At 33.0% G+C, this 254,692-nt stretch overlaps 4 protein-coding genes and 1 long non-coding RNA gene across 14 annotated transcripts; 2 read left to right on the top strand and 3 right to left on the bottom strand.

The window, feature by feature from the left end:
- Positions 1–30,132: 30,132 nt before the first annotated feature.
- On the top strand, positions 30,133–111,073 carry LOC143253421 (uncharacterized). 8 transcript variants are annotated; one of them, XM_076507294.1, is made up of 20 exons: positions 30,133–30,312; positions 41,199–41,309; positions 80,475–81,789; positions 90,519–90,756; positions 91,625–91,800; positions 94,148–94,259; positions 94,571–94,800; positions 95,457–97,348; positions 98,437–98,623; positions 99,659–99,876; positions 100,035–100,190; positions 101,359–101,570; positions 102,005–102,670; positions 103,036–103,207; positions 104,541–104,762; positions 104,966–105,082; positions 107,036–107,175; positions 107,473–107,649; positions 109,101–109,235; positions 109,330–111,073. In XM_076507294.1, exons 3-20 carry the CDS (start codon positions 81,395–81,397, stop codon positions 109,396–109,398), a joined length of 5,514 nt encoding a protein of 1,837 aa, XP_076363409.1. In that variant the 5' UTR covers positions 30,133–30,312; positions 41,199–41,309; positions 80,475–81,394; the 3' UTR covers positions 109,399–111,073. The 8 variants fall into 8 exon arrangements, with proteins under 8 accessions (XP_076363409.1, XP_076363417.1, XP_076363413.1 ...); XM_076507302.1 differs by lacking the exons at positions 30,133–30,312; positions 41,199–41,309 and adding an exon at positions 42,166–42,489 and having other exon boundaries at positions 98,443–98,623; XM_076507298.1 differs by lacking the exons at positions 30,133–30,312; positions 41,199–41,309 and adding an exon at positions 42,166–42,489.
- Positions 74,647–79,722, bottom strand: LOC143253419 (uncharacterized). Its single transcript, XR_013029568.1, has 2 exons — positions 79,607–79,722; positions 74,647–79,112 (listed from the first exon to the last, which is right to left on the bottom strand). It is a non-coding gene; the product is annotated as an uncharacterized LOC143253419 (long non-coding RNA).
- A 1,857-nt stretch (positions 111,074–112,930) lies between the features above and the next one.
- Positions 112,931–152,840, bottom strand: LOC143253439 (protein O-GlcNAcase-like). The gene is given in 17 exon segments (XM_076507335.1): positions 112,931–113,393; positions 114,967–115,080; positions 115,512–115,671; positions 121,058–121,256; positions 122,789–122,880; positions 123,182–123,286; positions 125,195–125,280; positions 126,385–126,438; positions 127,188–128,189; positions 128,878–129,159; positions 130,731–130,797; positions 130,800–130,831; positions 133,247–133,415; positions 134,218–134,348; positions 138,036–138,133; positions 147,014–147,065; positions 152,592–152,840. Coding segments are annotated over 17 exon segments (2,895 nt in total). The 5' UTR covers positions 152,707–152,840; the 3' UTR covers positions 112,931–113,256.
- A 7,789-nt stretch (positions 152,841–160,629) lies between these two features.
- Positions 160,630–188,252, top strand: ytr (U4/U6.U5 small nuclear ribonucleoprotein 27 kDa protein yantar). 3 transcript variants are annotated; one of them, XM_076507258.1, is made up of 9 exons: positions 160,630–160,719; positions 165,227–165,296; positions 167,392–167,496; positions 167,799–167,844; positions 179,710–179,775; positions 180,217–180,278; positions 184,948–185,027; positions 186,931–186,992; positions 187,941–188,252. In XM_076507258.1, exons 2-9 carry the CDS (start codon positions 165,260–165,262, stop codon positions 187,993–187,995), a joined length of 513 nt encoding a protein of 170 aa, XP_076363373.1. In that variant the 5' UTR covers positions 160,630–160,719; positions 165,227–165,259; the 3' UTR covers positions 187,996–188,252. The 3 variants fall into 3 exon arrangements, with proteins under 3 accessions (XP_076363373.1, XP_076363363.1, XP_076363383.1); XM_076507248.1 differs by lacking the exon at positions 160,630–160,719 and adding an exon at positions 160,794–160,841; XM_076507268.1 differs by lacking the exon at positions 160,630–160,719 and adding an exon at positions 161,179–161,285.
- Positions 188,253–188,725: 473 nt separating this feature from the next.
- On the bottom strand, positions 188,726–249,469 carry LOC143253402 (serine/threonine-protein phosphatase 2A 55 kDa regulatory subunit B alpha isoform-like). Its single transcript, XM_076507235.1, is given in 11 exon segments — positions 188,726–190,079; positions 198,882–199,069; positions 200,396–200,519; positions 203,172–203,433; positions 207,685–207,849; positions 208,244–208,435; positions 208,438–208,533; positions 213,832–213,997; positions 217,639–217,736; positions 220,719–220,784; positions 248,958–249,469. Coding segments are annotated over 10 exon segments (1,392 nt in total). The 5' UTR covers positions 249,028–249,469; the 3' UTR covers positions 188,726–190,079; positions 198,882–198,916.
- Positions 249,470–254,692: the final 5,223 nt, after the last annotated feature.

Raw genomic sequence — 254,692 nt, 5'->3', positions numbered from 1 at the left:
AATGACTTTAAAACAAAAGACAGAGGTGCAGAGTAAGGCCAGAAAACAGTATACTTGTATTGTCAATGTAAGTTTCAAATAAATTGTACTGCTTTTCTTAGATTCTCATTAAACGATGACAAGTTTTTATGAATTATAAAACATTTCATGCATGTAGTGATTCATCAGCTCACTTACGAACTTTTATACAATCCTCTTATGCTTACCCTAAATGTACTTAAAAAAATCCTTACTGTTAATTTCTATATTTTCAGCCAATTTTTTTCTTTATGCCCTTTTTGATTTCCTAAGTTCCTGTTTCAGCAGTTTTCTTGATCTTTTACAGTCATCTGAGTATTCAATAATAGCACTTAATTTTAAACTTCTTAGTACTTGCCACTTAAGCCAGACCAGCATCGTTTAATACTAAAACTAAGATGATCAATAGGGAGGACATTCTGGAAACTGGTCATTTAGGGTAATTTCAACATACTTTGATAAACAAATCTCATCAGAACTTGTAAAGGAAAAAAAAAAATTATGAAAATATGACAAAATGTATATGGTTTACAGTATGGTGAAACAATACTGGACATTATACCACCATCCTTATATTTACTATTCATTACAGAAATGGCATTTTTAATTTCAGAATCACTGAGGAAATCACATATATTGTGCTTCTGCTTCAACTTCAATACTGCATCTTTTGACTTTACTGTGCTGCTAGTTTCACAAAATATTGAAACTAATTATTCCTTATACATGAATGATCCCAATCCTTCTTTTTGAAAGTAACGCTACAATCATGTCTATTTTGGTATGTTTTACTGTCAATGCAACAGTTATGTCAAATTGATTAGGATATCTTGAAATATATTCTTCCTTAACTCAACCTGTAACCATTGTTTAGCTTAATTGCTATGCTTAAAAACCATCACATTCAGAACCACAAAAAGAATATTTCAAAAATTTTTCATTTCTTCATTGTTTTACTTTACATTTACAAATTAATTTCTCTATGTTGACTCACATGGTTTTAGGTGAAATCACAGTTCTGGTCCATCAGCTTAAACCTCAAAAATAGTGGTAAACATCTTTTCATTTAATCAAAACAACCCAAACCTTTCTAGAATGAATCATTTTAATCCACTCCAAGATACCAGACTAGCTTGTGTGACAGGTGTTAAAAGTTTTTATGATTTTTTAAATTTTATCCCCTGTACATTTTGTGAGTCAATTTGTTTTCTTACTTGCAGTCAACCTTTTAAGTATTCATCTTCTAACTTGATACTTTGATACTAAAGAAATTACAGTACGTCATAGCTCTTTCAGTATGATAAGTTAGGAGAAAAGTTAAATACTTCCAAGACCATCAAAATAACAGTACACAAACAACAATTTTGTATAAAAGAAGCTGCTTCAAGTTTCTTGTACTGCATTCTAGTCAAAAAGCATTTCAGGTGTACTTCTAATTGTTATTAGTCTAGCTCAACTGGTAAGTTTTGATTCAATGTCTTTAAATGGTGAAATACAATGGGCTTTATTACTTGATATATTTATGCAACTGTTTTAGTTTAAACATGAACTAATAAGAGTGACTTATGTCTTAAAGTCTGCTTTTATTTATATCTTAATAGATACTCTATTAGAGTCAGATTAGACTAATCAATATTTTGACAGAGTTCAACATATTTGTGTGCAATACCATTTAGAAAACTTCACTTTTCAGTTATATTCATAAGTATCCCACAAGAAATAGTAAAACTAAATAAACATTTTATGTACTAATTCTGCTATTTAAAGGAAATAAAATATAATACAACTGGAGTTGGGCAATTAGCAGAATTTTTGAATTGAGTACCTATCTGACTCACTACTGACTACATTCAACCAAATGATTGTTCTTATCAACTTGCATAGCCAATCATAGAGTAAAAATAAAAAAACACTGATTTCAATTAGATGATCATTTTCAAATGTCTTGACACTAACTGGCAAAGCTGAACAACCATGAATTAATTGAAAACAACAAGAAGAAACAACAAGTTTTCCAATAAATGGTCTCTTTAGCTGAAAGAATAAAAATGCTGAAAGTGCAAACCCAAAAATTGAGTTACACTTAAATTCTGGAAGCCTAAATATAGAATTGTTGTTGTTCTTATAATTACAAATGTGAAATGTCTTGCTTAAGGATATGGTGAGTCATGTGTAACCTAAATAGAAAAAAATACCTGAACTGTAAGGTTTCTAAAAGAAGGAAAACCTGAACATACTTCTCAGCAAGTACTTTCAGTTTGATAAATTTTAACTGAATCTCACAGAAGGAAATGGCATTTATCTGCTCATTGTTCTCTTTATATGCCACACATTTATGCAAGTGTAGTTAACCATTATTTGAATTTTTATTTAGCAAATAATTCATAATAATAATCATAAAAAAGGTACCAGGGTATGTTCAACTTCTTGTAAAAAAATATTTCAACAGCAACCAAATTTATCTTTGCTTGACTACACCCATTGTTTATTGTTAATTTAAATTCATAGGTGTAATATTATGAATGTCTATATTTAATTCTTATCTTTTGTGTGTGAAGGTTGACCTTGCTGGATAAATGACCTTTGTTACCTTGTCTTTTAACATTATTGTATATTACTGATCTGCAGCAATTATTAACTACTCTTACCTTCACCTCAACAAAAGCAAATTATAGACTTACCATTACCATTTACAAGTTAGGACTGCAAACAAAACTAAGCTTTACTTGCAGTAAAATCTAGCAAGTCTTATTATTACCTGAAGCAATAACAGTCATAATAATTACCATCAGATACACTAACAACTCTAGTCACTTTTTTATTAGCTACAGCTATATACAATCCTAATCACTTTTTCATTAGCTGCAACACTCATGATTATGCTTCCACAATATAGTACTAACCAGTCACTTTTACCTAAATTAACCCTACGTAACGTTAATTGAAAAACAGGTAGCTTATAAAAGTGTAACCTTTTTTCAGACTTCCATTCTTCATCCAAGAAAGACCATAATGCTGTTATTCAAACTAAACATCTTAAGAGTTGATGATACATTTAATATAAAGTCAATATGAATAGGTATCAGTATATCATTAGAGTTTTTATTCAGCTTTTTCTCTTAAATATTTCAAGATATGGAGGAGAATAAGTCATTTTCACATTCAGACTTCATGTTGATTAACTGCTGCTTACAATGTAACAGCACAGTAATAACTAATAAAAATAAACACTATACCAAAGATAATTTAAGTGTGAAAGACTATTAACTGCTCTACACATTATATGATGTTTTAGGTTTTCCTATCACAGTTGATATTTAGTTGTACTAGTAAACTATAGATGTCATCCCTGACAGTTGTGCATAAGAACAATGCCTATATTAGGCATTTATATAGTTTTATATAGTAGTTTAGTGATATATATTAGTCTGCTAAGTATTATTTTTGTCAAATATAGTTTTATTATTTACAACCAATGTTGTGCCAGTGTGTGAGATGAGAAGAGTATCATACTACAGCTGGAAAAAACAAACAAGTTCTCCTAACTCTCCTCTCCTGTCTTATCTCGAGGCTACTGAGGGTCAACAGTCTCTCATGCAAATGATCATGTGTCATCTCTCCACCAATAAACACCACCATCACATCATTTATGTGACAGCCTCTATTTGCCACTACCTGACCATCCTTCACTTTGAAATTTGGCAAAAGTCATAAGCACCAGAAGATTGTGAGAAGGAAAGTGGAAAGTTTAAGAAGAGGGAAGCACCTATCAGACATACATTTTCAGTTTGGGAAAGTTATAACTTCCAATACAACTCTTCCCTCCTCTAAGATGATTAGCTAGAATCCCACATTGAAAACGAGGCAGGAGGAGTGCAAGGGTAGAACAAATGTACCCCTAAAAGCATTTGAAGGATACCTCTATATATGAGAGAAGCAGGTCAGATGATCTAAGAAGGAACACCTCACCACTTCTGAACCAGGTACTTCTTGCCATGAACAATTAGGAACAAATATGGAGGAAAAAAGAAAGAGGATAAGTCAGAATAATGATCCCAATCAGATATAGAAATAACTCATTCATACAGAAGGAAAGTGGATAAAGAAGGATGTGTCCTATGGTGTGTAATATATATGGCATGAAAGACTGCACTCAATAAGTCAGCTACTGATTACCAACCTACATGCAAGGACAGAATGAGTATCATATTGGCTCAACCTCACCCTCTAAAATTGTGGATGTCAGAAAATGACTTACACCAGAGCATGACACAGGAGTGGCACTGAGCCAGGGTTCCATGAATCTCAGATGGGATATATCAAGGAAAGGTACTCCAAAAGAGTTGTCACAGTAAGACAAAGACAAGAATACTGGGCATCTGTTAGATGAGTGGAAGATTCAGAACCTGCCTCCCAAACAGGCAGAAATAAACACAACAACTTTTGATCCAGACAAAATCAGTCCACACTATGATAAGAGAAAGTGAACTGGTCCAAAGCCTGTGGGGGACAAGGATTACTAATGTCATCATCCATCTTGGAAGCAAAAAGCTTAGCATGAACCCAAATAACAGGAAACTGAATGAGGTAGAATCATGTAAAAGGTCTGTAAGAAATAGAAGCAACAGACAAAACATCACATACTGAGAAATAAAATCCAAACAGAATCCTCAGGCACAGTGTGGAAAAGTACAACAAACTCTGGAGTGGCACAAACAATCCTCATTACCATAGCCAGGATTAAAATTCTCAGAAGAAAGAGACAAAAGTTGTCCCACATAATGCTCAATCTCCCTGCAAATAAATGTTGATAAATCCCCTGAAGGGTCACACACACCTATGGCCTGAAGTATGACATCAGGCAAATGAAATGGAACCAAAATGATCATTAACTTCAGAATTCATGCTTGACATCAAACAAACAAAAAATTTGGCAGTAAAACACAGATAAATACACACTTTCAAAATGAGATGGAAAATTTCTCAAAAATAAATGAAATAAAGTGTAACTTAAACTAGGGTAAACAACTCCATACCAAAACTGGAACAAGCAAAAGACACCTGAACTCGAGCACTACCAAACAAAAAGTGATGGTTTGAGAGTGAAGCGCAAAAGTCACGTGCATCAAGTGATGGTGGTGCTCTCCTACTGATGGAGAGATGATGCATGATGATTTGCATGAGAGGCATACTGGAATTTGAGATTCAATATAGGGGTACAAAAGGCTTGTGACATGAATTATAAAAAAGTTTGCATACAGAAGACAGCACAAAATGGGAAAAGCTAATCTAGTAAATGGAAGAAAGTGCCATATTGGAAGCTTAAAATTTGACCTGACAGAAATGATATACTAGATTTTTAAGAAATTTTCTTATTATCTATAATAAGAATATGCATTTGTGATACAGACAGGTGTAGGTTTTATATTGTTGATGTTTACTAATCATTATCAACAGTTTTATTTTTGAGATTGTTTTATTAATCAATTACCAAACAGCTGTTTTTATAATATGAATACCACTGGTTAGGAAAGGATCAAGTTCACATGCATCTTATGAGTTGCCAGCTTCACCTTTCAAAATTTCACCTGTTCTAAGAATATCACTATAGATGATTAAATTAGGTTCTAATTATCAGTTGTATCTTTAATAGTTACTTATAAGTTGCCAAATCATTTATTTTATAGGGAAGGCATTAACATTTAAACCATTAATTATGAATACTGAAAGGTAGCACAATGTCTAAATCTTTGTGACATAAGATCCAAACCTTTAAGAAATTTAAAAAAAAGGGAGAATACCAATGACATTGGCACACTAATTTACAGTAAGCAAATAAACAAAACTTTACTTGAATATAAGGGTATTTACATACAGGTAACTGCTGATTCACTAAAGTTAAAATTTTCCTCAGATGAAATTATATTTCTACACACAGAATGGCTTCATTCCTTCTGCATCTTCTTATGTGGTGTACATGCCAATAGTCTTGAGCTACCAACCCCCAAAAAATCATGTGTTTAATGTAAACTATGCTAATACATGACACATCATGTGACATTAGCCTTCTACCAATAGGACATGACACAACCTCCTTGCACAGTAACTCTCCTTAAGCACTTGTGCTCAAAATAACTTCATTCTTAGAAAGAGCAAGGAAAAAAAATGCACCAGAATTAGGAAGAGTAGGTATGGAATGCAGAAGTATTTATAAGAAATACATTTTCAGGTAAGGAAAATGTTAACTTCTAAGATAATATCTCATCTCTTCACATGGAATAGTTAAATTCTCACACTTAAATGGCAGAGAAATTGGTGCAAAAATTAAACTCAGATGAGCTCCCTTCAGAAAGCCAAAAAGAAAGCTAATGAAGTAGTGTGTGACACTTGATTTCATAGGTTCCATAAAGGTGAAACTGTGGGAAATCATCTTTTCTTAACCATAGTACACTCTTTGTTTGTAAGGAAACAGATAAAAAAAAAAAAAAAAAAAAAAAAGAGTCCCAAATTTTGGGAAGAATCTTTACATGATCAATGGTGTATCTGTACATAAGTAGTCAGCAAGCCAAGAGTTGTAGTGTGATTAAGGCATAATCACATTGTATGGTGTGTGCTCACTTCAACTCAACTGAATAAACTCTCACTGTAGAAGGAGGGCACACAAACTCTTTGAGGGATTACCTACACTACACAGACAGAGTTACTACTACTCTACTTTCTACTGGTGATGTGCACAATTGTGAGGAACTCTCCAATATCTATCACCCAACTGGTTTCAGGGCAGAAACAAACAATGGCAGGGGAACCACAAAAAGAGACAGGGGCATCTGGGCAAAGAAAGAGGAGACTTGAATACTAAATAATAAAGAAGAGTGAACCAGGGTTTTGCATGCCAAATGCACCACCAAAAGAACCCAACTAGAAGTGTTGCATATTAAATGAGGATGCAAGAGAGAATACAAAAAGGAAGACAGCCATACAGAAAAAGGTGAGACTAAATCAGAATAGTGGAAATTTGGTGTTGAGAAGTGTGGTAAAGGTATGGATAACAGATATGCTCAATGAAAAACTTTAAAATTGAGGGGCCACTCCATTGGTAGTATCTGATCTGTCTAAGAGAGGTGATCTTCCATCAATTTCAGAGATTCTAGCATATGAAATGCTACAAAACAAACATACTCAACAAAAATGAGCCCAAAACAGCAGGTCTAGTGTCCAGAAGCAAAGCACCCTAAAATGGATAGTCCCAAGCCAGATGATGTAAAAAATGACCGTAGTTGTTGGAGTGGATTACGACCAGCTGATCCATAAGAAGGGGAATGGAATGAGAACATGCATGCCAAACTGTAAGAGAGTAAAGCTCATTCATGTGGAGAATTCCTATGGAGCCCACACACCTGACATCATACTGTCATTCAGAGATGCACCCCAGTCCAACAGGAAAGCATCTGTGAAAACACAGAGGTCCAGTTAGGGGGTCACAAAGGGACACCCACTATTGTAGTGGCACAATCAAGATGGTAGAACAGGTCCATGAGAAGAGAAGAATGGAGATGCATAATTAAAAACAATGGCTCCAAAGGAAGGTTTCAATGGCCCCATAAGTTCCACTGGAAGAGATATACATGCACACAGCCCAAAGAAACAAGTGTTTTAATGGAAACAAGAGTCCATGATGACAACAAACCCACTTGAGGTAAAAATGTATTCTCAAGACAGCTGGTATGAGTATTAAAAGAAAGAGTATAGAACTGGAAGGCTTGATTCAATGAACAAAATATAGAAAACACCTGAAGGACAGGGCAATTGAGATATGTAGAAAATATTTTAATATGTTGACCTTAGTTATTCACAGACCTGGCAAAAAAAAAAAAAAAAGATCATTCAAGAGAAACCTTCCATTTTGAATTGTGGGATGATTAAGAAACTGGTTGAAAAAAGACAGATCAATAACTAGATGCTAATCCCTGGACTTTTTGAGGGCTGCAAAGAGAAATAGCAAAAATCAGAAGGGGCAAATATCTTCTTGATAGCATTCTCAGCCAAAAGATCTGAAACCACATCCTTGAGACATTGAAGATAAACAAGTTTGAAAACAGGGAAAGGGGAAGAAGAGAAATACCACAAGTGAGAACCAGAAGAATCCATATTTTGGCCAAAAACAGAGACCAAAAGCTGGAGAAGTGTGACACCTCAGCACCTACTGGGCCATACTTAACAGGATAGTCACCAGTGAGATGAATGGTGCCTCTGACATCAGGAAGAGGAATGACAGGAAGAAGAACAGGAATCTGAAATAGAAAGAGGAGAAATAAGACACAGCAGGTTAAGGAATAGAAAAGCAAGGTTGAGACAGACGAGAAACCAAGAAAGCCAATGAGAACTGATGTTGGGACACCTCACCCCATGTTTCAAAAGAATCAGGAACACTTCAAGGCAAAGAAAAAGAGTCTGACAAAGATCACACAAATAAAAGAGAGGCAGTCAAAAATCAGTAAGTCGAGCATTCCAACCTAAGAAGAACCAACAACAGAGAAACCAGGCAAGGTGTAACAGAACAGTAGTAATACTAATATGGGCTAAAATGGTAAAAATGTTAAGAACCTTTACAGAAAACCCATCAGGGGCATGATGAAGTATCTCAGACACAAGATGAAGGAATGAGAAATAACATTGGAGAGTGGTGAGAAAATAAATGAAAGTGTGAGAACTGGATATTAGAGAGTGAAATAGAAGTTGAGAGGTTTGCCCCCAAGCAGGTAAAATAGATTCTAAAGATTAATAATCAAGGAAGGGAAAAGAAGAATGGCTGAAAGCAAGGATAAAATGAGTCAAGGCATGGAAGATGAAGCATGTGGACACAGATGTGTAGTGATTCTAGAAATAATTCAGCATGAATCCTAATATTAGGAGAAGGAAAGAAGACATAGTAGTCCTGAAAATGTGTCTCATGTAATAAAGAATTTATTAATGATTTAAAGGGCACGGGAAAAATAAAGAAAATAACATACCTGGAAAATCGTGTCTAAAATGAGATTAGAAAGTTGAGGATTTTCTTCAAATGCCAAAGCAGTACTTAACATAAACCTTGATGAGAAAACAACTGGTCAGTGTCATCATCATCCTAGCCAAGGTCAAACTGAGAAGATGAAGCACCAGCCAAATGGATGAGAAGAAAGGCCAAGCATGCATAAGAGAACCCACAAATCAGCAAACAATGGCTGTAATGTTATAAAAAAAATGATCCCCCAGTAGCCACAAAAGACAGGTCCCATGTTAGTAGCATCATCACTACGATGAAACAAAGTAGAAATTGATGTTACTTTAGAAGTTATGGAAGTTGTTTTTTCAGTACCATAGTAATGAAAGAAATAATTAAACTAGAATAAAATTTCAGTTTTGTTTGCTAAGGTAAACCTCACAGAATTATTTTAAAAAATATTCTTTTCCAAACAATGTTTAAAATAACAATGAAGTTTAAAGGGAGTTACTGAGCAAGGAGGTTGCATCACTCTCCTACTGGGGAAGGGTACTGTTCCATGGTGAAAGCATCATCCATAAGTGCAATTCACATTAAACACGTGATCTACATGTAAAATAGTTCAAGGCTAGAGGCATATAAATATCAGACGCAGATGTGCATGGATTGAGTTATTTTGTAAGGTAGCATCTTGGAAAACTAATTAGGGCACAAACTCTAACTGCTGCTAATTTCTGTCATAACAAAAACATACATATACTTCACATTTAATAAAACTAGCTTAATTTTAATTCACTGTTTGAAATATTTTTTACATGATCCACACACTTACATATTAATAAATTAAAAAAAGTGTGTTGGTACAGGTATGAGATGATTGTAAACCAAATCTGTTTTTAAAATGGTTTCTCTACTGCAAAAAAATAATAGTATAATGCAATTAACCCCATGTTACCAACACCATCTTTAAACCCCTTCTGTACATGCTTACTGAGTTACATTTAAAATTTAATTAAACCACTTTAATATGAATGCATTTTACTGAAATTACTATTGTCAAGTACATTTTAACTTAGTGTTTTATATTATCTAAGTTTTATTTCTTTATTTAAAAAAAAGATTTAAAACAACAATTAAAACTGCAGGTTTTTTGCTGTTACGTGATTAGCTTGTGGTCACAAGTCTAAACTTTACAAGCTATTATACACAAAACTGTGAGGATATAATAATGACTGTCAGCATGGAAGGTCAAACTAGCGCTTGGAAAGTGTTCTTGCCTTTTTTATATTAGTTTGCTAAATAGTTAAGATTGCATTTAAGTTTTACATTCATATTCTAATTTTATGTACTATTTGTATTTATAAGTGCACATTTGAAAATTTTATGATTATATACCTTTAACTCGATACAGTTTGACATGTGGAAATGACTAAACAAGATGGTTTCATTCACGTATCCACGAGTTAGTAAAAGAATTTGTGGATATCTTTGCCCTATAATAAATACAGAACACCATCAAATTGGCAAGAACAGGTTCATACATATGCACAGTTTCACATCTTTATATTCTCATTTACAGTTTATTTTTCATTTTCCTTTCCAATTCTTTCTTTTATTTTTGATGCATGTGTACCAACCTGTTCCTGACAATTTGATAGTGTTTTGTATTTATTATTAATCATTTCATTGCACTTTATGTTAATGATATTATCTAGAGTTAATTATACAGTAAAAAAATGGAAAATAAAATATAAAAACTCATTTTAAAAAACATCTGATATTTCACTTAGGTTCTAGAGATTATCCAACTGAAATGTAAAAAACTACAAGATAATACATAGTACTTTTATAATCAAAATAAAAATAACATTACATGTGAGCTATTCAGAGTCTTAAGTGTAAATAACTAAATTAAATAACAAATGTTCTATTATAAATAATAAAAAAATCAAAATTAAATGTTTCTTATTTTTCTAAAACTACATAATTTTAGGAATATTCAAGACAAATCTAAAACTATTTCATAAACTAGATTAATTTTTATAAAGAGTTTTTATAAAAGTTACATACCTATTTGCATTACAAGTAGGTCACACTCATCAGGTTAACTTAATTAATAGATTACTTAAGAGTGTTAATTATATTCATATTAAATAACCAATTAATAGAGATTACAATTAATTTTACTGATGTCATGAAAATAATCAACTAATCAAAATTAATGTTTATAATTATTCCATCTGTCCAAGTAACTGAAATACTGCTATATAATTTTTAATTATTCTTTTGAATTAACTCAACATTATTTAGCTTAAATAATAATCAACTATCTGAAATTAGTGTTTCTAATTACTACTATTTTCAATTATTGTTACCATCCAAGTCTCATGCTAGAATAATAAATTGGTTGAATGTAATTTCATAACAAGCCCAAAAATTAACTAATTAGCAAATTTGATTAATCACTCAGTGCTACATAGTCATTATACAACAAAGATCTTGTGCTTATATGATTAATTTTTTAATATACCATATTATTATAATATACAAGTTTCCAACAGAGTTCAAAATATGGAGAATATAGCAAGGTAAATCTTAAAATATGCTTTTAACAACAAGAAGTAACACTGTTTTGTGTAATATTAAGCATCCTAATTTCTGGTAGGTAATACTGTTTCACCAGGCCTACTGTTTATTTCAGTTTAGAATAGTATATGTTTTTTATAAAATTAACCTTTTGTTTTTAACAAAAACCAACTATTTTTCATGCACTGTGGATTACTGATGCAATATTTATTTAAAAAATTCACTGTCTCTCATGTTTTGATCTAAATTAAATGAAGAGAAGATTTGTTAATACTTTTACAACAATATCCAAAAATGCTCAACTTTGTATGTACATCATATGTAGCAAATGGTGAATATAAAAGTTTAGAGCTTTAGATATATCACAGCAATAAGGAAATAAATAAATAGAGCATGTATGAGTATTTACTTCTCATATGATTCTAAACATACAACCAAAGATGGTAATCTTAAGACTTCATAGCCTTTCTACTTGAAAAAAAAATGATGCCAGCCACAGTGACTAATTACTTATTATTTTACAAGTCATTACACAAACTAATAAACATACACATATTAATGGAATAAAAAATTGCATGTGGAAAAAAATCCTTTGTTTTATCAACATAACTGCCATTATTTTCATGTATTTACACAACTATATTAAAGTCATAGACTTGATCTCCAACTTCATGAATGTTGTTTACTGTAATTGGTCCTATAGTTTTGTTGTATTTTAACCCAACCAGCCTTATTTCAAATTATATGCAAAAAAATATTTGATGACATTTTTTCCCAATACATAAATTACTGTAAAAATGTGTCTAGTTGTAGTACATTAACCCTAAACCACTATGATAAATTCCAAATCCTCCATAAAATTACACTTTGGCAAACTTTGCATTTTTCACGGTAAAATATGAGAAGCCTACAGTCAATTACTTGTTTACATACCAACCTGCATCCCCTCCAAAAACAAATTATTTGAAACAGTTAATAGAAATGTTTAAGTCAAGTTATCTGAATTGATGCATTTTGTTCTGAAACTGGAGGACTAATGTAATAATCTGTTTACTTTTTAATGCAAATCTGAACACAAAGAAAAATAAAGGTTTAATTAATCCTGTTAAGTGTTAGCTCCATAATGTGGCTTCAGCAGATCTTAAAACTCTACAGACTCTTTAAACCTAGCCAGTTAATCAGCTAAAAATTAGTTCAAGTGTTACAAGTAAAAATTTGAATTTCTAGCACTGACACCCTTAACAGTAAAGTATTTTGTAAAATATGTTTTGACTTCTACAATATTTTTATTACCTATGATATTAAAAACTTAACTTTGAATCATATCATTCTTCAAAACTTTTGACCTCTCATAGCAAGTGTAGAGCTAAGATCAGGCTTAGAATATTTGTTTGCTATGACCTGGCCAACCATCTGAAGTTGAAGCCAGCTAAAAGATTATTTTTGACATTATAACCTAAGACATTTTTATTTTCCCCAATTTCTGTTGATATACTGACACATCTGACAAAATTTATCAACTTTAAAATTTGTTTATCCCCATATTATGTTTCTCAGAAATGCATGTGTTACATGACAAAGTGGGAGGGCATTTACCAATGCTGACTGACTTTGAGGTTTGACAGCATAGCTTATCTTGTCCATAGGGCCTTTCACACTTAACTAATAAACCAAAACCTAGGGGGAGAGAATTTACTACTGAGGAGCATACACGAACAACGTGGCAAACACAAGTCCATATAGTTTATCCATCTCAAAAAAAATATACTCACAAGTTGAGGATTAGAGTCAAAAAGAAATTAATTTTTATTGGAAATTTATTCATCTGGAGAATAACACTTGTAGATTTACTCACGAACAAGAGGAAATGGAAGAACAAACCATAAAACCATTGGTAACAGTCAATTCAACTTTGTGAATCAAGGTCTATACTGGCTAGAAAAGAAAGAATTTCAAATTTCTGTAATTCACTTTACAGAGTAAATGTTGATAGTAATTGCAAGCATGGTTTAACATATTATGTTTTAGGTTATAATACAACTAGTGATATTTCCAAAATTTGAAAGAAAAAAGAGTTTTACCTACCTACCCACATTATAAATCAGTTTAGGGTTACAGCAATCAAAATTTTTCTTAATCCTGGGCTTATTCAAATAACTAAGTTAAATAAGTCCTTGCACTTTTTAAGTATATGTTTCAGAAGTTTTAGTCTGCCCGAACAACTAATGCTTATTAAATAGGAGTCATTTTGCTCTTTCAATCCTGTCCATTCTTTCTCATAAATGAAGTATTATCCCTGATATGTCACAAAATATTTAGGTAAGTATCCTAAATATTCAAATAATGCTCACTTACACAGGAAAGATTATGGGGGCATGAAAAGAGTTAAGATTTACAAAAAAGAAACAAAATTCTCGGTAAAATTATATCCTGAATAGTGACCTTTGAAGTCACAAAATTGGTAGAATAAAATAGTAAAGGAGAAAAAAAAACAGAATAGTCTGATATTCCAGTTACGTGTATATTTTTCATACACAAACTTATCTCCTCTTATTAGTCTTACTGCTTGCAGGTTTTTAATGAAAACATCATCTGGATTCCAAACCTTCAACAGTCTTAAGTGTTTGATGTTTAAATTTGGGAAGTCCAAATACAGAGTTGTTCTTCAAAAAGTTCAACTTTTTTTCTTATTGCCTAGTGGTAAATTGGTGGGATGTTCATGCAGTCTTTATTGTATAAACAAGTACGTTATGTTTACGTTAGACTAAAATATTCATGTTTTGGCTTAAGGACAATCTTGATGGAATCTCTAACACTTTACTTGTATTCTTATGTTTTAATCATTACACTACAGTAAGGAATCCTGGATTACAAGACAAAACTGAGTAATTAATAAACAACTCCCAATGCAGATAAAACAATTATTTTTACCACATAATTAGGTTTTACATCTTGACAGTAAAATATCTAATTCAGTTATTAGTAAATTTATGAACAAACTATGTATTTTAGTATCTCGAACATATAATTGTTTAAGTTTGAGCATTATATTAACAATAATTTGTTTACAAATTTGTCTTGAACTTTTTTATTAGAAAAATTAAGAATTATCTTAAAACTTAAAAATTAACTTCAGTAACCAGTACTACTGGAAGTAGCTGTTATTCACCAACACAAGTTTAGACTTATGGTAAAATATAGGTTTACTAACTAACAGTTATTACTTAATCAAACATACTATGACAACTCTTATCATTATATTATTATTTTTAAACGCACTTTAACCGTAAGCCTGAATAATGAACAGTAGTAATACTTACATAACTATACGAGAAAGTAATGCAGAAACCATGACAGCAAATCTTTTAGAAGGTTAATAACAATTTGGAATTAGTTAATGGGTCCCTAGAAACGATGTATCTATCTCTTAAAAAATGTTATAATATTTTAAAGTTAAAATACAAATGGCAAGGTTAACACTCCTACTTCACTAAAAATTATAATCGTATATCTCTGCATCAACACACAACACCTTGGAACTCGCCATCTTTAATGATGACGTCAAGTTATTTTAGCTCTCACCTTTCTGCTGTGGCAAAAAAAAAAAAAGTATCATCACAAGCTGTATCCATCACAGAATAAACGAAGCCACGTGTAATTAAATATCATTTTTTTTATTTTACGTTTTAGCTAAATGTGTTAGATGTACGAATGAATTTGTGTTATAGTGCTTGTCATATTATTAACAATAATAATAATGATTCCATTGTATAAATCAAACGTTAGCCTTTTAAGGAGTACTTATGCTAGTCCATTTATCTTAGAAGGGACAGTAGAGTTGGTGAAAATGATTCTTTGGAATGTAAAAAATAGAATGAAATCCCTTAACTTATTGTTTTTCTTTAAAAAAGTAAGATAAATAGTGGTTTAATTGACATATTCAAGTAATTTAGGGAATTGATAATACTGAGCATCATCTTTATTTCGTTTTCATGTTGAATTCTGAGGACATCAAGGCATCCAAGAAGTCATAAATTTCAGTTGAGGCAAATTTATTTCTCCAGTGGTATAGTAAGTCCATGAACGTAGTACCGAAAAACGCTCCTGATAGAGTAGCAGCGTATGTAACACCACAGATTTGGTCTAACATCATGTTTAACCTTAAAGTGAGTCTCATTCCAACGACCAGAACATGATGAACATTGTTTGCATTTTAAGCTTTTAATTCTTATACTATAATTTCGACAATGGTTCACTGCATAGTATTAATCGTATGTCTAAAATCATTAAATAATTGTCATTTTGATCCATTTTCTTGGTGTATACTCTATAAAATAAGCTATCTTGAAGAAAATTTTAAATGTAGTGGCTCATTAACATATTAGCATAGTAAGTATAATAATTATATAAGAAATGACTTTAAAACAAAAGACAGAGGTGCAGAGTAAGGCCAGAAAACAGTATACTTGTATTGTCAATGTAAGTTTCAAATAAATTGTACTGCTTTTCTTAGATTCTCATTAAACGATGACAAGTTTTTATGAATTATAAAACATTTCATGCATGTAGTGATTCATCAGCTCACTTACGAACTTTTATACAATCCTCCCGAAGTAATTATTAATAAATTATTCGTTTTAAGGAGGAAAGTTTAGTTTTTCATAAGCCGTAAGAAGGCTTTGATAATTATATTAACATAATAGGTCAATATTGTATTCTTAAGAATAGTAAACTGCACTGTCCATACAAAACTATTTTTTAAAAGCAAAGTTTGCATAGGTTCAAATTTATTTACTGTCTTTTAATATTATTGATGTTAACATTAAAAAACATAGCTTTTACGTAAACGAATTTAGAGAAATTGAAATTTAGTTGGGTCGCATTATAATGTTTCGAGCGTGTGTTTTTTCTTATAGCAAAGTCATATTAGGCTATCTACTGAGTCAACCGAGGGGAATCGAACTCCTGATTTTTGCGTTGTAAATTCCTAGACTTATCACAGCAGGGTACAATTCTCTAATGATATCAAAGAACAAATATATGTGAACTCATGATAAGGTGGTTGTGGTGGTGTTCTCTTATAGCAAAGCTACATTGGGCTATCTTCCGAATCCACCGAGTGGAGTTGAACCCCTTATTTTAGTGTTGTAAATCCGAAGACTTACCGCTGTACCAGCGGGGGGCATAATGATTAGTAGCACGATTTGTTGTCTCAAAATATGCATCCCCATCATTGAAAAAAATCTCAGCTACGAGTTTGATAAAATACAAATTCCAGATATTTTACGATATTATTGTGATATGTTTTATTCTCATTATAAATTTGCATTTTTTTATTTTAATACTTCAATTATAACAAACGTTGATACTCAAACAGAATTTAAAAATCGCATCTGGCTCGCCCCTCAAAGGCTCAGAATAAATCTTAGGACTAATAACGATAGAAATTTGGTTTCGATACTACGGCGGAAATAGCATAGATAGTCCTTTGTGCAGCTTTGCGCTTAACAACAAACAACAACAGCACTTGGTTCTGTGAAGCGTTCAGAATATTCCTTATTTTTACTTTTGAACGATCGAATAAAAAATTGTATTTGGCACATGTAAAGGATGACTCATGAATCTTTAAACCTCATAAATACAGTGGTTACACACTACTGATTTTGAAAACTGTTTACGTTCAGTGTTCACCAAAATTACCAGTTTTTAAGAAAAGTTTATTAGTGTATTTTTGTTTTCAGTGTGTTTTATATTATTGAAGTTAATAATCTTATTACGTTCTGCATATAATTTCAATGGTACCTTAAATAAAATAAACTTTCATTTTAGTCGAGATAGTCCTTTTGTTGTACGATATTGTAATCTTAGTCATTTCTATTTTAATAATTATAAACGTTCACATGTATTGGTGTTATTAGTTCTTATGTTGTAAGCCAAATTTATAATTGTGTATTTAAAAGAGCAAATACTTTATTTGTTATAACTTTATCCATATTATATTTTTCAAACCTTTCGCTCACAACACTTGAACCTAAAAAAGTGCCTCTTTCTTGGGTCATGGGTATGCCTACGAACTTATAACGTTAAAATACGGGGTTCGAGTCCCCGTGGTAAACAAAATGCACATAGGCCATTCCGTAGCTTTATATTAATAAAACAATAACATCAGAAAAATATATTAACATTGTTATCACATGTGAAGTTGTTTGTTTGTTTGTTCGAGGGCTATCTGTGCTAGGCGTCCCTAATTTAGCAGTGTAAGACTAGAGGGAAGGCAGCTAGTCATCACCACCCACCGCCAACTCTTGGGCTACTCTTTTACCAACGAATAGTGGGATTGACCGTCATATTATAACGCCCCAACGGTTGGGAGGGCGAGCATGTTTGGCGCGACGGGAATGCGAACCCGCGACCCTCAGATTACGAGTCGCACGCCTTAACGCGCTTGGCTATGCCGGGCCCCACATGTGAAATACAGATTGATGTAACTCAGTTAAAACTAATTCATAATTAAATTACAATATACCTGAATCATAAATAGTAAAATCATAGTTCAATTAAGTGTAATTAAATAATTATCTTTATTTTGTCATAGACCTTATGTGCGCATAATGTACAATTAAACAACTCTGAATGTATAAACTTACATGTAATATTACATTTTTATGTCTACTTTGGAGTAATCTCTTAATGTGTATTATTGCAGTTCACCCACGTGAGAAATGAAGAAATGAACCTAAAAGTATTTCATAATGGCGTTTCACGTTTATAACTGTTGGCAACAGATGGCAGCAAAGAACAAAGTAATATTTAAAACTTTCGAAACCCTGTCACACAAAACATGTTCGCCCTTTCAGCAGTGAATGCGTTATAATGTGAGGGTCAATCTCACTATTTGTTGGTAAAAGAGTAGCTCAAGAATTCGCAGTGGGTGCAGAGCTGCCTTCCCTCTAGTGTTATAGTTCTAAATAAGGGACGGCTAGCGCAGATAACCCTCGTGTAGCTTTGCACGAACTTCAAAACTAACAAAGTTTATAGACACAATATTACGGATTATTTTTACTCCTTAAGTTTAATGAATATATATTTGAGACTTTTGATATTCTATAAAATCAACAGACCTTTAAATTACTTATTCCGCACAGTGGCTTTTTACTTCTTAACTGAAGTTTGTTGACATACAACACATCCAACGATTAGATAAGTGTTTAAACATATCATATGAGTGCTGCAATTTCTACATATTCATTCTAAAGATTTCCAAGAAACTGCGATATATTGTGCGTAGTAAGTATGTGTAGCTAAGTATGAATTAGTCGATTTGTATTTATCCGTTTGCAAATCTAGTCGTACATGTATTTCTAACTATAAATCTGATCAATACATTTATTGAAACTGTAAGTTATGGTTGTGAAACAAATATACATAAAGTTTTACGAAGCACAATTTCTCTGCATCATGCAGTTACAAATTAGAAACAAACAATAACTTCGAAATGGAAATCAGTGAATACAGTTAGTGGCAGTAAAAAGCAGACGACCAAAAAAAACCCACGAAAAATATGTTACAAATGATGAGTAATATTACATTATCTTAAGGTACGCATGTATATGTGTGTATAAAAATAGTAACTTCTTTCCCCCTCTTAAGTGACTCAGCGATAAGTCTGAAGGATATTATAGCTAAAGGCCAAGTTTCTATATCTCTGGTGCATACAGCACAGATAGTCTAATTACGTAGTTTTGCGCTTGATAAAAAACAAACAATATTATAACTTATACAGCGGAATGTTGTCTGATTTTATTTACTCAAAGTGTTTATAGCAAATATAGGAGACTGTACATTGTATTTGTATAAACGAACAAAACATTTTTCAGATTTAGCTTTTCCAAGAGAAGTCGGTTTTCCGTACAGAAGTAAATGACACAAAAATTAGTTAAAAGATTGAGTGGTTTTTATTTTGTGTTTGCATTAAATTTTCTTGGTTTAGAGTTATATATATAATGCATTTTGTTTATTTCAACATAATTAATATTAGCTTTCGACAAAATTCAACCTGATATTGGTGATAACCATAGCTAATTAAACATTTATTTTTTTTACATTTTTATTTATGAATTATTAGAATGCAATGTTTCATCAGTTGCGTACCATCGCTTCAATAATATCTCATTAGGTTCAACCAGCGTGGGAGACTTAGATTAGCTGGGACTTAACCCTAAAGCATATACTAAGGTAACATCACAAAACGATCTTTATAAGAAAATAAGATTAAATTTATTAAATATTCCAATCACTACTGCCGATTAAAGCAACAATACAAAATAATGATACAGGTTTATATATGTTATTTTAAAAACATCGGCATGATCTAGTGGTTAGGGAGCTCAACTCGAAATCTCAAGGTCGCGGGTTCGAATTCAGTCATCGAACATGTTCGTTCTTTCAGCCGTGGTAGGTCATAAGTTACGATCAATCCTACTGTATGTTGGTAAACGAGCAGCTAAGACCACTATTTCAAAATTAGTTAAGTGCTGCAATTTCCACATATTCATTCTAAAGATTTCCAAGAAACTGCGATATATTGTGAGTATAAAATAAGACCACTATTTCAAAATTAGGGACAGCTAGAGAAGATAACCTTCGAGTAACTGTAGTACAAAATTACTAGCATCAAATTTCCCCAGGAACTGAAAAGCTACACTTTATGATTAATATACGCCAATGAGAAGCTACACTTTATGGTTAATATATGTCAGATGCACTTACAAAGCATAAAGAATGTCAACAGAATCTTCTAAATATACTAGCAAGATTTAAGATAATACCGCTAAAAGTGATTTTCTTTTTTTGGTCTTTTTCGTGAGTGTTCAAGTACTAAGTGTGAAAAACAAACAAACCACAAAAGCCAACGTCTTCTGGTAAAAATAAAATCAACTGCGGACTCGAAGCACTGTGAAACAAAATCATGGCACGGGACATGCCAGCGTCTATAAACGTCTGGTTGAAGTGAACTTATCAATATGATTAAAAATTAAACTTTGTAACTAAGTTTGCCTACACACACGCATAATTGTAATTAACCTTAATCTGACATGTAAGCCTCATCGTCATGTCTTAGTACTGAAGCTGTAATTTAATGTGTTTCAACTGGGAGGTTTTCGAGTGATTGTGTAGAAGAAGTTTCTCATAGCTACTCGAGGTACACCTGAACTAGTTGTCCTTGATTTAAAAATGATAAACTGAAAGAAAGACAGCTAGTTAATATCATCCACCGCCAACTCTTGGGCTATACTAATCAAGTAGAGAGAGTGAGCGTCACATATAATGCCACCCACGGCTGAAAGGGCGAGCGTGTTCGTTGATCGGATTCGAAACCGTGATCCGCAAATTGCAGCCCTAGTTCCCTAAACCCCAAGCCATGAAAGGCTCCAGGAAAGAAGGACATGAGCTTTGCCATGGACAATACAGGGAAACGTAACACTGCTAGTGGTTTAGCAAGATATAACCTTCTAAAACAGGAAAAACCAGAACCAGAAATAATAAACAGGGCCAATGAATTCTTCTGGAGAGAAGCTTTCAGTACAGTTTACTAGACAATCCGTATGATAGTAAGTTGAAACACGGTGACGGGTCACGAGCATTTTAAACCACATATTATACTCTGTTCTTACCTATCAATTACTGCTCTCTTCAAAAGAAGGTAGAATAACAAACTTATATATATATATATCTTTATCATTGTTTGTTAATTTTTCATTAATGGCCCATAGCTTCATCCATGCATCACTGATTTAGATCAGGTTAAGAGTGTCTTGTATAATAGTGTTTCGTTTTGTGTGTTTTTCTTATAGCAAAGCCATATCGGATTATCTGCTGTGTCCACTGAACACAATCAAACCCCTGATTTTAGCTTTATAATTCTGAAGACTTGCAGGGAATTCTTACATAAGACAAAATGTATTGTTATACTCTACAGTAAGTTAAAAGAGTTTTTGAACTTGACGTTCTCTACGTTGCACAAAAACACTTGTTACAACTAATAACCTTTATAATTTGAAATTTACTCTTAGAATTAGAGGTATGATTTTTTAAATTAATAACTGTCTTTTTAACTAATAATTGTACTCTGCATTAATTACACAGCTAAAAATGAGAATAATGAATTTCTAGCTACATAGCTTTGTTATCACAAATATGAAGACTTTCTGCCATACATTTAATACTTCACAAGTTCACAGTAACAGGTGCTGAGTATGTTCTCACAGATTACGAACTTGATTAAATATATCTTCGAATCAGCTTATCATTCACAGACTGGTTCTTTTTATCAAAAATAATTCATAAAATTCTCGTAAATGATTTTTAAGTAAATATTCTAATACATGAAAGCATTGAGTTTTATGGTTTCGTTTGAATTTTGTTCAAAACTACTCGAGGGCTATCTGCGCTAGTCGTCCCTAACTTAGCAGTGTAAGACTAAAGGGAAGGCAGCTAGTCATCACCACCCACCGCCAACTCTTGGGCTACTTTTTACCAACGAATAGTGGGATTGATCATCACTTTATAACGCTCCCACGGCTGAAAGGGCGAGCATATTCGGTGTGACAGGGATTCGAACTCGCGAGCCTCGGATTACGTTTCGAGTGCCTTTATCACCTGGCTACGCCAGGCCGCGTCAACTGTTTAATTAAAAAGTACAGACAGTTAAAGCACTGATTTCTTCCATTACCTTAAATAACTGGAACTTTTGTGTGTGTATGTGCAGAGGAGCATATTCATATATCTGTAAAAGTTAATTTATTATGTTTGAATCGGAGTTATTGTGAGCACAAAAGTTATATATATATGTATTTGTGTATGTGTGTACACAAAAATTATATCTATCTATATATATATGTATGTATGTGTGGTATAATTTTTGTTTACAAAGTTATTTTCACCGTTACCTTAACTTTAAATAGTTCTGTAATCGTTGCATGAAATGTGTAGATTAAGAAAAACGTTAAAGAGATTTAACAATCCTTAAGGATATCACATGTTATTACTTTATTATTTTTAACTTTTTAGATTACACACGCTTGATTGTAGATATAGGTAAGGACGTATTAAAAAAAATGAAGTTGTAATTGGTGTGTAAAGCCGGCATGTGTGATATGTCATAATAAAACAAGTTAATTGTTTACTAAACCTACGTAAAAAAGGAATAATGAGAGGAAAGAAATAACATAGCTAAATATACCATGCCCCGCAAGAGAGAACAATCCTGATAAAGTTCAGTCTGACTGATACACGCACGAAGCCAAAGTACACGTACGTTTCACCACAAATAAACAAGTTTATGTACTTTGTTGAGCAATCCATAGAATCTCGTAACACTTACAGCATTGAAAAAGGCCACAATAATGATATTAGCAGCTGCTTTTCTAAAGTCGGTATTCCGGTTTCTACAGATATGATGTACGTGAATGAAACTTTAAAAAAATCAGTGGACCGTGTAAAATTATGACTTTTCCCATTTACGGAATGATGACAGGTATTTATATCGTTGCAAGTTAGACGAGGAGGATTTGTTAAATTGTGACCTTGACCTCGAGACTGGAAAAATTAAAATTCGTCACTTATATATATTTACTAGGAAGTTCTCAGTTTACACGTACATCTGTATTAATTGATTTTTGAATGTTTTGTCAAAGCATTTTGATATGTTCCACACATTTTCCTGATTTTATCTTATCGTCAAATATCTATACTTGAAAGTATATTCTGTACTTTAGTTTCACAAAAGTGGTCTCTGCCTTTCTGGAAATACCTGACCTATGTTCAAACATTATTGTAAATTCCTAAGATATCTGAAAGGAACGGGCCCGGCATGGCCAAGTGTGTTAAGGCGTGCGACTCGTAATCTGAGGGTCGTGGGTTCGTATCCCCGTCGCGCCAAACATGCTCACCCTTTCAGCCGTGGGGGAGTTATAATGTGACGGTCAATCCCCCTATTCGTTGATAAAAGAGTAGCCCAAGAGTTGGCGGTGGGTGGTGATGACTAGCTGCCTTCCCTCTAGTCTTACACTGCTAAATTAGGGACGGCTAGCACAGATAGCCCTGGAGTAGCTTTATGCGAAATCCAAAAACAAACAAACAAACACACTGAAAGGAACAAGACGTTCCTGGAACATATGAATGTTGGAATGGAATCAAACGGAGTGTGGTGAATTTTAACTAACTACGAAAGATGGGCCATCTTCATTTATTTCCCAAGAAGACAATTTTATATCTTTTAACCCTTTCTGGCTCCCTTTTTGCTCTCTTCCCGCGATTACGGGGACGTACCTAACCTTACATTTTCGTCAGATTTCAAACAGTTATCTCAAGTCGCATTATTCGTTTTTCGTGCTTATCTGAAATTAATATAAATATTACGTTCGTTCCAAGAATGATATATTAAAACATACACAATTATTTTCAATTAGTGCTTTGTTTATCGCTTCGCATTCGTACGCATACATATTTGCAGAGTATCTCTCTTTAAAAACTGATACCTACAAGTGATAAAATGGAATGAACACACATATGCGTTCTTAAAGTGGACCAGTTAAACAACCAATTAGAATCTCTGAACGACCAGTAATAATTTTTATGAAAGACTGGTTAGAAAGTTCGAAAATTTCGTACTCTGATATGTACATAACATGTATATTTATATATGGCTGTCGGTGTGCATGAGTGAATCACACGACCCATACATCATCATCTTTTGGTAGAACGTCTTAGCAAATTTTCTTCCACACTTTGTTTTTTGTCTTGCAACCAAAAATATGATCTGAAACACAGTTTAATAATATATTTACTTAAAATGAAAATGAATAGTGTCAAAGAAATCAGTTTATAGAAATATCATGGTGATTAGTTTAGTTGCATAGTAAATATTAATTTTTGTATGTGTGTGTGATCGTGAAAGTATTTTATTATTTTACAACAAGCTAAGATACTTGTCCTTTGTCTAGGTTGTAAACTAAAACAAATGTCGGGGTGAAAGATATGATAAATAACACAAAATTCCTAACTTTCATACAATTTATTTATAACATAACATATTATTACAGTATTCATTTATTACCCCACCAAACGTTTTGTACATGCTTTAAGAACTCGATATGTATCCAGTTAAAACATGGTATACACCGTACTATAACCAAGATAACTTTGTAGAAACAGATAGCAGGAAAAAATGAGTGGTGATAAGAGTGATTTTTGTTGCATGCTTATAATACTCATCTTTCAATGTCATTCAAAAGTGTTTCACGTGATTAATTAATTAATGGCCGCAAAAATGCCTTATGAGCCGTAGTTTAAAGGTCACGGGGTAAAGTAGGAAGTAAGTAAAAATACAAGAAACGGCTGTTCATATTAGACTGACCTCACATGGCCATGCCTAGCATGGCCAAGCGCGTAAGGCGTGCGACTTGTAATCCGAGGGTCCGGGTTCGCGCCCGCGTCGCGCTAAACATGCTCGCCCTCCCAGCCGTGGGGGTGTATAATGTGACGGTCAATCCCACTATTCGTTGGTAAAAGAGTAGCCCAAGAGTTGGCGGTGGGTGGTGATGACTAGCTGCCTTCCCTCTAGTCTTACACTGCTAAATTAGGGACGGCTAGCACAGATAGCCCTCGAGTAGCTTTGTGCAAAATTCCAAAACAAACAAACAAACACATGGCCATGTGGTTAGGGCGCTTGACTCTTAATCCGAAGGTTGCAGTTTCGAATTCCGCTCATAGTAAATATGGTCATATTTTCAATCGAGGGGCGTTATAAAGTAACAGTCAATCTCACTATTCGTTTGTAAAAGAGTAGCCCAAGAGTTGGCGGTGGATGGTGATGATTAGCTGCCTTCCCTCTAGTCTTACACTGCTAAATTAGGGACGACTAGCGTAGATAGCCCTCGTGTAGCTTTACGCGAAATAAAAAACAAAACAACAAAACGTATCAACGTTATGGTGGTTGTGGGAGTAGAAACTTCAACTGAGTTTATGTATTATTACAGTAATGGCAGCCATTTTCTCATTGCATTCCTCCCTACGAGAATGTTACGTTTGTGTGGCTTTTGTATGTGTGTGTGTAAGGACGTTGCACCATCTATGTATGTAGTTAACTTACGTGAAAAAATATACATAACACAGTAATTGGATGGATAGGTTTTTTTAAACTGTCATTAACGTGCCCCCTTTTTTTTCCCAAAATATCGTTCCACAAATTTTGTTTAAAATTCGACCTAGGAATGGTTAGATAAGGGAGAAATAGACATATAGATTTTTTTTAAAAATTACTTCTAAATCCATTATTCAATTAATGTTATAAAATGTAAAAAATGAAAAAAATATAAACGAAAAATAATAAATTATTGTTTTCTTGCTTCCAAAATATATTAATTTCATGTTGTTTATATTTTATAGATTATTTAAACCTATCAACCCATTCGGTTACTACTGCGAATAAAAATAATTATAAAAAAAAAAGAGCGAGAACGTTTGAATTCTAGTCAGTTTCATAGTATAAATAAATACATTATTTTAATTTTGTTTGTTTTGGAATTTCGCACAAAGCTACTCGAGGGCTATCTGTGCTAGCCGTTCCTAATTTAGTAGTGTAAGACTAGAGGGAAGGCAGCTAGTCATTACCACCCACCGCCAACTCTTGGGCTACTCTTTTACCAACGTATAGTGGGATTGACCGTCACATTATAACGCCCCCACGGCTGGGAGGGCGAGCATGTTTAGCGCGACGCGGGCGCGAACCCGCGACCCTCGGTTTACGAGTCGCACGCCTTACGCGCTAGGCCATGCCGGGCCCATTATTTTAATAAATACTTAAATTACCAGTTTCTAAGAATTGGAACTGTTTATTTCTTCAATTGATATTCATTCATTTGTATTTTGAAAATTGTGCACAGCAGCGAATATAGCATGAATTGTAATAGGCCCGGCATGGCCAAGTAGTTAAGGCACTCGACTCGTAATCTCAGGGTTGCGAGTTTGAATCCCCATCACACCAAACGTGCTCGCCTTTTCAGCCGTGTGGGCGTTATAATACTTGGTCAATCCTACTATTTGTTGGTAAAAGAGTACCCCAAGAGTTGGTGGAGGGTGGTGATGACTAGCTGTCTTCCCTCTAGTCTTACACTGCAAAATTAGGGACAGCTAGCGCAGATAGCCCTCGTGTAGCTTTACGCGAAATTAAAAACAAACAAATTGTAATAATTTAATAAAAATATGACAAATTAACACAATCCAATAAAAACAATTACACTTTTAATCGTAACTTCCTAGTCCACATATTCTTATAAAATCTGTCAAGTTTTTCTGCCGATGTGTATTACTTGCAAATATTTACTTCTTTTACTAAAAAAAATCCCAGTCTGACACAACTATGCAGAATGATTAAATTTATAACTAAATTGTATGTATCAGTCTTGTTGACAAATATTAAAATTTGATACATATCGGCTTTCAGTTAACGTAATGTACGTAACAAAATAAATCGGAGACTCGTTCGAGGTAAATTATAATACGTAACAATGCGTAGATAAATTATAAGAACAGTCTTATAACAAGAATGTTCTCTGAATGGAATTATTCTTTATTTTATTATTATAGATTTGTTCGATGTTTTAAAATTATTGCACTACGTTTTTCTTAAATAAATATATGCATATTAAAAGACAAATTGAAGTAGCCTTAAAGCTTATAGGTCACCTTGTGCACGTGAATTGATATGCTAAATTTATGCATCAGATACAAACAGAAAAATTGTATCAGTTTTTAATTAAAGGTATTGTAATAACTACATTGAAATAGGCTTTGTTCTTGAACAATAACTTGAATCAGTGGCTTTTGTCATACGGAACTTTGATTTATTGGCACTCTTAAAAACCACGTTTAAAGTTAATAACATAAATAAAACATGCGTCAGTCACATGAAACAGCAGCGGTCTTGACCTTTGACTGGGGACGTTGCACTTTTTTTCATTCCTACCTACACATTTTCTTTGTTATCAGTCAACTAATGTTCTATACGTAGATCACGACGTTCGTGCTTGAAAAACACAATGCACTTGACTTCTTTCTTTGAATAGTTACTCATTCTTTTATAGGAAATAATAAATAATGTGCTCTGTGATTATTTAAGTCATAAAACAGAACAAGACTGTTAGCTTGTAAGCTTTAATTCCAACCTGTAATGTGTAAGAGTGGGCATACAACTAAATGGATATAAACATATACTAAAAAATAGCCACAGTAGCATTCGAACGTAATCAGCTGTTGGTTTGCAGATGTGGGTCATGACAACGTAACGTGATGACGGTTAACATCAAAATCATGTCTTTAGAGTGTGTGTGTGTGCTTTCTTATAGCAAATCCAGATCGAACTATCTGCTGAGCCCACCGAGGGGAATCGAACCTCTGATTTTAGCGTTGTAAATCCATAGACATACCGCTGTACTCTAGAAAAACCACTGATCGAAGGGATTGGGGAATATTACTATTGCAAATATGTTGGAAGTGCAGTACGGAGTGGATTTAAGACAGAACCCCAGTCATCTGGTTTGATTGAAACATCTAAAACACGCAAAAAAATTATCTTAATTCTATGTGCGATTGTCCTTCATACTGAATTTACAAGAATTAAAAAACAGTGAATTAGATTTATTCTTTATGTATGATTAGACACATTAATTAAGGATTTGACGAAATACATATAATGGTCGAATAAATAATTTGATTTCAACTCACAGATAGGTTTGCCAAACCCTCCAGACTTTGCAGGGGGCAATATAATGTGATGGTCAATCTCACTATTCGTTGGTAAAAGAGTAGCCCAAGAGTTGGCGGTGGGTGATGATGACTAGCTGTCTTCACTGCAGTCTTACACTGCTAAATTAAAGATGGCTAGCACAGATAGCCTTCGTGTAGCTTTGCGCAACTTTTAAAACAAACAAACAAAACTATGAATACTGTACTTTAGAATCCCGTATCACTCAGCTAAAGCAAGAAAGAATGGTATTCTCGCCTCAACCCTAACACCCGCTTTTATTACTTAGCGTTTTATGGCGCAATTCAACTAGGCTATCTGCGCTTTTTATTACTTACATGTTTGTCTTCTTATGTATTATAATTATTAAGTAACACCTATAATCTTCTTGTTGTATGACCTAAAATTATAATTTTTATCTTAAAGTATCAATCAACAATAACAAACAAAGTAACAACAATAAAAATTAAACTATAACATTAACTGTACATATTTAATACATACTCTCTCTGCTTGATGGTGCTGCATCGAGGAAGATGTAACCATCGCATTCGTCTTCGTTATAGTATACTCGCAACGTTTTCGGGCAGTTTTAACTGCTGTACTGTTTTGTATGCAAGCGTATGTGTATTAGAAAAAGTATGTACATATGTTTTTCTTTAAGATACTGCGTGAAAATGTTATGAGTATTTTTTTTTAATTGACATTTCAGATTTTACTCGTATAACTCATGAATTATCATTATTGTTACTCTACAAATCATTCGTATGTCTCCGCCTGTGTAGCGAATGTTAAAAGCCTAACCCTCAAAAAGGTGGTCAGATACACACACACAGTTAAACATATTGAAGAAAAGTGTCTGAACATCCATTTAATGATCAAGTTGAGGATTTATTAAAGTGCGATAATTCTGACAAAGACATTTTTAAAGCTACAAGTTCGTTGTTATTTTCCCTTAAGAAACATTACATTTGATAATAATGTATTGATATAACAGTTGACGTAAGATTACTATATATCCATTTTAATCTTAAAAAGTACATACTGCCTTAAGTACAAAGCATATAAATTAACCCTGATTTTTATGTTATTACCAGAGGTGTGGAGAAAAGTAAATATGTATAAGATATAGCAATAGAGAGAATATCAAACAAACAAATGTAAAAAAATTGTCTGTTTCCCTCTCAGTAATAATCGAGATTCATAAGAAGTCTCATACTCCAAATAACAATTATCTTTTCTCTAAATGAGCTTGATTTTAGATGTTTATGGTAAAATTTTATGTTGAACAAAATAACGAAACATTTATATTTTGGTTATAAAATCTTCAAAGTATCTATTAAAACGAATTTCGAAATGAAGCGTTATATATATTATAAAAAAATGTATATTTTTTGGTGTTTCTCGTTAATAGAAAGAGAGCTCTAACTCAACATATTAATATATTTTCTGTTAATAAGTTGTTGTGTAAGGTGATAGATATGAATATTCTAAGAATTTTTATTCGTTTTGTTAAACTATGAGGTCATTCATAATAGGTAAAAATTGTTATTATAGCGTGTCTGTGACTTTCAGCGACATGCTCGTAAAGGTCTTTTTTATTTTTAATTTATGTATATATATATATATATTTAGAATATTACAAACACGTATGATATATTTATGATGACTGAAGTTAAATCCCACTTCCATAAGCTTCCGCTCGAGGTTACCCAACAGTATTCGATCGTCAAAACACTGACACAATTTGAATTAGTTCCCCATAGCAACAACGCACGCATGGTCGCAGTGCGTCTCGCTGCATCCAATCATTCGCGGGAAATTTATAGTATGGGCTTGCAGACAGTGTTTTCCCTCGTGACTGTGCTCTATTCTTTTTTCGTGCGGCGGAGTTTAGACTTTCAGGCAAATTTCATGCGAAAAGGTAATAATATACATAGTGCATGTTACTATATATTAAGCAGAGCGTGGCTTGCTTTGTTGAATTTGTAGACGTAACGTAGTGCACAGCGCAAAACAAGGCTTCGAATGACATTGACAGTTTTAATTTTGTAATTAAAAACTTATTTATTGTGTTATGGTCACAGACAGCATATTTTTTACGACTGATAAAAATTGGTAGAAACTAAATATATCTGTGCATTTTGCTAAGGGTAATAATTGTATTTATACATATATATATATATATATATTTATTTATATATATATATATACATTTGAAACGTTTATCACAATTTTAACATTCAACTAAGTATTATAATAAATAAGTAATTTTCTATCATTATTAGTGCAAATTCGTATGAAGGTATTAATTATTAACGTTCCCTTGATGATAAGTTACGTACATGCTAAAATTACTCCATAATTCTTTTACTTTTTACATATATAGGTTATTCGTTCATACTTTCTTTGATTTTCTGTAACAATTTCGATGTTTTAATGTGAGTAAAGGATTCTTATGATGAAGTAACAGAAGAAAGCTGAATTCGAGTAAATGTAACAAAAATCTTTAGATTTGAATAGTCAAGATTTAATATTTAAATATTACATCTGAAGATGACCTAAGAATGTCAAAACGTTGTTCTCTGCTTTATTAGTAAAATTGTTTATACACATACCAGCCGTCTTGAGATATATTTTTACTTCAAGTGGGTTTCTCGTCACCACAGAATACCAGAACGTACTTTACCCCTATACTTAAATTTACCAGTTGTAAAGTCCGAATTTTAATGAGTTCAATTAAGTGACACACTGTCTCTGCTTAAATACATTGTGAAGAACACTAGACCTTAATGTTTATTCAGATAGTACGTTCTCTCACTGGTTCCTTAAGTAGCGGCGTCCAAAGTTGTACCACTGTGTAACATAATGAGAACTGACCTACATTACTCTATTTCTGTTAAACTAACCAGATATTTTCACAAGCGTGAACAACATGTCTTTGTTATAAACAATAAATAAATAAGAAAAAGGGAGACGTTTTCTTTTTATTTGTTTAGAATTAGGCACAGTGCTTTACAATATGCTCTCCCTACTACAGGAGGAATTTTCTGACCAAATTATTTTCAACATTCATATTTGTTTTCAGATTTGAAAGTTAGGCTTAGGTTATTAAATCATAACTATTTAAAGCTAAATATTTTTATTATATATATATATATATTGATATTTACCATTTTTTATAATATTTATTTTTTGTTAACTACAAAGTCATAATGGGTTATCTGAGCTGTGCCTGCAACGGGTGTCCAAATCCAGTTTTGGGCGTTATAAGCCTTCAGACTTGTCGCTGACTCACTGGGGGCAATAATATTTTCTTAACTTGTTATAGAGATATAGAAGAAAATAGTTATCCTTAAGAAGTATAAGTGATTTTACTCATATGGGTCGAACGTAGCCTCGTGGGTAGCGTGCATAAGTATGCCCCCCTTCTCGAATTGCAGGAGGGAGCGAGTAAAAAAGGGGTGGGTGAACAAGTCGTCCAAATTCATAACTATAATTACAAGGGGGCCAGTTACTTTTGTGCAGGGGGAATCTCTTGTACTTATAGCTCTGTTAGTCAGGCTTTTTTTTTTTTTAGTTATAGTTATATTTGCAACTATGTGGTTTAAGGTATGAAGTAGTTTTAAATGTCACGTGACGTGACTTTTGGGGGTGAACTTTTTAGCTTTTTTTAAATCAAGTGAGAACCTCGGGTATTGCTGATTAATCTTCAACATAGGTTATTATTTTACAATAAAGTATAGCGATTTTGATCACTACTTTGCATTTATATGACTGATTTTAGGTTTGGTCTGGTTTATTTTGAATTTCGCGTAAAGCTACACGAGGGCTATCTGCGCTGACCGTTCCTAATTTAGCAACTATTAGGTTAAACAGAACTAGTTAAATCTTTCGCAAGAAGGAGAAAGAATAACGAAAAAGTGGCATCTCTTAGAGAAGAACCTGTGAACATTTTGAATTACTAGTAAAATATGCAAGTTGTAATAGTCGGAAATTCATAAATAGCTGGCTTCGTTTGTTTTCCCAAAAGGTAATTTTTTATTTAAAATGCATCTTTCCGTAATGCTAAATTTCTGTATGGAACTTTAAAATTTTAACAAGAGGTTAACTACAATCATTTATAAAAATCACTGTGAGCCCTTTTCGACCAGATGAGAGTACAGTTTTTTATAATAATCCATTTCTGATAAACTGCATATTAGTATTTCTTGCAGCATATTTTACTGTCCTTCAAACGGAACGTGACTGACGTGTAAAGTACAATTGCATTATAAAAAAATAATAAATGCTCCTTAGCCTATGTTATATATCTGTGTAACGTTGAATTCTACTGAAACAGTTTTCTATATTATAAGTTCTAGGCCAATGAATAACCTAATTCAAGCTAATCGTATAACTTCTCAACAAACCACATTCTTAGATTAGAAGAACCTGTTTGTTCTTAGATTGTAAGGACCTTTTTTTCAAACTACGTTTGCTCGATGGCGTTTAACATTACACAGACTCAAATGATATTGTCGTGGAATTATTTTGTCAGTATCAGGGATGTCTTGTGAATAAAATTATCAGCTTCTTGTGTGTTTCTTCTTTTTTTGTTGCTGTTGTTGTTACACAGTGGATTGTATGTGCTCTTCTTACCACGAGTAGGCTCGGCATAGCCAGGTGGTTAGGGCGCTAGACTCGCAATCTGAGGGTCGCGGGTTTGAATCCCTGTCACACCATACATGCTCGCACTTTCAGCTATGAGGATGTTATAATGTGATGGGCGATCCAACTATTCGTTATTAAAAGAGTAGCCCAAGAATTGGTGGTGGGTGCTAAATCAGGGACGGCTAGCGCAGATAGCCCTCTTGTAGCTTTGCGCGAAATTCAAAAACAAACAAAATCACCATGAGTATTGAAATTCGATTTTAAACACTATAAAGAATATAAGTTTTCAGAATTACTCCTTAGCCACGTTACGTCAGTTTGATATGTTTTTGTTGTTGCTAAGCGCAAACCTATGCAATGGGGTGTCTATGCTCTGCTTACCGCAGGTATCGAAACCCGATTATTAGCGTTTAAATCTTTAGAATTACCGCTGAATCATCTGAAGTCAGTTTCATATAATTTTATCCGTTTTATAAACCTTATTAAGTTAGAAGCCACAATATTTGAATAGGAATAAAAAAATCATTAGCTTTTAACGTTTTCACTCGTGAAATTTTGCGATTGTTATAACTACCAAATAACTACATGCGCGTATTTTGGTTTCGTTTTTCTCTTTTAATAGCCATATTACAGCCGCATATAGTATTTGACTTAATTGAAAGAAAACCGGTTTCGATAAGTGGGCTTTGCATTATCTGGTTTCAGAAATTTACAACTACTATTTCATTATAAAAAAAAGAAAGACAATGAGAAAGAAAACGGTTCACTTGTCCTCGTGGCGAGAATCTTCAGAACTGCTATATTTCTGATTAGGTTCTTCTTCCCTTTGAGTATAACTTCATAATTTTCAATAAAGCAAAACTATTTTTAATTTTAGAAGTAAGCATTCTGATAAAAGCTATTGCGTTAACTCTTCTTACAATTCCCGACTGCGCCCCAGTGGTTGGTGTTCCGGATTCTAGAATAGAGGTTCCTTGGTTCGTGGTCCGTTACTATTTTAAAAACTCGCTATATGTTGGAACCGAGAGTACGTTATAGTAGTGACTGTTAAGCCCTAGAATTCTGTCTTATTAGAGTTATTCAAGAAATGGCGGTGAGTTACACTAAATAGCTAGCGCAGATAGACCTCGCGTAGCAAACAAAAACTTTTCTTACAACACATTCGAACTGAATAATAAAAATCGACCGAAAGCTTATACTCAGTGAATAGTAATATAACTACCATATCTATCGTAAATTGATAGGCATTAGAGATTGTTTAACCTTCAGCTTTACTGAAACTGGTACGTGACGAATAGTATTATAAATTATCACACTACTAAAACCTGATGAACAACGAACATTAATTTAACTTCACCCTTTATTTTACAGTGATAGACAATGAAGATTATGCAACTTTAACTGTGAGGAAAGTCAGTATGAAACAAACACTTTTAAATTATCACACTGCTGCAACCTAATCCACAGCAACAATAATATAAAACTATTTTATATGCATACTGTTCGTAGAAAACAATGTTATAGCTTTCATGTAGACTTGTAGAGGGATCTGTTACATAACAAATAACCGTACAGAATCTGGTACATACAAAAAAGTATTATAACCCACAGCTGACATCATAAACAAAGGTTTACACCACCTCTCTACTGTATAATGGAGTACACAGGAAACTACAGAAAAAGTTTATATAAACTGATGTACTACAGACTCTGCTTTAACACACTTTTTTGTTTAAGATTCTCTAATAGACAATGAACAATAGCACATAATAAGATTATATACAACTTTTTTTCCTGCTGTAATCTATGGCGCTAAACAGTTTCGTATCATTTTATTCAAAATATAATCATAATTAGTACCATTGAGTAATACTGGTAATACGACTTATTACTTCAGATTGAATAAACCTTTTATTTCTCAATGCTGTGCACAACTATCAAGGGTGGGAAAGGTTTCGGAACCGGGAATGCCACAGCAACCCCACTTTTACATATTGTTAATTATTTTATTTTATTAATTTTCTCTAAAACATGCCCCCAGGCTTCCCTAGATTGAGACATCTTTGGCAGCACGAGAGCTGCTTTTAGCAGCTGTTTATGCTTTCAGTCTCTTGTTGTCAAATATTTTGGTTTAGTCAAGCACCCCCCCCCCTCCGTAACCTTTTCCTACACCACTGAGGGGTTACAGTACTGTTTCTGTACAGCGGAAACTCTGAGAAATAAAGGTTTATTTCATATGAAGTCAGAGGTCGTTCAGTAACTAAAACAAGTAAAAAATAATTAAGTTTGCTAAACAACAACTGGAGAAGCGTTTTGCAGCAAACAAAGCAGTGGTTTAATTTTCTATTGCAAACCGTTATACAAAAAAACAGTGGTATGTGATTAGTTTTTATTGTTAGCTATTATCAATTACTTCATAATTTTAACAGATTTCTAAATAATAGTTGATAATACGTGTATTTCAAAAACTCAGTTAAAACAGTCGTAGTTCTTTATTTCAAAGGTAACACGTTTGAGCGCCTATGGTTCATTTTATGAACCTGTAAGTAACAGTTTAGTATCATTTCTGTTTAAAACGTAAAAGTAAAGTTAATCGTATAATGCAAATTTAGCTTTAAAAAGCATGTTATAAAAACTAAAGCAATATTTTACGATCAAAATGAAAGTCGTCTCACCAAATCTACCCAAACGCCCCCTACTTACGAATTTTCGTAAATATTTAAAATGAAACAAATAAGCGCAATGTCTACAACATAAAGTAGAATGTAACGGAAGGGAATCATTTTTAAGTTCGCGGCTTTATATTTTTAAGTTTAGGTTCTTAAACTTCCAAAGCCAATACAATGACTTATTTTTGAACTTAAATCTTTGTTGAGCCTGTCTAAATCCTGTTAAATTAAACCTTTATTTTCTACACTGTCAATCAAATTAAATACTAGCTGAGCCTGATATAACATACATAACATCGACTCAAACAATGACATAAACTTAATTGAGCCTGCAGAAACGTTCTTGACACACGTCTGACCGTACTTGCCTGAATTATTTTTAATGAAAGAAAGAACATATGTATTGTGTCATCCACTTTATAATAATCGGCGAATTTCAACATCGTGTATTAAAGGAATAATTAATATTTGATACAAACAGTTCTTTCCACAGAGACCTGGAAGTAGGTACATCTTATCTTTTAATTTTTACTTATTTACTTGTGGCTACAAAGTATTTTAGAAATATTCAGTTGTTGAATTTTTAAAAATAGAATACTTGATCACAGTTCCCCCGAAAGTCAAAATAAGTAATATCCGCCAAAGCATTCTTATCAGATGAAAACAAAACAAAGGTGAAACTTTATCAAGATCTGTAACAAGTTAATGAAACAACAAAATCAAGTCACTTCTGGTAATTGGATCCCAATTCTCAATCGCAGTACGTTACAAGGTAACGTGGCGTGATGCTCACACAAACAATGGTGTTTATCGGATTTCTTGGCATAGTTCCAAATCAGAACGTACAAACGATATCAGCTTTCGGTGTTTTTGTTTCGATTCAAATTCATTTTCAAATCAGAAAAAAGGATTATCATACATTTGTTTGGTTAATTACAGTGAAAAAAACATAATAAAAACTATCTGTGCAGTTTATTTCTTCACTAACATATTACCCAGTAGTGCTGTAGATTGTCATAACAATTTAAAAAAATTAACTGATTGCTTGGGTTCTTTCTCTTGGGGTTAGAATCGCTTTTGCCCACTATTAACACACATAGACAGACAGACCTTCATGCATGTCGACAGAGTTACATTTAGGAAAGTATTCTAGTGGTTTTTTTTACTGTAATATTTTACGACAGTGTCAAATGTTTTAGAGTTTACATTTAATTTAAAACTTACTTTTAAAGACATACATCTCATCTAGTCGAAGGCGTGTGTTAGAGGGTGCTTTTCTTATAGCAAAGCCACATGGGGCTATCTGCTAAGCCCATGGAGGGGAATCGAACCCTTGATTTGAGCATTGTAAATACGTAAACTTACCGCTGTACTAGAGGGGGGCTGATCAAAGGTACGTGTATTACAAATTTACAGTTATGAATCTTCCATGAAATTGTGTTTTCAAACTGGAATAAACTAAATTAATACTCTTAGATTATATGATGCCCAGCTTACCTTTGGGTTAAAAGTGAAATTAAAAAAAATAGTTTTGGAATTTTGTGATATTACTTTGGTTAACATTGGTCATGTTTGGTATGCGTATGTTTTGAAAAAAAAAAAACAGTAATTTTAATAAAGTATTAACCACAGAACTCGTGATTTGTGATAACAGTTTGAGGAAATGACAAAGTAAACAAGCATACTGGTAGACATTGGTAGAGCACAGTAAAACTTGGATAACTTGGTGTTAAAAAGATGTAGAAGAGAGAAAATTATATGACCTATAATTAATCATACTGTGTGATCAATAAATATTTTGTGTGGCAACCTGTAAGATTACGATTTTTAAATAAAAGTTGTAAGGTTTTTTGACTATATATGTTTTTTAATTATATTACTTTTACACGTTCAAATTTACAATATTGTTACCATTTACACTTTAATAACGGTAATAAGCGCATTGTTGTTTCTTATACTGAAAAACAATGATGTTACTACTACTATCAGCGTGATAGAAATAAATTATATTGTTACTGCTTGAGGCTGTTTCGTTACGTCTCATTTTGATAGCAGTAATGTGTGTATTGTTACAATTGATATCCTGCCAGAGAAAATAGTTATTGTTTCTTGATACTATTTTATCACTATCTGTACCATAGTAATTACTACTTATATTTTCATAATAAATGTTTATATTATCATGGTAATAACAAATACTCAATTGGTCTTAAGTTTGATAAAACTAAAATGTATGTAAATAAATAACAACAAGGGGTGTTGTATTACAAAGTATCAACACATAAGAAGCAGAGAATCTTAAAGATCATTTCCTAAAATTCTAAAACATAAAGAGAAAAAAGTAAACTTCCCAGTTTCAAACGAGACTGTGTTGTTAATACACTTTAGAAACCTATATTTTTTCGAGACATACGAATGAATAATATATATAATATATTTACATCTTTTGAGCTACATATTGTTCATAATCAAACTTGGTCAGAAACACCAGTATACGCTAATGTACACCAGGTTAAAATTATATACATGAGTGCGCTCATCAAAAGTAAATACAGTGTAGATTATGTATAATATTAATACGTCTACGTTAACTGAATAAACAGTGAAAGGACCACGTTCAAACTTATCCATCTCAGAAATCATAGAAACTTTGGGAGGTATACAATCCACAGTAATATGACTAACAAGCACTAGATTACAACTCTTGATATTATGAAATATTCAAAGGTAACGTTAGTAAATAGTGCATTTACTGATACTGATTTAATGGTTGCACTGATAAAAATATTTGCTACTTTTAATCTGTCCAGAATAATTCTCATCGCAGAGCTGAGATAAGAATCTCTATCTAATAAGGAAATCAACAGTGGCTCTGACATGTGGAAACCACGTGATAGTATCCTGTTAATAAACAGGGCCTTCAAGGACAAGATTGCTTCATAAAGTACGATGACACTGATAATATAAAACAGAATAACTGGTGTACTAATGAGCGTATATATTCTAGCTTTTGATTCTGTACTTTCCATTTTTTTTAGATAGAATGATTTCTTTATAATTACAAGTTATCACACAAACAAGTTATTTTTCTATTTTTTTGTAGCGATGAATTAGAGAACAGAGGATATTATAAATGTAAGAAAAACTTTTAGGTGAACCAACCTTTTATTTTTCGCGTTGTTTTCAAAGAAACCTTATGGCCACTGAGAATTATGATTGAATGAGTTTCTCCTTCATCCGTGGGCTATGTCGTGTGGCAGTCGTTATCGGTTTTCTTTTTTTTTTTTTCTCCTTTCACAGAACATGCTTAACCAATCAGTGCATAATACCACTTTGAAATTTCCATGAACATTAAAATTCTGAAGTATAGAATCCGAATTACAAACAATTGAAACCTCTTATTTCTTAACTGTACATTTGGTTACATTTGTTATGCTTGTAATACGTGTGGTGCTTTATCTTTGTGTTTCATAGTTTGAACAATTTATGTTTCACAATTAACGATTTGGTTATATCGTGGAGGAGATTCCTCCTATGAGAAAGAAGAAACCAATACTCAAGCTTGGTGATTTAAACGGTTGATTTTGTATAAAAGATAATTAATTATTGAATTTACTCCTCTTATATGTCATAAATATGTATTTTTTTTTTTTACTCTTCTTATAAATTACTTATATGTAACATTACTGTATTTACTCTTCCTATGTGTTTTTACTCTAGATGAGTATTTTATTGAAATCATTGTGGAAATGTTTTATGGAAGCATAGTAATGTTAGTCAGAACTTTGTATAAAAACGTTGTTTTAACGTTAAGTAGTACGTTTTTGTTGAAGTGTTGTGTTAACATTAGTTAACAGCACTTTTATATGGAAATGTTTTATCCAACTCTGGCGGCCTCACAAGGCCAGGTGGTTAGGGCGCTTGATTCACAATCTAGGGGCCGAGGAATCGAATCCTCATCACACCAAACATACTCGCCCTTTCAACCGTTGGAGCGTTATAAAGTTACGGTCAATCCCACTATTCGTTGGTAAAAGAGTAGCCCAAGAGTTGGTGGTAGGTGGTGATGACTAGATGCCTTCCCTCTAGTCTTACACTGCTAAATTAGGGATGGCTAGTGCAAATGGGCCTCGTGTAGGTTTGTGCGAAATTGAAAACAAACAAACAAGTATGAAATTTGGTATACAAGAGTTATTCACACATGCGCTATAGATATTAAGCCACACCAGTATCAAGGAAAACTTTGTCTGTTGTGGACAGATCTCCTCCTAAGATAGTTAACTGATCGAGAACAAACTTGACGTGTTAACACAGTACTTCAAAAGCAAATCAAGTTCATATTAAACTCTTCCATATATCATGAAAAATTATTATTATTATTTTAAAATAAACCATATATTGTTATTGTAAGTATAATTTTAAGCAGTTTGGCCTGCTTCCCATTATAACAAAAATGTACAACAATAAAATATTCAGCTGCCGTTTCAGAGTCCCTCTCTTTCCTGAATCACATAATTTAACTTTCAGTTTATACTAGGGTTAGAATAAGCGCCTCAGTCTGAATTAGAGAAGTATTTTATAACTAAAATATAATTTGGGATATTTCTTATTATAGAATATTGTTTTCCGTAAAATAAAAGTTCAAAATTATTATCACATTTCTTGAATTAAACGTACCAAATTCAGACAGTAAATATCTTGATCATATATATCACTGCTGTGAACTGAGTTACTTTGAAGAATAAATCATACAACCGCTTTGCTATTTTTGTCAAGTTTCTCAATTCGATTCTACACCTAACATACAATCTATTGTCCTTGTTTTATAACAAATTTCTTCGAGAATGAACACTACTGAAAATTCTCGCAGAAATTTTGCCCAATTTGTGCGTGTTTTTTTTCCTTTTTGAGGAGAAAAAAAACACGATTGATTGCTTGTTTGTTTTTTTTGAATCTCGCACAAAGCTACTCAAGGGCTATCTGTGCTAACCGTCCCTAATTTAGCAGTGTAAGACTAGAGGGAAGGCAGCTAGTCATCACCACCCACCGCCAACTCTTGGGCTACTCTTTTACAAACGAATAGTGGAATTGACCGTAACGTTATAACGCCCCCACGGCTGAAAGGGCGAGCAGGTTTAGTGCGACCGGGATTTGAACCCGCGACCCTCAGATTACGAGTCGAACGCATTAACCCACCTAGCCATGGCAGGCCGATGGATTGCAGTCTCCATATATATATATTAACTTGTAGATTTTCACCAAGGGAAAAGTTTGGTATGCAGTTTGGCACTTAAAAATTAAACAAATTGCAATGTACTTGATTAACAATGCTTAGCTAGCTTTTGTGAAGAATGATTGTGTTGATTCTTCTAATTGAGCGCATTTTTAGAAATTTGTCTGACTCAAGTGTCTTTTTAAAGACTTTAATGTGTTATAACTGAAGTAATGTTTCTGACTAGTGAGTATACGTGTGTGTTTTTTCTTATAGTAAAGCAACATCGGACTATCTGCTGTGTCCATTGAGGGGAATCGAATCCCTGCTTTTAGCGTTGTAAATCCGTAGACTTACTGCTGTACCAGTAGAGGATGTTTCTCACTTGTAAGTATGATGAAACTGTAAGCCTTACCGTATGCAATAGCAACCGAATTAGAATTATTCAAAATTAAGTTAGATCTAGAATTGCTTTGGGTAAGTGGCATATATTTATGTAATTTTGTATCAAACGTGGTAACAAATTTACTAAGCTGATAGATATGCTTGCTTAATACGAATCATGTTATACGATTCGTTGATTTTTCGTTAACACAAACTGTTGTCTGGTGTACACGTATAACACAGAGTAATACGCTTTCCTCACCGGCGAATCAATGCCAGACTGTTTTCGCTATAGTCAGGTTTATATAAATTGGTTACGCCAGTAGCAGCCATTTAAAAATTAATTTAATCGTTTGTGAAACCTATTCCTTCTGTAATCTAAAACTATGTTCTATTAAAAGGCCTGAATATAACCATAAACAATATACTGTATTATTGTCACCTTATTGAGTTATTAAAAAAACGACTTTGTGCTATATTGCAAGGGTAAAGTAGACATCTCTAGAAGTTATAATGTATTTTGAAGTTATTAATGTGTTTTAACTTTTTTCTAGCTAAAGTTCAATAAAACGAGAAAAACGCACATTTGCCTGTCAAATTTTGTGTGTTCCAAAGACACGTGTATCGGTTAGCACACAGATACACATTTAACATATTTTAATTTCTCTACACTTCCTGAAAAATAAGATTTAATTAAAACACCTATTGATTCGGAATGGGTATTTTTAGTAAAACCCTTTACATGTAAATAGGTGTTTAACACATGGAAGATATATTTAGATCTCCAGCTATTGGTTACTGGCATTTTCCAAACTGTCTGACAGCAGCAGAAGTTAAAATCACGTTAGCTTGATGCACCAGTGCTACTCTCATTGGCTGTATGTAACCAGTAAGTGAAAAGACAGTGATTGTTGTATACACTGTGTGCTTGAAGTGAAAGAGAACTCAGAGTTATCGTTTGTTACAAAATATCATGTACACTCTTATTCAGGTAAATCTTGCTTTCGTGTAAAATTGTGCGTGCTTGCCAAACAAAACGAGTTACATTCTAGCCTGACTGCGCGTCTGATCAATAGCAAGCCGTTGGGCCTTCTCGCGCCATTCCGTTATGTAAGAGAAGCGAACCGTACCCCAACCATTATCTACGTATATAGAAACCGTATCAAGTGCCAGATAGCCCGTAGTAAGTATAATCCTTTGTTTTAGGTTGTTGATAACTAAGTCTCGTGTGGATAGTTTAGAACTTGCTGGGTTTGTTCATATTTTCCAATTACTGTACAGTTGTTTCTTGTAGAGACTACTTTGTGTAGTTACTCACATTGAAATCAGTAAATCACTAAGCCTCTTTACGCGTCTTCTGCACTGAAATTTACAATTGGTAACGTTGAATTTTTAAGCAGTAAAGTTTGCACAAAGGAAGTTCCATAGGGTAAACTAAACTTTTCAAAGCCTGTCGTACTTGTATAGGAGAGTGTACTTCCATCATTTCGTAAGTAGGAAACTTTTAAACTGTAATTTAGTCTTAATCATATATATATATATATATATATAAAACCATATCAATACTGTAAGTTCGCCATTCTTTCCAAGTTCGTTGTTTCATGCAGGTTAATTTGGTGCTACTATAGTTTGATATATTTGCGTTATCTTCTGTTGTTTTTGTTGTGACGAATAACTTTTTCTCAGTTTGTTAATTAACTATTATTATGAACAAATATACATTTTTATTGACTCAAACCATAATGTTGAGGTTTAATTAGTTGTTTAATCATCTCTAACAGTATAGAGAATCATTTTAAATTCGTATTTTATGACTAATATGATGATTTTTACGGAGTTAAGCCTAAATCCTCATGTGAAGGATTCATTTGCTTAAAACTCATATATTTCATTATGTAATTCTTTCTTTATCAGTAACGTTTTTTAGATTAGTAAAGTCGCCTGGAAAAAATCACCCAGCTTTCTATAAAAGTGTTTTAATTTTTGAGAGAATTGTTAATATATTTTTCAGTAATATTACCTTTCACTTGTTTGATTAGTTGTAACAGTGTGATTTTTATTTTTTGTGTAAACTGAGACTTAAACCATAAGATACTGATGTAATTACATAAGCCTGTAGCCTGAACTTTACTCAGAAGCTATTAATTTAGAGTCAATTAAGCATTAGCGGCATATATATATATACATCATGTTTTTCCCAGGAGGATTGTGTGTATTTTCCAGTTCACAGTCTGAGTGAACCACAGGAACTTGAAATAAGTGTGTTCATTGTAGAGAAATTTCGATGGTGAGATATGACTATACAACTAAATGGGGTGTGAAAAACTAATTAATTTTGGTAACTATGCGATTCACTGTTCTTTGCTGTGCAAGAGATTTTGCGAAAGTTACTTGCGCTTCGATGCCATGCTGATAATTATTAACCTGTATTTAATAATGTAATATTTTTTATGTATTCAACTAAATAATCTTTATGCATGTTGAAACCTTATCTTACGGTAAATGAAAATGCCGTTGTTTTAAAAAAGGAATATTGTTGTTTATTGTGATATTAGGTTCTATAATGTGCTTGTAAGGATTCTCGTAATATTTATGACAAAATATTTAGAAAGGTGTAATAATTATTTTACGTTATTCAATATACACCAAACACCATTGTAAACGAAAAATTTTAAAACAAACATGACTTATTAACGAGTGTATTAAAACAGCATTTATTGTATGATAAAAACATCTTACAATTATTTATAAAACGTGAGTGTGTGAAGCTTTTCTTTAGAACTTAGAATCACACTAAAATATGTTCAAAAGTTGGTCAATTTTATTTTTTTACAGATAAGTCCAATCCGATAGAAGCTTTTAAATGTATTGCTTACTCTATATAGCATTTTGCTAGACCTATTAAATATATACAACACTTTTACGTATTTAAGTATTGCGGCAACTTTATATCTATTATCATAATTACAAAAGTCAAGGGTTGGTCGGTCACTCGATTTATCCAAATTTCTTGAGTTACACAAGTCTAATTCCATTTTTTCTACAATAGTACGTGTTCCTTTAATTGCCCGTTCCCATTTTAGTTGAATTTAATCGCCAACGTAGATTTAAGTAGCACTTAATTTCGGCATTTTTTTCTGTCATCTGTGTGTGTTTTCTTATAACAAAGCCACATCACGTTATCTTCTGAGTCCACCAAGGGGAATCGAACACCTGATTTTAGCGTTGTAAATTTGTAGACTTTTCTGTTACGTAAAAGCCTGTTAAAGAGGGAGTCGTTATACGAAGAATATATTTAGCATCGAGTGAAATTAATTCGCCATCGTCTTTCAACGATGATCGAGTGTTTACAAGAAATATGGTTTTAAGATAACTATTGAGAAAACTGTGATCAATGAATGCTGGGACAAGGATTTTAATATTGGAAGAGACATTCTTTAGGTAAAGGAGATATTTCTCATGATAGGCTTTCGTTTCTCAAAGCTAGTGGCGCCTTTATTTTCTTATGTCAGTTTGCGGGCGACAAAATTGCAAATGCATATTGAAGGATTCATATTTGGTAGGCTTTGGTTTTTCGTCATTTTGACGGGCTCTTATAAGCGCAAGTATTTAATAATTACTAAACATTTTATATACTTTTTCAACTGCAATATTTTAAAGTAAATTAAGTAAGTCAAATATATTACATTATTAGTTGTTTTTTTTACTTGGTCACGTATGTATGCATTTATTAACTCATTAAAAAAACGTTAAGATTATTTACTTTCAGTTAACGTCTGCGAAACGTATATGTGGCTCGTTACGTTAATAGTGCAGATTAATACCAAATTTATCGTGAGAATAATTACCTTAGAATATCTTACTTGTTATTATGGTAAAACATCTAGACATAGTAACCGATATTCAACCAGATTAAACAGCTTTTGTCTCTGTTGGAGAAACAGTGTTATTAATATAATTTTAATGATGAAACTACACACCCATATGTAGAACAAACATGTGACATCATTGATGATTTGAAGCCCTATTGAAGAAATTGTAAAACAAATTTAACACGGACGCTTTTAAGTTTCTTTTCCAGTTTATAAACAATTTGTTTATTTTTAGGATTTTATAATACGTAAACAAAATGGTATAACTTGTGTTACAAGTTGCTTCATTTTATGGTAAAAGGTTATTTTTGGCTTCTTTTAAGTTTGTTGAGTTATTATAAATCTGCAATACGGGGAAGCAAACATAAAAATAACGTTCGGACACGCATTATTACTTCTAAGGCATTTGGTAACTAATCCTCATAACCACATCTGAGAGTAAAGACAACCCCTTTCCTTAGCTGTGAATTGTTATCTAAGATATTGTATAATTAATATTCGCAACGCTGTTTTTTAGGTATCAACTACAATAACTCATTTCCCACTGTATTCAAGAGCCAAACGCAACAGCTCGTTCGCGAAGGTATGGATGAATCGATATTAACGACTCACTGTTTCATGGTATCCAGTAACTAACCAATAATAACTTCCTCTTCTAAGGCACGGAGCAAGTTTGTCATGACAACCACTTTCTCCATGTAGAAAGTATCCATTCGTGATGAGTAATAATAAGAAGTAAACAAACGTTTAAACTGTTCTCAAACACAACTATGTATCAGGTAAACAACTGTAATAATTGCTCTCTTTATGATATTGGAGATTGCATCAAGGTACTTTTAACAATTCATTGAGCGAACACAACCTATTTTTTAATGTTATCTTCTAAAGTATTGAAAGGTATTTGTCATATTTCTATTCAATAATTGAAAACGCTATATATATATACTAGTTGACGTACTACTTCAACATACGGAGAAGACATAGGGACCCTCGGGGACAGACATAAGGGGACAAGAACTGAATGCCGACTCCTAGGTCACTCTGCAGGGTGCCTTCAAAGTTTGGTAGTAATCAGTAGAATAGCACGGGAAAATATATAGGGTCCCTAGGGGGTAACATGGGGATCGAATCAAAACATGTTTCTCCCCGGGGTGCCTTTTAACGTTTGGTAGAGATGAATAGAATAGCACAAGGACCCTAAGGGTTCCTACAAAGTTAGTTTGTGATCGATATCAAACAATGTGTGAAAGACATAGAAACACTTCCGCTTTACGTATATTTCAAAAGTTTGATTAAATTACGTGTACTAAGTATTGTCAATTTAACTGATTCATTCGCAAAGACTGTTGATTTTAAGATACTATACTAAAAATGCAGAATTTTACAATTTTTACATGAATTAATATTTAACAATTTTTTTAGTTGTTTACACACTTGAAACTCTAAGAACAAGTAAAAAAATATCAGGTCAATGTTTATATGTAAAAAGTACCAGTATACGTTGTTTAATTGAATCTAAGAAGGATATTTTCTCGATATTTGGTTGTAAAAAGAATAATATCACGCTGATTTTAATATTTTAGAAGTACGTGAAATCAAGTTGTTTGTCTGGATTTAAGAAATGTAATTGTAGCCTATTTTCATGTGGATTGAGGAAGGATCTGGTTACGGTGTTTCTTGGAACTAAGAATGATCAGGCCTCACTATTTCACCTGGATTTTAGAAAAATTGGGTCATGCTGTTTTTACAGATTTTAAAAGTATTGTATCGGGTTGTTTGTCCGGATTTAATAAATACGATGCCACGCTCTTTATCTAGATTTAATAATAATTAGGTCACATTGTTTGTTTCGAGTTAAGAATAAACGTCACATATTTTTTTGTCTGGATTTTAGATGGATTGAGTCACATTCTTTTTTTGGATTTAAGAAAAGGTAAGTTATGCTAATTAGTATCAGATCATGATTTTTGGATGGGCTTAAGAAGAATGTGGCCATGCTCTTTTATGGAGTTAAATGTATGTGCGTACTGGTTCCTGAACCTTAAAAGGATTTGGCCAAGGCTGTTGGCAAGAGTGAAAATAGATCACGACTCAATAGGGGCCGTCAAAACATTTTCAATCAGTAAATGTATTTTATTAATTAACAGTCAAACAATATGAAACAACCTCCATAATATTTCAGGAATGGTTGCTGTTATACCGTGTTTTACATTGTTTAAAATGTTTTTATACCAACACTACGTGGGAGATGATGGGTGTTAATGAGGGCCAAAGGTAATCAGTGTTATTTGATTGAACGTAACTACATAATATGTTCAGGTGAATATTATAAACGTCAGTAACAGTTTGAGGACTGAACACAGACGACTCACGAAGGAAAAAGCGTTGTTGTTGTTTGACACGGAGCTAGAACGTGACCTTGAAAAATAGCGCGTACCCACTTCAGGACAGCATGTAACAAAACCTGATTTCTTGATCTCATTGTATTCAACACAGTAAAGTATTTTATCTTTGTAATTTTTAACACTGCTCATAGATTGACGCGTGTAAAATATGCTTCCATCCTGATTTTCTGTGTTTTATTCTATAATTGTATAATTTAAAAACAAAGACAATATTATTTCCTGATTCAAACAACAACAAAAAACCCACCAACAATTCGACATTTGTATGCTACTTGATTCACAAGCATTTGCTTTTCTGAAAGTCATTGACTCACTACAGGTAACGAGTCAATTAGTAACTTGATGTTTCGCATATAGTTACACTGTCGTCAATATGGCCGCTCTACTATACCTGTAGGTACACATCATCATGGTGTCACTGTTTTGATTCTAATTGAATTGTATGCACGCTTGTGAAATGCATCTGATTTTAATGCTCTTTTATCATTTTTATTTTGTGCTGTTGTAAATCGCCAGTAATTAGAAGTGTTTGTATGTGTGAGTCTTGACTTTTCCAAACAACTTCTAAATATGTATATATCACTGTCAGTTTTAGAAGCCTGTCAAGTTAGTCTACAAAATTTAATATTTACTTACAAGTTGCTGTGTACACTGTCACCTATCGTTTCTTCACGCGAAGAAGGTTCACTGACTTGAATGTGGGACACTGAGCCTGATTTCAGTGCCAGGACAGGAAAAACAAAAAAAACAAACAGATTTAAATGTATTATACTATACACATATATATATAAGTGGCGGTTAAAGATATTAAAGATACACAAAGTTTTGATTATTGTCCAAATTATGTAGGTTTTTTTTTATGGTATGGTTACATTAGCTCAAAAACTAAACAACCAACTTTAATTTTTTTGTTTAATTTCAGACTTAAATACCAGTATTTTATTACGAAGTTAAAATTTTTAGAGTAGTAATACTTATCTCTCCGCTCATAAACTACAAGTTGTGTCTGTATACTTTGATATTTTGATGTATCATCTGCTCTTTGTTCTCCTCAGGGATCGAACTATATTTTAGCATTATAAGCCGCCCAGTTTATCGCTGAGCTACCGAGAGACTTGTATACACAAGTTATGCATTTCTTTTACAGAACTACCACTTGTATTATCAGTAAGAGAAATATAACTTGCAGAACAAACTGCTGTAATCATTAGTTCATTCATGCGAGTGCTCTTGGCAGATTAATTTTTTTCATGGGGTATATTATAATTAATCTACGCTTTTAGTTACAGATTGTTGCCCAAAGTTAAAAAGCCAGAACATTTTTAAAACATTCTATTTGCAGATTAGGGTAGGATTACAAATTCATGTTATAGTATGCTAGCATACAAGTATCTTGAAAGTATATATAGAGTAATATCCTAACGAGGCAGTAAAATTAATGTAACTAGCGAAAATTACAATTGAGCAATAACAGTTTTAGAATTAATTGGGATAAAAAGCTGCTGTTTAATATCTTTCAAATGGAATTGGTGTTAGTAATGAAGTTAGTTCACACTCCAGTTTAATCATGTTTTATTTCTATTTGCCATTGTTCACAAAGTATTTACTGCAAAAAAAGATTTGAACATCATTTTTTTACTCCCAGTGAAGCTAGAATTTGTTTTATCAGGAACAAACAGTGACACTGAGATTTGTTTATATTTTACTTTTTTTCGTTTCAAATAAATGCTACAAAGCTGTTCCAACTGTCTATTAGACATAATCAGTATTATTTAAGAATTTCTGTGTATATTGTTACATGGTATAATTTATCTCGGATGAGTTTTCGATTTATTATGTTACGCATTACAATTTTAATTACTACATTATAAATAACTGCAGGACCAGTGAATTGAAATATTTTTTAAGCAAGAGGGCAAACTTATAAATACTTGAAGTGGAATCTGACTGAACATTAGTAAAGAAACGAAACGATCAAGCAGGAAAAAAAGCCCCTGAAAAGTAGAAAATATTGGTTTAATTGCGTAAGGAAACTAAAAAATAAAAACTTTGAATACTGTTTGAGCATATTAGAATATCAAATTTGGAATTTTTGCTTTCAAACAAAATTTAACCAACCCTAATTTTAATGTTTTTGTTGTTTGCAGAAAATATTGTCTAAACTTATTTGTCTCGAGTACCATCGCTGCAGCTTTGATGTTACCATGTTATTGTAACTTATTTTTCATTTAAATGATTGCTGGAAGTTGCATGACATTAAGATCTGAAACGTATATGAGAGCTAAGAAGTGAGAAGGTTCAGGCATTTATATGTAGAAACAAAATATGAATAAACACTGATGAGTCAGTTCAGTGACAGTGGATTACTAAGCTAAGCAGTGAATCATTGAGTGATGACTGAGTTAGTTTTTGATCCACTGAAAGGTATTTAAGTCAGTGAAAAGTCAACAAGTATTCAGTTAATAATTTAGTTCAAAGTGAATTCAGTGCCAAAGATATGTTACTCGGTGTTACAAGTAAAAGTAACTGCATGTATTCTGCAATTCAGTTACTCGATCGATTAGCCGTGATATTCTACAATCAAGTTTATAAGTAAGTTTAGACTACCTTCGTTACGGAGTGTTATATTGAAACAATAATCAGTGATGTCGAGAAAACCCACTTGTAGAGAAATATATATATGTAAAAACGGCTCGTTTTGGGTTTTTACATATATGTTGTTATATTGAAACATATATGTATTTAAATGTAAGTGAATGTGGCTGGTAGTAAATGTTGATTGAAGAAATAAATTATTTTGTTATCGTTACATAGATTGGACGTGGCATTATTTTAACCAATAATCCAAAAATAACTCTCTCACCTATGAAACATGTTACAATATTTTTGTTTCATAATCTACTGGCAAAGAAGCAGTCTCAAGATGTGAATTATGACTAACCTTGAAATGTTATGATGTAAAGAAATTGAAGATATTCAAAATATTCAGGTGTGAATAAACTCTTTAACATAGACTAATTTCAGGTTAGACTATCATTACATTACCTTTACCAAGTAAACAACATGTGGTTTACCGTCTGATTAGCTCTAACACAATTTCAACATAAGGTGTGATCACTTTTGTAGTAGTCATTTCTCGATGATTAGATCATCTGAAAAGTATATTCCGCTTTAAATTCGTTCCCCGCTAAGACAGCGATAAGTCCACGGATTTATAACGCTAAAATCACGAGTTCAATTCCTCTTGATGGACAAAGCAGATAGCTCAATGTGACTTTGCTATAAGAAAACACACACGCTTTAAATTCAGGTCGATATTCAATCTTCCTGTTAGCAAGTTAAAAATAGGCCCAATACTAGCTAATCCTACATAGAAGCTTGGAAATCTGATACTTTCTGTCAGATTAAATTGACAAGACGCTTTTTTATGTTCTCACGTTGCCATTAGTGACTTTTTCGATTTTATTTTAACATAATTCTGTAGCTGTTCATCAAATTTTAGTAAAAGATCTTAAGTTGCAAACTGCCCATTTTCTGAAAGAAAAAACAACAACATTTAATTGGGGCTGCGTACTCATGAATATTGAGTCAATATTTCTAAATTATTCAATGAATAAAAATTAAGTAGTTTGGATAGCCTAGCAGGCCATCACATAATGAGAAAATTGAATTAAATGGTTTATATCCCAATTACCTGATAGTGAATTGTCCAGTAAATGTGTGTGTGTTTTTCTTACAGCAAAACCACTTCAGGCTATCTGCTGAGCCCACCGAGAGGAATCGAACCCCTAATTTTAGCGTTGTAAATCCGTATACTTACCGCTGTACTAGTGGGGGACTGCCCAACAAATATTGATTAGTACCAGCTTACTTTCCTTCCATTTAGAAGTTGTACGTCTTTCTTATGCCACTGATGATAAACTATTTTTCAAAAATATATACAAAAATAAAATTAAGTTTGAGTGTATAAAACATAATAATTGTGGAAATATATATTTGTAATGAGGCGCTACTAAAATATTTATAATTTTATTTGCGTTGCTTTTATGATAACTTACTGTTTATAGATTAAAATGTGGAGCATTATTTAAACATTAATGGAACAAACTAAACATTTGTGATAAATTCCTTTAGCACACAATTATATGCAATTTTCTGTAGATCTATTGTTATGTTATGTTTTTATAAGACCGTTCTCCTACGATAATCCTTCGCTTACATAAATCTAAGCCAACATCCAAATGCAGTACACACCCACACACAGATTTTATTAAACAAAAGACCTACACATATGGTCTAGAAAAACTGATGACATCACTTTAAGATGAGGGTGAAAACCGAGTAGTTTTCTATGCGTTTGTGATTAGTGTGTTCCAAGATACATGAGCTCCTACAAAAAAAGAAACTCGTGACCTTGAGGCCAAAGTGCACGTTTAGTCTCCATAAAGATCAATAGACTGTTTATCGACATGTGTGATTGAACCTACTAGTATTACCTAACTGTTTACATTTACAATACATTCAATTGATAAGTTAGTATAACTATTTAACGTAGCAATAGTTTGTGTACGAGAGGACAGTCAACTCCAATACAACAAGTTTTTCACATCCTCGAAACATCTCGGGCTGTTTACCATTGGCCTACTCTACGAATTAGCGATTTCGTATAAGAACCAAGTTGCATTTTAACTTGCGAACAATTAACTTCGATAAAGATGAATAATCTCTCTGTTTATATGTTTCTGGTTGTCGTTTCGAAAACAGTCTTTAACCATTAAGAACCAACTTATCATATCAGTAGTTAAAACACGTAGAATTAATTGCTGTTTTTAGATAAACACAACAATTCTCATTTTCCAGCTTTTACAGTTGTTTGATTGTGCATATATAAATGTGTAGTTACGTTGTTTCAGCTATTCAGAGTTATTTCTTTTTTAAACCATCACAAACCCAGTTCTAGAGTATCATTCTCGTTTATTCTCTTAACATTTTTTCGTTATTTTCTTTTATAATGTAAATTTGCATTTGTTAATATAAGTTTTAAATACGTTACTGTAATAAACGTCACCTGTTTAGGTCTAGTTTTGTTCCTAAATATCACGTGACTTTGCGTGCAAGCCCTATACGCATTAACAAAAAGTACAGCTTACCTTACCTTTTCCCCCCTCCTTTCCCCCCCTGCTTTATCGTGAGACGTTGGTGTTGTATGATCGTGGTTTATATACTTGCGTTTCTAGCAAGCTAATGGCTAGAAGCACTGAGAGCAATTGGTCGCAACAAGCTTATGGAAAAACGTAGGGGATGTCAAGAGGATTGGGGGGCGGAACCTAAGGGGATGGAACAAACCAGTCTAGCCTCTCAACCTTCAGGCCTCTGAACAGAGGAAACTCTTAGAACGTGTTTGTCTGCAGGTTTCACACGCCCCACCTCACTAGACGCAGTTCTCGTACACGCTATAGACCCTGCAGTGATTTTACACAGTGTACTTTGGACCGAGGTGGTGTGTTAAGTTTTTCCTTGTAAACTGTGTCGGTTCTTTGTCTCGATAGTCAGTCTCGAATACTTGCTCTAAGTGAAGCAGTTATCTTCGACCTTTGTAAGAAATAATGGATTTTCCATAAGTTTTGGTGAGTAATTTTTGTATGTTATCCATGATTAATAAAACATGCCCATGAAGTTTCGTTAACAGTAAGCTATTGTTGGATGTTTTTTGCTTTCTGGAAACAACTGTGGAGTTGAGAGTTAAATGGTTGTGGGAGCATATAAGTTTAACACACGTTCTAGTTTATTATGTGTGATATGCCAGAACAGCAGTGTGCCTAACATAGTTCGACTACGTGTTTTTTCAGCTTTGAGTACAAACGTTAAACAACACTGGAATTACTTCAAATACCTGTATCAAATAAAACTTGTAGTTTTAAACTGTAACTTGTTTTTCACATGACATAAGACCATAAATTTGTCGGGTTTGCATGGCCTAGAGACTAGTTTCAATCTTTTTTCGTGTATGAAATTAAAAACAGTCTGTTATTGCATAAAGACTCAAACAATTTTGTTATATAATTAATAGTGAACCACTTGCAAATGAGCTTCATTTCAGTTGCAAACGAAGTTCGGGAATTTTCTACCCAATAGTACGTTATTAGATTATCAGTTTCAAAATTACTAATACTGCAAGTTGTTCTGGAAGAAAAGGTTTCACTGGAAAAACTTTGATATTTAACCATCGTCCTGTGTACTGTCATGATGCATTATACGTGATTATATACTAGCTCGTTGGAAAGTATTTAAAGTGTAAAGAAAACTTCACAGTAACCAACATTGTTACGTTCGATAAGTGCACGATAAACTTGTGATTGCATCGTGAACGTGTTTTTGTTATTCTTAACCTTTCTTTCAAGCACTCGTCCTATCAAATATGTGGTCATTAAGTTGTCAAATTCCTCTTGACACTTGTACCAAGCCAAAAATTTATATGATGACTGATGCATTGTCTGCAAACCAAACAAAGACGACAGCCAGACAAAGGAAACACATAATCTAGTTATGAAACGCCAAAGTTGAGGATATACATAAACTAAAGGCATTCAGGAGATTGAGAAGCGTGTTTATTTCCTTTTTGCAATTGTTATTAAATTTATCAATTTTAGAAATTGTTGATTTGATTTATCCTTAATACGCAGTATTTCTATCTGTCTTAGTCGTGGAGGAGGGTGAAAAAAGACTTACCAAACAGTTGCACGTGCCTCCAGTATTGAAAACGGAGTCTGTTTGTTTGTATTACCTAATCAAGTTTCATACCAATAACCCTTTCGTGGTAGGTCAAATTCCCAGTGGCACAGCGGTGTGCCTGTGGATTTGTACTGCTAGAAACCGGGTTTCGATACCCGTTGTTAGCAGAGCACATAACCCTTTGTGTAGCTTTGCACTTAGTAACAAACGACATCATCATAATCAAGGTAAAAGTTCACATATCATGACCTTTTTACCAAGTTATGTTTGGTGCAGATAGCCTAGTTGCTTTGCGCCATAAAACGCCAATCAACCAACGAAGTTACATTCAAAATCTAGTTAAACAACTTTATCAACGTATGCGAATGATACGTATGTAATAAATAAACCTTTAATATTATACAAGTTTTTAATTTGTTAATTTTAAAAATAAATATTTAGATAAATCCTAAAATACGCGTTATATGAGAATCATTACATTTTTTAAAAATCTGTAACGCCTTCTTTTGCAGTATTGAAGCTGTTGTCATTCGTTACTAGGGTAAAAAAGCTGCATTTCATGGCAGTATTCCATGTCTTGGTTTTCACGCGCATACATCATATTAGTAATATGTTTTTTTGTTATGGCCTTCATCCCTTTGCAGATATTTGTTTGTCCTTTTACTCCTGTGTATTTAATAATCGTTAATTACCATTCGGATACACATACACACTCCTCTGTTTCCATGTGTGACCTTCAACTGAATACTTGAGCACTCTTGACAGAATGCATATATGACCTTCAACTAAATATGTAAGCATACTTTTTCTTAGATTAAGATATAACGTATTAGAGAACAATCCGACCGACTACACGGTAACATCTAAAATCCAAACCTGTAGCCTCTTTAATGTTTTAGTACAGATCGTGAGATCTCAAATCTATAGAGACGTGGACATGACCAGTTCAAGGAAAAGAAACTGGCAGAAGTCCAAGAGTGGATAGCGGGTTCACAGTATTAATTAATACTGCTTTGACATGAAAACGGAAACGTAATCAATATGGAAAGTACTAGGTATCAACTAGGGTTTCGATTTCTCATTGTTGCTGGTGGTATGAGAAGCAATATCCTCTAGTTTGGATTACGTTATTTCATGAAATACACAATAAAACATTGTGATTCCACTGATGAGCAACGATTAATCCCACTATTCATTGGTAAAAGAGTAGCCCAAGAGTTGGCGGTGGGTGGTGATGACTAACTGTCTTCCTTCTAGTCTTACACTGCAAAATTAGAGACGGCTAGCGCAGATAGCCCTCATGTAGAGTTGCTCGAAATTCAAAAAACAAAACAAAAACAAACAATGGGGGAATGCCAAGTTTACATAGTGATAACTGTCAGAAAAATTATTAGTTTGTTTAAGGAATTTGTAAGGCATACTATAAAAAGAGAGAATATATTACACCTTTTGACTTTGTTTATAAATAAACGCACGTTGTTGACGTAGCCTTGAAGTGGAATAATGCTCCTAGTTTTAGAAAGGGTTATTTTATCACGTGATAGACATGATTTTTTAATACGCTACACGTGGCTGCGGTGTTTAAATTCGATTTAAACTGAAACTATTCTTCCCCTCTAAAAATACTTCAGTATAAAAAATAATTAAGTGTGAGTGTATGACAGTATGTTATCGTTATTAGTGAAGCCTGAAATAAATGTCTTTAGCGTGATTTACTAATCCCAGTAAGCATGGAATGAACTTGGTTATGCTATTATTTAGCAGTTTAAATATTACACAAAATCAGTCTTTTAGTAAAATATTTCCCCTGCTTATTCGATTTCTAGGCATTTTTCCTAATTCATTGTCTATCAAATTTTTGCTTAACTACATTAGTGTTTCGTACAACTACTGTTCTGGTACATGCGGTTCGTGATGAGCTATAGCGTGACCTAGAAAGCTAAAAGTTCAGACAGTCCAGGAAGGTTTCCATTATATCCACAAATAAGGTAAATTTGAGAAGAGCAGTTACAGGATGTCTACGGGAACAATTAAATAACTTGGACAGATAGTTAAGGAAGGGACAGTCACGTTTGTGGTGTCAACAAAATTTGTGGAGTAGATATAGACGAGATACAGAAGAGAGAAGAAACAAAAACATTTTGAATATTAGTTGATAATTAAAGAACATTTGTCTGAAACAAATACATCACCATTAATACCCAAATGTACCACCTTCTCTCGTCTTCATATAATAGTAAACAAAGCTTAACTTTGAAACCTCAATTTCTACTTCGTTATTTGGAATTTAAGACAGAACTAGAATAATTTAGATGTCCAAACTCGTCGAAGATAATACATCATTTATACGTGAATTCTACCCTTAGGTATTTTTAAGAATGATTTTCAACATATTAAGTATATACATGTTTATTCTATATTTGTAAACTGTATTTTCACCTGTCTTCGTTAGTTTGTATCCACTTTGTCAGTTATGAATTTTTTGTTTTATCTTTTGTATGTTGCATACCATTCAATCTTTTCACAAACAAATATACAGATGTACAGTTATTATGGGGATCGAATATCTGCGTGTTTCATAACGAAAGTCTCGAATATCATTTGTGCATCATTTGTTGTGCGTGTTACAGCGTATCTAAATTATTCACACATAACAATTATTGTTTGAAAAAAACACGCAACTATCTAATAAATGTCATTTTTACATCTTATTTAGTCAGATGAGTGTATAAACACGAAAATAGTAATTTTTTGTTCAGAATTGTTGGTTTTGAACATTTTATGGACATTGGGCGTTACTCGATTGCAACTTTTTCCAAAGTGACTTTATTGTCATATGCTATACAATATTAATACTTCTTCCTCCATTCCAGAATACCGCAACAACTTCACATTTTTATCATAAACCTAGATGTTACTGATGTAAATATGAGGCCACGTTGTTAGACACTATCTTAGGTGTATTTCATTTAAAGAACAGACAAACTTGTATATGGCCTGTGTCATCAAAAAATAAACTAAGACTTTAATTTGGTTTATTTAGATTTTGCTAGTAAAACTCGTATAATATCACAATACAGAAAAACTACGGTCCGTCAATAATTATAGACCAATGTTTTTCGTTGTTACGTACATGAATGGTTCTTATTAGACCTCGTTTTTCATCCCGCTGAAGCTTTTCCTTTGTTGCGGTTGACCTGTAGTGACATTAGATAAGAACAGAAACATGCACGCGAGGAAGCCACTGACCTATTTCTAGATTCTCTCTGTCATTGTGGTTGTGTACTGTTCGTAGGTAACTGTTTTTCAGCAAGCACCAGGAATGTTCATAATATGTCAATGAGTTAAAGTTAGGGTTGATTATTGGATATTTATTTTTCAGTATTATTCTGACATTTGTGGATAATTTTGGAAAGGAAACCCTGACGATGTTCTTCCTGAGAAACCCAATGATTCAAATTTATTATCCCTCTGATTGCGGATATTGATTTCGAATTCTACACAGTGTGACATTTTGTTTATTAGTCATTTTTGCTGTCATTGTAAAATGCACATACTATGTTTTTTTTTTATGTTTTTGATATATTATTGGTGATAAGTGGTTTGTATTCGAGTTATATTTCAATTCGACATTTATAATTTATCTCACTAAAGATTAAAAAAAGCTTATGACGAAAATAAAAAAGGAACTGTAGTTTTTCATGTTTAAGAACTCGTAAAAGAATTAAAAATGTATTTTTCAAACAAAAGGTTCATGTAAACCTATAGACTACCTCTATTTAAATAATGTTAGCCTTCCTGTGTTATGTGCGTGTGTATATAAATATTATAATATTCTGATGAAGACTAGCCTTCAGACAGTATTGTTAATTAGCAATTTTGTCCGTAGAAGCTGTTGTCTGATGATATGGTTAGCGTATAACACAGCTGATTTCTAAGCTCCGTTATTGTGTTGACAACAATAAGACTAAAAAATTAATCGAACAAAGCGAGATTTTTAAATTACCCGAATTTTTACTAGCCTTACCACAAATGTGAAATTTGTTTTACAATTGCTATCCATGCCTTAATCTCTTTTATTCTTCTTCTTACAATGTATCTACATGATTGTGGCTTAATTGTTCAACAGCGATGTTGGCATCTTACTGTCTGTAGCTTTCCAAATTAGTTTTCGGTTTTTGCTTTTGGTAGCGTGTTTGGGTTGGCAAACATGTAGCACAGCTGGTGCAAAAAAAAACCAAAACATATCCATTTCATGGAACATCATTTTGTGGTATGTACTATTTTTATACTAAAACAACATTGTGAAATGAGGCTTACATCATGTCGACAAAAAGTCGAAATCCAGACATCGATTGTTATTGCATCGAAGACTTAATGATTGTTGTGGACTTCCAGGTATACGAAAGATTAAACTGTACATATTTTACAGCATCATAAAATGATCTCCATTATATGAATTTCCCACTAGTACAGTGGTAAGTCTACGGATTTACAACACTAAAATTAGGGGTTCGATTCCCCTCGGTGGACTGAGCTGTAGGTCGATGTGGCTTTGCTATAAGAAAACACGCACTCCATTACACGAAAATCTCGTTTTTCGATTTTTTTCTTTGCGTTTTGTGATAAAACGTAATATAAGTATAAACTAATGTTACTGACGCAATACAGTAGATGGAGTAACTCTAATCTTTAAACAATTGAAGATAATTTTACAAGACAGCTAAAGCAAGAAGTATTTACAAATGTGTGTTAAATTTAAGTTCAACCCTTCGCAACAAGGAACATAAAGCCAATGCTTTTGAACCCCTGTTTCAAATGACACTAGCGGGTGAGAATGGTCACCCCTCTCTGGATAGAATGCTACTCAATTTCAAGTTAATTCCCAGCTGGTACCCATCATATAGCTGTGTACGAACAAATGGGATAAAAATATCGTGCTCAAAGACACGACAACAGGACACGAGCAAATATCGAACTTGCAACCATCAGACTACGAATCCAAACCTAGGTGAAGAATTTTGTATGGAATTCGAGAAAAAAGTGCTCTTGACGGTCAGCGATTTTTCGTTTTGTTGTATGCCATGCAAACAAGTTATGCCATATTACTTTTGAAGCTTAATAGTTGCTAGTCAGCTTTTTTTTTTTTTTACGGAAGAAATAAAGTGGATTGTTCATCAAGCTTTTAAGTGGTTACTTTACTGGCATCAACATGTTTCAGACTTAAAATAGTATGCTCTAAACAGATTCGCAGAATCGAGTTTACATGTTTTTGTTCATCTAACCAAGCACTAAGTAGGGAGAACGCGCTTTTGCCTTTTCTTAATTTCGTTGAGTTCTGTGTAATGGTAATACTGTTTATTTACACGATATTTATTACAAATTCATAGGAAAACAATGCTCATGCAGTGAGAAGAAGGTAATTTAGTTATCACACATATATGGCTAACGCCAGTGCCTCAAAAATTGTACTTAAAATTAAGCGTGTTATCGCAGCTCTCTAGCTTAATTTTAAGTACAATTTTTAAGAAAGTGGGAATTTTTGTTTTTAAAACTGTACGAGTGATATATGTAGCTCCCAGTGAAGAATAAATAAGATGACACCACCTTCTGTGAGGCGTGTATCATCAGAGCATGAGTAATCGGTAGTCGTCACACCACCCAAGAAAATATCAATATAACACAAATGAAATGATAGTGACAATTCTCTGGTGTTCACTGTACTAACATTAAAACGAAGTAAAGACTTGAAATTGTGAACTTATAAGTTCGCTTGATTTTTTGAAGCGAAATTTTGTTGAAACCACTCAACAACAATAAGGGGTGCGAGAAAAAAGTTGGTTGAACTACGTAATAAAAGACATACAAGAATATTGGTAATACTTTCAGAATAAGTATTCTGAGAAAACGGTTCATTACACACACGCGCGGTTTGAAGCTTGGGCAAGAATAATGTTTGATTATTTTTGTACAGCAACGATAGATATTGTTAACATGTTATCCAGTTGGATGGTACACTTCCTCACTGGAGCTTTATCGCCCGCAACTAACCTAACAAACATTCACCAGTCAGTGTATCGGACGGGGAGGCTCTTATCAGCTGGCCTTCGCGTTCTTCGGACACTAACACCTACGGTTTTTTTGTGGGTTTCATAAAGGGCACGGTTTACACTACTAAGGTTGCAAGTATGGATGAATTGCGTCAACGAATCCGAGAAGCCTCGCGCAGGTTACTTCTGCAGGTTTGCAAAACATCGGGTAAGAGATTGATTGGTATGAACATATGTGTATAACTTGTGGCGCACTTGTTGGACTGTAATGACTGTACGCGATAAAAAAACAAAACAATAAAACATTTACACGTTATTCTTACATGTACAATAAAACGCGCATTTCTGTTAAACGGTTTTCTCGGTATAAATTTTAAAAAAGCGTTTGCAGTATTTTTTGAGATCCGCTAAATTATTATTGTGTACTGAAAATAATACGTCATCTAAATGATGAAATAAGGTATTTTCTCTCTTTCACATTTCATTTGTGAATCTAGACGATATTTGGCCTGAACTAGCTCCGCCATGTGTACGTCAAGATAAAACTTCTTCATTAATGCAGGTCACGAAGTTACTTCTGTACTAGTTCTGATGGTTATGAATCATCTATTGCATCACGCAAACTCGTAAAGGGACTGACTGTATGTATTACTGAGCTGATTGAGTTGGCGTCATAGCGACTCATACCGAATAAAGTACTGAATTTATATATCTTACTTAGCAACGTATTGTGCTTGTTGCACGACAGCAAGACCAAGGAGCAACAGAAGCTGTGAAAATAGTGTATAACGCTAACAAATTAATACTTTACTGATCTACATGCATGGCCCCACAGGTGGGCCAATGAAGCGAATAATAAAATAAGTATTAAAATTACAGGCCCGTTGCAGTGATTAGTAAGTTAATGGAAAAATATTCATCGACTTTGTTGTTGCTGTTCTTTGTTTGTTTGTTGTTGTTTTTTAATAACATTTAAAGCATTTAATAGGGAAAATGTGAACACTATGAAATTAGCCTAAATACCAGCTGGTCAAAAGGTTTTAAGACCATACCAAAAAGAAGTCCTAAGCAGGGTAGGAAATTCCCAACAAGAGGTCTCAGTAGTGAGTTGCACGGCCGTCATTGCGAATAACTACAAACATCCGCTTTGGCATGGTCGATATAAGCGTTTGCAGAAAGAAGGCTGGCTGGAATGTTATTCCAAGTGGCGAAGATGGCTTCACGGAGATCATGCACTGTTTGGAATTGACGTCAATTTCTATAGACTTCCCTTGCCATCTACCCCAAACATTTTCAGTGGGGTTCAGTTCGGGCAAACACGCTGGATGGTCCAAAAGAATCACGTTATTCGCCATGAAAAAGTCCTTTGTTTTGCGGGCATTGTGGATTGCAGCGTTGTCTTGCTGAAAAAGGGCTTTCAGTCAATAAGGATGCTATCTCTAACATGCCAGTGTAGCTAGCTGCTGTTTGACGCCCCTGTATAACCTGAAGCTCCATTGTTCCATGGAAGGAGAAAGCACCCCAGATCATGATTTAACCTCCATTGTGGCGTGTAGAAAATGTCTCCGGTGGGATATCCTTATCGTGCCAGCAACGTTGGAAGCCATCTGGACCATCCAGGTTAAATCTTTTCTCATCAGAGAACAAAACCTCCGTCCACTTTTCTACGTCCCATGTTTGGTGCTCCTCAGCAAAGTTTAACCGAGCTGTTTTGTGGTGTGAAAGGAGGCATGGCCTTTGAAGATGTTTACAGTTTTTAAAGCCTTTCTCTCGTAGATGCCGTCTTATTGTTCTTGGGCTGCGTTCTGCATCCGTAAGGGCCTTAATCTGGTTCGACGATCGGCTGGTGTCTTGCCGGACAACCCATCTAATTCTCCTGCTCAACGCCGGCGAAATTTTCTTGGGCCGATTACGTGAAATTCTAGTTCCATATCCTCAGGGTTTTTTAAGAAATTTGCAACAGCAGTTTTACTACACCCAATCTCACCAGTGATGGCACGTTGAGAGAGACCTTGCTTTTGCAGCTCGACAATTCTGCCACGTTCAAACTCTGTCAACTTTTTAGTCTTTGCAATGTTTTTACCCAGTGTAACACAGGAGATGTTGACAACGCTAATGCTTGCACACAAATGACTAAATTTCGTTACTTGTTTACCGATTAACGCTTCGTTTCAGTATGGTCTTAAGCTTTTGACCAGTATTTCATAGTGTTCACATTTTCTCTATTAAGTGCTAAAAAAGTTTATTTTTATTTTTCGAAGTTCTACTCAAATAAGTGGTTAAGTCTAACAACGCAAAATGCATATATATATATTTTTTTATGTTCATTGACCTTAAGATTTTGGCCAGCAGTGTATATATTTGTAAGACATATAGAGCATTATATATGTGTATGTTATACATTATATGCATATATAATATAAGGAAAGATAATTGAAAGAAAAAGAAAGTCAAAACGGAATGGCTATTGATTATAATGAGGAAAGAAACTAATAACCATTTGTAACTTAAAAGTAGGTTCTGCCTTTTACTTGTAAAATGTCAAGGTCACGAAAAAATATTTTGTGTATTTCTTACTTCATGTATTTATTCAGAGATTCTTTAGGTACGTAAGTTGGTCGAAATGTTGTATGCTTTATAATAAACCTTTCTCATTACCCATTCAAGCTGTCTTCAAAGTGTTAAACCTGTATTTATATTGTTCATATATTTTTCCAGTCTCCTAGACTCCAATGCTCCTCAAACCCGTTCCAATATCTTTCACCAAGTTTTAACAACTCGCTCGCCCCAGTCCAAAAAACGACAAAAAGTACTAAATTAAAATATAAAATTATTTATTATAACTTAAATATACAATATCAAACTACAGTAAAAATTAACTAACATAAACAAAAATATAAATGTATTTATCAAATTATTACTAGAATGAATAAAAAGCTCATGACTTTGTTGCTGTTCTCGAATTTGTTGTATAATTCGTAACGCTCATTCACCCAGATCCCCTGGTGGGACAGCAATAAGTCTTCCGATTTACAACGCTAAAATTAGGGGTTAAGATTCCCCTCAGTGGACACCGCATAGAGCTTCTGTGAAACATACATTCCTTACGTAAAGAGGTTAGAAGCTGATATTATTAAATGGATGCTTAAACAAGTATGTCGCAATAATTATACGTTTTCATGAACGCATTCTGATCATTGTGAATTAATTCTATTGGACGAATAAAATCGTTTGGTAATTTAACAACAAATAAATACAACTTTTAAAAATAAATATACTGAATTTTTTCTTTCCCTTTTTATGAATGGCTTATTTCAGACGATTAAAATGGTTTTAAATTTATGAAATAAGCTCCTGGCTTAATGTACAGTAAATAAACCAGAATGTGTTTTGTGCATCTCTTGTTAAAATAATAAAAGTAATATAAGGTTTCTTTTGGTGTTATAATGGGAAGGACAGCGAAGGCCAAGATTTAAATAACTTTGAATGGTTTCCAAGCAGTTTTAAGAAAATCGGTGCATGTGATGAAACCGAAAGATGGCATAACGTCACTTCCTGTTCAGACCAACAACGTAGAACCCTTGCTGATTAAGCAAATTTCTTGTTGTTTTGTATGTACATTTATCTTGTTTTTAGCGACACGTCTTGAATTACCATCACCACATGTTCTGATCTGTTTACATGTGTGAACATGTTTATATTCAGTTTACAAGCCTACAAATTCCATATTATATCATGGCTGTAGATGTCTACACCCATCATTATTCATCATTTAAAGATGGTAGACGCAAACCTTGATTTTTTCATTGTCATTATCCGGTATCGTGCACAAAGTATATGTATGTGTTTCCACGTGCAGACAAAGATATTGTGTGTTTATTACAGTCATATGAAAATGGTTTGCCTGTCCGTAGAAATGGTGTGTCTCAATAAGCAGTTATATGTATCGACCACATTTGATAAATAAATAAATACTGGATACTTGCTGTTATGTAACCACACGTAAAGAAATATTTTTTGTACTTGAACTTAATGATGACGTATATATGATCTATAAAAGTGCTCCACAGACGGAAAATCTTGTAGAACTGCAATGGATATTTATAAATCACTCAAACAAAATTATGATAAGTCGAACATAATTTCCGTAAATGTTGACTGCCTCCCTTTTTTAATGTATATTGAAAATTTCATTTTGATGATGAAAATTTTGTTTTTTTGTAGTTTGGTTTTCATTGTGTTTCTCTTTTTGGTTATTATTTCTTGACGTCTATTCATACTGATGATTTCAATTAGTAAAATCTGTTTATAGCTGACCACTACGTTTACATTTTATTTTGAAAATTGATTCAGGGTATTGCATGTGATTTGTGTTTTAGCTTAAGTTGTGCGATAGCTTAAAGAGGTTAAAAAGCAGTACGAAATGTACTAGTTACAGTCATGTGAAAAAGTTTGGACACCAGATGAAAGCCTGTGCGTTTTTGTAACATTTTTGGATATATAGATATTTAATCTCAGTTTCAACAATACTGAGAGCTTATAGGAATAAAACTGAAGAAAAGACTTTTCAAGATCTTCTGTAAATGTAATTCTACAAAACTTCATATTCTAACTGAGGGAAAAAGTTAGGTCACCCTACCCCCTAATAGCTAGTGTTACCCCCTTTGGCTGAAGTAACTGCAGTGAGACGCTTCTTGTAGCCATCTACCAGTCTCTGACATCGGTCTGAAGAAAGTTTGCCCCACTCCTCAATGCAGAATTCTTTCAGCTGTGAGCTGTTTGAGGGGTTTCTTGCATGTACAGCCCGTTTCAAGTCACCCCACAGCATCTCAATGGGATTAAGATCTGGGCTTCAACTCGGCCATTTCAGGACTCTCCATTTCTTAGTTTTCAGCCAGTCCTTATTGGATTTACTGGTATGTTTTGGGTCATTGTCGTGTTGCAGGGTCCAGTTCCGCTTCAGCTTTAATTTTCTTACAGATGGTTTCACATGATCCTCAAGCACCCTCTGATACACAGTAGAATTCATGGTGGATTCTATGATTGTGAGCTGACCAGGTCCTGCTGCAGCAAAGCAGCTCTAAACCATGACACTTCCACCTCCTTGCTTCACAGTTGGTATGAGGTTCTTTTCTTGGAAATCTGTATTTGGTTTACGCTAAACACGTCATCTGTTCTGGTGTCCAAATAAATCAATTTTGGACTCATCTGTCCAAAGAACATTATTCCAGAAGTCCTGGTCTTTGTCTACATTTTCTCTGGCAAACTTCAGTCTGGCCTTGATGTTTCTCTTAGAGAGCAAAGGTTTCCTCCTTGCACACCTCCCATGCAAGTTAAACTTGTGCAGTCTCTTTCTGATTGTAGAGGCATGCACTTTCACATCAACGGTAGCCAGAGCCTGCTGTAGGTCCCGTAATGACATGTTAGGGTGTTTGGAGACCTCTTTTAGCATCTTGCGGTCTGTTCTCGGGGTGAACTTGCTTGAACGACCAGACCTGGGCATGTTGGCAGTTGTTTTGAAAGCCCTCCACTTGTTGACTATTTTCCAGACAGTGGAATGGCTGATTTCAAAATCTATTGGGATCTTTTTAAATCCCTTACCAGACTCATAAGGTGCTACAATTTTCTTTCTGAAGGCCTTAGACAGCTCTTTTGCTCTCACCATGGTGCTCACTCTCACTTCAACAGTCAGGAGCACACCAAACTAAATAAATGTCTGAGGTTTAAATAGGGCAAGCCTCATTCAGAATGCTGAGTAACGATCTTCTAATCATGATCACCTGGTGTGATAACCTGTGTGTGAGTTGAGCCACTTTAAGTGGGAATAAATGTGGGGGTGTCCTAACATTTCCTCAGTTAGAATATGCATTTTTGTAGAATTACATTTACAGAAGATTTTGAAAAGTGTTTTCTTCATTTTAAATTGTTTAGTTATATTCCTATAATCTCTGTGTTGTTAAAATTGAGATTAAATATCTATATATCCAAAAAGGTTACAAAAATACACAGGCTTTCATAGGGTGTCCTAACTTTTTCACATGACTGTGCATAGTATATCTCAACAACGGAGTATTCAGAAAAATCATTCAAAGAACGGTTTAGAAATGTAATAGCATCGATACCCAACAATGAACAAACTATGATGTTTTTTCTTTCAAGTGCGATTAAACCTCTGACTTACACGTACGTTTAGAGATAAAGGTTTTTGTTGTTTTATGCCAGAAGTAGTACGTGATGTGTATGTATGCTTTTTTTGCTTGTAATGATTGGTTGTCTGGTTTTCTTTGTCTGCGTATGGCTTCATGTCTTGAGGGTTGGCTGCTAGATCCAGTTTTGCCGGTTGGTTATAATGGAGCTCGAGACACGGACTTGTCACATTGCCTTATTTGAAATTGACTTCTCTGAAACTAGATTCACATCATATATAAAGACGCACATACAACATGACAGTAGTAGTTATAGGCTATTATGAGCCGATAGTACCTTTTATTTAAAAAATATGTTTTCTAGGAATATTTGTCAACTTCGTTTATATGGAACTGTTTTAGGATTAGCCATAATCATGTTTTATATTGTTACTAATTAGAATGCGAATTTCAACATCTCATATTTAAGCGAGAATTCTGTAGAAATGTTTGGTAAATTAACCAGTTCAGAGAAAATCTTCAAAGGTGTACTGGATTACAAGTAAAGATTTGTGCTGTTTAGAAAAGGCTCAAGAAATTTGTTAATTAAGAATTGTAGATTTGAACTGTTTACAAAAGACTGAATATATATATATATATATATAGTGGATTTAGAATTGTAGCTTTGAATTGCTTAACTAAAGGTCGACAAAAACTGGACTGGATAAAAATAGTGGGTTTGTACTCTTTGTAAAAAATCAATGAGAAATTTAGAAGATCAAATAAAAAATCTTTTGTATTAGCTACAGTGTTTCTTTCAGTTTTATAACTCATTATTTCCCAGTCAACTACAGCTGTTAGTATATACTAAATAGAATCACTATCGACGTCTTGAATGATATTTTACAAAACCAGCCTTGAGATAGATATAGTATTAAGGCTTCACAGATGTCATGTTTTTTATAATAACGCGAATGAATCAAGTTAAGTGTCATTAAGAGACCTGTCGAAGTTTCAGAAACCCTTCAATGCTTAGTCGTGTTTTATTTTAATTTCTGTTGTGTCTGTGTGTGATGTATTGTGAATATTTGTATCAGTTTATGCATTTTTGATATACTTAATAAATAGAATTACAGAACAGAACTATGTTCATAAAGTTATATATTACCACAATTTTTTGCGTACTATGTATAGCTAGGATTATTTTCTCAGGGCTCTAACCCTGAATTCGGTGGAGTCAGTAAACTGTTTGTATTAGACGTTGTCAGCTACTAATAGACGTATTTACTGTGACGTTAATACAAAATCAACAAAAACTGTTTGCCATGGTGAGAAAGTAATAACGTGTATTCTTTCCACATGCTCTACCTCAGTATATTTTGTACAAACATTTTACTGTACAATAGTATAATTTGGGGAAACAGATGTGTCTCTTGGGGTTGCAATTAGCTGGGTATATATATATTTCTATATCACGGTTAGCTACGAAGTTTTATCCAACTTGCACCTAGAGATTCAAATATTGATAATACTGTTACTAGGAAGTTTTTAAAAAAATTTCAAATATGAATGTGATAGTCCTTTGTTTTAGACCTTAGCTTAAAATATCACAACCTAATACATTTTGTCGAATTTCGACACGTTGGACTAGCAGAATAATATAATTTGGGAAAACTGGTGTTTGTCTGTCCATTGTATATGAATAAAAAAAAAGTGAGAGAGAAAGAAAAAATTAGCAAACACAATTATGTATTGGTGTTAGACCTACTAAGAGCGACTGTTATAGATTCATGTTAATTTCTGTGTATGTTAAAAATTAACAAACCTTTGTCTACAGGAAATTTTTAAATAACAACTTTCATATAATTCTATAGGATCAAAATTATTTTTAAGCCAGTTTTCGGAGTACTATTTATGTCGTTTTATACCAAGAAAAATGTTAGATTTTATATATTTTAAATAAAATGCACGTGCAATAAGCGTGTTTTATTTGAGTTTCGAATAGGTTTGCTGTTAAATTTTATAAAATTTTGAAGGTAAGTTAGTAATAGTATCAACATTTCTCGAAGTGGTTCGTCGTTTTAAAATAACTTTTAGAAAGCTTATCTAAGTGGTAAACTGTTCAGTTCTGTGTGGATAAATAAGAATGTGACTAGAGTGAAATACCACATTTGTGTATATTTTGTAGGAGTTCGACAAATTCATCTAGCTTAAAGATATTTTAGAAAATTTTAAAATGTATGGTTTCCACGATGTTCCTATAAATGCGAGTTGAACAGACAGGTTATCTTAAAATATTAAAGATTATTCTACGTTTTACGACTTTGCTATTCTCTTGCTCTAACTGTTTTGTAATGAAAGCATTTTGCATATATAATGTTAAGATTATGGTGTTGTGCCTTATCCTATTACTAAGTGTAAAACCTATCAGTTTCGTTTCACCAAAATGATACCAATTTATTTACATAGCGTTGTTTAAACTTGGAAAAAAGACGTTTGTGTTTAAATTTGGATATAATAAACATATCGTTTGTGATGAATTGCAACTAATATTGCATTAGCAGGTTTATATTTATGTCAGCGATGTGTGATTATACAAGGGTGTCTGGAGAAATGTTTCCGGGAGGAGCAGCATAGTGTGAAATTGTGAAGCGAGTACAAAAACTTGTAAATTAGTTGAAAGAGAAAAGAAAGAATTGATTCTCATTCCCTAGGAGGGGAGACTCTCTCCTGTGGACGCCCACGTGTATGTACTTTATATCTATTTAATTCAAAACCTCGCACAGCTATATCAACCAGAATAAGCGTATTATGATAAGTGTTAGAATGGGTAAGTAAAAAAGAATAGTACCACATTACTGAATATGGATTGGCTTAGGTGTGTCGACTTCCCATGACTTTCCAGTTCGAAACTTGTATTTCACATGACACTATAAACATTCATAACAGTAACTTTATGCTGTTGTGTATACTTTAATTATGCAGAAGTGCTGTCATCTTTTTCTGGAGATATCTTGTTTAGGCCTACTTTTGACTTTGTTGAGTTGAATTTCATCAAAACGTGTAACTGTTTGCTATTTGGAGAATTATTACAAGACTGGCATATATTTCCTCAAAACTGCATCCCACAGAGCAGCTCAAAATTGTGTACGATAACATTCGGTATTTTAAAGTCAAATAAAGGTCCCCCACAAAAGTTCGTCCAGTTTATTCCTCTTAATTTCTTGTGGTGTATTGGTTGACCCCAATTTTCTTTACTATAATTACCATATGTGAATTTTGTATTAAACGTCCATCGAACTTTGATTGTGGTTAATCATGGATGAATTAAATCACTCTTTATATTGTCATGTTTACGAAAACATATTATTTACATGGTTTTGAATATTCGCATCTGTTTGTTTTATTTGAATATATGACTAGTGCACCATCATGACGAAGACGTAGCAGTTCATTCTCTAACAATTCACTGCGGTATTTAATTGCATGACGTGCAATTTGCCAGCAGGATTTGAAGTTGTTCGTGCATGACGTTTTCGGACCTGTGACCACGTGACTGACCCTAAAAGCTAATAATACAGCTTGTCACACCCAGTAATAAAACAGGTCTTGTTTAAGAAAGTCACGAGTTAGTAACAGCAGATATGTAGGTCTTAAACTTTTCTATATGCAGTTCGCGTTTTCGTAAGTCTTATTCTTGGCATACTTTCAAATATTTGTTTTTTTTTTAGCTTTTAACAGCAGGTGGGAAATGGTGAATCTGTATATGGGTAATCTAGGCGTTAAGAACTGTCTGTGATATAGTATTCATTACATGTTTAACTGTTCTTGAGCAAGACGAGTGTTTATATCCTGTATATATTTTTTCCAGTTAACATTACGAGGTATAATTTTTAGCCGCGGCACAGTGGCTCATGTAATGATTCTGAGTTTTCTCTTTTTTATTCATTTTCAAGTACAAACTTTTAGCCCAGCTCCGTCATCTCTTGGTCGATTTCAGATCTAATTACAGTTATGGACTCGGGAGGTCAAACTCTTTCGATCGCTTTATTTTGACCACGCCCAAGGCCTTGTAGATTGACTTACTCTAACCGTGCCTACAAAAATTTCAGTTTGAGGGTAGATCGGTAGAGATAGTGATGAATGATAAAATCGAATCGAGTGTATGTGCGCCCCATGCTTGGTATTGTTGGCGTACAAAATTATAGTTAGTATAGAAGGGAAGTATAGGTTTCATGGAGTAATTAAAATCCAAGTGCTGCAGCTATTGAGGATTTCCTCTTGTTCTCAGTTAACAGGTAGTTTCCATAGTGAAACAGCGATTGAAAGTTTTATATGTATACAAGTGTTGAATTGTAAAGCTGCTGTTGTATATCTTGCATTATCAACTCGTTTAACTCCAAAAAATTAAATACAAATATTTAAAGCGATAATTAAATCTAGAGTGGGTTAACAAGAATACTGGGTACACATTTATTAACGCATTCTATTACTTAATCTTACTTTTGTGAAATTCAACAGTAATTATAACAAATGGTGGCTTTTATAACTTAAAGTACGAAGCCAGGTACAGGTACTATACGTTTTAATATTGGCGAGGCACGATAAAGATGTTATTAGTGGTCAGTTAGGAGAAAATATAAATTATTTTATAATTTGGTTAAAAATGAACTTTGTAATTTAGTATCTTTCCAATGAGATATTGATTACAAATGTTTACTGCTAGAATTAAAGACAAAATTAGTGTATTAATTACTAATGAATAATGATAATTCATACTGAAAAATCAGCTCTTCACTCATTGTTATTAGATGAAACCGTTTTTTTTATCTTTGTTTTTCAAATAGAGCAAAAAACATTCGGCGAAAGGAAATGATCTAGTTCAATGAAAAGCGTAACAATTAAAAAGACTGGCAATTGTAAAAACTAACCATTGTATTAGCTGGGACAAAAGTAGGGCGTAGAAATAGTTTATTAACAAATAACTGTGTGGCAGATTTTTGTCATATTATGTAGGTATTAGTTGATAAACAATGGATTTATGGTCTAATTAAAAATGTCTTGAATTAAAATTGAATGGAGGTTAGCACAGCCTTAGCATATGTCCTTGTAAAGCTTTGCTTTTAAAGAAACATCTTACAGTTGGTAACTGCTTGTTTGTTTGTTTGATTAACACAAAGCTACACGATGAGGTAATTGTGTTAGTCCACTACGGGTATCAAAACCAGTTTTAAGAGTTAGAAGCTTTCGAATCGGTGAGATACCAGAGGACGTAACTCGTATTTTTAAACAAACTATTAGGTTAAAAATGTCCATTTTAATGTCTCTAAACAGTTTACCTAGTCAAATTAAATATGGTATTTTATATACAAAGTTTTACATTTTTATTATTAAACCACGGTATTCTATATCAAGAACTGTACGTTTCACCGCAGCACCAACACCTTTGGTGTATACACAATGTTCAGTACAAATTTTTGTGTTGCTTCTGATAGTGTTGGCCAGAGAGTTTACCATTTTTCTGAAGTAGTGTCCTTCATCTATCATCAGTCATTAAACGTTGTTCTGTTTCTTTTTATACCTTAGCTTAATGAAAAGGTTATGGCTAGATTATTTTATTTTAAGCAAAATTAAAATGTTCACCGTATTTGGCAATAATTGATCACATGATCATGTATGGCGATTTTTTCATGGCTGTCCGTCTTCAATGACGGAATAAAACAAGATGTACAAGTGTACCAAAGTCTGTGCTTTTATCATGAAACCCACAATTATTTTACCATATGACATTTGTGTAAGTAGCCACTTGTGCCAGTTAACCTTCAGCCTATGAAATGATATGAGTATTAGAAATTATGAAGCAGGAACTTTGCTATAAAAAGTAGTGAAACAAAAATTAAAACCACTATCACATACTTATCAAAAGTAATTCTTATTTTAACAGCTTTTATTACACTAGGCCAAAGTATTTTATGACTTTGTGGTTTCTTGTTTGAGTACATTTTGTAGTAAGATCCCCACTTAATGTTTTCAATACTCTTATAATGTTAATTTTGTTCTTTCTTTTATTTCCGGTGTACCTTAAGAGCTTCTAATTTTCGTCTCTAAATTTGGCTGTCCTTATAGGTCAACATTAAGTTTATGGATTACAGCGCCAAATTTCGACGTTCAGTTCTCCGCAGTAGACAAAGTGCAGATACTGATTATGAGGATTTTCATTAAGGAAACCGATTTTATGTAACATTCAATGTATGCATTCTTACAGTGAAGGAATTTATAGATTCTGAATTTTTATAGTATTTTCACAATGTTCATAAATTTGCGTTTCTTGTTACTTTAAGTGGCTAGTAGACGCAAACCAGTATCAGTATAACTATACTTACGTGCTCCTGTATACACTATTCAAGTCCATAATACATAAATATTAATATCAGTATCAACAGTTTATCCTGTTTTGTTTTTTTTATATTCTTCTGATTTTCACAATTGTCGTTATTAAACCCAGATTAAACAGAGAAACTCATAAATAGAAACCGCGTACACGACTTTTAAAATTTTTGCACATCTGCGTAAAATGTGTTTGTATACACTGGAAAGAATAAACACATTTTAATGAAAAGTAGGGATAGTTGGTTATTCATAGAATTGATATAAGAGGTAGGTAGAGGTAGAATAAATGTTGCAATAAAAAGTACAAAAACAGGTTTTGTTTTTGATATTTTGATTAGCATGTTTTTACTAGAGAAAACTCGTAATTAATTAATGATGATAATATGATCTAGAAATTTCGTTTATTGGTAGAAAGCGAGTAGAAGTAAATAAAACAATCATTGACGCAGTCAGTTAACGAATTATCAACAATGACTTGGTTAGTTCATTGCCAATTAAACAGCGAGAGTTAGTGTGTCTGTAATTCCGTTTGTTTAAGAAACAGCGAGTGTTAGGCGTCGTGTAGTTTTAGTAGTATCGTTGAACGTTATTTAAACCATGTATTTGAATTGTGGCCTGTAACAAACATTATTCATTTATTGAAGACATTGTTTTTTTTATAGGAACTGTATTTGGCATTATCTTTATCAAATAATCTAAAAGAATCCACGTAACGATAGGGTGCATTACATTTACGCACAAGGGTTGTGTTTTTTTGTCCAAATGCCCTCCATAGCAAGTTGCTCTTAATACCAAAAATAAGCCACGTAAAGCTGGATTCCGTATTGACCATACTAAATTTCTGAATGTGAAGCCACTTAATTATTTTTGTTAACCATTTTGTTTGTATATGCTGAACACAAGTGTTCGTGAGTTGCACTTTGCGATGATAGGAAAAGCATTGTCAGCATAAGGTTCGGGGATTGGATTTGGATTGGCTGTTATTTTTTATTTATTATTGGTCACAAAATTTCAAAGTGTTTCTCAAGAGTTTGAACTGCTAAACATTTTAGAATTATTTTCTGCCTTTAATTTATCGTTTACGACATTAAGTAAAATTCACTGAAAATAAAGCAACAAATCATTTCTGTTATCATTATATTGTTTGCGTGACACCGTAATACGAAACTCTGGAGACCAACAAAGCATGCGCACGGAAATAAGTTCACTTGACTCATGTTGCGAGAACACTATTTGGAATTTATAAGCTTGAAAATCCTACAGTGTTTACAGCGAGTTTTTCCCACAGTAATAAGATTGCACTTTGAATCTGTGAAAACGTTTATTACAGCATAATAGGTCAGAGCCAATCCAATAAACATCGCAACTGTTTGTATATCGGCCGTCCTTTTGGGTTGTTTTGAATTTAGCGGTGTACTGTACAGGTATATAAAGATAACTGCTCGCTTTATCGTGTGCGCTTAGAGAGAACGAGGCTAAAGACACTGCCCTTAATCCAGAATATTGAGGTGCCCGTTATTGAAGATTTATTTTGGTCACAAATAGTAGAAAAAAGACTAAAAAGATCTACCTTTAATGGCGGAGGTTCCTGTCAATCGAGGTTCTGCTGCACTATAGTGCAAAATCATTTTACCCTACTTTTATATTTTTTAGACTATTCATGTACCCAATTAGAAGTTAAAAGAAATAGGCATACTAGTTACTTAGAAGTTTTTCATCTTTATAATAGTATTAAATGTTCACTGTATTTGCACGGATAGAAATCGTGAAGTTTGAAATATGATTTAATTAAAATGCTCTTTAGTACAGTGCTGGCAACACATACAAATGATTTGAGACGGTACTTCGCTGGGTATGTCGAACATTAAAACTGTTTTATCTACAGCAGTGTTTCTCAACGTCCCACATCGCATTCCTTCCTTAGGGATCTCCAGGCTCTTCCAAATCCTCTTCAACCTTAAATCATCATGAAGTAATGAAGTATTTGCGTCAATGTACTTTCTTTTTTACAATAGTAATTAATGAAATTAAGTTAATCTACAAAACAAAACAATTGTCTAAGAATTAATTAAAGGTGATTATTTGACCCAAAGTGAAAGGAAATAAGAAGCAACTGTTATTTCTACAGAACAACGAATAACACTGCACTACAAAGTTTTTGCTGTTTGAACACTGTTGGGTGTTCCTTATAGATTTTTGGCTGCTGATCACGAAAATCACATCCATATTTGACCATCACGTACCGTTTCATCGAAATCTTCAGTTTTGTCATGTTTTTTTCTTATATTTGTGTCCAAAAATTTTCGTTTCAGTAAGGGACCTATGAACAATGTTTTGTGCAGTCTGGGCATGTCCAGGCATGAAATCAGGCCAGGTTGGAAGCTGTTCTGTGGAAGTATGCAGCCAAGGCATGCCTGGGCAGGCCGGAGGCCGGAGCCGGCTTGACACTGTCTCAGCAGGCTATAAAAGTGGCTTGCATACACAGATGCTGCTCATTGGATTAATATAGACCTTACAGTTGTTTCAGAATATAGCATTGCCTCAGTGGCACTGTAACAAGTAAGTTAGATGTTATAGACGTTTTACAGGACGATTGGTATCGTTCAGTATGTCTCGTCAATGTCGTAACAGCCGCGATACATTCTCCTATATTTGTGGCGAGTATACGCTTGCTCCTCAGAGACGCTCAATGACTGCTCTTGTGAAGAAAGCCTATCATGTGTACTTCGTTTGTAAAATTGTTGATCAAGACCAGTAATGGGTGCCGTACAGTTGTTGTGTGACATGTGCCGTGTGTCTGAGAGCTTGGCTCAGAGACACTCGAAAGATAATGCCGTTTGCTGTCCCGATGATATGGCGAGAACAGAAAGACCATGTGACGGACTGTTACTTCTGTTTGACTAATGTGTCTGGTTTCTCTGCCAAAAACAAGTCAATTGAATACCGTAATCTATCTTCAGCAATGAGACCCGTGCCACATGACGACAGTCTTCTAATTCCGTAACCACCAGAGGAATGGACCTTAGACGAACCAGATGAAGAAACTGCAATGCAGGGAACTAGCAGTGACATTGATCTGGATTTTGAACCGTGCTCCTCAGGCGATCCACACCTCATAACACAGTCAGAATTAAACGATCTGGTCAGAGATTTGGGTCTGTCAAAAGCAAAAGCCGAATTGCTGGGTTCGAGACTGCAGGAATGGTGTTTGCTGTCATCAGGTACGAATATTTCTGTTTCTTGAAGCCGTCAAGATAATATAACCAAATTCTTTGCACAAGTTTACAGTCTCTGTTTCTGTGTTGCCATGGAAGGATTGTCCTCTGCTTTGGGTTGTGACCATGACCCTCAAGAGGGGCGTCTCTTTACTGATTCATCAATGTTAAGCCTCAAAGCCGTTCTGTTACACGATGACAACGTTCACCCTTCAATACTTGTTGGCTATGCAGCACACATGAAAGAAACCTATGAGAACATGGAAATGTTGCTGAAGCACATCCAGTACAGCAAGTACAACTGGAATATCTGTAGAGATGTGAAAGTCGTTGGTCTGTTACTGGGACTGCAGCTCGGCTATACAAAATACTGTTGTTTCATCTGTGAATAGGACAGTCGTGCCAAAGAGTCACATTATTCTAGACAGAGCTGGCCACTCTGTAAAAAGTTAGTTCCAGGACAGAAAAATGTGGCGCATGAACCGCTTGTCGACCCGCCAAAGATTTTTTTTGCCTCCTCTTCACATAAAATTGGGACTTATGAAAAATTTCGTGAAAGCAATGAACAAAGCAGGCGAAGGTTTTCGTTATTTAAGACAGATGTTCCCAAGAATAACTGATGCCGAGATCAAAGAGGGAATTTTGTTGGCCCTCATGTCAGACATGTTATGAATGACAGGCGGTTCGAAGATCTGTTAGTTGGGCCGGAAAAGATTGCTTGGAAAGCCTTCAAAAACGTTGTTGACAATTTTCTTGGCATTTACAGAGCCCCACATTACATTCAGCTGGTAGACAAACTTCTCAAAGCATACAAAACAATGAAGTGCAACATTTCACTCAAGATTCATTTCCTCCACTCACACTTGGACTTCTTCCCCGCAAATCTCGGTGCTGTCAGTGACGAACACGGTGAAAGGTTTCACCAGGACATTGCTACCATGGAAAAACGGCATCAGGGCAACTGGAATCCGTCAATGCTTGCTAACTAGTAACTACTGTTGGACACTGCAACGTGATGCACCGGACATTGAATACAAACGAAAATCAAGAGAAAACACTTTTAATTATGTTGAACTTAATAGCGTATTAGAAACATAAACGCAATTAAATACGTTATTGCCGGTAAACAGTAACTGTCTATTTCTCAGAGTTCCTACGTGATGAAGCAAAACCAAAACTATATTTGTGCATACCCCCCAGGCACCTGTCACAATCAGCAAAAACTTTTTTAAAAAAATTGTTGTGCAGTGTAATTAAAGGTGATTGTTTGACTAAAAAATTGAAGAATAAAAAACAATTTTGATTCCAGAATAGTTAGGTAATATCAGATTTCCATTCGAATTGTACAATTATAATGAGAACTTTGTGCTACGAAAATAAATGAGAAAATTGCGGAACAAAACAAATCAATTTTGCTGAAAGATTGCCACGCTCACAAACGTTTGCCCTCTGTTTTTGTTAAAACATCCACAACACTGATTCAACCAAGTATATGATCGTAATGGCAGAGGTACTTAGCTGGACCTCCGTAATTAATTTGTTATGTTTGATAATGTCTTTGGGATCCAGCCACGTCATTTTTTTGAGGTACTGATCAGTTTCACGCTGCCATCGTTTTCCAAGTCCATCAACTTGTTAATCTGATCAGAGTCCATATCCAGACACTCATTTTTTTTTTTATAAAACCAAAAATTTTGGTTTTGCAGTCCATGAGAATTTATTGGTCACCATGTAATTCCTTATTTAAGGCGTTCGGTTTACCTAAAATATCTGCAAGAATTCAAATCAAGGCCTTGGATTCACTGGATTTCAGGAACTGAAAGTCCTTAGGTCCCCACCAAAGTCCAACAAGGTGCAGTACAGAGCAATGAATCTTTCTAGACAGTTGTCTTTCGAGAGTCATCGCACGAAGATGTATAAAGAAGCCGTCTCACTTAGTCTTCATTCATGTTCTGACAAAATGCTTTGAACAATCTCTCAGTCTTAGGATGGGCTTTTATCGAATTTGCCAATTTGATTACCTTTCTTATCCAGCTTAGGACTAAGGGTTGCAGCCGCCAAATGCTCTCAGTGACTGATACAGTGTACGGTCATCATATCCGAATTATCATCTTTCAGAAGTTTAAGTACTCTTGTGTCGTCCCATCATTGTTGGAGCACCATCTGCAGCAGTGGACACCAGGATGTAATCGGAATATCATTATCATTCGGTTACAACGCTTAGATCAGGGGTTCGATTCCCCTCGGTGGACTCGGTAGATAGCCCGATGTGACTTTGAAATAAGAAAACGCACATTCTCAGTCGTATACTTCTTGACTATATTGTAGATATCTTGCGCTGTGGTAGTAGTTGTCAAAGACTCCCAAAACATTATCTCTGCCATGAATTTTGAGTTGTGCTGGAATCTGGTATAGGCCAGTAGAATATTTTCACTGTTTCGGACGGTTGTTTCATCGAGGGCCTGTGAAAATTTGGTTGTCTGGATGGTCGCAGTTAATTGTTTCTTGACATCGCCTGCAGTTTCATCGATGCGGGGATGAATAGTGTCATTGCTGAGGGGTAAGGTGGCAAGTTTCCGGTTACCTCTTTTGTTGTCTTTTATTGTCCGGAGGTATACCTCAAAGCATGGTTTCAGCTACTCTTCGCCATCGATGTGCAGTCGAGATTTCTTAGCGAGAAGAAAACTGAGTTCATAACAAGCTTGGAGTTGATTCTTACTAGTTTGTGTTTTGAACATTGCATCAAGCGACTTCTCTTTACTCTTTGACCTGTGTTTATTCTGGAGTTTGAAGTATTCGAGGGGTTTCTCTGCGTGTTCTGCAGGTATGCTTTTGAGAAGTTTTACCACTTTGGCTAGACTCACGGAATCATTACAGAGAGCACTGCAGCACAACAAGCAGTAAGGTTAGGTTTCCTAAGTACCATAACGAATGAAACCAAAACTTAAATAGTCCGCTGAATATTAGCGGACTTTTGTTGGCGTTTCCAGATGCTAGTTGGCATTTTGGATACAAATCTGTAAAAAACATAAAACATAAGTTTAGTTAGACATAACACAGAAACAGAATTTGCATACAAAACTGAAAACAACAACAACAACAACAGCAACAAATATAATAAAACATGAGAGATTCACAATAGCATCCCCACCAAACAGCTGATCAAGTATCACGGCCAAGCACAATTCAGTGGCCCACAAGTAGTTATATGTGGATATGAGACATGTATGAATATCAGTGGCTACCATAATATCCATAAAATCACCCACAAACACGAAAAATATCGTTAGGTGCGTCCACGATTCTATGTTTATAAAAACATTCTTTTACTACGGTAGTATAATATACACACACCGCCAGAAAATTTAGGTTTTAGCAATTTAGCAGCTTTTTATGCTGTTTCAGGGTAATGGCACTATATCACCTTATAGCTCACTTAATACTGAACACATATGTGTGGTACAAACTACAGAAACTGGCATAAAACTTAAAAAATAACAGGACTGTTTACCTCTCAGCACACCAGACATAAGGGAGGCATTAGCTGAATGTAGTTGACCTGGCGCTCACCAGATGGTAGCAAACAACGTCTGGTGCGGTTTTCAAGGACGGAGAACTATTCCCGCTTGTCGCCTCCGAGGGAAAGTTTGTGAAGGTATATAACCCTCCCCATTTCCTCCCCTAAGGGTCCAAGTGAACCCTGTTGAGAACCACTGATTTTCAATAACATTTTATGGACAAGTTCGTCCAGTGTATGAACTGTTGATTGATTATTCAGCTAGATAATAAATAATTGTGTTTACAATTGTTCCGCTGGCTTTCACAGGTTGGATTTTTTTTTTTTTTTTTTTCTGATGAAAAGAAATCCAAATGTTGTTTCAAACAGATACAGCTAATATGATATACCAACATACTAAATATTTAATACGTTATTTATTTGTCATATTTTTCTCTGCCCTTTGTGGGCGCACGCACGTTTTGTCTTTTGTTGAAGATAGCGGTGGGTTAGTAAATATTATCAGTTTTATAACGAAATTTATATTCGTAAAACAAAATCGTAGAAATGAACCATAAACAAACTACAGTCTTTACAAGTAAAAAAGTTGTCGAATATACCCATTTTGAAGTAAGTGATGAACTAGTTATATAACTATTACATTTTGGACAAAGAAATCGAAATGTGAAATAAACATTTTCTTTTATTCTATTATAACAACATTTTGGTTTTATTTTATCGTTCTTAATAGTTTTAGGAAACTGTAATTGACTGTGAATAAATGTTCATTAATTTTGATGAGTTATATATTAACGTTACGCGTTTGTTATTTTGCTTCGTGTAGAACATTTAATTGTTAATATATGGATATTATTTTTTACAGAAAACGATTTTCGCCAATTGTACAAAGCTATGACCAGTCGACAACCGTTATATTAAAACGCGAATTGACGATTCCACGAAGAAGGAGAGAGACAGAACAAAACACAGTTATAGTACAACTATAATATGGAAGAGTGTCTACCTAAGACATTTACGTGTTACACTCGAAGGATAATATAGAGACTGTATTAGAAAATAATCACTACCAAAATTGCCAGAAAAAAATACATGTTTAAAAACAGGAAAAACTTAACACAATTTTCCAAAATCTTTCATGGATTGAATTTAAAACGCCGTAAAAATTGAGTAGTTTACCTATGAGAAGAAAAGAGAATAAGACTTTGAAGTTATCTATGGCACCAGCTTGAGTTGTTGACACAGTTTCTGCTATTCGTTTAAAAGAATCTAACAAGTAATTTTCTGTATATGCACTTAGTGACGTGTATTTCTTCTCGTGAACTTCTAGCGACGTAACGTCCTTACCTTGTCATCGTACGACTTTTGTATGTAAAAAACAAACTAAAACGTATTCGATGTGTCGTTGATGTAATTCTATTTCCACGCTATTCTATTTTATTACTTGAAAAGCATAGAAATGATTAGCCTTGTAGAAACACAAATTTTATTCAACATGCTGGAGAGAAAGAGATGAACAGTGTAATAGTTTTGTTCCTAACACTCCCCTAGAAAGTAAGACAGCTAGAGGCGATACTCGTTCTACGAATCCCTAGCGATAATCTCTCATTCTTCACATTTGTTCATGTATTACGAGATAACGGGAAAAAAACAAACGCCGAGAACGTAGACGAGGAATGGTTATTAGCCAGATAAGGAGACCAATCAACATAACATACAAATAAACTAGTTCCAGCCAAAGCGTCTCGAGACCTTAATATTTACAAATCTCGTGAAAGTAGCGTAATGCATCCAGGGGGATTCGGAAGAACTCATACAGCAGCTAGTGCTTACCCTCAACTCCATAACGTGCCCCAGCAAGCACGTGGTTCCCCTGCCTCTTTACCGAACCAACTAGGAATGTACGGATTAGCTTCACCTCTAATTCCAACCCCACCACACGCCGGCAGCTCAACTGCTAGGACCTCTTTTGACCCGCATGGAATGCACTCGCAGTCACACAGACAGCTGATCGCACCACACCCCCTATTACCCAACCAGTATGCCCATTCTAAGATGTGGTCACCGCACCATCCTAATTTACTTTCAACTCAGTTTATGGTATCAGCCTTCCAAGATGATGTTTTGAAGAAAAAAGAACGGGAAATGGCTTTCATACAGGAGCAGTTACAAATGGAAAGGTTAGAATACTATTATATTTAAGGGCCATAGATTTAGGACTCCTTCCTTGTGTTTAATAATTACTTTTCATATTGTATTGAACTTGAATTGTCCTTTGTCAGTCAGTGACCAGTTGTGGTTAGCAACAATTACAGTTGGGTGATGAAAACCGAAACAGAGAATTTAGCAAGTATTTGTACATCAAACGCACTTGTTTAAAGTGACGACGGTGCATTTAAAACACAGAAGTGTGTGAAACTAAGTAATTAGTGAAATATAATAAATAAGAAATCACCTAAGTTAAATACATCTCTCAAAAGTTTAATTGTTTTTCATCGCTTTCAAAGATCGTCAAGACACATGTCTTGCGGCAAAAAAGCTGCAGGACATACTTAACAGGAGTGTTAGTTTAGCGATTTTCCAACTTCTGTAGCTCGAGCTGTGGTAATCCAAACTATCATATGGATGCGCTCTATTGGAATCTTCACATACAAAATTTCAAGACAATTCCTTGAGAAATAATACCCGAGTCGTAAAATCTCCAATTTTGAATTAGTTTTTTTTTCATTCGCACCAAAAGTATGGAAACTTTATTTAATAAAAATATATATTTTATGGATATTTTTTTATTTCACATTTGGTACATTGATAGATCTTTACAATTATAATTATGAGTCTCGTATGATATAAATATGAGCCACGTGTGCAAAATGTTTCAACAAAAACTTTTCACTTTTAATTAACAAAAACTTTTGCGGATCCCTATGCAAAAAGTCAGATGAGCCATCAGTATTATAATTTTACTACAGCATCATCTAAGAGTAAAAGTAGACCGTTTCTAGTTTTCATTATTAGAATTAGACTCCTAGTTCAGAGAAGCAAAACTATGTAATGGAAGTACGTACGTATCGGTTAGGCCAACCAAACTCGATTAGAAGTTTCTAACTCAAGTTTTGAAAACAATGATGTGGGTGAACGATTGTTATTCTTTATTCATTGTTTGTTTTTCAGTACATTTTACTAGATTTTGTGAAATTATTCTAACTAAAGAGCGTTTAGTGATATTAGCTTAAGCAATTAACATGAAGAGTAATGCTTGACGTGGCTGTACTGATTGCATGAGGTGATGACAAGAAACTGCTAATTTAACTTCCATGGTGTTAATATAAAGGAAGCAATTAACACTGATTTAGAGGAATACTACCACCATATATCTTAAGGAATGTAGTTGATTCTGTAAAGTATAGGTCTATTCCGTATAATATGGTTGCGACCCTAAATCACGTATTTGCTTGGTTTGTCTGTGTGTATTGACAAAAAGAAAATGCGTGGCACCTAATCAGAAACTCCTTAGGTATGTAAAAAGGTGCGGGAAAAAATTAGCGTACGGCTTAAAGGAATTAAATCAAAATTGGTGGCCAGACTGGTAGCTACACTTATATCATTGATAAAAACTTTACAGCAAATATTCATTAATTAATTAGTTGTGCGACGTATTTTGTTTTACCCACCATCATGCCCCAAATTAAAAAAAGAAAGAAGAACGCGGCCTGGTTAATTAGTCAATGAGTATTTGTTGTAAAATTGTTATCAATACTCTAAAGAGTAACAATCAGTTTGGCCTCCAATTTTGATTTCATTCCTTTAAGTCGCACACTCAATTATTTTTGTCGCACCTGAGGTGTTTTTGATTAGACCATTTAGCATTGTGTTGCCGGTAAAGTAATAGATGTATTGTGTGCACAAATACAAAAATATGTGACATAACAAGACAGTTTTAATCATTAACACAGTAAATAGTTAATTATAAAAAAAATATTACCATTCGTTCGAAGGGAAGTTGTGTATGCTATCTGTAAGTTAGTATACGTGAAAATGTGGTAGTTTTACGAGTTTCTAAAGGGGCTAATTGTGCAAAGTGAGCAATCTGTGTTTGGGAGACAAAGAACTGTTATAAAAATGAGCACGTGTTGGTAGATGTTAGTAATTTAATTACTACATACCAGAACTCTTGGAATCAATGCAGTTGTTATTTCTCAGTGATACTATACTGAGATGAGAGCTGACGTGTGCAGTGTTCAAGTACATTTTCAAATGTAAGGATATGAAACCGAGCGCTTTTAAAAAGCATCTCCAACCTAATTCATGAAAAAAATACAAATTACACTACTTGTTAGAAAATAAATAGGCTCACAGAGAACATTCATCGCGCCAGCCGAGACTTGAGCACTTTCTTAGTTTTGTTTTTAGTTAATACCTTTTTTTAGTTAAAATATATGTAGTGACGTGAAGTGTGCACTTGATTAAAAGAGAGCCAGTTAATCGTTAATTCAAATTAAATAACACCCAAACAAGTATGCATATTAGAAAAAAAAAACTGTTAAATTATTGTACATTTCGAATTTTAGTTGGATGGGCACTTGTAATAATTAGCGCAACTGTTGAAGCAAGGTAAACTCTTGAGACTTTATGGAAATTGTTGCTATAGTATTTTTATGAGGCCTATCATGGCCAGGTAGTTAAGGCACCCGACTCGTAATTTGAGTGTCGCGGGTTTGAATTCCCGTCACACCAACTATGCTTTCTCTTTCAACCATGAGGACATTATAATGTGGCAATCAATCCACTATTCGTTGGTAAAAGAGTAGCCAAAGTGTTGGCGGTGGATGGTGATGACTAGCTGCCTTCCCTCTAGTTTTACACTGCTAAATTAGGGACGGCTAGCGCAGATAGCCCTCGTGTAGCTTAATTGAATAGAAGGATTTAACCGTCCCTTCTATAAAGCAACCACAGCTTTCCTGTTATTAAATAATTAAATAAAAAGAGCAAAAATATACGAAGGAGGTACAATGTTGAAACACTCGTTATGGTTGTCATTATCAAATCAGTTTATCATTTGTACATATTTACAGTTCTACGTGTTGAGCGTGACCTAGCGGTTAGGTTGCTTCACTGCATATTCGAAGGTCCGGGATTTGTGTCCCATTTCCGTAGAATTGCGCTCCGCACTTTGCACCATTCCTACTGTTTTTTTTCTATGCTTCAGTTTCTTCATGAATCTCACTCGAACATCAGCCGGTCAAACGCTCTCTCTTAGTTATGTTATTGGGTTGCTCGTAAACTTTTATAAACATTTTAGTGAAGTTGTTCCTAATCCTTCTTTAACCCTTTTGAACAGTTTCTTTGGAACATTTCCCAACTGACGTAGTATTTTTGGCCCTTTTGGTTTCTGAGAATAGCACATTAGCGTGAGGTATTTCCCGCTTGGGACACTGCCCATGTTTTTTTGTTTTTTTTTCATGATCTTTCTTGTTGATGTTGGTTATGAACTCGCAACCAAAGAGTTTAAAATAGCACGTACACAAACATCAGTTCCATATAAAACTGTTCTAGAATTTTGAAACCTGTCCCACCATTAAAAATACATTCCCCTTTAAACTTTCCAAAGTTTTTCTATTTTATTAGTTTCAGTTAAGTAATCTAAACTATTACATGACAAAAGTTTGTGTTTCCACTCACAAATGGTGAATTTCTGGACTTGTTTTCACAGAGCCTGGGATGTAACCTTAGCTCAGGCATGGCCAAGTGGTTAAGACTCGACTCGTAATCTGAGAGTCGCGGGTTCGAATTCCTATCACACTAAACATACTCGTCCTTTCAGCCGTGTGGGCGTTATAATGTAACGATCAGTTGGTAAAAGAGTAGCCCAAGAGTTGGCGGTGGGTGGTGATGACTAGGTGCCTTCCCTCTAGACTTGCACTGCTACATTAGGGACGGCTAGCGCAGATATCCCTCGTGTAGCTTTGTGCAAAATTCAAAACAAAACAAACCACATGGGTATGTGTCACAAGGCTTTCAGGCCAAAATTAGCTGAACCTATGTTCCCAGTTTTTCATATAGTTCTGTAACAACTCCTGGACTGATATTTAGTTAGATTTGTCAAGGAAACTGAATTAGCACAGAACGATTTTTTATTAAAGTGAAAACAAAGTAACCGTCATTTGGTAAGTTATTTAAACTTGATGAAGTACTTGATTTCTTTCAGAATAGATTGCAAATTCAAAAGTTCTGCTTTGTGCGAAATTCAAAAACAAATAAAGCATAGCTACTCGAGGGATATCTGCGCAAGCCGTCCCTAATTTAGCAGTGTAAGACTAGAGGGAAGGCAGCTAGTTATCACCACCCATCGCCAACTCTTGGGCTACTCTTTTAAATCGAATAGTGGGATTGATCGTAACATTATAACGCTCCCCACGGCTGAAAGGGCGAGCATGTTTGGCACGACGGGGATGCGAACCCGCGACCCTCAGATTACGAGTCGCACACCTTAACACGCTTGGCCATGCCGGGCCAGTAGCTATGCACGAAATTCAAAAACAAACAAACAATGCCCCCTTCATGTTCTCATGGAGTTACGGCGGGTCATCTTTCGGATCTGAACCCCTATTTAACCTCCTGGTGGGTGTTAGCTTCTTCGTGCATTGAACGGTACATCAGTCAGAGATATATCAAACTTTTTTTTTTTTATTGTGTATGAAATTTGACACACAGATGCCGACTTTTAACAGATATATCTAATTCTCTTTTAATATCGGTATCCGTGTATTTCTGTTTGTCTTTTTCTCATTGCGTGGTAGCTCAAGTTGATTAATTTTTATTATACCGGTAAGCACAGATGGTATTTGAGTTGAGAAAGATAACAATATTTGTAGGCCCTGCATGACCACGTGGGTTAAGGCGTTCGACTCGTAATCTGAAGGTCGCGTGTTCAAATCTCCGTCGCACCAAACATGCTCGCCCTTTTAGCCGTGGGGGCGTTATAAAGTGACGGTCAATCCAACTATTCGTTGGTAAAAGAGTATCCCAAGAATTGGCGGTGGGTGGTGATAACTAGCTGCCTTCCCTCTAGTCTTACACTGCTAAATTAGGGACGGCTAGCGCAGATAGTCCTCGAGTAGCTTTGCGCGAAATTCAAACCAAACAATCTTTTTTTTTTCTGTCTTTGGTTAAAATAAAAGGTTATATGCATAACTGTAACATAAAACTGAACTACCTTTAGACTACATGTGGATACTGTTCCTTATTAAGTGGAAATGTTCGTAAATTGATAAAAACAATGTAATAACCAATCCGAAGATTTCATAAATTAGTACATTTATTACTTTACATAGACCTTCTTATTGGCAGCTAATTACTAAACCCCCGCCTGTGGCTGAGCACTAATAAAACCGACACAGTTCATAATGTAAAGTGTGAAAATGTTTTATTGCGTCGATGTAAAAATCATTAAAATACAACTTTACTGTTAGACTTTGGGGAAAAGTCCTTTGATGGGTAAGCGGTAAGTTTACAGATATAGCCTAATGTACGACTTTGCAATAAAGTAAACCTTTGTGGAAGAAATGGTGGTATTTATAGTGCTATATTTGGTTCCTCGCGTCGTGGGATTCACCATTATCTTTACAAAACCTTAAGCCTAAAAGTTTTGTTGTCAATATGTTCTTTACTGTACATCGCTAATTTTTGATCATATTATTGTCACTGTATTTTTTTTTATTTATTATTTGTGCGGTATGTTTCTTATATACTGTTAAGTATTAATACAAACATGTAAAAATTAGTTTAATACTATTTTTCTCATCTACAAGATCATCTTAGAGGTGTTGGTTTCTGTTGATGGTGAGTCTTTCATATGTATATCATTTCAACTACCGTTTGGACTTTTCCGTCGTATTTTACTTAAAATAGGCAGTGTTTTACTGGTACGGTGATGAAGCGTGAGTGACGTTCTGATTGTAAATATGTGTAGAATTACATTTACACATTAAAGTGTGCGCGTCATAACGAGAACTCGATGATGGACAGTTTCTGTTGGAAATAAATACTTATGCATGTTCTAAAAATAAACTGGGTACTATCTGTTCATCATTTAATTAAAATTTGTATATGCATGAATATTATACATATGTAACTTCCTTCGTAATGACTGTTGCACATTATTACGTGATTCAAGGCAAACATATTGTTATTTGAATCTTTCAGTTTAACCATTGTACAGTCCTGTTTCGTTGGGGTCTATATTGAAGTTGCGTATGCACATTATATTGAGAGACACTCAAACAGTATCCCTAGCAGTCCAGGCGTTTAAATACCTCATGTTTATGTTGAGGATATTGATTTCACTTGAGAGTACACACGGCGACGCGTGGATTACTACGTATTTGAAATCTAAAAGGCGATTTGTTCGTAATCCCGAATCCATCCCCACGCGATTCCCCTACAATAAAATCGAAGTTAAAACTTACTTGTACTCACAATTTCTAATCTATGGCCAAGTTGGTTAATAAAAGACTTCAAAAGTCGTGATCATTTTTATGTTTCGTTCCAAGTTGCTGAACTTGAAAGGTTTCATTGAACAGGAGGTTAAGTACTACGAAGAATTGCGCATATGTTAAAATAGTAAGGATACGAGGCCAGCAACAACACTTCACGCATTGACAGTTGTGCCGTTTTTACTAAGTGGTGGGAAAAAAAAAGAATGAAACAATTTTTTGTTGTAAATATAAATTCTTCGAGTCATCGTTGCTTAGATTCTTAACGCTAAAAGAAAAGTTAGTAATTTTTGTTCTTTATTTGCGTAAAAAAAGTAAGAAAAAGAAGTTAAACGCTCGAAGTACTTCACTTGGCTGGTGTGACATTTTAGTATGGTTAATATGTATAACAAGTACATAATAAAGCGTTATTTGTGGGAAAAAATGTATAAACTCTGGCATATTTTCTTGTATATTTCAACTCTTGAAAAGGCCAAAAATATGTTCACCAGAATTTTAAAATATTTAGGACAGCTTTTTGGATTGTTTTTTAGGAACTTAAGAACATGAGATTACTAGTTTCATTTTTAAAAAGAATTATGTTACATTGTTGCAATAGAAAAAAGAAACTTTTCAAATATTTGACTTCTTTTCTGCTTATATAGTTTTCCTGTTGTTTAACACAAAATTAGGAAACTGAAATGTTTTTAATAATTGTTTTATAAGTAACTATCAAGAAGTGTTATAAATTGAAGAAATGTTAAAAATTATCCTCTTATATAACAGAGCAACAGCGAATTTATTGAGAATATTAACTATTCTATAGTCGCACAGTTTCAACAGAATTACCAATAGTGTGTGCCATAAAACTAATTGAGTAGTGTTTAGTATTTGGAAGATTCACAGAACTAACTCGGATTTAATAACATAAACATGAGGAAATATGTCAGAACACCATAGAAATATCCTCTAGCTTAATTTGAGAAGAAAGAAATATATCAGGAGATAAAAATATCATATACACATTGTCTAGTTTAAGAATTTTGAGCAACATCAAATGTTTAAGGATGAAGAATTCTAATATAACGGTTATGTTGGGGGGGGGGTCATGGCATCATTTGAATAATTCCATCAACTTCTAATCTCATTTAAGTAACTTCTGAACAAATTGGACGAGTGTTTTGGGGTCATTATCTTTTTGGTAGTTAGAATCTTTTGCCAATAATATGCAATATACCAATAATTGGGTATACCATAGTGGATCAATATCCATTATTCCATTTATTTTGCATGTATCTTCTGTTACCTCATCTAAAAAATGCTCTCAAACCATCACGCTGCCTCTCTTGCTTTTTTGGTAGGTGTTATGAATTGAGGTATCTTTCTTCTGCCAGATATTCAACCTACACTTTGAACCAGATATTTCAAATCAATAGTCCAGATTTTGCACTTTTTTTTCTTTTTTTTTGTAAATTTCAGTTTATCGACAGTATTTGGAGATTGATGTAAAGGTTTTTGACTGCTAAATGACCAAATAATTTACTTTTGATGTGTTTTCTTGATACTATAGATCTGAACACGTGTCATTTAATAAATGGCCATTTCTCTCATGCTTGAGGTCAGTGGCAGTCGTCATTTTGTCCCAAAGTTTGCATAAACAAAGATATTTAACATGGGTAACATTGTGTTTAGTTGTTTGCCTTTTCCTTTCCTATTTTCAAATTCACCTGTCTTAGTCTCACAAACCAGGGTGTACTTGACAGTGTTTTGGGAGAGAATTTCAACCAGCATTACATTAAGATTTTATGTGAATTCTTTGCTATAACAATCTTCTATACTCTTTGGATCAAGGCATGACAACAAAATGTAATATATAGTGTTGAACACAGTTTTTATCAAGTTTTATTTGTAGAGTGCTACTAAATTGATTTATTCTAGCATATACCAGTACCATGTGCTAGCTCCTTTCTATATTGCTAATATATGTTACTGCATGGGTACAGTAACATTCACTTCAAACCTTAAATATGATCAGTATGCACATTCAAGCAGAACCCTTATGATATCTCCTTGTAACAAGTATACCATAGCATTGCAATTTACATTCTGTAATGTCATAGAAGAATTAGCACCATAAAATGTAAAGAATGACAAAAATATTCCTGGGTACTAACACTTTTGCACAGTACTATATGTAGTTTTATAGCTGTTTTGCCCAAATGAAATACATCCAGTCATTCTAAATAACATTTTAAATCTAATTTTGTAGTTGAAACATTTGTTATTGTTGGTAGTTCTGATTTTCTCTTCTTCTTGTTGTTGTTACTTGAATTTTTTATTTTTCTCATAAGAATATGTCATGTGTTTGGAAAAGAAACTAAGCATACAATTTTAATAGCTTTCAATCAACCTGCATGATAAAACATTGACACAATTAGTTCTAGAGGTAAAAAAGAAGATAAAGAAAGGCTTGAACAACAGAAATTTGAGAAAGAACTAGAGAAAGAAAAGGCAATGAGAGAAAAACATCAGAGACTGGAAAAAGAATGGCAAGAGAGGCAAATTGCTGAGCAAGCTATAGGAGAGCTTGGAAACAAGTCTTGGGAAGAAAAGGAAAGAGCTCAAAGAGAAGTTCAGCTACATTTTGAAGAATCATTGAGGTTGGCCAATAATAAGGTAAATAGTTAATGTTTTACCCTGCCCCCTGAAGAAACAACTATATAAACTTTCTATAAGGGTGGCTTTGGCAACAATATCTTTTTAATGATACATAAAGAACATTTGGTTAATAAAAAGTGATTACGATTTTATTGTGATCATTAAAGTTTGGCAAGTAACATCAACTTTATTTATTTGAATGGAAACTCAAAAATAAGTAGAATTACTAAAACAATAGTAGTAAAAAGATACAACTAAGACAAAGCAGTTTGCATCACAGTAAATGTAACAGTTTTAACTATATCCTTCCTTTACTTTTTTTTTTTATTTAACACGAATAGGGTGTCACACATAAATGAGGGCAGTTTAGGTTACTGTTAAAAGTTAAAACTGTAGAAATAGGGAACAGTGTAGTAGAAGTGAAAAGTATTTATCAGATGGCACCTCAGGGTTTTTGAAAAATGTTTTGATCTTATGTTTATTTTGTTTCATAAAATATTCAAGTAAAATGAAATAATATTGGTGTATAGTCTCAATAGCAGTGTGCATATGGAGAATTCCTTCTGGTTTTAAAACATTTGACAGCCCCAAATTAATCTTTTAAGCTTAATGTTGGTAAAAAAGTAGATAAATGCCTTAATATCAAGCCTACAAGTTGTTAATATTGGTATGTATGTCTGAAATAATGGATATAAGTGAATAAAACATGATACATGTAACTATTTTTTATGGGTGATATTGTATGTGGAAAATTTTCTGCTCTGATATACAACTTTTATACATTTGTATTATGATTTTTTTAATTTTGATGTTATTACTCATGTTGTAATTTTAACAACTAAGTGCAAGAACAAGCATTGAAATACTTACTTTTTAATTATTACAGAAAAATTCTGGGTGGAGTCATATTTCAAATCTTCCCCTTACGAAGCAGGCATCAGGTCAAAGAACAAGTCCTGCTTTAAACAGAACAGCTCAGTTAACTCCTCCACAGCTAACTGAAAGAGATTTGAAAGAAAGAAGAAGAGAGTGGGCTGAAACAAGAATAGAGGAAAAGTTTAGGCAAGTTTATTTTATTACTGAGTGCAAAACAATTAATTGATAAGAACATTAAGTTTAACCTAAAATATTGATTGGAAAAGTTTGTGTGTATATTAAGGGGATTACTGGTATTGTTAGTTGATTATTTTTCAATTAAGACTTAATTTTTGTGGGAGCCATATTTTGATATTTTTTTAAAATAAAGTACAAATTGATATTAATCTTTATCAGGGGCATGTATGTTGAGGTGGGGTTCAAACTTCATTTGAGAGCTATACTCCAGCAGCCTTTTAATATTTTTAAAATTCTCTACCTTTTAACTCTTACTGCTATGTAGTTAATTTTTCTTCCCCTTCCAACTGTTTGCTCTCTTAAAGAAGAGGTTCTTTCAGTTACAAAAATTCCTAAAAATGTCACTGATTTTTATAAATTTCTAAGTTACAAAATCTTTTGCTGTAATGATTTGAATTTCATAGCACAGAAACGTGCATACAATGTGGCATTATCAAATAAACTGGTTTCCCTACAGGTATAGGATGCAGCCACTAATAACTGTAGTGTTGAACCAGAAATTTATTGTGTTATCTGAACCTCTAAACTCATAAACTTTTAATTTATATAAGTAAACAGAATGAAAATGATGAAAACAGTTTTTATTACAAACACGAGAACACAAATGTGCATACATGTGTAGACAAGTGGATGATTGACTTTACTGGATAAATAACTAGATATCCATTTTTTTTTTTTCCTTGAATTGGATCTATACAGTCCTGATAAAACATATGTAAGAGAAATCATAAAATCTAAGGTTCATGGTTGCAGTAAACCATCAGTTTCTATCTAATGTTGGCATCACCACATGATCTATCACTTTTTTAATGTGGACATTCTTAGACATGCCAGTGAAAGTACGTATATCTTTTCACCAGGAAAGGAAGTGACACTTAATCCAAAAGTTGAAAGAGAGGAAAAGGGCATCTTGAATGAAGAAACTCCAATGGTTCTGGATTAAGCATTTTTATATCAAAACCTGTAAAGAAGCAAGTTACATGAAAATTTCAGTACATTTTATACAACTAAAGAGGGTAAAAAAAAGTACACAAAATATTCAAGTATGGCAACAGTATCAGGTGGTATGATAAGTATAAAAATTGAAAGATGGTTTTGTTAATTAAACATGAGCAAACAAAACCTGAAAATCAACATGTACAAAATGAACAAAAAGTAATACACATAAAACAAGTGCAACAATAGTATGGAATTAGTAATAAAGAAGAGATTAATAAAAACGATTTGTAGTTTTCTATTTTATTCAGAGAAGTTGCTTCGTGTGGTCCATCTCACTCTATTCATGGATATTTCAATTACATCTGTTTCTGATATTAAGATTTTTGGAAAGGCTAATACTGTTTAAAATATTTCTCTTATTCAGAAAGACATGGATTTACAGTAAATATCTTATAAGACTGTTTCATAGTAGTGTGTGTGTGTGCAGTTTTAGTCCTTTTATTTATTGCATTGGTAAAAACATGGTGGAGAGAAAAGGAGTTAGGGACAACTGCAGAAATATTCCTTGATTTGATTTTAAAATGTTGATTTATGAATAAAGGATTCAAGTTAGACATGCCTTCTGCAAGGCACAATAACTAAAGGAGACATAATTCAGGTATTTTAATTTGTCAAGTACTTGGATTACATGTTTGAGTGGTGAATTAAAAGATTAGAGAGGGAAATTTGAATATCAGAGAAAATAAGGTGCAATTTGGAAGCCGAGATCCAAATTTATTCTTTAGTAAAATGATTTATCTATTAGCTACAAATGTCAGAAATGATTTGTTTGATGATATGGTATGTGTGTTACTTTGAATGTTTTCTTGCTTTAGTTTGATTTTGTTATTCACACTTTTCATTATTGTTATTGAAGAAAGAGAAACTTCAATGGACCAAATGGCTTTTTGTAATTTTGCTAAATCATATATTCTAAAAGTAAAATAAAAAGGGGGATAGTATTATTTAATATTAATAAAACAAAAGTACTTAAACATTTGAACACCATGTGAATGCAGAACAGAAGAGTTTAGTTTGGTAAATTAATTGTGTATTATAGTTTGAGTCCACAATTAAAACTGTTGTTATAAAAGCCTTTTTACTTGACTTGAATGCATTACTTAGTTTTGTATATAAAATTGAAATGTGAAAGAATATTATATAATTATTAAAAATATTAAAATATGTGATAACTTTTATTTTACTTAAGTATTTAAAATTTTCATCACATATTTATATGGCTTGTTCTAATTCATTTCTAAAATTTAGCTTGTAAAGGATGTTTTAAGTAAAACAACAATTTTTTTTCTATTTTCAGAATGTCAGAAGTAGATCCTGGGTCACAAATAGGTTCTAGACATTTGATTGATCATCAGAGGTTACCTGAACCTATGCATCACACTGCACATATTTTGAGACATCCATCTGAGGTAAGAAAATACACTGAATACAAGAAAGGGAAATTTAAAAGAAGTTAAACTAGGGGTAAGCAGAGATGTATTAATTTATACTGATGTTACATTGTAGCAGTTCCTGCAAATATTGCAATATTATTCAAGAACTTAATGTGAAATTGTTTCTTAATTGACTACCATTCAAGTTTGGATTCACACAGTGAATGCTAAAGTGACTATAAATTTAACGTACCAGATGGAGTTAAACAACAGCCAGTATTCTATGTAAATATTACTTATGAAGACTCCTTCAATTAAATTTAATAATTTATTTTTTACTGTTTTAGTCTCATCATCCAGGGGGCAAGTCCAAACCAGAGTCAAGTACTCAGAGAATGAATTCTCCCAGAGATGACAGCAAAGTTTCAGTTGCTAGTAACAAGGCAACTTCTCAAGGTAGTCCTTTGACAAATGGTATTACCTCCAAGGCTGAGCCAAGTTTCAACATCTATGGTTACCAAGGTTATCAGCCAATGTATCTTCTCCCATCACAGCTTAAATCCAGAGAAGCCTTCAGGTGAGGTTTTCAGTAGTGATAATAATGATTATATTCTTAGAAAGCATTATCAGTATTTCGATTGTAATTATTGTTCAATTGTTAGGTATTGTTCACAGTTTTAATTAAAAATCTGTAATGAGTATAAGGAATAAGCTACATTTGATTGTAATGAGTTACAGTTAATATCATTTAAATGGTCAAAAGGCAGAAGGTAACATATGTAAAGTATAGAGTTGATAGTAGTACATGACTCTTTCATAATGATTAGGTACTTGTTTCTTCCAACTCTAACTTAAAAAGTTGCATAGGTTCAAGTGGCCTCTTTTGCTCAGTCAAGAGGGAAGAGTTTCTTAGTATTTCTACTGATATTGCATTCTTAATCATACTATAACTTTGTACTGAAGGAAATTTAAGTGTATGCAGTTAATGGCTATAAAATTTAATATTTTGTATTAATATGAAAAAAAATGAATGATTTAAGTCACAAAAAATTATACTGTAATTTCTTCAGCAAGTAAACTGTTGGTTTCTATAAATTGAAGTAGCATACATTAAAATTACATTAATTTTTGATATTTAACAATATCTTATTAAGTATATCAGTGCATTGTTTTTTCTGATAAGTAAAAATTATTTACAATTATTCACTGATTTTTTTAAAAATATATTTTTAGTCCATCAACAGAAAAATCTGTTATGCATCAGTCAAACTATGGACCCTTACCATTGGACAATAGACACTGCATATTAGTGGCTCGATCATCTTCTTTGCTTCATAAACAACAAAATAAATCTTTACCAGAACATATTAGTGCCAAAGGTCAACAACTGGGAGATAATAATAAAAATGTTAAGTCTTATGAATACCCTGTATCTCAACCAATACCTGCTCATCAAAACTCTTCATCACCTATTTTGCCAGGAAGAGCAGGGACACCCCAGTATCAGCTACCTACCCAGGAACAACCACAAAATCTAGTTAAAGGAGAATTTAAAAAAAACAAAACAGTCAGTAATCAGTCCCATCATCAACCTGCTTCTTGGAATCCTGCTTGTACAAGTACTTCAACAGGGTTTTCTGAAAAATTCCAACCTGCAACAGCACATTCTAAGTGTTCTGTGACAGCTTATCCAAGTAGTTTGATCCAAGCAGGGCTGGTGCCTAACCCTTTGTATTCATCTGGAGCAGGAAGCAACTCTACTGTAAAAAATGGTAACTACTCACATGAAAGAACCACACCAATAAATGCTGATATAGGAAATCCAAACTCTTCTATAGTTCAGCCAGTTACTACATGTGCACAAATCAGTGGAATTACAACAGGAATTCCAGTGTGTAAGTCAAACCAGAACAGTAAGTCACAGACCATTGCATTGTGTTATGCGCATTCATTAATGTCGGAGTCTACTGATGTACAGAAGGTGAAACAAACTCTGGCTGAGACTAGCCACAATTCTTTAGCACTGTTTCAGCCTGATCCTCTCAGTGACAAAACTACAATATTCAGTAGTAACTATGCGAGTCCAACATTGACTCCACCCGCTCCTAGTCCTGTTACAATTCCAACTCCAGTGCGACCCAACTCCAGTCCGGCTGGTCCTTTTTCATCCAATATATTTCAGACAGAAAATAAACGTAAATCTCCAAAAGAAAGTTGTGTAGCAAAAAAACAGAAAAAATACAATGATACTGACTCTCTGCCTCAAAACCTCTCAAAATGTTCACCAAATTTTAGAAAGTTTAATAACTCTTCTCCATTAGAATTGCATGGTCTTAACATGTCTTCAAAACTACCAGTTTCTTGTGGAGTATTGGTAAGTCATATTTCCCAAGATAGTAATTCCAGTGTTCCGAGTTCATTAAATTCATCATATAAAAAAGAAAATGAAAGTGATTCGTCTGATTTTGTAAATGATATGGTGTCTCGGAAAGTTCACACTGCAGAAGAACACAATTCTGTGTGCTTCACTTCACAATATGGGACCACTGCTAATCATCCAAAACTAAAGAAGGCTTGGCTTAAGAGGCATTCTGAGAATACAGATAAAAAGTTACAAAATGAAGCTGAGTCTGTTGTCAAAAACCCTGGTGCAGCTGTTGTAAAACTTGAAGATTTAGACAAGACTTTCCACTCTGTAAAATTGGATATCTCACCTGAAAATGCAGGTGCTAGGGATGAAAGTTCTGATGAAAACCAGAAAGAATCTAAAATTGCTGTAAATGGCCATCAGTCTTCAAGCAACAGCAGCGGAAAGCCTGACTCTGCTGAAGATGGAGGTTCTACCTCTGATACTGAACAAGAATCATCAAAATTGTCCAAACGGAAAACCAGAATATCTCAGAGACAGACATCTGAAAGAAGATTTAAACTGTGTGGAGTGAAAAGAAAAAATTTAGAGATAAGTGAAAAAGAACAACAAATGTTAACAAATAGCACAAACCTAAAGAAAGTAAAGGAAGAAAACCAGACTCATAACAGAGAAGTTAACAACTACCAGAGGAAAGGAAGGAAGCCAAGAAGACAAGGAAATGCACAAGATAACAGTCAGACAAAGAAAAACAGTGGTAAGTATGATTTTCAAATTTAATCTTTTGTAATAGAATTTTAATAGAAAGTGTTTTGATTCTTAGTTTTTAATTTTTCTTTAGTTTTAACATGAAACTTTTTTTTAGTTTTAGTTTTTTCTTTTTTATTGTTAACATGTTCTTTCAGCAAGATAAAGTAAAACTAATCTGCATACTCACTTAAGTTTTCTTTTACATTTGGCTTTGTTCTAATCAAAACAGTTGATTAATGCATAGTGAAGTAGATGTTGATCTAAATAGGTACAGTGGATCCAAGCAAAATGTGTATATATTCTTCAGTTTTAGATTAAATATAAGTTTTCTTTTTTAATTTATTACTCTAAAAAACATATAGTTCATGGTATCTAAATTTTGTCACAGTGAAAAACTTTTGTAAATACCTACTCAGTGGGGATGTTATTTTACAAAAGTACTTGTAGAACAGTTACCTCAGGCTGAGATATCCAACACAGTTATTTTGTAACATGGGAATCTTGTCTTGTTATGTAGAATTAAATAATATATACAAACTATTTGTTTCATGTGGTTTGTTTTTGAATTTTGCACAAAGCTACATGATGGCTATCTGTACTAGTCATCCCTATTTTAGCAGTGTAAGACTTGAGGGAAGGCAGCTAGTCATTACCACTCACTGCCAACTCTTGGACTACTCTTTTACCAATGAATAGTGGAATTGATTGCCACATTATGATGTTCTCATGGCTGAAAGGGAAAGCATGTTTGGTGCGATGGGAATTCAAATCTGTGATTATGAGTCAAGTGCCCTAACCACCTGGTCATGATGGGCAGTTTCATGTGGGATTTCCAACTTGTTGTTGGGTGTCTTTTGCTTAATCAAATTAGTTTTTTATTGCAACCATAATTATTTTTATAGCTTTTACTTTGTTAGTGTAATATTGGTAAGCTTTTCCTATAATACAGCTGAATAAAATATAATCATATTGCAGTTTAAAATTTTAAAGAATTTCTGACATATGAATTATTATTAATTTAATTAAACACAAGATTATTTACTTGTAGTGTTTTTATCTGTAATTCATCAGCTATTTAAAAACCTTTATTTTGAGGTTCAGCAAACTTAAAAGAAAAGTCAACTGTAGCAGTTCTGAAAAAAACTGGAGAGTCTTTTCTTCAGAATGGTCTTTGTGGAGAAATAGCTTCTAAGTTACCAAAGTGCAGAGAGTGTAGAATGACTCCTCACCAAAGAAACAAGAAGATGCCAAATATCTTCTGCAGATTTTATGCTTTTAGAAAGTAAGAACTGTTTGGGCCACTTTATCTATTTTGTGTAATTTCATTTAGGATTAAAAGGTTTTTGTTTTGCTTTTTTGTTAAGAAAGTGAGAGTTGTTTTAGACCATATTAGGTATCTTGTGTAATTTCCTTTAGATGAGACAAAAATGCACACACAGGCACTGTATCATTCAGAAAGTGAACCAGTTTGCTGTCATCTGTAATGATAGATTATTTTAGATTTTAATGTGTAACCTGTTAAACCTTATTGAAAGCATTGAAAGATCTTTTAGTGTGTAAAAGTTATGTATATCTATGTGTATAACTCATGTAATGGCAGAGAAAAGTTTGTCTTAGATTTCAGTATAAATTGTGTAATTCTGTTCAGAACTGACAAATCTCTCAAACAAATGTTCCAACCTTTGTGCATAACATTTAAAGTTTTGTATAGAACTGTGAATTATTGTTATCAGTTGTTTGTTTTTTCTAAGACATGTTGCAGAATTTGCATCTAATGTAAAATGCTAAGAAATAAGAAAAAACAAAACTGTTAAACAGGGCCAGTACTTTCTATAGAAAGTATGGATTTTAATTTGTAAAAGTTACCTGGAAGTGACAGAAGCTTTCTCTCTAGAGTGTAGTTAGTTTTAAGGTATACCTGAAATAACTATCTATTTTATTTCATTTCCTATTAAGTAACTGTTTAAAAGGTGTAAAGTTGAATTAGAAATGGGGATTAGAATCAAGCTCTCTCTCATCCATTTTTATTACCAGTGACTGAACTTTCACTATGTTTTCATCTTTTGGAAGCCAGTAAGAGTAATTTTAATATATCAGATAGGTCTGTTGAAGTCCTTGGATAATTATTATAATTAGTGTTAAATGAATTTCATGGAATCGATATTAACATACTTGAAAAAAAAACAGAAAGTGTTAAGTCATAACATACAAGGGATTTAGAAGGTAAAGACTAAATAATACTGCTTGAAATTAAATTTCTGAGTTGTATTACTTTGTTTATTTCACTAGCTTTTGAATTGTGTCATGATGTTTGTAGGTTAAAATACAGTAAAACTGGCAGTCTAGTTAGCTCTGGGTTCTCGGAACCTTCTGATGCTGCTGAGGAAGATCTTAGACTCTGGATGCCTTCACCTGATAACCCCCCTGATCAGTTAGACATAAAAGGAGCAAAACTGTTTTTGGAATCCATTGGCGAACAATTTTACTATCTTTTGGAACAAGAGAAAAAAGCCCAAGCATTACATATGAATCAAGGTAAGATAATTTGTTTAAATAAATTTTTTTCTGTGTTTGTGTGTGCGTATATGTATGTGCATGCATATTTTAAGTTTGTTAGGATTAACTGAAATATTTCATTACTTTATAAAATTGCCTTTCGTTATCCATTCATGTGCTGTTCATTACTTTTGCAGATAAAACAATAACATGGAAGCGAGTGGTTCAAAATGTTCGCGAGATGTGTGATGTTTGTGAAGCAACATTATTTAATATCCATTGGGTTTGTCACAAGTGTGGTTTTGTCGTTTGCATAGAATGTTACAGAGCTAGGAAAAATGGAACTAGCAGAGGTGAGTTAATGTTTTGTTGAACAAAAACTCTTTAGTTTATTTATTGGTCACTGCTAACCTAACATGCACAGGGTCAATACATTGGACTTGACCCCATATTGGTGAAGAAATGTTGACTATAATTGTATATGTACAATATGGGCAAAATATTTACTAAAATCTACAAGTCTGCTGTACAAAAAAAAAATGTTTTACAAAATTATTACTGTTTGCACACCAGATATGTCTGTGAATTGACAATGTTAGTCAGACTCAGATTCTGAAAAGTTTGCAGTTGCAAGGTTTTGGGTAATCTGAAAAGGAAAGATACTTTTGTTCAAGTTACAGTTTTTTCAGTATCCCTGTATATTTAATCTGGTATTTACTTTTCTCTGTCATGAAGTGTCACTGTGTCAGCGATTCAGGATACAATTAATTTTTGGTAACTCTGACATCAAATGGGTAATACCATGTTGAATGGCATTAAAAGTTTGACATGTATACTTTAACTCTAACCTATGCATATAGAATTAGTGTTAGTGGGTTACTGGTTGCAACAACAACAAAAAAGAACTTTGAGTATATCTGTTTGCTGAATTTTGTATTTTTTTACTTTTTTACTGTTATTTGATAATTCTTAAATTATTTTAATAAATGATGACTTGTGAAGAAGGCTAAAAGCTAAAGTTCCAATGTAAAAACAACAAGGTATCAAAATTTCAGTTAACTTATTTTTTTATAATGATATCTGGAATTTTGTTGAACCAGTCAAGATATTTATCAAAGGTCAAATTTTAACTAGGATGGTAGTAACAGTGATAAATAATAACTCAGAAAATGTTTAGTAAGTGGAATTATAAATAAATGTTTTTCAGTTGCTATATTAAGAAATCAGTTATTTTTATGGATAATTAAACAATAGAATAATTACTTATGCTTGCACAAAATATTGTTTAACGAATATATTTAATGTTATATCTTGCATACATGGGCATTTATATATGGGTAATGATATGTAGAATTGTAATTGAGAACATAATAGTGCTAAATCAGAATGAAAGAATTTAATAGATAACACATTATGTATGAATATATTAGGTATTAGGTAATGGAAATGTCAGTTATTAGGTTTTAGATACATACAATGTTGGATGTTTGATATACCATGAAACTGTAATTTGCCTTACAGAAGAAGACTGTCCACCAAAGGATAGAGATGAATGTCAATGGCTATTATGTAATAACCGTCAACCTCACGACCAGGAGAAACTAATGCTGACACAAATTATCCCTGGAACAGCTTTGTGGGATATGGGGACTATTTTACAAGATATGTGTACCAAGTGGAATATATCAACTATTTTTTCTTCAAGACAAATATCGACAAATGGGATATGTAAAGTGAGAAACATTGATATTGAAAGAAAATATATTGATAGTAACCTTTAATTCAGTAAAAAAAAAATTGTGTAAATATTGGATTGAGTGAAATATATAAATTGTCATTTTATTATTTAGTGGATTAAATTATACCGTCCTTTTTAAGTAAGTATATCGAAAGAACTACTGTATTGTTTTGTTGTTCTGGTGAGATCTGTGTTTACTGTAGGTAATGCATAAAGAGTTGCTTAGCATAGTCTATGGTGATGTTTTATAAATAAAGTTCATGTGTGAATACAGAATTGTTTAGTCAAATTAATAAGGACAACATTTAGCTTAGACATATTGGACAAAATTAAATATTTCTAGCTTCTGATTGCACAGAATCTTGTATAGTTTTAATGTTGTTAGAGTATTTCTGTAAAAATGCTTAACACAGTTTTGTATTATTTTAGCAACTGATCAATGCTGTTAACAGATGTTTATCTGATAAAGAACTCTCATCTGCCAGCCTCAATGAACCCACAGATTCTGCAAGTTTTAGCAAAATCTCTGAAAATAATTGTCTAGCTAATTCAGTAACAAAAAAGGAAGAACTGAATGGCTACTCCTCAGAAAGTGATGGGTCTCCTTTAAGCTGGCTCGCTGATGTTGCACTAGGGGAAAGCACCAGATTATCACCAAAATCAGGAGTTGAAACTGAGGATGAGAAAATTAAATTTGAAGGGGGTAAGGAAATGGTGAATGGTTGTCTGGATAAAAGCATTAACCGTTCAACCCTTCGTGAATTGTTGATTCGACCGAGTGAAAAGGGAACTAATGAAGGTTGGAAAGAAGACAAGCAAGATCAATTTAAGAAAAATATATTAGAAAGTACACTTGTAAACAAAGAACTAGAGGACAGAAAGGAAGACTTACTATTACATTTTGCTCGCACGTCTAATGATATTCCCAAACCTCGAAGAACTGTGCCTATTCGGAGTAGAAACCTTACAGAAAGCTCTCTTCTTCACCCAGATATTCCACATTCTTGGTTGTGTAATGGTCAATTATTACGGCTTCATGATCCTCAGCTTCATCAAAATCTTCATATTTTTCAAGATCAGTGGAAGCAAGGCCAGGTAATTTTGACTAAATTTAAAACTGTTTGTTATAAACATACTGTGTTGGAGATATGTTTTAGTTAGTATTATATGGGAAAATTCTGTTTTGAAATACTTTTGCAGATTAAACCTACCTTTTTTTTTTCCTTAAATTTTAGTATTAAATATTAATTATACATGTAACAAAATAGTCATGCTATAGTCTCATTTATGTAATTTTTTCTCTGTTCTCACAGTTATGACTAAAATAATATGACAGATATTTGAAACATATTGTTCTTTTCAAATGTCTAATTACTTTTAAAATGTACTCAATGTTGCCATTTTTGGATTCGTATTCGGATATTAAATCTTTTTTTTTTTTTTCTCTCACCTCAATACAGCCAGTAATGGTGAGTAACTTGACATCAAGACTTGATTCTTCTCTTTGGCACCCAGATAGTTTTGCACAAGAATTTGGTGGAATTAAAACTGAATTCCTTGATTGTAACACAGGAGAGGTTCTTACAAATCAACTTCTACGCAAGTTTTGGGATGGCTTTGAAAATACATCTAGTAAGTAGATGATAGGAAGGTTTTAACAAGACTTATGGTTTTAGATCTAACATGTGAAGTAGAATGCAGATTAGATTAAGAAATAAAAATCCAGTCAACAAGAAATTGTGATATTTTGAAAAGCAGTAAATTAGTACATGCATGTGTGAGTAGAAGCATATGGCTGGTTCAGTTTTTCATATCTTTTTTTATACTTTAACTACTAGATCAGAATTTTGTTGTTGAACTGTATAAAATTGGTATGAAAGTAAAGCAAGAACAAAACCAACACGTAATTCATGTAATAAGATATACTGAGTAACTCGCAAATTATCAACTTGCTTTTACACTATTCTTTACCAGTGTGATTCCACATATTGTATAACATTGAATGACTTTGATGTTTTATTGTTACTGCTTTCATAATTTAGAAACAAAAAATGGTAAAATTACTTATTGTCTCTGTGTAAAATATGTAAGGGATCTCGCCAGTTTTTAATAAGATGAATTTCGATATTGAAAGGCATTTTGTTTACTTTTTTTTTTGTATAAGGGAACAAGCTTGTCAAGATATCTGTGGAAACAAAAGCAATTTGTTCCATAAAGAATTAAGAAAAATGTTTTCTAAAAAGTTAAAAAAATACTTCATTTGTAATTATTAGCAATCATATGGCTGTTATAAGATTTAAAAAAACAAAAGTATATGGGGAAGTCTGTACAAAAGATTTTTGTATTGGAAATGTGAATATTATAAGTATGGGAAATTTTTATTGAGATAGTATTTGATATTTCAGCTTTTTTTTCCCTTTTTAAATGGGGAGATATCATTGATTTTATTTCTGAATCTACCACTGAAAGAATGTCAAAGTAAAGTGATGGCATTTCCTTATTATTTACTACAGTGCCAAAATTTAAGCTTTAAGTGTGGTAAGAAGTTTTTAACAGATAAATATTTTCTTAGAGTACATCTGGACTTGCCAAAACATCTAAGAAATATATGTTGAGATTGAAATATAAGGGTTAAAATTAAAGATGTTACTTGAGCATGATGAGACAAACTATAGTTATGCAACTAAAAGAGGTGAATTTGGACTATTTAAGAATTATTTAACATATGTGACTATTTTATTATTGTTACATGTTTGACAATGTATTAAATGAATTTTATTTCTTCTTGAGATACCTTCAGAATTACTGACAGTAAAGTCATAAATTGTAAAGATTTATAGGTGTGTGTGTGTGTATGTCTTACAATTGTGTTTTATTTTCTTGGATCTGCTACTACTATCAAGTGCTATAACTAACTTGCTTTAGATATCACTAAACAAAATTAAATTAATGGTGTCATTTTCAGAGAGGATGAAAAATAAAGATGGAGAGATTATGGTGTTAAAGTTAAAGGAATGGCCTCCAGGTGAAGCCTTTCGTGAGCACCTTCCATCAAGGTATGATGATTTGATCAAAGCTCTTCCAATCCCAGAGTATACACAACCTGGAGGCATTTTCAATTTGGCAGGACGACTTCCAGAAGGTTTTATTCAACCTGACCTTGGTTTTAAAATGTGCAGTGCTTATGGTGAGTTTCATTACTTTCTCAGTATATATATATATATATATATATATAAAAGGGGGGGGGTTATTTCAAAATAACATAACCCTTAGGAAGGATAGATTTAGCATTGAAATTTCTTTTTCTGATAAAACATGTTAGTCAAATCAATCAATAATTAAAATGTAAGTAGATGCTATAACCATATTTAACTTGATTTTTATTTAAAGGCTCTACTCCATGTTCTACCAGAGGAACAACATGTCTTCATTTTGATGTGTGTGATATAATTAATATCATGGTGTATGCTGACATTTCATGTGAGAGTAACAAGGAATACACAGGAGGTAAGAAACTTTTTCTCTTTTTGTTTTTAAATATCTATATCTATCTTTCATATCTCACAACTTAATTAATTCTAAGGTCAAGTGTTGTTTTGGTCATCACAGTATCTGACAAACAATAACCAAAAAAACAGTGATTTTTCAGTGATAAATCTCTGTTATAGTTTCAAAACCTACATCTTTTGCAAATATCTTCATTCGAAAATGAGTTCTCCTTTTGTTTCTGTCAAGAGCTTACTTTTGCAAAATAATATACGTACAAAAGACCTGTTTTCAGTGCTGAACTTTTCAGTATATAGGTTGGTCCAAAAGTACCTTTCCTATTTTATGATTTAATAATTAACTAACTATGGAAATACAACAATGCAATTTTTATCATCTTGATGACAGTTTTTAATGACATGTCAGTAGATTTATACACATGCATTATTAGTGGCTTTCAGCATGTTTAACTGATATTTAATTTCAGTCCATGGTATCTGTTATTTGGTCTTTAGCACTGTTATGTTTGCTATAGATGTATGATGCACAATATTCTTAACCTGCCCCTGCATCTCTTTTCTATACTGGCATACGAAGAAGACTTTTCACAGTAGTCATTGACTTGGTCTGTGAAAGCTAAACAACACATTGAGTCTTTTTTTGAATGGTTGCCATTTGACACTGGTGTGAATTAAACATGGCAATAAAAATTGTTTGAATTGGGGCTACAAGATGTTGAAAACTGTATGGTTGTACTTCCTTAGCTATCAATTATTAAATTTTAAAATGCAGAAAGATAATTTTAGACCAACTATTAAACTGAGAGATGTCTGAAAGTCATATTTATCTCAGTCTCAGATGCATGTGCAAGATTGGAAAGTATTATGTTTGAATAAAACAAGCAATGTGGATGCAGTTGTGGAGGGGTGCTTGTTGAAGCTAGAGTGATCAGAAAGAGAAGTCCAAAATCATTAGAATTTAATTAAAGGAGAAAAAGTAAACTGTGAAACAGAAGGAACAGTAAGAATGAGACACTTTGTTCTTGTTATTCTAATGATTTTTATTGTCTTAGATTATTCAGTGATTAACAAATGTGGGTATAATCGACCAGACCTCATCCAGCAAAAGTAATTTGAAATACTGTATATTTATTTTGTTCCTGTTTAGTGCGCAGGGTATTGTAGATATATTGAAAACTATTTTTTTTTACAGTGAAAAGTAAGGTCAAGTTGGAATAGGCATGAATAAAAGAAGCCTTTCATGAATGTGAAAACAAAAATTTGAATGTTTTATTGTATTTTTTTGAAGCAAGAGAGTAAACACTAAACTTATATGTTATATGAGAAATTGGTCTAGTGAATTTCTGTTCAGCTGACTTAAATATTTTTTAACCCTAAAATCTTAAAGTTTCTGCATTGAAGTAATGTCTGTGAAAAGAAATGTCTGTGTTTGATAGAAACTTTGTTTTAAAAATGTCTCTCAAGACAAAGTTTATTTATTCAAAATAAAGCTAAGAAATCTTAAAATTCATATAAAGCAGTATTTAAGATATCTGTTTGTTAAAGAACAAGCTTTAGCTGTCTGCATGTATAAACGTTTTGCTTATGCCAACAGACATTTATTGTAATGCTTATATTCTTCCAGGTGGATACCTTCATGATGAACATTAATACAATGTATATGGTCTCCAAAAAGTCTGGAACCATAGATGATTTGCATCTTTTCCTAATTTCCAATAAGTGGTGGGTTATGTCAAACCATATGAGAAGATTGTGATAATCAATATGTTTCAAATTACAAGGACAGCATATGGAACATATTCTGTAAAACTAGAATGCCTCTAGTTCCAGAGTGTTTGGATACTGTGTATATAATTGCAGTAATAACAAGAGACCTTTGAACTTATAATGTTTTAAATATATATTATTGTTTTTGTAGTTTTGGTAGTAACATTGTTGTTTTCATGAATAACAGAAGTTTTGAAGGCTATTGAGGAAGGTGGATGTCACACCAATGTACTTGATCGGGTAAAAGCAGGTGATATTAAACCTGTTGCACTATGGCATATTTACAGTGCTGAAGATGCTGACCATGTTAGAGATTTTCTCAACAAGGTAACTGTTTGTAATTAAGGTTTCCAGTATTAGAAAATTTATTTTTTTTATTGAGAGATCTATCAACAGTAAGTGTTACACCAAGTTATATCTGAATTAAGAGTAGGCCTAATTTAAAAAACAGCTGCAATGAAATGAAGGAAATATTTTTCGTTTCAGCTTTAAAAGTGCTATTATACTTAAAAATATTCACAAACTTTAAATACTCATATTACAGATGGAGGATTAGAAGTTTTTAAGGTGTTGTGCTGTTAACTTGTTGTTTTATGAATACAGCTGTGAATAAAACTTTTACAGATAGCCAAAGAAAAGGGGGAAGTAGTGGAAAGCAGCCATGATCCACTTGTTGAACAGAATTGGTATCTGGACAAAACGTTAAGAGAACGCCTTACTGTAGAGTATGGAGTAGAGAGCTTTAGTGTGATCCAGTGTCTAGGAGATGCCATCTTACTTCCTGCAGGATCACCACACCAGGTATAATTATTCATATGAAATTTGTCAAAAATTGGGTTTTTGTTTGGTCATGTTACCTACCAACAGAACATTGGTATTTTCTTGGTAGGTTTCACATTATTTAGTTCAAGAATTTTATTTTACTTGGTCAAATAATACAGAACTTGGACTTTACATGGCATTTTTCTTGTTATTGTGTCAATTTGGTGTGTTTGAGAATCATTGGTAAACAAAATGTTTTTATTGTATTGAATAATGCTTGAAAATCGTTTTTGCATTTTAAATTATTTTATAATACATTTACTTATTTGAAAGCTATGAAGCACTAGTTAAAAGGAATGTAATTAAAGCAAACACATGAATAATAGTAATTTTTAACACAAAAAACAAGGGCAATAAAAATGTTATTTGTCATACAAACAACAATTTAAAATAATTAACATCAGAATGCAATTAATTTATTGGATACATAGTTTAAATTTGCTTTCTAAAATAAGTCTATGATGCTTTTAGAATTTTGTGAATAAACTGTGTACAGTAAACACATACCCTTTCACATAGTGAATAGCAAATAATAATACAAATCCTAAGGTTACAAAGCTAGCACAAGCTGCATGTTGTACACAAGTATATTGACTTATGTGTGAGGAAAATCAACTTACAAGCATTCTAACTCTCACGTCTTGTGTGTGTTTACACAGAAATCCAGTCTAAATCCCATCCACAGGTGATTTAAAATTTTCTAGGGACTTTACAAGAAAACTACTTGTCAGAATTAAACAAAATTCTGCACACAAAAAAGTAATAATAATGTTTATCCTTGTAAAAAAACAAATCTAGATTTTGTTTCAGATAAAACCAGCTTTACAGGCCACAAAATTTATTTTGAGCCATAAATACTATTCTTTGTAAATGAACATGAAGGAATTAAAGATATTAATTCCAAAGAAAGATGGAACTGAGTTTTGAAAATTTAACATGGATGCCATGAAAACAAATTGTGTGTGTAAAACAAAACAATATGGTCAGATTCAGCTAGGCTATAACTTGGCAATGATTCCAAGGATTAGTTTTAATTTTTATAGGTGCTAACTAGATATTTAAGACTAAGTTAATTATTAGTGAAGTTGGTAGTTGGCTGTATGTTTTGGGGGCACATTTGCTTGCTTTTTCCTTGGCCTTAACTCACTACCATGTGTCTTAATCATATTGGTTAATGTTTATGATAATTCTTTAGAAACATGCTTCTGAAAATGTTTCAGTAAGGGTTTTATAATACTTGCTAAAATTGTAATTTATTTAGACACTGATGTTGTACATTTTTTTTCTTTCCTCATTTTACAATCAAGTCAAAAACTAGTTAAGTTTTATCTTTAGTTATTTTTCTAATATGGAAATGTTCTTTTATTATGCAGTTTACTTAGAAGTACATTTTAGTTTAGATTGCAAGAAACGTTTCTTCTTATTACTAGGTACAGAATTTATACAGTTGTATCAAAGTTTCTGCAGACTTCATTTCTCCAGAACATCTCTCTCGTTGTTTTTTCTTAACACAAGAACTTAGAAACTCACCAGAAACTTCTTCTTACCAAGAAGATCGACTGCAGGTAAGATTTTTTTTTACTCTTGGTGTAATCTTATGTTGTGAAAATATTTTTTTCTGTTTGAATACTTCTTACTGATAATTGTGTTTTTCTTTAGATAAAAAACGTCATTTATCATGCTGTGAAAGATGCTCTATCTGTGCTCTTATATGAAGAAGGAACTTAACACAGGAACAAGAACCCTTGGTTATATCGTTTACTATGTTGTCCAAGATGCACAGTATGTGCTTCTAGATGAAAATGAAATGTAACAGAAGAAAACTAAGACTTCTTAGTTATGTCTGTAATTGAAGATTTGTAAAAAAAAAAAAAAGAAAAAAGGGGGAGTTCCTACCTACATCCCTTACGATGCTGTGAAATGTCCATGTCTGTGCTTCTGTATGGAGAAAATAGGAATTCTCAGTAACGTTTACCACTGCTCTAAAGGTTGAGTATTTTTGAGACCTCATAAATGAGGAAAGGTCACACAGAAAGACATTCTAAAATGAATTGGTTATTGTGCTGTGAAAAACCACCTTGTCAGTGCTCTTAAAAGTAACAGAAGTGGAAAGAGGAATCCTTTAATTAGTGTAACTTGCCTCTCGCATGAACCAGTGTCCTTTACATAAAACTAAGGAGTAAAATCAGTTGTGATGATGACAGTAGGACATTCGTTTTGAAGACCTATCACTAAGCACTGGTTATGAAACAGTATTTTCTCATGAAAATAGGTCAGCATAGCCATCCAAATGTTCACAGGAAGTCCTTCATACAGCCATGTAATAACACTTCTTACTATTCTTAAAACGTTAGTACTAGTGTCTAATAAACAATTAAAAAAGCAAAAACAGTGAATATTGGAAATATTGTTTATGTAAAAAAAAAAAAAGTATTATTCTTGATATAGGGTTAGAATAAAACTACCAATGCAAGAAAGATTCATGGATTTGATTAACAGTTTGTGTTAGTGACTATTATTTGTGAAAAGCTTTAAAACACTAAGTAACAAGCCAAAACAAACCTGGATTAACTGTTACTAAAAATATTTTGTGATTTTAATTTGAAATCAGTTATAAACCAAATTAAGTAATTTAGCTTTGTGTCACCACACATTTGTACATTTAAAGTAAGAATTTTTCTTTCCAAGGTAACTACTTACAAAAGTTCTATCTTCCTTATGCTATTGTACTTTAATCTTATATCAGCATATACACCCAATTTCGTACTGTGAAAAACGTAAAGTTGTTTAACCAACGTTTTTATTATAATTAAGATGTAAAAAGGATGTGTTCACTGGGCTTCTTGACATACTTTATTAAGAATAGAATTTTAAACATTTTTTGTTAGGTTATAGTCATATTGTGGAAAAAAGTGTAGAAAGCAGAACAGAATTACTTAAAAGAGAAAGTTTATACTTGATGTTGTAAATAAACTGCATCAGTCAAGCAGCTTTCAAACATTGCCCAGAATTTCCCAGGAACGATGCAGTCCATTAATAATGCTTTCAAGAACTACTTAAACTTTCTGAATGCTATAGTGAAAATTACTAATAGCCTACTCCATTTTTTCCATGAAAACATTTCTCTCATCTTGAATGGTTAAAGTTAATTTTTAAAGGTTGTTTGAGAAGTGTTCTGTGCCTTTGTGATCTCTTTATTTGTGCAATATCCTTGCAGAAACTTGATTATGGTGGGGTTTAACAATCTTGAAAAAACTTGTAATATTGCCAAGTTCTTCCCTTCAGGACATAACTAACTTGTTCCATGATGATTTTTGATGTATCTTTACTTGATATTGATGCAAATACAGGTGGTCTTTAGTTGTTTTTTTTTAATGTTCTGTTATAAAATTATTATTGTATCAGATGCTTTGGTTCATACTGTTTGATTGGCATTTTCAGAACTACACCACAACCACACTGAATGAGTTTCAAACATTTTTCAAAAGCAAACTTTCAAATTAAAACCAGCTCACTGTTACATTGTAATCAGTGTAGTAACTAGTACAAATAAAAATTAAAATGGGCTTGACATGGAATGGTTATAGAAAGATGTACTTAATATATTCACTGTTTTAAGGTTCTACATTTCATCCCAAATCAGTCATAGTTACAGCCTGCCCAGCATCCCAAATAAAAATTATTTTTATGTCAAATTGTGTCAGTATTTACAAAACTTCAGCCTCTCTAAGAGTGCTCCTATTTATTTTAAATATATCAGTAGACATACCCTAACAAGGAATCTTGCTTTCTATGTAAATTTTATGCTTAATGTTTCTAACAATGTTCTAGCCAACATACAAAATATCAACTGTTATTTCGATAAAGAAACCATATCAAAAACACCATTGGTCAACAAATACTTCTCAATCAAAATGTTCTATTTGTAAAATGGTATTGTGTTTACAATTTCTAGAAATATTGTTTTTGAGAATATGAACGTCTTTTAAAAAAATGTTAAGTGTAAATGGAGAAAGGTCTTGCATATTAACTAACATGCAAAGCAATGGAGCTAATGTAAAATAATCCAAATCTTTAATGGGTTGACTTATTCTATTTATAACTAACTTGCAACATGATGAGAATTCAAAATTGTTGAAGTTCTTTTCAATTAAACATGTAACCAAAAATCACACTATCTATATCTGCAGGTCCAAATTTCCATAAATGGACAGTAAGCATTTCTACATTTCAAACTGGAGTTACCAATGTCCCTTAATCTATTTCACTTAAACTTGCCAAAACTAGATACTTAGTATAACAAAGCTGCATTTTTGTATACAATTTCCAGCATTTAAAATTCCAATTTCCCCTTCTATTAAGGATTAAAATCTTTATTAGGACCTTTTTGAAAATATTAAAGTTTTAACTTCCTCTTGTATTACTGTATCTTTTCTTGCAAAAACTCTAAGCCTAAAAGGTTTGAACTGTCATTTTCTAAACTTAATGTTTTCCATATTTCTTTCTTCCTTCTAGTTATTCACTCCTCAGATGCAGCTAATATTTTGTGTATTATATTGCACTTTTTTTTAACCAACTTCCCAACACAGCTTTATTTCCATCTGGATTGTTTCTTTAATTTCCCTTTTTTACTTTATCATTTCTCTTCCATTCTCATAAATCATTCCAACATTTTTTTATCAGTGGTTCAAATATCTCAATGTGCATTCTACCATAAAACAAATATTCTATACAAGTCAATTTCTGTTAACATCTTCCAATTTTCCATTTGAACTTCCAGCAATTAAATTTCATCCTTTGCCATTTCTATTTCTACTTGTTCTCTCTTGTCAAATTTTAAAGGTATTAATGGGGTTATTTGCATCTCTTTTGTAAATCCATCCTTAACTGTGAGACTTAGCTTTTTTTTATGTGTATCTAACATTTTACTTTGTGTTGGCTAGAACCATGTAAAGTAATTCAAAAGGAATACTTTTTATGTATCAGAAAATTGTTTAAAATTTCAGTATTTTATGTCCAATTCATTATCAAAAGCAAGAAAATTATGTATTTTCACCAACAAATTTGAGCACTTGGAATGTGTGTGTACACATCTGCAGGTGAGAGAAAAGGTAAAGGTGGAAGGTTTTTTTTCCTATCTCACAAACATTTAAAATTATACAGATGTTATATTAAAGTATACACTGAGAAGAAATGATATTAATTTCACTTACATGACAGTTTAGCATTTAATATCAAAATATAATTCACAGAACCAGAATAACATTTTTAACCCACATTTTTATTTTCAAATTCACTTAACATGTACAGAGATATCCATATACAAATACTGAGTCTTTGACAAAAATTTAAAATATATACAAGATTTAAATATACAAAGCATTATACGATGGAGTAATATAGATGCCTATGTAGCAGAATGATAAATAAAATTTATCTCCTGCACACACTAGGGGATATATTGTGCCCAAGATGCAGTTATTTGTATATGGCATTTTAGCTTTATAAATATACAAGAAATGCACAGCACTTACAAAATAAGTTCCTCAGAACAAAGCAATAACAAGTCAAATTTACAGATAGAATTTAAAATATTCTTCCTAAATATATTTCATCATCGGAAACATTTCCTTGAAGAGCAATTTCTAAAAAGCCCAACTTGAAATAGAAATCCATTATGTTTTTATCACCGACAGTAACTTCACAGTAGACTCCATGAGAACCTGCAATATAATTATATTAAACAAGAATTACTCTGCTATAAGAATGTCTTTTCCCTATAATTAGAATTTAAGTAAACCAGTTTGCTGTTTTCTTCTAACAAAGAGTGAAATAAATTACATAAGCTAAAATTCAACCAATGGTGGAAAGTCATTTACAACAAGTTTTTTTCTATGGAATACTTGACCACATTATTTAACACTTAACACACGAAAATAGCAATTTATAAGTTAGATACAACATTCTTTTAAAACTAATAGCTATTTAGATTCTAATTGTTACCAAGTTTTCTTAAAAGGTGAATTTTCAACAAATTTAATAATTGCCTTAGAAATTGTACTTTGGTTAGGTATAATTCCTGTAGAGTTGCCATATTTTTAAACACTTTAGTTTGTGGGTAAAAAATGAAACAAAATATGCAGGTCCTCAAACTCAAGTTCCTCCTGGTTCGACAGACATTTCCGTGACGTTTTACAACTATGGCATAAAAGTTGCCAGATACGCTTTGTTGCACGCCGACCATTTTGTTCCTTTCAGAGCTGGTGTTTTATGTTAATTTATTGGTGCTTTTTGATTACATACTTTGTAAGACTATTTTTTTGTCTTGATATTGCTACTTTACGTTTGTTTAACAATAGCATTGTTTACTGGCTGCTTATGGTTGTAAAAACGGTTCAGCATCGGGCAAAAGCTTCTTTTCGTTTCCATGCAAGGAGAAGAAACCAGCAAAGTGGCAACAGTAGGTGCCGATAGTCAATAGGAAGAACTGGAGTCCTTCACACCATGCAAAGCTTTGTCAAGATCACTTTGAACGCTCATATATTGTGGCAGATCCCACTGTTTTGGATTCTGTGGGTTTCAACCCAGGTAGGTTGAGACTGAAAAAACCATCAGCAGTAGACAGGATCATCAGTCACCACCATCTTTCTTCGTGTAGAGCTGAGGACTGATCTCAGCCTGCAACGTACAGGGTTCCACCCCTCTGAAGCCATCACAAAAAGAACAAACTTATAGGAATGTGTGCAGTATAGAGCAATAAAGAATAACTAGTATAATATAATAATTTAAAAAGTACAAGTTTTTGAAGAATATAACTAGACATACACATTTCACATTCATGAGCATGTTGTACATTTGTGGCACCTGAAAGTCAGTGAAACCTTCATTTCCTAATCTAAGACAGTGGACAAATCTATCCCAAATAGAGTATATTCCAAGTTTAAAATCTGGTAGATCATTCTGTATCATTTTCAAATATAGAAATGTTTGAAGAATTCCATTTTTCAAATTTAATGTTTCAAGATACATTAACTATTCAGACTGCTACATCTAGTTTGCTTTTATAGACAGAATTATGACGTATAATTGAAATTCATTTTGTTACGAATTATAAATTAATACCTGGTACAATGATTATGGAAGGGCCGAGTATTAGTTACCATAGTCGGCAAAGTATAAACAAATAAAACCCAGTCTGTGATACCAATAATTTACAAACACCAGACAGGTTTCGAGATGCTTAAAGTTGCACGTGAAATAATACAGACCATATTTGTTGTCATGACTTAGGCTTACCAAATTTCACTGGAGGTATGACCAACTCGCAACCGGGCTGGGTGCTATCAATGTCACTCACTGTTCTGCTACTCTCTCTCATGGAACTGTCCTCATCACTCGAACTTGTCAGATCTGTATCAAAAGTAACTGTTCTAGGTTTATTCAGAGTATGTTCGAATTGATATGGCACTACTGTTCAGAACACAAAGTCAAAACAGACTCCGGCCCTGTTTCTCCATATGCACTAGCCATGTTTATTTACATTCAACGCGCTGGCGTTGGTGGTTTCTTTGGCAACTATTACATCACAGTACTTTTCCTAACGGCAAACGTAAAAACTAAAACGTTCGGATTGCCGCTCGAAAGAGCTCTTTCTGCACCAAGTTCTATGTTTCATTTATTAGCACATTTTTTATAAAAAATGTGAACCTGTAAGATTAATCAGTATGAGTAGTAATTTTGACTGCAAAGTTTTCTTTTTTCTGTAAAATTCACCTTTAAATGGTTCAGGAAGATATAATGGTACAATTCCTTATCACATAAGAACATGTCAAACATCTTACCATTGGCTTTAAGGGCTGAAAAGACACATGCTAAGAGTCTTTTTGGTAAACTGGAGTCTGTAACAGTAGGAAGAAGACTCATTCTTAAAGTTGATGGATGATGTTTAAACACTAAATCTGGAACACTGGTTTTGTAGTTGTGAAAGCTACTGATGATCTCCTATGAAAACAGGGTAACCAGGCTGATTAAATTCTCAGACAACCCCTTAGAAAAATAATTTAGAACAGAAGGTCATCAGTTATCTGGCCTAAACATATTGTTGCTGAATTCCCATATTAATTCTCACCCACCTTGTTAATATTATATTTTGCAAAGGATGACTTAAAAGCTTAAACACAAGTGTAAAACCACCTAAAGTTTTCATACATCATGAGGTATCAATTAAAGAGATTAAACTTAGGTTTAATAAAAGTACATGTATCAACACTGTAATTACTTTTGTCAAATGTGACACTACAGTAAGTAAAATAAAACTTAACACTTAATCATTAAAACCTTTAAATTGATAGACATTGCATTTTAAATACATAGAATTAAAAAATCAGGTTACACTGAGTATGATTTTTTTTAATCATGAGAACAGTTTATATACACAAGACATTCTTAATTTCTGGTCTAAGCTAATCTGGTTTGGTGTATTTTGAAGTTTGCAGAGATACAAGGACTATCTGCACTAGCTGTCCCCTAATTTTGCAGTGCAAGACTAGAGGGAAGGCAACTAGTCATCACTTTCAGAAACACTGCCAACTCTTGGTCTACTCTTTTACCAATGAAAAGTGGGATTGACTATCACATTATAATGCCCCCACGACTGAAAGGGCAAGCACATTTAGTTGGACCAGGATTCGAACCTGCAACCCTCAAATTACGAGTCAAATTCAGCCTTACATCCACCACTACACTGATACAGGTATGTTGATATAATGTCTGGACCCACATCTACAGAACACACATTTAGATTTTTGAACCATATCAACTTGATACACCCCAACATTAAGTTCACTCGTGAGCAAGATAAAATTAACAAAATAGAATTTCTTAACCTCAAGATAACTAGAACTGATACAGAAATCCACAGAAAAATCACCCATATTGGATTATACATTCCCTGGGACTCAGCACATGAAACAAAACAAAAACTCAACATATCAAAAATCCAAATAAACACATTCACAAAACTATGCTTATCCGATAAAATTAACAAAGAAATCAACAAAATAATACACTTCAATTATATTTCCTCCAAAAACCATGTGAAAAACATACACACACCTAAACCAACAACAAATACAATAAATCCCAAGATACAACAAACTACAAAACCTCACACTGCTGCATACTTTTCTGACATCAGCAAAAACAACCTATGACATCATATTCCAGCAAACACCAAATTTCTTCAAAAACCAGGTACAAAACTAAAGTTCACGCTACATAAAAACTACACTAACAAACACAATGCAACAACTTCTATATCTGAGAAACAAGCAGAAAAATGGTAACTAGATTCAAAGAACACAAAAACCTCCTTCACACATTTTTGAACAATGCAAATCAAAAATACAATAGAAAACACCCAGATACTAAATTGGAAAACAAATATAAACAAACAAAAAAATCAAAGCCCTACTTATACAGCAACTAAAACCAAAATTACATTAATATAAAGGAACACCTGTATACTTATATACTAATTAATAACAATTCACTACAACACCCACTACAATCCCGTACCCGTTTACATACTCATCCCTATGATGTGGCCGACAACTGCCAGTTGCAAACGTTTTTTTAATACCCATACCAGCCATATACATTTTTATTTCAAGTGGGTTTCTTGTCACCTAGAAGTAAATTATACGAAATTGTGGATGCTCTACAAAACAAATGACAAGCAAATCATGCCAAATTTGAATGGTCAATTTTTCTAACAATTTTGTTATTAAAACATTAACTAAAACAAACTGTGAGATGCCTCTGTTCACTTTGTGTTTACCAATACTGAGAGCTTTTTGGTTAGTCTTTACACTACATTTTTCATATAACCAAACAAGTTTTTCTTGCATGCCTACTTGTAATTAAAACACCAAAGATTTTGTGATAAATGCTGTGGTTTTAAAAGTACTGTTTACATTTAAGACTTCTCAACCTTCAATAATGTTTTTAGCATTGCAGGGGATGGGGTGTGGTTGCATCCTGCTTCTTTTCCAATTAAGACCTCCCCATAAACACATTGGTATTACTTTTTATGAATATATGGAAAACTGCCCAACTAATAAAAATTACCCCATCAACATCAAAATTTAATTTAGAAAAACTACATAACATATGACTGATGAAGGAATGCCATACAAAGTAAAATTCTATGTAAAAAAAAAAATGAATTAAAATGTACTGAATAACAGTTAGGGCTGGCATACCCAATAATAATATTCAATGGCATTGTTAATGAGAGACAGGTAAAGATCCCTATACACTGAGTGGCAGGATCAAACATTTTTCTAAGCATACATGTATTAAAAAAAGTGTTATACCCATAAATCACATGCTAATCACATTTTGGTAACTGGCTCTTTACTGTGTTATGATACTAAATCAGTAAATCAGACCACTGACAATAAATGAACAAGAGACCCTGACAGTAAACAGATAAGAAATAACCCAATAGCTATCACAGAAAATTAATTTTAGTGTGTGTGTATAATTATTTAAACATTGCCAATAACACTATAACGTTATGGATAAACCTTGGGACAAAACACGTTTAAAATGGTGCTGTCGTTGAGTCTTAATGATTACAAGACAGTAAAATGTGGCTTATTGTGACCTGAGTGTTACACAGACAACACATTGGTACATCAGTCCCAAATAAACGAAAAATGATGATTTAATAAGCTATGACCAATGCATTGTCTAGTTAGAACAACTTCCTCTTTCCAATCCTTAAGGAAGCAAGGCAGTCAAAGTCCAATAGAGGGTTTTATTTGGAAAAGCTTGTTTTCTTGTTGCTCACTCAAAATCGACTGCCAACTGCCACAGAGCTGAGCCTGGAATACAGGACCATAGTACATGTATAGAATAGGCACAGTATAGTGCCAGAGCAGACAAATTTAGTTGCAGTGTCAGTGAGCATATTCCCACAAATACCAGCATGCTCTGGTATCCAGAAAAATCAGATAGAAGTAGATGTTAAAGGGAAATGAGCAAGTCATTTTTGCATATTGGCAAGAACAGGATGAGAACTAACAGTGAAGTGATTCCAGGGCCAGTAGAGAACTAAGCAAGTCAGTATAAATAGCACAATTCGAGTACTGCTTAGCTTCTACATGATCCAGGGCAAGAGAAACAGCATACAGTTCAGCAGTGAACACAAACTGGAGAGGAGATTCTGCATGTAACCACAACAAACCATTGCAGACCCCACAGTCACCTGATTTCAAACCATCCATATAAATACAAATGAAAGAATGGGCTGACCAGTGCATACAGCAATGTTATCCAACTGTGACTGGATATGAAGGCCAAAAGGTGCAATGGCAGACAGTCTGTTCTCAAAAAGCATGGCCCACTAAGGAAGGAAAACAACTCCAGGTGGGATTCTTTGGTAAGGAACGAAGTTTCGAAGTATACAGTAGAGACAGTTGCAAATGGAAGAGGTGTAGAGGAGGTTCATGAGACTCTGTGTAAGTTCTGAACTGAGGAAGTACAGAGCCAAAGTCCCTGATGATTGATGAATATGGTCCAGCATCTTCAAGACCAAAGTCCTAGCAGAGCTATAGACCAGTAATCCATAGTCTAGTTTTGATCAAATAACAGTACAATATATCTTTAGCACAGAACATCAATCTACTCCAAGTGGTGGAAGAGAGGAAACATAGGATGTTCAGTGCTCTTGTACATTTGACCCATAGCTGCTTGATGCGTGGTATAATGGTCAGCTTACGCTCAAAGATAAGCCCCAAGAACTTTATCTCAGGCACCATAGGTAGCACAACTTCACCAATATGGAGTTCAGGATCAGAGTGAATATCCCGTTGGTGGAAAAAGTGCATGCAAATGGTTTTAGAGAGAGAGAAGTTGAAGCCATTTGCAGTGGTCCACTTCAGTAAACAATTGAGAGCAGTCTATAGCTGTCGCTCAACATACCTCATGTTCAACGACTGATATGAGATGTTTTGAGAATGATTCTTTAAGGCACAGTGAGATCCATCTTCACTCCCACCATAGTAGTAGAGAAGTGCAGCAGCATATGTCCGAGATGAAGTGGTGGACAGCAACTTTCAAGTTCTGGGTAAGTAATGTTTTGAATTGTCTTCTAATACTGCACCTCTTTTTCTGCCAACAATTTAGGGCAAGAATGAAAGTAGGATGGGTGAGAGCCATTTGCAATTTACGCTATGGGGGTTTGTTTCACACTCACAGGCATTGTGGTCAACACAGGAGAACACGTCAAGGGTTTGGAATGTATGGCCATACCCTGCAATTAAGATAACTTGCCTTGATGATGGCAGGTGAACGTGGTGATGTAAATGTCAGAATGGGAACATTGGTTGACATTGTAATTCCATCTTTGCGAGTGGAGGTACACTTCAGGGCAGAAACTATTTGTGTGGAGAAACCAGTGAGAATCTGACTCAAGGATGTTCTTCAAATCCTTCTCAACAATAATTTCTCGTGAGGAATTCAAAGTCTCATGAGGCTCAATAGATATATCTCCAATTGCCTTTGAATGTAAGAGAAGTTCACTGTGTTGAGATGTGGATGTTTCCACCAATATGTCACCAGAGCAAAACTTTTTGACTGACTTTGGAGAGCCAGCAAGTCCCTCTAATCCCTTCTGAATGGAAAAGGGAGACATCTGCCTTTAAGATTTGTCTGAAAGAGAATGTAGTACAAGAAAATGTGGTACAGGTATTACAGATATTGAAGATTGCTGCTCAGAATCTTCAAGACAAGGTCATTTACCTATGGAATGTTTTTTCACTATTTTATTTAAAATTTTATTTGGGGAATCCATAATAAAGAAAGAATATTTCAGTGCCCACTAACCCCACCCACCATGGAGCCTTATGAGGAGATGCATTACAGTGCTAAACAAGGACACTGCAGTAATGCCACAGTTTTGTGAGCACTATACCTAAACACCAGCATCAGATAAAATGTCCACAACACCTGTTGAGAACATCCAACACTTGTACCTGGTTGACCCTAGCCCAAGTGGACCAGCTGATTGACTCTAGGGTGGCCACCCCAAGACTGCCCATCTACAGGAATTCAAGGCCAAAGTAGTGTGTTAGGGTTGGAACCCTCAACCACCAGGATCCTCTCCTCCCCTTCACAGGCCACCACACATGGCAAATATGTAGGTGGATGTTTAGATCCCAGAGGAGGTAAATTGAAAGAACAGAATTTTCCTTGGGAGGTCTTCTCACCAAGTACATAAATCCACACTGAGAGGTAAAACAATGACTTAATTTTTACAATCTAATTAACTTACAAGAGAAGTTATCTATAGTCTTAAAGAACCTTAACCAAACAAGTCTACCTCAGCAGGAGTTAGCATATCTCCATCTTCCTTTTTTGGTTTTGGGTACTTCCTACACAGCTCCGGTATCCATGCAATTTCAGTTTTTTTAAGGAATTGTTGAGCATCTAAAGCTGCTAAAGCATAGCCGCAAACTCCATCTTCATCTTCTACCACAAAACAATATTCTGGACTTAAACAAAGGAATGCTCCAACAAGCCTATATAAAGTATCAAATGTGAAAAGTACTATTATAATGTGAAAAGAAACACAAGAATAAAATATACTGAGGGTAAACTCAGCATGCTAATACAGCTGAAGGTTACTACAAGTACAAACTATGTTGCCACTGGTAACAATTTTAGCATCTATATAAGTTAGCTACAGTAAATCCCTATCTCCCAACAGTGGAATGCCACCAAAAATAATTTTAACCATAGTATTATGTCATGGTCCCTTCTAAGGAAGGACATCAATATATAGTTTCATTAGAACAGCAGCTGCCCATTTTAGTACTTGTAAATATACTTCAGCACTATTAGTTGTCAAAAATATTTTTCAATCATTTAATTTTAATTAGGGGAAGTAACATGGATGATGCTTACAAACACCAGTAGGTTTGAAGAATAGGGGCAACTAAATACTGTTATTATTTAAAAAACCAACAAATCAAGACAAAGTCAGATAAATAAAGTGTAAAATAAGGTATAACAAAATACCTAGTTCTAGTAATAGAACTACAATCAAATTTAATTTTAGCTTGGAATAGTCCCTTCAATAAATTTCAGATAAGTAACTTAACATGTATAAAAACATCAATGTTGTTTTAGGCAGAAAACCTTTATAAACTAACATGTACACACACAACTATCATTTGCAGAAGCTTGTTAAAATGTAAACTGGTGTAATCATCACAATAAGCAGGTATTTCAAAACTGAAGAGATGGGTGGTGCCACCTTGGCCAATTCAATAAATACACTAAAATCTCAGAAAACAGAAGAGATAAGAAGTTCTTGTCTGATATTCTAGCTTGTTAATATCAGTAATTTGAGTTTCTAACTCATAAAAACTAAACTTTGTATTTAATTGATTATTTAGGAATTTTTTAAATATTTACTTTTAGATTAAGAAATTAACTGATGTATAATACTAAAGTTTGAATTATAATCTACAACTGAATACCAAACTTATTGACATACATTTCTAAAATAGTTGTTTAATAAAATTTTGAATGAGTTGATAAATGCAATGACATAACCTTTTACCCGTGATGATAGGGTTAAAACACTGTTCTTATAGTTGACCTTTACAAATTTGGTATTTCACTGAGAAATCCATAAAAGTTTTAATATTTATCTTTAAAATACAAACATTCTTTCAAAACCACAAAAAGAAAAAACTTCTAATCACCAAGTGATATACAGCAGTCTAAAAAATCATTATAGTTTGGTGAATATATATTTTTTGCTCTTTACCAGAGTTTACATAAACACCTTTCATAAATATATTTCAATATATATTAAACAATACTCTAGCAGAACATACCTTCTTAAAAAAAATGTACTTAAAACTTTGAATAGACAACCTCAAGCAGCTGAATTACTAAACGACAGATACAAAACAACTTAAAACTATTTTACTTGATAAATATACTTATCAAATTCTCCCAAAAAATTTGACTGCACTAGAACTATTACAGCATTACCTAACTTGACTATGCAATTGGAAATGTACTACACCAATCAACTTACTTGCCACCAATGAGATCAGGAGAATCAGGGAATACATCACTTCCATCCAGCCCATCATCACACGTTTTCCGACATACTTCATAAACAGCTGCCTACCATATATATTCATATACACTTGTTAAAACATTAACATAAACTTAAGTGCAATTAGAATCAATACAAACTATTTAATCTTTAATTCTTTATAAATTAGGTAGACTGGATTCAAGAATGTTTGTTTGTTAAATTTCAATGTAACAACAAAAACCTATAAATCAGAATTTTAGTTAAGCAAGCCCTAGAAACATTTAGTTCTCAAATCCAAACTGGTATGAAATATACTAGGCGTCCTTCCTTTTGAAGTAGTATAAATGTATTCTAATAGAATTTCTTTCTTCAATTTTTCAAACATACCTCATCGCTTGCCAGATATGGACGTATGGTGTACACTTTGGCACTAGGAGGTTCTGGTGGTTTGTACAAAAACAAATCTGTAACACTCTCAAGGGGCAGCAATCTCTAAAATGCACAGAGGGTATTTTAGATATATTAGTAAATAAAATATTTCCACAAACACCATTTTTCATGTTGGAAATATTTAATCCTGTAAAACAAAGAAAAATGCAGAATTTAATACATTTTTCTTACTCCTGGAAAAAAAAAAAGATTTCTCCTCAACCTGAAAATTACATGCTAAAGAAATGAGATTTATTAATATACACAATTTCCACCTAAACATGAACATTTTGATCCTCACACTCCCATATGATTTCCACAGAAGTGAAAAATTAATTATTCCAAAAAAAAGTTATTGTGAATCTGTAATAAATTTTTACTACAACAAGTTTTTTTCTCAACTGACATTCAATACACAAAACTAAAATGCTCATATACAATTATGTTGGCGATCCAAGTGTTCCAAAGATGCTTTAAACATCACTTTATGGTAGTACTGAAACTGCAAGACTTATTTCAATTATTTTGATGAAAAATATACTAATATATAAAATGCAGTAACTAACAGACAAACTACTGTACCTTAAACATAGCAAAACTCCTAAAGCATCTTCTTCTAATATAATCTTCTTTCAAAGTACAGACTAAAGAAATCATAAAAGTATAAGGTATCCAGTTTAACAAGAAACTTGACCTTTACACTGTGACTGGGATGGGCATTTCCCATCTGTAGTGAAATGATTAAAAAACAACCGCATACCCATCACATGTAATTCCAACAAACAACAACAACAGGAAAATTAAAAATATGAACTTCAAAGTTAGAAAAGCAGAACAAACCACCAAGTCTGATATTAAGAAGAAAAGGTTCCTGGACTTGTGAAAGACAAAAGAAATATCCAAAATGTTATTCCAATATATTGACTTGCATACTTCACAATGGAACACATTAAAGTGTAAAATTAAGTAATCTCATGACATTCTTAGGACTGTTAGTTCATAATGCTTCACTAGTTTTCAGAAGTGCTACCAGTTGATACTACATATAACTTAGGGTTACACACTAACAGAGAGCAATACTTATCTCCTGGATACATCCAACATTACTAGAAATGTTAGCCAAAGAACAGCCTTAAAACACCATTAACTAAACAAAACAAAATTCCAGTAGCCATAAATTAAAATCTGGTAATTAGCTCCACATATCCTTGGTATGGTTGAAAAGTCTCTTAGATAGTACACATTACACACAACAAGATAAATTTCCAATTCTAATTTCAAAAACCCCTTACTATGAAAAAATTCATAACGTAGAAATTACAGTTTAAAAAACAACAATCTGCAGATGAATGCAACTGACAAATGTTAGGACTAGGAATTAAAAAAAATGACAGCTGAATGTCAAAAATATAAAACAGAAGTGTCTCATACATAACCATTCTCATTAATTGAAGTAACTAGCTGTTGTTGTTTGCTAATGTTATTCTTTAAGGTTCAGTTCAATTTTTCCCACTGCAATTTATCTGCAGTGATATGTCTCCAGACAGATTAAAAAAAACAATTACTAAGTTTAAAATTGATTCCCCAGTTTATTTGTGTATTAAATAAAACAAATTTACTTTTAATGTAAAACTTATTTCACAGTACATATCTATACTTATAACCATCAACACTGCAGATAAAACATTTAGAGGAAAAACACTGGCACATTAAAATATAACAAAAATTGCACTTGATTTCCATCCTTTAAGTTGATTATTTTAGGTGCTGGAAAGAACAATGAATGATTTCTTATAAAATTACAATCACAGAATGACAAATACTTAACACTTAAACACAGCACCTATTATCAACTTATGCTGGTTGAGGGATGCGTGTTTACATCTGGCATATTTAAGCATATCTAAGTTCACAAATGACTTTGTAAGTTCATGGAAACTGCACCCCTCCCTCTTTTGTCAAGATACGTACTTGTAATTCAGCTGTTAGGCCCCCTCTGAACAACCATGGTTCTTGATCACCACTCATGAATGCTTCTTTATAGCCTTTTGAAAACCCTAAAAGATCAAGTTAAAAAAAACAATAGTAAAACAATTCATTCATTAAGGTATTCCCTGTGAAAACACATATACACAGACATATAACAACTTAGCCAAAACAAACTGTGCATCTGCAGATAATTGAAGTTTTCACCAAAACCAAACTACTGTTTAAAGATGCTTGGCTACTCTTGCTTTAACTACTGCACATGCACCAAAAACATTAACTAAAATACTGTGAAAAAATATTATCTTAAACAGCAAAAAGAAGTTTTGTATCACAGGAGTCATGATTCTTTCCAAAATCCCAAAAAACTTTCCACAGAAACTTAACACACTTCTTTGAACAAAAAAGGCCTAGGTTACTTGAAACAAATTTAAATTTTCTAAAAAATGTTATTCATATTAATTTTTCATGTTCTTGGCATATCAAAACATTTCCTCCTGCTAACAAAAATCCTCATTTTCCCTGCCCACATGAATTCTGTCACAAATAGGCATTTTAAATGAAATACATGATTTTCAAATATGTTTACTCAACTGAAAATATTCAGCCCTGACTAGATAATTTGGAGAAAAGCAAAAAGTATTTAATCTATTTGTGCCAGAACAAAAAGGTATAACTAATGTTTCGCCTCAGCTCATTGAAAATAGTTCACTTTAATAATTTCAAACAAATAAAACCAAAGGAGGACAAAACCTCACTGTGAAAAAATGCAAGTGAGAAGGTAGCTGATAGCAGACATCTTCTATAATGTTGTGATCAGTTAAATGTTTCACATTTCCTACATGAGTACTAAAGTAGGTTAGTTATTCGCACATCAACGCAGCGCAGCAAGTAGGCTTGATTACTACTGACCCATGTAAAAAAAAAAATTTATTTTCTCTTGAGAACTGAAAAGACAAAATTAACAACAGCCTTCTTCCAAACAGCTGTCAAGCGATGCTTCGTAGCAGATTTTCCCTGCTGGAATTGTCAAAATACATTAGTCTGTCGCAGCTTTATCTTCACACTGCAATCACAGTGCAGCAACAGCCTGCAGCATCTACTACCTACCCACAGAAACAAACCATGTTACCAGATTTTTCAAGACTGAAAAGACAAATGTAGTTGATGCATACATGTACATGTTGGAGGAATGTAACCTGGCACTGCTGGAGGTACTCTTCCAAGGGCTACAGACCAAAAAAGAAACAAAAAGATTCATTACTTTTCTGTGGTAATGAGTTTTTTATTATTATTGTTTATTTATATATATATATGAAATTTTTAGTTACTACACATCACTTCTTACTTTAAAAATCATTATAAAGAACAAGTCCCCCAAAAAGCTGTCCAAGGCTGTATTTCACTTCAACTGTTTATTAATAGTTGCATTTATTTAAAATTGGTGTAGATTTATTTTCCTCCCAATGCATATATTAATCTTATATTTTGGATTGTAAGAGGTTAAGAATTCACTTACGTTCTTAAATGCTCTTGCATCAGAATTTTCTTAACAGTTATACAAGATACAATCAACATTCTTGATGTCCAATACAGCAGTAATGTGATTAAACCACTCAACTAGATAGTTTCAGGTTGCTTCCCAAAAAAGCAATAAATCCAATCTTAGATTTGTTAACAAATTAAAAACAAGTGCAGAAAATGCAAGAATCATTTCAGAAGACATGAATGATTTATTTCACTTTTCTGAAATGAGAAAATTAATAAATTTGAAGGTGGAGAGAAAAAAAGGATGCACCACTCATTCAAGTTGTCAAAACTCTCATTCATTATCTTCAATAACAATTCTTACACTTGCATCTCTTGACAAATCCAAGACTGTCAATTACCCATTTGGGAAAAAGCCACTGGTGGTAAAATGTGCCCTTTAAGACAGCTTCAAGGTGGCATACCGTTCCCTCTTAATTTGGATACTTACCAAGCCACTTAAGGTAAGAATTCAACAATGAGACCACTCCTTTTATATCCCACAAGTAAGGATAAAGGTCATAAAGGAGTGATCTATTTGGGATAAATGTAAGTCTCATCAGCAGTCTAGATAGATTCTTGGTCATTTCATCAAACTTGGCAGCTCGTTGATACCATTCTTCAATTTCAGGAGTTTGTGGTTTCTCATGACTTTTCTTTCTGTGTTCAGAAACAATATGCCCATTTGTTTTAAGAAAGAAAAATTCTTGTAGAAGCTGCAACCCATGACTTCCATGTCCAAATGGTAAATAAAACAGGTCTACTAAGAGAGAAACATCATCCTTGGTTAGCTGCTTAACTTCCTCTTCTTTTCCACAGTTGCTTATGTCTGTTGATTCTGTTATCATTTCCTCAGTGCCATCAACTGGCTTTCCACTGTCTTCAGTACATACTGTTGAACTAACAATATTTTCAGACTCTTGCTTTTCTTTTTCTGCTATCCGCTCCTGTATGCATTCATTAGACCTAGGAGATGGATTACAGTCCATGGGTTCAAGAGTTACATCATTCTTGGAGTCTGCCTGAAGTAATGGAGGTAAGTTTCCAGACACTAGCGAGTTCACAAGGTCACTGGATAAGGGTTGAAAGGCTGAAGGATCTCCTTCAAGTGGATTACTGGGGTTTCCACCAAATGGTACTTGCTGACAAGGAACACTAGTAGTCATAGTTACTCCAATACAAGTATTAATGGCTGGAGCTGGTGGGCAAGGATTCACTAAAGTTGGTGGAGGACATGGTGGGCAGGATGGGACAGGAGATGGCAGAAATGGACCAGGCACAATTCTGCCATAAGCATTTTTAGAAACATAAAATTCATTCAGCCACTCTTTTATAGCCACTTTAAGTGCTTGAGATGGATGATAGGTATCAGGAGAAAGGTGAGATGGTACATCTTCTACTGACCCATTTTCATTCTCAGTTTCCAACTTGATATCAGCTGACACAGAATCATCTAAGAATCAAAGGAAATGTTCTCTATATTTATATCTTAGCTTGCTCAACTGTTTAAAATAATTCCATAATAAATAATACTACATACAACTGGTTCCTAATCTGTGTGTTGCAATGAGTTGCTAGGTATGTTGAGTCTCATCAAATGAAGATCAATTAAGAACAAAGGAACAGTTATCATTTTAACACAAGTGGAATATTTATAGTTTTGCAAAGAAATACCAGAATATTACTCATGTTGTAACTTGGGGAGTAAAAAAAATCTTAAAAGTCCAACAGCACTACCATTTAATACCAATTCTTACATACAGATTTGTCTCTGCAGTTTTTTACCTTGATATAAACTTCTTGTCAATAAAATATGCAATATTAATAATTATGGCCAACTGCAAACAAGACAAAACCTACATAAATAAAACAAAGTTTAGTTAATGTATTTGAAGACTTAACTGTTTCCTTTCAAGAAATGTTTACCATCACAACATTTATAATTAAGACTTGTAGTACTGTTTACTAAAAGTCTGCCAAATCTTTTGAAGATACACAAAATGTATTAAAAGCTATTATAGTAAGGAAACTATAGTGGTTACAAGATAGGCTAATTTAACTGACCTTGCATGGAAAGAGTTAAACAAATACGGATAATTTAGTGATGAAAAGACAAATGGTAGTTTCTAATTTATACTCACTTGTTGATAAATCTCTTTTTCCATCCTGATTACATTTACTCCACATAGCTAAAGTCTGAATGGGAATAAAGTTTGTTTCATATTCACAATTGGGATTCGTCAATACACCACGAAGATTTGGAATAAGATCAGTTGACCGACCACTATAGGGGCCAAGAAAAACTCTCTTCTGGTCATAATCATTTGCATGAAGATTATCCCATATTATTGGTGGTCTCTTCAACACTTCTGACAACTCCAAGATTGATTCAATGGTGATGACCTTCGAAATGACTTTTGGTCCTGCAGTTAAATGTTGATTTTTAGTGTATAACACTAAACAAATGTAAAAGTAATGGCTGTGTGACCATACATAATGCTGAGAGCAAATCTGCACATTAGTACTGTAGATTTAATTAAAAACATAATTATCATCTATTTCATAACTAAGTAAGAAAAATGTACATCAAATAATGCAAGAACATTCCTTTTAGCTTTCTTGTATTACACATTAGCAGTTGAAAAGCATACTGTGCACTTCTTTGTTATTTGTACTTACTGCAATCATAGCTTATATTGGTGTCTGCCAATAAATATCTATAATTATAAAACTTGCACATTTCTCCAGCTTTTAAAGTTAGTATAAGTTGAGCTGTGATTAAAAAAAATTGTTTATTGAATTCATATGCCTGTACCTCCTACAGATATATTCACAACTGAACATTCAACTTATAAATATCTCACAGCTTACTATCAATGAAATAGGAATATTTTGCTTTCAGAAATGGTGGAAACTATTACTTGTAACAATTTTTCTACCTCTCTTGAAGAAAGAACACAGTATTTTTAGAAATAACTTTCCATATAAGATGTGTAATAATATTGTTTTTGGAAAAACATTTTTGTTACTGATGATATTTATATCTTTTCCTTTAAAAAGACAAATATTCCTTTATAAAAATAATCAAAGGAAGATATTTAATGTCAGTGAGTAATGATGTTCCACTGTATACCATTATTAATATCAGAGTTTACATGTTTACAATATAATGTAATTGCTTCATTGTACAAAATATGGAAATGAAATCACAGATAAATTAATGAGTATAAAACAAATTAATACAAGTTTGATGTATAAAATGTAACATTTTGATCAATAATAAATCCTCATTTTACAAACTCAAATCATATTTTGTAACAAATTTGTGTATGTAAGCAAATGATCATGCCCAACATTTTCACATTATCAGAATCAGATATAAAACTAATGGACTTATTTCCCCAGATTTTAGGCTAATGTTTTTCATAATAGTGTTTTACAATAAACATTGCTAAAGGTTCAACATTACAGAAATACTAAATAATTTTACATATGAACTAAATATTGTTTAGAGTTCCTGTTAAGTTTTATTGACTGTAATAAAAAAGACACGAGACAAACTGGTAGGTCTAGTCAAAAGTAAGTGGAATTCTGATGTATCACACTCACAATATTCTTTCTTTTATGCCTCCGATAAGTACAATTAAATGCAAGCTGTACTCTAACAGTGAAATTTACCAATTACTTTATTAGAGAACTATACCTGTAATACTATAATTATATATTCACAATGAGAATTTGTCACTTACTACTTATTAATTCTTTATAAACTTCAACAATACGTGACTGAACTATTCAAACCCCAATATAATCATTAGTCTAACAACACTCAATTTGTTTTAAGAAAAATTGCTTGTTCCCAATTTTGGTTGTAAAAGAACATGCAACATTTGTTTGGTGATAAATAAAATTGTAAGCATAGAGGTTCATGTGCAAGAAAAATAGCTATAACAGCCAAACACTTGTTGCTTAGTATAAAGAATATATACCATACCTGTCCACAGTATATGAATCCCTGGCATTAGTTTACTGCCAATGGTGTTAAGGTACTCTGAATTTCGCGTACATCAGGAACAGCCCTAGAAGCACTGTATTCTGTAGAGAAAAGGTAAAATCCATATGTATTGTTACAATCAGAATAATAATATTAGCTTTGAATGTCAACTTGATTGATAAATAACAAAATTACTTAAAATTGTCAAGAACACAAAAGATAATAGTGCTCAAAACTACAGTTCTTAAATGACTATGAAAAAAATGTTTTCCTGATAAAGACAGTAAAGTAATACAAACACACAACAATTACTGTTAAAGCAGAAACAACTGGAAAAAAAACCTATAATATTAGATCAGCTTTCATGATTGTATTACAAGTTTAATATGAATACTTGAGGACAACTGAAAGTTCTATTAACAATTGGCCAAAACCCACTCTGTATCAATCTAAGACTGTATTAATCTTATTTTAATGGTATGCATTTTAGAGCATGTAACACTTCTCCAGAAACAAAATTTCCTAAGAATCATCGTATATATGATGTGAAGTTAAAGAAAATCCATCTCTCAGTTTTGCATGCACAAGTTAAATTAACTTTTTCAAGACAACTGTAGATTAAAATATAAAAATTAATCTACACAAAAATACACAATTAGGCTTATAACTAATGAAAGAACTTTGCTAAATACAAGTAAATTTATACTAGATTATTATAATCCAAGACAATTAGCTTCAGTATAGCTGAGTAAAGCTAAGCACCAAGTGTCCATAAATTCTTATGAACATTTCTGTTTACTACAGTTTCTATTTACAATGTGCAACAGTTCTTAAACTACTCGCATGCAAAGACAGTGGCCTTTAAGTTAATGCCACATCAGGCCAGTACAATATTTTCACATTTGTGGACACAAATATACACACAAAACATCAATGAAAATATGGTTGTCCTTTGAAAAAACCTTTTTTTCTTGTTATGCAGGTTTGATTTAACATGCTGCATGCATATTTTCACTGAAAGAAGTATTTTTGGGTAACAAATTGTTTAATATTTCTTGTAGTAAACATGAAATGCTTTGATACAATCAAGTGTTTTTTCCCTAAATATTCTTTAACAAAATATAGGTGCATTTTTTCATGATGTAAAATGAAACCCATGAATATTTAGAATCATCTCCATAACTTTAGTGATTTCACACTTATGTCCCAACAACATTAATTTCTATGTTTGTTTACACATTCTTCTATACCAATTTCACACCTACAAACACATCTAACACACACATGCATATAAACTTCTAAAACTATTGCCCACAGGTTTAACACCACATAAAATACCTACATCACTCCAAGTTTGGTGAAAATTTAGTGTAAACCAGTATTAGTATTCTAAACAAATAAGACACAAACAGGATAAAGTCCACAAGAAACAGTTTCTTAACTATGATTATAACTATCACAATTCAAGTTTTCATTTGAGTTTCTAAGTGCACTACCTTGATACCAAATTATTTATAGCAATAAAGCCAATTTATCAAATCATTAACATAACATTGTATGCAATACAAAATTATATGCAACTATCCAACTTTTTGAAACTGTTTTACAATTTCTGCTAGTGATCACCAGGCATAGGAACATACTGTTTACATATTGAGGATTGAAACTACAGCAGGAACATGAATGTTATTGTGATCCTTAGAATTGTAAACTAATCTGTGGGGTATGGTAATTTTTTTTTAAGTCAAAATGTACAGGTATTGCTGGAACTTGAGGAAGACTAACTAACTCAAACTTCTGTTCTGGATGCAATATCTAAGATGACCATCTGTCAGGTTTAATAGGACACTAGTTTTCCACTGATATGTTCCTGGATGTGTGAGAATGTCTTGGATGTTTTTTCACATGTAATCCATAAAATGTACACACTTTATTATTAGAAACATGTTCACTCCATTTAGATGCTAAAACCAACCCCAGCATAAATGTACAGCTCTATAATTAGTTATTACTTGTCTTTACTGATTTTACAGTCTTCAAAAGTTAATTTATAAGTTATTCAAAGGTGCATATGTGAATAGTGAATTGGCAAGTTCCTACAACAAAAAATAAGTCACATTTATTTTTACCATAACTTATCACTTTAGTCATACTGAACTCCACGTGTCAGCACCAATCATTCATTTTGTTTTCAATAATTACCAGCAAGTACAATACCTAGACACAAATGTTATAATAAATTACACATAGCTTCAGCACACCACAAGACAACAATTCAGTAATCCTGAGCTCTTAGGTATACTTTCAACAAGACCTTAAGGTGGCTTATGCCTAGCACAGTTCCTCAGTGAAAGCAAATTATAGGAATTTATCTTCTCTTAATATTTCGCACACACATCAGTGATAATAAACAAGAAGTTTGGTTTTTGTTTCTTCCAGTAAATATTTTTTACTCAGAAATAAGATTTAGTGCAAAAAACAAATGTGATGTAGAATAAAAATTACTATATTATTACCTGTTGGGCAAAAAAGAAACATGGGCTGAGATAAATGTTGATATACTTCATTTGTTACAGACACTTGTGCATGACCAAATGACTGAAACAGTTCCTTATCAGCTTCACTTATGTCTGGCTCAATATCATCAAACAACAGAGCAAATGCACTGCAACCAAACTGAGCAACCTGTATGCAAGAAAGGGAATAACATCTTCATGTTAACAAGTCAGTTCCAAGTTAAAATAGAGAAATAAAGGTTGGCTGGAAAACAAAATCATTGCTCAAAATACTTCATCTATATCAAACAGTTAAATCTGGATACATTTTACCAATCCAATAAACTAAAGAACATTTACAAACAATGATGTAAATGAACCCTAAAACAATGGGTCACTGGTCAAAGACCATAAAATCACATTTGTTGACTCTTCAAAATTTTTTGAACTACTATTTTATGCATTTGTCACTAAGTTTGGAATCAAACAGTATATTATAATACATTTTTTTATGATACACTATACAATTTCTTTATTTAAAAGGTAAACATTTAAAAAACAATACCTAAACAATTTTTTGTCACGTATGTTGAATGCAGCACTGGCTCAAACTACGTTTATGTCAACATGCAGTCTATAGCTTTATACAAATTAAGAAACTCAAATTATCATTACCTCAAACCTAAATATAAAATAAAAACCCTATCTTTTCACTTTGCAAAGATATCCCTTTATGTACTCAAACTGAGCACTCTGGTCATCTCCTTTAATTTTAGGAAATGGTCCTTTCTATATACTTTTCTCTATACATGACATGCAAATAACCAATCAAAGTTCCATTCAACCCGTGCAGTGCGTTAAAACAAACATTTCAAATAGAAAGCAATGTCATGCAACACTTTCTTTGTGATTCATACTGATTCACAATAAAAATGTGTTTAAGTTAACTGAGCACCAAAAAAGTATATTACTATATAAAAATAAATAATCACCTGTTCAAGTTTCCTTTTCAGACAAGCAACTTCCTTTGGGTTTGAGTATCCTATATCCAGTCCAGGAGATAAGGCATAGACAAAAATAACACCATTTTCTTTTGCAGCTTGGATAAGCCCTGTTAAGTATTCTGGAAATGACAATCATCATTTAATATATACCACTAAAAACTTTACAACTAATAAAAAAAAACATGAACTGGAATAAATTTCATGTAATAAGGCAAAAACACAATGGAAACAGGATTGCAATTTGAACATTTCTCATGTAAATTTTCAAAGCCAAGGTAATATTTTTAAAGTTGCCATATCCTTAACTACACAAACCTCTAAAATGTGGACTTCTATACAAGAAATAGATCTGATTCTTTAACAAATTCTGGATTGAAAAAAAAAAAAATTCTGAAAAAAACAAACTCATCAGCCCACCAGACCAGTAAACTTGGATATTTTACAGGACAATGTGCCTACACTTGGTAGGTTGGGCCACCTACAAAAATTGTAAAACAAATATTTCAGGTATATAATGTTAATTTTTTTTTTTCTATTAGCTAATATTTTTCCAAAAAAATAAACATTACCTTGGCAATGTTCTTTGACAGTAGATGGCAAAAGTGTATCAAACATTGCTTTCATAGTTTTAAACAAAATATGCTTAACTTTTTAACACTCCATAAAACAAACATTTGGGTGTAGGTAAAACATTCATTTACATCAAGTTGCCACATTACCTAGCCAATGTTTCAGTAACTGAATTTGTCTATACAGTTATTAATAATCAAGTGATACTGAACAATAACACAATACAATCATGTTTCACAATTTTCAGTCAAATGTTGTTCATAATAAGTAGAATATATATAAAAAATACTTCCTGTGATAAACTAAAAATTCAAATATAACAATTGTTTCTTAAAAAACACAAGGATCCTACTTTCACTGTAACCTCCAAAACTAAAGACACTTTATATTCCACACCACAACCTAAACCCTGGGTATTCTTTTAATTTATGTAATTTTTGTTTGTTTGTAGTAAAGCACAAAGCTACACAATGGGCTATGTGTATTCTGCCCACCAAAGGTATTTCAATTTGTTTCTAGTATTACGAGTCTGCAGACATACCACTGTACCACTAGAAATGATAAACAGCCTGTGATTACTTAAAAATTCAAATATCTAGACAACTAAAACTATACACTGGTTATATATAAAAAAATCTTTCTCCTGAAACACTGAGGATATAAAACTATTTCAGTAGAGGTAATAAAGCATCATTTCTCCCACCCATGTCGACATTGGAAACATTACGTTACTTCTTGGATCAGATAAAAATACACCATTATTTTTATTTTCAAAAATAACAAACTCCAAATTTGTAAAATAAAGTTACTGTTACTGCCTATTTTGAGAATGAAAAAATAAATAAGGCAATTTACTGATGTAACTGAAGTTTATGTACTTGACAGATGTACTGAAAAATAACTTGAGACTTGTTAATTTAATTCTGTTGGTTTGATGTACAAGTATGGCCGTACATTTATTGTACTGATTTTAAATAAGTCATGTGCCTGAAAATAAGATTAAGAAAGTTATACACATCCTGTTTAGAAAGAATGTCACATCATGCACAAGATTACAAAAAAATACCTAACTGCTTCACGGTAGAAGTTGTAAGTGATCCAATACATACATACTAATACAAAATAGCACACTTTATGTTTAAGCTAGAGATGCTGTAAAACAGCATAGTATGATAGCCATACACAATATATACTGAAGGATTTGGCTGGAGCCAGATGATTTGTCATATAGGAATGTTGTGTCAGCCTTTCCACCATTTCAATTTCAGTAAATTGCTAACAGTACAATCACAAAATGTTAATTTTATTTCACTAAGTAATGCTGTCAAAACACTGTCATACCTTTAGTCAATTAAGATTAATAAACAATATCTTATCACTTTCTTTGAAACTTTTATTTTTGTTTTTATTCACCACTAAGAGCAACCACAGGGCAGAGGTACACAACTATACACCAATCAATCCCACACACACATAACAATCCACATTTCTCACTTCTGGAATCTGCATCTTGGAGCTGATTTTCTTCTTATGCACTTACAGTTAGTGCTAAGAGATCAACCAGAATTATTTTTCTAGAAGAAAGTATGGAACAGTTTCTTGTTGATGCGCTTTAGGTCTATTAATTCTTTCATTATGGTCAGGTGTAATGAATCATTTGGTTTATAGAGACCACATTTTTAACTTTGGTGCAATTTAATTACAGATGCCAGTACAGGAACAAAGTATGAGAGTATATTAAGACCATAATGTATTGCGTACCTATACCAAACAACATGGAGTTAAAGACCAGGATAATGGATGCTGCTACTACTAAAATCAAGTTCTGGTTAGACATGACAAAAAAGTCACTAAAATCTAGTGGCATGTCAATAAAAACTGTTGACATTGGTTAATACGATGTTGAAAAGTGTATGGTTTTATTTTTTAAGTTAGTTAATTATTAAATTTTAAAATAGGAAATAATTTTGGACCACCCTATACTTAAATAAATTCTCAATCTCCCTTTGTCTCTAATGTAATATGTTCAATCAAACTTGCCCATTTTTTGTTTTTCATCTTCCTCGCAGATGTTCCAAGTTCAAATAAAATTACTCCTTGCAATACACATTAATAATGCACAGTTTAACTGTCATAGCCTTCAATTCTCTTTTAGGTGTAAGCTACAAAGTCATAAACACTTGCCACAAACTATGCACTCTCCCTTTCACAAAATAACAAAATTAGCTGTTCAAGTACTTCATTTTCTTTCAGAAATAAATTATTTGAGCATGTTGAATTTCATACATTATCACTGTATCAATGGAAATCCTAAAAACAAAATACATGGGCACATCAAAAAGTCAAAAATAAAAGTCATTCAACCTTGAGCCACTGATCTCACTAAACCAATTTCACATCAGTGACTAGACTGAATGCATATCTCACTTTTAAGCTGCAGGGCTAGTGTTAATGTCTATCTTTGTACAGCATACAACTTTATTTCCCCAAAACAAAATTTCACTGTATCTGTACACTTATTTGTTTCTCCTTTCTTGCTCTAGATATTTCACTCATTATATACAAATGCTCTTTCTGACTCTCACTACCCCTGATATTCACATACACTGGTACAGAAAATGTTTACCACGAAACCCAAAGCAGCTAATTAGACAAATTTCCTCAAATATCTAGTTTGAAACAAATGTGTAAATATACTGAGAAGCACAACACAGGATAACTTTCCACTATTTTCACTACAGAAACACCATTCCTATCAATATTTGAAATCGATATAGCAGGTCATTAAATGCTAGCAATGTTCTAAACATTCTTGTAACAAATATCAGTATTTGTATTCGCTTTAGTGTTTCACACCATACATAACTGACACCTTAAAGACTAGGCAGATAGCTACATTAGGCTTATCAGAACATTTTTGTTTGGGAATATTATCCAATTAACATAATACTTGAAAGAAATATGCATGATTTGGATCACAGCAGACAGATCTTGCTTGTAAGTACATAACAGTCCACTGAACCACTACTTTAAGTATAAATGGCCTTAGAGGAGAATATACATTCATTTCACAGAATGCAAATACTAAAACTCCAAAAAATGTTTAGGTAACTCACATGTAAATACCGTTATGAACTAATAATTTACACTTTTCACTACTACTGAATACAACAAATATTACCAAGCTCGGTCAACAAAGAATGTAATAACGTATATTATTTACTTAAACTATTTACCTGCTTCTTCTACAGTATAAAGTTCTCTCCAGTAAGCTCTATGTTTAAAATCATCTTTTGGAGCATACATGTAGGTGTTCATCCCCCATCTTTTCATCCTATTAAAGCAAAAACTTGTTAAAATTATGTACATACTAGATAAAGTACTCAACTTCACTCTGGCTATTAGATTAATATTTTAGATCACTATGTCAGTGTGTGTATTCTGAACTTACTTTAGCATAGAAAACAATAAAAAATATTTTAAACATTTTTATTTCCCAGAAATATAAATCAAATCTCTATCACATTTCATCAAATTTTATCAACTTTTTAGTGTTCACTTAATGTCTGCCCATTACACTTGTGTCTATTTATGATTTCTCTATTATATAAGGAACCTCGTGTTTTTTCTGTTAGTTTGCCCTATTAAAAAGATGCATATGCACATAGATAATAACACCCAGGCACACATCCCACAGTCCACTTAGTACAATTGCAAAAATTTCTGGTTTCTAGATTATTTCCTCCAGGAGCTGTGGTAGTCATATACAAAAACACATCCTTTTATTATGGTAGATTTAATTAATCATAACATTTATAATCCTATTTTTTGGCCATCAAGCTCTACTAGTGATTAAAAAATATAAAAACTATGGGGTGTCCTCCCTCTAAAAATGATATATGTGTGGGAGAAATGCAACTGATTATAGAAGCTTATAAATTTTGTATAAAAATACAAATCTACAATTAAATGTTCAAAACTATCACACAAATATTATGCCTTTTAACTCTCTCAATGCAAGTTCAGTCTGTATGACTGACCATGTGACCTCTTTTAGCTCATTTAGTCTTTACAGATTTAATACTTCTAACTTTCAATATAGTGAAAGTACCTCCACAAAATTTGGCAGTATTTCAGTTAATATTACAAGACTAACATTAAAAAAACATTTTAGTGAAGCATTTTTAATAAAAAATTATCCATGAATATATTGAGTATTTGTTTTGAATAGTCTGTATGAAAAGTAATTTTGTGTGTTAAAATTAATACTTTTCCTCATCTCAGAACTCTCAAATTTCCTTTGCATAACTCAAGACATCCTAAATGCATTTCAAATGTTTTTTGAGTAAATATTTAGTTATTTTAGTCTACCCTACCCTATCTCAAAATGAAATATTGACCAACCTTGTAACCACCAAAAAAATTAAAATAACCTTTATTTTCTTTCTAAAATGGCTTCTAATTGTAACATGAAGCTACATTTATTTACCAAGTAACTAAGTTTGTAACAGTATACATCTATTCATAACTAAATTTTACTGTTTTATTGCCTTCACCATTATAAGTAATAAATCACTCTGGGCACACAAAACTTACTCTTATAACTATTGAATTACATTACACATGTGCTACTAAAACTAGTACAAGAAGCTTCTGTGCACACATCAAGAAACACTTTTATTAAATTATGACAGACAATGCTGATCAGTCATGCCTGAACCTATTTCAAATTTTATTCCCCCCACTTAACTAATCAAACCCTCCAATGCATTTGTTTTATCTTTGTGTATTTATTTGTTATTAGCTAAAGAATATAATTAATTACACATAAAATATGCAAACTATTTACACATTACAAGTGCAATGCTGAAATTAGGATGCACAGATGCATTACATATGGTAAACCAAAATCCATAATTATATTCTGTTTTAAACTAAAATACATCAGAATGTAACCCACAGTCAAACACATTCTATCTAAAAAGCAATATTACAGATGAATGGATGGCTATGATATCCATTTCATACATTTGTCAGCAAGTTTCAGATACTGGCATAGATTTACTACATTGTCAAGAAAATGGGTAAGTGGGTGTCACATAAGCTAAACCATCTCAGATGACAGCTCAGAAGCAAAATAAGAGAAAAATCATTAAATGTGGTTTTTGTCTTTACTGCTTCAGTTGGTAAACCAAACCAAAATGTAAAGTAACTACCAGGAGGATTATACAAAATTTGATTTCACTTGCAAGAGTTGTTAATAATGAGGAACCACAACACAATATTTATTTTCAGATTTGAACTAATAAGATGAAGTCAAACTTGAGGCATTTGGATACCAATACCTCAAGTATGTGGGTAAAACCATAAAATTCTTCAAAGAAGAAATAAAACAACTGAAAGGTCAAAGCAACTTGTCTGGAAAGCATAAACCAACACATTGTTGGAAATTAGTTCTTTCTGCTGTCAAAAACAGTGAGATCATGCGTGGTGAGGAGTATAGTAATATTTGTTAGTCTTTTCCTCTATCATATAAACATGTTCCACTGTGTAGAGATAATCTTTACAGACATAAGAATACAAATGAAAACACCCACCCCAAAAAGTTCAAACTCACTATACATGTTGATGAAATCACAGATCTTGCAAATTTAGTTTGACTTCTGATACTTGAATGATTCTGTTAAACAAAAGTGTGTGAACAGTTTGTTTTGCCAAGCACTAAAAGGGAAGACAGAGAAAGCTATCTTCTCCAGTGCTACACAGTTTTTTGGATAAACTATATCCTGGGTTCAAGTCAAAATAAAAATTGAAATGTGTAAAAGAAATCAATGCTAAAATACTATATAGTCTGATAAAAAACATTAAATTAAGTGTCAAGGACAAATGTAAAAACATGAGTAAGATGGGCAGTATCACCTATAACATAGGCCAAAGTCAAGAGCAAACCAATCTTACAAATATCTTTAAAATGGTGTTGTCGTTCTAGGTTGTAACAACAGCACGATAATAAAATGTGGATGATTGTGATCTGAATGCCACATAGACCACACATTGGTGCAGCAGTTCCAGATAAAAGGAAGTGGTGGGTTAAAAAACTGACCAATGTGTAGCTTTGCCAAAACAACCTCCTCTCTTCGATCCTTACAGAAGCAAGAAGGCCAAACGACAAGAAAAGGTTTGATTTGAAAAAGCTTGTTATTGTGTTGCTCATTCCAGGTTACCTACTATCTGGTGTACAGTCTGGATTTGATAACTGGACCATAGTCCATGTATGGAATGGGTACTGGGATGATAGATCAAGAACAGACTTTGCTGCTCTGTCGGCCAGCTCATTCCCACAAATACCAACATGACCTGGTATCCAAAAGAATTGGACAGAGACAGATGAGAAAGATAGGCCAGTTTGTTTTCGATATTGATGAGAAGAGGGTGGTGACTATCATGGAATGATTCCAGGGCCAACAGACAGCTGAGTGAGTCCGTTTATATTGTACAATTTGTATATTGCATTATTTCAATACGATTTTAGGGCAAGAGAGATGGCATACAATTTGGTAGGGAAAACAAACTGAAGAGGGAGCCTGTGTGCCATAATTGAATTGTAATAAACCATGGCTGAGCCCACTGAGTCACCTGATTTGGAACCATCTGTATATATATAGGAATGGATGGATCATATGAAAGATGAAGAAAGAGCAATATTTCCAATTGGGTGTATCTGCTTTCCTCAGATGACTCAAAGATAGGTTACAATTGGGGACAGTAATTTGCCATGGTAGAATAGGCTGATTTGAAGAAACTGCAGTGTTATTCAAGGATAAATCTAAATCTTCTAATTATGCCTGGATACGGAGACTAAAAGGAACAATGGCAGATTTTCTGTTATTAAAAAGTGTGGTCCATTGTGGTTGGAAAACACAACTCCAGGTAGGATGCTGTGGCAAGGATCGAAGTTTGGAAGCATACATTAGAGACAGTTGCAAACAGCGAATATATAGAAGGAGTTCATGAGATTCCACATAAAGACTTTGCACAGGAGAAGTACGAAAAGCTCCAATGCAGAGCCGAAGCCCCTGATGATGGATAAAATCCAACATTTTTAGTGCTGAGGTTCTGGAAGAACCATAAACCACATACCCATAGTCAAGTTTGGATTGGATGAGGGAATGATAAATTTCAAGCATGAAATATCGATATGCTGCCCAAGAAATAGAAGAGAGGACACAGAGAATGTTCAATGCTTTTAGACATTTGATACAAAGTTTCTTGATGTGCAATATAAAATTTAACTTACAATCAAATATAAGACCGAAGAACATTGCCTCTGGGATGACAGAAAGTACAACATCATCAAGACGGAGTTCTGGATCTGGGTGGATTCCCTGTTTGCGGCAGAAATGTATGCAAACGGTTTTAGAGAGTGAAAGTTTAAAACCATTTGCTGTGGTCCACTTCAGTAACTGATTGATTGCAGTTTGTAGCTGCCATTCAATAAACCTCATGTTTGATGACTGACATATGTGAAAGCCATCAACAAAAAGACTGTTTGCAACTGTAGGGAGTAGCTGTTCAATGATGGCATTAATCTTCATAACGAAGTGTGACACTCAGAATACAGAGCCCTGAGGGCCTTCAAGTTACTGTGAGAAAAAATGAGAAAGTGTTAAGAACACACAGACTTGGAATCAGCACTTCATTAAGAATTGCTGGATGAAAAGGGGTTAGGTTCCACGCAATCCATACGAGTGAAGGTCTCGTAAGATGCCATATCTCCATGTTGTTTCGTAAGCTTTTTCTAAATAAAAAATCAGTAACAAGATGTTGTAGCCTTAAAAAGGCTTCTCCGATTGATGTTTCAATGTGAATTAAGTGGTCTATCGTATAGCGTTGTCTTCGAAACCCACACTGAGTAGGTGAGAGGAGGTTGTATGATTCAAGAAACCAAACGAGGCAGGCACTGATTATCCTCTCTAAGATCTTATTGAGACAATGGGACGGTAATTCGAAGGAATCATTGGATCTTTCCCAGGTTTCAGAATAGGGAGTATGATAGCTTGTTGCCAAGCATCAGGATAGACATTTTCCTGCCATATCCAATTAAAGACAGCTAGGAGAATGGTAAGAATTCTGGAAAAGGTGGCGTAACATCTCATAATGTATATTATCAGGTCTGAGTGATGTATTGCCAGACCAATGAATAGTAAGTTTGAGTTCCATCAGTGTAAGAGGGCAATTGTAGTCATAGGAATGGTCAGTTGAAAAGGAAAGAGGCAGATGCTCCAACTGTGTTTTAATGGCTAAAAAGGAAGGGGATAAGTTTGAAGAGCAAGATACACAAGAGAAGAAGTCCCCAAGAGTATTGGCAATGCTCTGTGCATCTGCAACTTCATGGCCATCAGATATTAAGAAAGAGAGGGGGCAGAAGTATATCTTCCACTCAACCTCTGGATCTTATCCCATATAACTTTTGTGCTGGTGGTTGAAGAAATGCTTGAGGTGTATTTAATCTAAGATTCCTTCTGGCTTTGACATCTAACTTGTCGAGCATGTGCACAGGCTTGCTGAAATGCAATGCGGTTTGACAGCATGGGGGTATCTTCAAAATTTATCCCAAGCACGCTTCTGAGTTTTCCGTGTTATAGAACAGGCAGAATTCCACCAAGGGCAGAGATACCATAGGGAACATGTCAAGGTTGTAGGGATGCATTGAGTAGCAGGTTATATAATATTGTTGCTTACTACTGCTATACAATCTACTGATGACTTACAAAAGATGGCAGAATCAAGTTCTGAGAGAGAACCAACTTCCACTGAGGTACATGGGTCGGGTGGTACTGATCACGGCCAATCTCCTGTAAGATGATGGGAAAATGATCACTACCTCATGGATTAATGTCTACCTCCCAGGAAAAATGAGTGAGTAGCAAAGGGGAACATACAAAGATCTATAGCTGTAAATGACTGACTAGGTGCGTGAAAATGTATAAGAGCCAGGTTGTGGTTCAGGAGCATATGCTCTATGACGCACCCTCTTGTATCAATACGGGAGCCACCCCAAAGGAGATTATGCCCATTGAAATCTCCCAAGATTAAAAAGGGGTAGGCAGTTGCTCAATGAGAATATCGAGTTCTGATTGATTTTATGCATTTCAGGTGTAAGGTACAGAGAGCAAATAGTGTTGGTACAAACAAAGGAGACTCAGATGGCTACAGCCTCCAAGGGTGTGGTCAATGACAGGGACCGAGTGGGCACAGGCTGATCAACCAGCAATGCAACTCCCCCCATGTCCCCGTCCTACACACAGCCTGTCGTTCCGGTATAATGAATAGTGGGGATAGTAACTGTATTTGTAAGCTATAGAAATGTTTCTTGCAAAGAAAGACATATGGGATGATAAAAGTCAATCAGATCTTTGATGTCAGTCACATTTGATTGGAAACCTCAACAGTTCCATTGAATTAGTTTGGCCATGTGTAATTATTTCAGAGGAGAAGACGGTAGAGTCCTTTTTTTTTTTCTTTATTGGATATGGGTCTATCATCCTCTATGGATCCTGCTCTAGCTCGAATGCTGGAGTCTGAATTTATCGGTACACGTACTACTGATTGAGAGCGTGGACGAGTTGTTTATTTAATTTTTGGGGTATCAAGAGAGGGAGCCTCCACAGAAACATCTCGACTTGAAAAAGGTGAAGTTCGGCAATGACTGGAAGGTGTGGTCAGGACAGAGATGGAAAGAGACACCGATTCATGAACTGTGTTGATTTTTGGTAGTGTTTCATTAAGATTTGCTGGTAAAGACTGTGTAGGGGATAGGGTAAGGTCTGTTTGGACTCCTACTGTAGTGGTAGTAGAATGAGTTACAGCAGCATAAGTTCTGGTCAGAATAGGTAATAATAATTTTTGAGCCTCTGTGTAAGTGATATTGTTAACGTTTTGAGACGCTGTACTTCTTTTTCTTCTACCCATTTAGGGTAAGAGGTAAAATAAGAAGGATGCATACCATTACAATTTAAACAATGTGGTTTGAGTTGGCATTCGGTGGCATTATGGTCTTTACTATCACAATGGGCACAGGTCAAGGAACCACAGCAAGATTGTTTTGAATGACCAAACTGCTGACAATGGAAAAATCATACAAAATTTGAAATATAAGGTCACACCTTACAATTCGGATATCCTGATATTGTGAAGGCAAGATGTGGTACAGTAAATGTTAGTATCGGAACATATGTTGGTTCCAGAATTCCATCTTTTCGAGTGAAGATTCGGTGTACTGCTGGTGAGACCTGCGAGGATCTCTGATTCGGGGAGGATAGTCCTTAAATCTCTTTCAACTATGACTTCTCTGGAAGTATTCAAAGTGGAATGAGGAGTAACTTCAATGGGTATGTCCCCCAAGGCCTTTGATGTCAGGAGGAGTTTGGTATGCTGTGATGAAGATGTTTTCACCAAGATATCTCCCAAACATAGCTTTTTTTACCAATTTAAGGGAGCCAGCAAACCCTTCTAAGCCCTTCTGAATAAAAAATGGGGCATCTGCCCTAGAAGTTTGTCACTTAAGGAATGTAAAATTAAGAATTGCAGGACAGATTCAGGTTTTGAGTTAGGCTGTACAGATTCATCAATGCGTGGTCACTTTCCAGTAGTCAGGTTTTTCTCGATGGCTTCAAGTTGTTTTTTTTTTTTAAGGAGTATCCATAAAATATAGAAAATTTCTCGGTGCTCACTTACCCCACCACCATGAAGCCCTACAAGGGGATGCACTACAATGCCTTAAGGGCATTGCAGCAACACCATGGTTTCATGAGCACTATACCTGAACACCAGTGTCAGACACAATGTCCACAACACCCATTGTGGACATCCTATCCTGGTACTCAGTTGACCCTAGCCCAAATGGACTTGCCAATTGAACCTGGGGCTTACCAAGACCACCCGTTTACATGAATTCAAGGCCAAAGTGATGTGTTGGAGTTGGACCCCTTAACCACCTGGATTCTCTCCTCCCCTTCACGGGTTACCACACACAGCAAACATGCAGGTGGATGTTTAGATCCCAGAGGAGGTAAACTGTAAGAACAGAACCTTCTTTGGGAGGTCCCCCCACCACATACAGGAATCCACATCGAGGGATGTTAGTGTGGTGTTTGTCAGTGTAGTTTTTACATAGTATAGAACTTAGTTTTGTGCCTGGTGTTTGAATAAATTTGGTATTAACTGGAATGTCATATTTTGTTACTAGTTTTTGCCAAATGTTGGTTATTTTTCTGCTGATGTTAGGAATATATGGTATGCAACAGTATATGGTTTTGAGATTTTTTAATTTGTAGGATATATTTACTTTTGTCAGTTGATTTTGCTTTTTGTCTAGGTGTGTATGTGTATAATGTTTTCTACGATTTGTGGAGGAAACTTGATGTTGATGAAGTATTGTTTTATTTTGTCTAATTCGTCATTAATTTTATTTGGTGAGCATAGTTTTATGGCTATGTTTATTTGGTTTCTAAGTATGTTGAAGTTTTGTTTCATGTGCTGAGTATCAAGGAACATTTTTACATGTATATTTTTCTCTACAAGTGGGTTTTCTCCTCATCACTGAGTTTTAACAACTTGTTTTGAAATAAAGGACTTAAAGCTGAGAAAAACTTTGAATGTTAATATACATTATAATATCAATTTTATTCACATACATTAAATTTAATTCACACACATTTAAATGTAATGCTAATTTAAGCAGAAAAGCACTAAGGAGTTTCCACAGTGAAAAGATTAAAACAAAATCTCATCTGCAGCTTGAAGAGAATTTCTATGTAGATGTGCCAACAATTTAATCAAGAAAGAACCTCATCTCACCCAAAGCTCAAGCCAGTTCTTCAAACTTTATGTATTTTACTACTTAAAAACATTTTGTAGAAGATGCAGGGCAACAAAACATGTGCTCTAGAACTATTACCATAAAACTGAAGTATAAATTACTTTATGGTAAGAAAATCATAACAATTACAAAACTAAAAATGCAATGTTTAATTCAATAGGTTAGCATATATTTGCTGTGCAAAAAACATACAAGTGACAGCAATAAATTACAAAAGAAACATCAGCTCAGCAAAGCAATTATTATTATATGTGCTACCACTAGGTATATCAACAGCTCACAAATTAACAAAGTTTTTACATATAAGCATTATCACTGAAATAAAGATCTTACTTTTCAAATAAATCTCTTCTCTGTTCTGCTGTCCATGGTCTACCATAGAACCCTGAAATGTAATGAAATAACAATCTACGATTACTAAATGTTTTTTTTTATGCCACAATAAATTATACTGTACTAGTTGTCCTCACTTGTTGAAATAAATATTTTGACAGTTTCTTTTTTGCTTTACAAAAATTCCCACCTACAATATGAAACCAATGGCATTACACCCAGAAAGAGCTTAATTAGTTGGAGTATTTTTGTTAACTGTTTGATTTCTAAAAGCAGTAAAGGGGCAGCTCTTATAAGTATGTCAGAGAACTACCAATTTAGTTTTAACAATATAAAAGACACTAACTGCAAAATATTTTTCAACAAAGTTGGCTAGCTCATGATATCAGTTAAGTCCATTATTTGTTTATGGGCATGTTATGTAGTAGTATACAAAATTATCAGCAAGAATGAAACAAATTTGCAATAAATAGGTTTAAAGGTAAAGTAACTGAAGAAATTGACAAAATATCTTATTGTAGTCTTAATTTCTTGTTACTGTAGCCTCACAGAAAGTTCATTCCTGATTTACAGGATCCCCTTTTAACTCCAAGACTTTAGAAATGTTTCCTATCTCAAACTGTCATGACAGTTGTTCATCTAATCAGGTGTTTGTTTATACAAGACAAGCTCACAGGTAATTTCATGTGACCTTGGTGGCTATTACAACTCCAGTATTTTTAATTTTAACTGGCCTAAGCTGGTAATGTTACATGTACAGTAATATGATATTTTAGAACTAGACTTAGGTTGCTTGACATCCGATATTTGTAACTGAGAATTTAAGTAAATGTACTAAATTTTAAATTAGTTATTGAATTATAATGAAATATGCAAAAAAACCTCCAACACACTAACACTCAGATGAAGTGGCTATCATAGTTCAAGTATGCAAACTTCAGGTAATATTTCAATTTTGTTGGCCATTACTTTACAAATTAGAGTAAAAAAAAATCAGTCACACATCATTCTGGATGTGTAAAAAGTAAATTGGTAAAAGATGTCAAAGTTAATGTTTCCAATACAATCAATTTTTTAAAAACAGCAATGTTTTCATTCCAGAATGACTACTCAATAATACAAAATGCAGAGACTAAACACATTAAACATATACTTAGAAATATATTTATTACATTGACTTCCCAGTCGTGTCTGGCTAACATTAAATAACTTGCATTGATGGAAAGCAATAGCATATACACTGATGTTACTGTATTGATCAATATAAAACTGCCCCTGTCTCAACTGACTTTTAGCAGACTAAAATTTTGTAATGCAGTCACATTAACTATTATACATTATATATAGATAATTACCATCTGGAAATAAGTTATTAAACTTATTTTTCTTAAAACATAGAACAGTATATAATGAAGTAAAGCAAACAGTTCTCTTCCACAACCTTTGAACTTGGTTGCTGCTCTTTGTGCTTAATTCCAAACACTTCAAAAATGGGAGGAGGTAAATGGGGGCACTGTGTTCAATTTGGTACACAAGCCATATCTCAGCAAAATGAAAAAGATTTTTTTTTATATTTCAGCTTTTCAATATTGGTAATTTCAGTTCCTAATTCATACAAAAATATAGACTCAGTATTTTGACATCATAAACATCTAATTTGAACCAATGCTGCATTTAACATAGCTCATGTCTCACTAAAATCCATTTTTGGATGTGTTCTTTTAATATTTTACTTTTAAATATGATTCCAGATTTATTTACTTTTAAACTAAGAATATAGATAATGTAAATGTGTAATATAACATTTGGAATATACAATGCGACAAACCTATTGATTTAAATTCATAATATAGTAGTTCAATACATTTTTGAATACAAATCGGCACAAGAAAACAGCCTTTTACTTCTCACCTGTCATTATAAGATTAAAAGTACAGAGACCAATAAAAATACATTATGCAATGACAGTTTGATGAAGGTTTAGACATGGGTACTAAACTTGATTACCTTAAAAGCATTGATGAATGTCGTGTATAATAATCACTAATCAAAATTAAAGATCATTTTAATTATACATGTAACTGAAATATTGCAATTTTGATTTTTTCAAGGTTAGTTCCACACATTTATGCATTCTCAGTCTAACGTCATCTTCTGGTAGAAAAATTGGTCACCATGCATGCCATGGCTTCTAGCCTCCCTCAACAAAGAATAAATGGTGCTATTAACGAGTGTGGTCTACAAAGATACTATCACCACCATTTTAATGATTCATTAAAACAGTTTATTATAAACGATTTATTTCTATCCACATTTTTTCATCAAATAATTGTAATTTTGCAAGTTGTATGTTCCAACCGAATACATTAAATTTAAGTTATAATTGCATTAGTGTTGACGGTTGGAACTTATTTCATTCTGATTATACATGTCCCAAAAACATTATGTAATGTTATTTTGTACTTTATTAGTTTAAAAGCATTATTTATAATAACTGGCACCAATTATAAAGTTAAAACTAATGACAGTGTAGACCACAAGTTATATTAGCACTGAATAAACTACCATCAAATCCATCTATTTATCAAGCTACAACATGTCAATCTAAATTGCAATTCCTTTCATAAATTTACAACCAGACCAGAGAAATAAAACTACCCAAATAGACATACAACTTTTCTAAACCCTAAAATTTATTGCTTCCTCTACTGTTCCCAGGGAAAATAAAAATCTTTAGTATCATCTTATCAATTTCCTTAGTAAATAAGTTGTGTATTTTTTTGTTTCAACTACTGCCAAAGCTTGGAAAATTTTTAGTATTTTTGCAGTAAATATTTTCTGTAGTTCATATTCAAAAGATTCTTCTCAAAATCAACAAAATATTACAGCATATTTATTACTTGTTTTGTATTTTGTTGTGTATCTTACAAAGCATTTCATTAAAAAAGTAAAATACAAATTTATATTAATATCATACTAAAATAGTAATGATTTGAAAAGCATGGACTGTTGTAAAATAATTTAGGTTAGCAACATAATTCATGAATTAACCATTATTAATGCAACTCTGTTCTTTTAACCAAAATATAGTTTGAAAACAGTACCAAGCTGATAAACCACTTTATAAATTTGTACTGAAGTTAAAAAGAAAATTACTATAGCTTCTAACTTTGTCTTTAAGTACAATATAAATTCTTCAAACAAAATTTAAACATTTCAGTAATCAAAACTTAAAAATGTGTAATAAATTTTAGTTTAACTAGAGTTCACAGTATTGTAGTCCATCATTTTGTTGATTGGTAATTCACACATTTACACGTGGAATTTAAAGTAGACCACAGATTTATTTACATACCTCCACATAAGATTTTATGTATTTATTAAGTTTAAAATTTAATATTTTCACAACAATGGTATATAAAAACACCAATTGTTTATTATGCATGATGCAAAAATATTACAAGTAAATAAGCTTATGCCAATCTTGATTCTTAGGACTGTATCACAGTGGATGTTTGATCAGCAACACTGACATGGCCACAGCCTATCCAACTTCAAAACCACATTCATGCCAATATCCAAGAGTAACATCAATTATTCATAGACTTAATATTTATATTCTATTTTTTTGCTTTTATAATTTCAAAACTTCTGCTAAATAATCTTCATTACTCTTACCTGTACCTATGCAAAAACTGACATTACATATCTGTCACCAAATCAATAACAAGTCACGGATTAAGTGATGTTAGTATGAAAAAATACAAATTCTCCTACCTCATACTTTCATTCATCCAGTTGCTAGTAGCACAGTACAACTACTAACTTGTAATACTAATAATAGAGGGTCACAGAAAAATAGTTCCCAACCATCAAAACATGTGAATGCAATATCACAACTGCATATCATAAACAAAATAGTAAGTATTGTACACCAAACAACAAACTGGAAAAATCTACATTATGAATACATACTAAATTTACATTACTTAATAAATCCAGAAGCATTTACAATTTCCAAATTTACAGTTTAAATTCATCTACAAATTTATTTAGCCATTGAATTTGTAGAAATAGACACAGTAAACTTTGTGATCCAAATTACATAATAAATAAATGTATACAAATCAAACTAACAGTATGTCAAAAATAATGAATGAGAAATGTCAACAGTTTGCAACAAGTAGCACGTGTCGTACAGCCATAATGAAAAAACATAATAGATTTTAAAAAATGCAAAACATAAATAAGATACACAAGTAATAAAATCTGGAAAATATTTTAATTTGGTAAAATAATCAACAATGTATCAATGAGATCAGGTAATGATAGGAAAGGTTACTACTGGTATTTATGTGCATATCATACTTCAACTACACAACCAATATGATTACAAATTCTCTCCTGTACTTTCATAGGTAAGCTCACACTTCATTATTTACAAAACTCATTTCATTTACCCATACATCACTCCACATGTACAAGTTTAAAATTAATGGACTTTATTTCATCTTGCCCTGATGCAGTGTCACATAGTACCAGGTTATCAGGTAAAACAATAATGATATTGATCACTTATTTTGTTAACATTGTTCCAGTAGGAAAGTTGCATGTAGAAAAGGCTAGTTTACACTTTACATGCACAATTTTTCTGTTTCTTTAATTATTAAACTACAAAATTGAGCTTGCATTGTGACTTACTAATTTGTGACTATGGAATGCAAATGTGTGTGAAATTTTATTATTTACAAATCACCAAACTCCCTACTGTTAGTTGTAGATATGGCACAGAGAAATGAATACAATCAAGAGTGGAGGGGTGCATTATTTAATGTTCAACTCCAAGTATTTGTGTGGTTATCATCCAGCGTTTACTTTTAAATGAGGATAATTAAGGCCAAGTTATATATATCAAATTTTATTTTCCCTTCCACTTTTTGATCATACAAGGAAATAGAGAAGACTTGTATAGAAACTGAGATGAGCACAGCTGATTCAATTTGCCACTTTTCTTTATTCTGTATCGCTTTGACATAGTCCTGTTTAAAAACGTAACAATCCTAAAAAATTGGTGCAAATAATTGAAACATTTCAAATATAGGTAATGTTTTAAAAAAGTATCTACTAATTCATTTCTTCGAAAAATCCGCACTATGTATATATAAATCCGTATATTTTTTTAAATATACATCATTGCTATATTTCTCTTAAACATAGGCAGTTCGTTCGATTCCCTTACAATTTACACTCAGTTAACCACTATTACATGTTTGTACCGCATAGAACTCTGGGATCGTCTTCCTCACTTCAGCAAATATGGCGCTTTTTTCTTGCGTCACAACGTTTGTTTACTCAAAACTGTAATTACTTGTAATGTTACAATATATAACTGCAACGCAATCATCAACTGTAATAGTTAATTTTCAAATAATTCTGAAGATACATCCTGATTGTGAAAAATCGAAAGCACATGAAATTTAATTGCTATTTAAAAGTACTCGTAAGTTGTAACTTGCAAGCTGTAGCACTAAGTTGCTCAACTTTTTCTTTTTTGTAATATCAATATAATGCAACTTACCTTCGACAACTCCACAGAAAAATGTATTTTTTTCAAAATTGTCTTTTAACATGCTATCACACATGGTTTCTTTTGTCTCATCCAATTTATCATCATTTAATTTTTGAGTTTTCATCTTGCATTAACTCTATTACCATTAGTTATACTCCCTAACCTCACCGACTCTCTTATGAAACTGTAATAAGTTTAGAATACGCATTTCTCTGACCACACATCTACTGCCAGTGAGATATGTAAGAAAGATGTGATTGGTTACCTAAAAAGTCTCCAAACTCTGACCAATCAGTAATGCTCGTTTAGTTAATGACGTCATTCAAAATATTGCTTTCCTTAATACTCGATCTGGCCCGGCATGGCCTAGCGCGTAAGGCGTGCGACTCGTAATCCGAGGGTCGCGGGTTCGCGCCCGCGTCGCGCTAAACATGCTCACCCTCCCAGCCGTGGGGGTGTATAATGTGACGGTCAATCCCACTATTCGTTGGTAAAGAGTAGTCCAAGAGTTGGCGGTGGGTGGTGATGACTAGCTGCCTTCCCTCTAGTCTTACACTGCTAAATTAGGGACGGCTAGCACAAATAGCCCTCGAGTAGCTTTGTGCGAAATTTCCAAACAAATAATACTCGATCAACTTTTACATCAAAGCGAAGGATTAAATGGTATTTACATTAACAAGTACTTCACTTTTATTATTAATTTCTGTTCGTTTTTCTTGACTTTTTGTTTAACATTAAACGATTAATCGCGTTTCTACAGTCAGCGTTAAACTATTTTCTCTTTTTCTTTTATATCAAATAAAATAATAATTAACATCTTTTTCGATTGTCAATACATAACTTAAAAAATTAACATACATGATAGATTAATACCTAATTAAGCTGCTCCCCATTGGTACGGCGGTATATCTGCGGACTTCCAAGATAAAACCTGGCTTTCGATACTGATGGTAGACAAGTTATCTACAAAAAATTGCGCAGCTTTGTGATTAATTTCAAAAGATTGTTTTACGACTTACTAAATCAACTATTTATTTTGAAATATTAAAACACTTCTACTTTAAAAGTATATTTAAAATGTAACAATGGTGGATCAATAATAAGTTTATTGACTTATATTTGTTTGTTTGTTTGTTTTGGAATTTCGCACAAAGCTACACGAGGGCTATCTGTGCTAGCCGTCCCTAATTTAGCAGTGTAAGATTAGAGGGAAGGCAGCTAGTCATCACCACCCACCGACAACTCTTGGGCTACTCTTTTACCAACGAATGGTAGGATTGACCATCACATTATAACGCCCCCACGGCTAAAAGACGAGCATGTTTGGTGCGACGGGGATTCGAACCCACGACCCTCAGATTACGAGTTGCAAGCTAAGATCTTGGGCTCAATTCCTGCGGTTCCCAGGACGCAAAAAACCTACTGTGTTGTTTGCACCAAGAAAACAACAACAATTTCTACTACTCTTAAGTAAATTGTTGATCAAGAATAATTTTAAATATTATTCATTATCTGTTTACGCTTAAACAATTATGACATTTAGAGGCGTATTTGTAATTTATAATTATAATACCTAAAAATTATATATATCATGTAATATTGTGTTACATCATTGAGCAAATTTAAACAAAAATTCACATTAAGTTAAGTACGTTCTGACATTGCCTCCTGGTTAGTGACATCAACTCCCAATTCGCAGGTTCGAATACTGTCACTGAACATACACACTCTTTTAGCTGTAGGAGAGCTATTATGTGACATTTCTAACTACCTCTAATAAGGTGTGATCTGACGTAGTGGTATGCCTATCATTTTATACATTATTATTTCAATGTAAGAATTTTATTCTCTTTCTTTCGTCTAGTCAAATGCTATGCTTTTATTTTGGAAAAAAAAAGCGTATTTCAGAAAATTGCTTTTTTAGTTTCGTTCTGGTTACTTTTATTTAATAATTTCCTTCTCTGCAAAATTATTGCTGCAACTTAGCACATTGTGCAAGCAGGTCAACTACAACAATGCTTTTCACTGGCCGAGAAGATGATATCTAAATATTATGGTTTTATCTATACTGTATGAGAACAGTCAGTCATATATAGTACTTGTCATTTTCTGTCAGGTTAGAGCAATAAATTAATACATTTCTACTTATGTTGAAGTGCAAATTGTTTACTGAAAATATATCATGTAAGAGAAAAGCTATCGACTGATTTCAACTTTACATATGACGTCCAGTCTGTTTTTTCTCTTATCTTAAACAGATTTACTTAGTGATTATTCTTACTGATCCTCCTGTTATAAAGTGAACCGACCTAATGTTCATGTAGAAAACAGCTTCACTTGAAAATACCACTCAATAGATAATTCAACTGAATGACAGAGGAAAATACGAGTAAAATGTGAACACACTAACAGTTAACAAATGATGAAAAAATATCGTCTTACACTACTCTCTCTTTGTCTGAATAAATGGCAAATTTGGTCACCTCAAATATAAGTCTCAATTTTTTATACACAATCTACTTTATTATTGAAAACAAAACTAGATACAACATATGGTTCTATAATGATTCAATTTACAATAATAAGGCTCCAATTATTCAAAGTCCTGGGCTGTTTCAGCTTACCAAAACAACAATAAAGATCAGTTATATATTTCACTTTCTGTCTAAATCTAGCTAGTTTTACAGGATAACGTACAATCAAAAAGGTATGCAAGACGATTTTTGTTGATGCATTAATTTGATTGTAGTAATCTTTGCCTCATATTTGGTTGTTTTTTCAACAGCAGTTATTGAAGTATTTGGAGTTTCGTCACCAGCATGGACGATGAAGCTCTGTATGTTATGGATAAAATATATTTTTTTAAAATTTGATGTGTGACCTTGACCTTGACTCCCAGTGAGATGAAGTTTATTCATTGGCCAATTATCCAGCACCTTTTGTTCATGATGTGTTTGCAGAACACTAGATAGCCAGGATTTGGAACACCAATAGAAGTTCTTACAGATCAGGTAGATAATTTAAAAAAGTAATTCTTTCTCTGAGCCTTGTGAAGTGTTGAATGAAGTAGAAATGTGCACTTTGTTTTATCATACCCAGTTTGATTGTTTAACAGAATGAATAACAAAAACTGAAAAGAGTATATTTGCAAAGTTTGTTGACCTTGGCGGAAAAAAACTTGAACAAATGCTTGGCATATACCACAAAGGAACTTACACCGCATTTAAAAGATTGATTGATTACTTGTCAAATACGCTGAAGATTGTTCAGGAAATACTGCTTCCTGTGGATGTGATATATGTTCAATCTTCAGAGCATACGTACCACATTATCTGTAAGAATATGTAGAGTATTTAAAGTTTACATTGGTTGATATACACGAATTTACACGCTAACACTTAATAAAGGTCACCATCTAAAAAAGAGAAATGTTAAATGAGAATTCTTGTTTGTAATTAAGCACAAAACTGCACAATGGGCTATCTGTAATCTGCTCACCATGGGTATCGAAACGCGGTTTCTTGCGTTGTAAGTCTACAGACATACCATTGTGCCACTGGGAAGCATTATAATGAGATAACTAAGGAATGAATATTTCAACATTGAAACTGGGTTTGGCTGTGGTACATGACAGTGAGGTGAAAGCAACTCAACTTTGTATGGCCTGGTCCTTAGTTCATACTCTAACAAATTGTTTTATTGACATACTAGCTACGATGGTTGCAGAGGCACGTTGGCAAACTAAGGCTGTTTGTTACTGATAAATCTTTCATGCACTGGCTGGCTCAAGAATCAGAGGTCGAGACTGACGAGGCAGACAATACTGAGAGTAGTGTTTCGTCTGATGGAGGGAGATGAATGCTGTAAAAAGATTAATGAGAGGAAGAAACATATAGAGAAGATACACAAGACGACCTTCTGTCACAATGTGGGATTAACTGTGACACTAGCAGCTAGGACAACCAGTGACTTGAAGATCAATGAATGAAAATACATGGTTTCTACAACACAGCAAAAACGGTGTCGCAGCCCTTACTTTCCGAAATATCGAGTAATTTTCTGAAATGAAATATGTCTGACATATTGGAAAACTGCTCCTCCTACAAACAGAGTAATAGCAGAATTTTGTGAATCCATTAAATTTTATCTATCCGTTTCAATAAACTGTATTGGGTACTCATTTTTCATCATTAAGTAGTGAAAATCTATTTTTTTTTAATTACGAAGGATTCTACCCTTCATCAGATATATAATGTGGATGGAATTCAACAATATTTAGCTTGCCAACAGTCCTACATCAATGATCATTGCCACTAAAATATTCAAAGGAATTAAGCCCTCGACTACATACATAATAGCTAGAACACAACTATTTAAAGATATACTTCTTGTTGGTACGGAAGTGTGACATTGCAGTTAATGCATTTGCGATATTCACATCAACGAAGTTTTTGAAAGGAAAAGTGTTGTGATTCATTGTAGATGGAGTGAACGAAAGAGACAAGGTTTGATGTGGAAATATATGAAACAAATAACTCATTCATGAAGAAAACAGAAGTGAACTAGAATAAATGATGATTATACTATTGTTTGAGATGGAGTATTAAACTGTTGTAAATTTAAAATGTATGGATAAAACTGTGTTTATAAAAGGTAAGCAAATTAAAATGCATCAATTAAAATAAGGTAAAAATAAACTTTGCCTGAAATTAAAATGAAGATTGTGGTTTAATAGTAAAATAGAACACACATTTTACCAGCAGTCTGAAAATAAATCAGGATGGATCTAATTGTATAATTTTCAGCATGCATTGTGCCTTATGTCTTTTTTACTACAACTCACCGAAATAAAGGAACCATACAGTAATAAATGCTTTACTAATCGAATATTTATTGACTTTTCAGAGCACATAGATCAGATCTGCTTTAATATTCAGGTATATGCTCTAAGGCAACAACAAATAAAGAAAATTCTGAAGTAGATTGGGAGATTTAATCATTACATGCTTGTTTCAACAAAATCAGTTCTTTCAGACTACATTTGTCATTTCAGGTCCAGCATGACCAGATGGTTAGGGAACTCAACTCGTATTCTGAAGGTCACGAGTTCAAATTCCCGTTACATCAAACATACTCGCTCTTTCAGCCGTGGGAACGTTATAAGTAAGGTTGTAACGTATTTACTGTTATACGTTTTCATCCCTCAGAGACACAGCGGTACGTCTGCGGACTCACACCGCTAGAAACCTGCTTTCGATACCCGTGGTGGGCAGACACAGATAGCTCATTATGTAGGTTTGTGCTTAATTTCAAACAAGCAAACTTGGCATTTATTTCATTTGTTCACCCAGAAAGTAAAAAAATGAGAATGTCTGCTTGTTTTAGCGCAAGACCACTTTCTAGGTCTATCTATTGTTTTCACTAACAGGGAATCGAATGATAGATCTTTGTTTTATAAGTCTGTAAACTTGATCCCTCGAGAGTTAACATACGTAGGGCATAGCGTGAAGGTACTCTTGAGCTTGTAACCGACCAATGTCACTATAGAATCACTAATATAAATTATCTGCTGACACCTGTCTGAACTCTCCCCCATATTATACAGGGTGTTCAGAAAGTCACTGTGCAGTTTTGAAGGCAGCGATAACAGCATTCATTCAGCCTATTTCAAGCCAGCAACTGATAGCGGTGTTTAGAAACAAAATAAGAAGGGTCCAGGCCTGTATTGATGCCAACGGGGTCACTTTCAATATTGTTTATAATTGTCATTCATATTTACCTCCTGTATTTTATATTGAAACATGTCTGTTAATAAATATATAAGTGAACCGTGTCTTTCCAAACACCCTGTAGAACACACTAAAGCTCTAATGTCAGAAACGGAATAACTTTGGTGAAAAAACAACAACAGAACTTTAAGATGACTACACAAACGCCAAAGAAGATCGAAAATTTGCTGCAAATAATGAAATAGTACAAAGAAGAACAAACAGAGACAAACAGTTAACTAAAAGGCGATCAAGAAAAAAAGAATACAAAATTGAAAAAAAACAACAACAATAATAAAGAATTCTTTAGAAAAGAGTAAAAGAATGAAATAGAAAACGAAAGAAGACCAAGACGTAAGAGATGGAAATTCAAAAAATTATTTATAAGATTAAGAAATGTAATATTTAAATAAGAATTTCTATCTTACTATCAGCCCCTAGTGGCTCATTGGTATATTTGAGGGCTTATTATGCCAGAAATCGAGTTTTAATACCTTTACCGGACGCAAAACAATTAGTTCGTTGTGTATTTTTATCAATAACAATAAACGAATAAATAAATAAACATATAAAACATTCTTACTATATTACTCTTTTGTACTTCCATTTATAACGCTTTACCTTAATATAAGAATTGTAACTGAAATAATAAGAGGAATTGTGAAGAAATGTTACGCAGAAGAATATCTCAATTAATTTGCTTACTCTTACTTTGTTGAAGAAAGAGACCAAACGAATTTCAAAAATTCAAAAGTAATTTATATTATTGAAGAAAGCAAATGAATGCATGGGATAGTGGACAGCACTTCTAACTGACAAAAAGATAAGTTTGAATTTTCAGTCTTGTTTCGAAGAGTTTTGTTTGTTTGGGAATTTCGCACAAAGCTACTCGAGGGCTATCTGTGCTAGCCGTCCCTAATTTAGCAGTGTAAGACTAGAGGGAAGGCAGCTAGTCATCACCACCCACCGCCAACTCTTGGGCTACTCTTTTACCAACGAATAGTGGGATTGACCGTCACTTTTTACACCCCCACGGCTGGGAGGGCGAGCATGTTTAGCGCGACGCGGGCGCGAACCCGCGACCCTCGGATTACGAGTCGCACGCCTTACGCGCTTGGCCATGCCAGGCCTGTTTCGAAGAGATTCCTTTCATTGATCGAAAACAATAAAGTTGCCTTTCTCCGTATGCAATGACCTCTAATGTATAGATAATTAATGTTCTTTTTTTCGAGACGAATATCTAGAAAACTCTATAGGCCTGGCATGGCCGAGCGCGTAAGGCGTGCGACTCGTAATCCGCGGGTCGCGGGTTCGCGCCTGCGTCGCGCTAAACATGCTCGCCCTCCCAGCCGTGGGGGTGTATAATGTGACGGTCAATCCCACTATTCGTTGGTAAAAGAGTAGCCCAAGAGTTGGCGGTGGGTGGTGATGACTAGCTGCCTTCCCTCTAGTCTTACACTGCTAAATTAGGGACGGCTAGCACAGATAGCCCTCGAGTAGCTTTGTGCGAAATTCCAAAAAACAAACAAACAAACAAACAGAAAACTCTATACATTGAAACCAAACAGAATTCTGAAAAATTCTACGGCTCCATAAAGATACAGGATACCTCACACACTTTCTTCGCAACAGTGTTACTACCTCACTGGTCTTTCTCTTACAGCGTTCATCAACTATAACTTACAAACATCATCGACTTGGCTGGAAAGGATTTTGAAGTTATTGACCTTTTCCTACACTAATGTGCGAAGCTGCTGTAACATTTTTATGAACACAGCAGATACAGTCTGTCATCGAGAGTAATAAAAACACATAAAACACAATGAGATAGTCTTAGCAATTTTCAGTAGAATGTATTTTTGTTAAAATTGCATAAAGTAGAATAAAATAAAATAAATAAAAATCACATTATAACGCCTCCACAGCTGAAAGATCGAGCATGCAGATTGCAATATATTAAAGCCACACAAATTTAAGATATAAATTCGTAGTTTTAATGATTCCATAACTAACAAAAAGAATCTGATTTTGGTATAGTTATTTCGTGATATTTAAGGTGTAAAAAATAGGAATAAAGACCTGTTTATTTACGTTACCACTTTCGAATGTGTTTTATATGTGTTCATATTAATTCATTTAATATTTAGAAATAGGTATATGAGATTAATATTATATATATGTATATAATATTAAAAGGAAATAAAACAGAACAATGTTTAATTTTTTAAGGACAAGTGTCAGTTATGTTAAATATAAATGCAGACGGTCCCTTTATAGTTTTCGTGTCATAGTTTTATCAGTCCATAATATTCCGTTTTTAATAGATGAAACATTGTGTTTTCGCTACAGAAGAAGGTGACTGAGATTTTGTGAGTGATTACCTAGTAACTGCTGTTTTCTGTATCAATAATAAACTAACCAGAACTTTTGGTTAGATATTATTATAATCCTGAAAATTATGAACGAAATCTTATTTCATACAAGTTATAATGTTAGTTTTGTTTTAATAATATACCGAAATTTATAAAAAGCAAAATTAACTACATCGTGTGTGACCTAATAGAAATATTAATATCAGTACTGAATATAGTAGTAAGAGAATAATGTTCATACTACTGTTCCAGTAATAATAATATAATTAATATTAATAATCATTAATATATATAAATTTACTAAAGCTTATATTAGTAATATGAAAGTTAAAAATAATGCATAGTATGTTTGAATATTAGTTATAAGTAGTGTTCTCTCAATTATTGTTAGCTCATCTTCGACGGATGAGCCGTAAGCGCAGGCTTACGACACTAGAAATCGGGTTTCAATATCCATGGAAGCACATGTAGCTTATTGTCCAGTAATGTAGCTTTGCGTTTAACAACAACCAAAATAATCCTGAAATGTTATTGCCGTCATTGTTAAATAAGTATACGTTCAAGTAATGTAATGTTGAAAAAGATATTTAACAAATTTAAAAAAAAAGTATAACTTAAAATTATGCTCAGAATAGAATAATTGTATGATAACTTTTGATAATTGTCATGTACTTATGCTACATTGTTTAACATGTTTCAGTATGTATCCCCTCTTCCAAGTTCCATTACCCTTAATGTTGGAATAATATGCTAAGGCTGTCAGGACTGATGACAGTGCCAACGTTGTTAAATTTGAAAGTTTGAAATTTTATTCAGCTCTTGAATTTTTCAAGAAGTTGAATAATCATCTGGCAATTGTGTTTTATGCCACTGTATTTGTCTGTACAGGTAATCAGTTCTATTTCCAGTGAGATGCAGAGTTGAATGAAATTTCAAACTGACTATTAGGAAAGTTAGATTAGGCCAGACTGAAACTTTCTTTTTTTTTTTTACAATAAAGAATAATATATATATTTTTAAACAGGTGCAGCAGTGTTGAGAAGAATAACATATGATTGTAGTTTAATTTTTAAGAATAATTTCATACCTCCACCCCTCAGAATATAATATACTATACTATATTATACTATATATTATATAGTATAATATATTTTTTAAAAATCCAATTAAAATCTGTATCTTTCAATAATTATTTGTCTATTTAGATACCAAGGACTTTACAAAACAGCACTGCTAGCAGTACAGATAGTTTTTGAATCACACATTCCTCTCATATTGTACATTGGTTATTTGTACCACATTTCAAATAATTTCATTGATCTTATTATCTGAGAGTTTAACATCAAGCTTGTCATTCCTTTGCTGTATAATGAAAAGACTTGCCCATAAAGCTTGTCATTCCTTTGAAGTATAATGCAAAGACTTACCCATAAATATTTCATTTTATTTTTCATACAAGTTTTCTACTCACATTATAGAAATAGGCTTGGCATGGCCAGTTGGCTAAGGTGTTAACTCATAATCTGAGGGTCGTGGGTTCAAATCCCTGTCGTACCAAACTTCCTCACCCTTCAACTGTGGGGACATTATCATGTGATGATCAATCTAACTATTTGTTGATAATAGAGTAGTCCAAGTGGATGGTGATGACTAACTGCCTTCCCTTTAGTCTTACACTTAAAGTAGGGACTGTTAGTGCAGATAGCTCTCATGTAGCTTTGCAGGAAAATTCAAGACAAATAAACAGATACATTATAGAAATTCTAATAAACATGAAACTATTTGTAGTTTGATAATGTAATTGACATAGCATGTGAAATTGGATGTCATTCTCCCAGTAATGGACAGTAAAAGAGGAAAGTAAAGACATCAGATTCTGAGGCATGTGAATATCTCAATGATAAAAATTAAATTTCAGAGTCTTAATTGTTAAATTAAATCCAAAAAGAAATTATTTCAATTAGGCAGCTATACTGCAGGACCTTACTTTTGTAATATTTATACATATGCTTACACCTCATGATCTGAAAATTGTTCACTGAATTATGTGGACATTTGAGATATACTCTTGTGATATGAGAAACCAGTAGCTTTATAGTGTTTTAATTTAGGGTGAAATGTTGGCACTTCTAAGCAAAATACATAAATCTAACATTTTATGTTAGTAATTAGCTATTATTATATAGATCATGCTTTCTCAAATATATAGTTTTATTACATTTAAAATTACAGTTAATAAATACAGTAATTAACACATAAGTAATATTAAGCATTTAACATTTTTCATGTTGTTTAATATTTGTTGTCTGGTTGTGCATATGACAGGGAGGAATGTGTGCATGTTGACTTTGAATGACATTGTACTGTGATATGTTTATTACCTATGGATTTTTATGGCAGTATAAATGTTATATTTACATGTTCTTAAGTTTATAGACAAATATTTATTCACTAGCAAAAGTAGGCCTGGCATGGCCAAGTGCTAAGCCTCCCAGCTGTGGGGTGTTTAATGTGACGGTCAATCCCACTATTCGTTGGTAAAGAGTAGCCCAAGAGTTGGCGATCAAACACTAGCAAAAGTACTCAGGTAGGTTGATATGTTCTAGAGGACCATGTAATTGCAGGTACTCTAAGCATATTTTAGCATAGAAGAAGATCCATGTATATTTTAAATATTTTTATTTCCCCAAAACATAAGTTATAAAAAAAGTATAGTAAATTAAAAATTATTTATTATAAATAAATTTTATCATTACATTAAATATTTCAAATTTATATTTGATATCAAACATATCTATCATGTTGTATCAGATTCTTTTCATATTTTTTTACCATTTGATTAACGTCTGGCCATTATGATTTTAGTGACAGGAGTGCAAGGGGGCTGAGTAATGAAGGTTTGTATGAACTAAAGAAATTAGTAGATAAGCCTAAATTAAAGGCTGTGTGAGGTAACCTATCCTAGAGCCAAGGGTAATTATTAAAGTAAAAGTATTGATTCAATTTTAAACTTTTAAATAGTATCTGAACTAAGGTATTTTCTCTTATATCACCAAAGTTTTTAATAAAAAACAAATCTCTATTAAAAGAGACTCTGAATTAACATTTTCAGTTCTATGTATTATACATTTCATTTTATACTTTCAGTACTTGGACTAACAACAATATTAAGTTGTAACCCTTGAACAGCAAGAATGTTGTAGGTAGCAATTGCTGTTTAAGGGTTAAGCAACATGTAAAATGCATTGTTACCAAATTGCACTTCCTTTATATGTGGTTTTTTACTAGTTTGCTTCATCAAAAAGACGTATGTATGCACGTGGATAAAATAAGCAGTAATACCCAGGTGCACACCCTCAAGGTCTATTTAGTATAGATGCAAAATTTCAGGTTTCTGGATTTTTTTTACTTTTGGAGCTTCTATTGGGTCACACACACACACAGATTAGCCCTTTTATTATTATTAGATAAGTATGCTGAAATATTAATGTCTATCATAACTACTGTTGAGACAAGTTAAGTTCAGTTTCTTTTTGTGCCTCTATGGAATTGAACCATATGATATAATCAGTTTTATCAGCTGTCATGTGAACCATGGTTCAAGAACAATTCATTAAAGTAAAACCCTCTTTTGTTACAAGCTTTTATTTGAATGTGTGTTGTTGTATGATTTAATGTGTGTATGTATATCATTCAGAGCATGTGCATGAATGGTATATGGTTAATTTTGTATTTTATATATTAGAAAATTAACTTTGTTCTTTTCCTGTAACAAAAGTACTTTTTCAAGGGGGTGGTTGTTTTTTATGTTCAATTTTTTTTTTAAATCACCTTGTATAAAAGAAATTTCAAGCAAGATGTAATTCTGTTGTTTTATCATGAGATAAAATTGTATGAATGTGTGTAAACACCAAAAAAAATTCTGAGTTGTTTTAGTACCTTCCATTACCAGCAGTATCCACATATTGCACCATGCTAAGTAACTAAATTTTGTTTTTAATTTTAAAAATAGTGGCAAAATATTTTGTGGATGGACTTACCTATTTTCATGTAAAATGTAATGGAGAATTTCAGCAGCAATGTTATTGTTACTTAAGGTGTTTTCCGTGACTCATTTATTATTCGTCACCCTGTAGTAAACTAAGTAATGGACCCAAAAGTAATTAAAAAAAAAAGTCCAATGGGAACAGGAACCAATTGGTAACTTTAGGATTAAAGGGTTAAAATTTGTATAATTATATCTGAATGCAGTTTGCAATAATTTTATACACATTCTGTGTGCCATTTTGGGAGATAGAAATATATTGTTAATTAAAGGGTTCATTGACTGTGATGTTTGAATATGTATTGTACTTAAAACATACTCCGATTTACTTTTTTTTTTATCATAAAACAATTTTAACAATGAATTCTTGCCATTTAGTTTTTTAAAATGTATAAATGTGTATGTATGAATGGAAGAGAAAGTCAAGGGTTTGCAACTATATGATTTTTGCATTTCCAGAGTAAGAGAAATATATTTACAAGATACATTATAATGGGCAGAAGTCATTCACGATCACCTTCAAGAAGAGGTAAGTGTGCTTTAAAGATTTATTTACTAGCAGTATTTACATGAAAAACAAAACTAACAATGAATACATTGCTACTTTTTGACAGTTTAAAGTTACATTGTGGAAAAATTCCTTTCAAATGCCTTAATGATCATGCAAACTCTAACATGGTGTTTTTGGTATCTAGCTTGATATATTTGATAATATCAGGCCAGATATCAAATATTGTCTTATATTTAGGTAAGAATTTTTCTCATTTAAAATTGTTTACCTTGTGGTATGTACTGCTGGCGTGGATTTTTTTTAGTTTATCTTCTATTTTAAAATAACATTTAAATGTGAGAGGTTCTATATTTTAAATGGTTTGTTTCTTCACCTTTTAAATTACTTTTTTTAAATATACCATTAACTACTGGTGGAGTCTACACATTACATCAAATTAATTAATGTACTTTTTTGCATGTTGCAACTCTCTCTATAAATAATTAATCAAAAAAGAATTTGGAGAAATCTAACATTTTATTTGTAAAATCCATTAAGGTGCTCAAGCAGGAATTGGTAGGAATAATTATAGTATTATAACATGATAGTTACAGACAATAAGGGATATATTAGTTCATCTGTGCTCTCATCCTCTAAACCCACTGAATAAAAAAAACTAATAAACCTCAAAGCCAGCCCTTATTATTCATATAATTATCAAGTTTTTTCTTAAATTTACTACTTCACAACATCTGAAGGCAATCTGTTCCAAAGGCCAGAAACCCTGTTGCCAAGCTTTATATTTCTATTTCTTAGTCTTACATTCTCACCAAAAAATAACCTTACTAAATCCTGATCTTCAAAACCTTAATCAAATCCTCTATAACTCTACTTTTTTCAGGATAAAATAACTTTAAAGATGGTTCTCAGGAAACTGGTCAACCATTACATTGTACTTCCACTGGTCAACCATTACACCGAGATCCCTCTCTTTTGAGAGTATTAGTGTCATTCGCATCCATGTTGTTATAACCTACATGTATTATCTTGCATTTATTATTATTAAAACCTATTTGCCATATATTTGTCCAACTCACTGAATGATCTAAATCATTTTGTAAAGTTGCAGCAACATTCAAGACCTTAATATCATCAGTAAATTTGAGTACTTTAATGACCATCCCTTCATTTGTGTAATTGATGGAAACAAAAACAAGCAAAGGTCCTAAGACTGAGCCCTGAGGTACCACAACTGTGACATTAATCCTGTTTGACTGAACCCCATTAAAAACAACCCTCTGCTTTCTTTGATCCAGCCACCCTTCTTTCCAACTAGCTAAATTATACTTTGTTTAAATTTTTTGTGGATGTTTTACTAATTTTATTGTGGATCCTGTAAAGAACAAACACATGAATACAAAAGAAATTTGATTTATAAATAGTTTAGAAATATTTGATGTGGACCATTTAGTAAAGCTAGAATTTAATATCTTTGTTTATGACAAATATAGACCAAATGTTTATTCATCATGTTTATCCATTTTAATAATTATGTACCTTAATTTTAATTTCATTCCTAGTTTTAAGCATGCTTCTATATCTGTAAATACCCCCACCACACACACACACACACACACACACATTTTTATGTTTATTATATTTTATGTATGGTGTGAAATTTTAGATGTGTTACTCTGATCCTCCATATGTTTTCCTTCGGTCAGACCAATAAATTAGGCTTTTTCATTTGTTATTTACATATATATTGACATTTTTCATTTTTTAAAATTATTTAATGTATTTTAATTTGTTTTATATTTTCCATGATTTTTTTAGAACATTGTCTAAATACAGTTTAATTGTGGGAAAGTTCAGCTAAAATTATCACAGACTAATATGTTTAATTGGTTTACTAATATATATTATAGCATTTAATTTATTGCTTTTTTTACAAAATTAGTAAAATTGTAAATTTGTTAACACTCTTTTGATGACCAATAAAAATTTTTTTAAATATCCAAATCAGTATGTTACTTCCCCAAAAATGCAGAAAGCATTGTCAGTTTGCAGTAGGATTATGTAAGTTTGTGCACAGAACTTTTAATGTATGTACTTTTTCTTTCAAACGCTACAGAGCGTCGTCGAAGTAGGTCTAGATCCTGGGACAGAGAAGCAGATAGAGAACGTGATAGGGAAAGAGGCAGGGATCGGGATAGAACAAGAGATAGAAGACCTAAAGGTTTTTTTCAATAAATATATATTACCATTCTTTGCTTTTGTGTATTTGTTCGTTTGTAACTAAATATCTGCTGAGAGATAAATGTGATTAACAAAGCAGGTAGTGGATAGAACGAGAGGCAGAAGACAGTTTTTTTTAAAAAATAAATACTTATTACATTCTGTGTATTCGTTTATTTGTAACTAAATATTTGCCGTGAGATAATGTGATTAAAGTATCTGTTTTTATTCTTTTGTAGATTTTTAAGAAATTGTAAATCTTGCAATAATCTTATGAACTTGGAATTTATTTTTTTATTTCAGAGAGGGAGAGATATCGTAGTAGGTCACCATACAGACGACACAGTAGGTGAGTTGATAGAAAGTGGATTGCTAATTTCTGTATTGGTTCATACACTGTGATAATTAATGCTATCTTTGAGATAGAGCCTTGTAAGAGTATAAGCTGTTCAAGATAGATCACTTTATCATTTATTTGCAATAAAACACCATTTGCTTTTGAAGTCTTACCATAGGACGAACCTAGAGCAGTTTCCTTTCAAACACACTCAGTCATACAACCTATACCTGAAACTCTCCTAGGCAAGGGGATCAAGTGCCTTTTAATGCATAATTTTAGTGGTTTCTTTTACAATTACTCTAACATGTCATGACCAATTTATATGGGATTTACTTTTTTACAGGTCCTAAGAAGAGATACAGACAATTTAGACTTATCATTTGCTTTATTTTTCTTCTGTAACTCTTTTTAGGGCCTGTAAAAAAAGTAACTCTCATATAAATTGGTCATGATATGTTAGAGTAATTGTAAAAGAAACCACTAAAATTATGCATTTAGAGGCATCTTGATCCCCTTGCATTTTATAAAAATTGGTAAGACCATCATCTTCGTCTGTATGTGGGACCTGTAATAAAATAAATTGGTGAAAATAATAGCTGAGTAACATTTTTTTTGTGAACTCTGACCCCTGTAAGAAAAAACCCTCGGTGTGGACTCCTGTACGTAGTGAGGGGACCTCCTAGGGAAGGTTCTGTTCTTTCAGTTTATCTCCTCTAGGATCTAAACACCCACCCACGTATTTGCTGTGCATGGCGACCCATGAAGGGGAGGAGAGGATCCTGGTGGTTGAGGGGTCCAACCGTAACACGCTACTTTGGTCTTGAATTCCTCTAGACAAGTAGCCTTGGGGTGGCCCCACATCAATCAGCTTGTCCACTTGGGCTAGGGCCAACCCAAGTACCAGTGTTGGATGTTCTCAACAGGTGTTGTGGACATTGTATCTGATGCTGGTGTTTGAGTATAGTGCTCATGAAACCCTGGCATTGCTGCAGTGTCTTTGTAGTGCATCCCCTCGTAGGGCTCCATGGTGAGTGGGGTCAGTGGGCACCAAAATATTCCTTTTTTGTTATGGATCCTCCAAACAAAAACTTAAATAAAATAGGGAAAAACAGTCCATAGGTAAACGACCATGTCTTGAAGGTCCTGAGCAGCAACCTTCAACATCTGTAATACCTGTTGTACCTCATTTTTTTTATACTACATGCTCTTTCAGACAATAGGTAAACAACCACGTCTTGAAGGTTCTGAGTAGCAACATTCAACATCTGTAATACCTGTTGTACCTTATTTTTTTACACTACATTCTCTTTCAGACAAACCTTTAGGGCAAATATCTCCCTTTTTCATTCAGAAGGGACTAGAGGGACTTGCTGGCTCTTCAAAGTCAGTAAAGAAGCTTCAATCTGGTGACATATTAGTGGAAACATCCACATCTCAACTCATTGAACTCCTCTTGCATTCAAAGGTGTTTGGGGATATACCTATTGAGGTTACACCTCATGTTACTTTGAATTCATCATGAAGAGTTATTGTTGAGAGGAATTTGAAGATCATCCCTGATTCAGAGACTCTTGCTGGTTTCTTCACCCAAGGAGTTTCTGCAGTGAGGCATATCTCCACTTGCAAAGATGGAATTATGATGCCAACCAATGTCCTCATTCTGACATTTACACCACCATGTTCACCTGCCACTATTAAGGCAGGTTATCTTAATTGTAGGGTACGGCCATACATTCCAAACCCTCTCAGATGTTTCCAGTGTCAGTGGTTTGGTCACTCAAAAACGTCATGTCATGGTTCCTTGACGTGTGCTCATTGCAGTGGCAAGGACCACAATGCCTATGAGTGAAACAGATCCTCATTGTGTCAATTGCAATGACTCTCACCCATCCTACTTTTGTTCTTGCCCTAAATGGTTGGAAAAAAGAGAGGTGCAGTGTTTGAAAACAATTCATAATTCGAAAGTTCCTGTCCACCACTTCATCTTGGACTATGCTGCTATACTTTCTTTTTACTACTACAGTGGAAGTGAAGATGGATCTCTCTGTGCCTTCAAAAGAATCATTCTCAAAACAAATGAAATGTCTATTGACCTCCATGGTTAAAGAAGTTGATGAATCAACTTTAGCACCCATATCTGTCCCTTACATACATTCCAACAAATTCCAAGATCCACTTCCTTTTAGTTCTGGGTACAGGCATTTCCTTGGATACATCTTATTCTCCCACCCCAAGATGTGAAACAATCATTCATTCACATCCTCAGTTGCTGGAATCCTCTTTCAACAACAAAGACCTGCCCAGTTGACCCAGGGCAGGATCCGTAAAGGTCAATAGACCTCCCTCAAATATAGACAGTAAAGGAAAAAGACATGGTTGTAAACAGAAGGATTCTTCACCCAATTCTCCTACATATAAATAAAAATGGTCACCTTGATACAATGGAACTGTTGAGGTTTACGTTTTAATCTGAATGACATTAAAATACTGATTGCTTCCGACCATCTTGTGTGTCTTTCCTTCCAGGAAACATTTCTGAAACCTGCTGATACAGTTACCATTTGGTGGTTTTCTTTGTACAGAAACGACAGGCTGTATGGTGGACGAGTGCATGGAGGGATGTTACTGTTGGTTAATCAGCATGTGCCCACCCTCTCTTTGCCACTCGTCACACCCTTGGAGGCCGAAGCCATCTGTGTTTCCTTGGGTCGTACCATTACTGTTTGGTCTCTCTACCCATTGCCTGGAGAGATGTATGATCAATCAGACCTTGATGCTCTCATTGAACAGTTGCCGTCTCCCTTTTCAATCCTGGGGGACTTTAATGGACATCATTCCCTCTGGGGAAGTGCTGATATTGATAGGAGGGATTGCTCTGTAGAGCATACGATCTCTGATCACAACATTTCTTTTTTTAATACTAGTTCTTCTACTTATTTTCATGCACCTAGTCAGTCCCTTACTGTTACTTATCTCTCAGTTTCCTTCCTTTTACTATTCTCCCATTTTTCGTAGAGGGTTGACAGTAATCCACAAGGCTGTTCATTTTCCTATAATTTTGAGAGGAACTGGCTGTGGTAGATGCGTCTTGACCCGCGTGCCACGGTGGAAGCTGGATCAAGCAAACTGATTTGCTTGACATTAGTTCTCGCTGATATTGAAAACCGACTGGTCCATTTCTCTTTAATATCTACTTCTATGCAGTTTTACTAGATACCAAGCTATGTTGGTATTTGTGGAAACAACTTGCTGACACTGCAGTTAAATCTGTCTGCTCTGGCACTATCACTGCTGTGCCTGTTCCATACATGTACTATGGTCCTATATTCAACTCTCAGCTCTGTGCCAGTTGGCAGTCAACTTGGGAGCGAGCAACATGAAAATAAGCTTTTCCAAATAAAACCCTATATTGAACTTTGACCATTGTGCTTCCATAAGGATCGGAAAGAGGAAGTTGCTCTAACTGTACTACGTATTGGTCACAGTTTTTTAACTCATTGTTTTCTTTTATCTAGGACTGATGCACCAATGTGTTGTCTATGTAACACTCAGGTCACAGTAAGCCACATTTTACTGTCTTACCGTCGTTATGACTCTCAACGACAGCACCATTTTAGACGTATTCTGTCCCAAGGTTTATCCATAACATTAGACAGTGTTATTGGCAATGGTGACACTGTCCACCTCGGAAATGTTTTTGGTTTTTGACAGGCCATTAATCTTTTTAATGCTATTTAGGTTTTTTAAATTTATACATTAGACCTTTTTTAATGTGACTCCCTTTTAAGAATCAAAGTCCATCTAGTTTGATTTGAAATTAGAAAATGGCTGTAACATCAAATAACTTCAAGGCTAAGGCCAACTTCAAGTGACTAACACTGCTGTTTGAACTATCTGTTAGTCGTCCTTGTGAGTTATAATTACAATTTTGCTGCCATTCTTTTAAAACTTTTATTACTTTACTTTCTGAAAATGACCATAATGTCAAATAACTTGGAACCAGGACTGGAAAGGCAAACTTCAGGTAATTGACAGTGGTTTTTTGAACTTACCTGTTAGTCTTCCTGTGAGTTATGATAATTACAATTATGCTACAGAAAGTCCTTTAGAACTTGTATTACTGCAGTTTTTTTCATACTGCTGTAGACTAGATGTAAACATTGATTTTAATGGTTTTATGTTTTTTTTTTAAACTTTATTTTGTTTTACCTTAATTTTCTTTTATGAATTTTACAATATTTACTTTAATTTTGTATCGGATGTTTGGCGCAGATAGCCTAGCTGCTTTGTGCCATAAAATACCAACCAACCCCTGTAATTAAAAAAAAAAAAAAAAAGGACTCAAAATGAGTGAATTTGACTTTTTATGTTGGACATGTGAAATTTATGTGTACCACTTTTCATCTTGATGGATGTAAATATAATTGCAAAGGAACCAGTGTGTTATTTCACATAACAAAAATCTTTAAAGAGGCCTAAATAATAAAAAAAAAAGTTTCAAGTCAGTCTGCTCAGAAATGAAGGAATGATGGTTGAATAGCAAGTATTTGGGAGAAGAAAGAAAGAAAAGAAGAAATAATAGAAAAACAGTATGTCTTTTTTTGTAGAAACATAAATATGCAATAAAAGCTCTGGTTCATTAACATAGTCTGAATGTGTAAAAAAAATCTATGAAAAAAATAAAGTCAAATGTAGCTGTAGTTGGTGAGAAGGAATGAATACTTTCTGCACATAACATGTATGTGCCTGCTATTTTTGTTGTTGTGTAGATGTGCTAACAAAAACTAGAATAAAATTGAATGTGGTTGTGATGTAGGCAAATACATTTTGTTTTCTTCTGGAAATGGCATATATTATGAAATGTTCAGTTTGTTAAAGTTCAATTGTCACAAAAATATTCACAAGCAGTAATGAATCACACATGAACACACTACAGTTAAATCTTAAGTGAAATATTAATAGATGTGAGTATATATTATGGTAACAGGTATTAGAGAACTATTCAGTATTAAAGTAAATAAATAGGTTGTTCATAATGATATAGTGAAAAATACCTTGCACTTCATATTAAAAAATCCAACCAGTTGTTGGAAATGATTAATTTTAGAATTACCAATGGAATCCATTAAGACACTGTTGATCTTCTAAAAATTACCTATACACATATTACTGAGGGTTAATGATTTTGTTGGATACAGAGTCAAACATGATTAAAATGAAAAAAATACCATCAGTATTATAGTTAATCCTTGTGCTTGTTAGTGGTAGGAGGAGAAATGTATTTTATGAAATAAACGAGTTAGTTCATCCAATTATTTTGGTTTACTTTTTACAAAGAATGTTGAAAACAAGCAAAACAATAAATTACTCAATATGATACTGTCATATCCTCAGGTGCACTGATTAGAGGTAAGAGCTTGGTAAACATCAAAATATTTTGTGTTAAAACATGAAGCTCTCTAACTTGACTGAGTTTGAAGCAAGAAAAATCAAAACAGTGTAAACAAAGTAAAGTATATTTTGGATGATAGACAGTGCATGAACTTTATATTTCTAGATCTAGGTTCTCTTTTAGATTAATTCTGTGAAACCCCAGTACATTGATTTGAAGCACTTCTGCTTTGGTTTGAATTATTACATTGCAATAAAAAAATTATTTGATTAAACAGTTTGAAATTGTAAGTTGCTTTCTACAAGTTGTGTAGCTTCTATAAATAAATACCTTATTTTCAAATGTGATATTTGTATGATTTCACAGCTTTGAAATTTAGAAATGATTTCATTATGATTTTGGTTTAAGAAACAATTTAAATGCTTGTCTTTGTTGAGTACTTGATAGGTTTGAGTGTAAAATAACTAAGCCTACTTCACTTTATTCCACAAATCTCCTTTTCTATTTTGGCAACATAAATCATATCAAGTGTAAAATGATAAATCTAGCTTTAAAAAAATTGGGACTGTTTATGGCAGAAGCTATTCACAAACATCACAGTTTTTTTTTTTCGTCTTAAAGTTGAAAAGAATGGAAAGAAAAAAAGTTTATGCAGTGTTTATATTGGTAGTCTATAGTGTTTCAAAGCTGAAATAAAGTTGTATAGCACCAAGATAACCAGTGTTGGGAAACAGAAGTTAGCTAAAAATCAATTAAACTCCACTTGTATTCAAGCTATAAGGACAACTTAGCACTATTGTGGTTAAAACCATTTTGCCTTCCCTCCTTAAATGTATGAATGCCATTATGCTTAAAAAAAATTGTTGGGAGCATGCTGAAATCAGCTCAGAGTTTGAATTTTTCATTGTATGAAATTAAATAACTGTTTTATTGAATAAATGTCAACAGAATGTGTGGAAAAATTGCTATAAGTTTATTTTCTATGGAATAATTTATTGTACTTGGTCATCTTTTGTACTGCATTACAGTGAATTATATTTCATGTATATAAAAAGCTAGCATTTCTGTTGTGATATTCATTCCAGTTTCAGCCTCCTCTTGCAGCGAGTGACTGGACAAAAAAACAAAAAACATATGCTGCTGGAAACTCAAGTGATTTGATTGTGCTGATTTCAAAAATGTAGTTAGCACTTGTCAGTTGCTGCTAGATTTTGAATTATTCTTACATTTCAATATGATATCAGCATTGTGTGCAATCCCATGCAATCAACTCAGTACAATAGATTTATGTTGTGAAATTAAGTTTACTTGGATTGTTGAATTTGTAAAAAGTATATATTTTGGTAACTTCAAACAAAAATGATATTGTATTGGCATAAAGTTCCAAGTATGTTCTATTTGTTCTCTATGTGATTGTAGTGAATTGTACCATTTTTGGTTTATCCTTCACACTTACCTATTCCACACAGGTATTGTGAAACCCTTATGCTTAGTTTGTTAGAATATTTAAGAAGTTCCTTGGCTGAACAATGGAAGGTTGGAGTTGGATGCCTCTCCTTTGGTTGTCTCTTACTCACTCAATTGGTCATTTCATCTTACTCCTTGAATCATACCTGTGATATAATAAAATAATACAAAACGTTTTAAAAAAATATTTTGAACTTTAGTTCTCTGAATATATGTTATGTTTTTAGAAAATCGTTTGAAATCCTGGCTGCCTCCAAATTCAAGTAAAGTCCAAAAGTGTAAAACTCACCCAAACACTTTTTTCCACATTTGTGGAAAATATGTTAGTTTCATGAAGAATAAACATCACACACAAGGTAAAGGTAATTTACTACCAGTGTTTTGGGTGCAAAATTATTAAAAAAAGAAAAATTTGTCTCCACGTGTGTGTTGTACAGTTTGCACATCTGTCTTGAATAAGAAGAGAGCTAATAGGCCATTTGCAGTTTCCAGGATGTGACATAAGCTCAAAGATAATCTTCCTGACTCACTTTCTAAATATTAACTCAGTTTCTAAATATTAATGCAAACATGCCTCCTGAAATTTATCTCTGGCTTGGAGGTAATAAACAATACATTAAATATACAGATGTTGCATGTGCAATGAAATCAATATCTCATGGGATGATCTTCCAGAGCCACATTCACCAGTGAATTGGAAAACAGAATTGTCATTCTGTAAAGAAGACAATCATCTTTATCGACTAATTATACTCCTGTGGCACCTTAACATAAACTGCCTCATCTGATTACAGAAGAACTAAATGATCTGATTCATGACTTGTTTCTATCAAAGCAGCATGGGGAAGTTCTGTATAACTGGAATTTATTAGTTCTAGGTACAAGAGCTTTAATTTATAGAAGTTATCATTAAAGTCTTACTTCTCACTTTGCAGTATGCAAAGTACTTTGTCTCATTGCAAATGTTGATGTATTAATGGAAGAATTAGGTGCTTAAAATTATTCTCAAGAAAGGAGAACATTTTTTGTAGCTAGTCATCTGTTGTTGGTCTGAAGTCTGTGCTTGTGCATGGGAGGAAACATTAAGTTATCAATTTCTGTTGCTTGTGCTGTGAAAATGGAAAATGTATCAAAGAATTCTGGTTGTACATTCTTAAATGGAATTTTCAGTAAATGAATAAAGTTATTAAAGAAAGTTATTTTTACAATGTATAAGAATATTTTGAATAAATCTGTTGTAACTCAAACAAGAAACAATCAGTAGTTTTCAGCATAGTTTTTAGAATAAGAATTGTCAAATTACTATGAAACAGTTCAATTTTTTCTAGTAGCAGAGAAATTTTTTAGTCCAAAGTAATTAGAAAATTTATTTAAAAAATGGTTACACTTCAACATAATTCAAACAACTTGCTAATATATACAGTACCTCAATCACTACTATGTCTTGTATCACATCTGGTCTGAAGAACTGAGGTGTTGTACAAAAGGTATTGACTGTTCTGGTTATGGTCGATATAGTGTGGTTAAAATTTTTACTTTAATTTTTTTTTCATCATAAGTTCTTATTAATAACTGGTTGAAAGCAACATATTACCAGTAAACTAGTTTGACAGTATGAGGGCAAATTATGTATGATGTGTTATCTCTGATTTTATGAGATATAACAGATATAGTAGTTTAATGGATTTTTTTGGCAAACAATGGATTACCTTTTAAAGAACTGACTTGTAGGAAATAGTTACATAAATAAGGTAGAGAATGCAGTCTGTAATAGAAAGCTGGAGGCCAAAATATAAACAATTTACTAATGTTTAGTAGCTCTCTAATAAACTAAGATAAAAGTACAATATCAAATGAAATGTTTGTTTTTAATGAAAGTTTTAGCTGTTTAGAAACGTTATATGTATTTATAATGAAAAAATGATCTGCTAAGAAATATTGAAATATTTTTTATACAATGAAATTTAAATTTGATTTTAATGTGTTAAAAAATGGGATGAATATTTCTTAACCCTTAAATAGTGGCCGTCATCAATTGATGTTTTCTTAGAAAAAGGCAGCTATCATTAGTTGGTTATAGAGGCTAAAAACATTAGTTGGCAACTCCCTCAAACTGTAGTGACTAGACTCCCTCAGAGCATTACGTGCGAGTCATTTTCTCATCGTAAGTCATGGAGCAGAAGAGGAAGGGTGCATCAGCAGATGGAATGAAGTAAAAATTTTTTTTTTATCAAAAGAAGAAATTAAAATATTAGCACATGAAGAAAATGTTTCAGATTTTTCATCATCATCAAATTCATTTGTTTCAAGCTATGAATGTGATTTAGACAGTGAATTAGAATACATAAGTATATTGGAATCCACTGGTTCCCAATAGGTAAGATGTCACAATTTTGATACATTTATTCAGTTTTTTGTCAGCAGAAACACTAGACTCACAGATAAATTTAGGCTCACTGATGAATCTAAATAATATGAATTATTTACTGCTTTATTTGATCAAAGTGTAATGAGTCATATTGTGCAAGAAACAAACAAATATTAAGAGTTATGTAAATCCTTGAATTCCAAAGAAAGTGAAAGTAACCCTCCTTGTACTTCATGAAGTAATAATTTTTTTTTCCTCTGGTGATGCTTATGCCACGTGTTAGAAAGCACGTGTTGGATGATTATTGGAAGAATGATCCTCTTATAGGAACTCCAGTTTTTACAGAATACATTACTTGATATTGATTCAGGGAGATTATTAGATATTTATAATTTGCAAATAACTAAGAACCAAATGCAAACAATTGATATTGGAAAGTGTGAGAAGTGTTTACAATGGTGAAGAATAAAGCTAAGGAATCATTTTTTCCATTTCAAAATTATTGATGAATCTTTGATTCTTTTCAAGCAATGCATTCCAAACAAAGGCCATAGATTTGGAATAAATATCTTTGTATTATATGATTGTGAGAGAGGAATTGTAATAGATATGATTATCTGTTCTGCAAGTGGTGTAGATGTCTCCAATGGTCTGTGATTAGAATTTTCAGGATCAGTTGTCAAACAATTGATGAAAGACTACCTTGTAAAAAATGTTATATACTGATAATTATTATACAAGCCTGGAATTATGGAATTTTTTCTTTGAAAGTAAGACTGTTTTTCGTGGAAAAGTTAGAACTAATTGGAAGAACATGCCTAAATTTGCACCTCTGAAGAAGGGAAATGTTGTGAGACCAAGAAGCATGGGAATATTTTGCACTTCAATGGAAAGACAAACATCCTGTTACTTTGCTCAGTACAGTACCTAAAGGTGAAAAGAAATGCAGTTGAAAGGATGATTACAAACTAAATAACCAATAACCAAACCCAATATGGTTTTAGATTGTATTATCAACATGAGGCTACTTGACAAAAGTGACATCCAAGTTGGAGATATTGATTGCTTTCACGAATGAGTGAAATGGTACAAGAAGCTTTTTTTTTTCCACCCAACTAATATCTCAATTTTGAATTCTTATAACATGTATCTAGTAAAAGCTGGCAAGGAACCATCATGGAGGCAGTTTAGTTACAATGTAATTTACCAATTATTGGAAAGGTATGGAAGTGTGACAAGACCTTTCTCAGGAAGATATAGTCTTATTGTTCCTGATAGACTTGTTTGAAAATAAGCATTTTCTCAGCACTTTTTAGAAAGTATTCCATCCTCAGAAGCTAGAAAAAAGTGAACAAGGAAAATGTTACATATGTATACATACAGCAAGCAAAGAAAAGTGAAAGATGGTGACTGCCTGGTGTAAAGAATGTAGAGTAGTATTGTGCATTGGAGAATGTTTTTGCAATTTTTGTACCCTAAAAAGCATTTGAACTTGAAATAAATAAGTATTATGCTTTTCATTTTCTTTCATATTTTGTTCAAAATTCACAATAAAAATGCAAAAGATTATGTTTAAGAACTTTTTCCCCCAATTTTTTTAAGCCTGTTGTGAGCTGTTACCTACAACATTCCTGCTGTTTAAAGGTTAACAGTATTTAATTAAACAAATAGAATAGAATAACTACTGACATTACATATATTGATATTTGTTTTTCACTTGATAAATACCAGTTTCAGACATGTAGCTATAACTTGTGTTAACAGTATGTTATTACTTTAATACATTATTATTCTAAGTTTTCCTGGTACCTTAGGTTTTCTCCTATTATCACAACAATTGTTATGCTTGAACATTTGTGTAGTCTGTGCTGTCCTTTTCACCGACAATAAAAGTCTGAACATGTGCTTATGGGATATTTATTTCTTCTTGTATAATACTGTTTTTGCTAGATCTTTTGGATATATGCTTGTTTGTTGTCCTTTCCACAATTATTTATTTAAATGTATATAATATTGTTCTGCCATTTATTGCATTCCCTCTGTTATTATCTATATCTTGTTTTATTGCCAGTGTAGGGCTGTGCTTACATTTAGTATTGTTGTTTCAATCTTTATGGTTTAAAGGTTGTGCAAGGTGTTTTGGTGTTAGAAGTCTTGCTATTAGATCAACAAGGAGTTGATGTTTTCAGTTTTTCTATGTACATCTATTGATTTATGGGACTATTGCACACACAAACACACATACCATGATGAAGTTATTCTCTTTCCTGTAATTGAGATGTTAGCTCACTTCCAGGCTTTTTATTTTATAGGGTAAAATTTCTATTAATTGTTCATCTGGGATAATTATATATCTGAACTAAAATTTCCAAAATGCAAAAGAAGATCAATTAGTACATAATGCTGGAAGGACACACTCTGTCAATCTTTAAATGTGTGGTTAAAAGTATCACTCTGTGTTTTATATATGAATAGTTAAGTGGAAAAGATTTGTTACTGGTTAAAGAGAATTTGGAACTTCAGATGTATAGAGGTCTAAAAAACAAATTTTTATAGTATTTACTTTTGTGACATTAGGTAAGAAATTAGGTTTAGCTTAAATTTTTAAAAATTGAATATTTTCAAGTCTTCAATAAACTTGTTATAGGTCACCTAGACGAAGATCGAGGTCTTTATCAAGATCACCAAGGAGGAGATCTCCACAGTCCTCAGGGTGAATTTTGGGGTTTTATTTTTGTGATTTAGGTTGTTTTTGGTTATAGTATATATTTTTAAACATAATAAATATTAAAATTAAAATATCTGTTGGATAAAGTTTCTGTTTTCTTGCAGTTTAAATTATTGTGTTAAACTCATTGTAATGTTTTAAAAATTGACAACTAAGAAGGTAAATTTCGTTGTACATTTTCTATATATTTTAAAATATTTAGAACTATAAGTGCACAAGTAAGTACAAGTTATGTTAACATTTTATACAGCTAATTGCAACTTCTTAAAATAAAACATTTAAGCTGTTTATAGTATTTGTTAACTTTATTTGAATGATAGTGGTTGATATAAGCACATCACAAAAAAGAAAGGCTTTGGAGCATCATTAAATTGTCATTATAATAGACCCGTAAGCAGAAATATCAATGTATATATGTATTTGTAGAACAAAGGCACAGGAACAAGGAGCTGTTCCAAACTTTCTTCTAGAACGACCTGCTGTTACAGGTAAAATGTCTTTAATAAAGTAATTATGAAATGTAAAGTTATGAAATAAATGGTTAAATGTTGTTGAAACTGCATAAAGATGAAATTAGATAATTTTCATGAACTTGTAAATTTATTTTTAAACATTTTAACCCTTTACCACCTTTTTATAAGATGCAAATTTTGACAAGTTCTGGCTAAACAAAGATATTTTCTGTAGTCAAAATAGGACATATTTGCAGCAGTGAACTTTTCTGTTGTCAAATCCATATCTTTTTCAATGTGTATCAAATTCATTTAAGTTAATTTGTCCAGTTTAGCTCAGTTTAACTTTATATATTTTTCACTTTCATCTTTGTTCCCTTATAGATTAATGGTAAGTCTTACGGCACAGATAACTCACTGTGCAGCTTTTTATTTAACAAAAAGTAAGAAAGCAACTATTTCTAATATGAAGTTATCTATACAAAATTTCAGTTTCAGTCATCAGTATGTTGTTTGTCGTTCAGGTGTAATAAAAGTTAAAGGATGTTGGTTTTAAAGATGGTACTTGTAATTTTGAGATGCAATTGTATGATGTTCATGTGTTAACTGATGAACTACATGCATCTAACGTGTAACAGCCAATGAAATCAGAACTTGCTTAGTAGAGCCAGTTGCATGTTTACTTGTTGGAAATTACTTATTTATTGAAATGTGGAAATTGTATACATATGGAACCAATAATGTGTAACCTTGCTGCCCATCAAGTTCTTTATAAAACAATTAAGTAGTATTAGTGAGTTATCACTCAGTGTTTCTGGAATGTATACTGTTGTGTTGCATGCTATGTGAAGTGTAGCCTTATAGGGAGAAGGCATATGATATGACCATGTAATAGTGAACTAAGAAGCTACCCTCAGAAAGAAGAAAAGTTTTGCCAAAGCTAAGATTTTTATCAAATAGTATAAATATTACTGTTATTTCAAATGTTCAAGCGATGATGTCTTCCGATTGAAAGTGAAACTGATAAAAGTGATTGAAGCTGCACACTTCTTTTCCATACTACACTACTGGTGTATTTTTGAAGACACCTCATTGTACAAGCCTTAAGTATTTGAGACTGGTCAGTTGGAAACTGTCATGAAAAATGCTTTATTTGCCCAGAACTTACACAGCCAACTCAACTTATTTGAAGTCTAAATCCAAGTAATTTTTATACATGGCATTGTTATCATTCTGGATCCCAGTGTTGTAATGGCCACTAGGTTAGAAATTGGTTTTAATCCAGCTTTTGTTGTAAAAGATCCACACCAGTTGTAAAAGAACAGATGTGATATATCTTTTGGAGAACACACATGGAGCAGTTTAAAGATCATGATGGGAACAGACCTTGGTAATTTGTATAGGCTTAACTGATGGTGACCTAATTAGACTGACCAAATGTAGGTTTGATGACCATCTCCCAGGACTTAATCTTTGGGGAATCCATGTAAGATCTACATGAACCTCTTTCTTGGTTCTCTTTACTAATTTTTGTACTGGATTAACCTGCAGAATTCTCTATATAACTTTGAGCTTGGAAAATACTTTTAATATAAAGACAGCAGTACGCTTTCTGATTTGGTGAGAAATCTCGTGTCGTCATTTTAGATTTGAACATGCCAGCCATCAAGAATTGATATTAAACCATACTTATCATTTTACAGATGTTCTGAAAAGAGAGAACAATAATGCAATTCTAGTTTTAAATGGCACACTTGTACAGAAAAGTTTAAATTATGCAATCCACGGGTGTAGTTAGAGTATACACATACCATGGCCATTTGTCAAACCTGTGAATAGTAGGTTCTATTCACTGATGAATACAATGTCATTCTTTGTCCATATCTTGCTGAAGGGCAAAATATTCATACAGAATATAGTTATCAAGTGTTCTCAAATGAGGTTGAAAACATTTGCATTCGGCTATAACAGCATAATGTGCTATTGTGGTAGACAGTTTGGGGATTACTAATTACAAAGTTAACAAGAACTATCAAACATGTATATAGAGATCTTAAGTGCAAATTTCTTTAAAATGGAATCCAGGAAGACAGGTCATCAAACCCAGGACTCATCAATGCAATCAAGTGAAAGTGTTCATCACTGTTAGTTTGTTAGACCAATCAAAGTATATTCCACCTGATCTCAAAATTGGTCTGAAAACAGAGATATCATTTTTTTCTATAGAAGTGATGTAATAAGTATCCTACAGAGATGTTCTTTATTTTGAGACTTGTCATAAAAACTTTGTAGGAAGTTAGAACTAATAAATAGTTGAAAAATTATTGGACATACCTACTTGCAAATTCTTTTTATAGGCAATTATCTGAGAATTATCAGTACTCTTTCAACTGCTGTAGGGCTATTTTTGTACAAAACACAAGTTGATTTTTTTTTTGCATAGTGATTCTCAGACGAATGAAACAATCCAATCACTTCAACAGAGTGTAGAGTCTGAAGCTTTAGCTCAAAAGATATTTGTGTACAAAAAATTAAGCAGGTGATGCAGGTTTTGAGGATTTTTTAGTCATTCAAAGAATAGTTCAGGTAAAGTGTATACTATCTGTAAATTTAACATGACAGTCAAAAAGACTCCTCTGTACTAGCATTGTATTGCCTTTCCTGTGCATGTGCAAGAAGGCTGGGCACCTGTAGAATCAATGATAAATTTTTTGGGACTCAAAACTGCACAACAAACATGGATTTACAATGACTGAAGGTGAAGCATGAACACTTAATGTAAGGTTTGACATTGTTGTGAGTGAGGTATGGTCAAAATTATCTTGCTGATTTTTTTTTTTTCAATATTTGTAGGTTAAGTTGAATACTACATGTGAATAGAAAAAATTTCAAGAATTGAAAAAAATACCATCTGTATACCCTTGTCCTTTTAATCAGTATTTAGTATTGATTTATCTTTTAAAATATTTTTTTAATATTCTTTACATTATCAAAGAACAGTTCTTTTAAAGATGACCAGTAAACTTGTTTTCAATTTTCTCAGCATACTATTTAAAAAAAATAAGCTAAACATCATGCAACATTCATTTTTTGTAGTTATTTTGCTACTTAAAAAATCTACACTTTATACATTTATACCATGCTGAGAGTTTAATTTGGTCATTCTGCATTTTCTAATGTAGTATTAGATACAAAATGAGTTTGAATGTGAAGCAAAATGAGCTGTTTTTCAATTATAATTGTATGCATAAATGATGTAATAGCTGCATTAGATCTCCTGGTATGGAAAATTATTTAACACTAAACAAAAATGAAATAAAGCATCTTTAGAGATAATATGAAAGTAACACCATTTCAATTATTTTATCATTTTAGCATTGCTTTATTTTTAAGTTTCGTTACGTATTTTACTCAGCTTCTTAAAAAACAACAATATAGCAGACACAAGTAGATATTACATCATTTATACAGTTATAATTATATGCATAAATGATGTAGTATCTGCAAGGCTTACTTCAAAACCACTGTGCTTGTTAGTCTATTAACTTGTGTCTACTTTATTGTTGCTTTTAGGAAGAAGCTAAGTAAAATATGTAATAAAACTCGTAAGTAAAGCACTGATAAAATTAATGGAAATGATGTTACTTTCATATTATCTCTAAAGGTGCTTAATTTCATTTTTGTTTGGTGTTATAAAATTTTCCATACCAGATCTAATGCCAAAAATTAGTACTTTCAAAGCACTTAATTTACCTTTCACAGTGATTCTAAAAATTTTATTCACATAGAACATCAGTAGCACAGTACAACAGCTTGTTTAGAGGTTGAAATTTCACACAATATATCTTATCTTATTGCATGGAAAATCTCTTAAGAGATTGCAAAGATATTTTTGGCTTTTAAGTTATTTACAAATGGTAAAAGGATAATGAAATGAGCAAAATTGTATTGTTTTTAATATTACAAAATATAAAGATATTCAGTTTGAATTGTTTGAGAAAGAAGTAAAGAAATGTTTTCCAGTCAAGTTCATTTCATAAACAGGAAAGATTTATTTGTATGCATGCAAAGTAAAAATAATTCTGCACTATATGTTTTTTTTTACCAGGAAACAAATTATTTTCATAATAAGGAGCTGGGAAGTTATTTAAATGAACTATTAATTGCAATTTTTGGTGATTGAATGAGGGTTGAGTTAATAAATGAGACAAGAAAATTGTTGTTTAACACATATGTGCACTAAAAGTATTGTGCAAGGAAAAAATAGTTTTTATGTGTATAGAGAGAGTTTGCTCCACAGGAATATTTTTCCATGCATAGTATAAACATTTGCCATTATTAAAAGCTTGCAATAAAATTTATATTTCTTGCTAGGTTAGTGGATTAATTTTGTATAACTTACAAGTTCACATAAGGAAAACTGATAAGTAGCAATAGATAAAAACAATATTTATTGGAACTGATAATATATAAGGAGAAAGAAACCTCTGGGAAGGCTTCAAGAGAGATAATTAATTCTGAGATATTTCTAGTCACTTAATTTTTTTCTGCTAATGTAATAATAATAGTAACTGAAAGGAAATGTTACATGTTCCTTGTGTGAAACTCTCTTATTTTGTAATTTCAAAGGAGTAGCTTTTAAATCTCCAAATGACTAATTCATATTCTTTACATTATTACTATTTCTTATTTGATCTTAAATTAGAAAAGGATCTTGAAGGAAAAACTGAAGAAGAAAAAGAAATGATGAAAATGATGGGATTTGCAAATTTTGATAGCACAAAGGTAAGTGAAAATACTTTTTTGTGGCTTTTAGAAATTACATAATTTATGTGAGTCTATGTATTTTATATTTCAGGAATATAATTCAATGAAGGTAATACTCGTGTATTGTCTTTCAGAAAAATTTTAAGAATAAATGAGAAAGAAAAACAATATCAGCTTTATAAGGAATATATTAAGATTGACAGAACTGAAAGTGCCAAAACTTGTTATATGACTTTTCTGTTTGATGAAGCTTTGTAGAATGGATGGCAACTGCCTGTTGTGGAGACAAAAGTGTAGAGGACATTTCTAGTCTTCCACCTTTCTGTTTATTATGTAATAGAACTGATGAATTATTTTGAAATGAACTTTAAAATATAAAGCACAATTTCTTCTATTGTCTTGTTTGATAGTATCTCAACAGATGAAAGATTAAAGCAGTTTTAATTATTTTTTATTTTTTAAATTGCTAGAAATGGTATTAAAAATGTTCTAATAACATTTTATCTTCATTACAAATATAAATTTTAATCCATTTGCCAAGTACCACATATTTTGTGTACAACAAAAAAATTGAATTCCATCCCATCTATGCAATTGCCATAAAATTAGTTTTATTTTTGACTTGGTATCATGAAAGTATGTTTCAGAATAAATCATTTTGCAATACATTTATGTAATTACATTGCAATTGCAGCTTTAAAACTGGTAAATAACAGATAAAACCACTTCCCAGTATTTACTGTAATCATAATTGCAAACACTTTACATTTAATTTCAAATTAACATAAAAAGTCATTACTTTGATGATAACACCATAGCAATTAATTTTGTATAAATTTGAGGCTTAATAAAACTTCTGTGTGGTTGGTTTGAATTGTTTTGATAAACAATTGAATGAATCACTGTTTAAAGAAGTCTGTTTTTTTATAATTAGTCCTCACAACCTTGTTTGTCAATAACATCATGGTGCAAGCACAGATTTTGAACTTGGTAATCATGGAGCTGGTATATGGTTTTAAACATTTTTATTTTTCAGTAATATCAGTTTGTGTTAATTCAAAGACAGGGACATATCAGTAAATACAAAACATCAAACAGAATGAATATTTCAGTGTTATGCATGTGTTTAATATTCATATATATATTTTGCTTACAACTGGTGCTTTTGCATCATCCCATGCAAAAATATTTGATAAAAGTTTCAGAAAGTATGTTGAAGGAAAAAACATTAGACTGTGCTCTAGTTTAACTACCTATAAGCATGCTGAACACTAAAGGGGAATATAAACTGGATTTTTTAACATATATTTTGACATTTTATTTGAAATAAAAATATGTAAAAGGAATTGGAAATTTTTGAATTGCAACTTGTAATATGATGCATGTAAGAGCATGTCTGCAAGTTTAAGATGTCGAGTTTTGATATTAATATATATTTCATGGTATTTGTTGCCTTCTACACAGAGTGCAATTTTCTGTGGATGTTAATTTTTGTACTTTAGTGGGTATATAAATCATAATTTAGGAATTACCTGAGAATATTCTTTTTTGCAACAAATTTATTTATTAAATGTACTCGCCAACTGAGTTCTACACCTATTGTAAGTTCACTTGCTTGAGCAATAACTAGTTACAGATTTAAATCTTTGCAAAATTCTGTAAAGTTAATATATAATCTGGCATAACAACTATGAGATTCTTTTGAGTGATAATTTTAGAATTAGACATTTTATGAACAGAATTATTGTTGATAAGGTTTATTAGCTAGGGAATGGTTATAGATTTGGTTTTAAATATGCTATTGCAATGGTATGGAGATATTTTTTGTATGCATACAGTTTGTCTTGTATAATCAATTACTTGCTATTTTTAATGGTTAAAAATGGCTTTGAAAAATAACCCTTGACTTGATGTGTTTCAGGGTAAACATGTCCCAGGAAATAACCTCTACTTTGTCCATTTAATTCAGAAGAGGAAATACAGGTATTTGTGATAAATATTTTTGAAATATATTTGAACAGGTACTTTAAGAAGTTATGACAGGTAAAGGATAGTACAAAATATTAAGCTTTCTTTTATGAAAGATTTATTAAATATTTTATTATGTGCTCAACACAAATTTTTGGTAGTAATGTTATAATGGTTAGTTGAAATTCTATAATATTATTCTAGTTGGTAAGTGTTCTAATTGTAATGTTATTCTCTGAAACATTTAATGTTGAATTATGCAGAATAAATCAACACAAGCTATTGTAATATTTCAATGTTCTTAGCTTAAATATTTACAAAATGTTTTTACACAGACAGCTTTTAATATAGTACTTGTATGATTTTCAATGTTATGTAATCAGAACTTGTAACTAGTTTTAATCCACTAAGAGATTCAAGCAGCAGTATAATGCTGGTTTTTAGCTGCAGCTCATAGAAAGCTGTGAAATTTATTTTTTGAAGTACAAACTTTTAGTTTATAGCTCTATTATCTTTTGACATCTAATTACAGTTTTGAGTTCTGAATGTCAAACCTTTTTGATTAATGTATATGACCATGCCCAAAGTTTTGTAGATTAATGTTTCTAATTCTACCAGGTAGAGATCCTGAGGAGTGATAAAATCAAATCAGGTACTGGGGTGCCCCATGCTTGGTGTTGCTGGTGCACAAAAACATAGCTAATAAATAAAAAGGGAAACAAAAGGTTTTATAGCTTAATTTACTTTAATCCTGCCAAAAAGAATTGCAAGTGTTACAGCTATTGAGGATTCCTAATTGTTTTGTAATGCTTTCTTTAATGTTTAGCAGTTGCAGTCTTGTTCCCTGTGATTCTTAATATGGACAGAAATTATGGGATTTTATAAGAATACAAGTTTTCCAATTTTCTAACAACATAGCTTATGGTGATTGTTTGCTACTGATGTTTTTGTTTTTCTTAACAGGCAATACATGAACAGAAAAGGTGGTTTCAACAGACCCTTGGATTTTGTGGCATAGTGATTAATTAGATCATTACTATACCATCACCTGTACAGACTCTGAGGTTTTCTTCTTAAACTTTGTTAATTGGATTAAGTTTTCATACGAAAATGATCAGAAATTAAAGTGTGTGGATGTTTATATATAAGCAACCCATCAACAGGCTACAAATCTCAGTGTAGACTACTGACTCAGCTGTTCTAGACAAGTCCAAGTTAGACAAGTTATTTTTGTGAATATCTTTCTTTGATTATAAAATAAGGATATCCAGAAAATTTTAGAATTTAACATGTTTTTTTGTTGGTTAACATAAGTCTCTACCTACAAAAGTTGTAATGTTTTCAAATAAGACTCAAAACTTTAGCATTTTTGAAAAACTGTTCTTCAGGAGAACAAACAATTTGAAAGAGCTTAAGTTTTTGGTCTCATTTGAAAACTTTATAAACATTTATAGGCACCAGAATAAATGAAATGTGAAGTCAAACAATACGAAGATTTGGACACAATTTCATCTGGCTCCTTTATCTTGGAAATGTGACACAATACATATATGCAAGATTACTGTTCTATTTAAAATGATTAAGACTCTCCCCCATATTTCACTGGAATAGTTTTCTTTACAAGTAATTACACTTCAAATACATTAATATTCAGTCTTAAAATGTGATATAGATTTATCTATCTATCTAAGTTTGTTTCATTCAAATTAATTTAACTCAGAGAAATACATGGAACCCAACCACATAACTTGAGCACTTTCATTCTTTATTATGTCTATAGCACAACAATGTTTATACATGATCCACCACATTTCCAGCTCTACAAATTTATACATTTATTACAAGATTGTTTGTGTGTATACATATATAAACACACAGCATTACCTACAACCAGGAAAGCTTTGTTAGAAATCATCCTGAGCAAAATAAAATTCTACTGCTATAGAATAACTTGTTTTTATTATCTTATGAAATTTAATTTGTACAATATTTGCAAAACTTCAAAATTATTAAGTGTAACTTACCTCAGACAAGTTTTATTACAAAAGCAAGATAAACCCAAGAGTAAATCTGTCAAAATTATGAAACTGCCAAGAGGCAGCTTAAGATATTAAAAGAGTATTTTTGTATCTTCCTCAGATTTATTTAAGTCAGTATGTTACTTCAGAGGAATATTTTTACTAATTTATTTCATATATGCATGTCCAATTTCTTAATTGGACATTAAACAATACCATTGGAATCATTAACCTTTCCAGAGTGAAAGCTCCAGTTAACTGATTCATTGCACATCATTGTAATAAAACCCTGTATTAGCTATGAACAGCTTATTAATCTATGAAGAAACAACTGTTTTTATATAATGCATGAATTGTGACTTACCAACAATAGAAAAAACAAAACAAAAGAAGAGGGTAATCTGGAAGACTACTTTGTGAAATAGTTAATAGAAGCAATTAACATCAGTCAAAACAGTTTAAATAGTATGGCAAAGTATAATCATATACAAATAATTACAGTTACAGAATATATTTTCTGTAAACCTGTTATTTCTATTAATGATATTTTACAGAAATGTTTTGAGTGCATATGATGATACAGATATGACCAGAATACAATACAGTATTTAACATAAATCATATGCCATACTTGAATGCAGTAATACCCAATGAATGAGATACATTCAGCAACTGATAACTCAACTACCACAACGCATCGAGCAGTCATTCTAAAAGCACGACAGGCAACTAAAATTATTCATGAATCACTAAATTCAGCAGGGAAAAGCAAATATATACATACCACATATATACATACATACGTACATTAGGTGACCTTTGACAACTGAACTCAAGCATGATAAGGACAACAGTTCCCAGTGAAGGCACAGTACACAAGGATTGATGGCTAACGAATTTATATATGTACATCACAGCCAGAATAAAACAATTATACATTTGTTCCACAGCTTTTTCCAAAATCTCAAGGTTGAACAATAAACTTTGCTTCTTCCTCCCATCATGCCTGTTAATTACAAGTTCATGGTAATGCTTTCCAGGTCCTGTAGTATACAAGCATCCTGGCTATGGTCAGAAAAGTGAACTGTTTAAAAATAAAATATTCTCAAATTAATAATACAAATTTAAATCCTCATGTACTAAGCATTGGTTCAATTTTATAAATATTTCATCCTCTACAAATTAATGAATATTTTGCTGAACAACTGCTTCTGTATTAGACCAGACTTAATCTATGAAAATTTGGTTTTAAGCATAAAATGTGCAGTTTTAATGAAAATATTATGCTGATAAGGGTAGGTAGGTAAGAAGTTATTGTTTACGATTTATCCTGTACAATCAGCAGTAATTACAGCTTATGTGCTTTAATGAAATAAATGAAAGGTCCCATAGAAAAACAAACATTCTTTATACAGAAGAAAAATCTGATGGTATATACAGGCCTTTAATGGTATCTACTAAATTATAGTAATATGTAAAATGTAATTTCCATCACAAAGTAGGGCTTATTTACAAGTAATACAGGTACTCCTCATCAAGTTAAAAATATTTAAATACCATTCTTTAACCCTTTCAGCACATGCACTAAAAACAGATAGTAACTCTCAACATTCCTCAAAAGAGTTTCTTAAAGCTTAAAGTATTTGAAAGAATATTTTAATTGCATCTTTCTAATAAAATGTTATTTTTCTATAGTAATTTTTTGCACAAGCTGATTTTTATTTGAAGTATAGAAATACTTTGTCTCCTATAGTTTATTTCATTTTCACTTTCTTTAGAACCTCCTAAAATGGTAAATGTTTATATTTTTCTTTTTTTTTTCTACCACATCACTCATTCTGTCTATTATCAACATACAATACACTAAAATAATTAAAAAAAGAATATGTTTGGAGGAATATCTTTAAATATTTTCCTGTTAATAATTTCATTCTTTTTCTCTTAACATATAGTTAATTTTTAAATGTTTTATTTTCCTTGTCTTTACATTTTATTCTTCTCAATACAAATCAATGGTGTCCTTGAGGCACATGCAACCATTCAGCAAAATTTTCATTTGGTGTGTAATGTCATAAGCCTTTAGAACAGGTGTGAAATACGATATATATTCAAATATATTTAAACCTTTTAATTATGCATTTTAAAACAAAACTAATACATGATTAATAAAAGGAAAATAGTGAGACATAAATACAATTTAAACCGTATCTAACATATTTAGGTAAAAAACAACTAAATGCTATAGCTGATCAAGCAGACAATATACTTTCAAAATAAGCATTGTTAGATTATTGTGCAAAATGATCACTTTCTACTGACTGTACAAGTGTATTTGCATAACATTTACATGCAAGCTATAAAGCTAATCTGTTGAAGATGGGCATGGCACCAGTTACTGGTTAAAAAACAATGATTTGTTTATAGAACTTTGTAATGAATAAGTCAAAAGGTTATGTAAGCATATTGTCTATACATCTTTATTCAACTACCATTTTATTACTGAAATATTGATGAAATGGATGGCTATTGCCTGTTGTGGAGACACAAGTGTAAAGGACGATATTTCAAAAGTTTTCTGCCTTTCGTCTTCAAAGTCAGTGTGTGTGTGTGTGTGTATGTAAGTGTTGACAGTCTTTTATAGTGCCCTGGTGGATTGTGGAGAACATGTTATGATTGGTTGAATTATCACTGTTTCTGATTGGGGAGAGATTTCCTGTAGATTCAACCAATGGCAGCCACAGGTTACTCACCTCTAATCTGGAATCTCTGTTAAGTGAAGGTTTAATAATGTTAATATAAACATGCAGGTGAATACATGGCACAAAATGTTATCCTTTACACTTGTGTCTCCATAACAAGCAGTTGCCATCCATTCTACAAAGTTTCATCATGAATCATCTATCAAAGAATACTGAAATATTTTTGGTTACATAACAAAAAACTTGGTTTTAAATAGTTTTTGAAGGTTTATTTTGAAATAAAGGACTTTGAAATAAAATACAAATTCTACTTATAACATACAATGATGATAAGGGTGTTTAAGTAAATTCTGAATGTACCACAGTGATTTGCACAGAAAAACATTGAAAGGGGCACCTGTTACAAAAGTAAGCTAATAATAAATATCTAAGATACTGTAAAATTTATGGGTCTTCCAAAAATGACCTTCAAGAAATCACAATTTGGGAGTCACAACATGTCCATTCATACACTATTTGATAACTTTATATTTTGATAATAGCTCTGCATTGAAAGACTTCAATCATAAGACTTTCATGTCTCAAACACCACTTCTTCCTGCATGTAATTTATAATTGATCTAGGTTATGAGAATGACAGCGCCTGTTTCAACAGTCTTATCAGACATCATGTGTAATAACCGTATCTAATATACAGACCAATATATCTTTGCATGAATATCCATTTCATTCACCAGCTGCTTGAAGTACGTGACAGTCGATTAGATATGTTGGTTGGTTTGTTGGTTGATTTAGTGTTTTATGGCTCAAAGCAGCTAGGCTATCTGCACCAAACGTCCATTAAAGAGGTAAAATTAAAGTAAATGTAGTAAAATTCATAAAAGGAAATGAAGGTAAAAACAAAACAGCAATTAAAAACATAAATGGCATAAAACCAATGTTAACACCCAGTCTACAATGTTAAGAGAGAAACTACAGGAATAGAAGTTGTAAAGGACTTTCTGTAGTATAATGGTAATGATCATAACCCACCAAGAAGACTAACAGGTAAGTACAAGAACCACTGTCAGTCACCTGAAGTTGGCCTTTCCAGTCCTGGTTCCGGGTTATGTGTCATAGCAACCAGTATCAAAATGTAAAAGAATAGAAGTTTTAAAAGACATGCAGTAAAATTGTAATAATAACTCGCCAGGACGACTAACAGGTAGTTCAAACAGCAGTGCGAGTCACCTGAAGTTGGCCTTTCCAGTCCTGGTGTCGAGTTATTTAATGTCATGGCCATTTTCCAATTTCAAATCAAACTAGAAAGATTGTGATTCTGAAAAGGGAACCACAAGAAAAAAGGTTTAATGAATAAATATAAAACATTAAATGACATTAAAAAGATTAAGGACCATTAAAAAACTAAAAACTTTATGAAGGTGGACAGTGTCACCGTCACCAATAACACTGTCTAATGTTATGGACAAACCTAAGGACAGAACATGTTTAAAATAGTGCCGTCGTTGAGAGTCGTAATGATGGCAAGAAAGTAAAATGTGGCTTACAATGATCTGAGTGTTACACAAACTACACACTAGTGCATCATTCCAGGTAAAAGAAAACTGAGTTAAAAAACTGTGACCAATGTGTAGTCTAGTTAGAACAACTTCCTCCTTCCGAACCTTATGGAAGCTAGACGGCCAAAGTCCAACGTAAGGTTTTATTTGGAAAAGCTTGTTGTCTCGTTGCTCACTCCAAGTTGACTGCCAGCTGGCATGGAGCCGAGCCTTGAATACAGGACCATAGTCCATGTATGGAATAGGCACAGTGGTGATAGTGCCAGAGCAGATAGATTTAGGTGCCGTGTCTGCAAGCTCATTCCCGTGAATACCAACGTGGTCTGGTATCCATAAAAACTGGATAGAAGTAGATATTAATGAGAAATGGGCCAGTCAGTTTTGAATATCAGTGAGAACAGGGTGTGAGCCAATGTAAAACGATTCTAGGGCCAGTAGAAATAGTGCAGTTGGAGTACTGCTTAGCTTCAATATGATCCAGGGCAAGAGAAATGATGTACAATTCAGCAGTGAATACAGAAGCTGTAGAGGGGATTCTGCACGCAACCACCATACTGCAACAAACCATGGCAGAGCCCACACAGTCACCTGATTTGGAACCATCCGTATAAATTGGAATGGAAAGATTGTTCGAAAGATGTTCAGTAAATAAAAGATGGTACTTCCAATCAGAAGTATCCGCCTTTCTCAGATGACTTAAAAGAAAGGTCACATTTGGGGACTGTAATAAACCATGGTGGGATGGGCTGACCAGTGGATTCTGCAATGTTATTCAAGGACAGACCCAATTCATCTAATTGCACCTGGATGCAAAGGCCAAAAGGAGCAATGGCAAATCATCTGTTCTAAAAAAGTATGGCCCACCGAGGAAGGAAGACACATCCCCAGGTGGGATGCTTTGGTGAGGAATGAAGTTTTGAAGAATATAGTAAAGACAGTTGCAAACGGCAAAGGTGCAGAGAAGGTTCATAAAACCCTAGTGCACAGTTGAAGTCCTTGATGATGAATGGGGTCCAGCATCTTTAAGGCTGAGGGTCTAGCAGAGCCATAGACTAGTGATGCATAGTTGAATTTCGATCGAATAAGAGTACGATATATTTTTAACATGAAACATCAATCCGCTCCCCAACTGGTGGAAGAGAGGACACGGAGGATGTTCACTGCTCTTGTGCATTTGACCCGTAGCTGCTTTAAGTGTGGTGTAAAGGTCAGCTTATGGTCAAAGATAAGCCACAAGAACTTGGTCTCAGGGACCACAGGCAGCGAAACTTCACCGAGATGGAGTTCAGGATCAGGGTGAATACTCTATTGGCGGCAAAAGTGCATGCAACTGGTTTTAGAGAGAGAGAAATTAAAGCCGTTTGCCGTGGTCCACTTCAGTACACGATCCAGGGCAGCTTGTGGTTGCCATTCAATATATCTCATGTTTGACGACTGACACGAGATGTGAAAGTCATCGACATAGAGCCAGTTTGCAACAGTGAGAGGGAGTTGTTCAGTGATGGCATTAATCTTTATACTGGAAAGTGTGATACTCAAAACACAGCTCTGAGGGACTACAAGTTCCTGTAAAAAAGAATGGGAAAGTGTCGAACCCACACAAACTTGGAATCTCCTGTCCGTTAAAAAGTTTTTTAATAAAAATGGGTAAATCGCCACGTAACCCATATATATATGGATGTCTCACAAAACGTCATACCTCCGTGTTGTGTCATAACCCTTCTCAATATCAAAGAATATTGTTTCAAGTTGAATTAGGTGGTCCTTGGTGGAGTGCTGGCATCAGAACACACACTGGGTGGGCAAGAAGAGGTTGTTTGATTCAAGGAACCAAATAAGATGAGCATTAACCATCCTCTCCAAGATCTTACAGAGACAGCTTGTCAAAGCAATTGGACAGTAGTTTGAAGGAATCTTGGGATCTTTCCCAGACTTCGAGAAAGGTAAGATAATAGCCTAGCGCCATGCATTAGGAAAAACATTTTCCTGCCAGATCCAGTTAAAAGCAATCTGAAGAATATCAAGAGAAGTAGGAGATAGATTGTGTAGCATGTCATAGTGTACATCATCTGGTCCAACAGATGTACTGCCAGAATGATGAAGGGCCAGTTTCAGTTCCACCAGTGTAAAGGGACAACTATAGTCAAAGAGATAGTCAGTTCGAAAGGAAAGAGGTGAATGCTCTGCCTGAGTCATGATGGCCATGAAGGTGGAGGAACAAGCAGAAGTGCTAGATACCTGGCAAAAGCTTTCACTTAGAGTATCGGTGATGCTCCGGACATCAGATACTTCTTAGCCATCAGAGAGTAAAATTGAGAAGGGGGCAAAACTGTAGTGCCTACCAACCTTTCGAACCCTGTCCCATATGACCTTGGAACTGGTGGTAGAAGATATGATAACTGTGAACTTAATCCAAGATTCCTTCTGGCTTTGATGTCTCACCCACCTAGCATGTGGTTTGAAAGTGTGGGATATCTACGGAAAGTATCCCAGGCCCGTTTTTGAGCCTTCTGTGCCATGTGGCAAACAGGATTCCACTATGGACGAGGATACAGTGGAAAGCATGTCGAGGCTTTAGGAATACATTGAGCAGCTGCTTGTATAATATAGTCAGTTACTGCTGCAACACAGTCATCTATTGATGGCTGACAGACAATGGCAGGATCAAGTTATGCAAAAGCAGTGAAAGTGGACCCATCTGCCTGATCCAGCTTCCACTGGGGCACACGGGTAGGGTGGCATCGACCATGGCCAATCTCTCTCAAAAGTATAGGAGTATACGTAAACCTCAACAGTTCCATTGTATCAAGGTGGCCATTTTAATAACGTTGAGGCGAAGTGGCTGGAGAACCCTTCTGTTTACGACCACGTCTTTTTTCCTTACTGTCCTTATTCAGAGGAGGTCTATATCGACCTCCATGGATCCTGGCCTGGGTCGACTGGGTTGGTCTTTGTTGTTGGAAGGGGATTCCAGTGACTGAGGATGAGAACGAATGATTGTTTTGCATCTTGGAGTGGGAGAAAAAGATATATCTGAAGAAATGCCTGTATTTGGAACCAAAGGATGTGGATCTTGGGGTTTGTTGGAATGTATGGGAGGAACAGAGATGGATGTAGAAGTTGATTCGTCAACTTATTTAACCATGGAGGTCAAAAGGCTTTTCATTTGTTTTGAGAACAATTCTTTTGGAGGCACAGAGAGATCTGTTTGCACTCCCACTGTAGTTGTGGAATGAAGTGCAGCAGCATATGTCCGAGATGAAGTGGCGGACAGCAATTTCCGAACCTCAGGATAACTAATGTTATGAGTTGTTTTCAAATGCTGTACCTCTTTTTCCTCCAACCATTTAAGAGAAGAACGAAAGTAGGAAGGGTGAGAATCATTGCAGATGACACAATGTGGGTCTGTGTCACACTCATAGGCATCGTGGTCCTTGCCACCACAACGAGCACATGTCAGGGAACCACGACATGACGTCTTTGAGTGGCCGAACCTCTGACATTGGAAACATCGGAGAGGGTTTGGAATGTACGGCTGTACCTTGCAATTTAGATAACATGCCTTGATGGTTGCAGGTGCATGTGATGTAAATGTCAAAACGAGGATATCTGTCAGCAGCGTAACTCCATCTTTGCAAGTGGAGAAACCAGAGAGAATTTATGACTCGGGGACGTTATTCAAATCCCTCTCAACAACAACTCCTTGTGATGAATTCAAGGTAGCATGAGGGGTAACCTCAACAGGCACATCCCCAATTGCCATTGAATTCAAGAGGAGTTCACTGTATTGGGATGTGGATGTTTCCACCAATATGTCTCCAGATCAAAGCTTCTTTACCGACTTTGGAGAGCCAGCAAGTCCCTCCAGTCCCTTCTGTAGAAAAAAGGGGGACATTTGCCCTAAAGGTTTTTCTGAAAGTGAATGTAGGATAAGAAAATGAGGTACAACTGGTGGTACAGACGTTGAAGATTGCTGATCAGAGTCTTCAAGATGTGGCCGTTTACCTGTTGACTGTTTTTTCATTATTTTATTTACATTTTTATTAGGAGAATCCATAGGAAAGAAAGAAAATCTCGGTGCCCAATGACCCCACCTACCATGGAGGGGATGCACTACAATGTCAAGCAAGCAGCACTATACTCAAACACCAACATCAGACACAATGTCCACAACACCCACTGAGAACTTCCAACACTAGGTTGATTCTAGCCCAAGTGGACCAGACAAGTGACCTAATGGGAGCCACCCAAAGGCTGCCCGTCTACAGGAATTCAAGGACAAAATGGTGTGTTAGGGTTGGACTCCTCAACCACCAGGATCCTCTCCTTCCCTTTACGGGTTGCCACACACGTGGGTGAATGTTTAGATCCCAGAGGAGGTAACCTGAAAGAATAGAGCCTTTCCTGGGAGGTTCCCTCACCACATAGAGGAATGCACACCAAGGGGAGATATGTGGTAGAAGCAACTCCTACACACATGAATAACATAACTCTTCGAGAAAGAGATTCTTTTGATTATCTTATGTATCCGATTGGTTTTTGTTACTGGCATTTGTGTATGTAGATTCTTGCCTCAGACCAGATGCTATTCTTTGCTTACCATGGTGAGGATATAACTTGTTGCAGTAATTTTTGGATGATTCTGGTACCCAAAGTTTATCCATATTTTTTATTTCCAATGCCATTAAGTACAAGGAATATCCCCTTCTTAGAAATTCCAAATCTCTGATGTCACTACCTCTTTAAAATCTGAGTGTATGAATATTTTGTTCTGGAAAAGGCCTTTAAATACCATTCCCAAAAGTGATAGTTTTTAGTGGCATCACACTACTTACAAAATCCTACACAATGTCAAAATCTAGTTATAAATCAATTTGTTCCACTACAACTTCATATAACTGCAGTTGTTATGCAACTTGCTGATTTGTCTGTCAGAGACTATTTTAATACAGATACTCAACCCCTTGTATAAAATATCTATATATGTGTCTAAAGGATTTGCTTATCTTTTATTTAATCAGGGTTAAATGTACTTTCAGTAACCATTATTTTCTATAATTTTAAGTATTAAATTTATTTCAGTCAAAGTTCAAGCAATCCACTTTCAATGTTTCTACTGATAAGTAATTGTTTAGAAAGCTGGAAATTATCAAAAAGGTCCTCAATGATTCAATAGGTTCTTATCCCTTTCTTATGTAATTTAAAAAGCCATACACTTTACAATATTTTGTCATTACTTCATCAACAGTTTTGAAAGACATTAATCAGAGAAATATAAACAGACATAATAATATCACATATCATGAAACTATATGTGTGTTGTATAAACTTCACCAATGCATTTCATTGGCAAGAATTAAAAAAACAAAACAAAAAACCTTCACTAAGTTTAAAGGATGTGTATTTTTAGCACCTGATAAGGTAATAAATTAATCACAGATATTTCAAGATTGTAGTTCAAGGACATTTTTAGTGAAAAAAGTGATCCCTCCAAGCTAGAAAAAAAAAAGCATATTTGAAAGGAAAACGTAATTGGATTTTTATAAAATTGTGATCAACGAGAGAGGTCTTTACCTATCTTGTACAACCAAAACTAAATTGTTTACATATGAAAAAAACACTACATACCCATCTTACAGAATGAACAACTGTTTACACATTAGCTACAGCTTCTCCTGAAAAATGTACAGGTTATTGGTTGCTGCTACAGCAATGATATTTTCTTGTGGGTGCCATGCTGTGTGCAGAATTTTTCTACTAAAATCTAAACAGTCTACACCAATTTCATCTCTCTTTCTCTTCCCTCCTGTACCCACCTACAAAAATATGATACATTATCTTCAAAGCAAATGCTGCAACTAACAAATCAGAGATTTAGAGTTTAAAAAAAAACATTGTACAGTGTAAACAGAAAACTTTAACTGTTCTATTTCAATTTATATGCAAGAAAGTTTTATGTTACATGTATAATACTTTATAACTATAAGAAACAAAATCAAATCAGACATTGACAAATGCGAGTTTTAACTCCTTAGTAATTTATTTTTAAATGTTTTTCCTAAATCTCACACATGTTTAATTAGACAACCTTATTATCAACACTGGAAAATGGCAATTAGATAAAATTGTTTAAGCATCATCATCATCATGGGTGTTGTACTTCTGACATCTGTAATTAACCTTTAATTATTTGATTAACAGAAGATTCACTTTGATGTTTCTACATAATATGCAAGAGAAAGCATTATACAATTTTCCTTTCCATTCCTCAGTGAATATTAAAATTATTCTTGTAATGAAGTGTGAAAACAAGTTCAGAAATGGGAAGGGAATATTACACTGAAAACAAACTATGGCTATAAACTAAAATAAACTAGACAAGTTAATACCAAATATAAAGCTGAAATAAATCAAAATACAATTCTACAATGTGGTACACATCTTATCACAAGTCACAAAATAACCTCACACTCATGAGTGCTTCTTGCTAGAAATTCAGTTATCCTACAAAAAAAAAAGATAAATATCTTTGATTAACTCCTGCTATAGAGTAAAAAGCAAGAATAACTTCAAGAAGTACAAAATTAAGACCACATTTTATTTTGGTTCTGAACTAGATATTTGTAAAAATTCAAAAATTTTGTGCTTGAAATTTAATAAAAAAGTTTAAAGGGCAGAATAATGAATGATGATTTTTGCAAGTCTCAAGTTATTTAAAATTTACATTGTCAAGCAAAGATCAAACTGGATAATTTAAATGTTTTGCTTGCGCTTTTTTTAAACACAACATTCTTCTGAATATCAGAATTGTTATACCTTATTTTGAAGCAATAACATCTGTTTAATAACAATGAGAATTAAAAAAAATACATTAAAATTTTAGTGGTTCACATTAATGCTCAAAATGTGACAAATTTTCATTTACAAACACTATTAATGTGCCAAAATTCAATACTGTATCATTATAATTACACTTTTTAAAATGAAACTTGAACGAGTAGCTCAACTATTATTTCTGTAAGAATAAAACAAAATAGTTTTAGTTGACCTTATAAATGAGAATGAAAGAGATTTCAATAGACTGTTTAACCTCATAAGACTTAAAAACATTATGAATTAAAGACATGGCAAAAATTACTAACCTTTCTTGGCCTAAGTACTGTCCGTGCCTTGGCTATTTCTCTGGAAGCTTCTAAGGTTACATCACGCTTTGTATTACGGTCAAAAACTCTGAAGAAATTATTGTATGACCCCGTGATTACACAGCTGAAATAAACCAATACAAAACAAAATATGAGAGAAAAATAAAACAGCTTGAAATTGAGTTTTTCCAAAGACAATGTTATGAAGAGCAAATATAAATTAACTTCCATTACACTGAACATATATTAAATAAAAACAAATGTACATCCTTCTAATAAAGTGCAACATTTTCAGCCACCATTAAATTCTTACTTATATAAAAATGTATTGAAGAACTGATGATCTTTATGAAGAATGGATGTCAATAAAGGTCTTTCTTTAACTGCTCAAATCAAATTTAGATAAAAAGTGGAACAAATAAAGTAAGAGACAGACTTGTGGTATCATGTGATATCCCAAGCACATTATAATAAAGATGGAAGCAGCCCCTCTTGAGGATTAAAACTTGTATGTTAATTAGAATAAATTTTGTGCAGGTACAGAACAAAGATATCTACAAGTCTAATAACACCAATATGCATTGCCTTTGTAGTAAATGACATCCATTAGAACCAAATCTTAGATTCACGTTATCTGTCTTACATTCAAATGAATTTCAAGTAACACCATTTAGACGTTTGTATTTGCCACTGTCAAAAGAACTTTTCTTTATAAGCTGCATTAGGTAGCTGTTCCTCATACAATGTTGTAAATGAAGATATTTCACAGAAAACAGGGTGTATATAACTTGATGTCACACACTTAGATTACAGTTTGACCCACAGTAAACCACTGTCATGCTAATAATGGAACAGGACAATACTTAGTGTGTGAGAATAATTCCTCAGTATACATCTTTGTTCATTTGAACTCATAATTTCCTATATTTAAATTACAAGATAGCCCTCAAATAAAGAGAAGATAAAGGAAGAATTTGGAAAGTCTTACATGAGCATTTCTCTCACCCCTAATCATGCAACTCATGTGGAACTACCAGCATCAAACTTGCTACACATTAACTTTGTAGACATGCATGCTCTTAACCCTGATTACATTAAGACATGTATGAGAGGTGAGGCTGAAATAGGTACACACGTCATTAGCCACGTGAAACCTGACCAGAACAACTCTTTGGTAATTCCAGTGATATTGTAATGGTCATTCTTACCCACAACAGTAGGATTATCAAAATTCTTAGTCTGGTAATTACTGGTGATATGATTTTTTTAATAGCTTGTCAAAATTCTACTGAACTGTGTTGAATGTCCTACCTAATTCATTCATTTCATGTTGTTGTATTAACCAGACATGTACCTTTCACAGTGCATACTTCCAGATGACATAATATCACCTTTATCTAGAAACACAGACACCCATTACACTTTAATCTATAAACACACTGTTCCTTGTATTACCACATAAAAAAATGTGAGAAGTGTTTGTTCTAGTATCAGAAACTTCATGTTTCAAAGAAGAATGTGAGTGGACCAGGGTAATTGCAAAGTTGTAGACTCCTGACCTTCAGTGGATGACCCTCTATCCACTGAAGTGCTAATGCTTTTAACTCTTGAAAAATGAAGACTTGCATTGACAATACATAATATGTGCTACTGAAACTTCTTTTCACTCATGTTTTCCCATGACATCATCTAGGAAGTTCCTGTCTTTGTCTAAAACTACAGCCTCATTGTGTACTCATGTTTCTTGCATATTTGGGTTTGATAGAAAGTGCTTCTAATTCCTTAATACAGCTTCCATATTTAACATTATGATATTAGAACCAGTATAAGTTTAGCAACATAAGGATCTTTCATCTCTCAGGGCTAACCACACAGCATTTCATATAAATACTTTGCACACTTAAATGTTCAGTAGCCCAAGTTCTTAATTTAAAACACAGAGCTGAAACTAGTCAACTCTCCATATATGAGACATTCATCTGGAATAGTTCAGTGGAATATTGGATTATATCAATCCAATATTCCACTGAACTATTCCAAGTGACTTCATGTTATTTTCTTTGTAACTTCCTGTATTAAAATAAAACTGAAGCACGTTACCACTGCTTTGGTTTGTAAGATGCAAGGTTCAAGATTACCTATAGCTGTTTTAACCAATTTCTACACCATTTGATTGTTTTGTGATGCACTTGTTCATTTTAGATACTTATTGAGACCCACTTTTTCAATAAGAAATAATGCAGTAATAAACAAAGTAAGATAATTACATTCATTAAGAGCAATTTTTGTGTCGTAATATCCCTACTTAATAGGAAGAAGACTTTAAGTGTAATGATTAAATTTTTCAAGCCAGTCTTAAGAAATTTTAGCCAAGCATAAATTCAATTAAGATAATTTTAAAACTCTTTGTGTAATCATAGTAACAGACAATGAGTAGTAGAAAGTGAGAAAGGTTTATTAAATTTCTTCTGCTACATGTCATAAACAAATAACTCAAGTTTTACATTAAACTCAATAAATCATCAGTTAACTTTAGTAATCAGCCTTGATGTCTCACTAGTCAGTTGTGGTTTTAAGTTTTCTAAAATATTTATAATTAAGAATCACTATTTGTGTTAAGGTATTTTTGTGGTATCTTCATGTGAAAACATAACAAAAGATAAAAGTAGAATTACAAACTTCCAATTTGCATCTTCCTTTTATAGTATAAATTCATTAGTTCAGAAAATACCCAAATAAAACAATCTTATTATTATAAACAAAGAAATTTTCATACCTATCAGTTCCATTCCAACAACATTCAAACTTGTCAAAGATGCAATCATTTTCATATAAACTACACAGCTTGGACCGAAGATACTCGTGCACATGGTAACATTCAACAGGTTTGCTGTCCATATTCAAGTCCCACACTTTCACAGATAAATAATCTCTAGAAATCATGTACCGCCCATTATTACTAAACTTCACATCTGATATACTGGAGATAATTTCTGAGAAGAAACTCCTACTCGTGGGATCTTCTGGTTCTTCAAACACTGTTTTAAAGTAAACCACAAAATGACTGTAAAGTTGAAAATCTGACAAAAACCACCATCAAAATTTTTAACCATGGTAAATTTAGTTTTCACCTTCATAAAGTGAACTTGTGGATGGGTAAACCAAATAATGTACACTTTCACACCTACAGTCTTGCTTAGTTCCAACAGGTTATATTTCATGTTACAACTTGTGTTTGACAACAGATGTTTTCTTTTATAATCCTTTTACTTATTCCATCATGGATTTCAAATCTGAAATGTATTATCTTTAGTTTGGCACAAGTCAATGCTCAAGAGACCTTTCATTTAATAACAATATCCATCAACTTGGATGGACTACAGCAGCCAAAAGTGTGGTATGGTGTTTGTAAGTAGCATAAGAAAACATTTATGTTGTTGTGTTAAACACTAAAAGCTAGACTATGTAAAAGGAATGTGTGCAAAAAAACTCTGCAGTTAACTGCAATTTTTTTTAATCTATTAGAAATATTATGTTTACCAGCATTTAATTTCATGTAATAGATGTTACTTGTGAGCTACAATTGCTTGAAACTACACCTCACAACTGTTCACAACATTGATTTGTTGCCTTGAGTGAGCTACCAAAGCAGTTACAACACTTTTGGTTTATTTTGCAGAGGGACATAAATACTTATGTCCAAATTCAGATACTTTCTGCAATGATGTTTCATTGAAATATGGTAACAATATGATTATGACTTTAAGTGTAATTAAAAAAAAAGAGCTTACATATACACAATGTCACATCTTCAATGATCTTTGACATCCTTAGGGTTTAGAGATGGGAATCTGGTACTCTGTCCATTAACTTGATTTTGACTTGACAACGTTTGCTACTTTCTAAAAAAAAATTGAGTCATATTGCATTGTACACTAGACTGCGAAACAAGAGTACAAAGGCCCTGACAATCTATGGCTGGCCAAGATTTCCCAGCAAAACACAATGTTAAGAAAATTTTTAAGAGATCCGCAAATAAATAAGGTTTTGTTGCATTAAGTAAATTTTAATGTTTGCTATATTCTCTCTGTATCGCTCAATGCTGTTAATAACTCCATGCATGAAGTATTCAAATTAACCATTAAACTTGAAATGTAACTACAGTAATTTTACATCATATTTTTGCAGTGATTTGTATTACAGTAGTAAAAAATAGCAGAAATCTGCTATTATTTTAGGTCAGTCTTAAGAAACAGTAACAGTTTTGACAAAAAATGAATAAGATTCTATGTTACAAGCATTATAAACCACGAAAATTTACAAAACAGTTTAAATGTTTTACTTACACACTTACGTAAGTAGCAAGTAAATGGTCAAGTAGAAATTATACACCTATTTTCATATGACTTATTCATTACTTCTTCACTATAAAAATTAAAGTCTATCTTTAACACAACTGTTAGCAAGATTGGGTAACTGACGTCCTTAATATGTTTAATGGCAACAAGCTTCAGACCTTAAAGAAAAACTTTAATGTACACTTATACCTCTTGAACAATTTTTAGGGAGGGAGCATTATATCAACTTCTAAAATATCACTCATAAAACAAAGAAACTCTTAATCCCATACATTCCATCCATCATGGAGAAAAACTGAAAAGGTTTGCAAAAGAAAATACAAGAGGATTTTAAAAGTAGTTCAATATTCATAACCAATTCTGTTGTTCATGTATATTTATACACAACTTCTTATATTTAATTTTTTTAATATGTCCCATTTTAAAATCTATTTCAAAAATACAAAAATTTACATTATACATAGAATAATGCCACAAAGACCAACAGGGTGAACCTAAATTCAAAGCTTGCTTAATACATATTTTCTCACAACTTTTAACTTTAAATTCACAAATATGATATTATTGATAAAAGACATGGAATATGCAAAGAAAGTACAAAATAAATATTAATATTTCTTGCTCCTCTCAACTCATCAATTTTCTTTTCTATCCCGAAAGAGCCCCTTGCTTCTTCAACAGCTCATCTAAGCTGGTAAAACATGTATACTTCACACCTTACACTGCCAAACTTTTCTCTTGAATGGTGTTACACAGTTTCTTCTTTTATTGGCTTTATTAATCAGGTTTGTTTTCCTCTTCTAATTACTCAGCTAAAGTTTTTCCTCTTTTAATGAAGTTATTTACTTCATTCCTCACTGCAAGCCACTCTTCTCTTACACTTACTGTATGACTGTATTAACCACTGTCTATTCTACCTCACAACTTCAGCTTCTCTGTCACTATGACATGTGACTCAATTGAGACATTTATGCTATTTGCATCTTGCTAAATATTTGTCTTGAAGAATAGGTAAATGCTTTGAGTTGCTGAAGGACAGGATTTCCCAATGGAAATTTACTTTATATTTAGAGACAATGACAGAGTAATTTAGTACATATATATAAATATTTTTTTTATCTTTAAATGATTCAATTTCATTATGAAGGATTAGCCTTTATTCTTGTGCCAAGACCACAGGTATTTATATGTAACTTCTTTATCAGTCAGTGTTGCCTGCTACAGAATAACCTCTGGTAAACCAACTACTTCTGCCTTAAAAAATGTCAGCATAAGTTTCCTCAGACAACTAATTTCTGAGTGTAACATGTTGATGAAGGTCCTTTTTAAAACAACTCTTGAATCTTTTAAAGCTAGGTCAAATGAATACAAAAAGGCTGAGTTTTGCTTTGAAGAATATAGCTTACAGGCAATGAACAATTTTAATTTTCTGTACCACACATTTCCATTTTTGGTAAAACAGACAAGAAACACTCATGATATGCTATTTATGGTAGATGTTCATCCAGTAAAACTACACTGAATATGATACAGTACCAAGAGCACAGGTTTAGAATAGCTTGAATATTTCTGTAATCTTCCTAACAAGCAGGAGGTAGCTTTAACTACAAAAACATATTTAAGGCAAAACTTTTAATGCCTCACATTAAACCTCAAAGTCCAGCTTGTGAACTGAATGAAGGGTGCATGTTCTAATTGCAACTAATCTCAGTGACCACTGAGTTTTGCAAAATGGGTTCAATTTCTGTGCAAAGATGCTTTAACACATGCAGTATCTGTGAATAACAGGAGTTAATCTGTTTTGACAGTAACACTTGTAAGTGACAAGATGACATTGTTAAATAATCCTACTACTGTATGACCATGAATGATGCACCAATCACAAGCAACCATATATTCTTGAGAATTTAACCAATATTTACCAAGCTTAAAATTTCAATACCCACAAAACATCAGTATGTAAAACTCCATTTTAAGTGAAACTGTACTGCTTTTAGATATTATACCAGAACTGCAGTAGCTTTGCAAGCTTACAAGTTGCCAGACCCATCTGAGATCTCTAGTACTGTATGAACATTTTTACACATCAGAATGCTTCATTGTTATTTCTCAATTTTTGAAACATTCTAAACATTTTCACCACTTTCTTTCACATGCTATGATAAAATACTGTTTTCTGTTCAGGTGTTTTTTTTCTACTCATAAAGCGTTTTCATTGTAATACTAAAATCCACACAGAACCTGTAAAGGAGATCACTAATACACATTTCAAAGTATGATTATGATGTTAAATCAGTAAACTGTAGCATTACAATATCTTTCTGTAAACATTCAATGTACATATGCCCCCTATTCAAGTATTACTTTTATCTGGCAGCATATGAACGTGCAAATTTGAAAGGCTTATGGATCAGATTTTCATTCCTGTATGTCCACAAAAGATGTATCAAGAGAGGACTAGCCATTCATAATCTTATGATAAAATCATCAAAAAAAAGTCAGTGTAAATTATAGTAGAGTATGCAAAAACTAAAAACAGGAGAAGAAATAGAAGGCATTAAATTTATATGAAAAATAATTATTATTTAAGCATGGTGATATTTTTTAAGACCATGTAGTTTAATCAAGAGGTAATATTTTTCTTAGAGATAAAATTATTTCAGACAACATATACATATCTTAACAGATTTCAAACAAATTATAAATTTAAATTTTATTTTGAGTGATATAGAAATAACAGTAGGTAATTAAAAAATATCAACTGAAACTTTATACTTATTACATAAGATACTTTAAATTTGTAGTTAAGACTAGAAGTTACATCATCAGCAAATAAATGCAACAAAATCAACTTATGGTGAATAAAGAAAAACTTTCACTAAAGAAACAATCATGTTTACTCAAGACAAAAATATATTAATTCATAAATACACTTTGAATGATGGTCACAAAGTGCCGATGATCTCATATCACACAACCTAATAGTTCCTTTACTACTGCTGTAAACAAACGTATTACACTGAGAAGGGTGGAATTCTGCTGCAGTGATAACTTCTGTTAATTCTTCCATATTGGTTGGCTTAATATCAACAATATCTTGAAAGATGCTAAGGATGATAAAAATGTTAAAGAATGTTTATCATATAGGTATTAAGAATTAAAGTATTTTCATTATCAGCTGTTACAAATCATAATTGGCTAAACTATAATAAATGATTAATTTTACACCTCATCAAAACTACAATAAGTTTGTTTTAGAGTAAAACCACAATGGGCTATCAGCTGTGTCCCATCAGGTAAAGTGAGAAAGATAATTATATATCTCAAATATAATAATAATAGCACAACACATTATTTTTATAATATATTTAACAGTTTATTTTAATATTGTAACATTAAAACAACTAAACCATACAGATACCTGTAAATAGGCAATATTACAAATAACCTTAAAATAAAGGTGGGTAATACATGGTAATATAAAGGATACTGAAGCTCTGGTCCGTTATTTCTAAATGCCACAAATTAATCCTCAAGTCATCAGCTGAGAGGTATGTTTCTTGGTCACTATTTACTGAAATGGAATTTATGTGGTATGAGTGGGCATTTGCAAATATTCTCCTGGGACTTGCTTCTACCATAAGCTCCATGGGTTTTAATACTGGCACTTGTAAAGTAGTAATGGAGGTGGGATCTTTATTCTTCCATTTTCATCTTTCAGGTTGTACCCATCAATCATCTTATCCCTTTCAGACACTTTCCACAACTTGATTGTTTTATCTGATCACAAAGTAAAATGCATTTAAGCATTTTTTATATGCTGATGAGCATATACTTCTAAAAAAATGTTTCATCAAAAGCTCAAGTTTAACCAATTGGGATTTTTATTCTTTTTAAATTATTTAAATTTTTACAATTGTAAAAAAGAGCAAATATTTTTAGGAAACTATAAATTTAAAAATAACTCCACACAAACTGCTAAATTATTAATGATGAATCTTCACAATTACTATGTAATAGGTTAGCTTCAGAGACAACTCACAATTAATATTGAGGAGGAGGCTGGCAGTATTTTAATCCTATCCCCATAAAGGGAGAAAAGTAAAATTGGTAATTACTCCAGAAGTTTTGAATTATTTGTATACAAGTTTGAATTGTTGGTCTTTCACAGCTGCAGATACCCTGGTAACATCAACATGCCAGATGAGGCCTAGTTATTTCAGGAACTATAAAATGCCAAAGCACAGGCAGGAAAACCCACCTGGATAAGGTTAAAATAGCCAGAAAACGAAATTCTGATAAAGAAAATACCTTTTTCTGTCAGTAGAGGTAGACAGCTATCTTTCAACAACTAAAATTAAAATAATTTTATTCAGTATATTGGTATAAAAAGAATGACTTCAAATAGCTGGGTTTGTCTCAACTATTCCATTATACTTGAATAAATTTTCAAGAAAAAAGGGAGAATGTTGAAAGTGACATATAGTAGAAATATTAGGATGGTTTCATTTCTACTTTAGGAATTATGAGAATGTTTAAGGGTAACTGTCTTCCCACAATTGGCTACAGACTGTGAAAGGTAGTAAGAGTTGAGATGATGTGGGTTTAAGCACTCAACTCTATACTCTTAATAAATTTTTCCATAATTAATGGCTCATTTAACATCAGTGTTTGGATTTTGTACAGTATAAGGGATATCCCCAATGTATCTGGTAGCTATTATCACAGACAATATCCATTATGATTTTATGGTGAAGACTGGAATTGAAAATGAATTTTGCAAAAAAACTTCTTAATGCTGATTTTATATTTAATTTATTACTGTTTTATGGTGATAATTTTAATCACCTATTAACAATCAATAGCATTAAAGCTATTTATTACTTCACAAATACACAATGTCCTTTTTGGAACAAGAAAGGAATAATTAGAACCTCCAGACAAAAGAGTTCTGTGAAAGAATAAGATTCATCATTCTGTTTATATGCTTGTATAGAAAAAAAGGAAATCACTTACTTGGGTGAAAATTTGTTGAAACAGTAAAATGTATAAAAGCAATTAAATCAGCTTTACAAGTACAATAAGCTTAGGTTTTGCTCAGCTAATATGGTAAAATAGTCATTGTTAGTATTCAGACACTTTAAAAGTGTTTTTAAATAGGTAATTTTTACAACCATAACTTGGTATAATCACAGTCTCTACTGCAATTAACAATACTTTTTAAATTTCAAAAATTTCAGAAGGCATGTTCAATGCTTTGGAATAAAGAAAAATATCTTCTCAAAGCAAAACTACCACATGATTTTTGGTGTTTAAACACTGTGCATTTTATACCAATGAAGCTTGCTACCTGTCTATACATATTTCAGAAAGTAAAATATTTTCAAAGTTTAAACTTTAATTAACTCTTGCTATGGCTAACTCTTCAGCACAGTCTCAGTCCTTGGGACCAACCTCATAATTTTATGTATGTTAGTTTTCATGCTATGACTTTTAAATTAGTAAGCACATGTTCATGAAATTTAGAAGATTATCAGTAAATATTACAAAGCTTCCTTACTTAAAATATCAAATTTTTTAATTAAGTCTTAAAAAAGGTTTGTTAAGCAATGTTTTTCTTATGCCTTTTTTCCCCTTTATTTGCTCAGTGAATAGGCAACATGCAAAGTAATTTGCATTATAGGAGAATTAAAAAAAATAAAATCACATTCCACACATCCAGAAATTTATCAAACATCTCCAAAGGAAAAACAAATTGTTTTATCTGTTATTTTCACTAACAAATCTTTGAACTTATTCAGTTGATTTGATTGATCTTGTATCCACCATAAAAATTATGAAATAACTGTAAATTATGCCTTTTTTTGTTTTACAATGACAAGTTATCACAAGAAAACATAAATGTTGAGACTAAATAGCCTTAACATTACACATTTATTAATTTTATTATACTGATGTTTCAGCTATGCTTGGCTCACAATACAGTGCAACACATATGCACTCATGTTATGGTATCCAGTAAAATAAACTGACCTTTAGTCTTTACAAAGTGACCTTTAATTTAATGGACCAGTATTTTGTAAAATAGTCACATTTCAATTATCATACATTATACATGTAAATAGATTATTAATAAATACAAACAAGTTCTTAAACTTATTTTATTAAATCATAGAACAGTAAATAAAGAAGCAAACAATTATATACCCACTTATGACCTTTGTATCACATAAATTTATTATAATTTATCAAGTTTAGTAACCAAGTTGTATTTGGGTCTAAGAAAAATATGAAATTTTGAACAGACTAAGGCTAAATACTCAATTTACCAGCATAAAGATTTGTCTCTAGGGAGGATACTGTTATATTTGAAAATGACTAAAAGCCACTAGGGGACATTCTGACCTTTCAAATGGCTACTTACACATCATATACAGAAGTAAATATATATAAGAGACCATTTCACAAAATGAAATGATGCGAGCTGGGCCACTGCATGCAATTCAATACATAAGCCATACTCAGCAAAGAGAAAACAGGGTTCTTATTTCATATTCTAGCTTGTCAATATTGGTAAATTAAGTTACTAAGTAGCAAGAAACTACAGATTTTCTATTTTGACATTACTAACATATAATTTGAACCACTGCTGCATTTAACATACAACAAGCTACGACACACGTTCATGAAATAGTAGTTAAATAAAATTTTGAATGCAAGTTAACAAATGTGATTGCATGGCCTTTGACCTGTGACCCATCTGGAAATGTTTAAAGTGTGCATTTTACAACTTTTTGACAATTATATTCTAAATTTAAACTAATTTATTATTGGCACATATGAATAAACTTGGCATCAAAATGCAATTACTGAAACTTGGGTAATATCAAAATTTGATATAAAGCTCTTAAATTTATATTTTTTTAAATTCTAATTCTTCCCTTGTATAAGAACTAGGAAATTTGTTCTCTTGGTCTTCCCTCTTCTTCAATTCATTTATATTCTCAACTGAAGTATGTAATTTAATATAAATTACTAATTTACAACACAGATATTAGTAAAATAGTAATTATTATAGCTTTCAATCTGCTTTGTTTACAGAGCCAAACCCACCTGCCACAATCTCTTTGAAGTTTTATACTACATAATTTATGACCAAGAGAAAGATGTAGTCTTAATTTATTATATGATGTATTATATTATATTATTTTCATTATAATGCATTTTCTATTCTGTTTTCAGTTTGAAATCTTCCATTTCTCTCACAATGTTCAGATTAAGAAGCATATGAATTAATTTAAATTTCTTATGTGATAACTAGAAAGCCAGTATATTAGAATGTTATAGGATGTTTGCTTTGTGAGTATTCTTAGATACATTATTTAATTACATAAATATTATTTGGTATATTAGCACAATCAGTATAAAAAACAACTTCAATTTCATCATTATCCAACAAAAGCAAAGCAAGAGGCCAAAGGAAAGAACCATATTTCTTGTTTTTTTAAAGTATATTCTTTAATTAATATTATAAGAGTAACTAAGTGTAATATTAAAAACTTATTATGTTGGATAAGACTCGATTATGGAAGATCTAATAATAAATAATAAAATTATTGATGAAGTATGCCGATGAGCAGGTTGTGCATTATATAAAGTGAACTATTTAGGAAAAACAAATGTTTCCTGTTACAATTTGTAATTACTCTAAAAAAAAAAAAAGTAATTTATATTTATTTATTTTGTAATGGTTAAAAGGTTGATGAAATTACCATGCCATATATAGTTGAAGTAAAAAAGTTTGATGTTTAGTAGATTTCAGAGGTTATATAAAAAATTTGAAAATTTTCAGATGAAGTATTTTTTAATCTTAACATGAAAATTACTTTGCACTCAGAGCAGTTAATATTTTAGTAAAAATATTTAATTAAAAAATCTAACTTATTTTTATATACAAAAGTTTACTGAAAACTTGCCAAGTTACATGAAAATGTATGCACCATTTTAAAAATTATGGTATAGAAACTAATAGTTTGGATTACAAAGTGAGTGTAATTTACTAACATCCCATGAAAGAGTTAAACAAGATTAATGTTCATTAGCTCTAAATATAATTTATTTCTATTTTACAAGATTTTATGTTATAAACAATAACAATCAATGTTAATTAAACTTGTTTATTTCATAACTGTGTCACATTTCTCCAACATAGCCAGTCAGTATTAGCACTGAAAGCAGACTTGATTTTTTACAGGTTTCCTGTTGCTTGCTCAGTACAAAAGCACATTCTTGTGTTACTTCTGGCATTTTGTCATTTGAAATCTGTAGCTGAGAAATTATTTACTTAAAAACTGATAAATTGGAGCACTAAAAGTTGCTGTTTGCCACAGTTTTGATTTTATATAAACTGCAAAAGTTGGCAAAAATCAAACTACTTAACTCATTCAAACAAGGTTTGAATTAATATATATTGATCAATATTATACTCCAAGCTTGAGGCAGAATTAGATCGATAAAACAGCCAAATTTGAGTCAGCCAAGTTTTTACGTGAGCAATAACAAGGTTCTACACGTTACTAACAGAACTGTGCTTAAAGATCTGCAATTCTGAATGCGTGAATTGAGAGTTTTAGCACCAGTCACCAAACATGCTTGTTCTACATGGTTTCTAAGTGGACTGTCATCCACTATAATTCTACAATCTACTTAATGCTGAAAAGTATGAAATTACTTGAATGATCAAATTTTTAAATGTAATTAGCAATTAAAAGTTACAGCCATATAAACATACAATTAATAAATGATTTTCTTTCCTGTCCCAACTTATTTCAGTTTCTCTTAAATATCATTACTACTTTATCATCCTTTTCTTGACTAACATTGCATCATCTTGTTATATTTCAGAAAGACATGATGGTTATTTTCTAAACCACCTTTTTTCGACTGAAACCTTATTTGTAAAAATTCATCCTTACAAGTGAGACCTTTAATTACTATCATCATTAATGAATGATAAATTAGAAGTACCACATTTTTCAACTTTAATATAAGTTAATTAGTTTAAAACATGTAACTCACCATTTGTTGAAAGCAGGAAATGAGCTGGATTCTTTCGCTTCAACCATCTGATTTTATTTATTTTTTCTTCTATTTCTAAACTTTTTAGGTAGTCAAATTCTGCTTCATGGCTTTGGAAGGTACTATACACATTATATTCACCTCTTCTAGGTGAAGCCTGCTTGGACTATGAGAGAAAAGCAATTTTATTTTTAAAAAATTGCATACACAACAAAATACATTCCCCCCCCCATCGCTTTTAACATGCAATACCTATACTTTAAGATTTGATCACACTTATAATAAACTATTATGTAAGTATGTATTCAAACATATTTTGAAGTTAGAATTAAAAAAACATTTATATTTTAAAGTCAAGATAATGGCCCCCATCCTCAAATACACCAATTTGTTTTGATTCATTGTAGTGGAATTTAATTAAAGATAATGTTCTTCTATCAAATTAATTTTAGAAACTACTAAAATTTGGAGCAGTTTAAAAATGTTTATAAATGGTATAATATAATCCACATAATATAAATCACTTTAAGTTTAGTATAAAAAACATTCCAAAAAGTATTTTAGAAAAAGAACTGGTTCATAAAGTCTATTACAAAAGGAGTAATTTTCAAAGAAAACATGGGAGATAAAAAGTTTGTGTAGTTTCACATATTTCAATAAATCACAAAAATACAATGTCCATATTCACAAACTTAAAACTCACTGATAGTCAAGGTTCTTACTGATTCTAAGTTGTACCCAAGTGCACATTTAAATTACTATGTTTCTTCATTTTTTAATCCCCTCCTACAGTTTCTGATAAAAAGACTTGAAATGAAACTATATCAAGTTCACTAAAACTTAGGTCAATTACATTTATCCTTTAACAAGCAGGAATGTTATGGACAGGCATCAACTGACAATGACTGCCATTTAAGGGTTAATGTTCCAGTTTATATATTCAACCTCTTATTACCATCACACAAACATATTCTCACAAAGACTTTCTAAGATGTATGACAACTTTTAATATCTATGTAGCCTCTTCTACGTTTCCTGTTTTATATAGAAAATACGTACAAAATGTTAAGATTCTTCTCTTCGCCACTTCTACACTTACATCCTGTTAAAAAACCTTCCGTAACAAGTATACCACAACTTCAAATGTTTCAACATTATGTAAAGATGAGAAACTATTAATGAAGCCAAAGTTCGTAGGAACAGTAGATATGCTTTCTTTACAGCATAACTATTCTGTTTAAAACACACGGCTATTACTATCAGATGATATGTAGAAGGTGTCAATGTCTTTCTTTTCTTTCCAGAATGTCAACCCATATTTCTCTACACTTGTTCAAATCACTTTTATTACACCCACAAAAGGCATTAAAACCTTTCTACAATAACATCTTCATTTAAACAACATCTGCTAATACCATAATATCTACGTTAACTACAAATCAAACTTTTAGCTATACAAATTAATACAAACTTCACGTATCAGTACAATATAAACTGATTTTCAATTTCTCTACCTGTCTACATTACTATCATAAATTACCACATATTCTAAAACCCATTCCTAAGGTCAAACATTTTCCTTCCTCATTTCTAATCTATATATACTAAATAATCTCAGATATAACTTTTGCTTAATGCATTTTTTTTCTGTAAACACTTTAAAACAACAAATATTCTTCCCTTTCCTATCTCAGGTGTGTTACATTTACCAGCATACAAATTAAACTAGTCACATCTTTAGCTCCAGCTTTCTTCCATCATGCATCATAGTAAATCCAGAATTTTCCTCTGAGAAGTCAAAATTAAAATACTTTCTATTTCATTTCTTATTTCAATAACATCTTTACCTAACCTTGAATTTTTCTTTTCTTTTTTTTTATTCTGCAATTTTACCTCTAATAGGAAAGTTTCTTATATGTATCCAATGAATTATGTTGATAATCTGAAAACTACAGTCTAATCTATTATTTAAAGAAATTATATACTTTTTGCATTCATATCCTGCACGGCTTTCATCATTTACTCCTTCAATAATCCCAATTATATTAACTAACAAATTAGAAACACCACAAATAAAGCAAAACTGAAACCATAAAATAACAGAAAACAGGAGTCAGTCTATCTCTACATTTACTATAAGAAACAATGTATACTATTAAAAATAAGATACATGTAACTCATAAAGTGTACCATGATCAAGATAATTTCAACAATACTAACTTGCTTTGTTAACTTCACGTTGCTCAAGCTTCACCATGAGAACATTTGTTAACTTTATGTCAAATATAAAGTCATGCTTGGCAGGTGCTAGCAGGAACAGTATGTGCTACAAAAACACCAGCAAACATACACAACTGACTAAACTTTTACTGGTGTGCTCAGTTCAACAAATTTCAACCCAGTGACAACTGAAAATGCCTCTACTGAATGCAATATGTGTATATTATATAAAGCATGTTTAGAGTTATCTTCCAGATGTCAGGTTTGAAAACCTTTCAGAGTTTCACTGTGCCTTGTCTTAAATGTCAGGTCCAAGAAAAATTTCCCCTTTATTCTTTACAAACCAATCTCTTAAAAGCAATGTTTACCTTGGATAAAACAGTAAAGGCTCAAATCATGGACAGTGCTATCTCTGGGAAAAAGCTGAGAAATTAATATAGGTTTTGGAGCTGCCATGAAATGAGCCATTATTGAAACTGATACTCCCCAAGCAAATCATATTCTGATTTTTTTCCAAAACCTAGAAAAGTATCTGACAAATACATTACCAATACCTCCAGTCACCAACACTGAAGAGAAGGAATTACTTAATGATTACAACATGTGTAAAGAGTTTGTACTTTACTCAAATCCCACAGCTACAAAAATTCTGGATCCTACATACAATAGAAAAGTATTTTATGGCTTGGGTTGATAAAGATGTAGAGAAAGTCTGCAGACCAAGACATTTATGTGGAAATGTCTAGAAAATGGGATGAACAGATCATTTAGAAAGCCACTCTGCTCTGATGTGGCAAAAGGATGTATGTGGATGGTCTCCATTGAGCATAATGGCTTCTTTTCATCTTCTGCAACCTTGAAGCAATCCTTCCAAATGCAGAGCCTGTGCACACTAGAAAGTTAAGACTAACAAGGACAAGATAGGTAATACATATTGCAATTAACTGGAAAATATGCACCAGAGAATCTCAAAGTGGAGGACACTATGAACAGGCATACTCCACTTCAACTGGTCAAATTAAAAGTGGCTTAAGAAGAGAGAAGACAAGGCTATTTATGCTGGCAACACCAAATAACAGATGCTAAACAATCATACCACAAATATGAAACAATTAAAATTGTTTCCAAACACATATTGTTTAGCCATTTACAAAACAATTTTTATTATATTTGAAATTAATAATCAATATTCAGAATGAGTTAGAAAATAATCTTTATATTAAAAAAGTGCTTACTTTAAAAAAGGGCTCAATTAATACTGTAGTTACTTTACTGTTGTAAACAGTAATAGCAAACATTTTTTTTGCACAGTATCAATAACACTTTTCAAATCATTAACAAGTTAAATTATCATTATTTCAGTAATAAAAAGTAATGATTTTGAATAACTAATTTTCAGATATTTAAAACAACATAATGCCAGAAAGTATAACTTATCATTGTAGTTAACATTATGAACAATATAATTTTTTCAATTATAATTTTAATTTTACATTGTTACAACATACAAATGTGCATCTTAGGAAAACTTTAAATGAAAGCTACAAGGTGTACATACAAGTTGAATACATTATTAGATTAACATACCTCTGGATCTCGCTGGAAAATTACAACTCTTCCACCTTTGTCACCAGTGGCAAGTAACTCTCCACTATGGTTGAATTCAACACAGGAAATAATATCAGCTGAAATGTGAAAAGAGCATTAATAGCATCCAAATTAACAAAAATTGCAAGAACAAACACTCCTGCAAATATTTGGGTACATTTTCTGTAAACTTGTATATAAACACATTTTAAATGGAAAGAAACAAATCTAAAATAACATTTCTAGACTTTTACTTACTTACACAGGACCAACTGTACCATTCTTAATCTTTTTATTAGACGAAGGATGTACAACACTGGCATACAAAGTTCAGTTGTAGTCATACATTTTATCATAACCTTCTAACTACATGGCTTAAGTGGCTCCATTTTGTTATCATTAGGTTTCAATTATTGGTCTTTTTTGAGTGGCTAGAGATTTCTAAAATTGTGGAATTATAAAACAAGTAATTTTTAGTTGGTAAAAATGTAGGTAGAAAATAGAAGAAAAAAATGATTCAACAGTAATGTATAAAATATGTTACAAGCCACAAGATATTTTACTATAAATTATAATAATCACTGAGATATTGAGAGAATTATTAATGGCATATGCAGTAGACCTTGGTAATTAGCAATATTTGCCACCTTCGACAGTGAAAGAATTTTTATTATCAATGACACATTCAGCAGAGCTGGGTAATTAGTGTTATTTGCTAACTAATTAGCCAACAGTCCCATTAATCAATTAATTATACTTGATTACTACAGCATCTCTCAAACCACAGAATATACAAGCAAGAAAAAACAACAAAAAACACTGCAGAAGTTGTTGATAGCCAGTTGCTTTCCCCTTGGACAGCAGTTAAAATTAATGACAGTGGCAGATAACCTTTGTAACTTTTTCATAACAAAGACAGTTTGTTAGCAGTGTGTTTTGAGCTCTAGAATCCCAAATCACCAAAGCTAAACAAATGTGATACGTGCATGAACCTGGCAACATTCAGTTGCAAACTTTTTGTTAACCTGAAGATGACCTAAGAAGGTTAAAACATTGTTTTGTACTTTATTTCAATTAAAGTCTTAATACCAATACCAGCCATTTTGAGAATACACTTTCACTTCAAATGGTTTTCTCATGATTATGAAATTTGAAGTTAAAAACTAACAAACTTATAAAACTAAAAGTTAGGAGAAAACAGAAGAGCACAATATATAGCTTTTTTTGCAACAACTGATCTAATCATAAATTACTCAACTGCTGGAATAATAAAAAATAGTAAAGAACTGAAGTATCTGTGGACATTTTTCAGCCTACCTAATAACAAACTGAACTTGTAATGAGCAATAAAAATCAGTGATGACTGTCTATTAGTTTGTACACCCATTTATTTCAAAGATGTTTTGATTTTTAACAATTAAAAATGTTAAATTGATCATTTGTTTAGTTATGTAAAATGTTATAACTAAAACATTCCAGGATTGGATTTGGGTTTCTAACTCTTCTAATGGAATGAACATACAAGGTTCTTATTTCATAGTATTCTGACAAGTGTCATATTCCATACTCATTAAAAATGCTGAAAGCCTCCAGTCAGTAAAATGATCTTGACAATGTGTCAATGCAATGAGCTGCACACTACAATGCTGGTTTAAATATTTTGGTTTGTTGTATTTGAAACACGAACTAGGCTTCACAGTTGACCGGTACCTTAAATCCCCACCAAAATGTACCCTTTAATCTTTTCATTTGAGATTGCATTCATCTGTTATGGACCTACATATCTGTTTATTCATTCAATTTTGACTTATACTGCATAAATCAAAAATCTGTAATCATCAGGCTATGGAATAATGGTTGGCCAACAAAAAATTACTAAGTCCTCTTTTAAAAAATTAGCATTTACTAAAACATCAAAAATACTATAAGAAGTATTTTTACTACACAACACTTACATATTTTTTGTAGTAAATTTGTTGTTGCAGCACTCTTATAAAATAATATTAAAAAACAAATTTATAATGTTACAACATACAAGAATACATTCAACTAGGATTATATGAAAAACCTTTATATGCTTTCCTTAATTATCGATTTAGTTCAGTGTTTCTCAGCCAGATTTGGCAGATGATATGTGCACTTCTTGGACACAAAAATAAATAAATAAATAAAATTAAAATGTAGACAGCTCTTAACTCCCCTGGAAACCTGATTGCAACCCCTAAGGAGGGTCACAACCTATTGTTTGAGAAACAATGATCTACTTTTTTTTAAAGCAAATAATAAACATATAAAAAGTCTAAAATAATAAAGCAAGTAAACTTTTAGATAAATGTTGTTCCACTAGATATGTTTATCACAACCTTCTTATTACACCATTATGGCTTTTAAATCAGTTGCATAGAAAATATGAGCTTTTCAGACCTATCTTAAATGCACTGCCTAGAAAAGCATCCTTATAAATCTGAGTTTTTATAGTAACTTCTTTTTACTTTCACACACTATGATAAAATTCTGCACTTAAATTAACAACTATGTTTTAGAATTCCAAATAAATAAACCCTTGCCTCATGCAAAGACAATAATCTTTAATTATAAATTTTGAATTTTTCGTCTTACAAATATTTTCTGCACATTAAGATACCATATAAGTTACAGCTGTTTCTGTACAAGTAGCTTACCAAATGAGACAGTTCATCACAAAGTATTATGTACCTTTATACTTACATTAAGTGAATTTTGTACAAAATTTCCAAACTTGATGTTAATTAATGTTACTCAATTGTGAAGAGGACTGAATTATGATTGTCCGAAAACTAAAGTGTAAATTTTTTTAAAACGTCACACTCACCCACTGATCTAATCCGCTGTATATTCAAACTTATGACACCTTTTACTTTGGCAGATGAAATATCCGAAAGTTTCTTTAATACTACAATTATGGAGTATTAGTACTAATAGTAGTCTCTAACATTAGTAATGCTATTAATACAATACTAGTAGTATTACTAATAATATAGTTACGAGTCACATCCACTCAATCATTTTCATGATTATAATAATTTATCAAGAAAACTTACCTTCAGTTACGTCATCATCCGATGTTCCTTTTACTTGGGAAAAACACCACTGTATCTCCCCATTTCCTACAAAATAGGAATAAAGAGGGTTATGAGCATTTAAGTAACTACAACTTTCTACAAACTTGACCATCTTCGGAACGAAAGAGGCCATATTATCACTACTCTTCCGGAAGCGGTTACCGACAAACGAAAAGTATGCTTTTACCTGTCATGATGGTTGAAATATATCGCTGTAGGTCACCGTGAAATATTTTCAAAACAGATGATTTAAATAATATAAGAGAATCATATGTAAAAATTCACGGATGTCATCAGATTTCCTTGGGGATGGCCACAGATTTTACAAAATGGCGCACACCCCCTACCCCAGCGTCACGGTGACGTAACTTCACCGAGCACTGTGGGAAATAGAAACCGTAGCAAAGTTACGACCACTGGCTACATCGATTTTTTCATAACCATCGTGATTTGATGTACTTCCTTTTCGTAGTTTTTGTATAATCACTTGATATGTTAAAAATTTGTATTGGCTTTAGAAGTAACAACGAAAATGTATGAAATAATTGTAATGAATTCAAACTTCTGTTTTATTGACACACAATAGGCTGTGAAGAGTATTAACGAAACCGGTATGTTTTGCGAAGGTTTATATATACTGACATCTCTATTGTAATTATTTTTTGTATATGTCCTATAAATCACTAAAGTACGTAAGTTAGTTTTATTCTGTTAGTATTATTTTAAATTCCGCTTTATGGTCAAGAATCTACCAGTTTGCCGATCACAACCAGATTTAGAAAGAAAAAAAGAAGCTTTATAAGCAATATGTTACTTGTTTTGTCGTCTGTTACGAAACAAAACAAAATTTCACATTTATAGTTGCTCCTCTCAACGTTAGTGTATTTCTAAAGAAATAAGAATGTTTGGTTCAATACTGGATAAAAATATTGAAGTTGATTCTTCAAACTATCTTAAATTTTTAGCAAGAATATATTTGTAGATGGGAAAGTCGATTTATTATTATGGATTTTTCTTTCACCTTCGTATACGTATCTACCTAAACTGACAGCAATTCAATAATATTAAAACAACTTCAAATTTCCATAGTAACTTTGAGTTTGACTGGTTATGTACGATTACAAATAAATGTAGACAACTATGGGCGTTCTAAAGCTCGAACCTCCTCTTAATACTTGATCGGGCGTGGTCTATAGGCTTAAGTGTTGATCCGAGAACTTGAAGGAAAGATAACCAGTTCTTGTTATGTTGCCGCAGAAACATGCTCACCACTTCGGTATCGTGGGTGCGTAATAAGAACGACGGTTAAGTATTAACTGTTCCATCAGAGCAGCTCAAGAGTTAGCAGTGCTACTGACTAGCTGCTTTTCTTCCAGTTTATCAGCTAAAAATTAGGAACGGCTAGTGCATATAGGTCTTGTATAGCTTTGTACGAAGTTTCAAAACAAATCTTTTAACAATACGCAGAAACGAACTGTCCACGGTATTCGAAGATAAACTTCGCTAATCGCTGTAATATGTAAAGAATGGCTAAACCTTTATGTTGTAGCTCTTATTCCAAGAGGTCTCTCAGTGGCATGTCTGCGGACTCACACTGCTAGAAACCGGGTTTCGATACCCATGGTGGGCAGAGCACAGATAACCCATTGTGTAGGTTTGTGCTTAATTCCAAATAATTAATCAACTTATTCCAAAGGCGTTAACAGAAACCTATAAATAAGGTTGCTACTTTTGAGGAGTACAAGAACATGCTCCTAATAATTATTTTTCTTATTATTTTTCAATGAAAACTGTGCATTTAATGGCACCTGAAGCTAATTATATACCTTTTAATTATGTTTCATACGTATACATGTTAGTTTAGAAGGTGATAGAAACACCTTCTTGCTTAAGCACGTGTACTCAGAATTCTTGTAATGCTTTTAGGAGGCAGTTTTATTATTGCTATTCGGTAATGAAAAGTTCAGTCTACCTAATGATAAGATACAATTTCTTCAGTTACTTTACCTGATTATCACTAATAACCCCAGTAGACAGTAACACCAGAATTTCACTTACTATTCTTTTCGTATGTACAGTACTTCTCGTATTTCTAATTTTTTTTTTGTCGAAACGTAAAGTTAATATTCAAAAACTGAATTCATAACTACTTGAAATTAACATACAAGTTGACAGTCAAATTCACGAACTCCATAATTAATCATACAGTGTAACAAATTGAAGAATCACTCAAGCACTTAAGCCTACTTTCCCAGACTTTCAAGGTGTTGATTATTAAGCCATGTCTGTCATATGTTATCATCAAATGTCCCTCTAGCGAGATATTAATACAAGCATCTGAATTCAAAATGCATAGTTTTCAGTAGGATAATAGAAAAAAAATGTATGTTTCTGGAACTTACGACAAACTTCGTCCTACGTCAGCAATGTCTACAGGAGATATTGCGTGTTTGACATATGTTTATACACTCCCTTCTACTTTCACTTAGAGCAGTGGTTCCCAAACTTATATGGCCCTCGCACCCCCCCCACCCACCCAGTGGCTCAGCGGTATGTCTGCGGACTTACAACGCTAAAACACCGGGTTCCGATACCCGTGGTGAGCAGAGTACATATAGTCCATTGTGTAGTTTTGTGCTTAATTCAAAACAACAACAACCCTTGCACCCATCCCATAAAATGTATGCATTAGACATTTCCTCTTGGCGACATTTGGGACAAGACGGGCCTTGTACATAGCCTCTTTTGCACAATCTCTGGACACTCATTTCACAACATCCCTGGTTGGGAACCTCTGACTCAGAGATTCTCATTAATAATTGTAAAAAAGTTTAAATTTCACTAATGGAAATATATAATAGATTGGCTATATACTACAGTGTTACCTATGATATGATTTTTGTTGGTATTCTCTATTTTTCTTTTGTTTCAAAAGCAATAAATCATATGGATGAAAAATTGCAATATTATTTAAAACAATATAATATTATTATTATCATCTTAGAAAGCGGTTTTTCGCGGGTTTGCAGACATGTAACTTGAATTCATCTTTATAGCTAATAGAAACTAGAATATTATTTAGTCAAGCTTCAATGGAAATAAAACATAGATGAAAAAAACAACACACAAATGGGAAGGCGCTACCTTAATCAACATCTGTTAGGCCTTACATTTTTTATTACCGAATTTCATACCTCTTACTCAGGCTGAAAAGCCTCCATGATTAAATTAGTTTAATTTAAGCTACGTGATTTAATAGATGTTATCCCCAGCCTGTTAATCGTAGAATAATTTGAAGCAAATCTTAGTCATTTTTTAGGATTTCGCGAACCACAATTACTCTGCATGTAATGTTTATATGTGGTAAATGTATAGACCTCTGTTTTGTCATGCTTGAAGGACATTATTCATTCACGTAACAACAGTTTGTATTCCTTCAGAATAAATCATACTAGCATAGAAAAAGAAACTAAGGAAGTCAGATTTTGACTATTTTTAAGCGCATAGTACAAACAAACAGTTTAATAATATTTTACCTTTTCTTCTAATAAAAACGATAACCAACTTCATAAGTTTTGAAATGGATAAAAGTGATTTTGTTTAGTAATTTAAATATTGAGTAGTATTTAACGTTCCCCAGTGGCACAACGATATGTCGGCGGATTTTAAACGCTAGAAAGCGGATTTCGATAACCGCGGAGGGCAGAGCATAGATAGTTCTGTATGTAGCCTTGTGCTTAACTACAAACTAATATCTAACGTAGATTTTAGTCCGGTTACTTTGTATCATTCAACCGTAATTTTGAATATTTTCCCCACAGATCGATTCGCATAACTATTAACTGTTTTTCCACAAATGTAAAACTAATGATAAGTACAATTGAAATATTTACTGTGACGTAATTCCATCAAAATTAGATAAAAGACACATACATCCTTTGTAGTTGTTGTTGCTATTGCTAGCTGCACATTAAACGTAAGTGTCGTTGTGAGAAAAGTTCTCTAATCTATGTTTTATCACAGACTACATTCAGTCAACAGTACAAAGAAGCCATACTTTTACCAATTTGTCAATTATAAGAAAGTACAAAGTTTTATTTAGTCTTATATGTTGTGACATGATTTAATACCTACATTTGTTTCAGTGTAGTTTTTTTATGCATGTGACGTATTTTGTTGATATTTGTAATACCCGTTATTATAAATTGTATTATTGTTTATATATTAAAATATATATGTGTTAAGAAAGATATTTTTGTGTATCAAACTTGTTGGCAAATATCATAAATTTGATACATATTGAAATTCAGTTAACTTATAAATTAAATTAAATTATCAGCTATTTGAAATAGTAATATATAACGTTAGTTGGTTATCACCATTAGATTCCATCTAGGAACATAGGGCCGCAATCGCTTGCGGATTCTTCAACAAGTATTTAAGTGAGTAGGTTGTTAGCCCACTGCACCGAGCCGTCCCTAATTTAGCAGTGTAAGACAGCTAGACAGTGTAAGACAGTAAGAGAAGGCAGCTAGTCATCACCACCCACCACCAACTCTTGGGCTACTCGTGTGCTAACGAATAGTGGGATTGACTGTCACATTATAACGCCCCCACGGCTGGGAGGGCGAGCATGTTTGGCGTGACGCGGGCGCGAACTCGGATTACGAGTCGCACGCCTTACGCGCTAGGCCATGCCAGGCCCAAATATAGAACGTACGTAATATAATAAATCGGAGATTCGTCCGAGACTAATTACATGCGAAGTTACATTCTGAAAATATTTCAAAATTCACATGTAATACCGAAAGTCCTGATATTACGATCACGATGATATATATACTCTTAAATAGATAAATACTTGCTAAAGAGCTATTCTCTCTCTCACTCTCATTTTACCGATACACATGATACTGTTTAAGAAGAACATTGTGTTAAGTATTTTCGGAGGTCATAAAACATAGGACCGAGTTCGTTGTATTAAAACGACTTTCAATAAGTGAATCAGCAAGTCACGTGGCAACAATTACAGATATAAAGTAGTGGTGGAACGAAATGTATCAAAACCACATTTTGAGATTGTTTGGCATTATGTAGGTAGTGTGATGTCACCGAAAACCAATCGTTTTTGGGATGGGTACGTTACCCTTTATGATGCAAGATATTCATAAAAAGATGTGTTAATATAGGAAACTTAAGATTTGCAAGTCACTGACTCTGGAAAACAAGTGAATATTAATCAATGTGTTTACCTAGGACAACACAGAAAGAAACTTGTAAATATTAGCATACGTGGCGTGGTAACTAAAATGCAGAAGCTTATATCCGGTTAGAATCTACGAACACAAAGATAGTGGGAAAAGCAGTCCACGTGTCCTAGGCATGAAACACAATCAAGAATTACCTCCACCAGGGAAAGCGACACAAACAGCTTCCTCGTCATATCAGTTCAGTCATCACATAACCCAAGCAGCTGGAGAAAGAAAAAGGTATCTATGTTATTACATATGAAGACGTACTGGTGAAGTGGTCAAGACCAGCGTCTATTAGTTTCTGTGTAACTGGACTGTGAAAATGGGCGCTGGGAAACTGTCATCCCTGTATACAAGATGTATTACGTAAGGTTTGGTTTGATTTGTTTTGATTTTCGTGCAAAGATACATGAGGGCTATCTGCGCAAGCCGTCCACAGTTTAGCAGTGAAAGACTAGAGGATAGACAGCTATTCATCACCACCCACCGCCAAATCTTGAGCTATTTTTTACCAACGAATAATAGGATTGACCGTCATATTATAATGCTCGATAACTGAAAGAGCGAACATGTTTGGTGTGGATTACAGAAGGCTGCAAAAACGTGTGGTGTACTCTGAATACAACAGCCTTACAAAAAAGACGTTTGCAATGGAGCAACTATACGAGATGATTGTCATGATGCACGGTGGTCCGACAGAGAACGGCCGGATGTCGTAACATGGATTGTAAGGACATGGAAAGGCTCCAAGTGGTTTTAATATAAAGCAATCAACCTCTCTATGTTCAGATTGTGCCACAAGAAGACAAATCCTTATAAATACCCGAGAACAATTAAATATAATTTATTTGAATGTCTTTATAAAACTTATGATGCTAAATATATGTTTTCGCATGTATATGTATTTCACAGTCAAATACTTGTGTTTATTATTTCTGTTGGCTCGGCATGGCTAGGTGGTTAAGGTGCTCAACTCGTAACTTGAGGGTCGCGGGTTCGAATCCCCATCATACCTAACAGGCTCGCCCTTTCAGCCGTGGGGGCATTATACTTTTACGGTCAATTCCACTATTCGTTGGTAAAAGAGTAGCTCAAGAGTTGGCGGTGGGTGGTGATGACTAGTTGCCTTCCCTCTAGTCTTACATTGCTAAATTAGGAACAGCTAGTACAGATAGCCCTTGTTTAGTTTTGCGCGAAATTCAAGAACAAACAAACTATTTCTGTCGCATAGGCTATACTTAAAGCAAATGTTATGCAACTGTAATACACGGAAGTTAGGTGTATTTGACTCAAACATAATTACAATGTAAAGGGTGACTTTCAAATTAGGTAATAAATCCTTTCTAAATCTGTCTAACCAGAGTAGGAGAATGCTAGTTAATGAGGTTAAACATTTACAATCTATTTCTTATGTTTACAACTCATGTAGTCTATACGAAAAGCAGCATACAAGAAACACTTTGTGTCTAAACTACTGTTGGTAGACAAGGACTAAACTACAAATAAATTTAGGTTGATTCGTTGGCATGAGTGTAATTAATGTATCTACTATGATGTTGTCAGTAGACAGACTAATTCTGAAATTGGGCATCATAAATTCTTCGAACGTTATTAAAAATGATGAAAAAAAGAACATGTAAACTCAATACATTAAAAAACTCCCCACACCCGAAAGTGAAAAAAAAATCTTCAAAATTGTTATATAAATATATATTCAATAAGACGTAATCAAACTTAACAACGGAAGACAAAAATCATCGGAATAATTAGAAGATAACTGAATATTTTAATATAAGGCAAAGTACCAATCACTCCCTCAATTCATTTTTACGCAAAACAAAGCAAAACAGTAATCACATGACTGATTACTCAGTTTATGATATATGTACTGGTCTCATACAATCTTGTCAACATTACATACTTAGATTCTCTTTTACTCATCTTCTGAAGAGTATTCCACTTTGATACAAGGCTGCTAGCCTTGGTTTTAATATACCATCGACAGTTATGATGCACAAAACGAGTCAAACTATCACAACACCTCAAACAGAGCGACAAAATAATAAAATTAATACTCATGCAAATCTTATATAAGAAGATATATATTTTTAGAAACATTCAAACACTGAAGGTTCTGTAAATGTGAATTACTTTGGATTGTGCAGAAGACATCTGGAAAACGAAGTATAATCCTCTACCTTACCTTGTGTACAGGAAACAAATTCTTCCTCCAATAATTTATTTACTAACAAATCTATCTATAATTTTATTCACTTTTCTGGCACTTAGTTATCTTGTCAATCATCTGTAATACTTGCATTAAATACTCTCACTTTAGCATTTTTTGTCATAAAACTTGTCACAGTCCTTAATAAAAAATCAGTGAAGTGTAATTTTGACAACATAAATTTTGATGACTTTTTGAGTAAAGTTGTCGAATAAATTATTATAAGTTTATTGTGATCACATTACAACACTGTTACCTTTAGTGACGATACATTACTATGGTTATAAAAAATATTTGCCAATTTCTTTACACGATTAAAAGATATCCTTTACTGAAGACAAATATTTCTCTCTTAAATGAAATGAAATCTTCCTCACAGATATCTTTGATTTACCACAATGTATATGAAGCTTTCCTTTCGTTTTGAATTTCGTGCAAAGCTACACGAGGGCTTTCTGCACTCGCCGTCCCTAATTTAGCAGTGTAAGACTAGAGGGAAGGCAGCTAGTCATCACAATCCACAACCAACTCTTGGGCTACTCTCTTTTGTATTAAAATGTATCATACAAACTGAAATTCATTTTTTTTATTATAATAAGTTACATAAGCCTCTGGTACAAAATGTATTCGTGAATTCAATCAAATACTATCTATCAAAATAAATTATAATTTTCTATTATTATGATATACATTATTCCATTCTCAAATTCATTTCCCAACAGTATCAACGAACGATTAAATAATTTTCACATACTAATGTTATAACTGTTTTCAAATTATAACTTTTACTAAAGCGAATATAGGTAGTCTCTTATTTTTGTCCTATACCCCAGTGCTTATCAACCTTTTCCAATACCATTCACCCACATCAGTTTAACATAACATCTCACTCATCCCAGTTAGTAAAAAGACAAAAAGTATTAAATTATAATGCAATTTATTTTAGGATTACTTAAATATATATCAAACTACAACTACAATACCACCAAGTGGCACAGCGGTGTGTCTGATGACTTACAACGCTAGAAATCGAGTTTCGATACCCATGGTGAGCAGAGCAGAGATAGCCCATTGTGTGGCTTTGCGCTTAATTATAAATAAACAAAAACAAACAACTGAAATGAATAAAACATAAAATAAACGAAACTCCTCGGTAAACCATTCACCCTGTTGAGAAGCATTGTTTTAATTAACCAAGATGGCAACATTGATAAGGCAGATAAAACTGCTCAAAAACCCTGACTTACGGAGGATATTATTTTCATTCAACATAGCACAATGTATTTGATGTTACAACTGACACAAGAGGTGAAGAAGCGAAATACACTAAGTGGTAGGTATAGTTGGATGAATAAAACATTTCGGTACAGAACAACACAAAGATGAGCATACACGTGTACTCTATGACTGATGAACCTAATCATTCTTTTTATATCATAAATTTGTGTATTTCGTACTATTTACAATTATTTCTAGATTCTACATACTGTTTACATAACGTTCTCAACCGTACTTTCTAAAACATAATATTTACGGGAATTTTACAGTGGCTCAAAATGTTCTAGCAGTTGCATATGCGTTTATTTTAAAAGTAGAAACAAAACAAATTTGTCATAAAAAATAAAAATACAAACTTACTGTTCATTGAAAATAGGCATAGCTCGTAGCTGATGTACAACTTAAAAGTTGTCTCTGTTTATTTCGGAGACAAAAGAGACAAGCCATAAATTTCGAGGATTAGTTCTACTTTATAAAACAAAAACGATTTGTGTGCACAGAAGCATAAGCCTGTCGCTAGACATCAGAGAGGGACACTACGGGCGAAATATTTAGCTCATATATATATGGTTTAGGGCTAATTACAAACCATTCGAGAGTGAAATACTGTCTTGTAAGTTCTATACTTGAAGATTTATGTTACAACTTTTTCTATGGAAGGATTTTGTACAGCAGAACTATTAAAAAATGTGAAGAAATTTCGAAGACGCGAGTCTTCAGCGTTTTCTTTGTAACGGAAAGAACCTATACATAGCAGACCATTTAGACGAGTACAGAACGACGCTCTAATCCCCAACATAAAGGATATGATTATGAAACCGAAAACAAAACATTTCTGTGAAGATGGGAAACAAATATTGATTTGAAGTCGATAAAGACTTCCAAGCTTCCAACTACATCTCCAAATCAGCTTGTGTTTTCATGTATGAGAAAAATGATAGAAGAACTGTAATTACAGCAACAACGTCTGATCGCATACCTGTCAAGTCCTTTGATACTTCTTCAATAGACTCCTCTGCTTCTGGTTTGCGTATACTTCGTGTTCAAAACATACATTTGAAGATCTGTAGAAAGTCTTTCAACAAATGGACCTCGCTGTTCTTCACAGAGATTCAATATAGTAGAAAACGAGGCACTGAGCAATAGTGCCTAATCACAGCCATCAAACTGAGTACGATCGACCGTGAAGAAAGTGGTTCCAAGGGCACTACAGGATCCGAAACATTACTCTAATGATGCACGTTTAGCCCTAACTATATTTCAAAAAGATACAAGGGAGTTCCAGCTTTTAGAGAAAATTTCTTATGGTAGTAACAAAATAAATAAAAAATAATGCAAAGGCGTAAAAAAGCATCCTGTATTTATACCACAAAGCTATTGCAGGTTTAGTCTGAAGATTCTCTTCAATGTTAAAGGAAAAGTTTAGAGAAAGGGTACGTGGACTTAGTTGTTTTATTGTCTGTGTCTTTATCGTCGTTACTACATTGTTTTGTTTTGCCCCCTCCCCCCCGGCTCAGCTTCTGAGCTTGTAACGCTAAAAATTCGGACGCAGCGTAAATAATCTATTATATATATTTGTGCCAAAATAAACACAATTGATTATTTACGTATTTTACTAGTAATGTTTAAATTATTTCCGTTGGAAAATTGTGGGCTATTCTCTTAGGGATTTATCTTCTATAGATAAACTTGATATAATTTTCATGAACTGTATAACTAAGTGTGACTGTACCGGTACTCAGTGCATTTCTAAATGTTTGTTTATTTGTTTTGAATTTCGCACAAAGCTACTCGAGGGTTATCTGTGCTAGCCGTCTTACTTTAGCAGTGTAAGACTAGAGGGAAGGCAGCTAGTCATCACCACCCACCGCCAACTCTTGGGCTACTCTTTTACCAACGAATAGTAGGATTGACATTATAACGTCCCCACGGCTGAAAGGGCGAGCATGTTTGGTGCAATCGGGATTCGAACCCGCGACTCTCGGATTACGAGTCGAGTGCCTTAACACACTTCGCCATGTCGGGCCATTTCTGAATGTATCCTAGCAAACGATTAAATCACTCGTCATTGTTTCGCAGTAGATTAATGAGAATGTTAAATAAACATTAAATATAAATGAAAAAGAAGCATTTAGTGAAAAAAAAACAAACCAAAATAATAAGAGATACACCTTATTAAACGAGGTGTCCAAAAATATGTTAACAAATTTATTACAATATTTTTCTGAAAAAAAATAAAGGATCAGGACACACGTTGTGTGTGGAAAACAATACATAAAGTGTCACAGCAAATCATTTCAAAAGCATAATTTCCAGATATTCTAAGTATTGGTTAGCTGAAAGGTAATTCAATACATGGAAGTACCACGTGATGCCTGAATTAGAACAAGATTAAATAAAATCTAGTCGATTATTTTACCTTTAACTTGAAACATTGTAATCTAATTTTTCTTATATATTTGAAATTTAGTAGCGACAATGATTGGTCGACTTTGTTCGGGTCCTTATGAGTGCCATTCCATCTAAATTTGACTCAAACTATGCTATGTTAGAAAAAGAAACGTCTGTAACATCTTGTAGTTGACAAAACAAAGTGCCACTACAAGCAGGGTAAAAAAAGAAAAAGAAAAATACGACTTGCTAAAATATACCAAGATAAATTGAAAATAAAATTTTCAATCGACTAGAATACATTTATCCCTTCCAAACAAACAAAAAAACCGTCAACCTGTGCCTAGTTAGGACTAAGTATAAATATTAAAAACAGTACAACATACATTTCAATATTATTAATTTTAATAAGTATCAACGGAATTAGAAAAAAATAACCAAAAGGAGAACAAACTAAATTCATTAGAAAATAACACAATGTTCCAAAATTCTCAATATCAAGAACAAAGTCTTACAATAATTAGCAACAAGTTTTTCTAACTATGTGGTGAATTATTTCGTTTTAAAGATTAAGCAAGACTTCTTGTTTAGTGATCGGACAGTGAGGCTACATTTTATGGTATTAATTATTACTAAAAACATCCATTCTTTCACAACATTAATATCTGTCTACTACTGCTAGGGAAAGCTCATATCGATTTAATAATACATACTTGAAATCAACATGTTCTAGGCAGAATGTAACTTGCACTTCAATTTCATGTATGGGCCAAAACGTGGCAGATGGTGTTCAAAATGTAAGGTGCTGCATGTAAGTTTCACAATTCAAATTACTGTTACAGTTTAAATAGGAGTACAGTAAATACTGTAGTTGAAAAATAAAGATCTTGGTGTTGTGATTGAAATATTACTTCAGTCATCTAAACAGTGTACTGTAGCTAACAATAGGGTTAATAGGATTTTGGGTAACATCTATAGAAATACTGAATACATAACAAGGGATACTATTGTTTCACTGTACAGATCACTTATAAAGCTTCATTTAGAATAATGTGTACAGTTTTGGAGTTCCTTTCTCAAGAAGGACATTGAATTGTTGTATAAGGTTCAGAGAAGAGCTACTAGAATGATACTTCGGATTATGGGATTGTTCTATAAGGAGAGATTAAAATATCTGAACTTGTTTTATCTGGAGAAGAAAAAGGCCGGATTTGGTTGAGGTGTTTAAGGTTATTAATGGTGTTGATAACATATATTTATTAAACTTTTTATGTTTATCAGTAAAAATAACAGGACAAGGGATCATAAATTCGAATTTTGGCAGTGGAGGAGTCACCTGCAGTTTAGACAATGTTACTTTTCAAACAGAATGACTGGCTTTTGGAATAAGCTGCCTTCAAGAATAGTGGAAGCAAAAAAATTAACTGAGTTTAAGAAAAGATTGGATGAATACATGAGAAGCAATAGTAAGGAGTGGTTATAGTTGGGAGCTGGAAGGGACATCCTTGATGAGCTGATAAAGCTCCTTTTTTGTCCCTTTAAAATTTTCTGAACAGCTAAATATTTTAGAGTCTGAGTATACAAGATAAAAAATAGTTACTGAACTATTCTATCAAAATTTAAAAAGAATTGTAAAAATATACTTTAAAAAGTAGTGTTTTAAAGTTAAATAAAAAGTATTTTAAAAATGTGCGTTATCAAAAACAGTCAATATTCTTTTTGAAAACAACTGAAATGTAAATATTGTGTGTTTGGATAACCCAACTTAATTTTTTATAGTTTTTCCGTTGTACCAAAGATATAGTTGCTTGTCATTCACCAATGACAATAAAAGAAAACACTACATACAAGTTTTAAGTAGATTAGATAACAGAAGTTCACTGTTTGTTTTAGGTTAAAGTCGCATTGGGATTCGAACCTTCGATTTTTAGGTTGGATGTCTGTAAATTTGCTGCGTACCTACCGGGAATCTGCATAATAGCGTTTGATTTAACATTTAATTAGCAAAGTAATGACAAAATTGTTAAACCCTAAAATGTTGGAAATTAAGGGCACTCACAATGGGATAAGAATGGTGTTATAAGACTGGTAGAACACGAAATACTCTGTTAATGATATATATTAATAAACGTCAAAAAATATAATCAATTACTTATTTTGAGAATGTTTAAAATTGAATCTAAAGTGGTTTTTTGATACTCAGTTTGAAATGCTTTTATTTTTTTCAAAATATACAAATCTGCCTTGAGGTTTTTACGAGAGATGTATAATTTACACAGATTCTTGGTTGTGTCTTTAATGTTGAAATCTCTAGTAGGAGCTGTAAGGTGAAATAGACAGGAACATTTAATACCAGTTTGAGATGTTTAAATTTTATTAATTGCCAATGCTACACAGATTAGCAGTGGCGGATTTAAAGTTGTATGGGCCTAGGGGCTAATACTTTTTGTGGAATCTACATCCCATGTAATTTTACATATAATAAAATTATCAATGGGCCCTTGGGCTGAGTCCCCTCTAGCCCTTACCTAAATACGCCATTGGGAGATTGCTTGCAAAAATAAGTTTCTGTTCCCTTCCCTTACGCAGATTAACTGCAATACAGGTAGACTTATGACACGGAAGATAATACAGTGTACATGCAATTATTGGTTTGTTGGAGCACATACAACGAATCAAGAAATCATAATTCTGGCGGTTAGCGAATAAAATCCCCAAATAACTGAACGGACTGATTTGGATTTCTGTGTGTATATGCAAGATATTCCTCTTCAGTGATCCTAGATTAGAACAAATATTAATTTTATTTGTGGTAATATCTTGTTGCCCATGGCACATTCAGTCGCATACGACAAAATACTAACAGTTTCGTAACAATTTTCCCAGAACTTTTAAGAAATTAATCGTTATTTACCGTATTAGGTATATACGTAAATGCAATGTAAGAGTCTCTCAAGTGAGAGTAAAATTACGTCTTTACAAAACCTACCAGTTTCTAGTAGCTCATTGACCTCTATATATCGATATATATATCGGACTGAACTGTCGCCACTACGAACCAATACAAATCGTGAAATCAGAATTCGTTTGATGTATTAGTACATTAAAATATGCAACAGCTGGTATGTATATTCATAGTCATTTAAATACTTTTCCCCTATTTTTATAACAAGAAACATAGAAAAGTGATGAATACCCAAAGAGAATTATGGTTTTGTTTCTAATTTTAATGTAGTTTTCAACATAGCTTTCAGTTAGATTTAAAAGTTTAAGTTTCGTGGACGCTTGCCGCGATTGCAGTTCGACATTTAGACCATGTTAGATTTTATTTTGATAACAACATTTAATAAAATTTTATCAGTCGTTATACAGTAAACAAATTTGTTGATTGGTACATGAGACTAATTTACTTGAATCTCAGAGTCCATACATGAATGGTTCATATATTTTCCTCAATAGCCGAGGCTTTTGAAATTATTTTAGGCAGGATTAGAGTAAATTAATCTATAAAACTTTTTTTATCCTTTTTATTAGCTATACTCGTGTACTCGATACGATAAAAAATATTTAGGATTTTTACCAGCCTATCTTTAAATTGAAATTCTTTCAGGCAAGATTATAGGAAATTAATCTATGAGACCTTGGGCGTGATCAAACACATAAATCGAAAGGGTTTGACCCCCTGAATCCAAAACTGTAATTATGTCTAAAATCGGTCAATAGATAAGGGAGTTATAAGCTGAAAGGTTTGTACGTAGAAAACAAACAACATCACAGACATGAGCCGCTTTGTCGCGACTAAAACAAAGACTGAGAGCCGATCTATGGTGCAAAATGGTGTTGATAGTTTAAATGTCTTTTTTGAATAAATATTTTAAAAATATCCTTGCGATACAAACTTCTCATTTAATTAGAAAAATAGTTAAAATGTAAACAATAAGATGGAAATAGATATAAAATATTACTAAAGTATTGTACTCGTTGAACTTAAAATATTAACATACATATCTCCACTTATGTACAGAGCGGTTCGGAAGTAGGGCTCCTACTGCGATAGCTTGAATGTTTTTTTGTGTGCATGTCGAGAAATATTTTTATGAGGAAAAACAAATGAAACACGATACTGTAAGCGAGAGTAAAGCAACCGTGCGTGAATTAAGCAAGTTTTATAAAGTACGAAACGTTATGTTTGTGTTTCCAAACTGGCTGTACTTGATGGACTATTACGCTCTGCCCTTTGAGACTGTATATGATATAATAGTGACAGTCAAATTCTACTGTTCGATTACAAAAGCCCAAGAGATAGTGGTATTGCTATAGTTAGTTGTCTTCATTTTAGTCTATTAGTTTAAAATTAAGGTCGGCTAACGCAGATAGTCCTAGTGTAGTTTACCCGAACATCCGAAGCAAGTAAGTCGCCACTAGGTTCAATGTTCTTTGATTGTGTTAACATTTAAACGCCACATGCACTTACAAACAAACCAATTGATAAGTTTTTGATACACGAAAGACATATGTATATTGAGTAATCAATTATGATTTATTATTGAAACTTTAAAAGAAAATAATCATGTGCCAGAAAGTTCGCTTAGAAAGTGTGGATTTTAAGAGCTAAATGATTTCATCTTAGTTTGAAGGACGGCTATCTAAACGACTTTCCAGTAAAACGTATTATTATTTGGCTTTTACATTTTCTGTAACATTTGTATCAGTCCGTTTGTTAGGCTAACAAATTCAATAATTAACCCACAGACTTATACACTCTTCAATAAAGTTAAAGCTATTATATGTGAGTAGCACTAATGAGCTGCTTAAATTTAAGATTCTCATTAAGGTTTAAACCCTTAACGAGATGAAGATGACAAAAACGCGCTTTAAGAACAATCAAGTAATTTTCAAGTATTCCAAACTAAGTTTTAAATGTACACCAGTTAGTGTAGCTGAACATCCTACGTTGTCTCATTTATTCGAAATATAAGTTGACAGTTTAGCAATTATTTTATTTTTAATTGATTATATTTATTTAATTCTCCTAGCAGCTTAGATGCTGGAAACATGCATGATCACAAATAGAAACACCATTTTGTTTCTTGGATACCAAGCATATTATTTAATTATACAGTTTCCTGAAGAAAGAAATGTATATACATACATACATATAAAGATATGTGCGCCACAAATAACATGGAGTGGCCCTGGCATGGCCTGTTAAGGAGCTCGACTTGCAGTGTGAAAGTCAGGGGCTCAAATCCTCTCCAATGAACATGTTTCCACTTTTCAGTAGTGGGGTTGTTTTATTATAAAATGGCTAATCCCACTATACGTTGGTAAAATACTAGCTCAAGAGTTGACGATGGGTGGTGTTAAATACCTGCCTTTTCTATGGTATATCGCTGATAAGTCAGAAACAGTTGTGCAAATAGCCCTCGAGTAGCTTTGCGCGAAATTAAAAAAAACAACAAATAACAATGTATGCGTGCACACAAACACAAATTTAGATGTGAAGGGATATCTCATTCAAAAATTAACTAAAATTTGAAAAACTTCATTGTTAACAGGCTAGGTGTAGATTTCCAGTAGGAAAATAGTAAATTATAACATTTAAACACATGCTTTTTTTACTAGGTTAGCTGGGATTTAACACTTAAAAGTTTTGTTTTAAACTACATTTATATTACTTACGTACACTAAATGTTGTTATACGATGTAAAACGAATATCAAAATAAGATGCCTTTATTTTTTTCTTACTGGACATTAATAGAGTTAGATAAAAGTGAAAAGTTAACCTTATTTATATTAAAAAAAATTAAAAAGCACAGTTCATTTGGCAGTGACTTATAATAGCAAGTTTAAAACAGTATGTTATTAACACACTGCGTTTGCAGTATCGTATTTCCAGTTTTTCTTACCAAACTATATTTTGACATACACGTAACTAAATATTCCAGCTATCGTATCATTTGCTATGAGCCATTGCTGCTTCCCATTAAGTGATACAACAGCAAACTTCCTCAAAGAGTTTATTTAGCAAAAACGAACGTTTTTCTTTGAGTCTTTCTTATGTGACAATACAGTTAATCTTTCCATTCATACACTTGGATACTGACGTGAATATATATTCAATAATAGAGAAAGAAACGACCTTAACATCTTTCACCAAAAGTAAAATTTAAATTATGCTCACATTCCATCTGTTTTACAAACTCCTCATAGTAATAACAACTTCTTCTCCAATATCTTTAATTAAAAAACAAACAAACAAAAAACTAGTTTCTTTTCAACACAACAGACAGAGTTAGTTGTACAAGTAGTCACAATATTGTTTCTTCAAATAATATTTCTTTAGTTTCATGTACTACAGGTTCGAAACAGGGTTAAGTTATTTTAAAATAATTTTAGCTTTTTAATCACTTACAAATTTCGCTTAACGAGTATTTTAAATTCTGATGCTTCGTCCCACAAAGGTGGTTGTCGAGGTTTATCACCCCTACACTTTTCTTCACCGTTTGCATGTTTCCTACCGCTATGTTAAGAGAATTGAATAGTTTGTACCTCTTTGTTCAAAACAACATTTAGTTTGTCATATATTGATTATGAACTTTTTATAATTTAATCTGTATACACTTCTCGTTTAATGTACTCTAATCCTGCTGCATTGCACACATCACAAGCAAACCTTTCATACCACCCTTTCTGTTCACTTCATATAGATTTTGTTACTAGTTTTAAACAAAAGAACACAACTAAATACACCTACTACTAAGAAATGATTTAAACCACTATATAATCCAATTCAGAAGTGATTAAAGCAGTTTTATAAACCTCTTTATACTGTACTCAATAAGAGAATTGACATTACTCGCAATACGAGGTCTGTTCAAAAAATACGCGGACTGACGTCATAAAACAAAATGTACTTTATTTAGAAGTTACAGATCTGAGACCCCTTCAAAGTACTCTCCTCCCCAACGCACACACTTATCCCAATGGTGTTTCCACTTGTTGAAACAGTCCTGGTACGCTTCTTTTGTAATGTCCTCCAGCTCCTTCGTCGCATTTGCCTTAATCTCGGGAATCGTCTCAAATCGTCTTCCTTTCAAGGGTCTTTTGAGTTTGGGGAACAAGAAAAATTCGCAAGGAGCAAGGTCAGGTGAGTAGGGGGGGGTGGAGAAGAACAGTGATCGAGTGTTTGGCCAAAAACTCACGAGTTCTGAGGGCTGAATTTCGCAGCAACGCGGTGCATCTTTAATTTTTCGGTCAAAATCTCGTGACAAGATCCAACTGATATCCCACACTCTTCAGCAAGCTCCCTGACAGTCAGACGTCGATTTGCCCGCACAAGGGTGTTGATTTTGTCGACGTGTGGGTCATCAGTTGACGTGGAAGGACGTCCAGGACGCTCATCATCTTCAATGGACTGTCGACCATCTTTAAAACGTTCATGCCACTTGAAACATGCCGTACGCTTCATAGCAACATCACCGTAAGCCGTGTTAAGCATAGCAAAAGTTTCAATCACAGATTTTCCAAGTTTAACACAAAATTTCACAGCAAGTCGTTGCTCCTTCAGGTCATTCATTCTGAAATCCGCCAAACGAAAAAATCGCACTTCACTTAAAACCGCGTAGCTAATACACAAATGAAGATATATGCAATCGGGAAATGGCGTCGTAATCAGATGATCTGTGCGAACCTAGCGACACCAAGCGGATTCCCCTGGAACCAACTGGAGCCGCGCAATTCAAACAGTCCGCGTATTTTTGGAACAGCCCTCGTATATGTAATTTCACTATTTTTATTATTTAGTGTGCGACCATTTACAGCTACCAAATTACAAGTTATATATATATATATTTCAGCTACTTGTATCACAGTTATTAATGATACTATTTTAATAGTCTTCACACCCATCGCTATGTTCACAACGGACTTATAAAAAAGTCCAATTTGGAAATATACAATAAGTTGTAATTAAAATTCGTTAAACCAAATTCAGTTATAAACACTATTTCGCCTCTTAACTGTCATATTTCTTTATGGCAAGTTGGTATGTCAAAAATATCACAAACTACAAAAACCTTCAGGCAACGAAACAAAATCTTATTTAATCTCAATAAAATGATATCCTTATGGTTAGAGTTCCATTCTATAATCCGTAAATTCAAATATTTTCCTACATATTTCTCTTTCTCCTTTTTGATATTTAGATTTTTCTAAACCCAATATTCCTTATGGTGGGCAGAGTACAGACAGCCTATTGTGTAGTTTTGTACATAAATAAAAGTAAATAAACAAAACCCAATAATTCACATTCATAAAAATTATTCTGTAAATTTTTTCAAGCACCTGCCCCACGATTCTTGAAAAGTAGCAGTCGCATACTGTTACACTTCCCAACAAAATCGCGAAAATATAGTTATCAAACCTTGAATATCCTATGAAAATAGTTGTAACATGTTAATATCCTGAAATAATCATCTTTCGCTTATGTTCTTGAGGATGTTTTACTTTATAAATCTCCATAACAAGCAAAACGAAGCCATGTTCGTTGAAACACATTCTTTGTTCCACAATGAACATATGTTAGTTCCTCTATAACTAATCTGTCTGTAAATTGTTTCTTCTTGTTATGAATCAGGTAATAATTCAAAGAATAACACTCTCTTACGGACGCCCCATGAACGTTCTTTAACATTTTCCTCTTCTTAAAATTTACTGTTTTATCTTCGATACAGCTTTACAACTGTTATAGTTCGATGTTCAAATACGCCTTTTGTAAGTTATCTTTACAACTTTTTATTATCTTGAATTATTCAATAAACGCTTTAGTCACACAGCTCCAGATTTTAAACCAATTTGTCTGTTTTGCTTGATATTCTAATCTTTTAAACATTGTTTCAATTCCTTCTATATTTTAAATAGTCTTCATTGTTACTGTGATTTCTTAGAAACTTCATATACTGATTCTTTTAACCAATCTTGTTGTTTAACGACTTTAGCAATCGTTAGCATCTAAATCAAGATCGTCACTTCTCTTACACCCTGAATCTCTGTCTCTTAAAATTAGAGTGTCTGGTTTGCTTTGGATACAGAATTCAGCTCAACATCATCACATGTTTATAATAATAATGAAAGATAAGATGAATTCACCCAAAGTACTACTAGTACTTTACCCATTCACATATATAATCAACAAGCCTGACTTCCCACACATGTGGATTAACCACCATACCCACTCATTTTTGTAGTAATTATATAGAATTAACACACAAATCTTCACACCACATCAGCTCTCCCATTGTTCAGTACGCCCATGTGCGTGAAACACAAAAATTATTTTTGGGGTAAAATATTTATTGAAACAATCACCTTGAGGATTATGATAAAATCTACCTGAAAAAACAACAACCTCAACCAACACGATGTTAGCACCACAATCTGTATAATTGTATGTTTTATTATTGCACGTGGCTCCAATTTAAGAAACAGTAGAATTTCGAATCGTTGAAGTAGCAGATTGTATTAATCACGACTTAAGCGAAGGAGAATCCATTTTATGGGCTCTCTTACTACATTTTCATAATGATTTGTCTACGCGATTTCGATTTAGGTAAAATGGCATTTTCTTCATTTAAATTTTGATAAATATTAGTTGATCATGTTTGTCTCTCAACAGATGTGCGTACTTTTCCGTCTAGAGACAAAATGGATAATATTCACTAACAATGTGGCACACAGATACCAAAACGTTGGTTACATATCATTTAGAATTGTTTGTTTGTTTGTTTGTTTTGGAATTTCGCACAAAGCTACTCGAGGGCTATCTGTGCTAGCCGTCCCTAATTTAGCAGTGTAAGACTAGAGGGAAGATCTTTTAGAAATACTCAGTGTTTTATTAGTAATAGGATAATTAAATAAGATCATTTTAAGTTAAATTTAAGTTACCTGAAAACTTTATTATACATAAAAGCGAAATATTCTATTCCAACATCATAATAAAAATATAATTGTTGTTGTATAAAATGCTCCCAAGTAACAAAGCGGTATGTCTGCGGACTCACACCGCTAGAAACCGGGTTTTGATACCTGTGGTGGGCAGAGCACAGATAGCTTATTGTATCAAATGGTTTATTAGCGTTCTGATCGCTACTGTGTTCATTGTATCCCAGTCGGTTTGAAGAGTTATGGATTGAGCGATACGCGTCGTTAGTAATGGTTTGTTTGTTTTGGAATTTCGCATAAAGCTACTCAAGGGCTATCTGTGCTAGCCGTCCCTAATTTAGCAGTGTAAGACTAGAGGGAAGGCAGCTAGTCATCACCACCCACCGCCAACTCTTGGGCTACTCTTATACCAACGAATAGTGGGATTGACCGTCACATTATATCGCCCCCACAGTTGGGAGGGCGAGCATGTTTAGCGCGACGCGGGCGCGAACCCGCGACCCTCGGATTACGAGTCGCACGCCTTGCGCGCTAGGCCATGCCAGACCCCGTTAGTAATGGATATGGTAAATAAGTGTGGTTGGAATGCTATTATTATGCAACCTTTTAATTTTTGAAATAAAACAAAAAAACTAATGTCTTATGAGAAGTAAAATTGTAATAATTCTTTGTCAGTTTGTATTAGGTGAAGACACGATAACAACCATTATCGTATCATATGATTTGTACAAATGTGTTCCGACCAGCACTGTTTCTTGTATCCCAGCCAGCCTGAAAAGCTCTAGAGTGAGCGAAACATGTTGTCGACAACAAATATAACAAATACAGCGGTTTGATTACTATTAAAGTACACTCTTATATTTCTTGCAAAATTTGTAAGGGGCTAAATAAAGACTTTAGCGGTTAAAATGTAATAAGGCTAATAATAATGTTTTATAACGATTATAATTAGAGTAATTTGTTTTCACTGTTTAGTAGATGTGTACAACAAAAAAAGCACGCATATCAACTACTCTAGTTCCTGTGCATTCGAATCAAGATGAGGATTTGTTCAAGTTTTATGGGTTTTTTTAACGATTAACTCTTTGAGATGCGTAAAAAACAACAACAAATAATTTAAACATTAGCATATATACGATTTTCTCAGGACAATCAGTTGTGATATAATCAAATATTTCGAGATGGATGAGACACAAGACTGCCGGTTATAGGCCAATCATTAACACTTATGGCTTTATGATATCTAAGTTAAGACTAACTTGGTGACTGTTTAAACTAATAACTTACCGGTTTTAATTATAATGTATCGATCAATGTTCCAGTGGTTTTGTTCACAAATATATCAACCATAATTACAAAAGTAGAACAAAAGTTGCTGGAAAGATTACACTATTTTACACTCTACGCAGCCTACTTTGAATCGTTTGAGTTACAGACGGCAAACTGCCAAAAACGCTATCAGTTCTAATTCTTCGTAGAATGTTGTGTCATTAGAAGTAACTAGGTTGTTTTAGATAAAAAACATATATGCACCCCAATTCCTTCATCGCCGTCGTTACAATGCTTGTACAGTTTATATTATGAAAGTTTGATCAAGTAGCAACATTAGTGCTGTTTTTACGTAGTTACATTTAAACAACTAGCACAAACAAATAAATGTGGAACTTTAATCTTTACATTCCGATTTCTACACAAACAGCAGTCGTCATAACCCTTTTCGAAAAATAGCTTCGCAGACAAAAAACAACGCTGTAACTGAAGAGGTAAAAAAAATAAATCTGAAAAATGTAGTATTCAATTTTTGCAAAATTTATTCCTGGAAACAAACTCGTCTCAATCAAAATTGTTTTTTTATATGAAATGTTGATCCAACCAATAATAGCAAAAATTCTGTATTCGAACTAAACAATAGCCTTTATTTTTTTCTTTTGGCAAGTATATTCTTCATCAACAGTTTAAAATTTATGAAATAGTTACTTCAAAACTTGGGAAATCACTGACGGCTCATAAACATTTATAACTTTGTAAACATAGAATTAGGGACAGTATGAACTGGCTCTATAATCTACAGAAAAATGGTATGAATCGTACGTTATATTTGGAAATAACCAAGTCTTTTCTTTTTTACATATATAATCATTACTTAATTTACAGCAGACTTGTTCTAAACACTTTCCATCTGGATCTAATCAGCTTAGCTTAAATTTTATGAAGATTAGATGAAATTAATATAAACAAACTCTTTGGAGTTCGTGCACAATCATGTTCTAATCTTACTATTCAAATATAAGCCTTTGAAGTTCACAAATCTGTACAAAAACTTTGCCCGAAAATAATGACTGTTTATGGCGAAAATAGTCGAATTTATCTTTCATAAAATTTGAAGACTCTCTTTAAAAAATGCGAGCTTTGGTTTAATGAAAAGGTAATAACCAATAGGGAGCATACTCAACTTTAAAAGCTCAGCTACGTATACATTTACAATTTTTTTATAAAGAAAGGTTCAACAGAATAGTTAGGTGTTACGACCCCCCCCCCTCATCCCCGATGTTTTATCCGTCTGGGCCAGTGTACGCGAATAGGTTTGTCTAAAAATTACTATTAATTACAAATGAAAAAAGAGCATATACGTACACACGTCCACAAACATACACACACAAATATCTCTTTGAAAATTTTATCACAGATTCTTTCGTATGCTGCGAAGTTTGTTTCAGTTACTGAACAACTGGATGAAACTGAATTAATTAGATTAGAATAAGTGAATAGATTTAAGGCATAGAAAAATGAGATTCAATTCAGTATTCAAGTTCTAAAGACACCTTATTACATGTGACCCACTGGTACAGCGGTAACTCTACAGATATACAACGCCAAAATCAAGTGTTCGATTCCCCTCGATGGTCTCATCAGATAACCTGATGTGACTTTGCTATAAGAAAACACTACCACCGCCTTATTATGAGTTCACATAGATTTGTTATTTGATATCATTAGAGATACGGAGTTATAACGCCGTATTTCGATTTCCCTCGGTGGACTCAGCAGATAGACAAACATGGCTACGCTATAAGAAAACACACACATTAGGTAATTATTTTATTGTTTTACTCCTCTACAAAAATCCAATATACCAAAATCCAAAATTACCAGTTAAAGATAACACAACAGAATATCTTAATCTGTTGTGTGTTCATGTAACTATTTCGCAGGGTATAATTGGATCTTCATCAAATTTGGTATGGAAGTTCATTGGGTCCATGCGGTGGTTAGAAACAAATTTTCAATTTTAAGTTTTGCAGTTTTTTGGGATTTCTTTTATGACTACTTCATCCCCTGTTAATGGACCTTAACCAAATTCGGCATGAAGGTTTGGGTTTCTTGGGTCCATGTGGAGATACCAACAAGTTTGCAGTTTCACATTTTGAATTTTTATGAGCGTTTCTGTGTTTGTTTTTTTACAATTACATACAAGGGAAGCAACTTTTTACGTCTTACAATAATCTTTCGTTAATCATGAATTTACATAACTTCCGTTCAGGGGACTGCTTTCGGTTTAAATTTCGCGCAAAGCTATACCAGACCTATCTGCGATAACCGTCCTTAATTTTGCAGTGTAAGACTAGAGGGAAGGCAGCTAATCATCACCACCCACCGCCAACTCCTGGGCTACTCTTTTACCAACGAATGATGGGATTAACCGTCAAATCGTAACGCCAAACGGCTGAAAGTGCGAACATCTGTGGTGTGACGGGGATTTGAACCCGCGACCCTCGGATCATGAGTCGAATGCCTTATCCACCTGGTCATGCCGGGCTTGTATAATAAAGGACGATAAATAAATAAATAAAAAAACACTACAACGATATTAAAATATTCTTCAACAGTGGCATACAAGGAGGGTCATAGTGTGAACTAAGAAACCGTAATTCTAGGGTGTGTCGCTTTTGTAGTAGATTTCAAGCTGGGCAGTTTCTGTTTTTCCATTATCTAGCCTTGTGAGTTTGCCAACCCGAAACTCACAATAATAATACTAAAAAGGTATAGTCGCATACGTTGCTTGTTTGTGACACGTAAAAATAAGCGGTGCTTTTCAGATTGAATTGGTGAATTCAACCAAATGGAATTGACTATTTTAAGTATCAGGTTCAATCCGAAGGCGATTCTTGTGTGTCTTTTTTTTCTAGCCAGGCATTCATAAACCTGACTCTGAGAGGAGTATTCAACAGTCAGTGTTATACTTTTATCTAAAATAATTTTCTCAGTTTAGTTTGTTTTTCACTTTCTATCTTCACTTGTCATGAACTTTATATTATCCAATTACTTATCAAATTTCCTATCCAATTAGTTCTTGAATACTATAAAAACTTCTTATAAAACCTATTTTACAGACCTACTGACTTCGCGCATGCCCCACGGTGGTATTTCTGCAACCGTTTACTGCTAGAAGAGGGGTTTCTATAGCTGTAGTGGGAAGAGCTCCGATACCATTTTGTGTAGCAGTGTGCTTAATATTAATAACAAACAACTTCACGCACACGTTCCTTGACAAGCATAACACACACTTTGCCTTGAAGATAAATCGACTGTTAATAAAATTTTAACAAACACTCTTAAAGTTCTATAAAATATCACTTTCCATTTATAACTGGAAGCGTTAAAATTTGTTTACCTATTTTACCAGAATGTATTGTTGACAACAGAATTCAAATTGTATTATTATTATAATTTCCAGATACAGTAAAATTGAATTTGCAGCTTACAAAATATCCCCATAATTAACTTATTGAACTCATGGAAAAAACAAGTCACTGATGTTATATTTCTACAGTTTCAGAATGTAAAGGATTTTTTTAGTTGTTGCATTTCTACAATGTCAAATGATAAAATATTTCTGTAATGCTACATTTCTACACTGTCAAATGGTAAAGCATTTCGTTAGCTGCATGAGATTTAACCGTCAACATTTATAATACATCAACGAACTATTAAGTGAGGTGCACGTTTCTGTGGCAACGGGTCACGAGCCATGAATTCTTGGCTACCTAAACCACGCCAAACCGGATTTAAGAAAGTTTAATGACATGTTGTGTTCCTTGTATGGTGACATTTATATTAATCTAGCTCAGAAATTCCTGAGATATCAACCAAATGGGTACAAAACACTTTGATAAGATATATAAAAATATATTAGGAGTTGCATGATGAGGAAGCAATCAGAATCCAGCATAAGGTTTACTGATCTTAGATTGAAAAATACTTATCATTGTATAATAATAAAAAAGTCTCGATGTTGAAAAGAGCAAAAAATTGCATTTTTCTGTGTGAACAAAACTTTTTTTCAATCTAACCTGCGAACCTTTAAATCGTTCCAAGTTATACAAATAAAGAAAATCTATATTACACAAAAAATTGTACATAATTAGAATAAAACCCGAAATACGAACCTCTACAGTACATATGATGATGTTGTTAGTGCATGTAAGAACAAAAATAGCAGTCCTCTTCCCTAATTTTATTCTAGGTTGATTCTAAAAAGGGCACATTAAATAAGGCTACAATGTTGGAATGCACTTTGGGAAGCACTTGCATGTATCTTTAGTACATCTCTTAAACAGGCCATACCCCCTATACAGCTTTTGCCAAATCATCTTCATTGTTTTGGTATTTTAAACCATAACACAAACCGTTAACTTTATATAATACTAAAGCATATGGTATTTTGTTTCCTACAGACTAAGCTTATAAATTTCTAAAAATAACTCCAGTTTTCATATACGACACACACTTCTGTAGCTACCAACAGAAAACATACAAAGGCAGTATATGATTATTAACATTGCGAGTTATTTTTATTGTTAACAACCTTCTAAATAGACTGTTAAGGTTGTTATATTTCCCAGTTTCATCTTCTATAACATAAACTGTAGTTATGCTATAGTACTGGATGCATGTGGACTCTTAAGCCCAAGAAAACTATAGATGGGAAATAAAAACCGAAACCACGAATAAGCGATAAATAAATAAGGGAACAAGCCTTTTTTATTATTTATTTATTTACAGCGAAGCCACATCGGGCTATATGCTGAGTCCAACGAGTGGAATCGAACCCCTGATTTTAGCGTTGTAAATCAGTACACTTACTGTTGTACCAGCGGGGGCCCTTTACTTATTAATCTACATAAATACATTTTTTAAATTTTTATCAAACATTTAACCCTTTTTTCTTCACCGAGAAAAACACATTTAAAATTTCAATTAATCTATGTATATGTGCATTGTTGTGAGGGGCTGTTGGAATCTTAAAATATTCCATAAAATGGAGGAAGATTCGTACTAACCATAAAATTACTTGTTTGACTACACACACACACACACACACATATCAACTGAGGCCAGACACAGCCAGGTGGTTAAGACACTCGACTTTTAATCTGAAGGTAAAGGGTTCGAATCCCCATCCCATCAAACATGTTCGCCCTTTCAGCCGTGGGAGCGTTATAATGAGACAGTCAATCCCACTATTCGTTGGTAAAAGAGTAGCCCAGGAGTTGGCAGTGGGTGATGATGACTAGCTGCCTTCCCCCTAGTCTTACACTGCTAAATTAGGGACGGCTAGCGCAGATAGCCCTTGATTAGCTTTGCGCGAAATTCAGAAACAAACAAACAAACAATAAAAATCAACTACACGTCACTCTGAAATGAAATTAGTTCGGTTTCTCCTGTCTGTGACCCTCAGTGGCACAATGGTATGCCTGCAGACTTTACTGCTAGAAACCGGGTTTCGATACCCGTGGTGGGCAGAGCACAGATAGCCTTTTGTGTAGCTTTGTGCTTAATAACAAACAACAACAACCCCTGTCTGTCTGTCTTTTCTCTCAACTTTTCCATTTTCAGAGGAGTTCAACTACAATTAACTCTATACTGATGTAAAGTCTAATTAAAAATATTAAAAGCAACCGTGGCAACATAACATGATTGTCAAAACAGTGCTTTTAACATATAATAATTACTAAAGCTAACACTGAAACAAAGAAAAATCCTTTCGCAGAAAATTACTTGAATTGTGAGACCTAGTAAATGAATTACAATATTTAAAAAAAAATTGTTTATTAAACTATACTTACCTTTCTTTGGCAGATTATTGATAATGGACCCGAGGCGTGTCCAGCTAGATTGACGAATTAATTCAGCCATTTCAAAAAGTGTATGTTCAAACTTCAAGTCGACTTAATAAGTCACGTGCTGATTACGTGCTCATATATGATCAACTTCCAATTCACTATACAGTAATTCAGTTATCGATCAACTGAATATTAAATACTCCAGCAAGATGAAAGCGTGTTTTTCCTATATTTACGTTTTTAAACCAATGAAAACCTTGCTGTAGAGCTAGTTTCTGCTCACAGCAAGCTTCTTACACCAGAAGTAAATTTCGATTCATCACGGTATTTCTGTCGTGCATAAGTCGTGAATTCAAAAAAGCTTGAAGCTACGGGATTCACTTTTCTTGAGGATCATTTCTCTTCTCAGTTGACCTCATAAGATAAAATGGTACGTTTTAGTTATAAACGTAAGTCACTAGAATCGAAATAGTAAGTTGCTCGTTGCTTTTATACTAGTTTATTTTCGTGGCAATGAAATTTCGGTAAACACACATCGCGAGGGGATCGAGACGTGACGTTATTCCTCGTGGCAGTAGAACGGCACGCTCATCATGTTCTACGGGGAAGCCACTTAACATCAATGAGACCTTTTGTTGAATATATATGAGACAGAGGTAATAAGGCAGAAAGAGAATTTAAATATTGATTTATTTTCTCCAAGGACTATACTATTTTGTCAAAATACACAAACTTTGAGGTTCCACTGAGATCAAATTTTATGACGTTGTTTATGCAACCACGTGATGCTTTGTGCTAATCCTTGCGACTACAGGTGAGCGACAGGCGACGCACCGTCGATGCTCAGTTGAAACTAGCGTAAAGGTCAAGTGACAAGATGTACCAGAATATTATTTTAATTTATTAGTGTTACCTGATGGGTCATAAATTTTAAAAATCTTCTCGTCTTTAACTTCTATAAAATACCATATTATTTAGTAATCGGAATTTAATTGAGGTACGATAATATATAATTAATGCTAAAACGTAATTGAAATACTTTCAAAATTATAAGTAAAATTAGTAAAACGAAAAATAAACATAATAATGTAAAATTAGAAGAAAGGCTGAAATTGTTGGCATAAAAGTTTTAGCATGCGAAAAGCAGAGAGAACGAAGTCCATAAGTTATGCTAAAAACAAAAACATAGATAAAAAGTTTAATGTAATATTGCAGAATTTTAAGAAGGAAATAGGGTATGGTGATTACAAATGAAGAAAACGAATGGTAACAACTAACACATAAGAATCAGGTAAAAATTAGTTCATTTTAAGATACAGAAAAAAATAGTAATTCAGATGCTTTCGTAAGTAGATGTATAACGTTTATTCAAGTACACTTACTGTGCATCCAGCTGTAGATGGTATGATAACAGGTTTATCTTTGTAATGTTTAATAAGCCTGGATTATTTTTATATGGTGTTTATGTTTAACCAGTGTCACTTTAATTGCAGTAAATTTGTAAAGATCAAGTATCAGTCGTTGTTACGTTTAGTTATCAATACGATCACTCACGTTAATTATTAATTATTTACTTGCAAATATGTATTTAATTACTAGATACTATATAATTGCTCAGGTCAACGAACATGTCGGTTGTTAACTTGCCAACGTCTCAGAGACGTCCCCAGAAAGCATATAATATTTGGTGGTCGTGCCAGGATTCGAGCTTGTACCCTTTTTGATAGAGACTGATATTTGTGAGACTGATATGTTATTCTCTACCTCACTGGTTTTGTTGTCCTTTCTTTTTAATAACTTAATATTACAAAGTCTATCGCGAGACGTACAGTAGCGGTTTAATTTAGGTACGTATACACTTTTCCAATATATTATCTAGTTTAACCCTATTAGCAACAGATCAATACTAACTCATGTAATTTTGATAAGCTTGGCTTACGAAATATATAATTTGATACGACATATTGTTTTCTTCGATGTTTAAATGCTAAACTATGATTGAATACAAGTAATATCAAATTCGTAATGACAAGAAACCCATTGTAAGTAAAAACATATCTCGGGAAGGCTGATACTTTTACGAAAATAAAGCAGAGAACAACGTTTCTACCTTTTTAGGTCATCTTTAGTGATATCTTACTGATATCAAATCATCATTGATTAAAATTAGGTAAAAATATTTTTCTGTGGTACAAGCAATTCAAATAGAGGATAACCGGGATTGTAAATTAAATTTATAAAAGGAACTTTTTAGTTTTATATTATTTGCAGTAACTAAATTAAATTGTACTTTCTTCTTCTTTTACTCTATGGTTGTTAATCACTCCTTCTAGAATCCCTCAAGTGGCGAACACTATTTCTTTCTCATTCGTTATAACCTTAAAATAATTTTCAATGTCCGTATATTTGATCTTATTAAACTCACCTCCCTAGGTATCGGTTGTTAGTGAGGTGAAAATGTGTATTTTGTGTATTACGTGTGGTGTAAGCGCAGATAGCCTAGTTGCTTTGCGCCATAAAATGCCAAACCAACCAACCAACGTATTGTGTAATTCAGAACCATTTCCTTAAATTCTCGTGTATTAGTTGCATATTACAAGTTTAAATGTGTGTTCATGGTAAATTGTTAAATGTCATCTGGTTATCAAGATTACAGTAAATAAAGTTTAGGTTAAGATTACCATATCTTTATTTCTGGGAACCCAAACTGAACCAGTTAAGAAGATAAAGGGAAATTTGTTAGTAACCTTTTTGTGAGATTCTATTATATATATATATATATTTCTTAATCCCTTTGTAGACATTATTACAGGATAAAAGTATTAAAAAGGCAAGACAAACAAAGGGAACTTGCTATTAATGAACATCCTTTAAAGGTGCTCCCTGTGACACAGAGGTATGTCTGTGGACTTAGAATACTAGAAACCGAGTTTCGATACCCGTGGTGGACAGAGCACAAAGAGCACTACTTATACAATTCATGAGATTAAAAAGACACTAGATGACGCCACCTACCAGATAACTGCCTTGTATGAGAAACACGTAAAAGATATCATACTTTATGTTAAAAAGAATCATAATAATTAATTAATACGCACAAACACATAAATAATTTAATGGTGTTGAACTGTGAACCGTTTTACAGTGATTATTTGCAACTTCATCATAATTGATCATCTCTTATTTTTCACACGCAATGACAATGGTGCATTATTGATCTGTTTTGTTTCTTGTAGTTAAGCACAAAGCTACACAATGGGTAATTTACGATCTGCCCACCACGGGTATTTAAACCCCGTTTCTATTAGTATAAGCACGCAAACATACCTTTGTGCCTCTGAAGCAGCTGTAGATCTATCTATGTAGTATGCAGATTATATATAATATTTCTTGCATTTCCTTTATGTCCTGAACTTTCAAAAACTTTCGCGCCTGCCCTTTCTATTATTGTATGTAGCTTTAAAACCAAATGTCGATTATGCTATGTGGCTAAATGATTTTCCTCAAGCTTTTTATGTGATATGCAAATATCACGCGTTTTTTACGTTCTTATTTTAATATAGAAATTTTCAAACATCTCCATCTATTCTAAATGTGTGCTAATTTCATAAAACATATGATCAAAATTCACGTTGACTTGATTTCATTCTAGTGTTCTTTGTTCTCGGTCATTCCATTGAGGTAACACCTAGGCTGACGGTAAATATATAGTTGTAAAGCTGCAACTTGTGCAATGAAGTCAACAGTAGATTCCTATAATGGTAGGTCGTGGTATCTCTAGGATACAATCTCCATTATACGTGTATTATAATGGGAACTACCAATCACGTGGATAGCCTGATTTTTACTGATTTAACTAAATAACATGAATTTTAGTGAAACTGGTAGAAAGTTTCCAGTGAGTTGGTCAGCCTGGAATAAATTTTGATCAAACTACTGTCTATTACTAAAAGTAAAACATATTATTTTAATCGTGTTTCTATTTGAATAAAGATTGTTTCCTTGTAGCATACACTTGTGTCCAGTTTATTTATTTATTAATACAGACCCACTTAGTTCTAGTGGTACTCAGGAATCCTTCATGGTATATCTTGCCAAATCTTTCGTTATATAGCAGGTCTATAAATAAGTTTTACCTGATAATACAAAAGATCAGATAAGAAGATAGAAAATTTAATGCTACGACTGCATGATATTATTACAGAGTTTCTGGTTTAAGCTGACGTGTTACTGTAAAAGCCTGTAGAGAGTTATCGAGATCAATCCATTGCTTTGTCATGGTAGACCAGAGGTTGACTTCTTGTCTGAGGGTTGGAGTACCTGAAAGTTCCTACTGCACCATACCCATGAGATCAGTAGTATCTCAGCCAACACTTGACTGAGAACTTCCAAGAGATAGGCTTTGGCTGCAACTACCGGGCAAAGTGATTTCACACCTTATGCTTAAAAGTATGTCAAACGAATATCTTTGAATGATTTGTCTCAGGTGAAAGCAGTACAAAATCTGATTCTGAGCTTGGGCAGTTCAGCTTTGGATTCCAATAAGTAAACATGGATTCAACTGAGCACTTGTTTGAATAATAACTGTAGAACTAATATACAGCCATTTCCGATTTACACTGATAATTAAACATGGTAGAAATAATTAGAGCAATCTATTTATTTATGAGGAATATTTTCAAAATTCTGGTCGCTTTCAGGGTTAATTTGCATCATTTTCACAGTAAAACATATCCTGTGATGGCTTTTGCAGATCAAGAAGACATCCTAATGGACACGTTTATCAAGAGAGTTCTGAGTGAAAGAATAGGAAATCATCTGAGCGTGAGAGATATTTCGATTCTTCGAGAGATATTTTCTGTTTCAAGGTATCAAGCGGTAATTTTAAACTGGCCACAGAAGAGGAAGAAGCCTGCTTCATTTCTTGTACAGCTATGTTTTAGATGGACTGTCCAACCCAGGTACCTTCATATCCCAGCACTTAAATGCAACCACATTGATTTCCAGTGATTGGAGTGGAATATCCTTGTTCTTCCATGGTCTTTTTGTTGCAGTTTATGCAATGATGCCTCAACCTAGACACCAGTTTGGAAGAAAGAAGCAAAATGTATGCTTTGAGCATGACATCTTTAGGATCACTATCGAGTGAGAAGCCATATTTTACTAAACAGTAAGGTAGGTAAACAAGGCTATTGATTTCGGCTGATGGCTCAGCAGATCCAGGAGAACTAACAGGAAGCAATAAATGATACCATAACAGTTTCAGAAACCGAATAACATAGTCCAGGTCAGTCCTGCCCATTGCGTGAAGGAGTATGCCATACTATTTATACCACACGGTTTGGCAGTTAGCCCTGCTCTCTTCGGGCTGGGCGGAGCTTGCCTCGTACTTGTAAGGGTACAAGGGTGGTAGATCTGGTACCCAGTTAATACAGGAGCGGCCAAAACAAACAATGGTAGATATCTTGGTACATCAAGCCCTACAAGAAGAGCTACCACCATGGCTAGTGAATTCAGACTTAGTTCTAGCAAACAGATTAGACAAGAGTGGGAAGGAAAATATCCAAGTATGTCTTGGAGATGTAGCTTATAGAACAAAGTTAGTAATTTTCACCCTCGATTGGGACGGATATACTGCAGAGATTATTGATCGGTTTTGCTTGAGGAGGTGAAGAACTCATGTTCCATGGGAGAGTTATCTGATATTGGCCAGATCGAGCTGAGAAACCACATACTGC

Source organism: Tachypleus tridentatus, chromosome 1 (genome assembly GCF_004210375.1).
Source record: "Tachypleus tridentatus isolate NWPU-2018 chromosome 1, ASM421037v1, whole genome shotgun sequence".
In the NCBI taxonomy this organism is placed as follows: Eukaryota; Metazoa; Arthropoda; class Merostomata; order Xiphosura; family Limulidae; genus Tachypleus; species Tachypleus tridentatus.
Note: the sequence above shows the minus strand (reverse complement) of the source record. Positions and strands in the feature narration are given on the sequence as shown.

Coding starts and splice junctions, on each gene's coding strand:
- LOC143253421 (XM_076507294.1), top strand. CDS start 81,395: ATGCATCCAGGGGGATTCGGAAGAACTCATACAGCAGCTAGTGCTTAC. Junction 90,757..91,624: donor TGAGGTTGGCCAATAATAAG/GTAAATAGTTAA, acceptor TAATTATTACAG/AAAAATTCTGGGTGGAGTCA. Junction 104,763..104,965: donor TAAAATGTGCAGTGCTTATG/GTGAGTTTCATT, acceptor TTTTATTTAAAG/GCTCTACTCCATGTTCTACC.
- ytr (XM_076507248.1), top strand. CDS start 160,809: ATGAACGAAATCTTATTTCATACAAGTTATAAT. Junction 179,776..180,216: donor AGATCTCCACAGTCCTCAGG/GTGAATTTTGGG, acceptor ATGTATTTGTAG/AACAAAGGCACAGGAACAAG. Junction 180,279..184,947: donor AGAACGACCTGCTGTTACAG/GTAAAATGTCTT, acceptor ATCTTAAATTAG/AAAAGGATCTTGAAGGAAAA.